At 40.5% G+C, this 288,358-nt stretch overlaps 1 protein-coding gene across 1 annotated transcript; it reads right to left on the bottom strand.

Annotated features, from left to right (window-relative positions):
- Positions 1-44,119: 44,119 nt before the first annotated feature.
- SSU72 (SSU72 homolog, RNA polymerase II CTD phosphatase) lies at positions 44,120-239,811 on the bottom strand. The gene is made up of 5 exons (XM_053690534.1): positions 239,600-239,811; positions 182,703-182,846; positions 49,445-49,584; positions 47,770-47,888; positions 44,120-44,806 (listed from the first exon to the last, which is right to left on the bottom strand). The coding sequence occupies exons 1-5, from the start codon at positions 239,677-239,679 to the stop codon at positions 44,705-44,707; spliced, it is 585 nt and encodes a 194-aa protein (XP_053546509.1). The 5' UTR covers positions 239,680-239,811; the 3' UTR covers positions 44,120-44,704.
- Positions 239,812-288,358: the final 48,547 nt, after the last annotated feature.

Below are 288,358 nucleotides of genomic sequence, written 5' to 3' on the forward strand. Positions count from 1 at the left end.
TCCTATCTCAAGGAACCTTAAAAGAAGTACTATCTTCCATAGGGATAGTAGTACGTTTGGCAAGAGTAGAAATAGCCCCATCAACTTTGGGGATTTTTTCCCAAAACACCAATCTGGCTGCTGGCAAAGGATACAACTTTTTAAACCTATAATTGGGAATAAAAGTACCAGGCCTATTCCATTCCTTTGAAATCATATCAGAAATACCATCAGGAACTGAAAAAAACTCTGGAGTAACCACAGGAGGTTTATAAACAGAATTTAAACGTTTACTAGTTTTAATATCAAAAGGACAAGTTTCCTCAATATCCAAAGCAATTAACACTTCTTTCAACAAGTAACGAAAATACTCTATCTTAAAGCGATAAAATTTGTCACTGTCAATATCTGAGGTAGGATCTTCTAAATCAGATAGATCCTCATCAGAGGAGGATAATTCAGTATGTTTTCGGTCATTTGAAAATTCATCATCTTTATGAGAAGTTTTAAAAGACTTTACGTTTATTAGAAGGCGGAATGGCAGACAAAGCCTTCTGAATCGCATCAGCAATAAAATCTTTTATATTCACAGGGATGTTGAAAGAACAACAGGCATTGTACTAGTACTGATGGATAAATTCTCTGCATATAAAAGCTTATCATGACAACTGTTACATACTACCACTAGAGATATAATCTCCGATAACTTACAACAGATACACTTATCTCTGGTAGAACTTAACAGGCAGCAGGAATCCAACAGTGGTTTCTGAGACAGGATCTGATTGAGACATCTTGCAAATGTAAGAGAAAAAAAACAACATATAAAACAAAATGATCAATTTCCTTATATGGCAGTTTCAGGAATGGGAAAAAACGCAAACAGCATAGCACTCTGAGCATAGAAAAAGCCAAAATGCATATAGGAAGTGGGGTTTAAATAATAAAAATATTTGGCGGCAAGTATGACGCGCAGCGCAAAAACATAATTTATGTAAGAACTTACCTGATAAATTCATTTCTTTCATATTAGCAAGAGTCCATGAGCTAGTGACGTATGGGATATACATTCCTACCAGGAGGGGCAAAGTTTCCCAAACCTTAAAATGCCTATAAATACACCCCTCACCACACCCACAATTCAGTTTAACGAATAGCCAAGAAGTGGGGTGATAAGAAAAAAGTGCGAAAGCATATAAAATAAGGAATTGGAATAATTGTGCTTTATACAAAAAAAATCAAAACCACCACAAAAAAAGGGCGGGCCTCATGGACTCTTGCTAATATGAAAGAAATGAATTTATCAGGTAAGTTCTTACATAAATTATGTTTTCTTTCATGTAATTAGCAAGAGTCCATGAGCTAGTGACGTATGGGATAATGATTACCCAAGATGTGGATCTTTCCACGCAAGAGTCACTAGAGAGGGAGGGATAAAATAAAGACAGCCAATTCCTGCTGAAAATAATCCACACCCAGAATAAAATGTTAATGAAAAAACATAAGCAGAAGATTCAAACTGAAAACACTGCCTGAAGTACGTTTCTACCAAAAACTGCTTCAAAAGAAGAAAACACAACAAAATGGTAGAATTTAGTAAAATTATGCAAAGAGGACCAAGTTGCTGCTTTGCAAATCTGATCAACCGAAGCTTCATTCCTAAACGCCCAGGAAGTAGAAACTGACCTAGTAGAATGAGCTGTAATCCTTTGAGGCGGAGTGTTACCCGACTCAACATAGGCATGATGAAATAAAGATTTCAACCAAGATGCCAAAGAAATGGCAGAAGCTTTCTGGCCTTTTCTAGAACCGGAAAAGATGACAAATAGACTAGAAGTCTTTCGGAAAGACTTAGTAGCTTCAACATAATATTACAAAGCTCTAACAGCATCCAAATAATGCAATGATTTCTCCTTAGAATTCATAGGATCAGGACATAATGAAGGAACCATAATTTCTCTACTAATGTTGTTAGAATTCACAACCTTAGGTAAAAAATTCAAAAGAAGTTCGCAGCACCGCCTTATCCTGATGCAAAATCAGAAAAGGAGACTCACAAAAAAGAGTAGATAATTCAGAGACTCTTCTGGCAGAAGAGATGGCCAAAAGAAACAAAACTTTCCAAGAAAGTAATATAATGACCAAAGAATGCATGGGTTCAAAAGGAAGAGCTTGAAGAGCCCCCAGAACCAAATGCAAACTCCAAGGAGGAGAAATTGACTTAATGACAGGTTTTATACGAACCAAAGGTTGTACAAAACAATAAATATCAGGAAGATTAGCAAACCTTCTGTGAAAAAGAACAGAAAGAGCAGAGATTTGTCTTTCAAGGAACTTGCGGACAAACCTTTATCTAAGCCATCCTGAAGAAACTGTAAAATTCTCGGTATTCAAAAAGAATGCCAAGAAAAAAAGATGAGAAAGACACTAAGAAATATAAGTCTTCCAGACTCTATAATATATCTCTCTAGATACAGATTTACGAGCCTGTCACATAGTATCAATCACAGAGTCAGAGAAACCTCTTTGACCAAGAATCAAGCGTTCAAACTCCATACCTTAAAATTAAGGTTTTGAGACAGAAAGACTGGTCTTAACGGAAGAGTCCACGGTTGGCAAGAGGCCATCCGGACAAGATCCGCATACCAAAACCTGTGAGGCCATGCTGGAGCTACCAGCAGAACAAACAAGCATTCCTTTAGAATATTGGAGAATACCCTTGGAAGAAGAACTAGAGGCAGAAAGATATAGGCAGGATGACACTTGTAAGGAAGAAATAATGCATCCACTGCCTCCGCCCGAGGATCCCGGGATCCGGACAGATACCAGGGAAGTTTCTTGTTTAGATGAGAAGCCATCAGATCTATTTCTTGGAGTTCCCACATTTGAACAATCTGAGGAAATACCTCTGGGTGAAGAGACCATTCGCCCAGGTGCAACGTTTGGCGACTGAGATAATCCGCTTTCCAATTGTCCATACCTGGGATATGAACCGCAGAGATTAGACAGGAGCTGGATTCCGCCCAAACCAAAATTCGAGATACTTCTTTCATAACCAGAGGACTGTGAGTCCCTCCTTGATGATTGATGTATGCCACAGTTGTGACATTGTCTATCTGAAAACAAATGAACAACTCTCTCTTCAGAAGAAGCCAAGACTGAAAAGCTCTGAAAATTGCACGGAGTTCCAAAATACTGATCGGAAATCTCACCTCCTGAGATTCCCAAACCCCTTGTGCCGTCAGATACCCCCACACAGCTCCCCAACCTGTAAGACTTGCATCTGTTGAGATTATAGTCCAGGTCGGAAGAACAAGAAGCCCCCTGAACTAAACGATGGTGATCTGTCCACCATGTCAGAGAGTGTCGTATAATCGGTTTAAAGATATTAATTGAGATATCTTTGAGTAATCCCTGCACCATTGGTTCAGCATACAGAGCTGAAGAGGTCGCATGTGAAAACGAGCAAAGGAGATCGCATCTGATGCGGCAGTCCTAAGACCTAAAATTTCCATGCATAAGGCTACCAAAGGGAATGATTGTGACTGAAGGTTTTGACAAGCTGATATCAATGTTAAACTTCTCTTGTCTGACAAGGACAGAGTCATAGACACTGAATCTATCTAGAAACCTAAAAAGGTTACCCTTGTCTGAGGAATCAATGAACTGATTAGTAAATTGAACCTCCAACCATGAACTTGAAGAAACAACACAAGTCGATACATATGAGATTCTTCGAAAATGAGAAGACTGAGCAAATACCAAGATATCGTCCAAATAAGGAAATACCAAAAACCTTGTTCTCTGATTACAGAAAGAAGGGCACCGAGAACCTTTGAAAAAAATTCTTGGAACTGAGGCTAGGCCAAACGGTAGAGCCAAAAAAACTGGTAATGCTTGTCTAAAAAGAGAATCTCAGACACTAAAAATGATCTGGATGAATCGGAATATGCAGATACACATCCTGTAAATCTATTGTAGACATATAATGCCCTTGCTAAACAAAAAACAGGATAGTCCTACAGTAACCATCTTGAATGTTGGTATCCTTACATAACGATTCAATATTGATAGATCCGGAACTGGTCTGAAGGAATTGACCTTCTTGGTACAATGAAGAGATAAAATAAAACCCCAGCCCCTGTTCCAGAACTGGAACTGGCATAATTACTCCAACCAACTCTAGATCTGAAACACATTTCAGAAATGCTGAGCCTTTGCTGTGTTAACTGGGACACGGGAAAGAAAAAAATCTCTTAGCAGGAGGCCTTAACTGAAGCCAATTCTGTACCTTTCTGAAACAATGTTCTGAAACCAGAGATTGAGAACGGAATTGATCCAAATTTCTTTGAAGAAAACGTAATCTGCCCCATACCAGCTGAGCTGGAATAAGGGCCGCACCTTCATAGGTACTTAGGAGCTGGCTATAGGTTTCTATAAGGCTTGGATATATTCCAAACTGGAAATAGTTTCCAAACTGATACCGCTCCTGAGGATGAAGGATCAGGCTTTTGTTCCTTGTTGTGAGGAAAGGAACAAAAAGATTATTAGACCTAAATTTACCTTAGATTTTTTATCCTTTGGTAAAAAAGTTCCCTTCCTTCCAGAAACAATTGAAATAATAATTTAATACCCTGGAAAGAAAGGGAAAGCAAAGTTGACTTAGAAGACATATCAGCATTCCAAGTTTAATCCATAAAGCTTTTCTAGCTAAAATAGCTAGAGACATATACCTGACATCAACTCTAATGATATCAAAAGATGGTATCACCAATAAAATTATTAGCATGTTATAGAATAATAATAATGCTATAAAATTATGATCTGTTACTTGTTGCGCTAAAGCTTCTAACCAAAAAGTTGAAGCTGCAGCAACATCCGCTAAAAATATAGCAGGTCTAAGAAGATTACCTGAACATAAGTAAGCTTTTCTTAGAAAGGATTCAATTTCCCTTAAATAAAGTACTATCTGCCATAGGAATAGTAGTACATTTAGCAGGAGTAGAGACAGCCCCATAACCTTAGGGATTTTGTCCCAAAAAAACTCTAATCTGTCAGATGGCACAGGATATAATTGCTTAAACGTTTAGAAGGAGTAAAAGAATTACCCAAATTATTCCATTCCCTGGAAATTACTTCAGAAATAGCATCAGGGAGATTAAACACTTCTGGAATAACTACAGGAGATTTAAAAACCTTATTTAAACGTTTAGATTTAGTATCAAGAGGACCAGAATCCTCTATTTCTAATGCAATTAATACTTCTTTAAATAAAGAACGAATAAATTCCATCTTGAACAAATACAAAGATTTATCAGTATCAGAATGATGATGTTCATTTAAAAATTCATCTGAAAAAAGAGAAGTTCTAAAAGACTTTTATGTAAACTAGAAGGAGAAATAACAGACATAGCCTTCTTAATGGATTTAAAAAAAAAAAAAAAATCTCTTATGTTTATCAGAAACACTCTGAAAATTAGATGTTGACGGAACAGCAACAGGTAATGTAACAGTACTAAAGGAAATTTTATCTGCAATAATAAGTTTGTCATGACATGCAATACAAACAACAGCTGGAGAAACAGATACCAAAAATTATAGCAGATACACTTAGCTTGGTAGCTCCAGCACTAGACAGCGATTTTCCTGTAGTATCTTCTGACTCAGATGCAACGTGAGACATCTTGCAATATGTAAGACAAAAAAACAACATATAAAGCAAAATTGATCAAATTCCTTAAATGACAGTTTCAGGAATGGGAAAAAATGCCAAAGAACAAGCTTCTAGCAACCAGAAGCAATGAAAAAATGAGACTAAAATAATGTGGAGACAAAAGCGACGCCCATATTTTTTAGCGCCAAATCAGACGCCCACATTATTTGGCGCCTAAAATGCTTTTGGCGCCAAAAATGACGCCACATCCGGAACGCCGACATTTTTGGCGCAAAATAACGTCAAAAAATGACGCAACTTCCGGCGACACGTATGACGCCGGAAACGGAAAATAATTTTTGCGCCAAAAAAGTTCGCGCCAAGAATGACGCAATAAAATGAAGCATTTTCAGCCCCCGCGAGCCTAACAGCCCACAGGGAAAAAAGAGTCAAATTTTTGAAGGTAAGAAAAAATGATTAATTCAAATGCATTATCCCAAATATGAAACTGACTGTCTGAAAATAAGGAATGTTGAACATTCTGAGTCAAGGCAAATAAATGTTTGAATACATATATTTAGAACTTTATAAACAAAGTGCCCAACCATAGCTTAGAGTGTCACAGAAAATAAGATTTACTTACCCCAGGACACTCATCTACATGTTTGTAGAAAGCCAAACCAGTACTGAAACGAGAATCAGCAGAGGTAATGGTATATATAAGAGTATATCGTCGATCTGAAAAGGGAGGTAAGAGATGAATCTCTACGACCGATAACAGAGAACCTATGAAATAGACCCTGTAGAAGGAGATCACTGCATTCAAATAGGCAATACTCTCCTCACATCCCTCTGACATTCACTGCACGCTGAGAGGAAAACCGGGGCTCCAACTTGCTGCGGAGCGCATATCAACGTAGAATCTAGCACAAACTTACTTCACCACCTCCATCGGAGGCAAAGTTTGTAAAACTGAATTGTGGGTGTGGTGAGGGGTGTATTTATAGGCATTTTAAGGTTTGGGAAACTTTGCCCCTCCTGGTAGGAATGTATATCCCATACGTCACTAGCTCATGGACTCTTGCTAATTACATGAAAGAAACAATTTTTTTTGCCGCTAACATCATCCGGAAATGACGCAACTTGCGTCATAACAGACGCAACCTTGTGCAAGTTAACCTGGCGTCAACTAAGACGCTAGAAATTACGAATTTGCATTACTGAACGTACCTTTGTGCCAAAAAATTATTGCGCCAAGAATGACGCAATAAATATCAGCATTTTTCGGCCTCGCGAGCCTAAATTTTGCCCGCAAAAATTAATGAAAACAGTCAGTCAATTTTGAAGAAAAGACTATACCCCAGGTAAGAAAAATAACTTCCTAAATATGTTTTTCCTAATTTTGAAACCGATAGTCTGCAAAAGGAAATATACATAAACCTGACTCATGGCAAATATAAGTACAATACATATATTTAGAACTTTACATTAATACATAAAGTGCCAAACCATAGCTGAGAGTGTCTAAGAAATAAAAACATACTTACCGAAAGACACCCATACAGCAGATAGACAAACCAGTACTGAAACAGCTATCAGTAGAGGTAATGGAATATGAGAGTATATCGTCAATCTGAAAAGGGAGGTAGGAGATGAATCTCTACGACCGATAGAGAACCTATGAAAAGATTTCCAGCGAGGAAAACCATAGAATTCAATAGGTGATACTCCCTTCACATCCCTCTGACATTCACTGTACTCTGAGAGTAATCGGGCTTCAAAATGCTGAGAAGCGCATATCACAGAAGAAAATCAAGCACAAACTTACTTCACCACCTCCATAGGAGGCAAAGTTTGTAAAACTGAATTGTGGGTGTGGTGAGGGGTGTATTTATAGGCATTTTGAGTTTTGGGAAACTTTGCCCCTCCTGGTAGGATTGTATATCCCATACGTCAATAGCTCATGGACTCTTGCCAATTACATGAAAGAATTTTTTTTTTTAAATCAAGAGTCCCTACCCCCCCTTTCTTTCAGTGAAGAAACTAACTACTGTGGCCAGCTTCTATGTAAATACATAGGTAAATACGCCAATGCCTGTATCGATTGCTGATATTTCACACGCAGGATTGTTTAAAGCAAATAACTGGTTAATTACTCTGAGTATAAGATGAGCCCTTTTATTTGGTTAGTTATTATTGCAAGAACATCACAATGGATACACAATACACTAAAACCCTTATTTGTCTTGTCTCCATATTTTATACATATAAATAGATACAAATAATAAAAAACAAAACAGTAACTACAGACAAATTTGTTCACCTACTGAAAAGCTATTGGTGTTTGGAAAAAAAAAAAAAATGTTTTAGCACAGAATGCTCAAGTGAACAAACTATGGCTTCATATAGACATATTATATACACAGACACACACATTATATATATATATATATATATATATATATTATATATATATATATTTTATATATATACACACATACACACATATATATATATATAAACACCTTAGATATCAACATAAGGAAAATACTATTAATGATACAATTCCTCTGAATTTGACTTTATCTGGCACATTTAACTTCGGCACAGGGCTATTTTACATGGAAAATAAAAAAATTTGTACACGTTTCAGAATGAATGATGGCAAACTGTAGGCAATATTTTACTAAACACTAACAGGCACATTCCCTGTGGTAACCTTTATCTGTAATAGTAATAATAAGAATACCACCACCACCTCATATGTGGGAAAGCCCTGGATTATACATTGGTTTTAGCCTAAGTAACCCAAGAATATATGTTCTCTGGCTTTGGATTTTGCATAGTAACATTTTGCTGACAATTAAAAGGGACTCTAAATGCCTAGAGTTTTGTTCAGCTATACATAGTAAAACAGTGCAACTTTATTTTGAATCCTTTCCATGTTATTTAACTCTGAAAAGTGTGACTTTTATAATTCTCAGAGTTGGAAATCCACACCGCAGACTCCTCAAGGCTAACTCTGCTAAAGCCAATTAGGAAATTATATGTAGCAGATTACTGCATAACAATGTGATTTATACTACTGTAATGACCATGGCCAGCCTTGTGGCATGCAGAGTGAAGCCTGGATTGCCTACTCCAAAGATTGCAAGAGGTGGGTGGAGTTTGGTTACTGGAAAACAATTAAAGCAAAACAGTGTTAGACTTGGCTAATGTTATTCTATATTAACAGCAAGAAGTATCTTATAATGGCAAGGTACTTACCATGCCTTTAAAGGGACACAAGTCAAAAACTTGTATGCTTTAGAAAGAGCAGCAGTTTTAAGACACTTTCCAATTTAGTTCCATTATCAAATTTTGCAGTCTTTTTATATGCACACTTTCTGGGGAACAAGATCTTACTGAGCATGTGCATAAGCTCACAGGGTATACGTATACTAGTCTGTGATTGGCTGTTGTCTGTCACATGATACAGGGAGCCAGAAAATGGGAGAGAAAACAAATTTGACAGAGAAAAAAAAAATCTGCTTATTTGAAATTCAGAGTAAGTGCTACATCATTGTCTTTTTATTATGTTCTTGTTAATTATGCAATTCTGCTGCATTTAGTGGCCCTTTAAGCTTAAGTAAACAGACATTTTTCACTGGTATGTTGTACTTTAAAGAGGTAGCAAAGTCAAAATTAAAACTTCATGATTCAGATGGTGCATGCCATATTAACCAACTTTCCATTTTACTTGTATTATAAAATGAGCTTCGTTCTCTTGGCATCCTTTGTTGAAAGGCATACCTAGGTAGACTCAAGAGCAGGAATGTATAACTGGCATCTAGCTGCCGATTGGTGCTTCACATGTGCCACTTCTCACTGGCTCATCCATTGTTTTCAGCTAGCTCCCAGTAGTTGCACTTTCAATAAAGGATACAAAGAGAATCCTTTAATGATTCAGATTGAACACTCAGTTTTAAAAACTTTTAAATTTACTTCCATTATCAAAATGTGCAGTTATTGTAAGCACACTAAGACACCAGTTCCAACTACGCATTTGCAAAAGTCATTGTATACTTATTAGTCTTATGATTTGCTTATGGCTGTCACATGATACAGGGAAAAACAGAATTTATGCTTACCTGATAAATTACTTTCTCCAACGGTGTGTCCGGTCCACGGCGTCATCCTTACTTGTGGGAAATATCTCTTCCCCAACAGGAAATGGCAAAGAGTCCCAGCAAAGCTGGCCATATAGTCCCTCCTAGGCTCCGCCCACCCCAGTCATTCGACCGACGGACAGGAGGAAATATATAGGAGAAACCATATGGTACCGTGGTGACTGTAGTTAGAGAAAATAATTCATCAGACCTGATTAAAAAACCAGGGCGGGCCGTGGACCGGACACACCGTTGGAGAAAGTAATTTATCAGGTAAGCATAAATTCTGTTTTCTCCAACATTGGTGTGTCCGGTCCACGGCGTCATCCTTACTTGTGGGAACCAATACCAAAGCTTTAGGACACGGATGAAGGGAGGGAGCAAATCAGGTTACCTAAACGGAAGGCACCACGGCTTGCAAAACCTTTCTCCCAAAAATAGCCTCCGAAGAAGCAAAAGTATCAAATTTGTAAAATTTGGCAAAAGTGTGCAGTGAAGACCAAGTCGCTGCCTTACATATCTGGTCAACAGAAGCCTCGTTCTTGAAGGCCCATGTGGAAGCCACAGCCCTAGTGGAGTGAGCTGTGATTCTTTCAGGAGGCTGCCGTCCGGCAGTCTCATAAGCCAATCGGATGATTTTTATTTTATTTTTTTTTAAGCCAAAAGGAAAGAGTGGTAGAAGTCGCTTTTTGACCTCTCCTTTTACCAGAATAAACAACAAACAAAGAAGATGTTTGTCTGAAATCTTTTGTAGCCTCTAAATAGAATTTTAGAGCACGGACTACGTCCAAATTGTGTAACAAACGTTCCTTCTTTGAAACTGGATTCGGACATAAAGAAGGTACAACTATCTCCTGGTTAATATTTTTGTTAGAAACAACCTTTGGAAGAAAACCAGGCTTAGTACGCAAAACCACCTTATCTGCATGGAACACCAGATAGGGCGGAGAACACTGCAGAGCAGATAACTCTGAAACTCTTCTAGCAGAAGAAATTGCAACCAAAAACAAAACTTTCCAAGATAGTAACTTAATATCTATGGAATGTAAAGGTTCAAACGGAACCCCTTGAAGAACTGAAAGAACTAGATTTAGACTCCAGGGAGGAGTCAAAGGTCTGTAAACAGGCTTGATCCTAACCAGAGCCTGAACAAATGCTTGAACATCTGGCACAGCTGCCAGTCTTTTGTGTAGTAAGACAGATAAAGCAGAGATCTGTCCCTTTAGAGAACTAGCAGATAATCCTTTCTCCAAACCTTCTTGTAGAAAGGAGAGAATCTTAGGAATTTTTTTTTTTTTTTTTAATTATTTTTTTATTGAAGTTAAGACACATATCATCACAACAACAAGAACTCGCCCACAGGCCAAAGTTACAACAAAGAGATTAATACATTGTCTATGCATAGGCATTGTTGAGAAAGCAATAGGCATATATAGCAAGAGAAAATACATTTTGAAATCTGGTTTTGAAGATAGACAGTATCTTGGGCGAGATTAAATAAAACTTCATTTTATAATATAATATCAGCGTATGAGCTCCACATTCTAATAGTATTTTACCTAAGACCAAAATATCAGTCTGTGGAGGGTCAGCATAGGAATCAGCCACTCTTGGGCCGAGATTAATAGGGGGGTGGGGGATATTCAGCGGGTAAGCACCGCTATACGCATAGGGAAAGGGGTGGGGGGGGGGGACGGAGCCATAAATATAGAGACTAGCAGGGCATAATACAGCATGTCGGGTTAACTTATAAGCAATAAACTGAGCACAGATTTATTTCAGGCTATTGTGGATATTCGAGTTCTCCCTTCCAGTAAAGCGATTAATACAAAATATACACTAAGTGTCCCAAGAGGTCTATATATGGGACCAGACGATCAAGGTAGTTCAAAGTTTACCACTTCGGGGCAATATTTGGGAGTATTTTAGAATTATACGAAAGGTATGATGCTCTATAATCACAGGTAAAAGACACCCTTATTGCAATAAATAGAGGTATGTCTAATCAAGGGAGGCTTAATCTTCTTGTTATAACTGGTTATAACTGGTTAACATAACTTGGGCTAAATAGATGCTATTAATGTTTACAACATGTTTAGAGGGTATGCTTACCTCTATGAGTATGTACACTATTAGTGAACTATAGGTAAGCCTGGTTAACCAAACCCAAACAAAAAGAATTTCATACCATAAATCTTATCTAGAGCAAATAGCAGTCTCATATAACATATATACTATAAGCAGCCCCTACTTCTCCTTATTAACTGAGCTCAAACTACTACACATAATTAAGAATGGAGAGAGTTAGTTGAGGCATTTTAAGATAGCATTGAATCATGTTAGGTTAGGCTAAAAACATTTAACTAATAAAATTAATACATTGCCGCATAGAAGCATTAGTGAGACCACTCTTTGTAATATTTGGTCTAGAATGAGAGAGCCAATAAAAGATTTTTCTGGCGTCCTGACATGTACATCGCATACTAGGCAATTCCCACAAGTATAGCATGGGCAGAGAAAAATAGCATGGGGAGACATATTTTCTATATATCTAAGTAAAACATATAATTACAGAACAATTAACTTCTTCAAACAGCACCTCAAACACATCTAAAGAGGAAAACATTTAGGGTGTAAACAAAGTGGACCAGCTAGTCCGGTTTTTAAAGTAGCGACTAAGAACTTGCAAGGAAGTACGGTAGTTTATAGGATTTCTTTATAAGTAGTAGACAATAGTACTAAATGCAGCAATATAGCACCATGCACAAGCTACTCTGAGTTAGATCTTAGTAGAATTAGTTGTATTCGATATGGGTGTTCTCAAAGAGTATGCAAATTGAGTGGCTTTTCATAGCTGCTACTATGGGCTTTGCTGTATAAATATAGTTAGGTTTTGCAGCCCAGGGGCTCAATTGGGAGTATAACAAACAGCACACTACAATCAAATAGATAGATATTTAAACATATAAATGTAAAATGACAGATCCTTGAAGCTGCTTAAAACTGGACAGTAAACTAAACGTGCCAAGGCCATTGTGGGGACTTGCAATTCTTTTTTTTTTAAAAAAAGACCTGACCGGGTTGCTCAGTAGGTGCTAACATTAACTTTTAAATGAGGAGATAGGGAGAGTGAAAAGTTAGCTCATAGTCTTAGGTCCTCTTTTTGGAGAATGAAATGTTGCTGGAAATAAGATAGAAGTGGCATCATAATTATAAATTTTCCCTCAGGGTAACTTAAGTCATAATAACAGACTTCCCATATAAGACAGATGTGTAAGTAGAGGACATAAGGATCTGTCAGCCACTAAACAAACAGCTCTCAGCATGGAATACATGTCATTTATGAGGGGGAATTGTAGGGTCTCCAATATCTATCCAGTGGGGCACTTTAAGGGAGATAAGTTGAAAGCTTTAGTAGAGATTACTAATATTCTCATGCCGCAAAAACACTGACATAAAGGGCCCTAAGGGAGGAGGTACACAATCTATAATATATAGTCTGAGGTGAACATCAATAGTATATAGTAGTCCTAATTAAAGGCGAAGTTAACAGTATCAAGTGTACAGGGCAAAATCAGAGTATACCCTTTACATATAAAACAGTGTCAGTTGTAGTCTTAATAGGGGTTTAAATATGATAACCCTCATGTTGCGCTGAATACATTATAATGAAAGCATAAAAGATTAATATAGTGGCAGAGCAATTTTATCATAGCTTAGTCATACACATATACATAGACACAGAAGGGCAATTGAGGAGGTAGAAGATGGGATAAGTATGCAAAGTAAAGTATGGCAGCTCACTAGACTATTCCAGATATAAGCCCATGGACTGGTTAAATAAAATACTCCCCATTTCATGTTACAAACATTTTTAGGTGATACAAGAGCCAATTTTAAAAAAAATGAACAAATGTGCAGTGTCTGTGAACTTGTTATATAATGCCAGTGGAAAACATTGTGGCCTAAACAACAAGGGGAATAATGAACACATAAATCACTATAATATACACTGTGATGGGGGTAACAGAATGAACAAGGTAAGATTAGGCTAGCCTATAGACATACGATATCAGACAGTTTAGACCTATCTTCATAATCAGAGGTCTGTGGGGCTGGCAAACATCAACAGACTCTACAGCCGGCATATGTATTGTTTTCATCTGCCTTATGCAGGGCCGACTGAGGTAGCGTGGCAGTCTCTCATCAACCTATGCCGCATAAAGTTTGGATGTAAAAGTTTCCATATGGGGGGTCCATAAGTAGGCTCACATGCCATCTTGGGAGAAATCGATCTATGCGGGCATAAAGTAGTAGCAGTTCCCAGCCTTGAGCATATGTTGGAAATAAATAAGGCACCTTTGATTGCGCAACAATTAGAGAACTTAGATAATGTAACATCTGAGCCATGTCCAGCTGGGTCTCATTCAGCGGTTGGTATACAGCTAAAGGGTGGTAAATATCTACCCAGCAGGGAGGCTGAAGGTTCAAATCAGAATCGCGGGTCAGTCTGTGTGGATTCGCCTCCACAGAGGCCCCTAGATAGGCGCGCAGCTCCATCTCCCCAGATGATCTAGGGACTAACTCGATAGATCTCGAGCCAAAAACTCCCAGGTTATGCTGCAGCTTCTCACCACTCGGTACATAAGGATGCTTGTATATTCCGGCGGGGATAGTGTCCGCTTTCAGGGGAGCAGCAAGTTCAAGTAAGTGTAGGGACTGCGTGTCAGCCGCTATAGCGGTTCCCGATCCATCGTCGCCATTTTGCCCGGCACATGTAGTGGAGAGCTGATCAAGAAGTTGCGTGAATATCAGCCTCATTTCTGTGAAGTGATCTGTCAGGATCCCACAGATATGATCCTCAAACTTGTTTAGCGCGGCTTTCAGCTCCATCTAGCAGTTATTATTGAGGGCGAAACTCTTCAGAAAATGTTAATGAGAGTTTTACTTACACCTCTCCGTTAGATATATTAGGCCTCAGATTGTAATGCCTCAAAGACAGCTCCAAGGGTCGATCAATTATAAAATTGTACTTTGCATAGTCAATAAACAGAAGTTCTTATGTACTCAGGGGTGTTTGAGGGTGTAATCTGTTAGATAATTATATATTTGCTCGTCTTCAATTAATTAGAGCAGAGGAGCTCCATGATAACACGTCTGCCCTCGTTGTTGGCCGGCTCCGCCCCCGAATCTTAGGAATTTTTATCTTATTCCATGGGAATCCTATGGATTCACACCAACAGATATATCTTTTCCATATTTTATGGTAAATCTTTCTAGTTACCGGTTTTCTGGCCTGAACCAGAGTATCTATCACAGAATCTGAAAACCCACGCTTCGATAGAATCAATCTCCAAGCCGTCAGCTGGAGGGAGACCAGATTTGGATGTTCGAATGGACCCTGAACAAGAAGGTCCTGTCTCAAAGGTAGCTTCCATGGTGGAACCGATGACATATTCACCAGGTCTGCATACCAAGTCCTGCGTGGCCACGCAGGAGCTATCAAGATCACTGAGGCCCTCTCCTGATTGATCCTGGTTACCAGCCTGGGAATGAGAGGAAACGGTGGAAATACATAAGCTAGGTTGAAGGTCCAAGGTGCTACTAGTGCATCTACTAGAGTCGCCTTGGGGTCCCTGGATCTGGACCCGTAGCAAGGAACCTTGAAGTTCTGACGAGACGCCATCAGATCCATGTCTAGAATGCCCCATAATTGAGTTATTTGGGCAAAGATCTCCGGGTGGAGTTCCCATTCCCCCGGATGGAATGTCTGACGACTCAGAAAATCCGCATCCCAGTTTTCTACACCTGGGATGTGGATCGCAGACAGGTGGCAGGAGTGATCCTCCGCCCATTGAATTATTTTGGTCACTTCTTTCATCGCCAGGGAACTCCTTGTTCCCCCCTGATGATTGATATACGCAACGGTCGTCATGTCTGATTGGAATCTTATGAATCTGGCCTTTGCTAGTTGAGGCCAAGCCCTGAGAGCATTGAATATCGCTCTCAGTTCCAGAATGTTTATCGGGAGAAGAGACTCTTCCCGAGACCATAGACCCTGAGCTTTCAGGGATTCCCAGACCGCGCCCCAGCCCACTAGACTGGCGTCGGTCGTGACAATGACCCACTCTGGTCTGCGGAAGCTCATTCCCTGGGACAGATGGTCCAGGGTCAGCCACCAACGGAGTGATCTACTTGAATCATTGGAGACAAGTCTGTATAGTCCCCATTCCACTGTTTGAGCATGCAGAGTTGTAATGGTCTTAGATGAATTTGTGCAAAAGGAACTATGTCCATTGCTGCAACCATCAACCCTACTACTTCCATGCACTGCGCTATGGAAGGACGTGGAACAGAATGAAGAACTTGACAAGTGCTTAGAAGTTTTGACTTTCTGACCTCTGTCAGAAAAATCCTCATTTCTAAGGAATCTATTATTGTTCCCAAGAAGGGAACTCTTGTTGACGGAGACAGAGAACTCTTTTCTATGTTCACCTTCCATCCGTGTGATCTGAGAAAGGCCAGAACAATGTCTGTATGAGCCTTTGCTTTTGACAGGGACGACGCTTGTATTAGAATGTCGTCCAAGTAAGGTACTACTGCAATGCCCCTCGGTCTTAGAACCGCTAGAAGGGAACCTAGTACCTTTGTGTAAATCCTTGGAGCAGTGGCTAACCCGAATGGGAGGACCACAAACTGGTAATGTTTGTCCAGAAAGGCGAACCTTAGGAACTGATGATGTTCTTTGTGGATAGGAATATGTAGGTACTCATCCTTTAGATCCACGGTAGTCATAAATTGACCTTCCTGGATAGTGGGTAGAATTGTTCGAATGGTTTCCATCTTGAACGATGGTACCCTGAGAAATTTGTTTAGGATCTTCAAATCCAAAATTGGTCTGAAAGTTCCCTCTTTTTTGGGAACTACGAACAGATTGGAATAAAATCCCATTCCCTGTTCCTTTATTGGAACTGGGTGTATCACTCCCATCTTTGACAGGTCTTCTACACAATGTAAGAACGCCTGTCTCTTTATTTGGTTTGAGGATAAGTGAGACATGTGGAACCTTCCCCTTGGGGGTAGTTCCCTGAATTCCAGGAGATAACCCTGAGAAACTATTTCTAGCGCCCAGGGATCCTGAACATCTCTTGCCCAAGCCTGAGCAAAGAGAGAGAGTCTGCCCCCTACTAGATCCGGTCCCGGATCGGGGGCTACTCCTTCATGCTGTTTTGTTAGCAGCAGCAGGCTTCTTGGCCTGCTTACCCTTGTTCCAGCCTTGCATCGGTTTCCAGGCTGGTTTGGGTTGTGAGACATTACCCTCTTGCTTAGAGGATGCAGAATTAGAGGCCGGTCCGTTCCTGAAATTGCGAAAGGAACGAAAATTAGACTTATTCTTGGCCTTGAAAGGCCTATCTTGTGGAAGGGCGTGGCCCTTTCCCCCAGTGATGTCTGAAATAATCTCTTTCAATTCTGGTCCAAATAGAGTTTTACCTTTGAAAGGGATGTTAAGCAATTTTGTCTTGGATGACACATCCGCTGACCAAGACTTTAGCCAAAGCGCTCTGCGCGCCACGATTGCAAACCCTGAATTTTTCGCCGCTAATCTAGCTAATTGCAAAGCGGCATCTAAAATAAAAGAGTTAGCCAACTTAAGTGCGTGAACTCTGTCCATAACCTCCTCATATGGAGTCTCTCTACTAAGCGAGTTTTCTAGTTCCTCGAACCAGAACCACGCTGCTGTAGTGACAGGAACAATGCACGAAATGGGTTGTAGAAGGTAACCTTGCTGTACAAAAATCTTTTTAAGCAAACCCTCCAATTTTTTATCCATAGGATCTTTGAAAGCACAACTATCCTCGATAGGAATAGTAGTGCGTTTGTTTAGAGTAGAAACTGCCCCCTCGACCTTAGGGACTGTCTGCCATAAGTCCTTTCTGGGGTCGACCATAGGAAATAATTTCTTAAATATAGGGGGGGAACAAAAGGTATGCCGGGCTTCTCCCATTCCTTATTCACTATGTCCGCCACCCGCTTGGGTATAGGAAAAGCGTCGGGGTGCACCGGAACCTCTAGGAACTTGTCCATCTTGCATAATTTCTCTGGAATGACCAAGTTGTCACAATCATCCAGAGTAGATAACACCTCCTTAAGCAGTGCGCGGAGATGTTCTAATTTAAATTTAAATGTCACAACATCAGGTTCAGCTTGTTGAGAAATTTTTCCTGAATCTGAAATTTCCCCATCTGACAAAACCTCACTCATGGCCACTTCAGATTGGTGTGAGGGTATGACAGAACAATTATCATCAGCGCCCTCCTTCTCTTCAGTGTTTAAAACAGAGCAATCGCGCTTTCTCTGATATGTAGGCATTTTGGATAAAATATTTGCTATGGAGTTATCCATTACAGCCGTTAATTGTTGCATGGTAATAAGCATTGGCACGCTAGATGTACTAGGGGCCTCCTGCGTGGGCAAAACTGGTGTAGACACAGTAGGGGATGATGTAGTATCATGTTTACTCCCCTCATCTGAGGAATCATCTTGGGCAATTTCATTATCTGTGACAGTACTGTCCTTACTTTGTTTGGACGCTATGGCACAATTATCACACAAATTTAAACGGGGAGACACATTGGCTTTCATACATATAGAACATAGCTTATCCTAAGGCACAGACATGTTAAACAGGCTTAAACTTGTCAATAAAGCACAAAAAACGTTTTAAAACAAAACCGTTACTGTCTCTTTAAATTTTAAACAGAAAACACTTTATTACTGAATATGTGAAAAAGTATGAAGGAATTGTTCAAAATTTCACCACAGTGTCTTAAAGCATTAAGAGTATTGCACACCAAATTTCAGAGCTTTAACCCTTAAAATAACGGAACCGGAGCGGTTTACAAATTTAACCCCTATACAGTCCCAGCTATAGCCTTTTCTGAGACCTAACCAAGCCCAAAGGGGAATACGATACCAAGTGACGCCTTCTAGAAACTTTTCCAGCAACTTTCAGATCCTCACACATGCATCTGCATGTCCTGCTCTCAAAAAACAACTGCGCAGTAATGGCGCGAAAATGAGGCTCAGCCTACAACTAGGAAGGCCCCCTGACTGGAAAAGGTGTCTAACATAGTGCCTGCCGTTTAATAAACGTTCCCCAAGTTTATAAATGTGAATTATCAGCATAAACATGAATAAAATGCCCAAATAAAGCAATCGATTTAGCCCATAAAAGTGTCTACCAGTTTTATAGCCCATATTAAGCCCTTTATTCTGTTTGTTTGACTAAGAAAATGGCTTACCGGTCCCCATGAGGGGAAATGACAGCCTTCCAGCATTACATGGTCTTGTTAGAAATATGGCTAGTCATACCTTAAGCAGAAAAGTCTGCTAACTGTTTCCCCCAACTGAAGTTACTTCATCTCAACAGTCCTATGTGGAAACAGCAATCGATTTTAGTTACTGTCTGCTAAAATCATCTTCCTCTCACAAACAGAAATATTCATCCTTTTCTGTTTCAGAGTAAATAGTACATACCAGCACTATTTTAAAATAACAAACACTTGATAGAAGAATAAAAAACTACATTTAAACACCAAAAAACTCTTAACCATCCCCGTGGAGATGTTGCCTGTGCAACGGCAAAGAGAATGACTGGGGTAGGCGGAGCCTAGGAGGGACTATATGGCCAGCTTTGCTGGGACTCTGCCATTTCCTGTTGGGGAAGAGATATTTCCCACAAGTAAGGATGACGCCGTGGACCGGACACACCAATGTTGGAGAAACATAATTTATGTAAGAACTTACCTGATAAATTCATTTCTTTCATATTAGCAAGAGTCCATGAGCTAGTGACGTATGGGATATACATTCCTACCAGGAGTGGCAAAGTTTCCCAAACCTCAAAATGCCTATAAATACACCCCTCACCACACCCACAAATCAGTTTAACGAATAGCCAAGAAGTGGGGTGATAAGAAAAAAGTGCGAAAGCATATAAAATAAGGAATTGGAATAATTGTGCTTTATACAAAAAAATCATAACCACCACAAAAAAGGGTGGGCCTCATGGACTCTTGCTAATATGAAAGAAATGAATTTATCAGGTAAGTTCTTACATAAATTATGTTTTCTTTCATGTAATTAGCAAGAGTCCATGAGCTAGTGACGTATGGGATAATGACTACCCAAGATGTGGATCTTTCCACGCAAGAGTCACTAGAGAGGGAGGGATAAAATAAAGACAGCCAATTCCTGCTGAAAATAATCCACACCCAAAATAAAGTTTAAATGAAAACATAAGCAGAAGATTCAAACTGAAACAGCTGCCTGAAGTACTTTTCTACCAAAAACTGCTTCAGAAGAAGAAAACACATCAAAATGGTAGAATTTAGTAAAAGTATGCAAAGAAGACCAAGTTGCTGCTTTGCAAATCTGATCAACCAAAGCTTCATTCCTAAACGCCCAGGAAGTAGAAACTGACCTAGTGAGTTTCCGGTGAGAAGGCGGAGCGACAAGACAGGTGCTCCAACTCGGCGTGCTGGCCGACAGCAGCTATCACAGCCTTCACTTTATGCCCGTTGTACCTGCTTGGGCTTGGGCTTACAGCTTGACTTGACATCGCAAGCTAAAGGGAAACTTCTGTTGCAGTACCCGCAGCGGTTAATCCGCATTTTTTTTTATATACGAATCCCTGAACTTCCAAGGAGATTGTTCTCACCTGCCTTTCCTTTGCTGTGGCGGAGCGAGTTGCCGGACCCGCGGCTCCTCGGTGGGGTTCGCGAGTGGCGGAGCAGAAGGTGAGAGGAGGCGAAGTGGGGCTCCGTGAGTGACAGGTGAATCGGCCCTGTCTGTAGCCAGTCTCGGAGGGATATCCCAGGAGAGCTCGCCCCACTGCAGAGGAAGTAGTGCCGGACGTAGAGGTGGGCTCTTTGCCGGTTGCGGTTGCGCCGCAATGGAATGAGCGAGAGTCCGCAGAGTGTTCATCGCCCCTGGTTACTTGAGGGGAGGCCGCAGTGATAACCGGCCTAGCGGCAGCTACTGCCTATCTATTTGATCAGATGTATGGTACCGGGGTCCCACAATTCAATTTTCCTGTGATCTGTCTGCATTGCTCCTCCGGGTAGGAGTGCCCCCGGCCGGTTGACAGTCTCTTCCAGGTGTAGCCTACCTCCTTGGACACACTGTAAGTAACGCAGGACTCAGACTCTTTCACGCTATCTAGTCCTTTGGATATAAGGAGCACAGAGCTGATTGTACCAGACCTAGTATTTCCCCTAGCTGTGTTTTCTAAGTACCCCAGAAATGAAGCTGCTGACTTGGGAGTGAGTGATATAAGGCCGCTAATTTCAAAGGGCTCTTTGAACTTTTAAAGGACTCAGCTTGGGGTTCATCCAGAGTGGGGTTAGTCTTCCAGACTCTCGTTCCAACTTAACATTTTTTACCCTGTTTGCTATCCTGGAGGATGTAGCAGGACAATGTTCATCTACTTATATGTTTATTTTGCTATCTGCATAAGATTATAATGGGTTGCTTGGGTTTTTGTCCCCAAATTCGTATCATTTGTTGTTTGCTCAAGGTATAAAAACGCAGGCATTTATCTATGGGCTCTCGCCCAAGTCACCTCACTTTCATAGAATATACAACCACTGTTTTTTTTTGTTTTTTTTTCAGGCTTTATTTTGAAAAGTCTATGTACTATGGTTCTTTTTTGTTATTTTCCTTTGAATTTGATTATATACACCATATTCACGCACGAGCACTATTGTTAGTGTACACTTAAGGCAAGTAAGGAGGTAGAGGAGAGAGTAGGGAGTAAAAGGGTAAGAAGTAGGGAGTTGATAAGGGGCAAAGGGGTTGGGAAGGTAAGAAAAAGCAGAGGAAGGGGAAAAAGAAAAACAGAGTTAAACATATTTTTGTGTGTTTGATTTTTACTTCACTAATTGTGGTCTCACTGTTGTTTTTTCCCCATAGCGGGGACTAATTTCTTATTTATTCTGCACAGTATTTATTTGTGTCATTATTTTGTGTTTTTCACTATTCATGGAAAAATTTATAACGCATGGTAATAATATTTCACCCAAAATGCCTGCTAAACCCAGGGATAAAAAAAATACCAAATGTGGCGACACGAGTGTAGACATATCCTCAGAAGGTGTATCTACAGTAATTGATACCCAGGTTCTGATCACTCAACTAACAGCAATTTTCTCTCCCCAGTTTGAGGGTATTAAAAAAGACCTGGGAGGTATTTCTGCTGAGTTAGTTACACTTTCGACAGAAGTTAAACATTTTTCGCAGAGAATTGGGGAAGCAGAAAATAGAATTTCTGCCGCTGAAGATAGGCTGACAGCCCAAGAGGCTATTATTCAGGCCCAGGAAGTTAAACTTAATAGTATACAGTCGCGCCTGGAGGATCTTGAAGATCGCTCCAGGCGCAACAACATTAGGGTTATAGGTTTACCTGAAACACTGGAATTTGAGGATCTGGTTAAATTCACTTCCTCCACTCTCCCCCTTGCTATCGGTTTTCCATCTCAGCTCCTCCCCCTAGCAATCGAGAGAGCCCACAGAGTGGGTCCCAGAAGGGACTCAGCTGGTGGTTTGGGTAAACCCAGGATGTGTATTTTTAAGTTGTTAAAATTCCAGGATAAGCTTGAGATCCTGAAGTTAGCGAAGAAAGCTGGTTCATTAGAATTTGGGAACAGCAAGATTTTGCTGTTCCAGGACTTCTCGGCGGAAACTTCCGCTCGCAGAAGACTTATGGCACCGTATTGTTCACAGTTGATTTCTAAGGGTATTAAAGCTAGTCTATTTTATCCTGCTAAAATTATAGTGGAAAATAAGGGAGCCAAATTTATTTTTAACGAAGTTCTGGAGGTTAAAGAATTTCTGAGAACCTTAGAGTCCTAGATTTAGGTCCATTATTAAGTCAGGTTTTTTTTGATAGGCCAGCCTAGGTCTATATATTCTCCTTAGAAGGTGTGATTGTTCAGGTCTTGGTTTATTTTGCGATTTTTCAGGTTTTGGTTTATTTCGTGATTTTTATTTGCTGTTTTTATAATTGCAATGTGTAGTACTGATATCTTGTTATTGTATGAGAAATATGCATATGTTAAATTTGTCTCTCAAAAATTACTGAAAGCGAGATCATTGACAAATATTTTGGGTTTTTTCTTTCCCTTTTTTTTTTTTTTCTCTCTTCTTCTCTCCCCCTCTTGCTCGTCCCTCCCCCACCCCTCGGATGTTATTGCCAGTTGCGTATCCTTTCCAGGGCTTGGCGTGCTAGTGAGAATGGAGAATAGCGGTGGGCTGTAGAATTCTTTTGTGGAATGTGGGGGGGATATCCTCTCCCGCTAAGCGCAAATTGGTTATTAAAACATTGGCTGTAGAAAAGCCAGATGTGGTTTTTCTACAAGAGACTCATTTAGATGCAATAGAAGCTGCAAAGCTTAAAATGAAATGGGTTGGCGAGGTACTGGCCTCATCTTCTCCAACTAGAAAGCGAGGAGTCACGGTCCTTTTTCATAAAGATTTGGATTATCAAGTTATGAAAGTTGAGTTTGATTCTTCGGCCCGTTATTGTTGTTACAGGTATTGATAAAATCCGTCAAATATATATTTTGTAATATTTATGCCCCCAATAAATTTTCAGTAAAATTTTGGGACCGGATCCAAAACATAATCTTTCCCTTTATAAGGGAGAATTTAATTATCTGTGGGGATTTTAATGTTACTATGAGTCCAGAACTAGACCGTTTTTCAAGAAAGAATTACGCTAAATATAAGTATCACGCCAAATACTTTAAAAAATTTTGTATTAAATTAACATTGACTGATATTTGGCGTATGCAAAATCCTTTAATCAGAGCCTACACATGCGAATCCAAGTCGTTCAGGACATTCTCGAGGATTGATCTCTTTTTAATCTCGGAAGCACTGACAGTCTTCCAGCTTAAAACGGGAATTGGGGAATTTTTTATATCAGATCACGCTATAATCTCTTTATCTATTCTTGATACTTATGAGGCACGTTCACTAACACAGGTCTTTGGCTTCCCTCGTTTTTTATATACTAACCCAAGTTTTTCATCATGGATTAAGACTATCTGGCATGAGTATGTTTTATTTAACTCGAATTACAGTCATAAGACAGAGGTTTATTGGGAGGCGGCTAAAGCGGTGATTCGAGGTAAAATAATAGCTTATACGAGTTTGCGCGCAAAAAAAAACAGGGGAGTTCCCTTGTTGCAAGAACCAGAGCGGCCTACAGGGACATTCAGTCGGATCCCTCCCCATTGAACTGGGCAGTGTATCTTGAGGCTAGAAAGGAAAGAGAGATCTATATAAAGCAGTAATCGTTGGAGGAAGAAGCAAGATTGAATCTTAAATATAGGAGTTTTCACGGGTGTTCGGCGAAGCATCTGTCCCGCTTGATTAAGAATAGAAAAAAAAGAAATTATATCGCTGTTATAAAAAATGGCGAGGACAGGTTTTTTAAGCCGGCAGAGATCTCCCAGGAATTTTTTAAGTACTATCAAGAATTATATTCGGCCGTCGCTGCCGACCACAATAACCAAGAGTCCTTTTAGTCGGCTATAAGTATTCCTAAGATACAACCAGAAGAGTTGGCTTTGCTGAATCAGCCGATATCGCGTGAGGAGATTGGTACCGCTATTGATAATCTTAAGCTTAATAAGGCTGCGGGCCCTGACGGGCTCCCGGCCGAATTTTATAAATTGCTTAAGGAAGAACTGCTGCCTCCACTAGAGGCTATTTTTAACAATTATTATCTTTCGGAAAATGGGATTTCGGAAAACTTTGCTGCGGCTAATATTTCACTCATTGCGAAAAAAAATAAAAATCCAGAGAATATGGCCTCATACAGGCCAATATCAGTACTCAATACTGATTACAAGCTTCTGGCTGGTATTATCGCTTCTAGACTGAATCACTGTCTGCAGAACTTGATCCATCAGGATCAGACCGGTTTTATGACCGCTAGGAACTCGTCGCGGAATATACGAAAGGTTATTACGTTTTTGGATTATTTGTCGAATTTGGAACCAGAGCCTTGTAACGACGGAATTCTTGATTCAGCAGTCTTAACCCTCGACGCAGTCAAGGCATTTGACTCCATTGTCTGGGAGCACTTATTTTCCTCATTACAGAAATTTGGCTTTTCTGGCAACTTTAATCTCTTTATTCATAAAATTTATTGTAAACCAATTTCTTTTCTCCTGGTTAATGGGATTCGCTCACAGGGGATTGTTTTACATCGAGGTACTAGGCAGGGGTGCCCATTATCTCCCCTCCTGTTTAATGTGGCTCTAGAACCCTTAGCAGTCAGATTTCGCGATGTTTTGACAGGAATTTCATTGGGCTCTCATCGTTTAAAAACTCTTCTCTATGCTGATGATATGCTGATTTTTGTAGATAAGCCTTTTCAATCGATTCCAGTTATTCTTCAACTCCTCTCCCAGTTTAGTTCTTTCTCCGGTTATTTGGTGAATTTGGAAAAGAGTGAACTCATGTATATGGGCAATAACTTGTCCGGTTTGGAAAAATTCCCATTCAAAGTCGTTAATGCAATTAATTATTTGGGACTCGAGTTACACCAAAATCTGAAATTATGGTATGTTGCGAATTTTGTTCCATTACTGAAAAAAATTAAAATAGATCTGCAGTTATGGGCTTCATTTCCGCTGTCAATTTCGGCAAAGGTAAAGCTAATAAAAACGATGGTTTTTCCTCGTCTTCTCTATGTGCTACAGAATCTTCCTCTCTTTATTTTCAGTTCAGATATTAAAAAGTTATACAGTGATTTTTCTAAATTTATCTGGAAAGATAAGAGACCTAGGATTGCACTAGCTAAGCTTATGCAAAAAACAAACCGCGCCGGGTTGGCTCTGCCTGATGTCAGGTTGTATAATACGGTGGCGTTGGTGAAATTTGCCCTGGATTGGGTGGCGGAAACTAATTGGTTAGCAGTTAGTCAAGAGGAAGCCTTTTATACTCGCCCATTCGCGCTTAGTGCTCTGTTACATTGTAATACAAAACAGCTGCCATCCAACATCAGTAAAATGGTATCCTTTAAAAATGTTGTGGTTGCGTGGCAGAAGTTCTGTATTTGTCTAGGAGTGGATCCCTCTGTTTCAGAATACCTTCCTATTCATGGAAACCCTAATTTTATCCCGGGTATTTATCGTAAGGTGTTTAAATCATGGGGGAACAAGGGGCTGATGTTTGTCAAGCAATTATTGGGGGCTGATAATTTGGTTCAGACAGCTGAGTCTCTGTTTCAAATTTATGTTCTTCCTAGGTCTGACTTGTTTGCTTATTTCCAGATTCGCCATTTCATGCGTGAGCAAAATTGGGGGAATAGTATGTTACCGGAATGGTCTGTTATTAGAATCTTAATTAAGAAATTCAGTATGGGAAGCTCCTCTATCTCCTTAATGTATGATATTATGCTTTCTAAACAAAGCGATAAGCATTTGCACAGCATAAGTACTTGGTTGCTTCCGGTTATTACCGATATCACCGAGGAGAGGATCATTCAGAGTTGCAATATGGTCCATAAGTGTAGGGTTTCGATGTCCTGGAAGGAATCGCACTTGAAGCTCTTGAATAATTTTTATTTGCATCCGCTTAAATTACAAAAATTTTCTGACACTGGATCAAATAAATGTCTCAGATGCTCAAACTCTAGGGCTGATTTATTTCATATGTTTTGGTTCTGTCCCAAAATCAACCAGTTGTGGCATAAATTGGTTCATTGGTTTAATACATTATATGGGGCAAATTTTGTTCTTACACTTCAAGATGTGGTTTTACTAATTACAGAAGCACATAGAAACTCGGCAGCAATGATATATACGTTGAATACGATTATTCTAGCAGTACGTCATCTTGTCCTGTTAAATTGGAAAGCAAAGAGAGCACCGAGCCTTGAGAGATCTTGTAAAGAAATCCAAGGCCAAATTGTTTTTGAGTCATATCATCTCTCGGAGGCTTCTGAGAAGAGAACCAAGGAGTTCTTGCAGGGATGGTTACCAATTATTTTGTCATATCCCCTCCGGATTCAAAGGCAGATTCTTGCCCCTGTGCGATTTACGGTCTGCTTTGCTGAATTAGTTGTATTAGGGGTATTTCCGGTATCCTGGATAAACACGGTTGTGTAATTGGGCGTGTATCTGTAGTTGTTTATTGGACGTGAAGGTAGCTGTAAGGTACTATTTTGTTGGAGGGGCGGGGGGGGCTTGGGGGGAGTTAGGGGGGTTCTCCCTTTTTTTTTCCCCGCCCTTTCTCACTTTGTTATTTTATGTTAAGTGTGTTTAATCAATTACACTGAGGACTTATAATGTAAAGGTTTGTTTCTTATTTATCGATACAGATTGAATATGTGTCCGATACATTTCTGTTGTGTTAGCTTATCTGAAGAATTGTATTGTCTTTACTTTTGATGAATAAAAGAAAAAAGAATTAAAAAAAAAAAAAAAAAAAAAAACTGACCAAGAATGAGCTGTAATCCTCTGAGGCGGAGTTTTACCCGACTCAACATAGGCATGATGAATTAAAGATTTCAACCAAGATGCCAAAGAAATGGCAAAAGCTTTCTGGCCTTTTCTAGAACCGGAAAAGATGACAAATAGACTAGAAGTCTTTCGGAAAGTCTTAGTAGCTTCAACATAATATTTCAAAGCTCTAACAACATCCAAAGAATGCAATGATTTCTCCTTAGAATTCTTAGGATTAGGACATAATGAAGGAACTACAATTTCTCTACTAATGTTGTTGGAATTCACAACCTTAGGTAAAAATTCAAAAGAAGTTTGCAACACCGCCTTATCCTGATGAAAAATCAAAAAAGGAGACTCACAAGAAAGAGCAGACAATTCAGAGACTCTTCTGGCAGAAGAGATGGCCAAAAGGAACAAAACTTTCCAAGAAAGTAACGGACATGCGGACAAACCGTTATCTAAACCATCCTGAAGAAACTGTAAAATTCTCGGAATTCTAAAAGAATGCCAGGAAAAATGATGAGAAAGACACCAAGAAATATAAGTCTTCCAGACTCTATAATATATCTCTCTAGATACAGATTTACGAGCCTGTAACATAGTACTAATCACAGAGTCAGAGAAACCTCTTTGACCAAGAATCAAGCGTTCAATCTCCATACCTTTAAATTTAAGGATTTGAGATCCTGATGGAAAAAAGGACCTTGCGACAGAAGGTCTGGTCTTAACGGAAGAGTCCACGGTTGGCAAGAGGCCATCCGGACAAGATCCGCATACCAAAACCTGTGAGGCCATGCTGGAGCTACCAGCAGAACAAACGAGCATTCCTTCAGAATCTTGGAGATTACTCTTGGAAGAAGAACTAGAGGCGGAAAGATATAGGCAGGATGATACTTCCAAGGAAGTGATAATGCATCCACTGCCTCCGCCTGAGGATCCCGGGATCTGGACAGATACCTGGGAAGTTTCTTGTTTAGATGAGAAGCCATCAGATCTATTTCTGGAAGTTCCCACATTTGAACAATCTGAAGAAATACCTCTGGGTGAAGAGACCATTCGCCCGGATGCAACGTTTGGCGACTGAGATAATCCGCTTCCCAATTGTCTATTCCTGGAATATGAACCGCAGAGATTTGACAGGAGCTGGATTCCGCCCAAACCAGAATTCGAGATACTTCTTTCATAGCCAGAGGACTGTGAGTCCCTCCTTGATGATTGATGTATGCCACAGTTATGACATTGTCTGTCTGAAAACAAATGAACGATTCTCTCTTCAGAAGAGGCCAAGACTGAAGAGCTCTGAAAATTGCACGGAGTTCCAAAATATTGATCGGTAATCTCACCTCCTGAGATTCCCAAACCCCTTGTGCTGTCAGAGACCCCCACACAGCTCCCCAACCTGTAAGACTTGCATCTGTTGAAATTACAGTCCAGGTCAGAAGAACAAAAGAAGCCCCCTGAATTAAACGATGGTGATCTATCCAACACGTCAGAGAGTGTCGTACAATCGGTTTTAAAGATATTAATTGAGATATCTTTGTGTAATCCCTGCACCATTGGTTCAGCATACAGAGCTGAAGAGGTCGCATGTGAAAACGAGCAAAGGGGATCGCGTCCGATGCAGCAGTCATAAGACCTAGAATTTCCATGCATAAGGCTACCGAAGGGAATGATTGTGACTGAAGGTTTCGACAAGCTGAAATCAATTTTAGACGTCTCTTGTCTGTCAAAGACAGAGTCATGGACACTGAATCTATCTGGAAACCCAAAAAGGTTACCCTTGTCTGAGGAATCAATGAACTTTTTAGTGAATTGATCCTCCAACCATGATTTTGAAGAAACAACAAAAGTCGATTCGTATGAAATTCTGCTAAATGTGAAGACTGAGCAAGTACCAAGATATCGTCCAAATAAGGAAATACCACAATACCCTGTTCTCTGATTACAGATAGAAGGGCACCGAGAACCTTTGTAAAAATTCTTGGAGCTGTTGCTAGGCCAAACGGCAGAGCCACAAACTGGTAATGCTTGTCTAGGAAAGAGAATCTCAGAAACTGATAGTGAGCTGGATGAATCGGAATATGCAGATATGCATCCTGTAAATCTATTGTAGACATATAATGCCCTTGCTGAACAAAAGGCAGGATAGTCCTTACAGTTACCATTTTGAAAGTTGGTATCCTTACATAACGATTCAATATTTTTAGATCCAGAACTGGTCTGAAGGAATTCTCCTTCTTTGGTACAATGAAGAGATTCGAATAAAACCCCAGCCCCTGTTCCAGAACTGGAACTGGCATAATTACTCCAGCCAACTCTAGATCTGAAACACATTTCAGAAATGCTTGAGCTTTCGCTGGGTTTACTGGGACACGGGAAAGAAAAAATCTCTTTGCAGGAGGTCTTATCTTGAAACCAATTCTGTACCCTTCTGAAATAATGTTCTGAATCCAAAGATTGTGAACAGAATTGATCCAAATTTCTTTGAAAAAACTTAATCTGCCCCCTACCAGCTGAGCTGGAATGAGGGCCGCACCTTCATGTGGACTTAGAAGCTGGCTTTGCTTTTCTAGAAGGCTTGGATTTATTCCAGACTGGAGATGGTTTCCAAACTGAAACTGCTCCTGAGGATGAAGGATCAAGCTTTTGTTCTTTGTTGAAACGAAAGGAACGAAAACGATTATTAGCCCTGTTTTTACCCTTAGATTTTTTATCCTGTGGTAAAAAAGTTCCTTTCCCACCAGTAACAGTTGAGATAATAGAATCCAACTGAGAACCAAATAATTTATTACCCTGGAAAGAAAGGGAAAGTAGAGTCAATTTAGAAGACATATCAGCATTCCAAGTTTTAAGCCATAAAGCTCTTCTAGCTAAAATAGCTAGAGACATAAACCTGACATCAACTCTGATAATATCAAAAATGGCATCACAGATAAAATTATTAGCATGCTGAAGAAGAATAATAATATTATGAGAATCATGATCTGTTACTTGTTGCGCTAAAGTTTCCAACCAAAAAGTTAAAGCTGCAGCAACATACGCCAAAGATATAGCAGGTCTAAGAAGATTACCTGAACACAAATAAGCTTTTCTTAGAAAGGATTCAATTTTCCCATCTAAAGGATCCTTAAAGGAAGTACCATCTGCCGTAGGAATAGTAGTACGTTTAGCAAGGGTAGAGATAGCCCCATCAACTTTAGGGATTTTGTCCCAAAACTCTAATCTGTCAGACGGCACAGGATATAATTGCTTAAAACGTTTAGGAGTAAATGAATTACCCAAATTATTCCATTCCCTGGAAATTACTTCAGAAATAGCACCAGGAACAGGAAAAACTTCTGGAATAACTACAGGAGATTTAAAGACCTTGTCTAAACGTTTAGATATAGTATCAAGAGGACCAGAATTCTCAATTTCTAATGCAATTAGGACTTCTTTAAGTAAAGAACGAATAAATTCCATTTTAAATAAATATGAAGATTTATCAGCATCAACCTCTGAAACAGAATCCTCTGAACCAGAAGAATCATTAGAATCAGAATGATGATGTTCATTTCAAAATTCATCTGGATAAAGAGAAGTTTTAAAAGACTTTTTATGTTTACTAGAAGGAGGAATAACAGACATAGCCTTCTTAATAGATTCAGAAACAAAATCTCTTATGTTATCAGGAACACTCTGAACATTAGATGTTGATGGAACTGCAACAGGTAATGGTATTTTACTAAAGGAAATATTTTCTGCATTAACAAGTTTGTCATGACATTTAATACAAACAACAACTGGAGGAACAGCTACCAAAAGTTTTCAGCAGATACACTTAGCTTTGGTAGTTCGAGCACCAGGCAGCAATTTTCCTGAAGTATCTTCTGACTCAGATGCAACATGAGACATCTTGCAATATGTAAGAGAAAAAACAACATATAAAGCAAAATTGATCAAATTCCTTAAATGACAGTTTCAGGAATGGGAAAAAATGCCAAAGAACAAGCTTCTAGCAACCAGAAGCAATGAAAAAATGAGACTTAATGTGGAGACAAAAGCGACGCCCATATTTTTTTTAGCGCCAAATAAGACGCCCACATTAGTTGGCGCCTAAATGCTTTTGGCGGCAAAAATGACGCCACATCCGGAACACCGACATTTTTGGCGCAAAAGAACGTCAAAAAGTGACGCAACTTCCGTATGACGCCGGAAACAAAAAAGATTTTTTGCGCCAAAAAAGTCTGCGCCAAGAATGACGCAATAAAATGAAGCATTTTCAGCCCCCGCGAGCCTAACAGCCCACAGGGAAAAAGTCACATTTTTTAAGGTAAGAAAAAATGATTGATTCAAATGCATTATCCCAAATATGAAACTGACTGTCTGAAAATAAGGAATGTTGAACATCCTGAGTCAAGGCAAATAAATGTTTGAATACATATATTTAGAACTTTATAAAAAAAAGCGCCCAACCATAGCTTAGAGTGTCACAGAAAATAAGACTTACTTACCCCAGGACACTCGTCTACATGTTGTAGAAAGCCAAACCAGTACTGAAACGAAAATCAGCAGAGGTAATGGTATGTATATATATATATATATATATATATATATATATATATATATATATATATATATATAAAAGAGTATATCGTCGATCTGAAAAGGGAGGTAAGAGATGAATCTCTACGACCGATAACAGAGAACCTATGAAAACATAATTTATGCTTACCTGATAAATTCCTTTCTTCTGTAGTGTGATCAGTCCACGGGTCATCATTACTTCTGGGATATTACTCCTCCCCAACAGGAAGTGCAAGAGGATTCACCCAGCAGAGCTGCATATAGCTCCTCCCCTCTACGTCACTCCCAGTCATTCGACCAAGGACCAACGAGAAAGGAAAAGCCAAGGGTGAAGTGGTGACTGGAGTATAAATTAAAAAATATTTACCTGCCTTAAAAACAGGGCGTCCCGTGGACTGATCACACTACAGAAGAAAGGAATTTATCAGGTAAGCATAAATTATGTTTTCTTCTGTTAAGTGTGATCAGTCCACGGGTCATCATTACTTCTGGGATACCAATACCAAAGCAAAAGTACACGGATGACGGGAGGGATAGGCAGGCTCTTTATACAGAAGGAACCACTGCCTGAAGAACCTTTCTCCCAAAAATAGCCTCCGATGAAGCAAAAGTGTCAAATTTGTAAAATTTGGAAAAAGTATGAAGCGAAGACCAAGTTGCAGCCTTGCAAATCTGTTCAACAGAGGCCTCATTCTTGAAGGCCCAAGTGGAAGCCACAGCTCTAGTAGAATGAGCTGTAATTCTTTCAGGAGGCTGCTGTCCAGCAGTCTCATAAGCTAAACGAATTATGCTACGAAGCCAAAAAGAAAGAGAGGTAGCGGAAGCTTTTTGACCTCTCCTCTGCCCAGAGTAAATGACAAACAGAGAAGACGTTTGTCGAAATTCCTTAGTTGCCTGTAAGTAAAATTTTAGAGCACGGACTACATCCAGGTTGTGCAGTAGACGTTCCTTCTTTGAAGAAGGATTTGGGCATAAAGAAGGAACAACAATCTCTTGATTGATATTCCTGTTAGTAACTACCTTAGGTAAGAACCCAGGTTTAGTACGCAGGACTACCTTATCCGAATGAAAAATCAAAAACGGAGAATCACAATGTAAAGCTGATAATTCAGAGACTCTTCGAGCCGAGGAAATAGCCATTAAAAATAGAACTTTCCAAGATAACAACTTTATATCAATGGAATGAAGGGGTTCAAACGGAACGCCCTGTAAAACATTAAGAACAAGGTTTAAACTCCATGGTGGAGCAACAGTTTTAAACACAGGCTTAATCCTGGTCAAAGCCTGACAAAAAGCCTGGACGTCAGGAACTTCTGACAGACGTTTGTGTAACAGAATGGACAGAGCTGAGATCTGTCCCTTTAATGAACTAGCAGATAAACCCTTTTCTAAACCTTCTTGTAGAAAAGACAATATCCTAGGAATCCTAACCTTACTCCAAGAGTAACCTTTGGATTCACACCAATATAGGTATTTACGCCATATCTTATGGTAAATCCTTCTGGTAACAGGTTTCCTAGCCTGTATTAAGGTATCAATAACTGACTCAGAAAACCCACGTCTTGATAAAATCAAGCGTTCAATTTCCAAGCAGTCAGCTTCAGAGAAGTTAGATTTTGATGTTTGAAGGGACCCTGTATCAGAAGGTCCTGCTTCAGAGGTAGAGACCAAGGTGGACAGGATGACATGTCCACCAGGTCTGCATACCAAGTCCTGCGTGGCCACGCAGGTGCTATTAGAATCACTGATGCTCTCTCTTGTTTGATTCTGGCAATCAATCGAGGAAGCAACGGGAAGGGTGGAAACACGTAAGCCATCCTGAAGTCCCAAGGTGCTGTCAGAGCATCTATCAGGACTGCTCCTGGATCCCTGGATCTGGACCCGTAACGAGGAAGCTTGGCGTTCTGTCGAGACGCCATGAGATCTATCTCTGGTTTGCCCCAACGTCGCAGTATTTGGGCAAAGACCTCCGGATGAAGTTCCCACTCCCCCGGATGAAAAGTCTGACGACTTAAGAAATCCGCCTCCCAGTTCTCCACTCCCGGGATGTGGATTGCTGACAGGTGGCAAGAGTGAGACTCTGCCCAGAGAATTATCTTTGATACTTCCATCATAGCTAGGGAGCTTCTTGTCCCTCCCTGATGGTTGATGTAAGCAACAGTCGTGATGTTGTCCGACTGAAACCTGATGAACCCCCGAGTTGTCAACTGGGGCCAAGCCAGGAGGGCATTGAGAACTGCTCTCAATTCCAGAATGTTTATTGGCAGGAGACTCTCCTCCTGACTCCATTGTCCCTGAGCCTTCAGAGAATTCCAGACGGCACCCCAACCTAGAAGGCTGGCGTCTGTTGTTACAATTGTCCAGTCTGGTCTGCTGAATGGCATCCCCCTGGACAGATGTGGCCGAGAAAGCCACCATAGAAGAGAATTTCTGGTCTCTTGATCCAGATTCAGAGAAGGGGATAAGTCTGAGTAATCCCCATTCCACTGACTTAGCATGCACAGTTGCAGTGGTCTGAGGTGTAAGCGTGCAAAGGGTACTATGTCCATTGCCGCTACCATTAAGCCGATTACCTCCATGCATTGAGCCACTGACGGGTGTTGAATGGAATGTAGGGTGCGGCAAGCACTTTGAAGTCTTGTTAGCCTGTCCTCTGTCAGGTAAATCTTCATTTCTACAGAATCTATAAGAGTCCCCAGGAAGGGAACTCTTGTGAGTGGAACGAGTGAACTTTTCTTTACGTTCACCTTCCATCCATGTGACCTTAGAAATGCCAGCACTAACTCTGTATGAGACTTGGCAGTTTGAAAGCTTGAAGCTTGTATCAGAATGTCGTCTAGGTATGGAGCTACCGAGATTCCCCGCGGTCTTAGTACCGCCAGAAGAGCACCCAGAACCTTTGTGAAGATTCTTGGAGCTGTAGCCAATCCGAATGGAAGAGCCACAAACTGGTAATGCCTGTCTAGGAAGGCAAACCTTAGGTACCGATAATGATCTTTGTGAATCGGTATGTGAAGGTAAGCATCTTTTAAATCTACAGTGGTCATGTACTGACCCTCTTGGATCATAGGTAAAATTGTCCGAATAGTCTCCATCTTGAACGATGGAACTCTTAGGAATTTGTTTAGGATCTTTAAGTCCAGGATTGGTCTGAAAGTTCCCTCTTTTTTTGGGAACCACAAACAGATTTGAGTAAAACCCCTGTCCCTGTTCCGATCGTGGAACTGGATGGATTACTCCCATTAACAAGAGCTCTTGTACGCAGCGTAGAAACGCCTCTTTCTTTGTCTGGATTGTTGACAATCTTGACAGATGAAATCTCTCTCTTGGAGGAGAGTATTTGAAGTCCAGAAGGTATCCCTGAGATATTATCTCTAGCGCCCAGGGATCCTGGACATCTCTTGCCCAAGCCTGGGCGAAGAGAGAAAGTCTGCCCCCCACTAGATCCGATCCCGGATCGGGGGCCCTCAATTCATGCTGTTTTAGGGGCAGCAGCAGGTTTCCTGGCCTGCTTGCCCTTGTTCCAGGACTGGTTAGGTTTCCAGCCTTGTCTGTAGCGAGCAACAGCTCCTTCCTGTTTTGGTGCAGAGGAAGTTGATGCTGCTCCTGCTTTGAAATTACGAAAGGAACGAAAATTAGACTGTCTAGCCTTAACTTTGGCTTTGTCCTGAGGCAGGGCATGGCCTTTACCTCCTGTCAGCGATAATCTCTTTCAACCCGGGCCCGAATAAGGTCTGCCCTTTGAAAGGTATATTAAGCAACTTAGACTTAGAAGTAACATCAGCTGACCAGGATTTCAGCCACAGCGCCCTGCGTGCCTGAATGGCGAATCCTGAATTCTTCGCCGTAAGTTTAGTAAGATGTACTACGGCCTCCGAAATGAATGAATTAGCTAGTTTAAGGACTCTAAGCCTGTCCGTAATGTCGTCCAGAGTAGCTGAACCAATGTTCTCTTCCAGAGACTCAATCCAGAATGCCGCTGCAGCCGTGATCGGCGCAATGCATGCAAGGGGTTGCAATATAAAACCTTGTTGAACAAACATTTTCTTAAGGTAACCCTCTAACTTTTTATCCATTGGATCTGAAAAAGCACAGCTATCCTCCACCGGGATAGTGGTACGCTTAGCTAAGGTAGAAACTGCTCCCTCCACCTTAGGGACCGTTTGCCATAAGTCCCTTGTGGTGGCGTCTATTGGAAACATTTTTCTAAATATCGGAGGGGGTGAGAACGGCACACCGGGTCTATCCCACTCCTTAGTAACAATTTCAGTAAGTCTCTTAGGTATAGGAAAAACCTCAGTACTCGTCGGTACCGCAAAATATTTATCCAACCTACACATTTTCTCTGGTATTGCAACTGTGTTACAATCATTCAGAGCCGCTAACACCTCCCCTAGTAATACACGGAGGTTTTCCAGTTTAAATTTAAAATTTGAAATATCTGAATCCAGTCTGTTTGGATCAGAACCGTCACCCACAGAATGAAGTTCTCCGTCCTCATGTTCTGCCACCTGTGACGCAGTGTCTGACATGGCCCTAATATTATCAGCGCACTCTGTTCTCACCCCAGAGTGATCACGCTTACCTCTTAGTTCTGGTAATTTAGCCAAAACCTCAGTCATAACAGTAGCCATATCCTGTAATGTGATTTGTAATGGCCGCCCAGATGTACTCGGCGCTACAATATCACGCACCTCCCTCTGAGCGGGAGATGTAGGTACTGACACGTGAGGCGAGTTAGTCGGCATAACTCTCCCCTCGTTGTTTGGTGAAATTTGTTCAATTTGTACAGATTGACTTTTATTTAAAGTAGCATCAATACAGTTAGTACATAAATTTCTATTGGGCTCCACTTTGGCATTGCAACAAATGACACAGGTATCATCCTCTGAATCAGACATGTTTAACACACTAGCAAATAAACTTGCAACTTGGAAATACAATTCAATTAGAATAATATTAAAACGTACTGTGCCTTTAAGAAGCACAGAAGATCTATGACAGTTGAAAATTAATAAATTGAAACAGTTATAGCCTCAATCCTTGTAAACAACACAACTTTAGCAAAGGTTTAATCCCATTAGCAAAGATAACAAATTCTGAAAGCAGGAAACAAATTACAGAATAAACGTTTTTTATCTCAGTCAAACTACAATTCTCACAGCTCTGCTGAGAGAAATTACCTCCCTCAAAATAAGTTTTGAAGACCCCTGAGCTCTGTAGAGATGAACCGGATCATGCAGGGAATACAATGAGTTGCTGACTGAAATATTTGATGCGTAGTAAAAGCGCCAAAAAAACGGCCCCTCCCCCTCACACACAGCAGTGAGGGAGAACAGAAACTGTCAGAAAACAGATTAAGCAACTGCCAAGTGGAAAAATAGTGCCCAAACATTTATTCACTCAGTACCTCAGTAAATGAAAACGATTTTACATTCCAGCAAAAACGTTAAACATAATCTCTAGTTATTAAACAGCTTTATGTATTTCTTACAGTGTAATTCTAGTGAAGTACCATTCCCCAGAATACTGAAGTGTAAAGTATACATACATGACATATCGGTATGGCAGGATTTTCTCATCAATTCCATTGTCAGAAAATAAAAGCTGCTACATACCTCTATGCAGATTCATCTGCCCGCTGTCCCCTGATCTGAAGTTTACCTCTCCTCAGATGGCCGAGAAACAGCAATATGATCTTAACTACTCCGGCTAAAATCATAGCAAAAACTCTGGTAGATTCTTCTTCAAACTCTGCCAGAGAGGTAATAACACACTCCGGTGCTATTTTAAAATAACAAACTTTTGATTGAAGATATAAAACTAAGTATAATCACCATAGTCCTCTCACACATCCTATCTAGTCGTTGGGTGCAAGAGAATGACTGGGAGTGACGTAGAGGGGAGGAGCTATATGCAGCTCTGCTGGGTGAATCCTCTTGCACTTCCTGTTGGGGAGGAGTAATATCCCAGAAGTAATGATGACCCGTGGACTGATCACACTTAACAGAAGAAATAGACCCCGTAGAAGGAGATCATTGCATTCAAATAGGCAATACTCTCCTCACATCCCTCTGACATTCACTGCACACAGAGGAAAACCGGGCTCCAACCTGTTGCGGAGCGCATATCAACGTAGAATCTAGCACAAACTTACTTCACCACCTCCATAGGAGGCAAAGTTTGTAAAACTGATTTGTGGGTGTGGTGAGGGGTGTATTTATAGGCATTTTGAGGTTTGGGAAACTTTGCCCCTCCTGGTAGGAATGTATATTCCATACGTCACTAGCTCATGGACTCTTGCTAATTACATGAAAGAAATAAGGAATTGGAATAGTTGTGCTTTATACAAAAAAATCATAATCACCACAAAAAAAGGGTGGGTCTCATGGACTCTTGCTAATATGAAAGAAATGAATTTATCAGGTAAGTTCTTACATAAATTATGTTTTCTTTCATGTAATTAGCAAGAGTCCATGAGCTAGTGACATATGGGATAATAAATACCCAAGATGTGGAACTTCCACGCAAGAGTCACTAGAGAGGGAGGGATAAAATAAAGACAGCCAATTCCGCTGAAAAATAATCCACACCCCAAAACAAAGTTTTAATCTTAATAATGAAAAAAAACTAAAAATATAAGCAGAAGAATCAAACTGAAACAGCTGCCTGAAGTACTTTTCTACCAAAAACTGCTTCAGAAGAAGAAAATACATCAAAATGGTAGAATTTAGTAAAAGTATGCAAAGAAGACCAAGTTGCTGCTTTGCAAATCTGATCAACCGAAGCTTCATTCCTAAACGCCCAGGAAGTAGAAACTGACCTAGTAGAATGAGCTGTAATCCTTTGAGGCGGAGTTTTACCCGACTCGACATAAGCATAATGAATCAAAGATTTTAACCAAGATGCCAAAGAAATGGCAGAGGCCTTCTGACCTTTCCTGGAACCAGAAAAGATAACAAATAGACTAGAAGTCTTTCGGAAATCTTTAGTAGCTTCAACATAATATTTCAAAGCTCTAACTACATCCAAAGAATGTAACGATCTTTCCTTAGAATTCTTAGGATTAGGACACAAAGAAGGAACCACAATTTCTCTACTAATGTTGTTAGAATTCACAACCTTAGGTAAAGATTTAAATGAAGTCCGCAACACCGCCTTATCCTGATGAAAAATTTAGAAAAGGAGATTCACAAGAAAGAGCAGGTAACTCAGAAACTCTTCTAGCAGAAGAGATGGCCAAAAGAAACAAAACTTTCCAAGAAAGTAATTTAATATCCAGAGAATGCATAGGTTCAAACGGAGGAGCTTGTAGAGCCCCCAGAACCAAATTCAAACTCCAAGGAGGAGAAATCGACTTAATGACAGGTTTTATACAAACCAAAGCCTGTACAAAACAATGAATATCAGGAAGATTAGCAATCTTTCTGTGAAACAGCACAGAAAGAGCAGAAATTTGTCCTTTCAAGGAACTTGCAGACAAACCTTTATCCAGACCATCCTGAATAAACTGCAAAATTCTAGGAATTCTAAAAGAATGCCAAGAAAATTGATGAGAACACCAAGAAATGTAAGTCTTCCAGACTCGATAATATATCTTCCTAGACACAGATTTACGAGCCTGTAACATAGTATTAATTACAGAGTCAGAGAAACCTCTATGACTGAGAATCAAGCGTTCAATCTCCATACCTTCAAATTTAATGATTTGAGATCCTGATGGAAAAAAGGACCTTGAGATAGAAGGTCTGGCCTTAACGGAAGAGTCCAAGGTTGGCAAGTAGCCATCCGAACAAGATCCGCATACCAAAACCTGTGAGGCCATGCTGGAGCCACCAGCAGTACAAACGAACGCTCCTTTAGAATCTTGGAGATCACTTTTGGAAGAAGAACTAGAGCCGGAAAGATATAGGCAGGATACTTCCAAGGAAGTGACAATGCATCCACTGCTTCCGCCTGAGGATCCCTGGGAAGTTTCTTGTTTAGATGAGAAGCCATCAGATCTATTTCTGGAAGACCCCAGAATTGAACAATCTGAAGAAATACCTCTGGGTGAAGAGACCATTCGCCCGGATGTAACGTCTGGCAACTGAGATAATCCGCTTCCCAATTGTCTATACCTGGGATGTGAACCGCAGAAATTAGACAAGAGCTGGATTCCGCCCATAGAAGTATCCGAGATACCTCTTTCATAGCCAGAGGACTGTGAGTCCCCCCTTGATGATTGACATATGCCACGGTTGTGACATTGTCTGTCTGAAAACAAATGAATGATTCTCTCTTCAGAAGAGGCCACGACTGAAGAGCTCTGAAAATCGCACGGAGTTCCAAAATGTTGACTGGTAATCTCGCCTCCTGAGATTCCCAAACCCCCTGCGCTGTCAGAGACCCCCATACATCTCCCCAACCTGTCAGACTCGCATCTGTTGAGATCACAGTCCAGGTTGGAAGAACAAAAGAAGCCCCTTGAACTAAACGATGGTGATCTGTCCACCACATCAGAGTGTCGTACAATCGGATTTAAAGATATTAACTGTGATATCTTTGTATAATCCCTGCACCATTGGTTCAGCATACAGAGCTGAAGAGGTCGCATGTGAAAACAAGCAAAGGGGATCGCGTCCGATGCAGCAGTCATAAGACCTAGAATTTCCATGCATAAGGCTACCGAAGGGAATGATTGAGACTGAAGGTTTCGACAAGCTGAAACCAATTTCAGACGTCTCTTGTCCGTCAGAGACAAAGTCATGGACACTGAATCTATTTGGAAACCTAAAAAGGTTACCCTTGTCTGAGGAATCCATGAACTCTTTGGTAAATTGATCCTCCAACCATGTTCTTGAAGAAACGACACAAGTCGATTCATATGAGATTCTGCTAAATGTGAAGACTGAGCAAGTACCAAGATATCGTCCAAATAAGGAAATACCACAATACCCTGTTCTCTGATTACAGATAGAAGGGCACCAAGAACCTTTGAAAAAATCCTTGGAGCCGTTGCTAGGCCGAACGGCAGAGCCACAAATTGGTAATGCTTGTCTAGAAAAGAGAATCTCAGAAACTGAAAGTGATCTGGATGAATCGGAATATGCAGATATGCATCTTGTAAATCTATTGTGGACATATAATGCCCTTGCTGAACAAAAGGCAGAATAGTCCTTATAGTTACCATTTTGAATGTTGGTATCCTTACATAATGATTCAATATTTTTAAATCCAGAACTGGTCTGAAGGAATTCTCCTTCTTTGGTACAATGAATAGATTTGAGTAAAACACCAGACCCTGTTCCAGAACTGGAACTGGCACAATTACTCCAGCCAACTCTAGATCTGAAACACATTTCAGAAATGCCTGAGCCTTCACTGGATTTATTGGAATGCAAGAAAGAAAAAAATCTTCTTGCAGGTGGCCTTACCTTGAAACCCATTCTGTACCCTTGTGAAACAATGTTCTGAATCCAAAGACTGTGAATTGAATTGATCCATATTTCTTTGAAAAATCGTAATCTGCCCCCTACCAGCTGTGCTGGAATGAGGGCCACACCTTCATGTGGACTTGGGAGCTGGCTTTGGCTTTCTAAAAGGCTTGGATTTATTCCAGACTGGAGACGGTTTCCAAACAGAAACCGTTCCTTTAGGGGAAGGGTCAGGCTTCTGTTCCTTATTCTGACGAAAGGAACGAAAACGATTAGCAGCCCTATATTTACCTTTAGATTTTTTATCCTGAGGTAAAAAAGTGCCTTTCCCCCCATAATAGTTGAAATAATAGAATCCAACTGGGAACCAAACAATTTATTACCTTGGAAAGAAAGGGAAAGCAAAGTTGACTTAGAAGACATATCAGCATTCCAAGTTTTAAGCCATAAAGCTCTTCTAGCTAAAATAGCTAAAGACATATACCTGACATCAACTCTAATGATATCAAAGATGGCATCACAAATAAAGTTATTAGCATGTTGAAGAAGTTTAACAATGCTATGAGTATTATGATCTGACACTTGTTGTGCCAAAGCTTCCAACCAAAAAGTGGAAGCTGCAGCAACATCAGCCAAAGAAATAGCAGGCCTAAGAAGATTACCTGAACATAAATAAGCTTTCCTTAAAAAGGATTCAAGCTTCCTATCTAAAGGATCCTTAAAGGAAGTACTATCTGCCGTAGGAATAGTAGTACGTTTAGCAAGAGTAGAGATAGCCCCATTAACTTTAGGGATTTTGTCCCAAAACTCTAATCTGTCAGATGGCACAGGATACAATTTCTTAAACCTTTTAGAAGGAGTAAAAGAATTACCTAGATTATTCCATTCCCTAGAAATTACTTCAGAAATAGCATCAGGGACAGGAAAAACTTCCGGAATAACTACAGGAGGTTTAAAAACCGAATTTACACGCTTGGCAGATTTAGTATCAAGAGGACTAGATTCCTCCATCTCTAATGCGATTAATACTTCTTTAAGTAAAGAACGAATAAATTCCATTTTAAATAAATATGAAGATTTATCAGTGTCAATACCTGAGACAGAATCCTCTGAATCAGAAAAATCCTCATCAGAAACAGACAAATCAGAATGATGATGTTCATTTAAAAATTCATCTGAGAAGTTTTAAAAGATTTTTTACGATTACTGGAAGGAGGAATAACAGACATAGCCTTCCTAATGGATTTAGAAACAAAATCTCTTATATTAACAGGAACATCCTGAGTATTAGATGTTGATGGAACAGCAACAGGTAATGGAATATTACTAATGGAAATACTATCTGCATTAGCAAGTTTATCATGACATTCATCACAAACTACAGCCGGAGGAACAGTTACCACAACAAATACACTTAACTTTGGTAGAACCAGCATCAGGCAGCGTTTTTCCAGAAGTAGCTTCTGATCCAGGGTCAATCTGAGACATCTTGCAATATGTAAGAGAAAAAAACAACATATAAAGCAAAATCTATCAAATTCCTTAAATGACAGTTTCAGGAATGGGAGAAAATGCCAATGAACAAGCCTCTAGCAACCAGAAGCAAATGAAAAATGAGACTTAAATAATGTGAAAAAAAGGTGGAGACAAAAATGACGCCCACATTTTTTAGCGCCAAAAAAAGACGCCCACATTATTGGCGCCTAAAATGCTATTGGCGCCAAGAATGACGCCACATCCGGTGACGCCGACAATTTTGGTGCAAAACGTCAAAAAAATTACGCAATCACGAACAACTTCCGGCGACAAGAATGATGCCGGAAATGACAAAGAAATTTTTTGTGCCAAAAAAGTCTGCGCCAAGAATGACGCAATAAAATGAAGCATTTTCAGCCCCCGCGAGCCTAACAGCCCACAGGGAAAAAAGACAAATAAAAACAATTTTAAGGTAAGAAAAAATTTTTAAATTCATATGCATTATCCCAAATAATGAAACTGACTGTCTGAAATAAGGAATATTGATCATCCTGAATCAAGGCAAATAAATGTTTAAACAGATATATTTAGAACTTTATATAAAAGTGCCCAACCATAGCTTAGAGTGTCACAAAAAATAAGACTTACTTACCCCAGGACACTCATCTACATGTATTAGAAAGCCAAACCAGTACTGAAATGAGAATCAGTAGAGGTAATGGTATATAAGAGTATATCGTTGATCTGAAAAGGGAGGTAAGAGATGAATCTCTACGACCGATAACAGAGAACCTATGAAATAGATCCTGTAGAAGGAGACCATTGGATTCAAATAGGCAATACTCTCCTCACATCCCTCTGACATTCACTGCACACAGAGGAAAACCGGGCTCTAGCCTGCTGCGAAGCGCATATCAACGTAGAATCTAGCACAAACTTACTTCACCACCTCCACGGGAGGCAAAGTTTGTAAAACTGATTTGTGGGTGTGGTGAGGGGTGTATTTGTAGGCATTTCGAGGTTTGGGAAACTTTGCCCCTCCTGGTAGGAATGTATATCCCATACGTTACTAGCTCATGGACTCTTGCTTATTACATGAAAGAAAATGGAATGACATTTTGAAATGTGTTAGAAAAATAAATAAATGACTGCCATAGCGTTGTATTTTTATTATGTATTTGTAAATAATTCACCCGTTTAATTGTCCTTTAATTTTCAACCAATTAATCTCATTTTAACCTACAAGCTGAATGACAGTCTGTATAATAAAAACATTGTGTGCATTTCCTGAGAAGGAGAAGAGATGGCTATTTTGCTGTAAATTTGTGTCACTAGTTTTAGTTCAACAAGACTACAAAGTAAAATAAACAGTTGTTTAATAACAGTTGAAATATTGTCAGGAAAAAAAAAGTACAAACAATGTTCTTGGACAAAGTTCCAATTTATTACCTATTATATTACAGATATTAATATTCATATTTGCAGGTCTGCTATTACAGCATTTTAAGTCAGTATCACTAACCCCTAAACTGACAGCAGGTCCATTAATAATGTTTCCTATTTCTTCTGTCAGTCAAGGGGTTATATATATATATATATATATATATATATATATATATATATATATATATTTAAAAAAAACAAAAAAAAGCAAAACGGAACCACAACAGAAGAATCCTTGTGTGGAAAATTAGTATATATATATATAAAAAATTAAAATAATACTTTATCCAGCACAATTTAGGTCATCTTGATTTTCTTTTTAATATCGGTCATAGTCTATATTTTCTTTTCCATATATACACAGTTTATACATCCCTGCCTTTCTGGACAGAATACCTGAATGAATGAAACACTTTGGAGGGAGAAAAAAAAAATAAAAAAAAATGAAAAGGTTTGAGTCAGAAATGCAAGAATCTTTAATAAGGCCTGAGAGGATTTTCATCAATAAAAGCAAATAGTGTGAAGAAAGGTCCGTGCACTTTTGTCTTCGAACTCTTGAAGTAGTTCATCTATCTCATTTTCCATGTCTTCTGTATGTTGTATCTGGAGGGGAAAAAGTATTATGGCACATAAATAAAATGGTTTTATATAAACAATCACAAGGTATAAGACTTAAATTATCTCAAAACTACAAAATACCTGCAAAAAATTATAATATACATGTAGCCACAACAACGGCTGTTTTAAAGGGAGCGATTTATCAAACTAAGGTGGACAGGGGCGCATATACAAGCCCCTGTCCGCCGCAGCTTGCCTCTGGCGGTCTGAATTCTCCTGAATCCCGCCCCTGCCCAAACACAGCCAAACACGTGCGGGCAGGAGCTGTCAATCTCCCCGGTCAGAAAAGACCAGGGAGATTGAATTTCGCCAAACAAGAGGTGGCGAAGAGGTCAGCAAAGCAGCGGTATGATGACCGCTACTTGTTAAATACGGCGTGCAGGTTCTCGTGTGAGAACCTGCAGCTGTAGGGGATCAAAGGCTGGCGAAAGCCTTTGATAAATCAACCCCTTTACATTGATGCATCAATTTCTAAACACTCAAAGTAGAAGCATATAACTATTGGAGCATATTTGCTTTTGAATACTGACTTAAAGGCAAACTTATTTCTATTATCTAATTTGCTTCATTCTCTTGGTATCCTTTGTAGAATAGCATTCTTAGGAAGGAGCTACCAGCTGATTGGTGGCTGCACATATGACTTGTTATCGGATTACTGATGTGTTCAGCTAGCTCCCAGTTGAGCAATGCTGCTCCTTCAATAAAGGACACCAAGAGAATGAATTTGATAATAGAAGTAAATTGGAAAGCAAATTTGACAATAGAAGTAAATTGGAAAGTTGTTTAAAATTGTATCCTCTGAATTTTTTGTGGGGGTTTCGTGTCCCTTTAAGTAGAAGTGCCTCACAAAAGTCTAGAGGTAATGGGTACACAAAGCAAGAACCTATACAGAAAAAGGGAGGAAAAGAAAGAAGGGGGTTTGAGTGTAAAATCATTTTGAAAGGCATGAACACACACAAAAACATGGCAGGTTAGGCAAGGGAGAGTTGGGGGGAAAAAAAAAAAGACTGAGGAAGCATGGTCTGTAATTACAAATCTATCTGTAAATTAAATTGAAGTATACAACAATGACCACGTGACTGTCCTGCATTACCGTTTCACTAAAGCATCATAATGACAGACTCACAAATGCAACCAGTTGAGCGGAATAAGCTTAAAGGGACAGTAAACCTTCAAAAATAAAAAACTATTTAAAACAAACATATTAAAATGATTTTTACTAATTATATATTTTTAAAGTTTTAATCTAATGAACAATATACAAATTCACTATTTTGCACTCCCTCCGTTTACCCAATTATGCAAAGCCATTCACAGATGGCTCTACATATAGCACTCAGGAGCGCGCACCTCCATATTTAATCCCATAATTCCTTTGTTTTAGCAAGGCTGTCAGTAGGAGAAGTATTTGTGTCTATCGTAGTCACGTGATTGTTACTCTCAGTGCTCAAGTGAGTAATGTTTAGCAAGTGCGTTTTAGTCATGTGGCCGGGATCACGCATTGTCCCTTAGCTAATTTGAATAATCAATCTCATTGGTCAATTGCTTTGAGCCATTTCAGTGACTGTTTGCCGGGACTGTCTGCTAATGAGAGATAGCGGCATGAAGCGGTTTATTCAAAATAGAAAAAGTATGGTAATTTATATGTAATGTACTTTATTTACACATGCAATGTATTATCTATGTACTTTGGTAACAGAATAATAGTTGTTAAAATACACGGCTTTATATTTTTTTCCTTAGGCTGTTATGATTGCAAAGAAAATCCTATTCACTAAATAAAGTTTGGAAGTTTTTGCCAACAGAATAGAGATGAAATTTAACAACTACCTTCGGCATAAAGGGGGACACTTGAAATACACCTTATGATGGAAACTTCAGATAAGGAAGGAATGTGTTTAGATGTAAACAATACTACTGGCGAAGTTAATGACTTTGAAAAAAACTTTGTGCAAAGGATAAACTTGCAGAACTAAAATTATATTTTATAAATAACCCAGACCTTTAAAGACAATACAATTTAATTCCAACAACAAAATTTCAACTTCAAGATAAAATGGGGGAAAATAAAGTGCAGAAACCTATGGCTTAAAGGAGAATATGTTAAACCTATAATCACTTCTTAAATAACATCCAACATCTGTAAAATAAATACATGTTATTAAAGGAAATTCCTGTCTTAATGCCATTACTTAAATTGTATCATTAGCCATAGTCGATAAATCCACTGAGAAAAAGCCAAAAGAAAAAGGATCTTAAATGCCTGTGAGGTTAGGACCTTTTTAAAAGGTCACAGGGAGGGGCCAACCCTTGCAGTAGGAAGTGTACTGTACTAACAGGAGGCAAAACATCTGTTGGTGTGAGGCTCCTGCAAGGCATTTCAACTTATTTATATGGAAGTGAGAGAAAACATGCATGTTCTGATCAACTGTGTAACCTGCATAATCACATGGGGGGGGGAGAACAGGACAAAAACTTTTTTTTTCTTTGATAATTCAGATAGAGCATACAATATTAATCAACTTTCCAATCATTCATTGGGTGAGTCAGACAAGAGGCATATATGTGCAGTTATCTCCCAGTCGTGCATTGCTGCTACTGCCTACTTAGGTATGCATTTCAACAAAAAATACCAAACAAATTAAGCTAACTGGATAACAGAATACATAAAAAAAATAATTAAATTACATGCTCTATCACAAAACTAAAATTTTGACTACTGTCCCTTTAAGTTGCTTTCAAAAAGGTAAGTCCTTATATTGCCTACTCCACGCATAAACCTTAATTACCCTCCCCTCAATGTCACACACATTCATAAACAGCCCATCATGAGATACTATTAATATGGATACATTTTAATGGATTAAGTAGTACTTTAAAAAGTATTGTCAGTATTTTAAAAACTTCTAAAACTTGTACAGAACAATAGCACTGACAAAGTTACTTACACATTGGCAAAGTTCACATATTAAAAATGCGCCTAAAGTTGCTTCTTCGTGGTTGTCTTGAATATCAACATTTATTACGTGCACTGGCTGACATGTCTCTTGCTCTCGTGAATTTAAATCTACACAAGAAAGGAAAAAACTTCAGAATGATGGTGATAAAAAAAAAAAGATTCACAACAATGTAAAATTACACCTGTCTAATAGATAATCAATGTTTGGCTTTTTCAGAGTCTTCACTTTGATAATCAGTAGGTAGAATGGCATTTGGATTTTACCCAACCAATAAAAATATTAGCACAAACCAGTGGCGTATTTAGGTTTTGTGCTGCCCTAGGCACTAAAAATTCTGCTGCCCCACCCACCAGGTTTTAGGCCTTTTTTGGCCATAATATTTGTAGGTGAGGGTGCAATGGGAATTTTTTTTGTCATAGCATTTCCAAAATCTATGTTTATGGTGAGTGTATGTATTGCAGTGAGCGCGTGTAGAGTGTGTAGTTAGTATGTAGTGCAGTGAGCCCGTGTGTGGGTGTAGCGAGTGTGTGTAGTGCAGTGAGCCCGTGTGTGGGTGTAGCGAGTGTGTGTAGTGCAGTGAGTATGTAGTGCAGTAAGTGCATGTGTGGGTGTAGCGAGAGTGAGTGTAGTGCAGTGAGTGTGTGTGGGTATAGTGAGTGTGTGTGTAGTGAGACTCAAAAAGTGCTGCCCCCCCCTCCCTAGGCAAGTGCCTTGTTTGCCTAGACCAAAATACGCCCCTGGCACAACATTGTATTTAGTGAGACCTGAGACTGATCTCCATGGAGTTGGGCAGATAAGCTGTTAATACTTTTCATCTAGTAAGTGACTTTTTAAAAAGGGACATGAAATCCAAAATTTTTCTTTCATGAATCAGACAGAGGCAAATTTTAAATACATTTTCCAGTTTACATATTCAAAATTTGCTTTATGCTTTTGGTATCCTTTGTTGAAGGATAAGAAATGCACTACTGCCACCTAGCTGAACACATTGGGTGAGGCAAATATGTTCAGCTACCAAAAAGCACCTAGCTCCCAGTAAGCTTTTCAACAAAGGATACCACAAGAATAAAGCAAAATAGGATTATAGAAGTAAAAGGTTAAGTTGATTAAAAATAGTCTACTCTATCTGAATCATGAAAGTTTAATTTTGACTTTACTGTAGCTTTTAGAGGGTGCAAGGCCGGTAAAGTGTAGTTACTTTTAAAGAGACATTTATTGCATTTTTTTTTATACTGAAAATCCATTTTTTCTAAAAAGCAGCTGCTGCATTCTAGACTTTGGATCCAGTAAACTTTGAGCAGTCACTAGTTATATGTGTTGATATGGTTTGTGAATTCTGCACTTGCAGTAACCCATTGAGACAGATTGGGTACAGGCTACATGGGTACATTGTAGCCAGGCTACATTGGGTACATTTCTTTCTGTTTTCGATTCACATTTTGCCTGGGTGTTAACACATTTTCTGAAAAGCAGCCTACAATATGCAGAAATAGTTTAAAAAAAACACACAAAAAAAAACACAAAATGTGCATTTCATAAAGCTGTTAAAATCCATAAACCTTATGGAGAGATGGTACCCTTTGTTCAACAACAGAACTGAACTAAGTTTTAAACAGTTTTACATCTCAATTCAAAAACACACACAACATTGCGTTTTTCATACCTTCTACTACTTGATCGTAAACTCTTTCCTCGCATGTAATAACAAGGTCAAAATGGTCTTTACAGTTCTGAAATCTCTCTGGTCGTGGCTTGATCCTTTTGTTTCTGTCCAACATGTGCAAAATTCCATTCTGTGTATATCTGAATGTTTTGGAGTTAAGGAACTTGGAAATCACAATGAAAAGTGAAGGCATTGCCTTACATTACTCTTACTTGTATATATTTTAAGAAAATAAAAAAAAATGTGTTCTTTCAACGGATTGTAAAACAAGTTTGATAATTCGATAATGGCAATTTTGAATTTTGCACACAACTTTGTTCAACAGTGGGAGCTCATCAGCTGTTGTAATGCAGCACTCTGATATAAAGAGGACTTTGTAAAGCACATAGGAAACATGTTCAAGCTTTTGTATTCACTACTAGCGCTACATTTTTTCCCCCGTCTACCTGCAGATATAAAATCATTACTGCCAAGACTATTTTTCCAAACACATATACTAAAAATGAATTATATTCAAGAAAATGTGTTTGGGGGAGGAAAAAAAAGTAAAGTAGATTACACAATATAGATTATATGACTAATATTGTTTTGCAGATGTGCACTGTAAGCAGTATAACTTTCAAGTTTATATGTTATACTCCCATCACATCCCTCTGATAAACACTGTACTCTGAGGAATTGGGCTTCAGAATGCTTAGAAGCGCCTATCACAGAAGAAATCAAGCACAACTTACTTCACCACCTCCATAGGAGGCAAAGTTTGTAAAACTGAGGTGTGTGTGGTGGGAGGTGTATTTATAGGCATTTTGATGTTTGGGAAACTTTGCCCCCTCCTGGTAGGAATGTATATCCCATACATCACTAGCTCATTGACTCTTGCCACTTACATGAAATAAATATATTTTTAGATGTATATCTAAATTTCCACAGTGACCTAAATTGAAAGAAACCACATTGGTTCATAAATTAAGGTTAATGTACCTAGAAAAGTGATTTTAGTTGTGCGATACATTACACCACTGGTTTTCAAACCTGTTTTCAGGCCACCCTAACAGGCCAGGTTTTCAGGATTACCTTGGGTGAGAAGGTAAAATAACCATGGTTACTAATCAGTCGATTGTTTCATCTGTGCTCTCGTTCAGATATCCTCAAAATGTGGCCTGTTAGGGAGGCCCAAGGACAGGTTTGAAAACCAATGCATTACACTGTTCACTGCATAGTGATGATAAATATATGCTGTGGTTGTAAAATGCTTTTGATGAATTCAGAGTCATTTTTCTCAAATCATATTCAAACTTTTTTTTTTTGGGGGGGGAGGGGAGTGGTAGATTGCACAATATAGATTATAACATTTATTTGCGGATGTGTACTATAAGCAGTATAACGTTCATGTTTATATATGTTATACATCTAAAAAATATATATTTAAATTATATCTAAATTTACAGTGACCTAAATTGAAGGACAACATTGGTTCATTAATTAATGTACCTTGAAAAGTGAGTTTTAGTTGTGCTTGAAAATGTTTGATGAATTTAGTAATTTGTTTGATGAAACTGCCTGTAAGCATGAAGGTAAACATTCAGTTCTGATGACTACCAGGAAGTAAATTAGTTACAGGTAAAGAACAAATGATTTGCCGCCCCAGGTGGTTGCATTTATTCCGAATGATTAAGAAGTACAAAATAAATCCCTAAACCTTTTTTTGATACAGGAAAAAAAAAAAAAAAAAAATACTTTAAGGTTCTTAATCATTTGCCCTAAAGCCTTACCCTTCACAGACTACCAAGCAGCACAAGGCAAAAAACACAGAAGCATTGCATGTTTCACAAAAGTTTATCAACACCTTAAAACAAACATTGTCACCAAATCTCCATAGATTTTAATGGAGATAAAAGATTTTTATCACAAGTTCCGACAATTTACCACCTCAATGGAAATGAGTCCCAAGCCTGACAAAATCCTTTAAAGGGACAGTCAAGTATAAATTAAACTTTCATTATTCAGATAGGACTTTTAATTTTAATTGACTTTCCAATATACTTTTATCATCAAATTTGCTTTTTTCTCTTGGTATTCTTAGTTTAAACTAAACATAGGTAGGCTCATATGCCAATTTCTAAGCCTTTGAGGGCTGCCTCTTATCACATGCTTTTAAAATCTCTTTTCAACACAAAGAGACAGAAAGTACACGTGGGCCATATAGATAACACTGTGTTCAGGCACAGGGGGTTATTTAAGATTTAGCACAAAACAATGCTACATTTAAGACAATAGATAATAAACAGTCACAGTCATGTGATCAGGGGGCTGGAAGAAGGTTCCTAGATACAAGGTAATCACAAAGGTAAAAAAGTACATTAATATAACTGTGTTGGCTATGCAAAACTGGGGAATGAGTAATAAAGGGATTATCTATCTTTTAAAACAATAACAATTATATGGTTGCCTGTCCCTTTAAGTCTGTGAAGCTCCTAAGTGATGAGAATGATTGGATAGGACTTCCTTAGATCTGGTTCGGAATGCATGCTAAGAAGAGCTAGACTGAAATGTCCAGAAAAATGTACTGGTACTATTTCAGTTACTACTAAATGAAGGTCTCTGAAAAAATGAACACTAGGATTTTCCTTTGCACCCTGAGAAAGAAAATTATCTTGCCACCTTTGGAATCTGGCAATACCCAAGAGGATTTTATACCTAACAGGAATATTCTTATTATAAGAATATAATTGGATACATTTGTGGTGTCACAATATTTTAACTCCTTAATCCTGTACGTCGCCTGTCAATGTTTTTTTTGGGTATAAAGCACAGGTCCTGCCACAAGCGGTGTGACTGCACTATTAACCCCTTCCTCCTTCTGGTCACTGGAAATAGCATGGTCTCGCCACTGAAGGCTAGACCGCTCTATTAAAATTTAACCCCCATAGAAAGACCAGCGACGTATAAGGTACGTTGCAGGTCCTTAAGGGATTGAGCCATAAAACCCTTAAGAGAGACTGCTACACTCATGGAAGTAGCCCAACAGTGCTTTCACAGAAAGATTGGGAATCAAGAAAGCCAAAATGTCATACAGGTATTCTTTCATCATTTTGACTAGTTCATAGGGCCAGCTGAAGTACCAGTTACCTCCACTTTGTTTGGCAGGTTGTTTCAGTTTATTTGTTAATGGAAAAGAAAGAGGAAGAAAAAACTAATGTTAGGCCAAGGGCCTGATAATTTAAAGCTCTCTCTGTTGAGATCTAGGAAGCCGTGTCAGTGCGATCTGTCTAAATATGCAGAGTGCTGGTTGTGAAGGCAAGACACTAACATCACAATATAATGCATAAAAAAAAAAACTTATTCTGCATAGTTTCTCTAAATGCCTCAAGTTTTTTGATCAGACCTTATGTCTCATATGCATAGCAGGAAAGGGGTCTGCACGAAACATGAAACTTAGAGCTGCTTGGTAAAACGAGAGTTTGTGGTCGAAGTGGCAAAAATACTAGTCTAACTTCAAGTTTAATTTTTGACATAGTAGAACCCATCCTGTGTATTGGGAAAACCTAAAATTTACAAAAGTGAAAGTACTGAAAAAAACATGTAGGGAAAAATTGGGGAATAAATTAATCAAAAATACAGTTGTATCCCATGGCATTCTACATGACTGGAGGAAATGAATGACAAATGTAGGAATAAAAAAAAACCTCAAGAAATATACGGTTCCCTGCTAAGTCCTTACAAAGAGTTCTTTTGACAGCAAGTTGGAATAAAATAATAAAATTCTTTAGGTCTTAGATTCTGAAAAATACTTCATTATGTCTCAAGGTAGTCAAAGGACAATTAAATACATTAAGATTGCACAAAACATGCATTTAAAAAAAAAGTTAATGCAATAGCACTTATTCAAAAGAGCAGATTTGTTGTCTGATAAATTGGAAGAGTATTTAAAAAATTGTGCACTCTATCTGAATCATGAAAGAAATGCTTACTGTAGTCCTTGTATGTCGCTGGTCTTTCTATGGGGCGGGCTATTTCAGGAGGGACCGTATAATAGCATGGTCTTACCGCTGGCAGAGAGACCCATGCGGTTAAAGGCAGGAAAACCCTTAAAATCCATCGACGTACAGGGTACGTTGTGTCATTAAGGGGTTAAAAAGAACATGAAACCCAATTTTTTTTCTCTTATTATCCAGATAGAGAATAACATTTTAAAAAGGTTTCCAATTTACTTCTATAAACAAATTTGCTTCATTCTCATGTTATTCTTTGTTGAAGAGATATCAAGATGGGTAGCATGCACATGCCTGAAGCAATACATGAAATGTAGTGCTGCCATCTAGTGCTCTTGCTAATGTATAACATTGTTTAAAAAATGCTGCAGAAACGTGCACACCTGAATGTACTTTCCTGCTTTTCAACAAAAGATAACAAGAAAAATAAGAACATTTGATAAGACGTAAGTTGGAAAATTGTGTGTTCTATTTGAATCATGAAAGAACCATTTTGAATTGTATGTCCCTTTAAAGATGAGCGGAGATGCAGGAGAGCTTCAGAGTTGCTATATATTGGGGATATGGGCCAACAACAAGAGCACAGTCAGCATATGAACTAGAAAAAAACCCAGGGAAGCTTCATGTACAGGCTGGCTGGCTCCAGTCATTCCTGGGCAAGGTGTGAAACACTAGCAGCTGCAGGAGTCTTCTGTTTCAGTCTTATTCAGTGTTACAAAATAACCAATGATAGAGCACATACTACAGAAGCGGAAAAGCAGAACTAAATGCAGCAGAAAAAGGAAGGCGCATATAGAGGAAGTTGGGGAGACCCAAAACACTTCTAGAATGTGCTTCTTTCTGCTCCAACTGAAAGGAAGCTATACACCTTCCAGTCAAGACTTATGGCGTGAAATATGTGCATTAGGTTAATGTGGATGCAAGCAGTTTAGGAATTCACACTGATAACATGGATTTGCTTTATAAAAATGATAGCACTTTATTGGCTCAGTAAAACATTCACATACAATAGATGAGCCATTGAGTCTAAATTGAATACCAATATCAGAAACAAAAAATGTCTAAATTAACAGTACATTTTTATTTAGATTTCAAGACAGCAATTAATATTTTACGTAAGTTGAATCTAAATAGATTTACAAACATAATGGCCTCAGGTTCTGCAATTTAAAACTGCTAAGAGGTTTCTGGGAGCAAATAAATGCGTACATTTTAATTAGATGAGATTTTGTTCCAAGGATAAGGCTTTATTAAAATGTTATGTATGAGGGCAAATACAGGGGCTGCAGATGGGTGACCTTTCTTACAGTAGTTAGATTTATTTTACAATATCTAAAAGATTTAGAGCTGTGTTAGCTGATGACAATAAAGAAAACATCTTTCCATATATAAAAATATGACTCAAATTTGCAAAAATAATTTACAAAAGAATTACTTCCCAACCCACCATTGCCTACTAGATAAGCAGAGAATTCCAAATGTCACTTTCAAAGTTTAAAAGGACTATTTTATACTAGTTGAAGAAATCGGCAAAAAAGAAAAAATAGTATACCCCCCCCATAAATTATAAAGACATTCTTGAAGATTATCCTTAGTCTTTTCACTCTTGTATCACAAAACAAAATGCTCCATATATCTAAAGAAATGGGACACCCTCAGTAGAATCTCAACATGATTTATTAATTTAAAATATTTTATAAAATAAAATGTGGATTATAAATTTAAATGTATTCCAACAATTAAAAAGAGATATAAAACTGCAGAAAAAAATGCTCATAAATATAGCTGAAGCCAGCAATGTACATAGCCACCAGAAAATTCCCAGTAGCATACTGCTGCTCCGAAACGGACTATAGGCCTGACTCTAAAAAGTTCTATGGAATTGGGAGATTGTATAAGAAGTCTCGGCAGTATTATGCAGTCCCTGTTCTAATTCTATATATAAGATGAGGAAAGGAAAACACTGGGTCTCACAGTGAATACAAAAGGTTTATTGATGAGCAGGCTTCAATAAAGACACAGGGTAAAGCTCCTATCTGACACGTTTCGCGTTTTCATCAGAGAAGCGCATGTAGTATATAGGCAGTGTTTACCTTGAGAACAGCATGTCTCAAAGGTGTATTTACTTGCTTTTAAGTATGTGAAGGCTATGCATACATTACCAAAGGTTTAAAAAAATATATTTAAAAAAAAAGAAGAAAAAAAAAGAATTTAAAATAAAATTAAATACTGACCTAAAAATATACAGTAAACTATTGTATTGTTTTAAGTGGTTCTGCAAAAAAATAGTTAATAAAAATTAAAATTTGTATTGAAATTATAAAGGAAAGATATAGTTTAAGGTGTATAGTAGAAATGGTAAAACTATAGTGCACATGCAAAAAAAAACAACAAAATGCTGTGATATTCAAAATTATAATACAAAATTCATAACTTATTTTTCCTTATTGTAAAATGAGTTTCCCCACCTCTGCTAGGGGGCTAAACAGAGGCATTCTATGGGAGTAGCTGAAATTTCTCCTACAGGTCTGGTGTATTCTGTAAACATTTCGCCCCTGTAGTCCTCACTGTTTTATTCTCACAAACTAAAAAGGTAGCAAAATTGTGTCAAAATACACAAAACACATAACCCTCATAGGAAAATAGAAAGGACTAAGATACTATACACTAAAAGCAGAGTAATCCGATTAGTAATAGCTCTGGTATTTAATTGCTAAAGTGCGCCCCCTGCTACATATCCCTTTATATAACACAAAAACTGATGAAAGATGTTTTATAGATTGTTTATAACTCAAGTGGCAAGAGGATCTACTTTGCATGGTAGTATGTGGAGTACATTTTGTGGATGTACAAAAAAAAAACATTATTATTCCAGTGGGGTCATTGACCTATGAACCATGTAAACTGTGTTTAAACCCAAAAAGAGGTTGAACAGTTACTTTCCTGATCAAGATTTGTAATGCATTGCCACTCCTGAGATGGACACAGTCAATGGGGCCGAATTATCAAGCTCTGAATGGAGCTTGATGCCGCTTCAGGCTCGTCAGAAACAGTAGTTATGAAGCAGCGGTCTAAAGACCGCTGCTCCATAACTTGTCCGCCTGCTCTGAGTCCGCGGACATCATTCCGCCTGATCTTATACGATCGGGCTGATTGACAACCCCCATGCAAGGGGCCCGATTGGCCGCAAATCTGCAGGGGCAGCATTGCACAACAACTGCTTGAGCAATGATAAATGCCGACAGCGTACCAGTCTGCTCGCACTTTGGTAAATTGGCCCCAATGAGTCAATCAGGAGTAGCATAAGCACATTACCATACATTATCTGTGGCCTTGTTAGGATCAGCTTGGCAGTGAATACACAAATCCTTCCATGCAATGGGAGAAGAAAGTATTCTCTGTAAAGTGAAATTACTTTAGGCTTCTCCTAGTGCCTCAGTTTGTGTATAGACTAAAGAGTGAGGAAGATAATTAAATCCGCATAATCGGGAAAATCGATTAATTTTAAATATAAAAAACTTGTTTGCTCATGTTTCAGTTTCACAACACATGCAATAATCTTTGGAGTAATAAGTGACAGAGCTGCCTACTGGAATATATGGTTAAGACAGGAAGTTATCTAGTTTTGAGCAGGTGTGGACTATTTGACTATTCTAAATGCTGCATGCACACAAAACACACCAAACGTGTATAACTTTATGAACATGTGCTAGAAGTTGGATGTGCAAAGCTGAAATCCCAAGAGACATACAGCCTTTAGCCTTAAGATACCAACTCTTAATAATGGGAAATTTAAAAGTACAATAATTAGAGAAGGAAGAACAAAACAAAAACACACACACAAAGAAGGTGGCAAAAAAATAGGGGAGTTTATACCTATTAAAAGTGGATGTGGCATTACTATGAATAATATATACATACACACATAGGTATATATAATTTTAGCTAGATAGAGCGCCTCAGTTTGCTCCTTTTCTGCTAAGTCTTCAGACATGCAGCACCTCAATTGTTCATCTTCCTTCTGGGAGGCAACTATTTAACTGGCATACCATTGAGGTGGTAAGGATTAAGTACTCTTGAAAGTTTTAAGAATCTTTGCCTCCTCCTAGTGGCCATGAGTTAAATCCCATGTTTAATGGATCCCATATTTAGAAAGAAAGCTTCTCTTTATGGTCCCGATTCTATAAAGCTCTCTGGGCTTGGAAGGTACTGTAAGAAATCTTACCAATACTACGAAGCCCTGTCCTAATTCTATTTAGAGCAGATCAGTGTGTCTCACAAAGTGGTGTTCCCTGCGTCAACTTATGTAAAGGTGATGCATACATAAAGAAATTTAAAAAAGTATAAAACTGCAGGTGATACTTTTTACCTGTAGTGAAGGAACATTTACATTTGTTTTAATAAAAACAAATTTAAAATCTTAGCGAATATTCAGTATTCGATTTTAACTAAATGAATATTAAATAGTGTAGCAAACAAATTACTACATTTTCAGAATATTTGTTCCGAATGATTCACCCGAAAATAATTTTTCAGTGTTGCACAAGTCTAGTCAAAACTTATTTTATCTTCATAAAGAGGATATTCGTGCAAAACAAAACAACTTTCCAATTGACTATGTATCACCAATTTTGCTTTGTTCTCTTGGTACCCTTAGTTGAAAGCTAAAGCTAGGAGGTTCATATGCTAATTTCTTAGACCTTGAAGGCCGCCTCTAATCTAAATGCATTTGGGCAGTTTTTCACCACTAGAGGGTGTTAGTTCATGTCTTTCATATAGATAACATTGAACTCATGCATGTGAATTTACGGAGAAGTGAGCACCGATTGGCTAAAATGCAAGTCTGTCAAAAGAACTGAATTAAGGGGGCAGTCTGCAGAGGCTTAGATACAAGGTAATTACAGAGATAAAAAGTGTATTATTGGAAGCGTGTTGGGAATGGGTAATTAAGGGATTATCTATCTTTTAAAACAACAAAAATTCTGGTGTTGACTGTCGCTTTAACTCTTGTAGTCCAGTTCAAGTTTATATTATAACTAATTTGCTTAACACAACACATTGGAGTCCAAATGTTAACTAATCAAATTACAAAATGGTAAAATACACCAGTAAGCTAACCAGCATTTTGGCAATTCTGTGTTAATTTTCTAGTTACCAATCACTGCACAAAGTATTCGTTATTACATTCAACAAGGTGAAAGTTTTCATTAAGAGCTTGTTTGTGAACCTATCTTCTCTAGGAATCAGCTTTTTTCCCCCTTAACTACAAATGTAAAATTGTAGCTATGTTGATTAAACTTCCACAACCCATATTTTAAAAATAATTTCATTAGGGGAAAAATAAAAATAGATCAATCATTCTTAATATTTAATCGATTCTCAATACTCACATATTTGAGATTCTATATTGATAACTGCATACTAGATATGTGCATTCAGAGGTTTCAGTTACCTCTGAAAATAGGCAAAAGGCACAAGCGGCCATCTGCATTCGGAGCTAAAATATATTTTTGTGAAACTTGAACACACTAAGATCTGTGCAAATCTAGAACTCAAAAAGGGACAGTACTACAATTTTTTTTTAAATTAAAAGATAGCTAATCCCTTTATCACCCATTCCCCAGTTTTGCATAACAAACACGGCTATATTAAAAGGGACAGTCAAGTCCAAAAAAAAAACTCATGTTTTAACTAGGGCATGCAATTTTAAACAACTTCCCAATTTACTTTTATCACCAATTTTGTTTTGTTCTCTTGGTATTCTTAGTTGAAAGCTAAAACTAGGAGGTTCATATGCTAATTTCTTAGACCTTGAAGACTGCCTCTAATCTGAATACATTTTGACCACTAGAGGGCATTAGTTCACGTTTCATATAGATAACATTGAGCTCATGCACGTCAAGTGACCTAGGAGTGAGCACTGATTGGCTAAACTGCATGTCTGTCAAAAGAACTGAAATAAGGGGGCAGTCAGCAGAAGCTTAGATACAAGATAATTACAGAGGTAAAACGTGTATTATAACTGTGTTGGTTATGCAAAACTGGGGAATGGGTAATAAAGGGATTATCTTTCTTTTTAAACAACAAAAATTCTGGTGTTGACTGTTCCTTTAATAGACTTTTTACCTCGGATTACCTTGTATCTGAGCCTCTGCAGATTGCCCCCTTTATTTTCAGTTCTTTTGACAGACTTGCATTTTAGCCAACCAGTGCCCTCTCAAAAGTAACTCCACCGGCATGAGTACAATGTTATTTATATGGTACACAAACTAAAATCCTCAAGCTATGAAAAACTGTCAAATGCATTCAGATAAGAGGCAGCCTTCAAGGGCTTAAAAAAAAATTAGCATATGAGCCTACCTAGGTTTAGCTTTTAACTAATACCAAGATAAAACTCATTTGATGATAAAAAGTAAACCAGAGACATGTTTTGTTAGTACTTTTTGTTTACATTGCAATACCACCATTACTTATTACGGTAAGTAATGAAATAGAAAACTTTTACCTCGCACCAGATGATTTATAATTACTATCAAGCAGTAAGTGTATAACAGATTTTTAGCAGGGTTGGAAAAAAAAAAATTTTTATAAAAAAAAAAAAAAAAAAAAGTTATTTAAAATTAGTTTTTTTTTCCCACTTAAATTTAGATTTTTATTGATTAAAATTTTATTTATTTTTTTAAAGTAGAAAATAATTGAACGATCTAAACAGTTTTCTATTTAAGATACATAATGATCTAAAATGTTACTCAACCTGAAATAAGGATAAGTTTTTAACTATGTAGCATAACGCTGTATTTTCATGGTTGTAATTGAATTTTTGAGGTAAATGAATTCTATTAATCCATTCACGATGTCATGCTCTCCCAGAGGTCTCTCTAAGATCATCTACAGTACACAATATAATCACATATTCTTATTATAGTTTTAAAACTGAATTGGTGCCTGCAGAAATAACACTAATCTCCACAGCAAAAATGTTATAAAATAAACCTACAAAGATGAGAAATAGACCATTACTCTGGAGTTTATACCAGGAGGGGAGCTGGATGCCGCATATGTTCGGATGTTCCATGCCCTCCTAAAGGCGTTAAAACTGGCATGAAACGGCCTAATGGCGTCTAGCGGTTAAACGGACATAAACCCAAAGGGGCAACAGCGCAATACTGGGAGCTACCTGAACACATTGGTTGAACCAGGAGGCATTTACATGCAGTCAGGAATCCGCAGTCAACTCCCAGTATTCATTGCTGCTCCTGAGCCTACCTAGAAAATGGCATGTTTTACAATCCTTTTTGTTCCCTTGCAATTCTATGTGCACAGAATCAACCCCTTACTAAATTTCAAGAAGCTCAATGAACAGAAGATTGTTTGGAGTGGCTTAGATCTTAGGCCCTAAGTGAAAGGAGGGAGAAGCAAGCAGTGAAAGTAAACCTATAACGTTGTTGTTTTAAATAAAACTATTTAAATTGTTATTAAAAGGTTAACTTTTTATTTAGTAAATAAATAAATCCGTTTAAATTGAGGCAATTGTTTTCCTTCAAATAAAAGCACAGCTGAAAAGTTGATCAAATGCGAATGATTAATCTATTAAACTTTATATAGTTCACCTTCCAATAATTCCATAATTAATCTGTATATCTAATGGCATATTACTTAAACCATCATTTTCTGATATAACTGAAAAAATAATAATCTGAAAATGTATTCTAAAAATGAAACCTGTATGTATAAAATCATTTAAATCAAGTCTTGTTGACTAGTGATTTATATTTATTTGAATCAAACCCACCCTGATTTTTAGTAGTTAAAGGAACATAAAACCATAACATATTTTCTTTCACGATTCAGAAAGACAACTTTCCAATTTACTTTTATCAAATTTGATTTGTTAAATTGCTAGGTTTGTTAAAAAGCATACAGGTTGGTTCAGAAGCAGCAATGCATTCTGGGAGCTAGCTGCTGATTGGCGTCTGCACTTAAATGCCTGTTATTGGTTCACCAGATGTTTTAAACTAGCTCCTAGTAGTTTATTGCAGCTCCTTCAACAAATTATAAGTGATAAATTGGGAGGTTGGTTTAATTTTATTTTTTATTTACAATCGGAACCGTGAAAGAAAAAAATTCTAGGTTTTATGTCCTTTTAGCCATTTCAGACTTAAAATGTCCTAGAAATTGCACAGAGAAAAGCTGGATGCAACATACAGCAATGCAACCTTCTAAACATAAAGGGCTCAATTTATTAAAGGCTGGGGGACGAGGTTCGAGGGCTTGAACCTTGCCTGCCCAGCCTTGCGGCAAGCAGGCAGCAGTACACTACCTTAAGTTAAAGGGACATGCCAGCCAAAATTGTAATCCACATGACACATTTCAGTTTTGAATATAAGCATTTTTGTAATATACATGTATAAGCAAAAATGCTTCTAATAAAAGCTATAACAGTTTCAAAAGTGTATTTAAATATGCACCGTGCACCAGCATTTTAAACACAGCACTTAGAGAGCTTAAAGTGCTTGTTCCATATGACTATTATTCCATGGTGAACAGGGGCATACATATTCTCCCCTGTCCGCCCGGCATCTACTAGAAGCATTTTTGTCAATATGTGTATATTGCAAATATGTTTCTATCCAAAGACGAAATTCAGCCATGTGCCTTTAAATTTTGACTGGAATGTCCATTTAACATTGCACAACCTGATTGTGTCAATCGCTCGCAAGAGGGGGACGTTAATCATCTTGACCCGATGGGATAGAGAGGATTGCAATCCACAGCCTAAAGTGTCGGATAGGTTAAGTAGCACCGGTCGAATGAACTAGTGTTTCAGGCTTGCTCTGAGCGAGACTAACATGCTGGGGCTCCGAAACAGCCGTCGCTGGTTTTTAAATGGAGCCCAAAATCTTATACTGTCCTGTAACAGCCTTATAATACAATTGATTATCATAGGCATTGTTTTATAGAATAGTCCCAAACAACTCCGCCATTTATTTTATGTAATTTCAACTGTTAATGTAGTAATTGAAAGCTCAGTAAAAGCAGTTCAAATGCAAGAATTGCATTAAGATAAAGGAAGATGGCAGCCACTCGCCACATTTATTCTTTTGAAAGTAATACACACTAAGATCTGGATTTGCACGTTGCACTTTCTTAAAATAAACAAATGTGGCAAGTGTCCGCCTTCTTCAGCATTCAGATGTTTCCAAAGTATCAGAATGCACACCCCTAGATAAGGGCATGGGCAATGGAGCTTCCTGTTCTTTAAAGGGATACTGTATTTAAAAAAAAAAAAGTCAACTATATCAGTTATGGCTAGCTTCCTTAAACATGGGAGCCACAGATGTTTTAGAAGCCTTAAAATAGATTTATGGATGTGAAAACGCACAACGGTAAGGTTGCAGGGTCTTTCTGCTGTTCCACCTTGAGGGTTCTTTTGAAGTTGTGGTCAACCCATTTGCCTACCCACCAAAATTCCCCCCAAAACACAGTGCAGATTTTTCCTGAGGCTTCAAACTATTCTTAGTTCTGATTTTCCAAGGGGGGGGCGCAAAAACAGTACAGCGGGCCACATGTGGCCAAACTTATCTATACCAAAAAAAAAAAAGAAATTGATTTTTTTAAACATTCAGTTGTGTACTTTTCCTTTTAATGCCCATTGGCTGTAAGTCTCTTTCAGCTAATGCTTGTTGGGCATTAGTAGGAAGTGCCTGTAAGACATTTTGTGTTAGAAAGTGCACAACTGATGGTGTATTCTAAATTTAAATGTAAAATAGTTAATATTTCATTTTCAGGAACAAAAATACCAACATAAAATTATGCTCTTTTATATGGGTGCACATTTGAGTAGAGTGTCCCTTTAATACATTTTACAATTAATTTTTTACAGAGAAGCGAGGGGAAAAAAAAAATTATCAAAAATTCATATTTTTGGATTCTTACTTTTTGATGAAATCCATGCTGATATTTTCAGAGGCATTTTTTTTCAAACTCTCAATATCGTAGCCGATTTAACAGTCCAGCTGCAACATTTGAGGCTTTTCTGTATCCTGTGTTTTATTTCACCCACCATATTCCATTCTTTAGTAAGTGGTGAATTAAACAGTGACTTCACAGAAAGTTGCTTTTACAATGAATACACGTGTGTTTATCTATTACATTCATGGAAGTATTTGACTATCACTGGATTACTACAAAAGTCAAGGCTATCCCAAAAATAATTTTTTGAACCACTGGTACACAGTATAAAGACATTTCCTACTATTCCTGCGGTCTAATTTAAGACTTCTCCTGGATATCCTGCAGTCTTTTCATAACGCTTTCCCATGGTTTTGTTCTACTCCTTGTATGACCATCATGTTTTTACTGCAAGTCCCTATTCTGCACATTACTCTGCCTTACGCTTCAAGAGAAATACTTTAGTAGCGGTGGATGTGGCTATGGTTCTTCCACATTGTAGGCCTAAATCGCATGTTAAGGGGATATTTTTTTAAATACAAAACAAAAAAAAAAGTGGAACAAAAAAAGCAAGCCTCTTTTTAATGCTTTAATAAATAGACAAATACAGTTAACAAATGTTCTCTTTAGCAGATATCCCATTAATATTTAACAATTAGATTTTTTTTAAACATGTAAGATATAAATGTGATAAAACTAAAATACTGACGATAAACAATTGAAGATATGAAAATGGCTTACACTGAAACCAAGGACAAAAATATCTTCATAAAACATTAAAAGAAAATCTGTGAATTTTTTGAAAATAGGTGTAATATATGGGCTGTGCATTTTAAATGGTTACTATTTAAAGGTTGAGAGTGAATCATTTTATCATCAAAATTAGGTCCCCTCAAAACCAATGCCTCACCACCAAGCATAAGCAATCTCTTAAAGTATTATGACTAGAAAGTAGTTCAACAATTTTCTCTCTCTTTTGCGATTTACTGAGTCCACGGATTCATCCTAACTTGTGGGATATTGTCCTTCCTGACAGGAAGTAGCAAAGAGAGCACCACAGCAGAGCTGTCTATATAGCTCCCCCCCTTAACTCCACCCCCCAGTCATTCGACCAAAGGCCAAGGAAGAAAAGGAGAAACTATAAAGGTGCAGAGGCGACTGAAGTTTACATAAAAAAAATATAATACTATCTGTCTTGAATAGACAGGGCGGGCCGTGGACGTACCGAGTCCACGGACTCATCCTAACTTGTGGGATACCAATACCAAAGCTTAAGGACACGGATGAAGGGAGGGACAAGACAGGAACCTAAACGGAAGGCACCACTGCTTGCAAAACCTCTCTCCCAAAAATAGCCTCCAAAGAAGCAAAAGTATCAAATTTATAAAATTTGGAAAAGGTATGAAGCGACGACCAAGTCGCAGCCTTACAAATCTGTTCAACAGGAGCATCATTTTTAAAAGCCCATGTGGAAGCTACCGCTCTAGTAGAATGAGCTGTAATCCTTTCAGGAGGCTGCTGTCCAGCAGTCTCATAAGCCAAACGGATGATGCTTTTCAGCCAAAAGGAAAGAGAAGTCACTGTAGCCTTTTCACCCCTACGCTTTCCAGAATAAACAAACAAAGAAGAGGTTTGACGAAAATCTTTGGTTGCCTGCAAATAATATTTTAAAGCAGGAACCACGTCCAAGTTGTGCAGCAGACGTTCCTTCTTACAAGAAGGATTAGGACACAGAGAAGGAACAATAATTTCTTGATTGATATTCCTGTTAGTAACAACCTTAGGTAGGAACACAGGCTTGGTACGCAAAACCACCTTATCAGCATGGAACACAAGATAAGGAGAGTCACATTGTAATGCAGATAGTTCAGAAACTCTTCGAGCTGAAGAGATAAATTCTAACTAAAGCCTGACAAAAAGCACGAACGTCTGGAACATCTGCCAGACGCTTGTGCAACAAAATAGACAGAGCAGATATCTGTCCCTTTAGGGAACTAGCTGATAATCCTTTCTCCAATCCCTCTTGGAGAAAAGACAAAATCCTAGGAATCTTGATTTTACTCCAGAAGCCTTTGGATTTGCACCAAAAAAGATATTTACGCCATATCTTATGATAAATTTTCCTGGTAACAGGCTTTCAAGCCTGAATCAAGATATTTATGACTGACTCAGAGAAACCCCGCTTTGATAGAATCAAGCGTTCAATCTCCAAGCAGTCAGTTGCAGAGAAATTAGATTTGGATGCTTGAATGGACCTTGAATCAGAAGGTCCTGTCACAATGGCAGAGACCATGGTGGAAGGGATGACATGTCCACCAGGTCTGCATACCAAGTCCTGCGTGGCCACGCAGGCACTATCAAAATCACAGATGCTCTCTCCTGTTTGATTCTGGCAATCAGACGTGGAAGGAGAGGGAAAGGTGGAAACACATAAGCCAGGTTGAACGACCAGGGTACTGCTAGAGCATCTATCTGTACAGCCCGAGGATCCCTTGACCTGGAGCCGTAACAAGGAAGTTTGGCGTTCTGACGAGACGCCATCAGATCCAACTCTGGTGTGCCCCATAGCCGAACCAGCTGAGCAAACACCTCCGGATGGAGTTCCCACTCCCCCGGATGAAAAGTCTGACGACTTAGAAAATCTGCCTCCCAGTTCTCTACACCTGGGATATAGATCGCTGACAGATGGCAAGAGTGAGCCTCTGCCCATTGGATTATCCTTGAGACCTTTATCATCGCTAAGGAACTCTTTGTTCCGCCCTGATGATTGATATAAGCCACAGTCGTGTTGTTGTCCGACTGAAACCTGATGAATCTGGCAGAAGCCAGCTGAGGCCATGCCTGGAGAGCTTTGAATATCGCTCTTAATTCCAGAATATTTACCGATAGGAGAGCCTCCTCCCGAGTCCACAAACCCTGAGCTTTCAGGGAATTCCAGACTGCACCCCAGCCCAGAAGACTGGCCTCTGTCGTCACTATAACCCATTCTGGCCTGCGGAAACACATTCCCTGGGACAGATGATCCTGTGACAATCACCAAAGAAGAGAGGCTCTGGTCTCTTGATCCAGATTTATCTGAGGAGATAAATCCACATAATCCCCATTCCACTGATTGAGCATGCATAGTTGCAGTGGTCTGAGATGCAAGCGAGCAAACTGAACTGTCCATTGCCGCTACCATTAGTCCGATTACCTCCATACACTGAGCTACTGACGGCCGAGGAATGGAATGAAGAGCTCGGCAGGTGGACAAAATCTTTGGTTTCCTGACCTCCGTCAGAAATATTTTCATGTCCACCGAGTCTATCAGAATCCCTAGAAATGAAACTCTTGTGAGGGGGGGAAAGAACTCTTTTTTACGTTCACTTTCCACCCGTGAGACCTTAGAAAGGCCAACACCAAGTCCATGTGAGACTTGGCTAGTTGGAAGGACGACGCTTGAATTAGAATGTAGTCTAGATAAGGCGCCACTGCTATGCCCCGTGGCCTTAGAACCGCCAGAAGGGACCCTAGCACCTTCGTGAAGATTTGCGGCGCCGTGACCAACCCGAAAGGAAGAGCCACAAACTGATAATGGTTATCCAGAAAGGCAAACCTGAGGAACTGGTGATCTTTGTGGATAGGAATGTGCAGATATGCATCTTTTAAGTCCACGGTAGTCATATTGACCCTCCTGGATCAATGGTAAGATAGTCTGAATGGTCTCCATCTTGAAAGATGGAACTCTTAGGAATTGGTTTAGGATCTTGAGATCAAGAATTGGTCTGAAGGTTCCCTCCTTTTTGGTAACTATAAACAGATTGGAGTAGAACCCCTGGCCCTGTTCTGCTTTTGGAACTGGGCAGATCACTCCCATGGTAAAAAGGTCTTCTACACAGCGTAAGAACGCCTCTGTCGGGTTTACAGACAATTGAGAAAGATGGAACCTCCCCCTTGGAGGGGAATCCTTGAAATCTAGAAGGTATCCCTGGGTTACAATTTCTACTGCCCAGGCCTGAGCAAAGAGAGAGAGTCTGCCCCCTACTAGATCCGGTCCCGGATCGGGGGCTACCCCTTCATGCTGACTTAGTGGCAGCAGCAGGCTTTTTGGCCTGTTTACCCTTGTTCCAAGCCTGATTAGGTCTCCAGGTTGGCTTGGATTGTGTAAAGTCTCCCTCTTGCTTTGCAGCAGGTGAAGAGGTAGAGGTACCACTCTTGAAATGATTTTGTTTGGTCCTTGTCTTATTTGACTTATCCCGAGGGAGGGTATGACCCTTCCCTCTAGTAATGTCTGAAATGATCTCTTTTAATGCAGGCCCGAATAGTGTCTTACCTTTGAAAGGGATGGACAAAAGCATAGATTTAGATGACACATCAGCTGACCAGGACTTAAGCCATAACGCTCTACGCGCTAAAATGGCAAAACCTGAATTCTTAGTCGCTAATTCAGCAAGATGAAAAGCGGCGTCTGTAATAAAAGAATTAGCCAACTTAAGAGCCTTAATTCTGTCCAAAATATCATCTAGTGGGGTCTCCATCTGAAGAGCCTCTTCTAGAGCCTCAAACCAAAAGGCAGCTGCAGTGGTTACAGGAACAATGCATGCTATAGGTTGAAGAAAACCTTGAACAAAAAATTTCTTTAGGAGACCCTCTAACTTTTTATCCATAGGATTAATGAAAGCACAACTGTGAAATAGCTTCCTCCACCTTAGGGACCATCTGCCATGAGTCCTTTATGGTGTCAGAAATGGGAAACCTTTTTCTTAAAAACAGGAGGGGGAGAGAATGGAATACCTGGTTTATCCCACTCCTTAGTAACAATGTCCGAAATCCTCTTAGGGACCGGAAACACATCAGTGTAAACAGGAACCTCTAAATATTTGTCCATTTTACACAATTTCTCTGGAACTACAATAGGGTCACAATCATCCAGAGTAGCTAAAACCTCCCTGAGCAATAAGCGGAGGTGCTCTAGCTTAAATTTAAAAGCCGTCATATCTGAATCTGTCTGAGAGAACATCTTTCCTGAATCAGAAATCTCTCCCTCAGACAGCAAATCCCTCATCCCTACTTCAGGGCATTGTGAGGGAATATCGGATACGGCTACTAAAGAGTCAGAAGGCTAAGCATTTGTTCTTAACCCAGAGCTACTGTGCTTCCCTTGCAACCCAGGCAGCTTAGATAAAACCTCTGTGAGGGTAGTATAAATAACTGAGGCCATATCTTGCAAGTTGAAAGAAATAGATGCACTAGAAGTACTTGGCGTCGCTTGTGCGGGCGTTACTGGTTGTGACACTTGGGGAGAGCTAGATGGCAAAACCTGATTTCCTTCTGTCTGAGAATCATTTAATGCCAAACTCTTATAAGTCAAAATATGCTGTTTGCAATTTATAGACATATCAGTACAAGTGGGACACATTCTAAGAGGGGGTTCCACAATGGCTTCTAAACAAATTGAGCAATGAGTTTCCTCAGTGTCAGACATGTTTAACAGACAGTAATAAAGCAAGCAAGCTTCGAAAACACTTTAATGAAAAAAACACAATTTTCAAAAACGGTACTGTGCCTTTAAGAGAAAAAAAAAAAAGGCACACACAAACTGCAAAACATGTTAAAATTGCTTCAATTTTTCTGAAATTTTAACAGTGTACCCACTAAGCTTTAGAAGGATTGCACCACAAGTTAAGCAATAAACCCCAAAATGACAAAACCGGATTGAAATGTCTGAAACCGGTTAAACACCCCTATAAGCACCTTGCCACAGCTCTTATGTGGCCCTACCTGCCCTTAGGAACGATAATATGGGGTTTAAAGCTTCAATTAGTCCCTCAGAAGGCCCTCAGGAGAAGTTGCTTGCTGCTTGTAAATGTAGGTCCCGCCCACCTCCCTCGATGTTGCTGGGGCCTACACAAAACTAACAAACCCTGCCTGAAAGCCATGTGGGTTATAAACAACCCCAAAGAACCCTCAAGCAAATGTCCCATAAAACAGAAAACGTTACTCCCAGACACAAAAACATTTGTCCCAAATTCACATAACAAACCAGTGCCCACAAAAAATTAACCCTTTATGCAAGCTAGTAAAAACCTCTGATAACACTAGGATTACTGCTTACCCTTCCCCTAATGGGGACACTGTCAGCCTTTCTGAGTTAACACAGTCTCTGCAGAAAATATGACTGAACATACCTCATTGCTGTATAGCAAGAAACCGTTCCTCACACTGAATTTTTCCTGTACTCCTCAGCTTCTGTGGGAACAGCAGTGGTCAGTGGACCTTAGATGAAGATTTCTGCCTGGAGGATGATGATCTTAGCATTTGTAACTATGTCTTAGCATTTGTAACTATGTCCTGTCTGAGCTTAAATAGTACAACACCGGTACCATTTAAAAATAACAAACACTTGATTGAAGATAAAATAAAACTAACAGTTTAACACCTCTTCTCTTTACTCTTCCTGCTTAGAGCCAGCAAAGAGAATGACTGGGGGGTGGAGTTAAGGGGGGAGCTATATAGACAGCTCTGCTGTGGCTCTTTGCTACTTTCCGTCAGGAAGGACAATATCCCACAAGTTAGGATGAATCCGTGGACTCGGTACATCATGCAAAAGAAACATCAAGTTTTCACATTTGTGGCGCAAAGACATGCTAGTCTGTAGGGTCTGTATTTGTTTAGCAGTTAGGCCCAAATTATATACACACATACATACATACATACATTCACACACACACTATATGTTGAATCAAAAACACCACAAGAAGCTGGAAGTCTTATTACTTTTTAAGATTACCAAACCAAATTATGTTTATACCTAATTTCAGTCAAATCTATTAATCACTAGATTTTTTCCTTTAATGTCTATCTATCCAGTAAAGAGCACTCTTACCTTATTAATCATCTGCCAGGGTACCAGCAGTTCAATATGTAGGAAATAGGAAAGCAGTCTCTGGTCTTTTTAACCAAGTGGTTTATTAAATCAAGCGTGACGTTTCGGGCACACACTCCCCGTCTGAGGAAGGGGAGTGCCCCCCCGAAACGTCACCCTTGATGTAATAAACCACTTGGTTAAAAAGACCAGAGAGAGTGCCTTCCTAAATATATATATATATATATAGATTATATATATATATATATATATATATATATATATATATATATATATATATATATATATAGATATATATATATATATATAGATATATATATATAGATATATAGATAGATAGAGAGAGAGAGAGGAGAGCTCTCTCTCTATATCTATGTGTATATACAGTATATCAGACAGACATGTCCTTAGTATTATAACATATGCTACTCATATTGTGTAACCGTTTCACTACGTGATGCGGGTTTACCTCAGAGACCACATTAACTTATTTGTATACAGTACTGCACTGGTAAGCAATGCAAGTAGTGCAGAATGTACGGCCAGAAGAATCCTTGTTGCATAGGAAGAGATAGCAGCAGCAAAAAAGGTTCTTATGTCATTTTACAGATCACTTGTTAGGTCTCTCCTTAAAGAGACAATGTACTGTAAAATTAGTTTCCCCTTAAAAGTACCACTAAACAGTAGAATAGCATAATCATTAAATGCATAATAGACAATGCAAAAGCACTTTGTTTGAATTTCAAATTATATTTTTTTCTGACAAATTAGTTTAAATTGTTCTTCCCACTGCATCAAGTGACAACCATCAGAGGATGCATCACAAAATGCATATACACATTCTGTGAACTTTGCACATGCTCAGAGATTGTGCCTCAGAAATTGTGCATATAAACAGGTTGTGCATTTTTAGACAATGTATGTGAATTGTAAAGTTATTTCAAATTGTGTGTTCTATAAAATCATGAAAGTTTTAAAGGGACACTGAACCCAATTTTTTTCTTTCGTGATTCAGATAGAGCATGCAATTTTAAAGGGACAGTAAACCTTAAAAATAATGTTATATAATTCTGCACATAGTGCAGAATTATTAAACATTATTTAAGTGCTATAGTTCTAATAGCCTTTTTTCTCTTTAAATATGTAAAAATTACGGCGCTTTTACAGACCCGCTCTCTGCTGAGCGGGTCTGTAATATTTAGTCAGCGCATCGGGCCAGCTGTATAGTCACAGTCCGGCCCGACCGCGCCATAGCACTAAGTGCAGCTCACTCCTGTCACAGGAGCGAGCTGCACTTAGTCTTATGGCGCGGTCGGGCCGGGCTGTGACTATACAGCTGGCCCGATGCGCTGACTAAATATTACAGACCCGCTCAGCAGAGAGCGGGTCTGTAAAAGCGCCGTAATTTTTACATATTTAAAGAGAAAAAAGGCTATTAGAACTATAGCACTTAAATAATGTTATATAATTCTGCACTATGTGCAGAATTATATAACATTATTTTTAAGGTTTACTGTCCCTTTAAGCAACTTTCTCATTTACTCCTATGGATGGATGAATTTATCCACCAATCAACAAGGACAACCCAGGTTGTTCAAGAAAAATGGGTCGGCATCTAAACTTACATTCTTGCATTTCAAATAAAGATACCAAGATAATAAAGACAATTTGATAATAAGAGTAAATTAGAAAGTTGCGTAAAATTTCATGCTCTACCTGAATCACGAAAGAAAATAATTTGGGTTCACTGTCCCTCTAAATTTGGACTTTAGTGGTCCTTAAATGTAATCCCATTAATATTAAAGGGTCATTGGACTCAAGAACTGTTATTGTTTAAAAAGATAATTCCTTTATTACCCATTCCCCAGTTTTGCATAACCAACACTGTTATATTAATACACATTTAACCTCTGTGATTACCTTTTATCTTAGGCTCTGCAGATTGGCTAAAATGCAAGTCTGTCAAAAGAACTGAAATAAGGGGGCAATCAGTGCTTACTCAAATAACTCCATGGGAGTGAGCATAAGTTATCTATATGGCATAAATGAACTAGCGCCGATTAGCTGTGGAAAAACTGTCAACATGCACTGCGATAAGAGGCAGTTTTCAAGGCCTTCGAAATTAGCATAAGCCTACCTAGATTTAGCTTTCAACAAAGAACACAAAAGAACAAAGAACATTTGCTAATAAAAGTAAATTGGAAAGTTGTTTAAAATTGCATGCCCTATCTGAATCATGACAAGTTTGACTAGACTGGCAAGGATATTGAGGAGCCAGACATATTTTAGGAGCCAGACAGTGCTATTTGTATATACATATGATATATGGACCCAAAAAGTTAGGAGCCAAAGGTAGAATTCTAGGAGCCAGTGGCTCCTTGGTTTGTCAAGCCCTGCTTTAAGGTGCCAGTTTTAAAACAAGTTTTGGCTAAATCTGCCCCATTTAAACTTTAATTGCTTGTTGGTGTAAGAAAAAAAAAAAATGTCTTCCTCTTGTAATGTTTCCTATTTTTTCAATAAAGCTCTCTATAAAAATAAACAAAATACAAAATGTATGCTTACCTGATTTCTTTCTTTCTGGGATATGGAGAGTCCACAACGTCATTCAATTACTAGTGGTAATATTACTCCTGGCCAGCAGGAGGAGCAAAGAGCGCCACAGCAAAGCTGTTAAATGTCACTTCCCTACCCATAATCCCCAGTCATTTCGACCAAAGGGAAATGGAAAAAGGAATAACAAAGGTGTAGAGGTGCCTGAGGTTTAGTAAAAAATAACTGTACAATAAGGGTGTGGTCGTGAACTCTCCATATCTGGAAATAAATAAATTTATCAGGTAAGCATAAATTTTGTTTTCTTTCCTAAGATAAGGAGCGTCCACAAAGTCATTTAATTACTAGTGGGAACCAATACCCAAAGCTAGGGGACACAGAATAAACAAGGAGGGAGAACAAGACAGGCAGACCTAAACAAAAGGCACCACCGCTTTAAGAACCTTTCTCCCAAAAGAAGCCTCAGCCGAGGCAAAAGTATCAAATTTGGAAAAAGTATGCAAAGAGGACGAAGTTGCCGCCTTGCAAATCTTTTCCACAGAAGCTTCATTTTTAAAAGCCGAAGAAGAAACAGCCCTAGTAGAATGAGCTGTAATTCTCTCAGGAGACAGCTGTCCAGTATTCTCATAAGCAAAACTAATAATTCTCAACCATAGGGAAAGAGAAGTAGCAGTAGCCTTCTGACCCTTACACTTTCCAGAGAAACAAACAGAGGACTGGCAAAAATCCTTAGTAGCCTGTAGGTAAAATTTAAGAGCATGCCTGTGCATGGGGAGGATTAGAACAGAGAGAGGGAACAACAATTTCAAGTCTCTAGACCTAGAAGACAAAAGCACTTACCTGCACATCCAGCTGTCCGGCAGGTAGACCGCTTACAAGGCGTGAAAGGACACATACTCCTTACAGAGACCTGTAGAAAAAGAAAGAACAGAGTAACCCACTCTGGCTTTCTATACCAAGGGCAGCAAACATGTCAGAAAACCAAGCAAGGACTACCTCACAACTTTCTAACTGCTTAAAAGCCACCACTACTCTACTGAAGAGATTAACATGGACACAGCTAAACCCAAAACCCTGCTTGTAGTTCAAATTCTTCAGACCTCAAACTTTACCTCCTTCATTGACAGAGGCAAAGAGAATGACTGGGGATTATGGGTAGGGGGGTGAAATTTAACAGCTTTGCTGTGGCGCTCATTGCCTCCTCCTGCTGGCCAGGAGTGATATCCCCACTAGAAATTGAATGATGTAGTGGACTCTCCATATCTTAGGAAAGAAATAATGTTTTCCAAAGAAAACCTCATTGAAGATGAGAAAAATGAGAACATCCTTTAATGTACACACACACAAAAATAACCTTGTTTTGCTTAAAGGCATATAAAGCCCAATTTTTTTCTTGATTCAGATAGAGCAATTTTAAACAACTTTCCATTTTACTTCTATTTGCTTCATTCTCTAGGTATCCTTTGTTAAAGGTACAACAATGCACTACTGGTTCATCGGGTGAACCAATGACAAGAGGCATATATGTACAGCCACCAATCAGCAGCTAGCACCCAGTAAATGCATTGCCCCTCCTAAACATACCTAGGTAATCATTTCAACAAAGGATAGCAAAAGAATGAAGCAAATGAGATAACAGAAGACATTGGAAAGTTGTTGCATGCTCTATCTGAATCATGAAAAGAATTTGGCATTTCATATCCCTTTAATGTTTCCCTTATGAAAGATAAATGTATGTTTTCATGCAGCACTGCAAAAGTGGAGAGTAAAAATACAGTGCACTGAAAAGGTAAGTAAGGAAAACTGGTAGGGATATGGGTTTAAATGAAGGAAATTTAATGTATTTGCAATATGATATCTTGTTATACATTAAACCAAGGCTCGACAAAATTGTTAATCTAGAGCCAACAGCTTTTGGGCATTCCTAGGATTTAATATATATACATACACACACATATACATACACACACATATACACACATACGCATGTAGTAAAAGATGTACACACATAATAACTAAGTAAAAAGTTGGATTTCCAGTTCACAGCTGTGAGGCCTAGAAAGGATACAGCCGCATCAAGCTAAATATGTAGGTATCGCTATTGGAGGGAGGAAAAAAGTTTGGGAGGGGGCACCGAAAGATATTTTGGGGAATATAACCAGGGTGTAAGGGCCTAATTTTAAAGTGCCAGTGGCTCCTAGTCACCTGGGTTTGTCGAGTGCTTTATTAAATGTGTTCTTTCCATCTAAGTTTATTGTAAAACCGTTCTTGAAAAATTAATATTCTTGTTTTGAATAAAATTAGTTTGCTTTCAAAGCTTGTGGAGGTGTGCACCTGTCTATAAATAATAGTGTGGGGTTTTGGTCATCAGCTAGTGAGAAATCTTAACTACACCGAAATATTCCCAGACTAGACCAGACTCTGGAACATGCACAGTATTTATGCAGTAAATGTGGAAATAAAAACATATCACAAGCTATTACTCTGCTGTTTCCAGTTTTGTCTCCCTTTCAGGCACTTCAATATGAGCACTAATTAGAAAACTTATTACTGAAATATACTAATGATGCAATGAAAAGTCTTCAGCAGGATTTGAACCAAAAATGCTTGATATGTGAGCCAAGAACCCTGTTGGCTGCGTCACATGAATTCTTCAGATTTCTTTATTTTTGTCAAATACATTATGATGCCAGATGGTGGAGTAACAGACCACATGAAATATCATGGACTTTAAATGGAAAATTATCTTGGACATTTATGCTTAAGGCATCGATGTAAAGTACATGTTTATGGTCGGTTTACAGCTAATGAAGGTATTTGTGTGTCCCTATTTTTAATCCAGATACTTTATTGAGCTCCAAATAAATTTAATTTACCAGGATATATTATCCAAATCTAAAGTTCATAAGATACACAAAAAAAGTGTTTAAAGTTTTATATAATAATTACATTGTAGTTTGATATTAAACGCCATTATAAAACCAGCAAAACTGAATACTGCCTCAAAATGTAGGCTTGGAATTAGCCATGGTTTGCTTTTTTGCAACTTATGTAAATAATCATGCATGCAGTTCAGCACAGAATCAAAATTAATCTTTCATGATTCAGATAGAGTATGCAAGAGACTTTCCAATTTACTTGCAGTCTTATATGCACACAGACCAGTTACTACTGAGCATATGCAAGAGTTCAGTTTATACCTATAAGTCTGTAATTGGCTGATGGCTGTCACATGATACGGGGGGGGGGAGGGAGGCAAATTGAAGTCAATTTTGAAATAAGTCAGAAAAAAAAAACATAATTTATGCTTACCTGATAAATTTCTCTTGTAGTGTATCCAGTCCACGGATCATCCATTACTTGTGGGATATTCTCCTTCCCAACAGGAAGTTGCAAGAGGATCACCCACAACAGAGCTGCTATATAGCTCCTCCCCTCACTGCCATATCCAGTCATTCGACCGAAACAAGCCGAGAAAGGAGAAACCATAGGGTGCAGTGGTGACTGTAGTTTAATTAAAATTTAGACCTGCCTGAAAAGGACAGGACGGGCCGTGGACTGGATACACTACAAGAGAAATAAATTTATCAGGTAAGCATAAATTATGTTTTCTCTTGTTAAGTGTATCCAGTCCACGGATCATCCATTACTTGTGGGATACCAATACCAAAGCTAAAGTACACGGATGATGGGAGGGACAAGGCAGGAACTTAAAACGTAAGGAACCACTGCCTGTAGAACCTCTCTCCCAAAAACAGCCTCCGAAGAAGCAAAAATATCAAATTTGTAAAAGTATGAAGCGAAGACCAAGTTGCAGCCTTGCAAATCTGTTCAACAGAGGCCTCATTTTTAAAGGCCCAGGTGGAAGCCACAGCTCTAGTAGAATGAGCTGTAATCCTTTCAGGAGGCTGCTGTCCAGCAGTCTCATAGGTTAAACGGATTATAGAAGTGAGCCCAGAACCTTTGTAAAAATTCTTGGGGCTGTAGCCAACCCGAATGGAAGAGCTACAAATTGGTAATGCCTGTCTAGAAAGGCAAACCTCAGGAACTGATGAGGATTCTTGTGAATCGGAATGTGAAGGTAGGCATCCTTTAAGTCCACTGTGGTCATGTACTGACCCTCTTGGATCATGGGTAAAATTGTTCGAATAGTTTCCATCTTGAATGACAGAACTCTGAGGAATTTGTTTAGGATCTTTAAATCCAAAATTGGTCTGAAGGTTCCCTCTTTTTTGGGAACCACAAACAGATTTGAATAAAACCCCTGTCCTTGTTCCGTCCGCGGAACTGGATGGATCACTCCCATTACAAGGAGATCTTGTACGCAGCTTAGGAATGCCTCTTTCTTTATCTGGTTTGCAGATAATCTTGAAAGGTGAAATCTCCCTTGTGGAGGAGAAGCTTTGAAGTCCAGAAGATATCCCTGAGATATGATCTCCAACACCCAGGGATCCTGAACATCTTTTGCCCACGCCTGGGCGAAGAGAGAGAGTCTGCCCCCTACTAGATCCGTTGTCGGATCGGGGGCCGCTCCTTCATGCTGTCTTACAGGCATCAGCAGGCTTTCTGGCCTGCTTGCCCTTGTTCCAGGACTGGTTAGGTTTCCAGGCCTGCTTGGATTGAGCAAAAGTTCCCTCTTGTTTTGAAGCAGAGGAAGTTGATTCTGCACCTGCCTTGAAATTTCGAAAGGCACGAAAATTAGACTGTTTGACCTTCGATTTGGCCCTGTCCTGAGGAAGGGTATGACCCTTACCTCCAGTAATGTCAGCAATAATTTCTTTCAAACCAGGCCCGAATAAGGTCTGCCCCTTGAAAGGAATGTTGAGTAATTTAGACTTTGAAGTCACGTCAGCTGACCAGGATTTGAGCCATAGCGCCCTACGGGCCTGGATGGCGAATCCGGAATTCTTAACCGTTAGTTTAGTCAAATGAACAATGGCATCAGAAACAAATGAGTTAGCTAGCTTAAGAGTTCTAAGCTTGTCAACAATTTCAGTCAATGGAGCTGTATGGATGGCCTCTTCCAGGGCCTCAAACCAGAATGCCGCCGCAGCAGTGACAGGCGCAATGCATGCAAGGGGCTGTAAAATAAAACCTTGTTGAATAAACATTTTCTTAAGGTAACCCTCCAATTTTTTATCCATTGGATCTGAAAAAGCACAACTGTCCTCAACCGGGATAGTGGTACGCTTTGTTAAAGTAGAAACTGCTCCCTCCACCTTAGGGACAGTCTGCCATAAGTCCCGTGTAGTGGCATCTATTGGAAACATTTTTTTAAATATAGGAGGTGGGGAAAAGGGCACACCGGGCCTATCCCACTCCTTACTAATAATTTCTGTAAGCCTTTTAGGTATTGGAAAAACATCAGTACTCACCGGCACTGCATAGTATTTATCCAACCTACACAATTTCTCTGGCACTGCAATTATGTCACAGTCATTCAGAGCAGCTAATACCTCCCCAAGCAATACACGGAAGTTCTCAAGCTTAAATTTAAAATTAGAAATCTCTGAATCAGGTCTCCCCGATTCAGAGACGTCACCCACAGACTGAAGCTCTCCGTCCTCAGGTTCTGCATATTGTGACGCAGTATCAGACATGGCTCTTACAGCATCTACGCGCTCTGTATCTAGTCTAACCCCAGAGCTATCGCGCTTGCCTCTCAATTCAGGCAATCTGGATAATACCTCTGACAGGGTATTATTCATGATTGCAGCCATGTCCTGCAAAGTAATCGCTATGGGCGTCCCTTGAGCGGGAGGCGAAGGGTCCGACACGTGGGGAGAGTTAGTCGGCATAACTTCCCCCTCGACAGACCCCTCTGGTGACAATTATTTTATAGATAAAGACTGATCTTTACTGTTTAAGGTGAAATCAATACATTTAGTACACATTCTCCTATGGGGCTCCACCATGGCTTTTAAACATAATGAACAAGTAGTTTCCTCTGTGTCAGACATGTTTGTACAGACTAGCAATGAGACTAGCAAGCTTGGAAAACACTTTAAAGCAAGTTAACAAGCAATATAAAAAACGTTACTGTGCCTTTAAGAGAAACAAATTGACAAAATTTGAAATAACATTGAAAAAAGGCAGTTACACTAACAACATTTTTACAGTGTATGTAACAAGTCAGCAGAGCATTGCACCCACTTGCAAATGGATGATTAACCCCTTAACAAAAACAGAATAATAAATGACAAAAACGTTTTTTAAACACAGTCACAACAACTGCCACAGTCTACTGTGATTGTTACCCTCCTCAAACACGACTTTGAAGCCTTTTGAGCCCTTCAGAGATGTCCTGTATCATGCAGAGGGAAGCTGAATTTCTCTGTCAGTATTTTTAGCTGCACAGAAAAGCACTAAAAAAGGCCCCTCCCACTCATATTACAACAGTGGAAAGCTTCAGGAAACTGTTTCTAGGCAAAACTCAAGCCAGCCATGTGGAAAAAAAACTAGGCCCCAATAAGTTGTCACCAAACATATATAAAAAACATAATTTATGCTTACCTGATAAATTCCTTTCTTCTGTTGTGTGATCAGTCCACGGGTCATCATTACTTCTGGGATATAACTCCTCCCCAACAGGAAATGCAAGAGGATTCACCCAGCAGAGCTGCATATAGCTCCTCCCCTCTACGTCAGTCCCAGTCATTCGACCAAGAATCAACGAGAAAGGAGTAACCAAGGGTGAAGTGGTGACTGGAGTATAATTTAAAAGATATTTACCTGCCTTAAAACAGGGCGGGCCGTGGACTGATCACACAACAGAAGAAAGGAATTTATCAGGTAAGCATAAATTATGTTTTCTTCTGTTATGTGTGATCAGTCCACGGGTCATCATTACTTCTGGGATACCAATACCAAAGCAAAAGTACACGGATGACGGGAGGGATAGGCAGGCTCATTATATAGAAGGAACCACTGCCTGAAGAACCTTTCTCCCAAAAATAGCCTCCGAAGAAGCAAAAGTGTCAAATTTGTAAAATTTGGAAAAAGTATGAAGCGAAGACCAAGTTGCAGCCTTGCAAATCTGTTCAACAGAGGCCTCATTCTTAAAGGCCCAAGTGGAAGCCACAGCTCTAGTGGAGTGAGCTGTAATTCTTTCAGGAGGCTGCTGACCAGCAGTCTCATAGGCTAAACGTATTATGCTACGAAGCCAAAAAGAGAGAGAGGTAGCAGAAGCTTTTTGACCTCTCCTCTGTCCAGAATAAACGACAAACAGGGAAGAAGTTTGGCGAAAATCTTTAGTTGCCTGCAAGTAGAACTTGAGGGCACGAACTACATCCAGATTGTGTAGAAGACGTTCCTTCTTTGAAGAAGGATTTGGACACAAGGATGGAACAACAATCTCTTGATTGATATTCCTGTTAGTGACCACCTTAGGTAAGAACCCAGGTTTAGTACGCAGAACTACCTTGTCTGAGTGAAAAATCAGATAAGGAGAATCACAATGTAAGGCTGATAACTCAGAGACTCTTCGAGCCGAGGAAATAGCCATTAAAAACAGAACTTTCCAAGATAACAATCTTATATCAATGGAATGAAGGGGTTCAAATGGAACACCCTGTAAAACGTTAAGAACTAAGTTTAAACTCCATGGCGGAGCAACAGCTTTAAACACAGGCTTGATCCTAGCCAAAGCCTGACAAAAAGCCTGGACGTCTGGATTTTCTGACAGACGCCTGTGTAACAAGATGGACAGAGCTGAAATCTGTCCCTTTAATGAACTAGCTGATAAACCCTTTTCTAACCCTTCTTGTAGAAAAGACAATATCCTAGAGATCCTAACCTTACTCCAGGAGTAATGTTTGGATTCGCACCAGTATAGGTATTTACGCCATATTTTATGGTAAATCTTTCTGGTAACAGGCTTCCTAGCCTGTATCAAGGTATCAATAACCGACTCAGAAAAACCACGTTTTGATAAAATCAAACGTTCAATTTCCAAGCAGTCAGCTTCAGAGAAGTTAGATTTTGATGTTTGAATGGACCCTGTATCAGAAGGTCCTGTCTTAGAGGTAGAGACCAAGGCGGACAGGATGACATGTCCACTAGATCTGCATACCAAGTCCTGCGTGGCCATGCAGGCGCTATTAGAATCACTGATGCTCTCTCCTGCTTGATTTTGGCAATCAATCGAGGAAGCAGCGGAAAGGGTGGAAACACATAAGCCATCCCGAAGTTCCAAGGTGCTGTCAAAGCATCTATCAGAACCGCTCCCGGATCCCTGGATCTGGACCCGTAGCGAGGAAGTTTGGCGTTCTGGCGAGACGCCATGAGATCTATCTCTGGTTTGCCCCAACGTCGAAGTATTTGGGCAAAGACCTCCGGATGAAGTTCCCACTCCCCCGGATGAAAAGTCTGGCGACTCAAGAAATCCGCCTCCCAGTTCTCCACTCCCGGGATGTGGATTGCTGACAGGTGGCAAGAGTGAGACTCTGCCCAGCGAATTATCTTTGATACTTCCACCATTGCTAGGGAGCTTCTTGTCCCTCCCTGATGGTTGATGTAAGCTACAGTCGTGATGTTGTCCGACTGAAACCTGATGAACCCCCGAGTTGTTAATTGGGGCCAAGCTAGAAGGGCATTGAGAACTGCCCTCAATTCCAGAATGTTTATTGGAAGGAGACTCTCCTCCTGATTCCATAGTCCCTGAGCCTTCAGAGAATTCCAGACAGCGCCCCAACCTAGTAGGCTGGCGTCTGTTGTTACAATTGTCCAGTCTGGCCTGCTGAATGGCATCCCCCTGGACAGGTGTGGCCGATGAAGCCACCATAGAAGAGAATTTCTGGTCTCTTGATTCAGATTCAGAGTAGGGGACAAATCTGAGTAATCCCCATTCCACTGACTTAGCATGCATAATTGCAGAGGTCTGAGGTGTAGGCGTGCAAAAGGTACTATGTCCATTGCCGCTACCATTAAGCCGATCACCTCCATGCATTGAGCCACTGACGGGTGTTGAATGGAATGAAGGACACGGCATGCATTTTGAAGCTTTGTTAACCTGTCCTCTGTCAGGTAAATCTTCATTTCTACAGAATCTATAAGAGTCCCCAAGAATGGGACTCTTGTGAGAGGAAAAAGAGAACTCTTCTTTTCGTTCACTTTCCATCCATGCGACCTTAGAAATGCCAGAACTAACTCTGTATGAGACTTGGCAGTTTGAAAGCTTGAAGCTTGTATTAGAATGTCGTCTAGGTATGGAGCTACCGAAATCCCTCGCGGTCTTAGTACCGCCAGAAGGGCACCCAGAACCTTTGTGAAGATTCTTGGAGCCGTAGCCAATCCGAATGGAAGAGCTACAAACTGGTAGTGCCTGTCTAAGAAGGCAAACCTTAGATACCGGTGATGATCCTTGTGGATCGGTATGTGAAGGTAAGCATCCTTTAAATCCACTGTGGTCATGTACTGACCCTCTTGGATCATGGGTAAGATTGTCCGAATAGTTTCCATTTTGAACGATGGAACTCTTAGGAATTTGTTTAGAATCTTTAAATCTAAGATTGGCCTGAAAGTTCCCTCTTTTTTGGGAACCACAAACAGGTTTGAGTAGAACCCTTGTCCTTGTTCCGACCGCGGAACCGGATGGATCACTCCCAATATTAACAGATCTTGTACGCAGCGTAGAAACGCTTCTTTCTTTATCTGGTTTGTTGACAACCTTGACAGATGAAATCTCCCCCTTGGGGGAGATAATTTGAAGTCTAGAAGGTATCCCTGAGATATGATCTCTAGTGCCCAGGGATCCTGAACATCTCTTGCCCAGGCCTGGGCGAAGAGAGAGAGTCTGCCCCCCACTAGATCCGGTCCCGGATCGGGGGCTCTCGGTTCATGCTGTCTTTGGGGCAGCAGCAGGTTTCCTGGCCTGCTTGCTCTTGTTCCAGGACTGGTTAGGCTTCCAGCCTTGCCTGTAACGAGCAACAGCTCCTTCCTGTTTTGGTGCAGTGGAGGTTGATGCTGCTCCTGTTTTGAAGTTCCGAAAGGGACGAAAATTAGACTGTCTAGCCTTAGCTTTGGCTTTGTCTTGAGGTAGGGCGTGGCCCTTACCTCCTGTAATGTCAGCGATAATCTCTTTCAAACCGGGCCCAAATAAAGACTGCCCCTTGAAAGGTATATTAAGTAATTTGGACTTAGAAGTAACATCAGCTGACCAGGATTTTAGCCACAGCGCCCTACGTGCCTGTATGGCGAATCCTGAGTTCTTAGCCGTAAGTTTGGTTAAATGTACTACGGCCTCCGAAATGAAGGAATTAGCTAGTTTAAGGACTCTAAGCCTGTCCGTAATGTCGTCTAGCGTAGATGAACTAAGGTTCTCTTCAAGCGACTCAATCCAAAATGCTGCCGCAGCCGTAATCGGCGCGATACATGCAAGGGGTTGTAATATAAAACCTTGTTGAACAAACATTTTCTTAAGGTAACCCTCTAATTTTTTATCCATTGGATCTGAGAAAGCACAGCTATCCTCCACCGGGATAGTGGTACGCTTAGCTAAAGTAGAAACTGCTCCCTCCACCTTGGGGACCGTTTGCCATAAGTCCCGAGTGGTGGCGTCTATTGGAAACATCTTTCTAAATATTGGAGGGGGTGAGAACGGCACACCGGGTCTATCCCACTCCTTAGTAACAATTTCAGTTAGTCTCTTAGGTATAGGAAAAACATCAGTACTCGCCGGTACCGCAAAGTATTTATCCAACCTACACAGTTTCTCTGGTATTGCAACGGTGTTACAATCGTTGAGAGCTGCTAAGACCTCCCCTAGTAATACACGGAGGTTCTCCAATTTAAATTTAAAATTTGAAATATCTGAGTCCAATCTGTTTGGATCAGAACCGTCACCCACAGAATGAAGCTCTCCGTCCTCATGCTCTGCGAGCTGTGACGCAGTATCAGACATGGCCCTAGCATTGTCAGCGCACTCTGTTCTCACCCCAGAGTGATCACGCTTGCCTCTTAGTTCTGGTAATTTAGACAAAACTTCAGTCATAACAGTAGCCATATCTTGTAATGTTATCTGTAATGGCCGCCCAGATGTACTAGGCGCCAAAATATCACGCACCTCCCGGGCGGGAGATGCAGGTACTGCCGCGTGAGGCGAGTTAGTCGGCATAACTCTCCCCTCGCTGTTTGGTGAAATTTGTTCACATTGTACAGATTGACTTTTATTTAAAGTAGCATCAATACAGTTAGTACATAAATTTCTATTGGGCTCCACCTTGGCATTGGAACAAATGACACAGATATCTTCCTCTGAGTCAGACATGTTTAACACACTAGCAAAAAACTTACAACTTGGTTATAATCTTTTTTAGCAAAAAAAAAAAAAAAAAAAAAAAACGTACTGTGCCTCAAAGAGGTACTAACGATTAAATGACAGTTGAAATAATGAACTGAAAAACAGTTATAGCATCAAACTTTAAAACCACAAAACTTTTAGCAAAGGTTTGTTCCCATTAGTAAAATAACAATAATTAAATTTGACATAAAAAATACAAAGCAACGTTTTTATTCACAGTCACTATAAGAATTCTCACAGCTCTGCTGAGAGAATTTACCTCCCTTCAAAGAAGTTTGAAGACCCCTGAGATCTATCAGAGATGAACCGGATCATGCAGGAAATATAAAAGTAACTGACTGGTATTTTTTGATGCGTAGCAAAGAGCGCCAAAAACGGCCCCTCCCTCTCCCACACAGCAGTGAAGAGAAACGAAACTGTCACAATTAAAGCAAAAAAACTGCCAAGTGGAAAATAATGCCCAAATATTTATTCACACAGTACCTCAGCAATGTAAACGATTCTACATTCCAGCAAAAACGTTTAACATGATAAATAGTTATTAAAAAGGATTAGTGACCTTTAACAGAGTAGTTCCGGTGAAATACCATCCCCAGAATACTGAAGTGTATACATACATGTCATTTTAACGGTATGGCAGGATTTTCTCATCAATTCCATTCAGAAAATAAAAACTGCTACATACCTCAATGCAGATTCATCTGCCCGCTGTCCCCTGATCTGAAGCCTTTACCTCCCTCAGATGGCCGAGAACAGCAATATGATCTTAACTACTCCGGTTAAAATCATAGTAAAAAAACTCTGACAGATTCTTCCTCAAACTCTGCCAGAGAAGTAATAACACGCTCCGGTGCTATTTTAAAATAACAAACTTTTGATTGAAGTCATAAAAACTAAGTATAATCACCATAGTCCTCTCACACATCCTATCTAGTCGTTGGGTGCAAGAGAATGACTGGGACTGACGTAGAGGGGAGGAGCTATATGCAGCTCTGCTGGGTGAATCCTCTTGCATTTCCTGTTGGGGAGGAGTTATATCCCAGAAGTAATGATGACCCGTGGACTGATCACACATAACAGAAGAAACGATTAACATGCCAGCAAACGTTTTATATTACACTTTGATAAGAGTATGTATCTCTGTTAATAAGCCTGATACCAGTCGCTATCACTGCATTTAAGGCTTAACTTACATTAATCCGGTATCAGCAGCATTTTTCTAGCAAATTCCATCCCTAGAAATATGTTAACTGCACATACCTTATTGCAGGAAAACCTGCACGCCATTCCCCCTCTGAAGTTACCTCACTCCTCAGAATATGTGAGAACGGCAGTGGATCTTAGTTACTTCTACTAAGATCATAGAAATCACAGGCAGATTCTTCTTCTAATGCTGCCTGAGATGAAACAGTACACTCCGGTACCATTTAAAAATAAACATTTGATTGAAGTTAAAAAACTAACTATAATACACCACTCTCCTCTTACTACGTCCATCTTTGTTGAGTTGCAAGAGAATGACTGGATATGGCAGTGAGGGGAGGAGCTATATAGCAGCTCTGCTGTGGGTGATGCTCTTGCAACTTCCTGTTGGGAAGGAGAATATCCCACAAGTAATGGATGATACGTGGACTGGATACACTTAAGAGAAAATACTGTTCATTTAAAATTCAGAGTGATACTGCATTGTCTTATGCTCTTGTTAATTATGCATTTCTGCTGTATTTAATGGTCCTTTAAATATTAGATAGCAGGGTATAACAGTGTAAAATTCTTCACCACAGTCTCCATCTGATAGGAAAAGCTCACTGCTTTATAAATAGGGAGAGAAGTTCATACCTCAGTCTTTGTGGTGCCAGATACACATAGCCCACTCCTGTAGATAACACTTTTCTTGATGGTTACTATGACCATAGTCCCATGACCGATCACAAGGTTTAAAGGGACATAATACTCATATACTTAGAAAAAAATATGGAGGTGAAGACATGATCTTTAAACATCAGGGAAGATGTGCTGACAGCCCTTATGAAACCCTAAAGAATTATGTGCATAGGCGTTTGAAAATGGCTGCTGTCTTACTGAAAATTGCCTTAGCTAGTTTGCATGCTTTTATATTTTCAGGAAGTATTTGGTTTGTCTGGTGGTTTTATAACAGGTTTTTAGCAAAAAAGTTTATACCATCATTGCAATATTAAAAATATTTTTCTAGCTAAAAAAAAAAAGAGGGCCAAATTCATTACTTCCTTAAAAGGGACACAAGTCAAAATAAAGTTAAGATTCAAACAGAGCATGCAGTTTTAAGACACTTTCCAATTTACTTTATTAATGATCAAATTTTGCAGTGTCTTTATATTCACACTTCCTGGGGAAACAAGATCCTACTGAGCATGTGCACAATATAACAGGGTATATGTTTACTAGCTTATTATACACACGTTAATTATGCATTTCTACTGCATTGAGTGGTCCTTTAAGTCCGTATCTTAGTTTGGATCAGTTTTGTTACCTTGTTTTTAAAAGATTTATTAATTTTTTTAGGGTCCACACATTGGATTGATTTATATTAATACAAACTTTAACTCACCCAGGAACTAGAATTATAACACTCCAGATTTAAGATATAGGAAAAGAAGTTGCATTTAAACTGGTCCTCTACAGGCTATGCTAATCCTAGCAGTTGCTTCAGATGATATGGTTATGGACTCCTAACTACAAGAAAAGTGGTTCCATCCACACTTAAGATTTATCTGAGCTGAAATCAGAAGACCAGAAGGGCCACCAAAAGAACACAGCCATCAATCCTCTGCTGCCACAATTACTTGTTTTGTGACAATGAGCATAAACATGCTTAAATATCCATTCAAAGATGGAAAAGAAAGGAAGTAACAAATGCAGTAGGCAACAGTATTATGGAAAACCACAGAATGCTATAGACCACTAGAATGCAACCGAGTCAATTTACCATGCCACCAAAGCACTATTGTAACATAGCAGAATGAGTTAATTGACTTGTGTTGATCTCCAACTTATTTTACACTTATTGTACTCATTTTTACTACAAAGCAATAGCAGCTTTTTAGTTAAAAATGAAAGCAAAAGAATGCAGTGAAGAAGTGTGTCCTACTTGAGAACAGGCTGTTGGATTGTTGGTTTCCTACTTTTGCATTCTCTACTACATCAACTGGCAAAGTTGTGCATGTAAACCTGAAGGCCTTTAAATCTGTACCACTGTGGCAAAACCTCATGACAGTGAGGAGACACAAAGTGCCTAGATTGTGTTCCATAAATTGCTCTAATTAAAAAGGACAAACAAGAAACATGAAGAATCAGTGAAATACTGGTCTTGGCCCTTGGACTTCTTGAAGGTTAGGGGAAGATTTACTATCTACCTGAGAATTTTCTTCAATATAAGCAAATATTCCAGGAGTACAAGTATTGCATATCTCTTCCACTCTTAAAAATTCAGCTGGTGTACTAGCACAATGTTTCTTAGAATATAACCAAGTAAAAGTATGGAATTTAAACAGTGTGTTGTTTTGGATCACCCCCAATGGCACTTATCTGTGCCTGGAGGACCGTCGTAGCTCTACGGTGGTTGGAGGGACCCAACATATTTGTAGCCCCCACGGAAGCATTTTGTAACAAAAATACCTTTAAATCTACCTAGGTGGACCAACAACGATATTACTTATAATGTATCAATAATACACTAAGTAGCTGAAAGCTATGAATGATTTCTACGAACCTACAGCCATATCCTCTGGAGGCCACATGCCGGGATAATAGATATAGATGTACACACTTTCCAAATTGAACTAAAACTGCAGATCTAATAAGATATGCAGATTTTTTTTTTTTTTTTATAATCGCCCCTTTATCATCCCTAAGCGCTCAATATCAGTTATTTAGCAAAAGATTAGTTGTACCTAAAAGAAGAAGCCATTTGATATGAACCATTAAACTTGGCAAACATTTAGTATTTGAAGCCTAGCGCCACCAAAATAGGCTTGAGGTCCGATTTATAGAAAAACCTAGTAATCTTTGTTTCAAATGGGAGCAAACAATTTAGTTGCTGACCTTGGTTAGCTAGTCACAGACTTCATAAACAGAAGCCAACAATGTGTCCATTTTAAGAATGTAAAGTATGCACTTTGTGATAAGTAATTATTCTGAATTGATATGCCCCCAAAAATAAAATGGTGCAGTAACAATTAATATAGAATAAAATAACGAGCATAAACCAACTATGGCCATAGAGCAGAATATCAGAAGGCCCTTCTTCAGTAATGAAGCAGCAACCTCCAGATTTGATCATCCACTTCTTCATTTATGTATATGCTTTTTGACACTGCAAAAACTGCCTTCAAAAGTTGAAAGAATGAAATACCAAACCTGAGTTTGTCATGTGGCTTGATTTTCAGAATCCAAGAACACCAAAATAACCCAGTATCAACCCTATGACAAAAAACAAAAAAAACAAAGGGGTAAGTGGAGTGACGCATTCAAAAGGCAAAGCTAAAGAGTGGTAGGAGGACGACTTGTAATACGTTTTAGAGAGCTGGTGGGGTTTAAGATGTGTTCTTACTTTTATCTTTTAGACTTCCAGGTCAAGAGGAGAAAATGAAAGCCACAAAGTGGAAAAGGCTGGCAAATTATTGTCAAGAAACCTTTATTCTGTAGTATTAATGTCACAGATTAAAATTTATTTGTTGTTGCTGCATATAGTTTATGTTTATTATTTTAACCAACTGCTAGCTAATACACTTGGTAATTTGTTTTTATCTACACAGATAGAAAAAGATGCAAAGAACTTCCATCTATTTTCCCCACACTTCTACTGCCTCTACATGTACAATTATTAAAGTTGCAAAAAAAAAAAAAAAATAAGAGCAAAAAATGTTTACCACAAAAGTAACAAAGTATTTGTAAAAAGCTCTACTCAATATACTAAAATAAATGCAAGGGCACAGGAAGGATTAGTGTAATTGCTTTGTTCTCTCTTTATATATACACAAGTATATAACAATGCTATGCATATCTGTAGAAATGTACCATCTACTAGTTTGTTAAAAGGAACTGTAAACTTTAAAAACATCTCATGTTTAAGAAAAAATGAAATGCATAACCCTGTTTTCATGCAAATATATATATATTTAATATGTTTAATCAAACGGAAAATGTATTGTCTTTGTACAACAAAGTCTTAAGTACAGATTGCAGATAAACAGAACTGCTATGGTTGACTGTGGCACACAAACATAAAAAGTTTTCAGTACAGGAACATCTATTTAAAAAAAAAAAAAAAAAAAAAAGTCTTAGGTTTACTTCACAGCCAAATCACTATTTAGGTGCTCTTAATTGAAATTTTGCAACTGCTGCAAACACTTATGGACTTTTAAAGGGACATTAAACACCTTAAGTTATTAATATAAATCATTTAGTTATAGAATCTCACAAAAGTGAGATCACTCCTCGCATTTTGTGACAACACTAAAGAAATGACACTTTGCTACATTGTAAAGTAGTGAGTGTACAGCCTGTATAACATTGTAAATTTGCTGTCCCCTCAAAACAACAACACACAGCCATTAACCCCTTAACCACACACGTCGTACAGGCATTTAAAGCGTCAGTCTAAAGCAGCTGGAAGCGATCCTGATCGCTTCCAGCAGCTTTCAAGGTATTGCTGTGATGCCTCGATATTGAGGCATCACTGCAATAGCTTTTTTCAAACACCGATGCAGAGAGAGCCACTCTGTGGCCCCTCCCTGTATCAGCCAGTGATGGTGCCAATCGTTGGTTGGTGGGAGCAGCTGCAGGGAGGCGGCCCATCGCTGGATCACTTCCGGCCAGCAGTGTTGGATCAGTCCCCGGTGGAATGCGGGAGTGCGCACGGGGGGTGGGTGCCCCCGCGATCTGCACTAATATGTGCATTGATTGAAGTCTTGGTGGGAGCGTGCGGGTGGTGGGAGTAAAATTATGTTTGAAAAATAAATATTTATAAAAAAAAAAAAAAAAAAAAAAAGGCACATTATTTTGAAAAGTGGGTACTGTCTGCCAGTACCCAAAATGGCACTGAATAGTGAGAGCGGGGCAGGGTTAGAGAGCTGTTTGGGGGGGGGCTCAGGGACAGGGCCGCCATTAGAAATTTTGAGGCCCCTGACAACCATTGATCAGGCCCCCCCCCCCCCTTCTTTGACATGTGCAATTTTTAACCAAGTGACTAAAACGTATATGCACTTTATTCTTAAGTGTCTATTTAAACTTGGAAATGTTATAAAGGTAGTAACATACAAACACAGACACACTCATACACTGAAACACACACACACACAAGGATTCAGATAGACACTCTAACAGACACGCAAAGAAACACAATCAGACACAGACACCCAAACAGACACTCAGCACTTGTTTACATTGACCTGACAAGTAATGAGGTAAACTACAGTTTTTTAAAAAAAAAAGGAGATTTAGAAAAAATATGGAGTTCTGATTATCTTTTTGTAAAGGATGATGCCAACTAAATGATGACAACAGCATGCAGTGGCTGAAAGGAAGGGCCCTGAACTGCCTAAACAATAATTTAAAGGTTAACTGGTGGATTGGTGACTTTCCGGAAAGGTCTCAGTCTCAAAGTCTGTAGAAAGATGTGAATAATCAGTAGTAAGGTCAAAATGTCCTAAAAAGGAACAGACAATGGACACACACACACAAACTTGCACATACACCCAATGAAACACCGACCGAGACAGACTCCAAAAACACACAAAGACATGCACACACACAGACACCCACAGAAAACAAGACATACTGTACATACACACCCTCACAGAGACACCCACAGAAAACACACACCCTCAGTGACATCCACAGAAAACACACATACATACACACACACACCCACCCTCACAGAGGCATCCAGAGAAAATACACAAAGACAAACATACACACCCTCACAGAGACACCAATAGAAAAAGCTCAAAGACATATGCACACACCCTCACAGAAAATGCACAAAGACATACACACCCACCATCAGAGACCCACAGAAAAAAAAATACATACACACTCAGAGACACAAACCAAAGCACAAAGACCTAAACACAGACACCCACAGAAACACTCACAGGAGGAAACATGTATGCACCTTGCATCCCCTAAATCAATAGTGTGTGACATGCATGATAAAAAAAATGCAGAAATTAAGAGATCACTTTTTAAAGAATCATATTTGTAAAAGTGCAAAAATAATTCTGTGAATTCAAAATTCTACATTAAATGATCTGGGTAGATGGCTAGATGAAGAAAAGTACTTTTAAAAAGGTTGACATATGTATGTTTGATTTTTCCCCAACCAAGAACACCACTTCAAATATAGTGTACAAATGTTCCCATCTGTCAGCTGTACTTATGGATTTTGAAAATGCTGTAATCTATATGGTCTTGGTGGAACCATAAGCTGTGGTACTCATACCATTAGATCTGGTTAAATGCAAGATTTAGGCTTGTTGGTATGTATTTCAAAATTAAGTCAGCTATAGTGTAAACTGAACAGTTTTAAGTTAACCTCTCTCATTGCAAACACTGAGCAATCTTAGTCTGAGAGTATAAAGTTATGCAGATGTAAAAATCTTAGATAAAAATGCCTCCTTGCATCTGGAAAGTCTTTACATAAAGGGGCAGTAAACTGTAATGTAATGTATATATATTTTTTTTATATAAATTAAAAAATGCATATCTGCCAAAAGGGCACCTATCATTTGTGTATTGAGGAGGAAACATTTATGCATGGTTTTAAATACAGAATTTCTACAGCATTGTCAAATAATCATAAATACACTGCTGCTAAAAAAATATGTTTTTATGGACCCCTGGCCCCACCATACAACTGCTACCACACTGAAGTTACAATCCAAAATTGCACAAAGAAATAAAAAACATTTGCTAAGTAAGTCCTACCTCTTCTGCAAATGAAAGTGATCTGTCGCCTGACTCAGGCACACACACTGTACAAACAAAGTGCCAAGTCTGTCTCACACTGTGCATAGTGGTTTAATGCACACTCAGAAATCCTCAAATGCTAATAACATTTCCCATGCTCAATTAGCACTCTGCAGTAGTACCCATTGGTGGCTGCCAAAATTTTAATTTTAGTTCTTGCCTCATGGGGCCCCCCTGGCCCATTTTGCCCCTGACAGGAGTCACCCCTGTCACCCCCTAATGGCAGCCCTGCTCAGGGAGGTTGGGTGGTAAGGGGGGGATCCTACACTGCAGAAATATTTTAAATTATTTTTTTTTTTAAAACAAAGACAAAAACTTTTTTTATACTGGCAGACTTTCTGCCAATACTTAAAGGATTACTTTCTGTTATAATTTTTAAGCTAAACAACTAACATATTAAAGTTAATAAACATTAATTAAAACCTACTGACCTATATTTTCTCCAAAACGAAGTTTCATAACGTTCTAAAAGTTATATCTTTATACGCCGATGATGTCACGTTATCCTGCCCACTATTTTCAGCACTGCATGTTCAAAATACTTAAACCAATAACTTTGTGTTTAAACCGCCATTTTGAAACCTAGGTATTGTAAACGGATTGGTACAGAGCAAAGGATACCCACGGAGTGGGTTTGGAAAACAATTAAATTTGCAGACAAGATTTCTGACATACGGTAGAGATATGTTAATGAAATGCTATTGATAAAAAGCGTATTTGGGGTAGTTCGTTAGTAACAGGCATAGAAAATATTTACTTACAGTGGCCCTTTAAGATAACGGGGACATTTGTGAAGTAGGGGAGGGAAGAGAGCGGTTTGGGAGGGATCAGGGGGTGGGATGTGTCAGGTGGGAGGCTGATCTCTACACTAAAGCTAAAATTAACCCTTCAAGCTCTCTACAAGCTACATAATTAACCCCATCACTGCTGGTCATAAAAGAAGTGTGGTGCGCAGCAGCATTTAGCAGCCTTCTAATTACCAAAAAGCAATGCTAAAGCCATATATGTCTAGTCTATTTCTGAACAAAGGGGACCCCAGAGAAGCATTTACAACCATTTCTGCCATAATTGCACAAGCCGTTTCTAAATAATTTCAGTGAGAAACCCAAAGTTAGTCACATTTGGTGGTGAAATGGTGGCATGAAATATACCAAAATGGTCCTATTCAATACTTTGGGTTGCCTGCTAAAATATATATATATATATATACACACACACACATGTCAAGGGATATTAAGGGATACCTGACAGATATCAGTGTTCCAATGTAACTATCGCTAATTTTGAAAAAAATAAATGGTTTGGAAATAGCAAAGTGCTACTTGTATAAATAGCGCTTGTCCTTAAGGGGTTAAATGTTTAAACCAATGGCAACAAAAGTGAGTACACCCCTAAGTGGAAATGTCCAAATTGGGCCCAATTAGCCATTTTCCCTCCCCGGTATCATGTGACTCGTTAGGTTATCTTTGAGAAATAGACGTATGAGTGCAGCCAGAAATGCTGCAGAGGTTAAAGGGGTGGGGGGTGTCAGCCTGTCAGTGCTCAGACCATACGCCGCACACTGCATCAAATTGGTTTGAATGGCTGTCGTCCCAGAAGGAAGCCTCTTCTAAAGATGATGCACAAGAAAGCCTGCAGTTTGCTGAAGACAAGCAGACTAAGGACATGGATTACTGGAACCATGTCCTGTGGTCCGATGAGACCAAGATAAACTTATTTGGTTCAGATGGTGTCAAGCATGTGTGGCAGCAACCAGGTGAAGAATACAAACACAAGTGTGTCTTGCCTACAGTCAAGCAAAGGCGGTGGGAGTGTCATGGTCTGGGCCTGCATGAGTGCTGCCGGCACTGGGGAGCTACATTCATTGAGGGAACTATGAATACCAACATGTACTGTGACATACTGAAGCAGGAGCATGATCCCCTCCCTTCGGATACTGGGCTGCAGGGCAGTATTCCAACATGATAACCCCAAACACCTCCAAGGATGACCACTGCCTTGCTAAAGAAGCTGAGGGTAAACGTGATGGACTGGCCAAGCATTTCTCCAAACCTAAACCCTATTGAGCATCTGTGGGGCATCCTCAAACGGAAGGTGGGGGAGTGCAAGGTCTAACATCCACCAGCTCCCTGATGTCGTCATGGAGGAGAGGAAGAGGACTCCAGTGGCAACCTGTGAAGCTCTGGTGAACTCCATCCCCAAGGGTTAAGGCAGTGCTAGAAAATAATGGTGGCCACACAAAATAGACACTTTGGGCCCAATTTGGACATTACCACTTAAGGGTGTACTCACTTTTGTTGCCAACGGTTTTGACATTAATGGCTGAAAAGATATAATGAAATATTTACAAAAATGTGAGGGGTGTACTTACTTTTGTGAGATACTGTATATTCTCTCTTTTTGTGTGTGCAAATTTTGTGCTTCTCCCTGATTCTATTTACAAATGCCAGTCATATCACAAATTGTTGTAAAAGCTTCTCTGGGACCCACTTTGTTCAGAAATAGACATTCATGGCTTTTTCATTACTTTTTGACAATTAGAATGGCGCTAATTGCAGCTGAGCACCTTACTTGAAATTCATGGCAGTGAATCACTCCCAAACAGCTCTGTACCCCCCCCCCAAAGTCACCACCATCTTAGGTACTGGTAGAAAGTCTGCCAGTATGCAGTTTAGTTTTTTTTAAAAAATAAATTATTGTATTCCTCGCAGTGTAGTGATCTCTCCTCAACCCTCCCATCTCTCTCAAACTTTTTTTCTGTAGATTATGGCCCCTTCCACTCCCTTCCCCCCTCTGACGCCCCCACCTGCCTCCAAGTGACAAAAGCAGTTAAAGGAACAGTTGACAATAGCATTTGTATTGTTTTAAAAGATAGATAATCCCTTTATTACCCATTCCCCAGTTTTGCACAACCAACAGTTAAAATAATATACTTTTTACCTCTGTGATTACATTGTATCTAAGCCTCTTCTGACAGCCCCCTGATCACATGACTGACTATTTAAAGTTGCATTTAGTACGGTTGTGCTAACTCTTAAATAACTCCCCGGGTGTTAACACATTCTTATCTATATGGCCCACATGAACTATCAGTCTCCTGCTGTGAAAAGCAAATACAAAAGCATGGATTAAGAGGCTGTCAATGCCTTTAAAACAAGCAAAAAATTTAGAGGTTTAAATGTTATAAAGTACATTAATTTAACAATGTTGGTTATGCAAAGCAGGGGAATGGGTAGTAAAGGCGTTGTCTATCTTTTTAAATGACAATTTGTGTGTAGACTGTCCCTTTAATAGTCTATAACAATCTGGCATCTGCCTTCTTATAAACAGATGCCTGCTACTTAGGCAGGAGTTTCCTGCAGCTGCGACGTAGATCTACGTTATGCGGTACAATGGGCTTTGTACTGCATGACGTAGATCTTTGTCATTTTGGATAAGGGGTTAAAGAGACATGAATAACCAACACTTGACATTAACATATTAATACACTTTTTACCTCGGATTACCTTGTATCTAAGCCTCTGCAGACCTTATCTCAGTTCTTTTGACTAAATTGAATTTTAGCCAATCTGTGCTGACTACTAGGTAACTCCTGAGTGAGCACAATGTTATCTATATGGCACACATTAACTAGCGTTGTCTAGCTGTGAAAGAAACAAGCCTTCAAGGGCTTCGAAATTAGCATTTGAGCCTACCTAGGTTTAGCTTTCAACAAATACCACCAAGAAAACAAAGCAAATTTGATAAAAGGAAATTGGAAAGTTGTTTAACTTTCATGATTCAGGTAGGGCATGCAATTTTGAATTCTGACTAGACTGTCCATATTTAATTGACAAGCAATTGTCAATGTAAAAAAACTTAAAATTATGCTTACCTGATAATTTTCTTTTCTTCAGATGGAAAGAGTCCACAGCTGCATTAATTACTTTTGGGAAATAAGAACCTGGCCACTAGGAGGCAAAGAAACCCCAGCCAAAGGCTTAAATACTCCTCCCACTTCCCTCATCCCCCAGTCATTCTGCCGAGGAACAAGGAACAGTAGAAGAAATACCAGGGTGAAAAGGTGCCAGAAGAAAAAAAAAATAAGACGCCCCACAGGAAAAATACGGGTGGGGAGCTGTGAACTTTTTCCATCTGAAGAAAAGAAAAATTATCAGGTAAGCATAATTTTAGTTTTTCTTCATAAATGGAAAGAGTCCACAGCTGCATTCATTACTTTTGGGAAAACAATACCCAAGCTATATAGAGGACACGGAATGCAAAAACGGGAGGGTACAATAGGCAGCCCATTCTGAGGGCACCATTCCTGAAAAAAAACACACCACAACCAAACCCCGCTTTGTCGGAACTGGGCAAAAAAACTAGAAGGAAAAGGCTCCAAAGACACCGACCCGCACTGAGCCAACACTCCTCCAGGAGAACCGTCGCCTAGCAGTCGGTCCCCACACAACCCTTACCAGTACAGTACCAAAATCCCCAAAAGGGAGGACAAGGGTGAACCAAAGGGATACCCAAAAAAGTACAGCAAAATCCAATAAAGGAACCCCCCCTCAAAAGAAGGCCAAGTCCACAGAGAAAATCTTAAAGTAAATATTCTGTATAACTCACACTCTGCCTCTTTATTAAACAAATTATCCCAAAATTAATTTGTAAGTAATATATTTCAAACAGGTATAAAGTCTGGTGCAAACAATGCTGGTGTGGTTTAAAATAATTATCTAACTTGAAATTGTTGAAAATGAAATAGGCACTATGTGATATTGCTAAAAACCACTTCAATGCAAATATCAGCTGTTAGCTAATTTCTGTGTGGAACCCTTAATCAAGTCAATACAAATTCCCAAATCCTCTCTAATCTAAATGACTCATATAAGACTCCTAGGATGTCTATGCGTTATGGATATATAAAAAGTATTATTCAATATGGGTACAAACAAGGTGGTTAAATTAACTCAGACTAAATTTCTATTTTAAAAGACTCAAACAATTTAATATATATTCGATTTACAAGCATGCATACAATTAAATATTTAGTAATCCTAACTATAACTTTATAATTTTAAAGTTTTTTTAAACCACACAATTTGAATTCATACACCGGTTAGGATTACTAAATATTTAATTGTATGCATGCTTGTAAATCGAATATATATTAAATTGTTTTAGAGTTTTAAAATAGAAATTTGGTCTCTGAGTTAATTTAACCACCTTGTTTGTACCCATATTGAATAATACTTTTTATATATCCATAAGGCAGACATCCTAGGAGTCTTATATGAGTCATTTAGATTAGAGAGGATTTAGGAATTTGTATTGACTTGATTAAAGGTTCCACACAGAAATCAGCTAACAGCTGATATTTGCATTGAAGTGGTTTTTAGCAATATCACATAGTGCATATTTCATTCGACAATTTCAAGTTAGATAATTATTTTAAACCACACCAGAATTGTTTGCGCAAGTCCACAGAGACCCAAATGGATCCCGAGAACAAGGGGAGACGACGCCCAACCCACAAGGAGCAACCGGGCATCATCAAGGAGAAGACACCTCTCCCAAACATTGTGCAACAGCACCAAAGAGACAGCTGAAGACAAAGTCCTCAAAACGTCAGAACTCAGACAGAGCAAACAGAAAAATTATAAGTAGCAAACGCAGAAAATAAACATCCGAGTCCAGTAACACGCTACCATCCATAGGAAGACACAGAGAAACTATCGGTAATGAATAAGTGGCCGAACAAAATAGCAGATTCTCCAAGGCAGAGGACACACTCCAGGCCGCCAGACCTACTCACAGATCTCAAGGGGAAGAGGCACAGAACCTCTATAAAAAAAAAAAAAAGTGCTCTGGCACCCCCAAGACCCGAGGATGAACAGCAGATCTCAGATCCTACACCTAGCCGGACCAGCCCAAGCAACGGCAGATCTGAAAGCGAGGGAACAGAAATGAACCCCAAGACCAGCCCCCAAAAAGGGCAGAAGAACGGACACTTCAACTTAAAGACAATCGACCAGGCGTTAGATCCAAGGAGATCTAGCAAAGCCACCCAACTAAGTCTAAATGCGGAGTCAGCAGCTCCCCAGATGGAAAGGAGCAACTGAAAGAGCAGACCAATCCCTGAACCAGATAAAACATCTGTTCCAAACACAGGAGAGGGAAAAAATAAAAAGGACTGACACCTCCGTAAGGAGGACAACGAGGCCCCTGAAAAGGAGAGCGTTGATGAACACCTGCCCATAAGACAGGAATTCGTAGGAAGAACCGAGAGGACACAAGGCCACGTCACTGGCGAACATGGAAAGAACCCCTTAAAACACCATCGTGCTAGCACACATACCAGGCGCAAAGTGACAGCTGAGCAACCGCAAACCTTCCATTTGCTAGGCAGGAAAGCCCACCATCAGGTTACAGTTGTCTGTCCCAAGGGAACCGTATTGTCTGGCACAAGACAAGCCCCAAGGAGCCCCGGCTCTCAGTAAATCTGGCCAAGTTGTAAAATAGAACAGCCAGAACAAGGGCTAAGCCGAAGTACCCCGGAAACTGGAACCCCGAAGCCAGTCCTAGATCATAAGGTCTGGTAACATCCCACAGCAGGATCCACAAAGAGAAAATGCAGAGTAAAAACCCTCAACAACTGGAAGATCAGGACAAGAAGCCCGGGCCCCACAAATGTTTAGATTAAACAATCTTCCAGGAACATAAATCCCTCGTCTGATTAAAAAAACAGACCTCCCATGGAAAAATCCAGAATAACCCGGATAACAAGGGCAAGAAGCCCTCTCAAGTCCCGACCCAAAGGAAAGAGACCACCCCTTGCAGGAGCCCAACACTCCAAAGAGCCAAAGCCATAAAATGACACTAGAGCTAACAGGTGTACAAGCAACATTAACATGATTGCGCTTGAAAAGCTAATCCCCCTTAAGGGACACAAGGCGCTGCTCAGTTTATCAACCTCGAAAGGAGGAAAGGCTGAGTAGACCTTGCCGTGGGATCGAACTAGCAACCTTCGGTTTGCTACAGTACAAAGTAGCCACAGAGCACTAGTATGCTGAGCTAGCTGTCCAGCTAGTCACGAGCTCTAGATACAAGGGGAACAGTGAGGAAAAGTCACCCGAACAGAGCAACATCAAGCCTCCACATCACCTCAGATTCGAAGTCAGAGGACAGTAAAACATGGGCTTGGATGCCACCTGGATGGCAATACCAGAACCATGTGAGTGAAAAACCACTAGGACCTCTTTCCCAAGATGGAGAGGCAGAGCATTCCCAACACCGGGGAAGGACCCCTAACCGGAGCCCAAAAGGACCTGTAATGTTCCGAAAAGGAACAACCAACTCCCAAAGGGAATCCAAGTCCCCCCAAGGAGAAACAGACAAAGTCCAAGAAGCTTTCAATGAAGAAGAGAACCACTAAAGGAACAAGTCCAAAAAGGACAATTTCCTAAGCAACACCTCCCCGACCGGTGGAAAGAGGCGCCTAACCCTTGAATTTTCCCACCACCTGGGAACAAATACTCTAGGTTCTGAGGGTATCGGAAGCAACAGTGTGACGCAGCAAAATTCACTAACCCAGTCACCAGAGAGACGGCTATTTAGGACTGAAACAATACCGAGAGCCGAAAGGATCTGCAAGTCCTCGAGAAGGCTTAGCTGAAACTTGTAAAACAAATAAACATAAATAATGTTGAGCACTCGGCACCCCAACCTGACCAGCAAGGTAAAATAGGCGCCTTGTGTCTGAATAAGCCGTGAGACAGAAGATCTGAATCCAAGCAGGACCAGCCTGCAACCAGGGTCATAACTGCCAAGCTGGCTAAATCCACCCTCAGAGAGGGAGGAAGAAAAAAAAAAACAGACAAACATGGGACTAACGTGTCCCAAACAACTTCCTTAGAAGCAAACCGCGAGAGAACAATCCACCCTCTGAGGAGGAACATAACCTGGGTTACCCGCATGTGTAGTAGTAGGGAACTCACCTCCCGGAGGACAGGGCCCCGCCCAAGGCAGATAGCTCTGCAGTCCCTTGAATCCCTGAGGAACAAGGCTCTCTAGAATGGCCTTAAGAACATAACTGACTGACCTGATTCAATGGGGCCAATTCGCATTTGTCACAGGACAAAGAATCTGAATCAGAAAGTTGAACAACCTCAATATCAGCATCCTCCATAACTAGATAAAGGATACCAACAAAAAAAATGGACTAAATATAAAAATTTAAATGGCACCTGACACCCACAACAGCTGGGGCACTCACCACCTCCTATGAACCAGACACCAGCGAACTAGAATTCTCAGTCACCACACAGTCAGGAATGCGGAAATGGGAGTCCAGAACGTACACACGCCCTGTCACAAGGTGAACCGTACAGTCAAAAAAAAAGTGTGCCCAACCGTAAGGTCGCATCACTTCGAAAGGCAGTTATGTTCCAAAAGCCACGAGCCCAGTTAACACTACACATAAGCAGATTGAATCACAAACAGGATTAAAATCCCCCCTGTTCAATAATCCCCCTCATGAGATATTAACCCTTGATTCCAAGATACTAAAAGAGTCCCACTGTATTTTTCGAGCTCGCAGGAACAAATGAGTTACAGTACAATCATGAAGTAAAATGAAACTATCTTACCGGAATCTACGCCGTGGAACAGGAACACGGCCCTTCAAGTGTGACGGAAAGTAGCCTAGCCTCCGCCATGGACTTGAGAAGAAAGCAGGCAGCAAAGCAAAGTTAGACAACGCTGATTGCTTGTGGAGTTGTTAAAATGAGTCGGGATGGTTTCTCAGAAAGACTTCTTGCATCTCCGGACTCTTTCCTCCAAGCCCTCACTGAGAGACTGACAGGATAACTTAAAACTCCCGTCCCATGTCGAAGAGTACTACCCTCCATAAGAGACAAACAAAATTCTGACACTTCTTTGCCAACCTCCAGGGACGAAAGGCAAAGAATGACTGGGGGATGAGGGAAGAAGGTGGAGTATTTAAGCCTTTGTCAGGAGTGTCTTTGCCTCCTCCTGGTGGCCAGGTTCTTATTTCCCAAAAGTAATGAATGCAGCTGTGGACTCTTTCCATTTATGAAGAAAATCACTTTACATTTTTGTTATTGTCAATGTTGACAAAAAAAAATTGCCCATGATCATGTGATCACTGTGACAGCCAGCCCAGCTGTCATGATCATAGACCACTCTTCTGTGCATCACTGGACTGCTTCACTCCTGAGGCATCCAGTGATTGGCCCACTAAGCCAGATACCAGCATGCAATGTGACATGCCAGTATCTAAGCTCCATTTTAAGTACACTAGCTGTCACAGTGACTGTATACACAGTAACTAATTTTTGACAGTTACAGTACTGCTGCTGGCTAGCCTTACATGCAGGGTTCTAGCAGCAGCAAGAGATACGCCAATTGCTGCATGTATCTTATGAATGGAGGCATCACACTGACAAGCAGACCACCTTGTCCGAGCAACCACTAGGCTGGAGTGTCCTCCATTACACTATTTCTGCACTTCCTCACTCCTGATAAAAGCAGCAATAGTATGGTTGCACCGACAAAGCAGAGAACCTACAAAAACACAGCCGCTGGTGCTTAACCATACATTGCTGGTCATTGAGGGGTTAACAGCCACTTCTCATTGTAAAGGAACCCAATCAGGATGCTTGCCCTAGGACAAGTGAGCATGCTGAAGGATCCACACGCTGGTAAGCTGAATATCTTAATACACAGACATGTTTGAGATATTTTCTGTCAGCATTTTTAATTAATTTAGCATATGGGTAACAGATGTGCTTCACAACACTAACAGGAAAAAGATCACTAGACTCATGTGACCTTGAAAGTGAAGAAGACAGATGCAGAATGTGGGAAAAGAAGTATATATAGAAAATATAGGAGTTGGTTGTTTTGATTTGAATCTGCATAACTCAAAGAGCCTATTCTGTATAGGATGAAATGTAGACAAAAAAAAAATAAAAAAAAAATAAAAAAAAATGCTGATCTTCTAAAAATAAGGACCGGATTATACAAAACTCTCTGGTCTGGGGAGATTCTAGAGGATAACCCCAAGGCATGATTTTAAACTATTTTTACCTTAACTTATCTTAAGGTATGTTCATTAATATTCTTTATGTAGAGGGCCACTTTACTATAAATCACTCACTAAAATAAGCTTATGCTCTCTGTGCTGGCAGGTTTTTAGAATCAGGCCTCAAAAAGCATAAGCTGAATTGAGTGGAGCAAAATATTTAAAGAGATGTGTGCTCTAGTTAAGAAATCAAGGACATCTGGCCAGGAGTACTTGAGGAGAAACACTGTTTTAAAGACCATACAATGTATGTAGGGAGATGTAAAAGCATAAAGATATACTGTATTTTTTTTTTAACTTAGGACTGAGAAAAAAAAAAAAAAAAAAAAAGATGGAAATCAAAATGTGAAACATGATGGAAGGGCAAAGATTAAGGAGTACACACACTAGAGAACGCAATATCTGAGATACAGATGAAGCCAAATGAACACAAATTAGCAAAAATTATAGGATTAAAGAGCTATAATAGAAATAAAATTTAAAAAAAGGGAAAGTTCCAATTCATTAGTGTATGTAAATTAATGACTACTACTGTGCTTAAAGGACCAGTCAACACTGTAGATTTGCATAATCAACAAATGCATGATAAGACAACGCAATAGCACTTAGTCTGAACTTCAAATGAGTAGTAGATTTTTGTTAAATAAATTGCAAAGTTATGTCTATTTCCACTCCCCCTGTATCATGTGACAGCCATCAGCCAATCACAAATGCATATACGTATATGCTGGGAATTCTTGCACATGCTCAGTAGGAGTTGGTGACTCAAAAAGTGTAAATATAAAAATACTGTGCAAATTTTGTTAATGGAAGTAAATTGGAAAGTTGTTTAAAATTGCATGCTGTATCTGAATCATGGAGTTTAATTTTGACTTGTGTCCCTTTAAAGTGATGGTAAACTATCATTATGGGACAAATCAGTGCAACTGATATAAATCTAACCTCAATTTCATTCATATTTCTCATCAAAGTAAGTGTTTTACAGCTAATCGCTCCGATTTACTCATACCATTCCTCCTGGCAACGATCTACACTTTAATTCAGTGACGTTTCTTCATCCGGGCTAATTGATTTTCTGGCCTTTAGGTGGCCAAGTCCTTACACAGCATGCCACTTGCATAAATTGCGCATGCACTTTTTTTCCCTACAGATCCCTTACTCCGCAGCCTAAATTGGCAAGATATAGAAACTTCACTGAATAAAAATAAAAAGTTTCAATCTTTGCCGGGAGGACGATCGGTATGAGTAAATCTGAGTGATTAGCTGTAAAAACAAAATTATGTTTACCTGATAATGTTCTTTTCTTCTGATTGAAAGAGTCCACAGCTGCATTCATTACTTCTGAACATAGATACAAAAGTATTCAATCACAAAAAAAATGTGTAACGCTCAGATGAAAAAACCCTGAGTCGAGGACAAAGAATCCGCCTCAGGACAACACAGAGGATACTTGCTAGGAAGTAGAAGCAGCCATCCGAAAACAGACTGCAAAAGCAAACCTCATACAGAGGGCACACTCTAGGCAGCCTAAGCCGCCAGACCTACACACAGGTCTCCAAAAGGGAAACACAGAACCTCAATCGAGGCACCCTGAGAAGTAGAGGGTACACCCAGAGCCTGAAGGGAGTGTAAGCCCTCTGCCTGAAAACTTAGGGAGCTTGCTAAAAGCTAAATCTATATCCTAGCAGTCTGAGCCAACAGGATAGCTCTCAACTATGCTTTAAGACTGTTGGAGTCCACAAACCTTGTGTCATGCCCCCATTGGGTCTCAGGTTGTATCCCAGTGACTTTCTACTGAGCCACCAGAGGCCTTTTCACCTAGATCCTGAAAAAGGACAACTCTTAAAACCTACACCCAGCCAGACCAACCCAGCATCAGCTGATACAACACAGGGAAACAGAGGAACCCCGAAACCAGCTCAAGAACGAGAGGAAGGATGGCCACAGACATCACCACAGAGCACAGGTACAACCCTACTCCAAAACAGACACAAGGCCATAGACCCAAAGGATCTAACAAAAAGGCCCAACTAAGTCTCACTTGGAGCCAGCAAGACTGCAGATGAAACTTAATACACAGTTCCAACCTCCTGATCCAGAAGCCCCAAGAAATGGACTACATCTCCATAAGAAGGAGAAAAACCCCTTAAGAAAAGGGATGTAACCGGAAGGGTAACCTCTGTCCTCAAGGCACAAAGCCACCAGCTAAGGAGAGATTAATCCCCAACACAGATGTCCTTGAAAAGGACCCCCCTAAAAGTAGCTTGCCAACACAGATCCCCTGTGTAACGGATGCAGCAGAGACACTGCCAAGCCACTTGCCTACAGAGCAGAGAATCCAAGGTTTATCCCAGCAAGCTGACCTAGGGAATGCAACCCTAAGGCGCATCAAGCTCATGAGTAATAAACACTCAGAAAAACCTGGCCAACCATGACCAGGTCAGGTAGATGGAGCAAAGGACATGGCTCAAGTTCCCACTACCTCCCAAATCAGCCCGAGGCCCAAGATTCCAGTAACGACCCATAACTGAGTCCACAAGGAAAAAACTCAGAGCAAAGCGTCAGCAATGGAAGCCTCAGGAAGGAAACAAGGCCGTACACCCAAAGATTCAGTCAAACAGTATCCGAGAACTGAACACCCCGTCTGACAAAAAACCCCCAGACACCAGGGATATGAATGCAATATCCAGAACAATCCGGATAGCGAGAAGAACTCTTAAGTCCCGACGGAAGGAACCACCCCCTGCTAAAGTCCTACGCTCCAAAGAGCAAGGCGAGGAGTCGATACTACCCTAGAGCCCCTAGACTTCTCAAACAGCCTCAGGACAACAAGCAAGGATACCTTAAGGTCAAAATCCCCCGGGCAGGGCAAGTCTCCACATCACCTCCATATAAACAGGGATCAACCATCTTCCGGGAACCCAGATCCCTAAAAGGAGACCTAACTCACCCAGAGACAACAAAAGAAGACCAGAAGGTCTTATAACTCAGCCAGACAGTACACTATAAAAGTGCAAGAGCTGCAGCTGGATGCATTGTAAACAGCTTACATGCACATATTCAAGGTGCAAAGAGCTGCTGCTGATTTCAAACTGCAAACCTTCCGCATGCTAGACCGCTATTAATCTAGCTGTTGATAACCCAAGTCCAAAAAGACAAATCCAGAGCCTTAAAAACGAAGGACAAACCGCTCAAACAGCGATAAGCGGGCGCTAAGCCCGCCAACCCACCCCTGCGTGGGGGGAAAACTTTAGGGTCCGATAACACCAAATGTAACAGTGATGCAGCAGAAGCTCCACTGACCCTGTCATCCATGATGAAAGGCTATAAGGACTGAAACAATCCTTCCTGCCTCACAAACCCACAGGTCCTCTTGAATGCTTAGTTGAAAATGTAACAATGATAACATGAGCACTCGGTGCCTCACCTGGACCAACAGCGGCACGTGTGAACAGCCACAAGACAGAACCAGCCCGCATCTAGGGTCCTAACCAGCAAGCTGCATAAATCCTCCCTTTAGAGGGGAAGAAAGGAAAACAGACATTCTAAACATAGGACTAACATGTCCAAAACAACTTCCGAAGTAGTAACAGTATCAATCCCAGAAGGTTCCCGAAGGAAACTAACAAAATAAAATACATCCTAATGCATAAAAAGAAAATAAGGCAATCCGGGGGTTAACGACCAAGACACAGTGTCTTGGGGGTTAACGACCAAGACACAGGCCTACCCGCAGGACCAGACAAGCGGATCCCTGATCTTCCATAAACTGGGAAAGATCAAGAAAATAACAATCAGGAGATTACATCATCACCACATGTCTAATGAGATGCACCATTTGAATTAGACTGAAAATTCCCGTACCCGAGAAGGATAGGGTCATTTAATAACTGAAAAACATGTCTGAGTAATATGTGAAGGCACGCAATTCTGTAACGAAAGGCACAACACTCACGGACAGTCACACCCAGAGGGAACTGTAGAGGCACTCCCCAAGGAGGGAGACCAGGGACAATAGGGCACAAGCACAATCTCAAATAAACGTCTGGACTCTGCAGACGAATAATCGCCAAAAATATGTGGAAGAGAAGTTACCCGCATGTGCAGAAGTATGGAAAGATAGGGACCCTCAGAGGCGGATGGCTAAGCTGACCCTCGATTCCTCAAGCCCGAGGAACAAGGCGCTCTCATATGGCTTACAGAACATAAATGGTTGACATGCGTCAACGAGGCCAATCCAGATTAGTCACCGGACAAATAATCTGAAATTAAAACAGTCTCAGTATTAGAATCCTCCATAACTGAATCGGAAATTTGGACAGTCTCAGCATCAGAATCCTCCATAACCGGGTAGAGGATATGCAAATATGGACTAGGAGTAAATAAAAAATGGCACCTGACAGCCCCAATGGCTGGGGCACTCACCACCTCCTATGGACCAGACCCCTGCGGATTGGAATTTCTCCTTCGCCACACGGTCAGGAATGCAGAAATGGAAGACAGAACACAATCATGCCCGGCCACAAGGTGAACCGTACAGTCCAAAAAAAGCACGCCCAACCATAAGGTCGCGTCACTTCCAGAGGCCTAAATGTTCCAAATCATGAGCCCGAGTAACACCACACATAAGCAGGTTGAATCACAAACATGATTAAACCCCCCCCCCTCCCTGTTCAATAACCCCCCTCAGCAGATATTAACCCTTGATTCCAAGATACTAAAGGCGACTCACTGAGACCCTTGTGTTAGTTAGACCCGCAAGGTTTTTGGTAGCCTCTCGGGAAAACATCTGAATTACAATACATTCGCGAAAAAAGTAAAATTAAACCATCTTACCGGAATCTATGCTGTGGAACAGGAACACGGCCCCTTAAGTGTGACGGATAGTAGCATCGCCTCCGCTATGGACTTGAGAGAAGAAAGCAGGCAGCGGAGTTAAACACCAATTGCTTGAGGAGCTGTTAAAATGAGTATGGATGGTTTCCCTGCATCTCCGAACTAACTTTCATCCAAGCCTTCACTGAGAGGCTGATAGGATTACTTAAAACTCCTGTCCCATGTCAAAGAGTACTACTCTCCATAAGAGACAAAATAAATTCTGGACACTTCTCTGCCAACCTCCTGGGACAAAAGGCGAAGAATGACTGGGGGATGAGAGGAGTGGGAGGAGTATTTAAGCCTTTGGCTGGGGTGTCTTTGCCGCCTCCTGGTGGCCAGGTTCTTATTTCACAAAAGTAATGAATGCAGCTGTGGACTATTTCCATTTAAGAAAAAAACACTTATTTTGAGGAGGAAAAAATAAATACAAAATCATGAATGAAAGTGGGGTTAGATTTATATAATTTATACTGATTGGTTCCATAACGATCAAATTTACCATCACTTTAACTCTAACAAAAAGGTTAAACACACAGAAGTACTGTTTGGGACACTCGGTGCACTGCTGGTCCCGAGCAAAACTGCCACTGACCAAATCAGCAGCTCTAATCACCCAAAAAAGCTGATTGGATAAGCAGCAGATTCTGCTTGGGATCAGCTTCTACTGTTTAATGCCTTTGCAAGGGTAAAACACATAGTGCAGGTTCGCTAATCTTGAAAATTACATGCTCTAGCAAATTAAAGCATGTCATTTTTCGACTTATGACCCTTTAAGATGTCAGCTGAGGAAGTGTTAAGGCTACATATGCTGAGTAATGTTGAAGGAGCAAAACATGGGTGTGTGAGGAAAGAAGTTGGGTGTAGAGGGAATTCAAGCTTATATTTTATAAAACTTTGTAAATAAAACACTGACTGTCCATGCAAAAAAAAAAGTCTAAAGAAAGGATACTGCACATTGACTTAAAGTGACAGTAAACACCAATTTTTATATAACTGCATGTGACATGGCGACAAAACTCCTAATTGCCCAAAACTGGAAAAAAATCTAACCTCCCTAACTGGCAGGCATTAATTCAACTTATCTCTTACTTTCGGTCCATGTATACAGATCCCGCCAACAAAGACATGTTCGCCATAATTTGGGAACCCTGGGACTCACTGGGAGAGGGCACGATCTCCTCCATGTAGAGGGAAAGTGGCCGACATTGATACATGACTGGGCCAGCGGGGAGGGGACTGCATAATTCCCCCCCTCCCTAAGACTGGCAGGTCACATAACAACTTTGACTTAGTCTCTGAATCTTCACTCTTATGTAATATATACTTCCTCAAATCGATTGAGATACTTAAAATGTTAAGAAAAAACTTGTTACTCTGAGGTTTATTCCTTCAAGGGTTGACTATACGCGGTTGTGACTTAATCATTGCATGTACTGCATCTACCCGGAAGGTTGCCTTCCAGTCAGCTTTTGTTCTCATTCGGTTATTGTATTACCTTTTGTACAATGTTATGTTTCTTTGACCTCAATAAAAAAAACATTAAAAAAAAAAAAATGAATAACTGCATGTGACACTACAATGAAGAATATGCACAGATACAGATCTAAAAATCCAGTATAAACCCTTTTAAAAAAACTTTGAAGCTCCCAGTTTAGCACTGTTGATTAGATAAGGCTGGAACACCCACTTAAAGGAGCTGACAAAGCAGGAAGATCAACCCCCTGCGTCCTACATATAAAAAGACCCATTACACAAGCAGGAATCTGTAGACTTGAGTCTACATCTGATACTTTGGGGCTTGGTTAGGAGTCTGAAAATCAGCACAATATTTAAAAAAAAAATTAAAAAAAATATAATAAGCAAAACTACACAGTTCTAAAAACATAATTTATGTAAGAACTTACCTGATAAATTCATTTCTTTCATATTAGCAAGAGTCCATGAGCTAGTGACGTATGGGATATACATTCCTACCAGGAGGGGCAAAGTTTCCCAAACCTTAAAATGCCTATAAATACACCCCTCACCACACCCACAATTCAGTTTAACGAATAGCCAAGAAGTGGGGTGATAAGAAAAAAGTGCGAAAGCATATAAAATAAGGAATTGGAATAATTGTGCTTTATACAAAAAAATCATAACCACCACAAAAAAGGGCGGGCCTCATGGACTCTTGCTAATATGAAAGAAATGAATTTATCAGGTAAGTTCTTACATAAATTATGTTTTCTTTCATGTAATTAGCAAGAGTCCATGAGCTAGTGACGTATGGGATAATGACTACCCAAGATGTGGATCTTTCCACGTAAGAGTCACTAGAGAGGGAGGGATAAAATAAAGACAGCCAATTCCTGCTGAAAATAATCCACACCCAAAATAAAGTTTAATGAAAAACATAAAAAGAAGATTCAAACTGAAACCGCTGCCTGAAGTACTTTTCTACCAAAAACTGCTTCAGAAGAAGAAAATACATCAAAATGGTAGAATTTAGTAAAAGTATGCAAAGAGGACCAAGTTGCTGCTTTGCAAATCTGATCAACCGAAGCTTCATTCCTAAACGCCCAGGAAGTAGAAACTGACCTAGTAGAATGAGCTGTAATCCTTTGAGGCGGAGTTTTACCCGACTCGACATAGGCATGATGAATTAAAGATTTCAACCAAGATGCCAAAGAAATGGCAGAAGCTTTCTGGCCTTTTCTAGAACCGGAAAAGATAACAAATAGACTAGAAGTCTTTCGGAAAGACTTAGTAGCTTCAACATAATATTTCAAAGCTCTAACAACATCCAAAGAATGCAACGATTTCTCCTTAGAATTCTTAGGATTAGGACATAATGAAGGAACCACAATTTCTCTACTAATGTTGTTGGAATTCACAACCTTAGGTAAAAATTCAAAAAGAAGTTCGCAACACCACCTTATCCTGATGAAAAATCAGAAAAGGAGACTCACAAGAAAGAGCAGATAATTCAGAGACTCTTCTGGCAGAAGAGATCGCCAAAAGGAAATAAACTTTCCAAGAAAGTAATTTAATGTCCAATGAATGCATGGGTTCAAAAGGAGGAGCTTGAAGAGCCCCCAGAACCAAATTCAAACTCCAAGGAGGAGAAATTGACTTAATGACAGGTTTTATACGAACCAAAGCTTGTACAAAACAATGAATATCAGGAAGATAAGCAATCTTTCTGTGAAAAAGAACAGAAAGAGCAGAGATTTGTCCTTTCAAGGAACTTGCGGATAAACCTTTATCTAAACCATCCTGAAGAAACTGTAAAATTCTCGGAATTCTAAAAGAATGCCAAGAAAAATGATGAGAAAGACACCAAGAAATATAAGTCTTCCAGACTCTATAATATATCTCTCTGGATACAGATTTACGAGCCTGTAACTTAGTATTAATCACAGAGTCAGAGAAACCTCTTTGACCAAGAATCAAGCGTTCAATCTCCATACCTTTAAATTTAAGGATTTGAGATCCTGATGGAAAAAAGGACCTTGCGACAGAAGGTCTGGTCTTAGCGGAAGAGTTCACGGATGGCAAGAGGCCATCCGGACAAGATCCGCATACCAAAACCTGTGAGGCCATGCCGGAGCTACCAGCAGAACAAACGAGCATTCCTTCAGACTCTTGGAAGAAGAACTAGAGGCGGAAAGATATAGGCAGGATGATACTTCCAAGGAAGTGATAATGCATCCACTGCTTCCGCCTGAGGATCCCGGGATCTGGACAGATACCTGGGAAGTTTCTTGTTTAGATGAGACGCCATCAGATCTATTTCTGGAAGCTCCCACATTTGAACAATCTGAAGAAATACCTCTGGGTGAAGAGACCATTCGCCCGGATGCAACGTTTGGCGACTGAGATAATCCGCTTCCCAATTGTCTATACCTGGGATATGAACCGCAGAGATTAGACAGGAGCTGGATTCCGCCCAAACCAGAATTCGAGATACTTCTTTCATAGCCAGAGGACTGTGAGTCCCTCCTTGATGATTGATGTATGCCACAGTTGTGACATTGTTTGTCTGAAAACAAATGAACGATTCTCTCTTCAGAAGAGGCCAAGACTGAAGAGCTCTGAAAATTGCACGGAGTTCCAAAATATTGATCGGTAATCTCACCTCCTGAGATTCCCAAACTCCTTGTGCCGTCAGATCCCCACACAGCTCCCCAACCTGTAAGACTTGCATCTGTTGAAATTACAGTCCAGGTCGGAAGAACAAAAGAAGCCCCCTGAATTAAACGATGGTGATCTGTCCACCACGTTAGAGAGTGTCGTACAATCGGTTTTAAAGATATTAATTGAGATATCTTTGTGTAATCCCTGCACCACTGATTCAGCATACAGAGCTGAAGAGGTCGCATGTGAAAACGAGCAAAGGGGATCGCGTCCGATGCAGCAGTCATAAGACTGAGAATTTCCATGCATAAGGCTACCGAAGGGAATGATTGTGACTGAAGGTTTCGACAAGCTGAAATCAATTTTAGACGTCTCTTGTCTGTCAAAGACAGAGTCATGGACACTGAATCTATCTGGAAACCCAGAAAGGTTACCCTTGTCTGAGGAATCAATGAACTTTTTAGTGAATTGATCCTCCAACCATGATCTTGAAGAAACAACACAAGTTGATTCGTATGAGATTCTGCTAAATGTAAAGACTGAGCAAGAACCAAGATATCGTCCAAATAAGGAAATACCACAATACCCTGTTCTCCGATTACAGACAGAAGGGCACTGAGAACCTTTGTAAAAATTCTTGGAGCTGAATTGTGGGTGTGGTGAGGGGTGTATTTATAGGCATTTTAAGGTTTGGGAAACTTTGCCCCTCCTGGTAGGAATGTATATCCCATACGTCACTAGCTCATGGACTCTTGCTAATTACATGAAAGAAAACACTCCCAGAAGGGCTATATAAAATGGATCATCTACAAAACATTTATACAAAGAAAAAAAAAATCTAATGTAAAATGTCCCTTTAAATGAAGAATGGCAAATGAAAATGTATTTACCAAAGCATTGTGTCCGTCTCATGCTTTTGGGGTAGACTACAATCCACCCTTTACATAAAGGAGGGTTAAACACATACAGGGTAGCAGACTCCTAAATAATTGTCTTCTTTGAGGGCCACACCTTCACACAAGCATTTCCATTAAAAAACTGAACTCAGACATGTGTTTTTCAATAAGGCCTCTGCCATGTAATTTCTGTTGGGTAAAGACATCTCCTAGGAAGAAGTGTTCATGCAACAGGTGTCTTGAGTGTCACGTTGGGGGAACCAAAAACGGTTGTACTTCTGGGAGGAGGAAACACTTAACCAAACAGACTTATGATCAAAAGTTTTAATCAAAACCATATTTATGATAATGACATGTTAAAATAACTTGCATGCATTAGGAAACATTAATACAATACCATGAAATTTAAGGGACAATCTACTTTTTCTTTTGTTTAAAAAAGATAATGTCTTTACTACCCATTTCCCAAATTTGCATGACCAATATTGTTATATTAATATACTTTATAACCCAAGTTTGTCTGTTTTTAAGCCCCTGCAGGCCAAGCCGCCCTTATCTTGGTGCTTTTTAAAGCTTTCACAATAGCCAGACAGTGCTAGTTGATGTGTGCTCTGTAACAAAGCTGACCAAATTCTTGTTAAGAAGGGTATAAGTGTCTGGCAACAATCATTACCACAAGAGTGACACTAAGAATAGTAATGCCTTATAATGGACAGTATACTGTAAAACTGGTTTCCCCTTAATGTGTTCCCAATTACTTGTGATACCAGTTTCAGAGTATAAAACGTCTGAAATTGTTTATTTATGCAATTGAAATAGCCAAGTTTGCACTTTGAAGCCACAACCCATCAAAAACAGAATTTATGTTTACCTGATAAATTACTTTCTCCAACGGTGTGTCCGGTCCACGGCGTCATCCTTACTTGTGGGATATTCTCTTCCCCAACAGGAAATGGCAAAGAGCCCAGCAAAGCTGGTCACATGATCCCTCCTAGGCTCCGCCTACCCCAGTCATTCGACCGACGTTAAGGAGGAATATTTGCATAGGAGAAACCATATGATACCGTGGTGACTGTAGTTAAAGAAAATAAATTATCAGACCTGATTAAAAAACCAGGGCGGGCCGTGGGCCGGACACACCGTTGGAGAAAGTAATTTATCAGGTAAACATAAATTCTGTTTTCTCCAACATAGGTGTGTCCGGTCCACGGCGTCATCCTTACTTGTGGGAACCAATACCAAAGCTTTAGGACATGGATGATGGGAGGGAGCAAATCAGGTCACCTAGATGGAAGGCACCACGGCTTGCAAAACCTTTCTCCCAAAAATAGCCTCAGAAGAAGCAAAAGTATCAAACTTGTAAAATTTGGTAAAAGTGTGCAGTGAAGACCAAGTCGCTGCCCTACATATCTGATCAACAGAAGCCTCGTTCTTGAAGGCCCATGTGGAAGCCACAGCCCTAGTGGAATGAGCTGTGATTCTTTCGGGAGGCTGCCGTCCGGCAGTCTCGTAAGCCAATCTGATGATGCTTTTAATCCAAAAAGAGAGAGAGGTAGAAGTTGCTTTTTGACCTCTCCTTTTACCGGAATAAACAACAAACAAGGAAGATGTTTGTCTAAAATCCTTTGTAGCGTCTAAATAGAATTTTAGAGCGCGAACAACATCCAAATTGTGCAACAAACGTTCCTTCTTTGAAACTGGTTTCGGGCACAGAGAAGGTACGATAATCTCCTGGTTAATGTTTTTGTTAGAAACAACTTTTGGAAGAAAACCAGGTTTAGTACGTAAAACCACCTTATCTGCATGGAACACCAGATAAGGAGGAGAACACTGCAGAGCAGATAATTCTGAAACTCTTCTAGCAGAAGAAATTGCAACCAAAAACAAAACTTTCCAAGATAATAACTTAATATCAACGGAATGTAAGGGTTCAAACGGAACCCCCTGAAGAACTGAAAGAACTAAGTTGAGACTCCAAGGAGGAGTCAAAGGTTTGTAAACAGGCTTGATTCTAACCAGAGCCTGAACAAAGGCTTGAACATCTGGCACAGCTGCCAGCTTTTTGTGAAGTAACACAGACAAGGCAGAAATCTGTCCCTTCAGGGAACTTGCAGATAATCCTTTTTCCAATCCTTCTTGAAGGAAGGATAGAATCTTAGGAATCTTAACCTTGTCCCAAGGGAATCCTTTAGATTCACACCAACAGATATATTTTTTCCAAATTTTGTGGTAAATCTTTCTAGTTACAGGCTTTCTGGCCTGAACAAGAGTATCGATAACAGAATCTGAGAACCCTCGCTTCGATAAGATCAAGCGTTCAATCTCCAAGCAGTCAGCTGGAGTGAGACCAGATTCGGATGTTCGAACGGACCTTGAACAAGAAGGTCTCGTCTCAAAGGTAGCTTCCATGGTGGAGCCGATGACATATTCACCAGATCTGCATACCAAGTCCTGCGTGGCCACGCAGGAGCTATCAAGATCACCGACGCCCTCTCCTGATTGATCCTGGCTACCAGCCTGGGGATGAGAGGAAACGGCGGGAATACATAAGCTAGTTTGAAGGTCCAAGGTGCTACTAGTGCATCCACTAGAGCCGCCTTGGGATCCCTGGATCTGGACCCGTAGCAAGGAACTTTGAAGTTCTGACGAGAGGCCATCAGATCCATGTCTGGAATGCCCCACAGTTGAGTGATTTGGACAAAGATTTCCGGATGGAGTTCCCACTCCCCCGGATGCAATGTCTGACGACTCAGAAAATCCGCTTCCCAATTTTCCACTCCTGGGATGTGGATTGCAGACAGGTGGCAGGAGTGAGACTCCGCCCATTGAATGATTTTGGTCACTTCTTCCATCGCCAGGGAACTCCTTGTTCCCCCCTGATGGTTGATGTACGCAACAGTTGTCATGTCTGATTGAAACCGTATGAACTTGGCCCTCGCTAGCTGAGGCCAAGCCTTGAGAGCATTGAATATCGCTCTCAGTTCCAGAATATTTATCGGTAGAAGAGATTCTTCCCGAGACCAAAGACCCTGAGCTTTCAGGGATCCCCAGACCGCGCCCCAGCCCATCAGACTGGCGTCGGTCGTGACAATGACCCACTCTGGTCTGCGGAAGGTCATCCCTTGTGACAGGTTGTCCAGGGACAGCCACCAACGGAGTGAGTCTCTGGTCCTCTGATTTACTTGTATCCTCGGAGACAAGTCTGTATAGTCCCCATTCCACTGACTGAGCATGCACAGTTGTAATGGTCTTAGATGAATGCGCGCAAAAGTTACTATGTCCATTGCCGCTACCATCAAACCTATCACTTCCATGCACTGCGCTATGGAAGGAAGAGGAACGGAATGAAGTATCCGACAAGAGTCTAGAAGTCTTGTTTTTCTGGCCTCTGTCAGAAAAATCCTCATTTCTAAGGAGTCTATTATTGTTCCCAAGAAGGGAACTCTTGTCGACGGAGATAGAGAACTCTTTTCCACGTTCACTTTCCATCCGTGAGATCTGAGAAAGGCCAGGACGATGTCCGTGTGAGCCTTTGCTTGAGGAAGGGACGACGCTTGAATCAGAATGTCGTCCAAGTAAGGTACTACAGCAATGCCCCTTGGTCTTAGCACAGCTAGAAGGGACCCTAGTACCTTTGTGAAAATCCTTGGAGCAGTGGCTAATCCGAAAGGAAGCGCCACGAACTGGTAATGCTTGTCCAGGAATGCGAACCTTAGGAACCGATGATGTTCCTTGTGGATAGGAATATGTAGATACGCATCCTTTAAATCCACCGTGGTCATGAATTGACCTTCCTGGATGGAAGGAAGAATTGTTCGAATGGTTTCCATCTTGAACGATGGAACCTTGAGAAACTTGTTTAAGATCTTGAGATCTAAGATTGGTCTGAACGTTCCCTCTTTTTTGGGAACTATGAACAGATTGGAGTAGAACCCCATCCCTTGTTCTCCTAATGGAACAGGATGAATCACTCCCATTGTTAACAGGTCTTCTACACAATGTAAGAATGCCTGTCTTTTTATGTGGTCTGAAGACAACTGAGACCTGTGGAACCTCCCCCTTGGGGGAAGCCCCTTGAATTCCAGAAGATAACCTTGGGAGACCATTTCTAGTGTCCAAGGATCCAGAACATCTCTTGCCCAAGCCTGAGCGAAGAGAGAGTCTGCCCCCCACCAGATCCGGTCCCGGATCGGGGGCCAACATTTCATGCTGTCTTGGTAGCAGTGGCAGGTTTCTTGGCCTGCTTTCCCTTGTTCCAGCCTTGCATTGGTCTCCAAGCTTGCTTGGCTTGAGAAGTATTACCCTCTTGCTTAGAGGACGTAGCACTTTGGGCTGGTCCGTTTCTACGAAAGGGACCAAAATTAGGTTTATTTTTGGCCTTGAAAGGCCGATCCTGAGGAAGGGCATGGCCCTTACCCCCAGTGATATCAGAGATAATCTCTTTCAAGTCAGGGCCAAACAGCGTTTTCCCCTTGAAAGGAATGTTAAGTAGCTTGTTCTTGGAAGACGCATCAGCTGACCAAGATTTCAACCAAAGCGCTCTGCGCGCCACAATAGCAAACCCAGAATTCTTAGCCGCTAACCTAGCCAATTGCAAAGTGGCGTCTAGGGTGAAAGAATTAGCCAATTTGAGAGCATTGATTCTGTCCATAATCTCCTCATAAGGAGGAGAATCACTATCGACCGCCTTTACCAGCTCATCGAACCAGAAACATGCGGCTGTAGCGACAGGGACAATGCATGAAATTGGTTGTAGAAGGTAACCCTGCTGAACAAACATTTTTTTAAGTAAACCTTCTAATTTTTTATCCATAGGATCTTTGAAAGCACAACTATCTTCTATGGGTATAGTGGTGCGTTTGTTTAAAGTGGAAACCGCTCCCTCGACCTTGGGGACTGTCTGCCATAAGTCCTTTCTGGGGTCGACCATAGGAAACAATTTTTTAAATATGGGGGGAGGGACGAAAGGAATACCGGGCCTTTCCCATTCTTTATTTACAATGTCCGCCACCCGCTTGGGTATAGGAAAAGCTTCTGGGAGCCCCGGGACCTCTAGGAACTTGTCCATTTTACATAGCTTCTCTGGGATGACCAAATTGTCAATCATCCAGAGTGGATAATACCTCCTTAAGCAGAGCGCGGAGATGTTCCAACTTAAATTTAAACGTAATCACATCAGGTTCAGCTTGTTGAGAAATGTTCCCTGAATCTGTAATTTCTCCCTCAGACAAAACCTCCCTGGCCCCATCAGACTGGTTTAGGGGCCCTTCAGAACCATTATTATCAGCGTCGTCATGCTCTTCAGTATCTAAAACAGAGCAGTCGCGCTTACGCTGATAAGTGTGCATTTTGGCTAAAATGTTTTTGACAGAATTATCCATTACCGCCGTTAATTGTTGCATAGTAAGGAGTATTGGCGCGCTAGATGTACTAGGGGCCTCCTGAGTGGGCAAGACTCGTGTAGACGAAGGAGGGAATGATGCAGTACCATGCTTACTCCCCTCACTTGAGGAATCATCTTGGGCATCATTGACATTGTCACATAAATCACATTTATTTAAATGAGAAGGAACTCTGGCTTCCCCACATTCAGAACACAGTCTATCTGGTAGTTCAGACATGTTAAACAGGCATAAACTTGATAACAAAGTACAAAAAACGTTTTAAAATAAAACCGTTACTGTCACTTTAAATTTTAAACTGAACACACTTTATTACTGCAATTGCGAAAAAATATGAAGGAATTGTTCAAAATTCACCAAAATTTCACCACAGTGTCTTAAAGCCTTAAAAGTATTGCACACCAAATTTGGAAGCTTTAACCCTTAAAATAACGGAACCGGAGCCGTTTTTAACTTTAACCCCTTTACAGTCCCTGGTATCTGCTTTGCTGAGACCCAACCAAGCCCAAAGGGGAATACGATACCAAATGACGCCTTCAGAAAGTCTTTTCTATGTATCAGAGCTCCTCACACATGCGACTGCATGCCATGCCTCTCAAAAACAAGTGCGCAACACCGGCGCGAAAATGAGGCTCTGCCTATGATTTGGGAAAGCCCCTAAAGAATAAGGTGTCTAAAAAAGTGCCTGCCGATATAATCTTATCAAAATACCCAGATTAAATGATTCCTCAAGGCTAAATATGTGTTAATAATGAATCGATTTAGCCCAGAAAAAGTCTACAGTCTTAATAAGCCCTTGTGAAGCCCTTATTTACTATCTTAATAAACATGGCTTACCGGATCCCATAGGGAAAATGACAGCTTCCAGCATTACATCGTCTTGTTAGAATGTGTCATGCCTCAAGCAGCAAGAGACTGCTCACTGTTCCCCCAACTGAAGTTAATTCCTCTCAACAGTCCTGTGTGGAACAGCCATGGATTTTAGTAACGGTTGCTAAAATCATTTTCCTCATACAAACAGAAATCTTCATCTCTTTTCTGTTTCTGAGTAAATAGTACATACCAGCACTATTTTAAAATAACAAACTCTTGATTGAATAATAAAAACTACAGTTAAACACTAAAAAACTCTAAGCCATCTCCGTGGAGATGTTGCCTGTACAACGGCAAAGAGAATGACTGGGGTAGGCGGAGCCTAGGAGGGATCATGTGACCAGCTTTGCTGGGCTCTTTGCCATTTCCTGTTGGGGAAGAGAATATCCCACAAGTAAGGATGACGCCGTGGACCGGACACACCTATGTTGGAGAAATAGGATAAGCTTGCAGAGAGATCAGACATCCTTATCTTATCACTCAAATGCTTTCCTTACTTATCTTTGTCTATATAATAGAAAATTAACAAATTTAGAATTTGTCTCTCCAACTCCTCCGGGTGTGTAATTTCTTTTGTGGCTCGGTTTACATAGCTTGTCAATAGCCTATACTTAAAGGGACAGCAACAGCAAAATTATTATTGTTTAAAAAGATAGACCTCACCTTTACTACCCATTCCCCAGCTTTGCACAACCAACAATCTTATATTAATATATTTTATAACCTTTAAACCTCTAAAATTCTGCCCGTTTCTAAGGCACTAAAGACAGCTTTTTATCACATGCTTTTTTTATAAACTTTTCACAACAGGTGAGTGTCATGTGATCAGGGAGCGGTCAGAAAAGGCTTAGATACAAGGTAATCACAGAGGTAAAAAGGGCATTAATATAACCATGTTAGCTATGCAAAACTGGTGAATGGGTACTAAAGGGATTATCTATCTTTTTAAACAACATTTTTTGAGTTGACCGTCCCTTTAAGGTAGGGATTCCACAGGCAAAAATCAGCCATTTCAAATGCCGATATAAATGCAAGGGAGCTATTTGTAAAAAAAAAAAAAAAAAAAAAAAAAAAAAAAAAAAAAAAAAGAAAAGGAAATTTATGCTTACCTGATAAATTGATTTCTTCTACGATACGTCGAGTACACAGATTTCATCTGTATATAGCTCCTCCCTTCTCTCCACCCCCAGTCATTCGACCGAAGGTTTAGGAAGAGAAAGGAAAAGCTAAAGGTGCAGAGGTGACTGAAGTTGTAAAAATAAAATATAATCTGTCTTAAAATGACAGGGAGGGCCGTGGACTCGTATCGTAGAAGAAATCAATTTATCAGGTAAGCATAAATTTCCTTTTCTTCTACAAGATACGAGTTCACGGATTTCATCCTTACTTGTGGGATACAATACCAAAGCTACAGGACACGGATGAAATGGGAGGGACAAGACAGAGACCTAAATGGAAGGCACCACTGCTTGAAGAACTTTTCTCCCAAAAACAGCCTCAGAAGAAGCAAAAGTATCACATTTGGAAAATTTGGAAAAAGTATCAAGAGACGACCAAGTCGCAGCCTTACAAATCTGTTCAACAGAAGCATCGTTTTTAAAGGCCCATGTGAAAGCCACAGCCCTAGTAGAATGAGCCATAATTCTTTCAGGAGGCTACTGTCCAGCAGTCTCATATGCCAGGCGGATGATACTCCTCAGCCAAAAAGAAAGAGGTAGCCGTAGCTTTCTGACCCCTACGCTTTCCAGAATAAACAATGAATAATGAAGATGACGGAAATCCTTAGTCGCCTGCAAGTAAAACTTCAAGGCACGGACCACGTCCAGGTTACGTAACAAACGCTCCTTCTTAGGAGGATTAGGACACAAGGAAGGAACAACAATTTCCTTATTAATATTCTTATTTGAAACAACCTTAAGCTGGTTTTGCGTACCAAACCTGGATTTCTGCCTATCAGAATGGAAAATAAGATAAGGCGAATCACATTGTAACGCTGAAAGCTCCGAAACTCTACGAGCAGAAGAAAGAGCAACTAAAAACAAAACTTTCCAAGATAACAATTTAATATCTATGGAATGCATGGGTTCAAACGGAACCCCTTGAAGAACTAAATTCAAACTCCAGGGAGGAGTAATTGGTCTAAATACAGGCTTAATTCTGGTTAGAGCCTGACAAAAAGACTGAACATCTGGCACATCTGACAAACTTTTTCGAAGCAAAATTGACAAAGCAGAAATCTGTCCCTTTAAGGAACTTGCTGATAACCCTTTCTCCAATCCTTCTTGGAGAAAAGACAGAATCCTGGGAATCCTAACTTGACTCCATGAGTAGCCCTTGGATTCACACCAATAAAGATATTTACGCCACATCTTATGATAGATTTTTCTAGTGACAGGCTTACGTGCCTGTATCAAAGTATCGGTGACCGAATCAGAGCATCCCTGCTTAGATAAAATCAAGCGTTCAATCTCCAAGCAGTCAGCCGCAGAGAATTTAGATTTGGATGTTGGAAAGGTCCTTGAATGAGAAGGTCCTGTCTCAAAGGAAGTTTCCACAGTGGCAGAGAGGACATGTCCCCTAGATCCACATACCAAGTCCTGCGTGGCCAGGCAGGCGCTATCAGGATTACTGAAGCTCTCTCCTGTTTGATCCAAGCAATCACGCGTGGAAGGAGAGGAAACTGTGGAAACACATAAGCTAGGCTGAATGACCAAGGTACTGCCAAGGCATCTATCAGTTCGGCCTGAGGATCCCTCGACCTGGATCCATAACGTGGAAGCTTGGCATTCTGACGAGATGCCATCAGGTCTAATTCCGGTCTGCCCCATTGGCGAATCAATGAGGCAAACACCTCCGGGTGGAGTTCCCACTCCCCCAGATGAAAAGTCTGACTTCGAAAATCCACTTCCCAGTCCTCTACTCCTGGGATGTAGATTGCCGATAGATAGCAAGAGTGGGCCTCCGCCCATCGGATTATCTTTGATACTTCTATCATCGCTAAGGAACTCCTTGTTCCCCCCTGATGATTGATATAAGCCACAGTCGTGATATTGTCCGACTGGAATCTGATGAATTTGGCCAAAGCCAACTGAGGCCACGCCTGCCCTCTAACTTCTTATTCATAGGGTCTTTGAAAGCACAACTGTCCTCAATAGGTATAGTTGTACGCTTAGCCAGGGTAGATATAGCTCCCTCCACCTTAGGGACCGACTGCCAAGAGTCCCGAATGGTGTCTGATATAGGAAACATTTTCTTAAAATTAGGAGGAGGAGAGAACGGTATACCTGGTCTATCCCATTCCTTTTTTACAATTTCCGAAATTCTTTTAGGAACCGGAAAAACATTGTAAGTAGGCACCTCTAGATATTTGTCCATCTTACACAATTTCTCTGGTGGTATCACAATAGGGTAACAATCATCCAGAGTCGCTAAAACCTCCCTAAGTAACAGGCGGAGGTGTTCAAGCTTAAATTTAAAGGACATGACGTCCGAATCTGTCTCAGAGAACATCTTTCCTCAGTCTGAAAGTTCTCCTCAGACAGCAATTCCCTGACCCCCAACTCAGAGCACTGTGAGGGTACGTCGGAAATATCCAATAAAGCATCAGAGGATTCAGTATTCACATTAATACTTGACCTACTGCGTTTACCCTGTAACACTGGTAATTTAGATAATACCTCTGTAAGGGTAGTTGACATAACTGCAGCCATCTCCTGCAGAGTAAAAGAATTAGACGCACTAGAGGTACTTGGCGTCTCTTGTGTGGGTGTTAAAGGTTGTGACACTTGTGGAGAATTGGATGGCATATACTGATTCTCTTCAGACAGACTCATCCTTAGGCACACATTCTTTACCTAAAATATGCTTTTTACATTGTAAGGCCCTTTCAGTACAAGAGGTACACAGCGTAAGAGGGGGTTCCACAATGGCTTCTAAACGCATAGAGCAATTAGTATCCTCAATGTCAGACAAGTTGAACAGACTAGCAATAACTACAATAGTCGTTAAACACTATTGATGTAAACAATTTTTTGAAAAATGTGTACTGCGCCTTTAAGAAATAAAAAAAAAACAATTTTTCCCAAACTGCCTAAAAACGTTAAACGATATATAATTAACTACACATATTGAATAGTGCCAAAAATTATTGCACCCTAAGAGCAAAGGGTGAAATTAACCTCTAAAAGATATTTATAGCAAAAAATGTTTGATTTGAAAAAATGACCCCTGCACCACGCCACAGCTCTGCTGCGGCACCTACCTGCCCCCAGGGTACTGCAAAATGACTAGACAATGATCCGGTTAACAAAACACCAGTTTAGGCCCAACCGGAGCTAATGTCTGCTGCCTTCTCAGTCAGAGTAAACTGCGCGTCTGAGCGCGCGAAAATAGGCCCGCCCATCATGGACGACGTTCGCATTAGACTATAAAACTGCATGGGAAGCGGTTAGCAAATAAAGCCATGTGGTCGCCAAAGCACAACAAATACTACAGCCATACTGATTATTTGATCTTTCCAAATAAAAACCGTTAAGCTGCCTCTCCCAGTGTCCCTTTTATATGCTGCTTTAAGCCCAGTATTATGTCAATAAAATAATAAACACAGGATTTTCAGTAATACCCTTTGTAAGCAGGTCTACTGCTTACCCCTTCCCTTACAAGGAATAATGTCAGCCAGTTCTGATATACCAAGTCTCCTCAGAATAAAAAAAAAGACTGAGCATACCTCAATGCTGCTTGTAGCATGGAACCGTTCTCCACACTGAAGATTTCTCTTGCACTACCTTCAGAAGCTCTGTGGGAACCAACATGGATCTTAGTTACATCTGCCAAGATCATCAACCTCAGGGCAGAAATCTTCTTCCATATCTCCCTGAGGAAAATAGTACTCACCAGTACCATTTAAAAAAACCAAAACATCTTGATTGAAGAAACTAAAACTAACACCTCACTTTACCTCTTCCTATTACTAATACAGGCAAAGAGAATGACTGGGGGTGGAGGGAAGGAGCTATATATATATATATATATATATACAGCTCTGCTGTGGTGCTCTTTGCCACTTCCCGTTAGCAGGAGGTTAATATCCCACAAGCAAGGATGAAATCCGTGGACTCATCGTATCATGTAGAAGAAATTAATACACTCAATATCACTGGGAAGAAATGAAAGGAGGCATTTTTGGGGGGTAATTTGTCCCTTTAAATTCCAAAATGACAAAACTTGCATTTAACATTAAAAATGTGAAAAGAAATGCATGGTTAAAGCATACTATAGAGAACTGTTCAGGATAGGATCCAAGCATTAAAACCAAAGATGCCTTAAATCACAAAACGCAAAGACCCCGCAAAAATAAAAATATTCTTGTACTGAGCAGGATAAGAACATTTACTACATCTCCTATTTGGCACACCAGCCATGTCAAGATCAGCAAGTGCCTGCCACTCTTTAACTTTATTAGATGTCATTTTAAGGTGTAGCAGGAAAGTCCTATGTAAATACTTCGACCTGACAAAAAGACTGAATATCTGGCACATCTGCCAAACGTTTGTGAAGCAAAATTGACAAAGCAGAAATCTGTCCCTTTAAGGAACTTGCTGATAACCCTTTCTCCAATCCTTCTTGGAGAAAAGACAGAATACTGGGAATCCTAACTTTACTCCATGAGTAGCCCTTGGATCCGGCAGGGGAAGACTACTAAAATAAACTGGATTTTAAAGCAGAAGATCTTAGTGAAGAACAGGTTCTGATAGAAATAGGGAAGAAAAAGCTTTAAAGAAGGAGGTTCTGGAACAAAAAATGTATTTAATATCTTAAGAAAAACCGCATTCTAGACAATTGTGAAGAAAAAGAGCTGTATCCTATTAAAATATAATAGGAGAATCACAGGCTGTGTACCTGAGGGACAGATGGATGGCCAAGTTAGACTCTTTCAAAGCAGATTGGAGGGAGACCTGGATAGGTTTGTTTCCTAACATTGGAGGGATAAGTAATAACGGAAAAAGATTACGTGGCATAAAAGGAAAGTGAATAGCTTGGCTTACTCTAGTAATCTGAAAGAATGACGGGAGTTAAAGGGACACTGAACCCAAATTTTCTCTTTTGTGATTCAGATAAAGCATGCAATTTTAAACAACTTTCTAATTTACTCCTATTATCAATTGTATTCGTTCTCTTGCTTTCTTTATTTGAAAAAGTAGGCATCTAAGATATTTTTTTGGTTCAGGACCATGGAAAGCACTTGTTTATTGGTAGGCGAGTTTACCCACCAATCAGCAAGAACAGTTTGTTCACCAAAAATGGGCCGGCATCTAAACTTACATTTTTGCATTTCAAATAAAGATACCAAGAGAAAATTAGATAAGAGTAAATTATTAAGTTGCTTAAAATTGCATGCTCTATCTGAATCATGATAGAAAAAAAATTGGGTTCAGTGTCCCTTTAAGTCCTTACGGTTACATATTTTGTATTTGAGAAGACTAAATTGCAATGTTCCTCTACAGACTGAATAATGAGGTATAGATCAGAACCAAACTGCACATTTGCTGTCGCTTTAATATTTCTCATTGACAGCACATTTTCAACACAAGCTCTCAGGAATAGGTTAAAAAATTAAATTTTGACACAAAATGTAAAGGACAGGCAGACTGGATATCAGAATGCCAATACTGTAAGTCAAGAAAAGGATGCTTCTATTGAAAATGCAGAGTGCTTGAAGACAGAAGTTAATCATAGGTGCTGCCATTACTAAATCTGCACTGCCGGTATCTGAAGAAATGGAATGTTGTGAAAGATAGATTTTAAAAAATGGCAGCACCCATGGCTAGTGGGAGGTGGGGGAATGACCTTACCATATAGAAGGTTTTTAATGCTCAGTGTCCTTTTAACAGCTCTAGCAGAAATGGTAGCTAATGACTAACAGAATGCAGTCCAAAGAAAGTAGGTAACACTCAAATATATGGTATATTGTGTATAGTATGAGAACAACAGTGGTATAATTTACAAACATGCTGACATCCACCACTGGTGAGGACTCAGGATAAAGGAAATAATTTGTCAAAAATGCTTCATTAGCTTCATTAAAGTGGCAGTAAAGTCAAATTTAAATTGTCATGATTCTTAGGACGTACAAATTTACTACTAATTTGTTTCGTTCTCTTGGTGTCCTTTGTTGAAAAGCATACCCAGAGGTTCAGGACCAGCAAAGCACTACTTGGAACTAGCTGGTGATTGGTGGCTACAAAAATATACCTCTTGTCATTAGCTAACCTGGTCTGTTCAGGCAGCTCCCAGTAGGGCATTGCTGCTTCCTCAAAGGATAACAAGAAAATGAAGCCAATTTGATAACAGAAGAAAATTGGAAAGTTGTTTAAAATTGTATTCACTTTCTGAATTTTTGGGTTGCATGTCCTATTAGTTTACACAAGAAAAAACATAAATCCTCTCATACACATTGTAAAGTAATATTCCTTTGTGACCATCTAATATAGTCTAAGGTCCATAACGTGGATCAAAACAAGGTTGTTTGGTGCACAAGGCTCAATATGGAACAAGCATGTAAACTGCAGTCTTCAAAAGTTTTCCGAAGAGGAAGTAAAAACAAAATGTATGCTTACCTGATAAATTTATCCACGGAATTATCATTTACTGTTAGGAATATCACTCCTGGCCAGCAGGAGGAGGCAAAGAGCACCACACCAAAGCTGTCAAGTATCACTTTCCTTCCCACAATCCCCAGTCATTAGACCGAAGGAAAATGGATAAAAGGAAACCACCACAAGGTGTAGAGGTGCCTGAGGTTAAAGTTAAAAATAACTGTCTAAAAATAAAGGGCGGGCCGTTGAATCATCGGATCTGTATTTAAAGAAATCAAGTAAGCAAAAAACAAAATTTATGCTTACCTGATAAATGTATTTCTCTTGTGGTGTATCCAGTCCACAGGTTCATCCATTACTTGTGGGATATTCTCCTTCCCAACAGGAAGTTGCAAGAGGACACCCACAGCAGAGCTGTCTATATAGCTCCTCCCCTAACTGCCACCCCCAGTCATTCGACCGAAGACAAGCAAGAAAAAAAAAGGAGAAACTATAGGGTGCAGTGGTGACTAGTTTAAAAATAAAAAACACCTGCCTTAAAATGACAGGGCGGGCTGTGGACTGGATACACCACAAGAGAAATAAATTTATCAGGTAAGCATAAATTTTGTTTTCTCTTGTAAAGGTGTATCCAGTCCACGGGTTCATCCATTACTTGTGGGATACCAATACCAAAGCTTTGGGACACGGATGAAGGGAGGGACAAGGCAGGAACTTAAACGGAAGGCACCACTGCCTGTAAGACCTTTCTCCCAAAAATAGCTTCAGAGGAAGCAAAAGTATCAAATTTATAGAATTTAGAAAAAGTGTGAAGCGAAGACAAAGTCTCCGCCTTACAAATCTGTTCAACAGAGGCCTCATTTTTAAAAGCCCATGTGGAAGCCACCGCTCTAGTCGAATGAGCTGTAATTCTTTCAGGAGGCTGCTGGCCAGCAGTCTCATAAGCTAAGCGGATTATGCTTCTCAGCCAAAAAGAAAGAAGTTGCTGAAGCCTTTTTGCCTCTCCTCTGTCCAGAGTAGACAACAAACAAAGCAGATGTTTGACGAAAATCCTTTGTAGCTTGTAAATAAAACTTTAACCCCTTAATGACCACAATGTACCCTGTATGTCACTGGTCGTTAAGGGTTTTTTCAGGACATAAAAGCACAAGTCTAGCAAGAACACGCTATTAATGCACTCCCTCCAGCAGGCTTTGTGGAATAGAGCAGTCTCAACGCTGGTGGCAAGACCGTGCTATAAAACAATCAAGTCCCAAAAAAAAGGCCAGTGACATACAGGGTACGTCGCTGGTCCTTAAGGGGTTAAAGCACGAACCACATCAAGATTGTGTAAAAGACATTCCTTCTTTGAGGAAGGATTAGAACACAATGAATGAACAACAATCTCCTGATTGATGTTCTTATTAGATACTACCTTAGGAAGAAACCCAGGTTTGGTACGCAAAACTACCTTATCTGCATGGAAAATCAGATAAGGGGAATCACACTGTAAAGCAGATAATTCCGAAACTCTTCGAGCCGAGGAGATAGCTACTAGAAACAGAACCCCTTGAAGAACTAAATTTAAACTCCATGGCGGAGCAACAGGTTTAAACACAGGCTTAATTCTAACTAAAGCCTGACAGAACGCCTGAACGTCTGGAACCTCAGCCAGACGTTTGTGCAAAAGAATAGACAGAGCAGAAATCTGTCCCTTTAAGGAACTAGCAGACAATCCTTTCTCCAATCCCTCTTGTAGAAAGGATAAGATTCTAGGAATCCCGACCTTACTCCATGAGTATCCCTTGGATTCACACCAATGAAGATATCTTATGATAGATTTTCCTGGTGACAGGCTTTCGAGGCTGAATTAAGGTATCAATGACCGACTCGGAAAAAGCACGCTTTGATAGAATCAAGCATTCAATCTCCAAGCAGTCAGACGCAGAGAAATTAGATTTGGATGTTTGAAAGGACCTTGAAGTAGAAGGTCCTGCTTCAGCGGCAGAGACAATGGTGGAAAGGATGACATGTCCACCAGATCTGCATACCAAGTCCTGCGTGGCCACGAAGGAGCTATCAAAATCACTGAAGCTCTCTCCTGCTTGATCTTGGCAATCAGACGAGGGAGCAGAGGAAAAGGTGGAAACACATAAGCCAAGCTGAAGGATCAGGGCGCTGCTAGAGCATCTATCAGCGCTGCCTTGGGATCCCTGGACCCATAACAAGGAAGCTTGGCGTTCTGACGAGACGCCATGAGATCCAGTTCTGGTTTGCCCCATAGTTGAATCAACTGGGCAAATACCTCCGGATGGAGCTTCCACTCCCCCGGATGAAAAGTCTGCTGACTTAGGAAATCCGCCTCCCAGTTCTCTACTCCTGGGATATGGATAGCTGAGAGATGGCAAGAGTGAACCTCTGCCCATAGAATTATCTTTAAAACCTCCAACATCGCCAGGGGGCTCCTTGTACCCCCCTGATGGTTGATATAGGCTACAGTTGTGATGTTGTCCGACTGAAATCTGATTAACCTGACTGCAGCTAGCTGAGGACAAGCCTGAAGAGCATTGAATATCGCTCTTAGTTCCAGAATGTTTATCGGAAGGAGGGTTTCCTCCTGAGTCCACAAACCCTGAGCCTTCAGGGAGTTCCAGACTGCTCCCAAACCCAGAAGGCTGGCATCTGTCATCACTATAGTCCATTCTGGCCTGCAGAAGCTCATTCCCCTGGACAGATGGACCCGCGATAGCCACCAGAGAAGAGAATCCCTGGTCTCTTGATCCAGATTTAGCAGAGGGGACAAATCTGTGTAATCCCCATTCCACTGATTGAGCATGCAAAGTTGCAGTGGTCTGAGATGTAGGCGGGCAAACGGAACTATGTCCATTGCCGCTACCTCCATACACTGAGCCACTGACAGCTGAGAAGTGGAATAAAGAGCAAGGCAGGAAGTTAGAAGCTTTGACAACCTGACCTCCGTCAGAAAAATCTTCATTTCTACTGAATCTATCAGTGTTCCTAGGAAGGAAACTCTTGTGAGAGGGGAGAGAGAACTCTTTTCTTCGTTCACCTTCCACCCATGAGACCTCAGGAATGCCAGAACAATGTCCGTATGGGACTTGGTGATTTGAAAATTCTACGCCTGTATCAGAATGTCGTCTAGGTAAGGAGCCACCGCTATGCCTCGTGGCCTTAGAACCGCCAGTAGGGACCCTAGGATTCTTGGTGCCATGACTAACCCGAAGGGAAGAGCCACAAACTGGTAATGCCTGGCTAGGAAGGCAAACCTGAGAAACCGATGATCTCTGTGTATCGGAATGAGGAGATAAGCATCCTTTAAGTCCACGGTAGTCATATATTGACCCTCCTGGATCATAGGTAGGAGGGTTCGAATAGTCTCCATCTTGAAGGATGGGACCGTCAGAAATTTGTTTAGGATCTTGAGATCCAAGATTGGTCTGAAAGTTCCCTCTTTTTTGGGAACTATAAACAGATTTTAATAGAATCCTTGCCCATGTTTCTCCCTTGGAACTGGGTGGATCACTCCCATAACCAGAAGGTCTTGAACGCAACGTAAGAATGCCTCTCTCTTTATCTGGTTTGCAGACAATTGTGAGATGAAATCTCCCCTTTGGAGATGAGGCTTTGAAATCCAGAAGATATCCCTGGGAAACAATCTCCAGAGCCCAGGGATCCTGGTCGTCTCTTGCCCAAGGCTGGGCGAAGAGAGAAAGTCTGCCCCAACTAGATCCGGTCCCGGATCGGGGGGTGCTCCTTCATGCTGTCTTAGAGGCAGCAGCAGGTTTTTTGGCCTGCTTTCCATTGTTCCAAGCCTGGTTAGGTCTCCAGACTAGCTTGGACTGTGCAAAATTTCCTTCTTGTTTTGCAGTAGAGTAAGTTGAAGCTGCGCCACTCTTGAAGTTTCGAAAGGAACGAAAATTAGTCTGTTTGGTCCTTAATTTGTTGGACCTATCCTGGGGAAGGGCGTGGCCTTTTCTTCCAGTAATATCAGAAATGATCTCCTTCAGTCCAGGCCCGAATAGGGTCTGCCCTTTGAAGGGGATGTTGAGAAGCTTAGACTTTGAAGTAACGTCAGCTGACCAGGATTTAAGCCATAGCGCCCTACGCGCCTGAATGGCAAAACCTGAATTCTTAGCCGTTAGCTTTGTTAAATGAAAAACGGCGTCAGAAATAAATGAATTGGCTAACTTAAGAGCTTTAAGCCTGTCTAGGATATCATCCAACGGGGTCTCCACCTGTAGAGCCTCTTCAAGAGGCTCGAACCAGAAAGCCGCTGCAGCAGTGACTGGGGCAATGCATGCAAGAGGCTGGAGAATAAAACCTTGTTGTATAAAGATTTTCTTAAGGAAACCCTCTAATTTTTTATCCATTGGATCTAGGAAAGCACAACTGTCCGACGGGGATAGTTGTACGCTTAGCTAGGGTAGAGACTGCTCCCTCCACCTTAGGGACCGTCTGCCACGAGTCCAGTGTAGCGGCATCTATGGGAAACCTCTTTAAAAGCAGGAGGGGGAGAGAATGGTACACCTGGTCTATCCCATTCCTTCGTAATAATTTCTGAAAACCTCTTAGGGATTGGAAAAACATCATTGTAAACAGGCACTGCAAAGTATTTGTCCATTTTACACAATTTCTCTGGGACTACAATGGTGTCACAGTCATCCAGAGTTGCTAAAACCTCCCTGAGCAACAAGCGGAGGTGTTCAAGCTTAAATTTAAATGCTGTCATTTCAGAGTCAGACTGAAGTAACGCCTTCCCTGAATCAGAAATGTCACCCACAGATAGCTCTACTGCTTTGGCTTCTGTACATTGTGAGGGTATATCAGACATAGCTACTAAAGCGTCAGAAAGCTCTGTATTTGTTCTAGCCCCAGAGCTGTCTCGCTTTCCTTGTAACCCTGGCAGTTTGGACAATACCTCTGTGAGAGTATGATTCATAACTGCCGCCATGTTTTGTAAGGTAAACGCATTGGACGCGCCAGATGTACTTGGCATCACTTGAGCGGGAGATAAAGGTTCTGACACATTGGGAGAGCTAGGTGGTTTAACCTCCCTTTTGTCAGTCTGAGAAACCTCTGGTGATAAATCTTTAAAACCCATAATATGGTCTTTATAACTTATAGAAAGGTCAGTGCATTTGGTACACATTCTAAGAGGGGGTTCCACAATGGCTTCTAAACATAATGAACAAGGAGTTTCCTCTATGTCAGACATGTTTCACAGACTAGTAATGAGACCAGCAAGCTTGGAAAACACTTTAATAAATGTGAAAAAGCAATTAAATAAAAACGGCACTGTGCCTTTAAGAAAAAACTACCACATAAACTGCAAAACAGTGTTAAAAAGTAGTAAACTCTACAAAATTTTTAAAGTGTGTATAAGAGAATAAAGCACCATTGCACCCACTTGCAAATGGATGATTAACCCCTTAGGCCCCAAACCGGATTAGAAAAACAGTAAAAACCGTTAAAAAACAGTCAAACACACTGCCACAGCTCTGCTGTGGCTCCTACCTGCCCTTAAACACTATTTTTGCAGGAAAAAAACCCTCTATTCTATAGTGTTCCTAGATGCTAGAGGACTCCTTTAGGGAAGCTGGATGTCTCAGTCTGAATATCAACTGCACGAAAATAGGCCCCTCCCACCATGCACTCAATGTCAGAGGGCCTTAAAAAAGTACTCCTAGGAGTAATCTAACAAGCCATGTGGAAAACTAGGCCCCAAATAAAGATTTATCACCCTCAGAGAAAAAACGTTTTTTTCTGTAAGTTATGCAAACGTTTTTACACTAAGTAATATAAGAGTTAACATGAATATTACCCTTATCTTGTAAACATGATCCCAGTCGTTAAATCACTGTATCAGGCTTACCTCAAATATACCAGGCATTGTTAGCATTTTCTTGACCTTATCTCTCTAGAAAAAAAATATACTGAGCATACCTCAAAGCAGATGATCTGCAAAAAGTCCCCCCCCAACTGAAGTTTTCTATCCATACTCTTCAGTTATGTGTGAGAACAGCAATGGACCTTAGTTACAAACCGCTAAGATCATCAACCTCCAGGCAGATTCTTCTTCCAATTTCTGCCTGAGAGTAAAACAGTACAACGCCGGTACCGTTTAAAAATAACAAACTCTTGATTGAAGGTAAAAACTACACTAAGTCACCACATATCTCTTGATACGTCCTTTCTTGTCGAGAGTTGCAAGAGAATGACTGGGGGTGGCAGTTAGGGGAGGAGCTATATAGACAGCTCTGCTGTGGGTGTCCTCTTGCAACTTCCTGTTGGGAAGGAGAATATCCCACAAGTAATGGATGAACCTGTGGACTGGATACACCTTTACAAGAGAAATTTTGTTTTCTTTCCTAAGATACGGTGAGTCCACGGAATCCTCAATTACTGTTGGGAACCAATACCCAAGCTAGAGGACACCGATGATTAGGGAGGGACAAGACAGGTAACCTAAAAAGAAGGCACCACTGCTTGAAGAACTTTTCCTCCAAAAGTAAACTCATCTGAGACAAACAAAACGCAAAGAAGCCCAAATTGCCAATCCACAGAAGCTTCATCTGTGAAAGCCCAAAATGAAGAAACAGCCCTTGTGTAATGAGCCATAACTCTCATGAGACTGTAGCCCCACAGTCTTCTCAACCAGACAAAAGTAGTAGCATTAGCTTTCTGTTCAAAATAGAAGAAAAAAAAATATGGAGTAAGCACATCATCCAAAATGTGCACACACGGTCCTCAAGAGATAAGAATGAGGACACAGGGAGGGAAAACAATTCCCAAAGAAAAATTTCCACTTAGGAGAGTACCTAAACTCTCCGAGCAGAAGATATATAAAAAAAATCTAACCTATAATCTATGGAATGCTATGGTTCAAACTGAGCCTGCTGCGAAACCTTGAAACCAAGGATAAAACTCCAAAAGGAGCAACAGACTTAAACACAGGCCTGATACTAACCAGGGTCTGACAAACAGATTATACGTCTGGCACATCCGCCAGATACTTGTGTAAAAAAAGGATAATGCAGAAATCTGACCCCTCAGAGAACTGACTGACAAAACGTCCTCCATACTTTCCCTGAGTAAGAACAAAACTCCTAGGATGTCAGACCCTACACCCAAGAGTAGTCCTGGGACTCAAACCAATCAAGGAATTTACCCCCATACCTTATGGTAAAATATACCAGTAACAGACTTGCGAGCCTGAATCACAAGGTGGAAGACATCCCATCTCCTCTAGGTCTGTATACCAGATCCTGTGAGACAATGCAGGAGGAAAAAAAAAACTACAGGTGCTCACTCCCAATGACTCGTGGAAGGAGAGCAAACTGAGGAACAGGGATGTCAGACTGAAATCCCAAGGAACCGCCAGGGTATAAAACAGAGCAGCCTGCTGATCTCTTGACCTTTAACATAACTTGTAAGCTTGGCGTACTGCCATTTCCAACTTCAGCACCTCCCCTTTGAGGGTTGACCTGGAGAACACCTCCGGAAGTGCCCACTCGCCGGGGTGAAAAATCTAAATAGAAGATAAACAAATGTGAGCTTCTGCCCACCGAACAATCAACGCCAATCATGGCAAAGGAAATCCAGGTTCCTCCCAGGTGATTAATGTATATCACCGAGATGAAATTGTTCAACTAGAACCTAAAAAACAAACAAAAAATCAAAAAAAAATCAGATAAGACTACTGAGGGCAAGCCATCAGAGCAACGAAGATCGCTCTCAACTCAAAGATGGGTATGGGGAGAGCAGACTCCCCCCAAGTGCATAGTCACCAACCCAACAGGCTAGCGACCGTGGTCACTATTACTCAGGAAGGTCTCCGGAAACATGTGCCCAGAGACAGATACCCCTGAGAAAACCAAAATATTCTGGAGAAAGCGGGCAACGATCCAGTTACCTCCAACAAGCGAGCGTTCTACCAGCAATTCCCCTCTCTGATCCACAGGGAAGAATCTCATGTCGACAGATCTAGATCTATCCTTCGAGACAGAGCCACAAGATGCCCGGTTCAAAGGGATGGTGTTAGGTGAAGCAACCATTAGACGAATTACCTCCATACATTGATCCACTGAAGGTCAAACAGTAGAGTGCATTTTGAGAGATAGGGAAACTAATAAAAATAAATAAAAAAAAAAAAAGCTACTACCCCTGTAGCTTTAACAAGCGAACTCATTTTCAGATTCACTTCCATCCGCGGAAATGAAAAAGGACAAGATCTCTGTATGAAAGGTTGGTGCCTGAACCATTAAGACGTCCAGGAAGGGCACCACAGCAATTCCCTGAAACCTAATCACTGCCAATATAGCCCCCTCAGAGCCATGGCAAAGCCAAAAGGGAAGAGCCACAAACTGAAAGTGTTTGACAGAAAAATAAAACTCGGGAACTTGAAAAAAATGCGTCCTCCAGGTCTATGGTCACCCTGAACTGACCCTCCTAGACCAAAGAAAGAATGGAACCACTGGTTTTCATTTAAAGAACAGTACCCAGAGACAACTTGTTGAGGCACTGTAGGTCTACTAGAAGACAAAAAATTCCCTCTTTTTCGGGAACCACAAACAGGAAGGAATAAAATCCTAGACCCTGTTCCCTTACAGGAACTGGAACTATCACTCACAGGGAAGAGGAATCCCAAACGCACTACAACAATGCCTCCGTTATCTGGCCTGCAGATAAAATTTAGAAGAGAAACCTGCCTCCGGGAGGGAAGGAATGACAACTATGTAGTAAACCTGAGGTACTATGTCCATAACCTATCTGGGACATCTTGTATCCATGTTTGAAGACAGAGAGATTGAAACCCCCACTTGAACCAAACTCCTCTAGGTATATTTATCTTGTCCTATGGTAGAACCCCCCCCCCCCTTTTTTCACCCATAATATAACTATTCCTGTCAGATCAGCACCAAACAAGGTCTTAACCTTGTACGGAAGCACCATAAACTTGGACTCAGAGGAAAATTCCACTGTCCACAACGCCCTGCTGGCTAGCCCAGCAAAGCCAGACATCTTGGCTCCCGGCTGAAAAACTTGCATTGTAGCATCAGAAATAAAGAATTGGCTAGCTTAAGAGTCCTAATTCTGTACTGTGTCTACTCCAAAGGAGTCCCTACCAAATTGGAATCAGACAAGGCATCGCACCAATAAGATGTTGCACTTGACACAGTGGCAATACAAACATCCATGTAAGCCACCAGCTTAATCCATTGATCCTGAAAAGAACAGCTATCCTCTCTTGGAAACGTAGAAATACCCTACTACTTTAAGGTACCGAGCGCTGACATAATGGAAACCGCGACAGGAACCATCTTTTTAAAGACAGGAAACGGGGACAAGGATACCCTGACTTCTCCCATTCCTGTGAACATATTTCCACAGAGGAATCCTAGCAATTATAAAGATTATTAGGTTCTTTAGAGTTGATGACAAGCGAATCAGAGTTGCACCAAAAGTAGCCAAATCTCCTTTAACATACAGAAGGACGTTCAGGCTCAAATCTGAAGATCAATACTTCATCATCAGATGAAGGAATTATACTGTCTTAATCTGAGAATTCATCCTGAGAGGATACCTACGTATTCTCCTCATCCGACTTATGAGGAAGAACAACCTGAATAGCAGCAAAAGGGAACAGAAACCATAAACTCCTCCAGGAGATTGAAAGGAACTGCAGGGCACTGCACGTGACACCATGAAGGCTAGGGACCCTTAAGGAGAAAGCTGTGGCATTGCCTGAACAGCATCATCCTGAGACTCAGAAAAATAAAAACAAATTATGCTTACCAGATAATTTCCTTTCCTTCTGTATGAGGAGTCTTCTCGGCTTCATTCCTTACTTGTGGGAATACTGAACCCAGCCACCAGGAGACAGAACTGACACCCCAGCCAAAGGCTCAAATACCTCCCCCACTTCCCTCATCCTCCAGTCATTCTGCCGAGGGAACAAGGAACAGGAGGAGAAATCAGTAAATAAATGGTGCCAGAAGACCAAAACAAAAATTTAAGACTGATCAATGGTGACTACGGGTGGGGGCCGTGGACTCTCCTCATACAGAATGAAAGGAAATTATCTGGTAAGCATAATGTGTTTTCCTTCTTAATTTGAGGAGAGTCCACAGCATTATTCCTTACTTGTGGGAAACATATACCCAAGCTCTAGAAGACACAATGAAAAGGGGAGGGTAAAGAGAGGCAGACCCTATTCTGAGGGCACCACAGCCTGCAAAACCCTCCCAAAAGATGCTTCAGCCGAAGCAAAAACGTCAAACTTGAAAAATTTAGAAAAGATATTTGAGGACCAGGTAGTCGCCCTACAAATCTGCTCCATAGAGGCCTCATTCTTGAAGGCCCAAGAGGAAGCCACAGCTCTAGTTGAATGAACATTAATCCTCCGAGGAGGCTTATGTCCTGCTGTCTCAAGCTTTCTGCCCCTTACGCTTCCCAGAATAGACAAAGAAGAAGTCTGTCTAAACTCCGTAGTCTGAAGATAGAACGTTAAGGCCCGGAACCACATCCAATTTATGAAGTAACCGCTCCTTCGAAGAAGGATTAAGACACAAAGGAGGAACCAAAATCTCCAGATTGATGTTATGAAACAACCTTAGGAAGAAAACCCAACCAGTACGAAGAACAGCCTTAGCATGGAATACTAGGTAAGGGGGCTCACCATTGCAAGGCAGACATCTCAGATACTCTGCACGCCGAGGCAATAGCCAGTGAACCTTCCAAGACAGTAATTTAAGGTAAACTACATGAGCCTTCTGCAAAACCTTAAAGGGACAGTATACTGTAAAATAGTTTTTCCCTTAATGTGTTTACAATTGCTTTTTTTACCAACTGCAGAGTAAAAACTGTATGAAAATTAGCTTAAGGTTTATGTCTGTATATTAAAGCTCTGATTTTGTGTTTTGAAGCCACAGCCGAATAAAATAGGTTGAGCTTGTAGGTATAATCAGATCTCATTACTGTATCACATTGTGCACATATACCTGCTTCTTTATCTTATATCTGTCCTTAAAACAATCACCAATACTTTGAGAGAACAATGGAAAATCAACATTTTATTACCTTATCTCTTCTTTATCACACTGGGAGTGTAATTTCTTCTGCTGGCTGTGTTAACAAAGCTTATCTATAGCTGGTACGCGCAGCCACAAACTTTCAGAATAGGTGGGGATACCACATGCTAAATTAACCATTTCAAATGCCAATATAAGGGTAAAGGAGCTACTTGTAAACAATTTAATACACTCCAGCAGGTAAAGTGGATCATTGGGAACAAATTAAAGGGGAGAAAATATTTGAGTAAACTGTCCCTTTAAGAACCAGATTTAAACTCCAAGGAGGAGCACTAGATCTAAACACAGGCCTGATTCTAGTCAGGGCCTGAACAAAGGACTGGACATCTGGAAGCTCAGCGAGCCTCTTGTGCAGTAAAACAGACAGGGCCTAAATTTGTCTCTTAAGGGAGCTAGCAGAAAGGCCCTTCTCCAGACCATCCTGGAGAAAAGAAAGATTCTGGAAACCCTGACCTTATGCCAAGGGAATCCACGCTCTTTACACCAGAATAAATAGGTCCTCCACACCTTATAATAGATGCAGTGAGTAATTAGCTTACAAGCTTGAATGAGAGTATCAATAACCCTCTCCGAGAAACCTCTCTTGGCTAGGACTAAGCATTCAATCTCCAAGCAGTCAGCCTCAGAGAATCTAGATTTGTTTGAACAAAAAGGACCTTGTACCAGCAGATCTTTGCGACAAGGTAACCTCCATGGAGGAGATGAGGACATCCACACCAGATCCGCAAACCACATCCTCCAAGGTCACGATGGAGCAATTAGAAACACTGATGCTTGCTCCTGTTTGATGCGGGCCACTACTCAAGGGAGAAGTGGTAACGGTGGGAAAATGTACATCAGACTGAACCTCCAAGGCACTGCTAAAGCATCTATTAGCTCCGCCTGAGAATCTCTGGACCGCGACCCATATCTGGGTAGCTTGGCATTGAGCCATGAGATCTATCTCCGGTGTCCCCCATCTGTTGCAAATCTCCACAAACATCTCGGGATGGAGAGACCATTCCCCCGGATAAAAGAAATGTCTGCTGAAAAAAAAAATCCACTTCCCAGTTGTCCACACCCGGAATGTGGATCGCTGACAGCGAGCACTTGTGGGCCTCCACCTATTCCAGAATTCAAGAGATACTTCCCTCATTGCTAGGGAGCTTCTCGTCCCCCCCCTAATGGTTGATGTAAGCCACCGAGGTTATGTTGTCCGATTGAAATCTGATAAACTGGGACGAACCCAGAATAGGCCAAGCCTTCAGAGCATTGTAGATCGCTCAGTTGCAAGATGTTGATCGGGAGGAGAGAGAGTCCTCTCAAAACCACAGGCTATGTGCCTTCGTGGCACCCCAAACAGCTTCCCATCCCGAAAGACTTGCGTCCGTAGTCACAATCTCCCAGGATGGTCTCAAGAAGGATGTCCCTTGGGACAGATCTACACAGAGCCACCAGGAAAGAGATTCTCTTGACCAGAGAAATCTGTTAAGACAGATCCGAATGATCGCCGTTCCACTGTCTCAGCATGCACAGCTGAAGAGGTCTGAGATGGAACCTAACAAAAGGAATGATGTCCATGCAGGACACCCTGAGACCAATTACCTCCATACACGAGCCCCAGAGGGCCTTAAAGAGGTCTGGAGGGCAAGAGAATTGGGAGTTAGCTTGTAAACGTCTCTGGTCTGTAAGAAATATCCTCATGGATATGGAGTCTTATTGTACCTAGGAATTCCACCCTGGTACTGGGGATAAGAACTTTTTTCTAAGTTCATCTTACATCCATGAGATCGAAGAAGAGAAAGTAGGGCTTTCGAGTGGTCCTCTGCCAGACGGCAGGATGGTGCTTGAACCAGAATATTGTCTAAATAAGGCCACTGCTATCTCTTGGTTCTGGCCACTGCGAGCAGAGCCCCCAGAACCTTTGTAAAGACTCCTGGGGCAGTAGCCAGACCAAACGTAAGTGCAATAAACTGGAAGTGCTGGTCTAGGAACGCAAATCTTAGGAACTTGACATGTTCCATGTGTATAGGGACGTGAAGGTATGCATCCTTCAGGTCTATCGTGGTCATGAACTGTCCTACCTGAACTAAGGGAAGAATGGACCTTATTGTCTCTATCTTGAACGAGGAGACAGAGAGAAATTTGTTTAAACACTTTAGGTCCAGAATTGGGAGAAAGGTACCAGACCTCTCTCTGCTGGCGGTACCATTTTCTGGCCTTGAAGACAGGTTTGATAAGAGGAATCTGCCCTTAGGAGGATGAGACTTGAAACCTATCCTGTACCTGTGAGCGATGCTCTCCAGGACTTGCACGTCACCAAACCAAGCATCTGAAGAGAGTGACAGTCTGCCCCCTACCAGATCCAGAGACTGATCGGGGGCCGCCCTTTCATGCTGACTGACTCGGCGGGCTTCTTCTTCTGCTTGGATTTATTCCAGGACCGAGTCAGCTTCCAAGTTCCCTTGGACTACTCAGGCTTTGCAGAGGTTTGCCGACGTTGGGATTTATCCGAACGAAAATTAGGACCATGTCCCTTAGGCTTGTTCTTATCCTGTGGTAAAAAAAGGCGCCCTTGCCTCCCGTTGTCGTGGAGATGGAGTCCAAGCCTGGACCAAAAAGAATCTTTCCCTTAAAGGACCAGTCAACAAAGTAGATTTGCATAAACAACAAATGCAAGATAACAAGACAATGCATTAGCACTTAGTCTGAACTTCAAATGAGTAGTAGATTTTTTTTCTGACAATTTTAAAAGTTATGTCCATTTCCACTCCCCCTGTACCATGTGACAGCCATCAGCCAATCGCAAATGCATACACGTACCATGTGACAGCCATCTGCCATTCACAAATGCATACACACTTATTCTTGCACATGCTCAGTAGTAGATGATGACTCAAAAAGTTTAAATATAAAAGACTGTGCACATTTAGTTAATGGAAGTAAATTGGAAAGTTGTTTAAAATGGCATGCTCTACCTGAATAATGAACATTTAATTTTGATTGAGTGTCCCTTTAAATGGGAGGGAAAGAAGTCTAGATTTTGAAATCGTGTCCGCAGACCAAGTCTTCAGCCAGAGTGCCCTACCAGCTAGGACGGAAAAACCTGAAGCCTTGGCATTCATGCGAATAATCTGCATATTTGCATCACAAATAAAAGAATTAGCTTCCCTTAAGGCCTTAATTCTTTCCTGGATCTCGTCGAGGGGACCCTCCACCTCGATCAACTCAGATAAGGAGTCGCACCAGTAGGTAGCCACTCCAGCAACAGCAACTGCCAGTTGAAACAAATATCCCGAACAGGGAATAATTTCTTAAAAGAAGGGGAAAAAGAGCCAAGTCTTTCCCATTCATTCTTAATAATGTTCACCATCTTAATGGAAACCGGGAAAGTCTGTAGGACAACCCTGTCCTCGTAGACCTTATCTTATTTAGGAATAAAAGGTTCCTCAGGTAATTTAGGTTCTGGAACCTCCAAAATAGCCAAAACTTCCTTTAGCAGAAAGCATAAGTGTTCAATCTTAAATCTAAAGTCTGGTTCCTCTGCAGCTGGAGGCTTAAAAGCATATGGTATCTGTAGCGAGGGAAAGAAGGCGCCAAATAGGGTGATTATAGCCTGATGAAACGGCTCTGTGTAGCCGAGAAACGCGTTGCTTTTTAAAAACATTTTAATAAAACTTGTTTTTATACCCTGCTGGAGTTCGTTCTCCCCTTTATCCAATAATAATCCCTATATCACTACTGAGGAATCTTAGCCATTTCCCGGCACCTGTAGTGTATCATCTATCCTCAGCTGGAAGTGTAGAGACCCGTAGGTTTGAAAGGAAGGTGTGTTGCCGCTTTGGGCCCTGATTGGCTGTCGGCAGCTTGTTCCTGATCCATCGATTGGATTTCGCCTGGGTTGGTCTTCCGGGCGACGCTGAGGTCCCGGTCCGCTCGTGAAGGCACGATTCAGTGCCGCTTGGCTTGTGAGTAATAGTCTTTGTTACTTTGCCTTTGTATGTGTTTTTTGCAATATCATCCTATTTGGCGCCTTCTTTCCCTCGCTACAGATACCATATTCCTTGTTTACATCGGAAGAGCAGCCTGGCTTCTATGATATTGGAAGCCGTCGACCACCACCATCTTTGTTTGTTCCCTGAGCGCACCCACATAGGAGGACGTTATCCTGAACTGTTTAGGCTTAAAAGCAGCAGATTCCAAACCAGAAAGAGCATCCTCTGAAGTATCAGAGGGGTCTTCATCATCGGATAATCTTGTATCAGATAAATCCAAGAAGCTAGTAGATGACCCCTGGGAAGGATAGCAATATTTGACCTTTTGCTTGCGCTTAGCAGGGTGAGTTAAAGCACTGACTGCCGCAGACACTGCCGTTTGTAACTGCTCAGTAAAGTCTGGTGGTAAAAGGGCCCCTCCAGATGGAGGAATAGGAGTGCTACGGGAAGCTGCATGTGTATTAGGAGATGACTGTAGGGTGCGCACATCACGGGACGGAGACTCCTCAGAGGTGGATGGCTCAGTAGTACTAAACATATTAGTTTTCTTTGATAAAATTACTTTAACGAGGCAGGTGGAACAGGTATCACATTTCGGTAAAAAGTACCCTCTAACGTATAAAAAAAAAGTCCTCCATAGCTTGCGCTTATAAAATGGACAATAGAAAAAGATAATGGCACCTTTATACCCTCAATGGCTAGGGCACTCTCCACCTATGACCCAGGCTCAACAGAGAAACCGCTTAGTCTCCGGTGAACCGCACAGTCAGGAAGAAGAGAAGATCAGTGAGACCACAGCCGGTCACGTGGTGCGCTACGCAGGACCGCCCCTGCTGCAGCAAAAAGCGTGCCAAGCCAAACAGGCTGCACAGCTAATCAAAATGAAAGTAAAACCTGTACGTTCCAACATCTGCCTAAGCCTCAGCTCACACATGTCGCAGCATAAACACAATATTTAACTTATGTGATTAATCACCCCTGTTCAATAATCCCCTTCCGGAGATATTAACCCTTGATTCCATACAGATAAAGGAGCCACACTGTGACCCTGTCTTCTTGTGTTATTATAAATGTATAAAATGAAACAATCTTACCAGAATCTATGCCGTGGAACAGAAACACAGCCTCTCAAATATGAGAGTCTTATAGCATCGCTCCTGACATGGATTTGAGTGAAACTCGTCAACACCGATTGCTTAAGGAGCTGTTAATACGAGTCTGGATGGGTTCGCAGAAAGACTAACATTCGTCAATGCTCTCACTGAGAAACTAACAACACTACTTAAAAAACACCAGTCCCATTCCGAAGGGTAGATACCCTTCATAAGGTACTACTCCGTATCTTCTGACACTTCTCTGCCAACCTCCTGTGACGAAAGGCAAAGAATGACTAGGGGATGAGGGAAGTGGGGGAGGTATTTGAGCCTTTGGCTTTGGTGTCTTTGCCTCCTCCTGGTGGCTGGGTTCAGTATTCTCACAAGTAAGGAATGAAGCCATAAACTCATATTAAGAAGGAAAAAGAATTTTCGTTAAAACTTTAAAAATTGCTATTTAAATTGTTTAGCAACACAATAGAATTCAAGGCAGAGCAGACGTATGTCCAGTACTGGGGTTCTTCTGGTTATAAACCACTAGGCTACCTAGCCAGCTGAAATACAATTTGCCTTATCATGAGGCAATAATTTACAGAAAAGACAGACCTCTGGTAAATAATCAAGAATTGCCTATACATTAATGTGTTAAACGTTTTAAACATTAAGTGCTTTATATACATTGAAAGTTTCATGCACTGTTTCTTTAAAAAAAAAATACTTTAAGTCTTTAGAACCGTAGGAACCAAACAGGTCCCAATCGGTTTAGAAGGAAACCATAACCCCTCAGACATTAAGGTGTTAGACGTTATAAACATTAAGTGCTTATATACACATTAAAAATTTCATGCACTGTCTCTTTAAAGTAATACTTAAATCAAGTATCCAGAACCGTAGGAACCAAACAGGTCCCAATCGGCTAGGAGGAGACCATAACCCCTCAGACTACTGAGTCCTCAGGAGCCGAAAAAGAACACACCACTCAGTTCAGACGGAGGAGCTGGTGTCACGTGACCGGACGCATCCATAGCCGACAATGGCGCTTTTCCGTTCCTTCAGACAAAGGGAGGTGGAGCCACATCCAGCACGAAAACAGAAGCAAAAGCTTCTCACCAAGAATAAATAAGAAATTTAAATAAAGTCAGTCATAGTCACACCTCTCAGTGTCACGGTCACATCTTGCAACCAAAGTGCGCAAACTCATGCGCTGAGTAACACCAGCAATAACGTTCAGATCTGTATCACACATAAGACCATAAAAGGCTTTCAGAGCTATTCTGGTCTGCTGCCTTATATTGAATTAAATAAAATTTAAAAAAAATGAACCCTACAAAACTTTTAACCCTTCCAACTTATAAAGGGGAAGAAGTCTCTCACATAATCACAGTATTAAGTGCCTGCACCTGCAAAAATAACATCCAACTAGGATATTTTTAATGTCCCAAAAAAGCACTGCAGATCCTTTAAAGTGCCCAATCTCCTAGCTTAGAGAACAAAAAGGCACTTATCTGCATCTAGCCGTCCGGAAGGGGGACAGCCTATACAGTAAGAGGATGCCACTCCTCACATGGACCTGTAGAAAAAAAAAAAAAAAAAAAAAAAACAGAATTTATGTTTACCTGATAAATTACTTTCTCCAACGGTGTGTCCGGTCCACGGCGTCATCCTTACTTGTGGGATATTCTCTTCCCCAACAGGAAATGGCAAAGAGCCCAGCAAAGCTGGTCACATGATCCCTCCTAGGCTCCACCTTCCCCAGTCATTCGACCGACGTAAAGGAGGAATATTTGCATAGGAGAAACCATATGATACCGTGGTGACTGTAGTCAAAGAAAATAAATTATCAGACCTGATTAAAAAACCAGGGCGGGCCGTGGACCGGACACACCGTTGGAGAAAGTAATTTATCAGGTAAACATAAATTCTGTTTTCTCCAACATAGGTGTGTCCGGTCCACGGCGTCATCCTTACTTGTGGGAACCAATACCAAAGCTTTAGGACACGGATGAAGGGAGGGAGCAAATCAGGTCACCTAGATGGAAGGCACCACGGCTTGCAAAACCTTTCTCCCAAAAATAGCCTCAGAAGAAGCAAAAGTATCAAACTTGTAAAATTTAGTAAAAGTGTGCAGTGAAGACCAAGTCGCTGCCTTACATATCTGATCAACAGAAGCCTCGTTCTTGAAGGCCCATGTGGAAGCCACAGCCCTAGTGGAATGAGCTGTGATTCTTTCAGGAGGCTGCCGTCCGGCAGTCTCATAAGCCAATCTGATGATGCTTTTAATCCAAAAAGAGAGAGAGGTAGAAGTTGCTTTTTGACCTCTCCTTTTACCAGAATAAACAACAAACAAGGAAGATGTTTGTCTAAAATCCTTTGTAGCATCTAAATAGAATTTTAAAGCACGAACAACATCCAAATTGTGCAACAAACGTTCCTTCTTTGAAACTGGATTCGGACACAAAGAAGGCACGACTATCTCCTGGTTAATGTTTTTGTTAGAAACAACTTTCGGAAGAAAACCAGGTTTAGTACGTAAAACCACCTTATCTGCATGGAACACCAGATAAGGAGGAGAACACTGCAGAGCAGATAATTCTGAAACTCTTCTAGCAGAAGAAATTGCAACCAAAAACAAAACTTTCCAAGATAATAACTTAATATCAACGGAATGTAAGGGTTCAAACGGAACCCCCTGAAGAACTGAAAGAACTAAATTGAGACTCCAAGGAGGAGTCAAAGGTTTGTAAACAGGCTTGATTCTAACCAGAGCCTGAACAAAGGCTTGAACATCTGGCACAGCTGCCAGCTTTTTGTGAAGTAACACAGACAAGGCAGAAATCTGTCCCTTCAAGGAACTTGCAGATAATCCTTTCTCCAAACCTTCTTGAAGAAAGGATAGAATCTTAGGAATTTTTACCTTGTCCCAAGGGAATCCTTTAGATTCACACCAACAGATATATTTTTTCCATATTTTGTGGTAAATTTTTCTAGTTACAGGCTTTCTGGCCTGAACAAGAGTATCAATGACAGAATCTGAGAACCCTCGCTTTGATAAGATCAAGCGTTCAATCTCCAAGCAGTCAGTTGGAGTGAGACCAGATTCGGATGTTCGAACGGACCTTGAACAAGAAGGTCCCGTCTCAAAGGTAGCTTCCATGGTGGAGCCGATGACATATTCACCAGGTCTGCATACCAAGTCCTGCGTGGCCACGCAGGAGCTATCAAGATCACCGATGCCCTCTCCTGATTGATCCTGGCTACCAGCCTGGGGATGAGAGGAAACGGCGGGAATACATAAGCTAGTTTGAAGGTCCAAGGTGCTACTAGTGCATCTACTAGAGTCGCCTTGGGATCCCTGGATCTGGACCCGTAGCAAGGAACCTTGAAGTTCTGACGAGAGGCCATCAGATCCATGTCTGGAATGCCCCACAATTGAGTAATTTGGGCAAAGATTTCCGGATGGAGTTCCCACTCCCCCGGATGAAATGTCTGACGACTCAGAAAATCCGCTTCCCAATTTTCCACTCCTGGGATGTGGATTGCAGACAAGTGGCAGGAGTGAGTCTCCGCCCATTGAATGATTTTGGTCACTTCTTCCATCGCCAGGGAACTCCTAGTTCCCCCCTGATGGTTGATGTACGCAACAGTCGTCATGTTGTCTGATTGAAACCGTATGAACTTGGCCTTTGCTAGCTGAGGCCAAGCCTTGAGAGTATTGAATATCGCTCTCAGTTCCAGAATATTTATCGGGGGAAGAGATTCTTCCCGAGACCAAACACCCTGAGCTTTCAGGGGTCCCCAGACCGCGCCCCAGCCCACCAGACTGGCGTCGGTCGTGACAATGACCCACTCTGGTCTGCGGAAGCTCATCCCCTGTGACAGGTTGTCCAGGGACAGCCACCAACGGAGTGAATCTCTGGTCCTCTGATCTACTTGTATCGTCGGAGACAAGTCTGTATAGTCCCCATTCCACTGACTGAGCATGCACAGTTGTAATGGTCTTAGATGAATTCGCGCAAAAGGAACTATGTCCATTGCCGCTACCATCAAACCTATTACTTCCATGCACTGCGCTATGGAAGGAAGAGGAACAGAATGAAGTATTTGACAAGAGTTTAGAAGTTTTGATTTTCTGGCCTCTGTCAGAAAAATCCTCATTTCTAAGGAGTCTATTATTGTTCCCAAGAAGGGAACCCTTGTTGACGGAGATAGAGAACTTTTTTCTACGTTCACTTTCCACCCGTGAGATCTGAGAAAGGCCAGGACAACGTCCGTGTGAGCCTTTGCTTGAGGAAGGGACGACGCTTGAATCAGAATGTCGTCCAAGTAAGGTACTACTGCAATGCCCCTTGGTCTTAGCACCGCTAGAAGGGACCCTAGTACCTTTGTGAAAATCCTTGGAGCAGTGGCTAATCCGAACGGAAGTGCCACAAACTGGTAATGCTTGTCCAGGAATGCGAACCTTAGGAACCGATGATGTTCCTTGTGGATAGGAATATGTAGATACGCATCCTTTAAATCCACCGTGGTCATGAATTGACCTTCCTGGATGGAAGGAAGAATTGTTCGAATGGTTTCCATTTTGAACGATGGAACCTTGAGAAACTTGTTTAGGATCTTGAGATCTAAGATTGGTCTGAATGTTCCCTCTTTTTTGGGAACTACGAACAGATTGGAGTAGAACCCCATCCCTTGTTCTCCTAATGGAACAGGATGAATCACTCCCATTTTTAACAGGTCTTCTACACAATGTAAGAATGCCTGTTTTTTTATGTGGTCTGAAGACAATTGTGACCTGTGGAACCTCCCCCTTGGGGGAGGCCCCTTGAATTCCAGAAGATAACCTTGGGAGACTATTTCTAGTGCCCAAGGATCCAGAACATCTCTTGCCCAAGCCTGAGCGAAGAGAGAGAGTCTGCCCCCCCACCAGATCCGGTCCCGGATCGGGGGCCAACATCTCATGCTGTCTTGGTAGCAGTGGCAGGTTTCTTGGCCTGCTTTCCTTTGTTCCAGCCTTGCATTGGTCTCCAGGCTGGCTTGGCTTGAGAAGTATTACCCTCTTGCTTAGAGGACGTAGCACTTGGGGCTGGTCCGTTTCTGCGAAAGGGACGAAAATTAGGTTTATTTTTGGCCTTGAAAGACCTATCCTGAGGAAGGGCGTGGCCCTTGCCCCCAGTGATATCAGAGATAATCTCTTTCAAGTCAGGGCCAAACAGCGTTTTCCCCTTGAAAGGAATGTTAAGCAATTTGTTCTTGGAAGACGCATCCGCTGACCAAGATTTTAACCAAAGCGCTCTGCGCGCCACAATAGCAAAACCAGAATTTTTCGCCGCTAACCTAGCCAATTGCAAAGTGGCGTCTAGGGTGAAAGAATTAGCCAATTTGAGAGCATGAATTCTGTCCATAATCTCCTCATAAGAAGAGGAATTATTATTGAGCGCCTTTTCTAGCTCATCGAACCAGAAACACGCTGCTGTAGTGACAGGAACAATGCATGAAATTGGTTGTAGAAGGTAACCTTGCTGAACAAACATCTTTTTAAGCAAACCTTCTAATTTTTTATCCATAGGATCTTTGAAAGCACAACTATCTTCTATGGGTATAGTGGTGCGTTTGTTTAGAGTAGAAACCGCCCCCTTCGACCTTGGGGACTGTCTGCCATAAGTCCTTTCTGGGGTCGACCATAGGAAACAATTTTTTAAATATGGGGGGAGGGACGAAAGGTATACCGGGCCTTTCCCATTCTTTATTTACAATGTCCGCCACCCGCTTGGGTATAGGAAAAGCTTCGGGGGGCCCCGGGACCTCTAGGAACTTGTCCATTTTACATAGTTTCTCTGGAATGACCAAATTCTCACAATCATCCAGAGTAGATAACACCTCCTTAAGCAGAGCGCGGAGATGTTCCAATTTAAATTTAAATGTAATCACATCAGGTTCAGCTTGTTGAGAAATTTTCCCTGAATCTGAAATTTCTCCCTCAGACAAAACCTCCCTGGCCCCCTCAGACTGGTGTAGGGGCCCTTCAGAACCAATATCATCAGCGTCCTCATGCTCTTCAGTATTTTCTAAAACAGAGCAGTCGCGCTTTCGCTGATAAGTGGGCATTTTGGCTAAAATGTTTTTGATAGAATTATCCATTACAGCCGTTAGTTGTTGCATAGTAAGGAGTATTGGCGCGCTAGATGTACTAGGGGCCTCCTGTGTGGGCAAGACTGGTGTAGACGAAGGAGGGGATGATGCAGTACCATGCTTACTCCCCTCACTTGAGGAATCATCTTGGGCATCATTTTCTCTAAATTTTGTGTCACATAAATCACATCTATTTAAATGAGAAGGAACCTTGGCTTCCCCACATTCAGAACACAGTCTATCTGGTAGTTCAGACATGTTAAACAGGCAAAAACTTGATAACAAAGTACAAAAAACGTTTTAAAATAAACCGTTACTGTCACTTTAAATTTTAAACTGAACACACTTTATTACTGCAATTGCGAAAAAGTATGAAGGAATTGTTCAAAATTCACCAAAATTTCACCACAGTGTCTTAAAGCCTTAAAAGTATTGCACACCAAATTTGGAAGCTTTAACCCTTAAAATAACGGAACCGGAGCCGTTTTTATATTTAACCCCTTTACAGTCCCTGGTATCTGCTTTGCTGAGACCCAACCAAGCCCAAAGGGGAATACGATACCAAATGACGCCTTCAGAAAATCTTTTCTATGTATCAGAGCTCCTCACACATGCATCTGCATGTCATGCTTCTCAAAAACAAGTGCGCAATAGAGGCGCGAAAATGAGACTCTGCCTATGATTAGGGAAAGCCCCTAGAGAGTAAGGTGTCCAATACAGTGCCTACCGGTTATTTTACATAATTCCCAAGATTAAAATAATTCCTCAAGGCTATGGAGTATAAAATATGTTTATATATAAATCGATTTAGCCCAGAAAATGTCTACAGTCTTAAAAAGCCCTTGTGAAGCCCTTTTTTTCTTTCTGTAATAAAAATGGCTTACCGGATCCCATAGGGAAAATGACAGCTTCCAGCATTACATCGTCTTGTTAGAATGTGTCATACCTCAAGCAGCAAAAGTCTGCTCACTGTTCCCCCAACTGAAGTTAATTCCTCTCAACAGTCCTGTGTGGAAACAGCCATCGATTTTAGTAACGGTTGCTAAAATCATTTTCCTCTTACAAACAGAAATCTTCATCTCTTTTCTGTTTCAGAGTAAATAGTACATACCAGCACTATTTTAAAATAACAAACTCTTGATTGAATAATAAAAACTACAGTTAAACACTAAAAAACTCTAAGCCATCTCCGTGGAGATGTTGCCTGTACAACGGCAAAGAGAATGACTGGGGAAGGTGGAGCCTAGGAGGGATCATGTGACCAGCTTTGCTGGGCTCTTTGCCATTTCCTGTTGGGGAAGAGAATATCCCACAAGTAAGGATGACGCCGTGGACCGGACACACCTATGTTGGAGAAAAAAAAGGGATCAGAGCAAACCTACTCTGGCTTTCTGTACTAGGGCAGCATATATGTTAGGAAAACGCAGCAAGACCCACCTCAAAAGTTCCTAACTGGTTTAAAGTCACCACTGACGTACTGAAGAGACAAATGTGGAGTACGGCTAGACCCTATCTTGAGAAGAAAGTTCAGAGCAAACTTACTCTGGTTTTCAAAATAAAATCTTGATTGAAGTGAAATAAATCCAATCTTCTCAGACACCGAAACTTCACCTCCTTGCACCAAAGGCAAAGAGAATGACTGGGGAAAGTGGGAAGGGAAGTGATACTAACAGCTTTGATGTGAAGCTCTTTGCCTCCTCCTGCTGGCCAGGAGTGATATTATCAACAGTAATTGATGACTCCGTGGAATCACTGTATCTTAGGAAAGCAATAAGGCTTAAGAAGAAGCTGTACCCAAGACAAAGCCTTAGGAGACAGCCAAGGTAAAAGAAGAAAGATTAAAGAAAATAGCATTTTGATGGTGACATTAGAAGCATATGCATTCTAAAGGAGGATTTGCATACTATGGATGCAATTAAAGGATCTTTGCCAGACCGCGTAGGGTAGAAATTAGTAGAAACTGAACACGAGTAACGTCTGAAGATAGCATATGTGAGGGTTGTGAAGATGGGAAGTGTTCGGACACAAAAGGGCATATCCAGTTTTAGTCATGAAGTCCAAAAATTTTCTGTTTTTGGATTAAAACAGAGCCTACAATAAAAAAAAAAAAAAAAGATTTTTTTTTTCCCCAATTTACTTCTATTATCAAATTCTTTGTTCAATAGTTACCTAGGTAGGAAGTGTACAGATGTCTTGACCACCACACAGCAGGCAAAAGTACTGCCACCCAGTGCTCTTGCAAATGTATCACACTTGCAAAACTGCTGCCATTTGGTGATGCAGACATGCACAAGCTCCTGAGCTTACCTCCCCCTTTCCCCCTGAATAAAAAAAAAAAAATATATTTTTTTTATGTTAACCAGATAAATTGCTTTCCTTCCGGATAGGGAGAGTCCACGGCTTCATTCCTTACTGTTGGGAAATACGACACCTGGCCACCAGGAGAAGGCAGGCACACCCCAGCCAACGGCTTAAATATCCCTCCCACTTCCTCATTACCCTAGTCATTCTGCAGAGGGAACAAGGAAAAGTAGGAGAAATATCAGGGTATAAATGGTGCCAGAAGAAGTAGAATAAATAGGGGGCCGCCCTTAGACAAGAAAAAACTGACGGGGACGTGGACTCTCCCTATCCAGAAGGAAAGGAATTTATCTGGTAAGCATTAATTAGGTTTTCCTTCATAAGATAGGGAGAGTCCACAGCTTCATTCCTTACTGTTGGGAAAACTATACCCAAGCTCCAGGACACTGAATTAATAATGGGAGGGAACAAAAAGGAAGAGGCGGACCTTATTCTAAGGGCACCACAGCCTGCAAAATTTTTCTTCCAAAAGCTGTTTCAGCCGAAGCAAAAACATCAAACTTGTAAAAATTTGAAAAAACATAATTTATGTAAGAACTTACCTGATAAATTCATTTCTTTCATATTAGCAAGAGTCCATGAGCTAGTGACGTATGGGATATACATTCCTACCAGGAGGGGCAAAGTTTCCCAAACCTCAAAATGCCTATAAATACACCCCTCACCACACTCACAATTCAGTTTAACGAATAGCCAAGAAGTGGGGTGATAAAAAAGTGCGAAAGCATATAAAATAAGGAATTGGAATAATTGTGCTTTATACAAAAATCATAACCACCACAAAAAAAGGGTGGACCTCATGGACTCTTGCTAATATGAAAGAAATGAATTTATCAGGTAAGTTCTTACATAAATTATGTTTTTTTTCATGTAATTAGCAAGAGTCCATGAGCTAGTGACGTATGGGATAATGTTTACCCAAGATGTGGATCTTTCCACGCAAGAGTCACTAGAGAGGGAGGGATAAAATAAAGACAGCCAATTCCTGCTGAAAATAATCCACACCCAAAATAAAGTTTAATGAAAAACATAAGCAGAAGATTCAAACTGAAACCGCTGCCTGAAGTACTTTTCTACCAAAAACTGCTTCAGAAGAAAAATACATCAAAATGGTAGAATTTAGTAAAAGTATGCAAAGAGGACCAAGTTGCTGCTTTGCAAATCTGATCAATCGAAGCTTCATTCCTAAACGCCCAGGAAGTAGAAACTGACCTAGTAGAATGAGCTGTAATCCTTTGAGGCGGAGTTTTACCCGACTCAACATAGGCAAGATGAATTAAAGATTTCAACCAAGATGCCAAAGAAATGACAGAAGCTTTCTGGCCTTTTCTAGAACCGGAAAAGATAACAAATAAACTAGAAGTCTTTCGGAAAGACTTATTAGCTTCAACATATTTCAAAGCTCTAACAACATCCAAAGAATGTAACGATTTCTCCTTAGAATTCTTAGGATTAGGACATAATGAAGGAACCACAATTTCTCTACTAATGATGTTGGAATTCACAACTTTAGGTAAAAATTCAAAAGAAGTTCGCAACACTGCCTTATCCTGATGAAAAATCAGAAAAGGAGACTCACAAGAAAGAGCAGATAATTCAGAAACTCTTCTGGCAGAAGAGATTGCCAAAAGGAACAAAACTTTCCAAGAAAGTAATTTAATGTCCAATGAATGCATAGGTTCAAATGGAGGAGCTTGAAGAGCCCCTAGAACCAAATTCAAACTCCAAGGAGGAGAAATTGACTTAATGACAGGTTTTATACGAACCAAAGCTTGTACAAAACAATGAATATCAGGAAGATTAGCAATCTTTCTGTGAAAAAAAAACAGAAAGAGCAGAGATTTGTCCTTTCAAGGAACTTGCGGACAAACCTTTATCTAAACCATCCTGAAGAAACTGTAAAATTCTTGGAATTCTAAAAGAATGCCAAGAAAAATGATGAGAAAGACACCAAGAAATATAAGTCTTCCAGACTCTATAATATATCTCTCTGGATACAGATTTACGAGCCTGTAACATAGTATTAATCACAGAGTCAGAGAAACCTCTTTGACTAAGAATCAAGCGTTCAATCTCCATACCTTTAAATTTAAGGATTTGAGATCCTGATGGAAAAAAGGACCTTGCGACAGAAGGTCTGGTCGTAGCGGAAGAGTCCACGGATGGCAAGAGGCCATCCGGACAAGATCCGCATACCAAAACCTGTGAGGCCATGCCGGAGCTACCAGCAGAACAAACGAGCATTCCTTCAGAATCTTGGAGATTACTCTTGGAAGAAGAACTAGAGGCGGAAAGATATAAGCAGGATGATACTTCCAAGGAAGTGATAATGCATCCACTGCTTCCGCCTGAGGATCCCGGGATCTGAACAGATACCTGGGAAGTTTCTTGTTTAGATGAGACGCCATCAGATCTATTTCTGGAAGCTCCCATATTTGAACAATCTGAAGAAATACCTCTGGGTGAAGAGACCATTCGACCGGATGTAACGTTTGGTGACTGAGATAATCCGCTTCCCAATTGTCTATACCTGGGATATGAACCGCAGAGATTAGACAGGAGCTGGATTCCGCCCAAACCAGAATTCGAGATACTTCTTTCATAGCCAGAGGACTGAGTCCCTCCTTGATGATTGATGTATGCCACAGTTGTGACATTGTCTGTCTGAAAACAAATGAACGATTCTCTCTTCAGAAGAGGCCAAGACTGAAGAGCTCTGAAAATTGCACGGAGTTCCAAAATATTGATCGGTAATCTCACCTCCTGAGATTCCCAAACTCCTTGCGCCGTCAGAGATCCCCACACAGCTCCCCAACCTGTGAGACTTGCATCTGTTGAAATTACAGTACAGGTTGGAAGCACAAAAGAAGCCCCCTGAATTAAACGATGGTGATCTGTCCACCACGTTAGAGAGTGTCGTACAATCGGTTTTAAAGATATTAATTGAGATATCTTTGAGTAATCCCTGCACCATTGATTCAGCATACAGAGCTGAAGAGGTCGCATGTGAAAACGAGCAAAGGGGATCGCGTCCGATGCAGCAGTCATAAGACCTAGAATTTCCATGCATAAGGCTACCGAAGGGAATGATTGTGACTGAAGGTTTCGACAAGCTGAAATCAATTTTAGACGTCTCTTGTCTGTTAAAGACAGAGTCATGAACACTGAATCTATCTGGAAACCCAGAAAAGTTACCCTTGTCTGAGGAATCAATGAACTTTTTGGTAAATTGATCCTCCAACCATGATCTTGAAGAAACAACACAAGTCGATTCGTATGAGATTCTGCTAAATGTAAAGACTGAGCAAGTACCAAGATATCGTCCAAATAAGGAAATACCACAATACCCTGTTCTCTGATTACAGACAGAAGGGCACCGAGAACTTTTGTAAAAATTCTTGGAGCTGTAGCTAGGCCAAACGGCAGAGCCACAAACTGGTAATGCTTGTCCAGAAAAGAGAATCTCAGGAACTGATAATGATCTGGATGAATCGGAATATGCAGATAAGCATCCTGTAAATCTATTGTGGACATATAATGCCCTTGCTGAATAAAAGGCAAGATAGTCCTGACAGTTACCATCTTGAACGTTGGTATCCTTACATAACGATTCAATATTTTTAGATCCAGAACTGGTCTGAAGGAATTCTCCTTCTTTGGTACAATGAAGAGATTTGAATAAAACCCCATCCCCTGTTCCAGAACTGGAACTGGCATAATTACTCCAGCCAACTCTAGATCTGAAACACAATTCAGAAATGCTTGAGCTATCACTGGATTTACTGGGACACGGGAAAGAAAAAATCTCTTTGCAGGAGGTCTCATCTTGAAACCAATTCTGTACCCTTCTGAAACAATGTTCTGAATCCAAAGATTGTGAACAGAATTGATCCAAATTTCTTTGAAAAAACGTAACCTGCCCCCTACCAGCTGAGCTGGAATGAGGGCCGCACCTTCATGTGGACTTAGAAGCAGGCTTTGCCTTTCTAGAAGGCTTGGATTTATTCCAGACTGGAGATGGTTTCCAAACTGAAACTGCTCCTGAGGATGAAGGATCAGGCTTTTGTTCTTTGTTGAAACGAAAACGATTATTAGCCCTGTTTTTACCCTTAGATTTTTTATCCTGTGGTAAAAAAGTTCCTTTCCCACCAGTAACAGTTGAGATAATGGAATCCAACTGAGAACCAAATAATTTGTTACCCTGGAAAGAAATGGAAAGTAGAGTTGATTTAGAAGCCATATCAGCATTCCAAGTTTTAAGCCATAAAGCTCTTCTAGCTAAAATAGCTAGAGACATAAACCTGACATCAACTCTGATAATATCAAAAACGGCATCACAGATAAAATTATTAGCATGCTGAAGAAGAATAATAAATATTATGAGAATCATGATCTGTTACTTGTTGCGCTAAAGTCTCCAACCAAAAAGTTGAAGCTGCAGCAACATCAGCCAAAGATATAGCAGGTCTAAGAAGATTACCTGAACACAGATAAGCTTTTCTTAGAAAGGATTCAATTTTCCTATCTAAAGGATCTTTAAACGAAGTACCATCTGACGTAGGAATAGTAGTACGTTTAGCAAGGGTAGAAATAGCCCCATCAACTCTAGGGATTTTGTCCCAAAATTCTAATCTGTCAGACGGCACAGGATATAATTGCTTAAAACGTTTAGAAGGAGTAAATGAATTACCCAATTTATCCCATTCTCTGGAAATTACTTCAGAAATAGCATTAGGAACAGGAAAAACTTCTGGAATAACCACAGGAGATTTAAACACCTTATCTAAACGTTTAGAATTAGTATCAAGAGGACCAGAATCCTCTATTTCTAAAGCAATTAGTACTTCTTTAAGTAAAGAACGAATAAATTCCATTTTAAATAAATATGAAGATTTATCAGCATCAATCTCTGAGACAGAATCCTCTGAACAAGAAGAGTCATCAGAATCAGAATGATGATGTTCATTTAAAAATTCATCTGTAGAGAGAGAAGTTTTAAAAGATTTTTTTATGTTTACTAGAAGGAGAAATAACAGACATAGCCTTCTTGATGGATTCAGAAACAAAATCTCTTATGTTATCAGGAACATTCTGCACCTTAGATGTTGAGGGAACTGCAACAGGCAATGGTACATTACTAAAGGAAATATTATCTGCTTTAACAAGTTTGTCATGATAATTAATACAAACAACAGCCGGAGGAATAGCTACCAAAAGTTTACAGCAGATACACTTAGCTTTGGTAGTTCCAGCACTAGACAGCGATTTTCCTGAAGTATCTTCTGACTCAGATGCAACGTGAGACATCTTGCAATATGTAAGAGAAAAAACAACATATAAAGCAAAATTGATCAAATTCCTTAAATGACAGTTTCAGGAATGGGAAAAAATGCCAATAAACAAGCTTCTAGTAACCAGAAGCAAAGAAAAAAATCAGACTGAAATAATGTGGAGACAAAAGCGACGCCCATATTTTTTGGCGCCAAATAATACGCCCACATTGTTTGGCGCCTAAACGCTTTTTGGCGCCAAAAATGACGCCACATCCGGAACGCCGACATTTTTGGCGCAAAAGGACGTCAAAAAATGACGCAACTTCCGGCGACACGTATGACGCCGGAAACAGAAAAGAATTTTTGCGCCAAGAATGACGCAATAAAATGAAGCATTTTCAGCCCCCGCGAGCCTAACAGCCCACAGGGAAAAAAAGTCAAATTTTTAAAGGTAAGAAAAAATTATTGATTCAAACGCATTATCCCAAATATGAAACTGACTGTCTGAAAATAAGGAATGTTGAACATTCTGAGTCAAGGCAAATAAATGTTTGAATACATATATTTAGAACTTTATTTATAAAGTGCCCAACCATAGCTTAGAGTGTCACAGAAAATAAGATTTACTTACCCCAGGACACTCATCTACATGTTTGTAGAAAGCCAAACCAGTACTGAAACGAAAATCAGCAGAGGTAATGGTATATAAATAAGAGTATATCGTCGATCTGAAAAGGGAGGTAAGAGATGAATCTCTACGACCGATAACAGAGAACCTATGAAATAGACCCCGTAGAAGGAGATCACTGCATTCAAATAGGCAATACTCTCCTCACATCCCTCTGACATTCACTGCACGCTGAGAGGAAAACCGGGCTCCAACTTGCTGCGGAGCGCATATCAACGTAGAATCTAGCACAAACTTACTTCACCACCTCCATAGGAGGCAAAGTTTGTAAAACTGAATTGTGGGTGTGGTGAGGGGTGTATTTATAGGCATTTTGAGGTTTGGGAAACTTTGCCCCTCCTGGTAGGAATGTATATCCCATACGTCACTAGCTCATGGACTCTTGCTAATTACATGAAAGAAATGTATGTAAGGAGAACCAGATAGCCACCTTACAAATCTGATCTATAGAAGCCTCGTTCTTAAAGGCCCAAAAGGAAGCCACTGCTCTAGTGGAATGAGTAGTTATCCTCTCAGAAGGACAATATCCCACTGTCTCATAAGCTAAGCGGATGACACTACTTAACCAAAAAGTTAAGACGAAGTAGCCTTCTGTCCCTTAAGCTTTTCCGAATAGACAACAAAGAGGAAGATTGAACTTCAAGACGTGAACCACATCCAAATGGTGAAGTAAACGTTCCTTCAATGGAAGATTAGGACACAATCTCATGATTGATTTTGATCTGACATTAGGAAGAAAACTAATTTAGTACATAAAACTGCCTTACCTGCATGAAGTCAGATAAAGGAACTCACATTGCAAAGCAGAGATCTCAAACTCTGCGCGCAGAGGCAATAGCCAATATAAAGAGAACCTTCCAAGTTAACAATTTAACGTCAACGGAACGCAGAGGCTCAAACGGAGCCTGTTGCAAAACACAAAGAACAAGATTTAGGCTCCAATGAGGAGCCCCAGATCTAAACACAGGTCTGATACTAATCAGAGCTTTAACAAAAAGGACTGGAAGACAAAGTCTAGAAGCTCAGCTAGACTCTTGTGCAATAAAACCAACAGGGCCGAAGTCTGTACCCTCGGGGAACTAGCAGAAAGGCCCTTCTCCAGTCAATACTGGAGAAAAGATAATATCCTGGCAACCTTAACTCTGTGCCAGGAAAAACCACGCTCTTCACACCAGAATAAGTAGGACCTCCACCCTTTGTGGTAGATATGCCAAGTAACTGATTTACAAGCTTGAATAAGAGTATCAATAACACTCTCAGAGAAAACAGAATTTATGTTTACCTGATAAATTACTTTCTCCAACGGTGTGTCCGGTCCACGGCGTCATCCTTACTTGTGGGATATTCTCTTCCCCAACAGGAAATGGCAAAGAGCCCAGCAAAGCTGGTCACATGATCCCTCCTAGGCTCCGCCTACCCCAGTCATTCGACCGACGTAAAGGAGGAATATTTGCATAGGAGAAACCATATGATACCGTGGTGACTGTAGTTAAAGAAAATAAATTATCAGACCTGATTAAAAAACCAGGGCGGGCCGTGGACCGGACACACCGTTGGAGAAAGTAATTTATCAGGTAAACATAAATTCTGTTTTCTCCAACATAGGTGTGTCCGGTCCACGGCGTCATCCTTACTTGTGGGAACCAATACCAAAGCTTTAGGACACGGATGAAGGGAGGGAGCAAATCAGGTCACCTAAATGGAAGGCACCACGGTTTGCAAAACCTTTCTCCCAAAAATAGCCTCAGAAGAAGCAAAAGTATCAAACTTGTAAAATTTGGTAAAAGTGTGCAGTGAAGACCAAGTCGCTGCCCTACATATCTGATCAACAGAAGCCTCGTTCTTGAAGGCCCATGTGGAAGCCACAGCCCTAGTGGAATGAGCTGTGATTCTTTCAGGAGGCTGCCGTCCGGCAGTCTCATAAGCCAATCTGATGATGCTTTTAATCCAAAAAGAGAGAGAGGTAGAAGTTGCTTTTTGACCTCTCCTTTTACCAGAATAAACAACAAACAAGGAAGATGTTTGTCTAAAATCCTTTGTAGCATCTAAATAGAATTTTAGAGCGCGAACAACATCCAAATTGTGCAACAAACGTTCCTTCTTTGAAACTGGATTCGGACACAAAGAAGGCACGACTATCTCCTGGTTAATGTTTTTGTTAGAAACAACTTTCGGAAGAAAACCAGGTTTAGTACGTAAAACCACCTTATCTGCATGGAAAACCAGATAAGGAGGAGAACACTGCAGAGCAGATAATTCTGAAACTCTTCTAGCAGAAGAAATTGCAACCAAAAACAAAACTTTCCAAGATAATAACTTAATATCAACGGAATGCAAGGGTTCAAACGGAACCCCCTGAAGAACTGAAAGAACTAAGTTGAGACTCCAAGGAGGAGTCAAAGGTTTGTAAACAGGCTTGATTCTAACCAGAGCCTGAACAAAGGCTTGAACATCTGGCACAGCTGCCAGCTTTTTGTGAAGTAACACAGACAAGGCAGAAATCTGTCCCTTCAAGGAACTTGCCGATAATCCTTTCTCCAATCCTTCTTGAAGAAAGGATAGAATCTTAGGAATCTTTACCTTGTTCCAAGGGAATCCTTTAGATTCACACCAACAGATATATTTTTTCCATATTTTGTGGTAAATTTTTCTAGTTACAGGCTTTCTGGCCTGAACAAGAGTATCAATAACAGAATCTGAGAACCCTCGTTTTGATAAGATCAAGCGTTCAATCTCCAAGCAGTCAGCTGGAGTGAGACCAGATTCGGATGTTCGAACGGACCTTGAACAAGAAGGTCTCGTCTCAAAGGTAGCTTCCATGGTGGAGCCGATGACATATTCACCAGATCTGCATACCAAGTCCTGCGTGGCCACGCAGGAGCTATCAAGATCACCGACTCCCTCTCCTGATTGATCCTGGCTACCAGCCTGGGGATGAGAGGAAACGGCGGGAATACATAAGCTAGTTTGAAGGTCCAAGGTGCTACTAGTGCATCTACTAGAGTCGCCTTGGGATCCCTGGATCTGGACCCGTAGCAAGGAACCTTGAAGTTCTGACGAGAGGCCATCAGAGCCATGTCTGGAATGCCCCACAATTGAGTAATTTGGGCAAAGATTTCCGGATGGAGTTCCCACTCCCCCGGATGTAATGTCTGACGACTCAGAAAATCCGCTTCCCAATTTTCCACTCCTGGAATGTGGATTGCAGACAGGTGGCAGGAGTGAGTCTCCGCCCATTGAATGATTTTGGTCACTTCTTCCATCGCCAAGGAACTCCTTGTTCCCCCCTGATGGTTGATGTACGCAACAGTCGTCATGTTGTCTGATTGAAACCGTATGAACTTGGCCTTTGCTAGCTGAGGCCAAGCCTTGAGAGCATTGAATATCGCTCTCAGTTCCAGAATATTTATCGGTAGAAGAGATTCTTCCCGAGACCAAAGACCCTGAGCTTTCAGGGGTCCCCAGACCGCGACCCAGCCCATCAGACTGGCGTCGGTCGTGACAATGACCCACTCTGGTCTGCGGAAGGTCATCCCTTGTGACAGGTTGTCCAGGGACAGCCACCAACGGAGTGAGTCTCTGGTCCTCTGATTTACTTGAATCGTCGGAGACAAGTCTGTATAGTCCCCATTCCACTGACTGAGCATGCACAGTTGTAAAGGTCTTAGATGAATGCGCGCAAAAGGAACTATGTCCATTGCCGCTACCATCAAACCTATTACTTCCATGCACTGCGCTATGGAAGGAAGAGGAACGGAATGAAGTGTTTGACAAGAGTTTAGAAGTTTTGTTTTTCTGGCCTCTGTCAGAAAAATCCTCATTTCTAAGGAGTCTATTATTGTTCCCAAGAAGGGAACCCTTGTTGACGGAGACAGAGAACTCTTTTCTACGTTCACTTTCCATCCGTGAGATCTGAGAAAGGCCAGGACTATGTCCGTGTGAGCCTTTGCTTGAGGAAGGGACGACGCTTGAATCAGAATGTCGTCCAAGTAAGGTACTACTGCAATGCCCCTTGGTCTTAGTACCGCTAGAAGGGACCCTAGTACCTTTGTGAAAATCCTTGGAGCAGTGGCTAATCCGAAAGGAAGTGCCACGAACTGGTAATGCTTGTCCAGGAATGCGAACCTTAGGAACCGATTATGTTCCTTGTGGATAGGAATATGTAGATACGCATCCTTTAAATCCACCGTGGTCATGAATTGACCTTCCTGGATGGAAGGAAGAATTGTTCGAAAATTTACCATTTTGAACGATGGAACCTTGAGAAACTTGTTTAGGATCTTGAGATCCAAGATTGGTCTGAACGTTCCCTCTTTTTTGGGAACTACGAACAGATTGGAGTAGAACCCCATCCCTTGTTCTCCTAATGGAACAGGATGAATCACTCCCATTTTTAACAGGTCTTCTACACAATGTAAGAATGCCTGTCTCTTTATGTGGTCTGAAGACAATTGAGACCTGTGGAACCTCCCCCTTGGGGGAGGCCCCTTGAATTCCAGAAGATAACCTTGGGAGACTATTTCTAGTGCCCAAGGATCCAGAACATCTCTTGCCCAAGCCTGAGCGAAGAGAGAGAGTCTGCCCCCCACCAGATCCGGTCCCGGATCGGGGGCCAACATTTCATGCTGTCTTGGTAGCAGTGGCAGGCTTCTTGGCCTGCTTTCCCTTGTTCCAGCCTTGCATTGGTCTCCAGGCTGGCTTGGCTTGAGAAGTATTACCCTCTTGCTTAGAGGACGTAGCACTTGGGGCTGGTCCGTTTCTACGAAAGGGACGAAAATTAGGTTTATTTTTGGCCTTGAAAGACCTATCCTGAGGAAGGGCGTGGCCCTTACCCCCAGTGATATCAGAGATAATCTTTCAAGTCAGGGCCAAACAGCGTTTTCCCCTTGAAAGGAATGTTAAGCAATTTGTTCTTGGAAGACGCATCCGCTGACCAAGATTTCAACTAAAGCGCTCTGCGCGCCACAATAGCAAACCCAGAATTTTTCGCCGCTAACCTAGCCAATTGCAAAGTGGCGTCTAGGGTGAAATAATTAGCCAATTTGAGAGCACGGATTCTGTCCATAATCTCCTCATAAGGAGGAGAATCACTATCGATCGCCTTTTCTAGCTCATCGAACCAGAAACACGCGGCTGTAGTGACAGGGACAATGCATGAAATTGGTTGTAGAAGGTAACCTTGCTGAACAAACATCTTTTTAAGCAAACCTAATTTTTTATCCATAGGATCTTTGAAAGCACAACTATCTTCTATGGGTATAGTGGTGCGTTTGTTTAAAGTAGAAACCGCCCCCTCGACCTTGGGGACTGACTGCCATAAGTCCTTTCTGGGGTCGACCATGGGAAACAATTTTTTAAATATGGGGGGAGGGACGAAAGGTATACCGGGCCTTTCCCATTCTTTATTTACAATGTCCGCCACCCGCTTGGGTATAGGAAAAGCTTCTGGGGGCCCCGGGACCTCTAGGAACTTGTCCATTTTACATAGTTTCTCTGGGATGATCAAATTCTCACAATCATCCAGAGTGGATAACACCTCCTTAAGCAGAGCGCGGAGATGTTCCAACTTAAATTTAAATGTAATCACATCGGGTTCAGCTTGTTGAGAAATTTTCCCTGAATCTGAAATTTCTCCCTCAGACAAAACCTCCCTGGCCCCCTCAGACTGGTGTAGGGGCATATCAGAACCATTATCATCAGCGTCCTCATGCTCTTCAGTATCTAAAACAGAGCAGTCGCGCTTACGCTGATAAGTGGGCATTTTGGCTAAAATGTTTTTGATAGAATTATCCATTACAGCCGTTAATTGTTGCATAGTAAGGAGTATTGGCGCGCTAGATGAACTAGGGGCCTCCTGAGTTGGCAAGACTGGTGTAGACGAAGGAGGGAATGATGCAGTACCATGCTTACTCCCCTCACTTGAGGAATCATCTTGGGCATCATTTTCAGTGTCACATAAATCACATCTAATTAAATGAGAAGGAACCTTGGCTTCCCCACATTCAGAACACAGTCTATCTGGTAGTTCAGACATGTTAAACAGGCATAAACTTGATAACAAAGTACAAAAAACGTTTTAAAATAAAACCGTTACTGTCACTTTAAATTTTAAACTGAACACACTTTTTTACTGCAATTGCGAAAAAGTATGAAGGAATTGTTCAAACCAAAACCAAAATTTCACCACAGTGTCTTAAAGCCTTAAAAGTATTGCACACCAAATTTGGAAGCTTTAACCCTTAAAATAACGGAACCGGAGCCGTTTTTATCTTTAACCCCTTTACAGTCCCTGGTATCTGCTTTGCTGAGACCCAACCAAGCCCAAAGGGGAATACGATACCAAATGACGCCTTCAGAAAGTCTTTTTTATGTATCAGAGCTCCTCACACATGCGACTGCATGTCATGCTTCTCAAAAACAAGTGCGCAATACCGGCGCGAAAATGAGGCTCTGCCTATGATTAGGGAAAGCCCCTAGAGAATAAGGTGTCTAAAACAGTGCCTGCCGATATTATTTTACAAAAATACCCAGATTAAATGATTCCTCAAGGTTAAATATGTTATATATGAATCGATTTAGCCCAGAAAATGTCTACAGTCTTAACAAGCCCTTGTGAAGCCCTTATTTACTCTGTAATAAAAATGGCTTACCGGATCCCATAGGGAAAATGACAGCTTCCAGCATTACATCGTCTTGTTAGAATGTGTCATACCTCAAGCAGCAAGTCTGCTCACTGTTCCCCCAACTGAAGTTAATTCCTCTCAACAGTCCTGTGTGGAACAGCCATCGATTTTAGTAACGGTTGCTAAAATCATTTTCCTCATACAAACAGAAATCTTCATCTCTTTTCTGTTTCAGAGTAAATAGTACATACCAGCACTATTTTAAAATAAACTCTTGATTGAATAATAAAAACTACAGTTAAACACTAAAAAACTCTAAGCCATCTCCGTGGAGATGTTGCCTGTACAACGGCAAAGAGAATGACTGGGGTAGGCGGAGCCTAGGAGGGATCATGTGACCAGCTTTGCTGGGCTCTTTGCCATTTCCTGTTGGGGAAGAGTATATCCCACAAGTAAGGATGACGCCGTGGACCGGACACACCTATGTTGGAGAAACCTCTCTTGGCTAAGACTAAGTGTTCCATCTCCATGCAGACAGCCTCAGAGAATCTAGATTTTGATGAACAAATGGACCTTGTAACAGCAGGTCTCTGCAACAAGGTAACTTCCACAGAGGAGATGAAGACATCCTCACTAGATCCGCAAACTATGCCCTTCGCAGCCACTGTCTCAGCATGCACAGTTGTAAAGGTCTGAGGCGGAACCTGGCAAAAGTAATGATGTTCATGCAGGACACCATGAGACCAATTCACCTCCATACACTGAGCCACAGAGGGACTCAAGGAGGTCTGGAGGGCAAGACATGCCGAAGTTAGCTTGCAACGTATCTGGTCTTTAGAAATATCCTCATGGATATGGAGTCTATTATATTACCCAGGAATTCCACCCTGGTATTTGGAAGAGAACTCTTTTCCAAGTTTAGCTTCCATCCATGTGATCGAAGAAGACTGAGGAGGGACTCAGTATTCTTCCGTAAGACGAAAAGTTGGTGCTTGCACCAGAATATCGTCTAAGTATGGGGCTACTGTAATACCCCGAGTTCTGGCAACGGAGCCCCCAGAACCTTTGTAAGAATTCCTGGAGCAGTAGCTAGGCCAAAACGGAAGGGCAATGAACTGGAAGTGCTGGTCCAGGAATGCAAACCTCAGGAACTGAAAGTGTTCCCTGTGGATTGGAACATGAAGGCAAGCGTCCTTCAGATCTATAGTGGTCATAAACGGGCCTTCCTGACTAAAGGAAGGACGGACCTTATCGTATCCATCTTGAAGGGACACTGAGAAATTTGTTTATGCACTTTAGGTCCAGAATTGAGCGGAAAGTTCCCTCCTTCTTTGAGAACACGAAAAGGTTTGAATAAAGGCCAAACCTCTTTCTTCGATAGGCACCTTTACAACAACTCCAAAGGATAGGTCCCGAACGCACCCTAGAAAGGAATCCCTCTTTTCTGACCTGGTAGACAGGTTCGAGAGTAGGAATCTGCCCCTGGGCGGATGAGATTTGAAGCCTATCTTGTATCTCCGAGTACAACCAACAGGACCCACAGATCCTGTACGTCCCTGAGCCAAGCGTCAAAAAAAAAAAAAAAAAAAAAAAAAGAGACAGTCTGCCAAATCTTTCCCTTGAAGGGAAGAGAAAGGAGTCTGGACTTAGAAGTCATATCCACAGACCAAGACTTCAACCAGAGCGCCCGGCCATTTATTTTGCATGTTCACATCAGATAAAAGAATTAGCAATTCTCAGAGCTTTAATTCTGTCTTTAATATCCTCGAGTGGTGACTCAATCTCAATGGAGTTCCGACAAAGAATCACACCAGTAGGTAGCTGCTCCGGCAACTGCAGCCTCCGGTTGAAACACAAATCCTGTATGTTTAAACATCTCTCAGAAAGGTTTCTATTTTCTTATCCATCAGCTCTCTGAACGAACTATCCTCAAAAAGGTATAGTAGTAAGTTTAGCAAGCATAGAGATAGCACCATCCACTTAGGAATGGAGCCCCACAAATCCAGTTGAGATTCCGGGATCAACTTTTTAAAAGTAGACGGAGGAAAAAGGAAGATCCAATTCTTTCACATTCGTTGTTAATGTTCACCATTTTAACCGGCACAGGAAAAGTCAAAGGAACTTTCCTGTCTTTGTAAACTCTAAATTTAGGTATCATAGGTTCTTCAAGCAGTGCAGCCTCTGGAACCTCCAACATAGACAGAATCTCCATTAATAAATAATGCAAGTGCTCAATTTTAAATCTAAAGGACTGTTCATCCACAGCCGCTAAGGACTCCGACCAAGAAAGTTCACCCTCTGATGCTACAGAGTTTAACTCATCAGATAACTGGGATATAATAATAGCTAAATCCAAAAAATATTTGGATAACTGGGTCAGGAGAGATATGCTTAACTTCTCTCTTGCTTTTGTTAGAGCGAGTTAATGCACTGAGGGCCGCAGACACCGCCGTTTGTTACTGCGAGGCAAAGTCCGCAGGAAGGAGGCCCCCTCCGGATGGAGGATTAGATGTGCTACGGGGAACTGCATGTGTAGTGGATGATGTAGCAAGTGTAGTAATCTCACGGGACGCCGAGTCCTGAGAGGTAGACGGCTCAGAGGGACTAATAGCCTTAGCAGGCTTGTCTTCCTTCTTAGACTTTATAACTGTGTTAAGGCATGTGGAACATAATTGAGTGGGCGGGAAAACCACGGCCTCCTCCAATATAAACAGGTATGATTTAGTACAGAAGTACATTTTAACATGACAGAGTCCTCCATAGCTCAGGTTATACCCACAGAAGAACACAAACACCATTTTTTTTAATATACTCCCAATGGCTGTGGCACTCACCACCTCGTATACACAGATAGTTAAGAGGAAACGCTCTCCTCAGGTTGAAGTCTCAGCCAGAATGGAGGAAATTAACAGACCACATCCTATGAAAAGTACAGCAAGTTAATAGGAGCTGTGCAACACTTTCAAAAACTAGAGTGAAACCTGTTTGTTCCAGCCAAAAACAGTCTATGAGCCCAGAAAATAAAATCACACAAAGCAGCATGTAATTAATACACTGATTAATTAATCCCAACTGTTCAATAAACCCCCCTCAGAGGATATTAACCCTGGATCCTATCATGGTATAAAGGAGCCACACTGTGACCCTGTTATAGCGATTTAGGTGTAAAAAATTGAAACAATCTTACCTCCAGGATCCATGCTGTGGAACAGAACACAGCCTCTCAAGTGTGACAGTCTTATAGCAGCGCTCCTGACATGGGTCTGGGGTGAGAAAAAGCAGGCAGTGAAACTTGTCAACACCGATTGCTTAGAAGCTGTCCAGTCCTATCTCGAAGGGCAGATAGCCTTTTTCAGGACTCTCCAAATCTTCTGACACTTCTCTGCCACCTCCTATCGTGACGAAAGGCAAAGAATGACTGGGGTAATGTGGAAGTGGGAGGAATATTTAAGCCTTTGGCTGGGGTGTCTGCCGCCTCCTGGTGGCCAGGTGTTGTATTTCCCAACAGTAAGTACTGAAGCCGTGTACTCTCCCTATCTTAGGAAGGAAAAAAAAGGTTTTCCCTTTAAGAAACCACTTAGGAATAAGGAGATGTGTCATACAACAGGTAAGCATAAGTGGGCATAAGGATTTAATCAAAAAGGTAGATAAATAAGATACACCCTATCAATGTTCCCTTTAATTATTTTCAGTGAATGCAATTTTTTTTTATACCGCTTGTGTGCAGATATATAATTGCAGACTGTAGTTTCAGCGAGGGAACTAGACTTCTTCCATGCCAGCTCTCGACGCATTTCTCATTACTGGGTCACCAAAACTTTTCCAAATGAGCTCATTTGGAATTCATGAAACTGAGCATGCACATTGACACTCTATACACCGCAAGTTCATTAAGCCAGCACCCGTGGATTGATCCAACGGCTAAAGGACCCAGAAGCCGCAAGCAAAAGGTGCCGGTGATGTCACACGCCGAGTTACCGCTGGTCACCGCGAGTGGAGCAAGGCCCAGGAGGAGAGCAGTGAAGAAGCCGGAGGTACACAGAAGTGCTCTGACCGCGTCAACCCGTTGCCTAAGGTATACCGGAATGTGAATGCACGCTCTCTGTGGACGGGCTTGTCTCCCTTCAAGCAGCGGCATATGGCAGGGATCCTCCAGCTGGGGTGAGTCTATATTCATGGTAACTTGGGTCCTGGTATTACACTCATTGGGACATACGTTATCATTATCCTTACACAAAGACTGTGCAGTAATTTAGGTGCTCACACAGGATTTGACTTTCTATGTACACTAAAACTTTTATAAAGATCTTTCAGAGTGAGCATGGCCAAGCAGTGCTGATGTAATCTAACAACCGCTTCTGCACCCTTTGGCCCTGCGCACACTGAAAGATTTTATAAAATTTTAGCTACTCAGTAATGAGAAAGGCACCATGGAGAGAGCAGGCAGAGAAAAAATGCAGTACCCTCACTGAAACCACCAATCGGAGCGCAAAAAGGTTTCATTTAGAAATAGTTTGCCAAGCACATCCCTGCACACTGGAAACGGCAATTTGTCAAGCATCTAGCCTGCTTATATGTCAGCACTGAGCTAACGTGCTTATGAGATCTCAGTAATTTTCCTCTCAGTTTCTGTTTGCAATCCTGTGCTAAACACATCAGAAAGAACTTAGCAGAAGAACAGAGGGAAAATACCTGAGAATGCAGTGAGAGCAATAAAGTCTCAGATGGTGCCGACAGTGGAACACACCATGCCCCTGATTAAGCCTTCGCCTGACCCTAAAAACGACCCTGGCGATACCTCACTTTCCCCATCCCTCTAGTGTTGCGCAGCCTGACATTCTGCCTGTTCTACACCAAGAGGGAATGTGCGTGGCCATGGACCTTAGAGGGAACATTGCACCCTATAAGTAAATTGAGTTTCATACAAATATGTAGTCTATTTGCATTTGAATCCCAGAGCTATTGTACAGGAAGGGTATGTAGCAAAACTGTGTGACAAATCTTTTACAGTTCAAGTGCATAAAAACACAGAAGTGTGAGCGATACATACAAGGTGGTGGTATAATAAAGGACCATTGCAGGTAATGCATATAAGAGAAATAGAAGATGATTTTGTCATAAAGCATCTGCTTTTTTTCATTGGCTTCTTGTAAACACAATGGTAATTAATTCTCACCTGCTCCATGTGCTTTTATACTAAAATGCAAGAACCCCCCAATTATCTTGTATTGTAAGCTACATAGTGACCATGTTTTCCTGATATTGTTCTTTAGCAGTATATTGTGCTGTGTGTAGACTTACAGGGGATAACTAAACATTGGTATTTTAAAAAGTATGAATACAAATACTAACATCCTGTGATACTATAAACAAGACTGAATTATATAATATTCAGAAAGTATTCAGACCCCTTCATACGTTTCACATTGTTATGTTGCAGCCTTATGCTAAAATGGTTTAAATTCTTTTTTTCTCACATCAATCTACACTATTTATTAAAAAGAAAAAAAATGAAATATCACATTGACAAGTATTCAGACCCATTGCTTTAACAATTTTGTAGCTTAGGTGCATCCCATTTCACTGGAACATCTTTGAGATGTTTCTACACTTTGAATCTACCGGAGGCAATTACAATTAGACATGATTTGGAAAGGTACACACACCTGTCTATATAAAGTCTCAAAGTTGAAAATGCATATCAGAGCAAAAACAAAGTCATGAGGTCAAAAGGAACTGCAAAAGTGATGTACACCGTCCTAAAAAAAGAGCACAGTACTGGCCAACTCACTTTTTCCACTTCTCACAAGGTGCGAACTAAGACACAAAGAAATGATATGAAAGGATCCATCTTGATAAAGGCTCTGAGCAGCTGAAACGCATAGACGTTCTACCATACGGCTCCCAAATGTTTGGACACAGTAAATCATAGAAACTCCCATAACTAATTAATTCAACGTAGCAACAAATTGCACTTACTGAAGCGCTAGGAGTTTGGAGAGAAACCAGCAGTGAAAAGTTTTTGAATAAGTGTGCGCACTTCACCATCCGAGGCTGATTGGACAAAAAGGTCCTGGCAACATTCATTGATTAAGGGAAACATTCAGGCGAAGACGCTAAAGAAAGTGAGTAAAACAAATCACTGAAAACAACTGTTTGTACAGTGCCTGCAGCATTGCTAATATCCACCTAAGACGACACTGGAACTTTGTTGCTATTGTGAACGCATAAGTAACTTTGTATTTCAACTGCTTCATCTGGATATAAAAACTTTGTACACAAAATATTGCTGCCACCCTGAGACATTTAAACTAAAAGAGATCTGCCCTTGGTGAAGGGTGAATCTAGTGACGCTTTGATTTTACTCAGGCAATTTACTGCATAGTATAACTCTTCATTTAGTGCAATTTCATCAGTAACTTCTATGTCTTGTATTTAGCACATATTACCAGCCGTTGATACCAATGAAGCTAATATTAGCCGTCAATACTAGCCGCTAATAGATGAGTCAGATATATTTTATTTTCTTGCACTGACAATTATTGATTTTATGTCAGATATATTCAATTTCTTGCATTGAGAATTGATTTTATGTCATTTATTATATGCACTGCAAAATACTAAGACACCGGTGTCATTGTTTTGAATGTACTAATATGGTTTTATAAAGTTTTATCCAGGCATTTGTATTATATATGTTTACCTTTTACTCCATTAATTAAATTTTAGTTTAGAACTCCACACTGCCTGAAGTTTATGATTTGCAACTGTTTAGATAGCTATCGTATGTATTATTTGGGACACGCAACAGATTTAACGGTCCTATTACTAGACTTTTGAGTTGTTAAACATTGACATTTCGAATACAAACATTTATGGTCACAAATGAATCTTTCAACACAGTCAGCCCTGTGGTGCCACTCACATCCTTTCAAAAGAAACTGTATGCAGATCTCAGACAGGATTGTGTTGAAAAACAGATCTGGGGAAGGCTATACCAACATTTTTGGCTGCATTGAAGGTTGCCAAGTGCACAGTGGCCTCCATAATTCTTAAATGGAAGAAGTTTGAAACAACTGTGACTCTTCTTAGAGCTGACTTCTCGGTCAAACTGAGCAATCGGGGGAGAAGGGCCTTGGTAAAAGAAGTGACCAAGAAACCAATGGTCACTATGTTTGAGCTCCAGAGATCATGTGTGGAGAAGGGAGCACCTTGCAGACCACCAGCCATCACTGCACTAATTTGGGTTTTACAGAAGAGTGGCCAGATGGAAGCCTCTCCCAAGAACAAGACACATGAAAGCCCGTTTGAAATTTGCAAAACAAAAAAAACACCTTAAAGGGACATTATACACCAATATTTTCTTTGCAGCATTGTATGGGGCATGTACCGATCATATAGTGTAGATGTTTCTATCTATGAAAAATAAAGGCTAGTATAGTTTATATTAATACGATCTTTACTGTTTTGGGGTTACTTTCCAAGCCCTTGCTTTTTAGAAGAACACGTTCGGCCGCACTTCCATATGCATGCGACCGAGACCCGTTAATGAAGAGCGCATGCTTTTAAATGGCGGTGATGTCAGCTCCCCTGAAGCACTGTGCACGGCATCCATATAAGCGCTGCCATGTATAATTCCTCATTTTTGCGCTGCACTGATTGTGGGACCTGACCTGTACTGCAGTTTTGTAGGTACTCTGTCAGCTGGCTTTGAACACAAGCCAAACACCAGATGCTGTTTCCCAACCCTAAAAATATGCATCCATTTTAAAAAAGCAGGTTTTTTAATCTCATTGAATCCCAGACTGACTGACGCGCTGTGACAGAAGCTGTTTAGCGTAATTAATGTAAATGAAGTGCAGCTTTTTCATATGTACACACTGTGCATATGAAAAGTAGGTTTACATATGAAAAAAACTGCACTTCATTCACATGCATTACGCTAAACAGCTCGTCACAGCGGGTCTGTCAATCTGGGATTCAATCAGTATCCGCTTCAAAAAATGAGAGCTGCAAAGTCTGCAAAGACATACACCCAAATTGTATTGCCATCATTGTATGGGACATGTATCGTATGTCAGTGAGTCAATCTGAGATTCAATGCGCATGTGGAAAACAAGGTCGTGCACGGGCGAGATGGCGCATGCGCATATTGAAAGGGGAAACTTTGTCCGACAATTAACATATGCAACCTTATTGGTCAATAGACGATATGCAGGCGTTAGTATACTGTTTGTTAGCTCTGCCCTTCTATGAAGGAGGAGCATTACGGCGACAATTGTGCAAGTCTAAATGTTAAATTTACTGCTTTTTAATTAACTGTTTTTGATTACATTGGGACATATCAACCAATTGATATTAAAATGTATCCATTACCTATTAAATGTATCCATTGAGTGCATAATGGCCCTGTAAGGACTGACTGTAAAGAAACAAGATTCTCTGGTCTGATGAAATTAAGATTAAACGGTTTGGCCTCAATGCCAAGTATGTCTAGAGGAAACCAGGAACCTCATCCCCTGCACAACAACTTCCCAACAGTGAAGCATGGTGGTGGTGGCGGCGGCATCATGCTTCACTGTTGGGAAGTTGTTGCACAGGTGGTGGCATCATGCTGTGTGTCTTTCAGTGGCATGGACTGGTCATGGATGAGGAGAAGCTGAACGTAGCAAAATAGATATAATTAAAACCTAGTCCAGATCGCTCAGGACCTCCTTCCAACAGGACAATTCAGTGTGGATAGACCTGAAAATGGCTGTCCACTGACCATCCCCATCCAAACTGACAGAGCTTGAGGGGATCTGCAGAGGATAGCAGAAAATCCCCCAAATCCAGGTGTGCAGAGCTTGTTGCATCATACCCAAAAAGACTTGAGGCTGTAATCACTGCCAAAGGTTCTTCAACTAAGGGTCTGAACACTTATGTCAGTGATATTTCAGTTTTTTCTTTTTAATAAATTTGCTTTGCCATTAAGGGGTATGGAGTGTTGTAGCCTGATGTGGAAAAAAATTAAACCATTTTAGCATAAGAATGAAACAAATGTGAAAACAAATGAAGGCGTCTGAATGCAGTGTCTCTCTCCAATAGAATGGAAATCTTTAAAGACAAGTGTTTCTCTAAACAATCTACTGATAGCACTCAGCACTTTACTACAGAATGTAGACCTTAATGGGTCACTGAAGTAAAAAATATATTTGCCAAGATCATGGTAAGACTGTAAAACTCCTAAAATACAAAAAAATTAAAAATATGTATCAGATAGAGCATATCATTTTAATCAACTTTACAACTTCTCAATTACTAAAGATGTTTTACTCTCTTGGTATTTGTTTAAACAGCTGGGGGGCTTGCTTCTCTTTCTGTATGCATTATGACCCTGGGGAAAATCTTTCTAAGGGTGATGGGGGAACCAGACCAGACAATTGTGCCTAGAGGGATATGGCTGCACCTCCCCGATTAGGTCCAAAGAAGACCGAAAAGATAGTCTGGGGTTGCCATTTCCCTTGTTGAGAGGAGAATTGCCTGGTATTTTGGGGCTGGACTGACCATGTTAGGTAGGATCATACAGATATACTTCAGGAAAGTTCTCCTCTGAGAAAAGCACATTTGGACCATAGAACAAGCCACTGAGGAGTTTGTTCTTGGCAGACTGCTTCTCTTTCTTCTGTTTCTGTATGTAGCTAGCTGAACCGATCAGATGAGTCAATGACAAGAGGCATACGGGTGCAGCTACCAATCAGCAGCTAGATCACAGTAGTGCATTGCTGCTACTGTGCCTACACAAGTATGCTTCTCAACAAATGATACCAAGAGAACAAAAAATCTATTTAAGAACTTACCTGATAAATTCATTTCTTTCATATTGGCAAGAGTCCATGAGCTAGTGACGTATGGGATATACAATCCTATCAGGAGGGGCAACGTCTCACAAACCTCAAAATGCCTATAAATACACCCCTCACCACACCGTCACTATCACCCATGAGGGTCTGCGGAAGCACGTCCCTTGGGACAGACGATCCGGCGACAACCACCAAAGAAGAGTCTTGTCTCCTGATCCAGATCTATCTGAGGAGACAAATTTGCATAAATCTCCATTCCACTGCCTGAGCATGCTCAGTTGTAGAGGTCTGAGATGAAAACGAGCAAACAGAATGATGTCCATAGCCGCCACCATCAATCCAATTACTTCCATGCACTGAGCCACTGACGGCCGAGGATTGGACTGAAGGGTTCGGCATGTATTCAGAATCTTTAACTTTCTGACTTCCGTCAATAAGATTTTCATGGATACAGAGTCTATTAGAGTTCCCAGGAAAGGAACCCTTGTCTGTGGAATTAATGAACTTTTTTCTAGATTCACCATCCACCCGTGAGACCTTAGAAAGGATAGAACGATGTCGGTATGAGACTTTGTCAGCTGATAAGAGGACGCCTGGATCAGAATATCGTCCAGATAAGGCGCCACTGCAATGCCCCGCGGCCTGAGAACCACCAGAAGAGACCCTAGAACCTTTGTGAAGATCCTGGGTGCCGTGGCCAATCCAAAAGGAAGGGACACAAACTGAAAGCGTTTGTCCAGAAAGGCAAACCTCAGGAACTGGTGATGATCTCTGGATAGGATTATTAAGATATGCATCCTTTAAGTCCACGGTAGTCATATATTGACCCTCCTGGATCAATGGAAGGATTGTCCGAATAGTCTCCATCTTGAAGGATGGAACTCTGAGAAACTTGTTTAGACTCTTGAGAGCTAAAATGGGTCGGAATATTCCCTCTTTTTTGGGAACCACAAAAAGATTTGAGTAAAACCCCTGCCCCTGTATTGGAACGGGACAAATTACTCCCATAGTGGAGAGGTCTTTTACACAACGTAAGAATGCCTCTCTTTATCTGGTCTAGAGACAATCGTGAAAGAAGAAACCTTCCCCTTGGGAAGGAATTTTTGAACTCCAACTGATACCCTTGAGACACGATTTCCAGTGTCCAGGGATCCTGAATGTCTCTTATCCAAGCCTGGACGAATAGAGAAAGTCTGCCCCCTACTAGACCCTGTCCCGGATCAGGGGCCACCCCTTCATGCTGTCCTGGGAGCAGCAGCGGGCTTCTTGGGTTGTGTACCCTTGTTTCAAGCCTGGTTGGGTCTCCAGATGGCTTTGGCTTGAGAAAAGTTCCCTTCCTGTTTAGCGGCAGAGGAAGATGGGACTCCTTTGAAATTACGAAAGGAACAAAAATTACTCGTCGTCCCCTTTGCTTTTTTTTGTTGCTATTTCTCTGATGGGACCACAATAGAGTCAGTCGTCCAGAGTCATCAAAACCTCTTGCAGCAAAAGGCGGAGGTGTTCAAATTTAAATCTGAAGGACATGACGTCCGACTCTGTCGGGGGTAATGCATTTCCTGAGTCGACAGTTCCCCCTCAGACAGGGCCTCCCTACCCCCCAATTCAGAGCCCTGGGAAGGTATATCGGAGATAGCCATCAAAGCATCAGAAGTGGCAGGGACTATACAAGTCTGTCCTGCTGCGTTTGCCCTGTAAAACTGGCAACTTACATAAAACTTTTGTAAGAGTGGATGACATAACTGCAGCCATATCCTGCAGAGTGAATGAAGTAGACGCCGTTGAAGAACATGGCGTCGCTTGGGCGGGCGTTAAAGGTTGTGACGCTTGGGGAGAAAGTTGTGGCATACATTGAATCTCATCAGGCTGAGAAACATCCTTAGATACACTTGCATTAAAGATAATTTGTTCTTTAAATTGTAAAGCCCTCTCGGTGCATGTGGGACAAAAAGTAATAGGGGGTTCCACATTGGCATCTAAACACATAGAACAAGTATGTTCGTGAAGCTCAGCCATGACAATGTTAGTAATAGCAATATTGGTCGTGGTACAATTTAAAAATAACAACTCTAGTAAAAATAATTTTTGCAAAACGAGTGCACTGCGACTTTAAAAATAAAACGCTTTAGTTTTTAATGGACATAATGTAAAAACAGTCTAAAAACAGGGGTCACTATAATGACTATCAGATCACCCTTATAAGAGTACACTCTACAAACTTATCAAAGTAAAACACTTGCACCACGCCACAGCTCTGCTGTGGTGCCTACCTGCCCCCACGATCCAGTCAATAATACTCCGTGGACTGCGTGCCTAAGACCGCTTGTGAATCTTTGTTTAATAAAACAAGCGGACTTAGAACACCGGAGCCTCGAGGTACACTGCCGGAACCTTGAAACCAACTGCACGATAGAGCGTGCAACGTTAAGCCCCGGCCTTCGTGGGCGTAGCCTAACTCAGATAAGCAGCACAGCATGGCCTACACAAGTTGCAATACAAACACCAAAATAAAACTGAACCGCACTCATTCAAAATTCCCTTTGAATAAAGAATGCGCCCCCTTTCATATTCATGTATAAACACCGGATTATAGGAACACATATCCCCAGCGTCAAGCCCACTCTCAATGCTACCGGACTAAAATTCAAAAAGCCCGGTATCACTCACAGCTGAATTCCTAGGTTACCCTAACATGTCAGCCCGTAAAATATCAGGGGAGAAACATCCATGCATATCACACACTCGCAAGTTGATTACTCCTCCTTGTTGTGGAAAATAATGGCCAGTCTGTTCTGAGCTTATATTCGATTCCCCAGAAACAAAAACTGTACATACCTCAATTGTGGTTCAGGCTGCACCTGTCCCACACGAAGAAGAGAGTCTTTCATTACTTCCTGCAGATCTGTGGGGACAAACAGGGCCTTAGATAATATCTGCCAAGACCATCAGTAGGGCAGCAACAGTATGGGAGACACAGAAATGTAGAATCTCCTCAGCTCCCATAATTGAAAAGCCTGCAGCTTTACCCATGAGAAAAATAGCACTCACTGGCACTATATTAAAATGATAAACTCTTGATTGAAGAATCTAAACTACCACCTCACCTCTTCCTATCACTAACACAGACAAAGAGAATGACTGGAGTGGGAGGGAGGAGCTATATATACACAGATCTGCTGTGGTGCTCTTTGCCTCCTCCTGCTGACCAGGGACGTAATCCCATAAGGATGAAATCCGTGGACTCGTCATATCTTGTAAAAGAAACTTAAATCATAAATAGAATCAAACTGAAACAGCTGCCTGAAGAACTTTTCTATCATAAACTGCTTCCGAAGAAGCAAATCCATCAAAATGTTAGAATTTAGTAAATGTATGCAAAGAAGACCAAGTTGCTGCTGTGCAAATCTGATCAACTGAAGCTTCATTCTTAAAAGCCCAAGAAGTGGAAACTGATCTAGTAGAATGAGCTGTAATTTACCAGACTCCCAATAAGCTTGATGAATCAAAAGCTTTAACCACAATGCCAAAGAACGGCAGAAGCCTTCTGACCTTTCCTGGAACCAGAAAAGATAACAAATAGACTAGAAGTCTTCCTGAAATCTTTAGTAGCTTCAACATAATATTTCAAAGCTCTCACCACAGCCAAAGTATGTAAAGATCTCTTTAAAGAATTCTTAAGATTAGGACACAAAGAAGGGACAACAATGTCTCTTATTAAGGTTAGAATCCACAACCTTAGGTAAGAATTTAAATGAAGTCCACAAAACTGCCTTATCCTGATGAAAAATAAGAAAAGGAGATTCACAAGAGAGCAGATAATTCAGAAACTCTTCTAGCAGAAGATGGCCAAAAAGGAAAAACACTTTACAAGAAAGTAGTTTAATGTCCAAAGAATGCATAGGCTCAAATGGAGGAGCCTTTAAAGCCTTCAAAACCAAATTAAGACTCCATGGAAAAGAGATTGATTTAATGACAGGCTTTATACGAAACAAAGCTTGTACAAAACAGTAAATATCAGTAAGTTTAACAATTTTTCTGTGGAATAAAACAGAAAGAGCAAAGATTTGTCCTTTCAAGGAACTTGCAGACACACCTTTAACCAAACCATCCTGAAGAAACTGTAAAATTCTAGGAATTCAAAAAGAATGCCAAGAGAATTTATGAGGGGAACACCATGAAATTAAGTCTTCCAAACGCGATAATAAATCTTTCTAGAAACAGATTTACGAGCCTGTAACATAGTATTAATCACTGAATCAGAGAAACCTCTATGACTAAGCACTAGGCGTTCAATTTCCATACCTTCAAATTTAATGATTTGAGATCCTGATGGTAAAACGGACCTTGAGACAGAAGGTCCGGTCTTAATGGAAGCGGCCAAGGTTGGCAACTGGACATCCGAACAAGATCCGCATACCAAAACCTGTGAGGCCATGCTGGAGCCACCAGCAACACAAACAATTGTTCCACAATGATTTTGGAGATCTCTCTTGGAAGAACTAGAGGCGGAAAATATAAGCAGGTTGATAACACTAAGGAAGTGTCAATGCAACCAATGCTTCCGCCTGAGGATCCCTGGACCTGAACAGGTACCTCGGAAGTTTCTTGCTTAAATGAGATGCCATCAGATCTATTTCTGGAAGACACCACATCTGCACAATTTGAGAACACACATCTGGGTGGAGAGACCACTCTCCCGGATGTAAAGTCTGACAACTGATATAATCCGCTTCCCAATTGTCTATACCTGGGATATGAACGGCAAAAATTAGACAGGAGTTGGATTCCGCCCAAACAAGTATCCAAGATACTTCTTTCATAGCTTGTGGACTGAGTCCCACCCTGATGATTGACATATGCCACAGTTGTGATGTCTGTTTGAAAACAAATGAACAGTTCTCTTTTCAATAGAGGCCAAAACTGAAGAGCCCTGAGAATCGCATGGAGTTCCAAAATATTTATTGGTAATCTCTCCTCTTGAGATTTCCAAACCCCTTGTGCTGTCAGAAATCCCCATACAGCTCCCCAACCTGAAAGACTTACATCTGTTGTGATCACAGTCTCGGTTGGATAAACTAAAGAGGCCCTTAGAATACAATGGTGATCTATCCACCAAGTCAGAGATAGTCTAACATTGGGATTTAAGGATATTAATTGTGATACCTTTGTATAATCCTTGTACCATTGGTTCAGCATACAATGGTAGAGAGGTCTCATAAGAAAATGAGCAAAGGGGATCGCGTCCGATGCTGCAGTCATGAGACCTAAAACTTCCATGCACATAGCTACTGAAGGGAAAGACTGAGACTGAAGGTTCCGACAGGCTGCAACCAATTTCAAATGTCTCTTGTCCGTTAGAGATAATGTCATGGACACTGAATCTATCTGGAAATCTAAAAAGGTTACCCTTGTCTGAGGAATCAAATAACTTTTTGATAAATTGATCCACCAACCATGTTTTTGAAGAAACAACACTAGTTGATTTGTGTGAAATTCTGCAGAACGTAAAGACTGAGCAAGTACCAAGATATCGTCCAAATAAGGAAACACCGCAATACGCCGCTCTCTGATTACAGCGAGTAGGGCACCAAGAATCTTTGAAAAGGATTCTAGGCGCTGTCGCTAGGCCAAAAGGAAGAGCAACAAATTGGTAATGCTTGTCTAGAAAAGAGAATCTCAGGAACGGATAGTGATCTGGATGAATCGGAATATGAAGATATGCATCCTGTAAGTCTATTGTGGACATAATGCCCTTGCTGAACAAAAAGGCAGAATAGTCCTTATATAGTCACCATTTTGAAAGTTGGTACTCTTACATATCAATTCAAAATTTTTAGATCCAAAACTGGTCTGAATGAATTCTCTCTTTCTTTGGGACAATGAATAGATTTGTATAAAACCCCAGACCCTGATCCTGAAACGGAACTGGCATGATTACCCCTGATAACTCCAGGTCTAAAACACTTCAGGAAAGCCTGAGCCTTTACTGGGTTTGCAGGGATGCATGAGAGAGAAAATCTCATAGGTGGTCTTACTCTGAATCCTATTCTGTACCCCTGAGAGACAATACTCTGAATCCATTTATTTTGGACCGAATTGGTCCAAACATCTATGAAAAATCTTAATCTGCCCCCTACCAGCTGAGCTGGAATGAGGGCCGCACCTTCATGCGGACTTGGGGGCTGACTGATCTCTTAAAAGGCTTGGATTTATTCCAATTGGAAACAGATTCCTTGGGGAGGGATTAGGTTTCTGTTCCTTATTTTCTCGAAAGGAACGAAAACGGTTAGCTTTAGATTTACCCTTAGGTCTTTTATCCTGAGGCAAAAAAAACTCCCTTCCCCCCCAGTGACAGTTGAAATTATTGAATCCAACTGAGAACCAAACAACTTATTACCTTGGAAAGAAAGATAGCAATCTGGACTTAGAAGTCATGTCAGCATTTCAAAATTTAAGCCACAAATCTCTTCTAGCTAAAATAGCCAAAGACATAGATTTAACATCAATTTTGAGGATATCAAAAATGGCATCACAAATAAAATTATTAACATGTTGAATCAAGTTAACAATGCTAGACAAATCATGATCCGATACTTGTTGCGCTAAAGTTCACAACCAAAAAGTTGAAGCAGCTGCAACATCAGCCAAAGAAATTGCAGGCCTGAGAAGATGACCTGAATATAAATAGGCTTTCCTTAGATAAGATTCAAGTTTCCTATCTAAAGGATCTATAAAAGAAGTACTATCTTCTGTAGGATAAGTAGTACTTTTAGCAAGAGTAGAGAGAGCCCTATCAACTTTGGGGATCATTTTCCAAAACTCCAATCTAACTGCTGGCAAAGGATACAATTTTTTAAACCTTGAAGTATGAATAAAAGTAGTACCGGGTATATTCCATTCCTTAGAAATCATATCAGAAATAGCATCAGGAACTGGAAAAACCTCTGGAATAACCACAGGAGGTTTTTAAACAGAATTTAAACGTTTACTAGTTTTAATATCCATATCCAATGTAATCAACACTTCTTTTAACAAAGAACAAATATACTCATTTTAAATAAAGATTTGTCAGTGTCAATATCTGAGACAGGATCTTTTGAACCAGATAGATCCTCATCAGCGAAGAATAATTCAGTATGTTGCCGGTCATTTGAAATTTCATCAACTTTATGAGAAGTCCTTCTACGTTTATTAGAAGGCGGGGTGGCAGACAAAGCCTTCTGAATAGAATCAAAAATTCTTTTAAATTTACAGGTATATCTTGTGCATTAGATGTTGAGGGGACAGCAACAAGTAATAGAACTACTACTGATGGATACATTCTCTGCATGTAAAAGTTTATCATGACAACTATTACAAACCACAGCAGGAGATATAACCTCCACAAGTTTACAACAAATGCACTTGGCTTTGGTAGAACTGTTATCAGGCAGCAGGGTTCCAACAGTGATTGCTGAGACAGGATCAGATTGAGACATCTTGCAAATGTAAGAGAAAAAACAAAGCAAAATTATTAAATTTCCTTATATGGCAGTTTCAGGAATAGGAAAAAAAATGCAAACAGCATAGCCCTCTGATAGAGAAAAAAAGGCAAGAGGCATATAGGAATGGGGTCTTAAATAATGAAAATATTTGGCGCCAAGTATGACGCACAATAGAAAAATATTTTTTGGTGCCAAAAACGTCCGGAAATGACACACCCGCGTCAGATGACGCAACCTTGTGAAGGACTCGGCGTCGACTAAGATGCCGGAAAAGACGAATTTGCGTCATTGAACGTAACTTCCGCCAAAAAATCTCATGCCAATAATGACGCAATAAACTTTGGCATTTTGCACCCTCGCGAGCCTAATTCTGCCCGCGAATTTAAAACAGTCAATTTGAAAAAGAGACTATACCCCAGGTAAGAGATACATTTTTCCTAAAAAAAGCGTTTCCCAGATATGAAACAGTCTGCAAAAGGAAATAAACTGAAAACCTGGAAAATATAAGTACAATACATATATTTAGAACTTTATATAAATACATAAAGTGCCGAACCATAGCTGAGAGTGTCTTAAGTAATGAAAACAGATAGCCAAACCAGTACTGAAACTGTTATCAGTAGAGGTAAAGGTATAAGAGAGTATATTGTCGATCTGAAAAGGGAGGTAGGAGATGAATCTCTACGACCGATAACAGAGAACCTATAAAATAGATTTCCCATGGGGAAAACCATTGCATTCAATAGGCGATACTCCCTTCACATCCCTCTGGCATTCACTGTACTCAGAGGAATCTGGCTTCAAAATGCTGAAAAAAGCATATCAATGTAGAAATCTTAGCACAAACTTACTTCACCACTTCCATGGGAGGCAAAGTTTGTAAAACTGAATTGTGGGTGTGGTGAGGGGTGTATTTATAGGCATTTTGAGGTTTGGGAAACTTTGCCCCTCCTGGTAGGATTGTATATGCCATACGTTACTAGCTCATGGACTCTTGCCAATTACATGAAAGAAATAGTAAAGTTGATACCCGTGTGTAGATAGATGTATGTTTATATATACAGACATAATTCTGCAATACTTAGACTTAATTTTTTTTTTTTAGACATCTCTTGAAAAAATATCCCAACCTTTCTCTTAAACCTAGAGTAGTTAGTTAATTTACCATAGTTTGTTATTTGTGTCTCACGTCTCTTATTTACATTTTATTGACCAGTCCTTAGAAGATATCACTGTCGCAACCAGTGAAAAACTAGTTGGCAGTGCAAAAAGAAAAAAAAAAAAGAAGTCCTAGATTTCTGATAAGCCTGTAAATTCAGATGAAAGAATAGTTAGACAAATTATAGGAAAATGTACTCTACAACATGGATTACATATATGTAAAACTAATCTTTATGTATAACCCCCCCCCCCTTCAAATAAACAAAAACAACCCTGCTATACCTGTAAAGATACATATATTAAAACCAGATGGCATCAAATTACAAATCCTCTAAAAATAGTAGTTACTAGTTAGGTTTGCAATATAAAATATATAAATGAAAAAAAAAAAGTCCATAAAAACGTGCTTACCGCTCAAACCACATCATTTATAATTTATAAGGCGGCACAAAGTAGTGCCTGCACATAAACAGAGCAGCCAAAAAAATGGCAACTGTAATTCAAGGTAAAAAGCAAAAGCATGCATATCATGGAGACTGCATGACAAGTGCCTTAAAGAAAAAAAAACAATGGCTTTTCAGCTTGATAAGCCAAGGAGCAAATAAAGTGAAAAAAGAAAATGTTTACTAGGTTAATAATACTTACCCATAACTATATCACACCTACAGATGACCTGAAATATACTATATTGGTTGGTATTCTTTTAATGTTCTTGGTGTCTTAACTTGGAACTACCTATTTCCCTTTAATCATTTTCTAAAGATATGAACATATTTTTCCCCATCAAATATTTGCACTATATTTTATGTCTCACTACCCCACAAGGTTAATAGTGTAACTAGTTATAAGTGAATTATTCACGGTGGATAGGAGGCAATGTACTATGCTCACAAAAGCAGCTCCATTATTATTCAAACCTGCCTATCATCTCAGACTGTTTAAGTTGCCAAATGCATATTCAAAGCATTGATTTACACCTCTGAGTTGAAACCTTTTTGGTTTAAATAAAATGAATTCCACTGGGATACAGTTCTTTGTCTTTCTTAAGTAGATCATTGTACATCTGTTCATATGTGGTTTTGAAATCGTAAACATTAGGTTTGTCTGGCGCTGGTCCGGGAAGTTTCACATGTGTTCCAGTTCCAAAGGATCTGACATTAAATGATCGTTTGCTGAAAGACAAAAAAAATAAATAAAAATTTAAAAAAAAAAGTTTCTAAAGGATATTAACTATACATACACATGAATGCATTTTATACACTATAGGATACAAAAGACTCAAAAGGAGTTTAATATCCCATTAATTATTCTGTATGTAGATTTGTTTTTAACAAGGATGTACCCTATACAGTTTTTATAAGGGTTTTTGGCCCTGTAATAGTGCAGGTCACACCAAAAGCGTGAGCAGAGCTATAACATGCCTCACTCCCGGAAGCATCAGGCTATATCACGGTCTTGCTGCTGTCTGAGAGGGACACAACTTTTTCAATTAAAAAAAAAAATGACAGCTGAAGGACAGGGTGTTGGCTGTCACTAAAGGGTTAAGTGTCTTAAATGGAAGAGTACTGTAAAATGTGTTATCCCATATTGTATTTCCAGTGACTTGTTATAACAGTAGCAGAATATAAAAATTAAAAAAATATATTTAATAAACCAAAATGAGCATCTACCCCCCCCCATGAAATAGCTGGGTTTTTTCGACACCACAACCAATCAAAAATAGGTTGAGCTTGCAGAGAAATCAAATCTTATTAATTCACTTTTTATACATACAAATGCTTCCTTTTCTTATGTGTTTGTATACTGAACCCCAAAAGACACGACAATTGAAAATTAACATATTACTTATCTCTCCAACCTCCCACTGAGAGCTTAATTTCGTCTGCTGGCTAAGTTTACATAACTTTCCTATAGGCAATACTTAGGTTTTGAAAATCTCAGTATAGGTGGCGGATACCACAATCAAAAGCAGCTATTTAAAATAAAAGGTAAAAGATATATTTGTAAACAATGTAATAAACTTCAGCTGGTAAAATGGATAATGATCACATTTAAAGGGGAGAACATTTTTACAGTACATAAACTAGAGCCATTCAAATACACACAAATGTACATATTTTTTTCACACCTGCCTCAGACTACTAGTAGCATAGATAATTCATACTAAGGGTGGAGACCCCAATTCCTTGGGTAAGGGAGCTTAGCCCTGACCATGGGGGTTTGGAAAGATTTAAAACAAGTAGTGTTAAATGGTCTCAGTTTAAATTACATAAGGTGGACTTCTCCTATGGGGAGTTCTTCCTTTGTAAATGTAGTCTAGACACCCAAGATAAGCATTTTATAAATATTTCAGAACTCTACAACTATACACACAGAAAAACCTTTATTTTCTGTTCTCTGCTCTAGCCAGTTATAACTGAAGTAAATTAACTACTGCAACAATTTTTTTTTTACTTTGCACAGATATTTGGGTGTGCCAGAAGGAAATTGAAAAGTAATCCTCCATAATGAATCTACTGTAGCATGCAGTAGGGAAGACTCTGGTAGCCACAGGCCTATTAGTTTAAAAGGTACATTAAACCCAAATTTTTTCTCTTTCATGATTCAGATAGAGAGTACAATTTTAAACAACTTTCTAATTTACTTCTATTATCTAATCTGTTTTATTCTGTTGGTATCATTTGTTGAAGGAGCAGCAATGTCTAGATAAACCTTTCAGCAAATGGTAACAAGAGAAGGAAGCAAATTAAATGATAGAAGTCAATTGGAAAGTTTTTTTAAAATGGTATTCTCTATCTGAATAATTAAATAAATTTTGGGATTTATGTCCCTTTAACTTTATTAATGGGACTTCTTACATAAAGAACCAAAACTGCATGGTTTTACATCAGCTCTGTCCAGTGTGGACCAGTAGATTTGGCTTATCCAGATTTTAGATAGGAACTATCTACTAGAATAGATTAACATTTTGTGAATAACATTTTCCTTCCTTAAATGAGAAAAAAAAACAAAAAAAAAAAACCCTTTGATAAGTTTAAGAGTTTGAAAAAGAAAACCTCTCCTCCAGATGGGTCGATAAAACTGAAATGCAGAAAGAGTACATAACTCAACTCAAACTCAATTGACTTAAATTATTGAAAAGAAAACTAAAGAAATCCTTAAAGATCAAAATATGCCACAGCAATGACGTTGGCATGCTTAAAAGAAAAACAACTATCCCCTTTGAAAAAAGGACAAGTTTAAAGAGAAGAAAGATTGCACAAAGTACTAAGATATTAAAAAACTGTAACCTTGCCTCCAGAGGATACAAATTCCTTGCACTCTCCAATCTCAGACTGCAATCCAATCCAAGATACAGCAGTCAATAGAAAATATTGTCCAAAAGGATGTATAGAAAACTCCAGAAAAAACTGGAGTGGAAAATAAACCACTAAGACAAGGATTGTTTTAAAGAGGAATCAAAAAATGGAATATTAAAACAGATACTTACTTGCACTCCCCAAGGCAGAACACTGTGCGACCTGCGTTCTTATTGCAGAAACTGAAGGGTCTCTGCAGAAAGAATGGCAGTGGCACAGAGCACTTTTAATTTCTGCCTGCAGGTGTCACTGTTCCGTTCTATCCCAATGGAAATATATGCTACGTTCCTCTCTTTTCAATTTCCTCTCACTTCCTGATCTCCAGTGCGGTACAGGGCACAGCTCATTGCAGAAAAGGTAAGTCAGGGATTAACAAATGTATTCTAGGAGTGTAGGAGCCAACCAAAATACTTAGATTTATTTTTTTATTAATTATTCTTTAATATATATTATATAGTGGGTATATGGTGTATACACAGGCTGTACATGAACCTGTCCTCATGCACACAGAGTAAGGGCAACAAACACAGCAACACCAGCTTCTTAAAGACACTGCCGAAAAAAATTTCACTAAAAAATAAATCTCATTGCAGAAAATGTAAAAAAGTTCTACCTCTGGGTGTGCACTAAGAAAAGTGCATGTTCTATATCAGACTTATCAATTTAGCTTGCTAAGGAACATCTGACAAAACCTCTCACTGGAAAAAACGAACAAGCAGCTTGGATCTGCACAGATCCAAAGAAAAAGTTGCATGATTTAATTTACCAAAAATTTTTCAGAAATAAAAGACACAACTTCGAACTTTCTAAAAATTGAATCTCCTGCGATAAGAACTTTATAATGTTAAAAATACAGCTTTTGATTATGAATGTGTTCAGCTAGCTCCCAGTAATGCATTGCTGCTCCAACAAAGGATATCAGCAAAATTGACATCAGAAGCAGATTGGAAAGATGTTTAAAAATGTATGCTCTATCTTAATCATGAAAGAGAACAAATTGGGTTATGTCCCTTTAAGGATAGGTATATGAAGGAAAGCATCCTACAAATATAATTAATCATTTAATACGGCAAAATGGATCGAACAATCCATCTAGAAAAATAAATTGGACACCGAGTCCACAGATTATCAATTACTGCTGGGAATCAATTCCCAAGCTAGAGGACACAGATAAGGGAGGGACAAGACAGGTAACCTAAACAGAAGGCACCACTGCTTGAAGAATCTTTCCCCCAAAATAAGCCTCAGCAAAAGTATCAAATTTAGAAAAAGTATGCAGAGAACCAAGTTGCATCCTTGCAAATCTGTTCCACTGAAGCTTCATTTTTGAAGGCCCAGGAAGAAGAAACAGCCCTCGTGGAATGAGCTGTGATTCTCTCAGGAGGTTGCTGACCAGCAGTCTCATAGGCCAAACGAATAATACTCTTCAGACAAAAAGAAGCAGTAGCTTTCTGACCCTTGCGCTTCCCAGAGAGAAACAAACAAAGCAGAGCACTTAGTCGCCTGAAAATAGAATTTCAGCGCATGGACAACAAACGCTCCTTATAAGAAGAATTAGGACACACTGAAGAAACAATTAAAGGGACACTGAACCCAATTTTTTTCTTTTGTGATTCAGATAAGAGCATGAAATTTTAAGCAACCTTCTAATTTACTCCTATTATCAGATTTTCTTTATTCTCTTGGTATCTATTTGAAATGCAAGAATGTAAATTTAGATGCCAGCCCATTGTTGAACAACCTGGGTTGTCCTTGCTGATTGGTGGATAAATTAATCCACCAATAAAAACGTGCTGTCAAGAGTACTGAACCAAAAAAAAAAATAGATGCCTTCTTTTTCAAATAAAGATAGCAAGAGAACGAAGTAAAATTGATAGTCTGAGAAAATTAGAAAGTTGCTTAAAATTGCTTTCTCTATCTGAATCATGAAAGAAAAAAAATTTGAGTTCAGTGTCCCTTTAACTGATTAATATTCCTGACCGAAACAACTTTAGGAAGGAAATCTAACTTAGTACGCAGAACCACCTTATCAGAATGAAAAATAAAAATAAAGGGGAACATTGTAGCGCCAAGAGTCCTGAAAAAAGTAAAATGTCAAAAAAAAGGAGCAGCACCGCAAGTAAAGCCGTTCAATGCTCATTTATCTAGGGACATTTATGAGGTCCCTAATAAATAAGCATTGAACAGCTTTACTTGTTGTGCTGCTCCTTTTTTGGACATTTACACTGAATAATTTGGGCCACCTCTGTCATGGCCAAGGAACTCCAAATTCCTCCCTGGTGGTTGATGTACTCCACCGATGTAATGTTGTCCGACTGGAATCTGATAAACCGGGCTAAAGCTGATGCCAGGCTAGTAAAACTTTGAAGATAGCCCTCAGCTCTAGGATGTTTATGGGGAGAACGGACTCCTCCCAAGTCCATAGACCCTAAGCCTTCAACGAGCCCCAGACTGCTCCCCAACCCAGCAGGCTAGCATCCGTGGTCACAATCACCCAGGAAGACCTGCGGAAGCAAGTTCCCTGGGAGAGGTGTTCCTGAGACAACCACCACGGAAGATTCTCTTGTCGCCTGATTCAAATTTATTTGCAGAGACAGATCCGCATAGTTCCCGTTCCATTGTCTTAGCATGCATAATTGCAGAGCTCTGAGATGGAACCGAGCAAATGGGATGATGTCCATGGATGCTACCATAAGACCAATTACCTCCATGCATTGAGCCACTGACGGCCGAGGAGAGGACTGAAGGGCAAGACAAGAGTCGAAAATCTTGGATTTTCTGACCTGTCAAAAACAAAATTCATCGATAGGGAATCTTTTATGGTCCCTAAGAACACTACCCTTGTAGCTGGAAAAATTCACTAAAAAAATTTCAGCGCAAAAAGTGAAGAAAAGTTCTGCCTCTGAGCAGGTAAGCATACCATCTTAAACATGGTAATAAAAAGCCCCCCTTTTATTCATAAAAAATTTTTTATGCTTAGCAGATAAAAGAAAGGAATTTATCTGGTAAGCATATTTTTTTTCCCAAAGGCAGGGAAAGTCCACAACTTCATTCCTTACTGTTGGGAATCAATACCCAAGCTCCACAAGACACTGAATGGGAAAAAAAATAAAAATCTGTGGAGGGAAAAAAAAAGAAATGCGTACCCTAATCTGAGGGCACCACAACCTGCAACACCTTTCTCCCAAAAGCTGCTTCAGTCGAAGTAAAACATCGACTTTATAAAACTTAGAAAAAGTATGTAAGGAGGACCAGGATGACCCTCATCAACCACAAGGATAAGGAAGTTGCAGTAGCCTTCTAGCCCTTGTGCCTACCTGCATAAAGAACAAACAAGGATGAAGATTGTCTGAACTCCTTTGTGCCTTGAAATTCTACCTTCAGGCTACTAACATCCAGATTGTGGAGCAATCGTTCCCTTGCAGAATAAGAATGGGGACAAAAAGGAAGGAACCACAATCTCCTGATTGATGTTGCGATCTGACACCACCTTAGGAAGGAACCCTAACTTAATACATAAGACAGCCTTATCGGCATGGAAAACAAGGTAAGGGGAATCACACTGTAAAGCAGAAATCTTAAAAAAACAAAAACAAAAAGAAAACTTTCCAGGACAACAGCTTAATAACATCATGCATAGGCTCAAACGGAGCTTGCTGCAAAACACGAAGAACAAGATTGAGGCTCCAAGGCACAGCAACAGGTTTAAATACAGGTCTGATTCTAGTCAGAGCCTTAAAGTACGGTACGTTCGGAAGATCAGCTAATCTCTTGTGCAATAAGATCGATAGGGCCGAGATCTGACCCTTCAGAGAGCTGGCAGATAGGCCCTTCTCCAATCCATCTTGGAGAAAAGATACAATTTTAGCAACCCTCACTTTGGGTCATGGAAAACTGCCTTCCTCACACCAGTGCAGGCAAGTCCTCCACACCTTATGGTAGATGCATCGAGTAACCGACTTCGCAGTTTTCCACCTCCGGGACGTGTATTGCTGACAGAAGGCAGTTGCGAGCTTCCGCCCATTGTAAAATTAGACACCTCCATCGCTAAGGAAATTCTTGTTCCTCCTTTATAGTTGATGTAAGTGACTGAAGTTATGTCGGATTGGAATCTGATATACTGGGCCGAACCTAGTTGGGACCATGCCCTCAGCGCATGGTGAATCGCCCGCCATTCCAGAAAATTGATCGGAAGAGAAAGTTCCTCTGGAGACCACAGCCCTTGAGCCTTCCTGGAAGGCCAGGATGGTCTCAAGCACGTGCCTAGAGATAGGTGATCTTGACAGAGCCACCAAGAGTCTCTCGTCAGGCTGTCCAGAGCAATCTGTAGAGACAAGTCTGAGTGATCGCTGTTCCATAGTCTCAGCATACATAATTGTCCAAGATGGAATCGGGCAAAAGGAATAAAAATGTCCATACAAGATACCATTAGCCCAACTACCTCCATGCACTGGGCCACTGATGGTCTTAAAGTGGCCTGGAGGGAGAGACAACTTTGCAATCAGCTTGGAACGTCTCTGATCTGTCAGAAAGATCTTCATGGACACCGAGTCTATGACAGTACCCAGAAACACTACCCTGGTACTGGGAAACTAAGAACTCTTTTCCAGATTTATCTTCCATCCATGTGACCGAAGACTCAAAAGAAATGTTCCCTTGCTAAATAAAAAAGATGGAGCCTGTACCAAGATATTGTCCAGGTAAGGGGCTGCTGCAATCCCCTGAAATCTGGTCACAGCTAGAAGAGCACCCAGAATCTTTGTAAATATTCTGGGAGCAGTAGCTAAGACAAAATGGTAGTGCTATGAACTGGAAATGGTGGTCCAGAAAAGCAAACCTCAGGAACCGAAAATGATCCTTATGGATCGGAACATGAAGGTATGATCGGATAGTCACCATTTTGAAAGAAGAGACTGAGAAATTGGGCGAAAAGTTTCATCCTTGTTGGGAGCCACGAAGAGGTTTGAATAAAACCCCAGTCCTCTTTCTAAGACAGGCACCGGGATGATTACTCCCAAAGATGATAGATCCTGGATGCAATCTAAAAAAGCTATCCTCTTCTCTGGTCTTGAAGACTGTCTGGAGAGGAGGAATCAGCCACTGGGAGGATGAGATTTGAATCCTAGCCTGTATCCCGGAGATATAACCTCTAACACCCAGGGATCCTTAACCAGGCCTCTGTGTAAGGGGCAGGTTGTTTTTTTTGTTTTTTTTTTCCCCTCAATTTGGTCCCGGATTGGGGGCCGCCCCTTCATGCAGACTTGTTATCTGTGGGCTTCTTGGTCTGCTTGGACTTGTTCCAAGACTGAGAAGGCTTCAAAGTGCCCTTGGGCTGTTTTGGCTTGGTGGATGATTGAGTCCTTTGCTTGTCTGAGCAGAAGGAATGAAAATTAGAGGACTGATGTCACTTAGGTCCAGCTTTCTTATCCTGGGGTAGGAAAGCACCCTCCCCCCCAGTAACCGTGGAAATTATGGAGTCCAGACCTGGAACGAATAATTTCCCTTGGACAGTAGGGAATGAAGTCTGGATTTAGAGACTATATCCGCTAACCAAAACATCAACCAGAGGGCCCAGCATGCTAGTACAGCATAACCTGAATCCTTTGCATTCAAGCGAACAATCTGCATATTCGCATCACAGATAAAAGAGTTGGCAATCCTTAGTGCCTTAATCCTATCCTAAATATCCTCGGGGGGGGGGGGGGGGTACCAATAAGTAGCTGCCCCCGCAACAGCTGCAACCTCTGCCGCAAACTGGAAAAGAAAACCCATGTGGTGAAACATCTTTCTCAAATAGCCCTCTAATCCATAGGTTCCATACACTTTAGGAATGGAACTCTACAATTCCAAATGCGAATCAGGAACTGGGAATAATTTTTTTTTTTAAAGGTTGAAGGGGAAAAAGGTGTTCCAATCCTTACCCATTCGTTCACAATAAATATTCGAAAAGGTCTGTGGAACCTTCTTGTCCTCGTAAACTTTATTTAGTTTAGGGATCCTAGGCTCCTCAGCAAGCTTAGCTTCTGGAACTTCTAGCGTAGATAAAACCTTTTAGATTAAAAGAAAACAAATCTGTTCAATTTTAAAGTTGGATTCCTCTGCGGCAGGAGGTTTAACTTCTGATTCAAAAAGTTCACCCACTGACGCAATGGAGGTTAACTCATCTTTAGAGAGATGAGACAGACTAGTTAGATCTGACTGAAAGGAAGGAGTATCTCCAAAATCAGCAGCACTGTGCACAACATGAGTAGGCATGCCACGGGGAACTGCATGTGAAGGGTTAAATCCGGCTTGCGGAGTGAGGGTAGGCATCTCCTGGACAATAGAGTCCTGAGAGGTGAATGGCTCAGAGGGGATAATTTTATCAGGTGTTAAGAGATTCAGACCTTTTCCTAGACTTTAGAACAACCCCCCAGGCAGAAGGAACAAAGTTGAGCAGGTTGACAAACCATGGCCTCCTCACAATGTAGGCAATTATTCAAGATAGACACAAAACCCTCTGAAGGGTTAATCTCTGTGTCCTCCATAGCTGGATATTGAGTCTCACCAAAAAAATTAAGTAAACAGAGGCACCTCTACCCACCCTAAGGCTAGGGTACTCACCACCTCCAAGAGACCCAGACCAGAATGAACACTCCCCGTAGTAAGCTCTTGCGCTTTCCCCAACCCTCCTAGGAGAATCGGAGCAGCAAAACTGAAAGGAACGCACCCGGTCACGTGGTGCGCATGATAGGACTGCCTCTAACTGAATAGAAAAAACGCACAAAGCTAATTATTGCTGTGCAATACAAAAAAGAAAAAAAAAAAAAAAGTTGTCCAGCGTTCCCCTGCCTGAGTGTATCACCCTTCAGAGCCAAAACCTCTATTCACATGTTACCTGATTAAAGGGACACTGAACACTAATTTTTTTTCTTTCACGATTCAGATAGAGCATGCAATTTTAAGCAACTAATGTACTCCTATTATCAATTTCTTCGTTCTCTTGCTATCTTTATTTCAAGAAGGCATCCAAGCAAATTTTTGGTTCAGACCCTGGACAGCCCTTGTTTATTGGTTGTTGAATGTATCCACCAATCAGCAAGAACAACCCAGGTTAAACACCAAAAATGGGCCGGCATCTAAAATTACATTCTTGCATTTCAAATAAAGATACCAAGAGAATGAAGAAAATTTGATAATAGGAGTAAATTGGAAAGTTGCATGCTCTATCTGAATCACGAAAAAAAAAAAATTGGGTTCAGTGTCCCTTTAAGGAACTACACGGTACATAAGTTCCTAACTGCTCCAATAAATCATCTCCCTCCAAAGGAGATATTGTCCAAGATCCTCTATGGGTAGCTGAACGTCACTGACCAAAAGGTGTCCCTGACAAATCATAGGGGAGATATAAACCCTACTAGGCACATTCCAGTAAGAAAATAAAAAAGGACTCTCCCTCCAGGATCCATGCTGTGGAGCAGATACAGCATATCATGGAGTCACAGTCTTTCTGCGTATATTGACAGGGACCTAAATAAGAAAGAATTAACAGTGTAGCTCATTAACACTTGTTATTCAGGGGCTGTTAGAGTGATTATCTAGATTCAGAACAGAGGACATTCCCTGCACATCTAGACACTAACTCATCACTACTCTCACTGAGAGATTTACATGATTACTTGAACAAAATCCCATTAAAGGGCTAGCCATATCTTGACACTTTCTCTGCCATCCTCCTCTAGTGAAGAAATAACTGGGGGGATAGGGGAAGTAGGAGGGATATTTATAGCCTTTGGCTGGGGTGTCTTTGCCTCCTCCTAGTCACCAGGTGTTGATATACCCAACAGTAAGGAATGGGGAAGTCATGGACTCTCCCTGTCTTTGGAAAGAAAAACAAAAATGTATGCTTGCCTGATAAATTTCTTTCCGGGCATGAAGGTTCCACAACATCATTCCAATTACTAGTGGGATATTCAACTCCTGGCCAGCAGGAGGAGGCAAAGAGCACCCCAGCAAAGCAGTTAAGTGTAACTTCCCTCACCCATAATCCGTCATTTAGCCGAAGGATAATGGAAAAAACACAAGGGTGAAAAGGTGCCTGTGGTTTACTCAAAACACAAAACAAAAAACCTGCCGAATTATAATTGAGATGACGGGGTCATGGACTCTCCCATGCCCAGACAGAAAGAAATTTAATCGGGCAAGCATAAATTTTGTTTTCTTTCCTATGGCATGGAGAGTCCACAACGTCATTTCAATTACTAGTGGGAACCAATACCCAAACTAGGAGGACACGGAATGAACAGGCCGAAAGTCGCTTGTAGGTAAAAAAACTTTAGAGCACGCACAACATCCAAGTTATGCAAGACGTTTCTTTTTAGAACGAGGATTAGGACAAAAAGGAGGAACAACAATTTCCCCGATTAATGTTTTGATCTGACACCACCTTAGGGAGAAACCCCAATTTAGTACGAAGGACCGCCTTATCTGCATGAAAAATAAAGTACGGGGAATCGCCTTGCAGAGCTGAAAGCTCAAACTCTGAGTGGAAGAAATAAAACCTTCCAAGACAACAACAACAACAACAACATGCATTGGCTCAAACTGAGCCTGCTGCAAAACTTTGAGAACCAGATTAAGGCTCCAAGGAGGAGCAACAGGTTTAAACACAGGCTTGATTCTGACCAGAGCGTGAAAAAAAAGCTTGAACATCTGGCAAATCTGCCAGATGTTTGTGTAGAACAGAGCAGAAATCTGACCAATCAAAGTACTGACTGACAAACCTATCTCCAGGCCATCCTTAAGAAAAGATAAAATACAGGGAATCCTCACCCGGCTCAAGGAGAAACAGTTAGATTCACACCAATAGATATATTTATGCCATAACTTATGGTAAATCTTGCGATTAACCGGTTTGCGAGTCTGAAGCATAGTTTCAATGACCGCTTCAGAAAAAAACACGTCTAGACAGAACTAAGCGTTCAATCTCCAAGCAGTCAGCTTCAGAGAATTTAGGTGTGGATGGAGGAAAGGACCCTGAATTAGAAGATCCTTCCTCAGAGGTAACGTCCAAGGAGGTAGAGATGACAACCTTACTAGATCCAAAAACCATATCCTGCGAGGCCATGCAGGAGCTATTAGAATTACTGATGCTCTCTCCTGTTTGATACGAGCAATGATTTACAGAAAGACAGAAAACGGGTGAAACAAGTAAGCCAGAGGAAAAAAATCCAAGGAACTGCTAGAACATCTATCAAGAGCGGCCTGGGGATCTCTTGACCTTGAACCGTACTTTGGAACCTTGGTGTTTTCACAAGACACCATCAGATCCAACTCTGGAACCTCCACCTGAGGGTTATCGGAGAGAACACTTCCGGATGGAGAGCCCACTACCCGGGATGAAAAAAAGTCTGTCGGCTTAGAAAATCCACCTACCAGTTGTCCACTCCTGGAATGTGGATGGCAGATAGGAGACAATCGTGAGCTTCCGCCCACTGCAGAATGAGTCACCTCCTTTATAGCCAAGGAACTCAGAGTGCCTCCCTGGTGGTTGATGTAAGCCCCTGAGGTGATGTCTCTCCTTTTTGGAAATCACAAATAGATTTTAATAGAATCCTAGACCTTGTTTCTCTAGAGGGACTGGAACAATAGCTCCCAGGAAGGATAGGTCATCTATGCAATTTAAGGAGGACTACCTCCCTTTACCTGGTTTGAGGATAGTCTTGATAGGAGAAATCTGCTCCTTGAAGGGCAAGACTTGAATCCTATTTTGTAACCCCGGTAAACTATGTCCACAGCCCACGGATCTCGGACATTGCATAACCAAGCCTGTCGAAACAAGGAATGTCTGCCCCCCCACCTGATCCAAAATCTGATTGGGGCAGATCCTTCATGCTGATTTAGAGTCAGTGAAAGGTTTCTTGTTTTCTTTTCCCTTATTCCAAGGCTGGCTGGACTTCCAAGAGAACTTGAATTGGTCTGGTTTGGAAGAGGAAGAATTCTGTCCCTTAAAGTTGTGAAAGGAACAAAAATTAGAAGTCTGACGACCCTTAGGTCTATTCTTCTTGCCCTGAGGTAGGAAAGAACCCTTTCCACCTTTAATCTCTGAAATGATTTCCGCCAGACCAGGACCGAACAGAATTTTACTTTAAGGTAAAGCCAAAAAGCTTGGCCTTTTAAGATACATCAGCCAACCAAGAATTTTAACCACAGAGCTCTACGAGCTAAGACAGTGAAGCTAGACATTTTAGCTACCAGTCTAATTACATGCATGTTCGCATCACAGATAAAAGTATTGGCTAATTTAAGAGCCTTGACCCTATCTTGGATCTCCTCAAATCGTAGTCTCCTCTGAGATCAGATCAGACAGGGCATCGCAACAATAAGATGCTGCTCCCGCAAGCGTAGCAATACTTGCCGCAGGTTGTCACTGTATTCCTTTATGGATGTACATAATTTTTAAGTAAGCCTCCAGCTTTTTATCCATTGGATCCTTAAAGGATCAGATTATCCTCTATAGAAATGGTAATTCTCTTAGCTAGAGTGGAGATAGCTCCTTCTATTTTAGGCACAGTGCACCATGAGTCACAAATTGAGTCAGCAAAAGGAAACATTTTTAAAAACAGGGGGAAGGGGAAAAAAAGGAACGCCTGGCTTATTCCATTCCTGAGCTATAATTTCAGACATATTGTCTGGAACATGAAAAACATCCTCAGAAGAGGGAGAATTATAAACTTAAGCTTAGAAGACTTTTTAGGGTTGACCGCAACCGAAAGTTCAGAGTCATCCAAAGTAGCTAGAACCTCCTTCAGTAGTAACTGGAGATGTTCAAGCTTAAATCTGAAATTAACTTCTTCAGATTCCCAAGCTTTTTCTCCCACAGTCTGAGATTTCACCTTCAGAAGCTACTGTAGTAGCCTCCTCCTCCGACATCTGTGAAAGGTTAACTAGTGCAGATTTAGAGTCCGAAACCTTGCTAGCAGACTAATGTTTAGATTTCCTCTTACCCGAATTAGGGAACGCAGACAAAGCCGCAGATACTGCAGAAGTAATCTGAGTGGCAAAATCCCCAGGTAAATAAACACCCCCAGGAGGTTGAGAGGACACAGAAGGCACAGCATGAGAAACAATTAAAGCTTGGGATGTTGAGGAGAAAGCCGAGGTATGTCCCGCACAGCATTATCCTGAGAGACACTTGGCTCAGAAGGGAGTAAATTTGTCTTTACATTTTTAAGTTTTAGCTAAGCATGAGAAGAAAAAAAAAATGCATTGGCAGGACAATTTGAGCCTCTAAACATAGTAAACATTTATCCAGACAGAGTGGTCTAATTCTGAATCCATAACTACAGAATTGATCTTAAAGGGACACTGAACCCACATTTTCTCTTTCAGGATTCAGATAAAGCATGCAATTTTAAGCAACTTTCTAATTTACTCTTATCAAATTATTTTCATTCTCTAGGTATCTTTATTTGAAATGCAAGAATGTAGGTTTAGATGCCGGCCATTTTTTGGTGCACAACCTGGGTTCTTGCTCATTGGTGGATAAATTCACCCACCAACAAACAAGTGCTGTCCAAGGTACTGCACCAAGGCATCTAAGCTCCTTAGCTTAGATGCCTTTTTCAAATAAAGATATCAAGAGAACGAAGAAAAATAGGAGTAAATTAGAAAGTTGCTTAAAAATGCATGCTCTATCTGAATAGCAAAAAAAAAAAAAATTGGGTTCAGTGTTCCTTTAATGAAATTAGTGAAAAATAAATTTTCAAAATTAGTAGATATCCTTCCCAATTTTATCTAAAATACGAGTGTGTAAAATAAATATAACCTAAGAAGCAAACTCAATTGCATTAGGCTCCTATCGGACAGAAATGACACCCCACTAGTAAGAGGAAGCTGGACTATCCTGCAGAAATCCTCTCCTCTAAACAAACGAATAAAATATGAGCGTCAAAGCAGACACAGATCCGCTACGCAGATCAGCCTCACTAAGCTCCGCTCCGATAAAGCGGAAGTGCGGGCGTCACGTGAGCTGGACAAAAAGTAACTGCGCCTCCAAAAGCACACGAAAAAAGTATGGCTGTAAATTAAACTGCTGAAGTGCAATACATTTGGGCTAAAACCGTCAACTCAATTAAGGTTTAAGAGATAACCCCCTCAAGAGTGTAAATCTATGTACTAGTCACATTGGATCCTTAGATAGCTCCTTCCCTTGCATCAAATAAAGGAAATGCTCTATCGTTCCCTTAGCCAATTGAACTCCCTTAAGTCTCATACTGTGCTTCCTATTAAAACAGTGTCAAAAATCTGTCCACAATATGAATCCTTAAATATAAGGATTACTATGTCCCAAAATGGATCTGTATGAGGGTTAACCTCTTAAAGGACCAGTAAATACAGTAGATTTGCATAATCAACACATACATAAGACAATACAATAGCACTTACTCTGAACTTCAAATGAGTAGTAGATTTTCTTCTAACAAATTTCAAAGTTATGTATATTTCCACTCCCCCTGTACCATGTGACAGCCATCAGCCAATCACAAATGCATATACATATATTCTGTGAATTCTTGCACACGCTCAGTAGGAGCTGCTGACTCAAAAATAAAAAGATTGCACTTTTTTTTTAATGGAAGTAAATTGGAAATTAAAATTATATGCTGCATTTGAATCATGAAAGTTTAATTTGACTTTAGTGTCCCTTTAAGTGCTGCTGTCTTTCAGTACCTAGAAGGCATTGCGGCACTTACCCTAGATCCAGCTGCAGGACAGATACTGCTACACTGTGCGACAGGTACTTCACTCCCTGTCAGGGACCTGTAGAAAAAGAAAGAACAGAGTAACCAACTCTGGCTTTCTACAAAGGGGTAGCAAAGTGTTAAGTAAAGTGAAGACTACCTCGCCACCTTTTAACTGCTAAAAGCCACCACTACTCTTACTAAAGAGATTGACGTGGACAAAACAAGACCCCAATCCTTGCTTGCAGGAAAAAGTACCTATAAAAGGATTAAATATCTTCAGACACCAACTTCGCACATTCTCCATTGACAGAGGCAAAGAGAATGACTGGGGATTATGGAAGTTACACTTAACAGCTTTGCTGGAGTGCTCTTTGCCTCCTCCTGCTGGCATGTAGTTAAATATCCCACTAGTAATTGTTATGACGTTGTGGACTCACCATGCCTCAGGGGGAAAAAAAAAATAAAAAAAAAAAATAAAAAAATATTACACATGTAGTTATTTACAATGTTTTTAATGGATATTAAATATGTATATCATGCTTATGAAAAAATATTTAAAATTTTTAAATAGGCATGAAAAAAAAGGAGTGATTTTAAAACTAATAGGAAGAGCATATTTAGTCCACTGACCACTAATGGGGCTGTGGGAGTTCCTGATAAGTGTGCATTTCTTCTTGCTGAAAAGTATAAATGTACAGACAAGTACAAGTGAATCAAACACAAAAAAAAACTAATTTTTAATTGGTGATAGAAATGTTATGTTTTTTTCTTCAGCACAAAAACATCTTTTAAGCAATAATTTTAGAAACTCAATATATATGCAGAAACAAGCACTTAGTTTTCAAATCAATATTTTTTTTCTTGAACTAAAGGTTCAACATTTAAAAGGAAATTCTACACCTTAGTCATGTTAAAGTTTTACCTTAGATCTTTTATACCATTTAATTTTTAGAAACTTACTATTTGATTAAAGGGAAAAACAGAATTTATGCTTACCTGATAAATTACTTTCTCCAACGGTGTGTCCGGTCCACGGCGTCATCCTTACTTGTGGGAATATCTCTTCCCCAATAGGAAATGGCAAAGAGTCCCAGCAAAGCTGGCCATATAGTCCCTCCTAGGCTCCGCCCACCCCAGTCATTCGACCGACGGACAGGAGGAAATATATAGGAGAAACCATATGGTACCGTGGTGACTGTAGTTAGAGAAAATAATTCATCAGACCTGATAAAAAACCAGGGCGGGCCGTGGACCGGACACACCGTTGGAGAAAGTAATTTATCAGGTAAGCATAAATTCTGTTTTCTCCAACATTGGTGTGTCCGGTCCACGGCGTCATCCTTACTTGTGGGAACCAATACCAAAGCTTTAGGACATGGATGAAGGGAGGGAGCAAATCAGGTTACCTAAACGGAAGGCACCACGGCTTGCAAAACCTTTCTCCCAAAAATAGCCTCCGAAGAAGCAAAAGTATCAAATTTGTAAAATTTGGCAGAAGTGTGCAGTGAAGACCAAGTCGCTGCCTTACATATCTGGTCAACAGAAGCCTCGTTCTTGAAGGCCCATGTGGAAGCCGCAGCCCTAGTGGAGTGAGCTGTGATTCTTTCAGGAGGCTGCCGTCCGGCAGTCTCATAAGCCAAATCGGATGATGCTTTTAAGCCAAAAGGAAAGAGGTAGAAGTCGCTTTTTGACCTCTCCTTTTACCAGAATAGACAACAAACAAAGAAGATGTTTGTCTGAAATCTTTTGTAGCCTCTAAATAGAATTTTAGAGCACGGACTACGTCCAAATTGTGTAACAAACGTTCCTTCTTTGAAACTGGATTCGGACATAAAGAAGGTACAACTATCTCCTGGTTAATATTCTTGTTAGAAACAACCTTTGGAAGAAAACCAGGCTTAGTACGCAAAACCATCTTATCTGCATGGAACACCAGATAGGGCGGAGAACACTGCAGAGCAGATAACTCTGAAACTCTTCTAGCAGAAGAAATAGCAACCAAAAACAAAACTTTCCAAGATAGTAACTTAATATCTATGGAATGTAAAGGTTCAAACGGAACCCCTTGAAGAACTGAAAGAACTAGATTTAGACTCCAGGGAGGAGTCAAAGGTCTGTAAACAGGCTTGATCCTAACCAGAGCCTGAACAAATGCTTGAACATCTGGCACAGCTGCCAGTCTTTTGTGTAGTAAGACAGATAAAGCAGAGATCTGTCCCTTTAGAGAACTTGCAGATAATCCTTTCTCCAAACCTTCTTGTAGAAAGGAGAGAATCTTAGGAATTTGTATCTTATTCCATGGGAATCCTTTGGATTCACACCAACAGATATATCTTTTCCATATTTTATGGTAAATCTTTCTAGTTACCGGTTTTCTGGCCTGAACCAGAGCATCTATCACAGAATCTGAAAACCCACGCTTTGATAGAATCAAGCGTTCAATCTCCAAGCCGTCAGCTGGAGGGAGACCAGATTTGGATGTTCGAATGGACCCTGAACAAGAAGGTCCTGTCTCAAAGGTAGCTTCCATGGTGGAACCGATGACATATTCACCAGGTCTGCATACCAAGTCCTGCGTGGTCACGCAGGAGCTATCAAGATCACCAAGGCCTTCTCCTGTTTGATCCTGGCTACCAGCCTGGGAATGAGAGGAAACTGTGGAAATACATAAGCTAGGTTGAAGGTCCAAGGTGCTACTAGTGCATCTACTAGAGTCGCCTTGGGATCCCTGGATCTGGACCCGTAGCAAGGAACCTTGAAGTTCTGACGAGACGCCATCAGATCCATGTCTGGAATGCCCCATAATTGAGTTAGTTGGGCAAAGATCTCCGGGTGGAGTTCCCACTCCCCCGGATGGAATGTCTGACTCCTCAGATAATCCGCTTCCCAGTTTTCCACACCTGGGATGTGGATCGCAGATAGGTGGCAGGAGTGATCCTCCGCCCATTGAATTATTTTGGTCACTTCTTTCATCGCCAGGGAACTCCTTGTTCCCCCCTGATGATTGATATACGCAACAGTCATGTTGTCTGATTGGAATCTTATGAATCTGGCCTTTGCAAGCTGAGGCCAAGCCCTGAGAGCATTGAAGATCGCTCTTAGTTCCAGAATGTTTATCGGGAGAAGAGACTCTTCCCGAGACCATAGTCCCTGAGCTTTCAGGAATTCCCAGACCGCACCCCAGCCCACTAGACTGGCGTCGGTCGTGACAATGACCCACTCTGGTCTGCGGAAGCTCATTCCCTGGGATAGATGGTCCAGGGTCAGCCACCAACGGAGTGAATCTCTGGTCTTCTGATCTACTTGAATCATTGGAGACAAGTCTGTATAGTCCCCATTCCACTGTTTGAGCATGCACAGTTGTAATGGTCTTAGATGAATTCGTGCAAAAGGAACTATGTCCATTGCTGCAACCATCAACCCTACTACTTCCATGCACTGCGCTATGGAAGGACGTGGAACAGAATGAAGAACTTGACAGGCGCTTAGAAGTTTTGACTTTCTGACCTCTGTCAGAAAAATCCTCATTTCTAAGGAATCTATTATTGTTCCCAAGAAGGGAACTCTTGTTGACGGAGACAGAACTTTTTTCTATGTTCACCTTCCATCCGTGTGATCTGAGAAAGGCCAGAACGATGTCTGTATGAGCCTTTGCTTTTGACAGGGACGACGCTTGTATTAGAATGTCGTCCAAGTAAGGTACTACTGCAATGCCCCTCGGTCTTAGAACCGCTAGAAGGGACTCTAGTACCTTTGTGAAAATCCTTGGAGCAGTGGCTAACCCGAATGGGAGGGCCACAAACTGGTAATGTTTGTCCAGAAAGGCGAACCTTAGGAACTGATGATGTTCTTTGTGGATAGGAATATGTAGGTACGCATCCTTTAGATCCACGGTAGTCATAAATTGACCTTCCTGGATAGTGGGTAGAATCGTTCGAATGGTTTCCATCTTGAACGATGGTACCCTGAGAAATTTGTTTAGGATCTTCAAATCCAAAATTGGTCTGAAAGTTCCCTCTTTTTTGGGAACTACGAACAGATTTGAATAAAATCCCATTCCTTGTTCCTTTAGTGGAACTGGGTGTATCACTCCCATCTTTAACAGGTCTTCTACACAATGTAAGAACGCCTGTCTCTTTATTTGGTTTAAGGATAAGTGAGACATGTGGAACCTTCCCCTTGGGGGTAGTTCCCTGAATTCCAGAAGATAACCCTGAGAAACTATTTCTAGTGCCCAGAGATCCTGAACATCTCTTGCCCAAGCCTGAGCAAAGAGAGAGAGTCTGCCTCCTACTAGATCCGGTCCCGGATCGGGGGCTACTCCTTCATGCTGTTTTGTTAGCAGCAGCAGGCTTCTTGGCCTGCTTACCCTTGTTCCAGCCTTGCATCGGTTTCCAGGCTGGTTTGGGTTGTGAGGCATTACCCTCTTGCTTAGAGGATGCAGAATTAGAGGCCGGTCCGTTCCTGAAATTGCGAAAGGAACGAAAATTAGACTTATTCTTGGCCTTGAAAGGCCTATCTTGTGGAAGGGCGTGTCCCTTTCCCCCAGTGATGTCTGAGATAATCTCTTTCAATTCTGGTCCAAATAGTTTTACCTTTGAAAGGGATGTTGAGCAATTTTGTCTTGGATGACACATCCACTGACCAAGACTTTAGCCAAAGCGCTCTGCACGCCACGATTGCAAACCCTGAATTTTTCGCCGCTAATCTAGCTAATTGCAAAGCGGCATCTAAAATAAAAGAGTTAGCCAACTTAAGTGCGTGAACTCTGTCCATAACCTCCTCATATGGAGTCTCTCTACTGAGCGACTTTTCTAGTTCCTCGAACCAGAATCACGCTGCTGTAGTGACAGGAACAATGCACGAAATGGGTTGTAGAAGGTAACCTTGCTGTACAAAAATCTTTTTAAGCAAACCCTCCAATTTTTTATCCATAGGATCTTTGAAAGCACAACTATCCTCGATAGGAATAGTAGTGCGCTTGTTTAGAGTAGAAACTGCCCCCTCGACCTTAGGGACTGTCTGCCATAAGTCCTTTCTGGGGTCGACCATAGGAAATAATTTCTTCAATATAGGAGGGGGAACAAAAAGGTATGCCAGGCTTTTCCCACTCCTTACTCACTATGTCCGCCACCCGCTTGGGTATAGGAAAAGCGTTGGGGTGCACCGGAACCTCTAGGAACTTGTCCATCTTGCATAATTTCTCTGGAATGACCAAAAAAACTCTTAACCATCTCCGTGGAGATGTTGCCTGTGCAACGGCAAAGAGAATGACTGTGGTGGGCGGAGCCTAGGAGGGACTATATGGCCAGCTTTGCTGGGACTCTTTGCCATTTCCTGTTGGGGAAGAGATATTCCCACAAGTAAGGATGACGCCGTGGACCGGACACACCAATGTTGGAGAAATAAAGTCTAGAGGGGATATAGGATTAATCAAAGACTCAAATGAAAATCATGGTTTCCTACATAAAGTTTCAATTTCAGAATACTACATTTTCATCACACGTCCTTGTGCAGATCGAATACATTCTAAAACAAATTTATTGAACATTTCAATTATAATGTATTAAATCGAAAACTACAAATAGATTTTTACACAAAAAGTATTAAAATCCTTTTAAACCGGAAATAAAATATGTGTGTGTATATATATATATATATATATATATATATATATATATATATATATATATATATATATATATATATATATATATATATATATATATATATATATATATATATATATATATATATATATATAAAACACACAAGTGCCACTGCGGTGTGCATGTGTCTTTTCCTTTCTATGGCAGCAGTGATTTCGTCACTGTTTCAGGCAATGTAATGCAGTGTTGTAAACACCGCTCCCATTGAAAAACCAAAGACAGGCATATTCCTGGGCCTACCCATGTTCACCAATAAGCACAAATGAAATTCGATAACAGAATTGGAAAAAGTGAGCATTGCAATATACTCTTGCCTATTTTTGCTGTAAAAGTATGCTTGTTTAACTACCTTGAGAGGCTGACGTAACTCCATCATATTAAAGTATGGTGAAATTTTCCCAAACGTGCAATAATGTATACTGCGATTGGTTAGCTCAGAGAACAGATCTGTTGCTTACTGCACAGTACAAGAGACCAGAAATGAGTCCACAAGAAATTAGCAAAACCATTTAAATGGAGCTAACCAAATGAGTTTTAGCATTAACAAATTTTATAATACAGGAAAATGTAAACTGAGTTTAAGGTCCCCTTAAAATGGTTAAAAGCTCCAATTCATTACAGCAAATAAAATATGCATTAACAGCACTTTCTAAGGAGAAACAGCTGAAGTCCTGTTTAAAACCTGTAACACACTGCAATTCCTCTGCAGGAAACAGTGACCGACAGCTCCTAGTTTGCCACTTTGTCCTGCAACTTGCAGTTCTTTCAATGATATTTCAGCTATTTGAGGGTTAAACAGAGGAGGCATTAATACAAAGATGAAATGCTCTGATGAATTAAATCATTTACATTTTGCACCACCATGCCAATATATTTAATCTTTCTGAAATCAGGATTTATTATTTTTAGTTTATTATTTTTATGACATCAAAATAATTTGTACAGCACCACAAAACTCTCTAGTGCTGGGTAGAGAGATAGGGGTATACAATGACAAGGATTTGTGATAAGATACAAAAACCTGACTAAACATCTAGTACAGGAAGAAGAGGGCCCTGATCCGGAGGAGGGAGTGGGACAAAGAGCTAATAGGAGTGGAGAGACCTAGGTCAGAGGTTGATCAAAAAGGATGGGTCTGCGAATATTTTGAGAAAAATGAAGGAATTAGTTTGTATTTTTTTTGAGTAAGGAAATTAAGAGTCAAGTCTGACCCACAAGAGAGTGGACCTGAGATGAGGTGTTGAGACTAGAGTCTGTCAGATAAATGTCAGGTGTTGCATGTCTTGAAGATGGCGTTTAGAGGGAGATATATCAGGAGAGGAAAAAGATATATTTGGGTATCATCCGCATATAAGTGGTACTGGAACCCAGGAGGAGGATATAAGTTTTCCAAAGGGAGGATGCATAGAGAGAAATGCAAGGGACCCAAGACAGAGCCTTTCAGCACTTCAACTGGGAGAGGCAAAGGATATGCTTTTAAAGGCAACTGAAAAATATTGATTTGAGAGAGATGAAGCAAACCAGGAGAGGGCTGTGTCTCGAATGCCAAATAAATGTAGGATTTCTAGGAGGAGAAGATGGTCAACTGTCGAAAGCAGCGGATAGGTCCAGAAGAATTAGCAGTGTAGTGTCCCTTTGCTTTCATGTTACTTTAGTGAGTGGTTTCTGTTAAGGCGATTATAGACCAGTATTTTGAATAATATGGAAGCAAATTGAAGGAGACCACCGATAGTTTGAAGGGGTGGAGGGGTCATGCAAGGTTTTTTTTAATAGGATTGGTGTGATTGACGAATGCTTCAATGTATCAGAAAATGTGCCAGTGGTGAGAGAGCGGTTAAAGAAGAGTTCGTGAAGGAATAGGATCAACGGGGAAGGTTGTGAGAGGAGCTATATATAGAACAGAGACTTCTTCCTCTGTTACAGAGGAATGTTGCAGAAAAGGAAATTTAAGCTTACCTGATAAATTGATTTCTTCTACAATACGAGTCCACGGATTCATCCTTACTTGTGGGATATTATCCTCCTGCTAACAGGAAGTGGCAAAGAGCACCATAGCAGAGCTGTATATATAGCTCCTCCCTTCTCTCCACCCCCAGTCATTCGACCGAAGTTATAGGAAGAGAAAAGAAAAAGCTAAAAGGTGCAGAGGTGACTGAAGTTTTGAAATAAATTCTGTCCTAAATAGACAGGGCGGGCCGTGGACTCATCGTATCGTAGAAGAAATCAATTTATCAGGCAAGCATAAATTTCCTTTTATTCTACAAGATACGACGAGTCCACGGATTCATCCTTTCTTGTGGGATACAATACCAAAAGCAACAGGACACTGATGAACGGGAGGGACAAGACAGATACCTAAACGGAAGGCACCACCGCTTGAAGAACCTTTCTCCCAAAAATAGCCTCAGAAGAAGCAAAAAGTATCAAATTTGTAAAATTTGGAAAAAGTATGAAGGGAGGACCAAGTCGCAGCCTTACAAATCTGTTCAACAGAAGCATCGTTTTTAAAAGCCCATGTGGAAGCCACAGCTCTAGTAGAATGAGCCGTAACTTTTTCAGGGGGCTGCTGTCTCGTATGCCAGGCGGATGATGCTTTTCAGCCAAAAAGAAAGAGGTAGCCGTAGCTTTTTGACCCCTACGTTTACCAGAATAAACAAATAGAGAAGATGTTTGACGGAAATCCTTGGTCGCTTGTAAGTAAAACTTCAAGGGCCGAACCACGTCCAAGTTATGTAACAGACGTTCCTTCTTAGAAGGATTAGGACACAAGGAAGGAATAACAATTTCCTGATTAATATTCTTATTTGAAACAACATTAGGAAGGAATCCATGTTTAGTACGCAAAACCACCTTATCAGAATGGAATATAAGATAAGGCGAATCACATTGTAACGCAGAAAGCTCAGAAACTCTTCGAGCAGAAGAGATAGTAACTAAAAACAAAAAACTTTCCAAGATAAAAGCTTAATAGCTATGGAATGCATGGGTTCAAACAGAACCCCTTGAAGAACATTGAGAACTAAAAATTCAAACTCCATGGCGGAGCAATAGGTTTAAACACAGGCTTGATTCTGATTAAAGCCTGACAAAAAGACTGAACGTCTGGGACATCCGCCAGACGCTTGTGTAGTAAAATTGACAAAGCAGAAATTTGTCCCTTTAAGGAACTAGCTGATAATCCCTTCTCCAATCCTTCTTGGAGAAAGGACAAAATCCTAGGAATCCTAACCCTACTTCATGTGTAGCCCTTGGATTCGCACCAATAAAGATATTTACGCCATATGTTATGGTAAATCTTTCTAGTGACAGGCTTGCAAGCCTGAATCAAAGTATCAATGACCGACTCAGAGAATCCCCGCTTAGATAAAATCAAGCGTTCAATCTCCAGGCAGTCAGCTGCAGAGAATTTAGATTTGGATGTTGGAACGGACCTTGGATGAGAAGGTCCTGTCTCAATGGAAGTTTCCACGGTGGTAGAGCGGACATGTCCACTAGATCTGCATACCAAGTCCTGCGTGGCCATGCAGGCGCTATTCGCATTACCGAAGCTCTCCTGTTTGATTCTTGCAATCACACGAGGCAGGAGAGGAAATGGTGGAAACACATAAGCCAGGTGGAACGACCAAGGTACTGCTAGAGCATCTACCAGTACAGCTTGGGGATCCCTTGACCTGGACCCGTAACGAGGAAGTTTGGCATTCTGACGGGATGCCATCAGATCCAATTCCGGTGTGCCCCATTGACTAATCAATGATGCAAACACCTCCGGATGGAGTTCCCACTCTCCAGGATGAAAAGTCTGACGACTTAGAAAATCTGCTTCCCAGTTCTCTACTCCTGGGATATAGATTGCGGATAGATGGCAAAAGTGAGCCTCCGCCCATCGGATTATCTTTGAAACCTCTATCATCGCTAGATAACTCCTTGTCCCCCTTGATGATTGATATATGCTACAGTCGTGATATTATCCGACTGGATCTTATGAATTTGGCCAAAGCCAACTGAGGCCACGCCTGAAGCGCGTTGAATATTGCTCTCAGTTCCAGAATATTGATTGGCAGTAGAGACTCCACCCGAGTCCAAACACCCAGAGCCTTCAGGGAATTCCAGTCTGCACCCCAGCCCAAGAGGCTGGCGTCCGTCGTCACTATTACCTATGCTGGCCTGCGGAAGCACATTCCTTGGGACAGATGATCCTGTGACAACCACCAAAGAAGAGAGTCTCTGGTCTCTTGATCCAGATTTATCTGAGGAGTTAAATCTGCATAATCCCCATTCCACTGAGCATGCACAGCTGCAGTGGTCTGAGATGAAAGCGAGCAAACGGAACGATGTCCATTGCCGCTACCATTAATCCAATTACCTCCATACACTGAGCCACTGATGGCCGAGGAATGGACTGAAGTGCTTGGCAAGTATTTAGAATCTTTGATTTTCTGACCTCCGTCAGAAATATTTTCATGTCTACCGAGTCTATCAGAGTTCCCAAGAATGGAACTCTTGTTAGTGGAACTAGTGAACTCTTTCTATATTCACTTTCCAACCGTGAGTTCTTAGAAATGCCAACACAATGTCCGTGTGAGATTTGGTCAGATAAGTTGACGCCTGGATCAAAATATCGTCCAGATAGAGCGCCACTGCTATGCCCCGCGGTCTGAGAAACGCCAGAAGGGACCCTAGCACCTTTGTGAAGATTCTGGGAGCTGTGGCCAACCGAAAGGAAGGGCCACGAACTGATAGTGTTCGTCCAGAAAAGAAAACCTTAGAAACCGATGATGATCCTTGTGGATAGGAATGTGAAGATACGCATCCTTCAGGTCCACAGTGGTCATATATTGACCCTCCTGGATCATTGGCAAAATTGTTCGTATAGTCTCCATCTTGAACGATGGGACTCTGAGAAATTTGTTTAGGCATTTGAGATCTAAAATTGGTCTGAAAGTTCCCTCATTTTTGGGAACCACAGACAGATTCGAGTAAAACCACTGTCCCCGCTCTAGTTTTGGAACTGGGCAAATTACTCCTATGGTATAGAGGTCTTTTACACAGCATAAGAACGCCTCTCTTTTTGTCTGGTCTACAGACAAACGTGAAAGATGAAATCTCCCTCTTTTGAGAAAATCCTTGAATTCCAGCTGATACCCATGGGTCACAATTTCCAATGCCCAAGGATCCTGAACATCCCTTGCCCGAGCAAAGAGAGTAAGTCTGCCCCCTACTAAATCCGGTCCCAGGTCGGGGGATGCCCCTTCATGCTGTCTTCGGTAGCAGCAGTGGGCTTCTTGGCTTGTTTACCTTTATTCTAGGCCTGGTTAGGTCTCCAGACTGACTTGGATTGAGCAAAATTCCCTTCCTGCTTTGTGGCGGAAGAGGAAGCAGAGGGTCCTCCTTAAAAAGTTTCAAAAGTAACAAAAATGATTTTGTTTACCCCTCATCTTACTAGACTTATCCTGAGGCAGGGAATGACCTTCACCTCCTGTAATGTCAAATGATTTCCTTCAATTCAGGCCCAAATAGGGTCTTACCTTTAAAAGAGGTAAAATAAAAGCTTAGATTTTGATGACACATCAGCAGACCAAGATTTGAGCCATAACGCTCTAAAATGGCAAACCTACATTTTTCGCCGCTAATTTAGCCATTTGAAAAGCGGCATCGGTAATAAAAGAATTAGCTAGCTTGAGAGCCTTAATTCTATCTAAAATGTCATCTAATGGGGTCTCAACCTTAAGAGACTTCTAGAGCATCAAACCAAAAAGCTGCTGCAGTAGTAACTGGAACAATGAAAGCTATAGGTTGTAAAAGAAACCCTTGATGAATAAATCATTTCTTTAGAAGACCCTCTAACTTTTTATCCATAGGATCTTTGAAAGCACAACTGTCCTCAATAGGTATAGTTGTACGCTTAGCCAGGGTAGAAAACAGCTCCCTCCCCCTTAGGGACCGTCTGCTAGGAATCCCGAATGGTGTCAGATATGGGAAACCTTTTCTTAAAATTAGGAGGGGGAAGAGAACGGTATACCTGCTCTATCCCATTCCTTTGTAACAATGTCCGAAATTCTTTTAGGAACTGGAACATCAGTGTAAGTAGGCACCTCTAGATATCTGTCCATCTTACACAATTTTTCTGGCGGTACCACAATAGGGTCACAATCATCCAGAGTCACTAAAACCTCACAGAGTAAAAAGGCGGAGGTGTTCAAGCCAAAATTTAAAGGACATCACATCCGAGGCAACATATTTCCTAAGTCTGAAAGTTCTCCCTCAGACAGCAATTCCCCGACCCCCAAATCAGAGCACTGTGAGGGTACATTGGAAATGGCCAATAAGGCATCAGAGGGTTCAGAATGTACCTTAATACCTGACCTACTGCGTTTACCCTGTAAAACTGGCAGTTTAGATAATACCTCTGTAAGGATAGTAGACATAACTGCAGCCATATCTTGCAGGGTAAAAGAATTAGACGCACTAGAAGTACTTGGCGTCGCTTGAGTGGGCGTTAAAGGTTGTGACACTTGGGGAAAATTGGATGGCATAACCCAAGACTCTTCAGACTGAGAATCATCCTTAGACATACTTTTATCACCTAAAATATGTTCTTTACAGTGTAAGGCCCTTTCAGTTCAAGAATGACACCATGTAAGAGGGGGTTCCACAATGGCTTCTAAACACAGAGCATTGACTTTCCTCAATGTCAGACATGTTGAACCGACTAGTAATAACCACAAAAGTTGTGAAACACTATTTCTTTCACTTCACCTCTTCCTATTACTAGTATAGGCAAAGATAATGACTGGGGGTGGAGAGAAGGGAGGAGCTATATATACAGCTCTGCTGTGGTGCTCTTTGCCACTTCCTGTTAGCAGGAGGATAATATCCCACAAGTAAGGATGAATCCGTGGACTCGTATCTTGTAGAAGAAATATGCGTTAATAAAAAGGCATGTATACAGGGTGGATTTGATTTAAATCACAAGAGATATACACAGAGCATTGAAAAGAAAGAAAGAATTGGGAGGTGAACTATCTTCAGTTTAATCTGTTTATATCTGATCAACTTTTCAGGCGAAAAAGGATTACGTTAACAATGTTACGTTTTATTAAACTAAAACAATAACATTTTATTTTAATGCTTGCCTCTCCCTCCTCACACTTAAAGGGACAGTTCACCCAAAAACTTTCTCCCCCTTTAAATTATTCCCAATGATCCTTTTTACCTGCTAGAGTGTATTAAATTGGTTGCAAGTGGCTCCTTTACTCCTATTTCAGCATTTGAAATAGCTGATTTAGCTTGTGGTTTCCCAACCTATACTGAAAGTTTTGATACTGGCGTATACGCTATTGACAAGCCTAAGTAAACACAGCCAGCAGAAGAGATTACACCCTCAGTGGGGGGCATGATAGTTAAGTAATAAAATTATAATTTTCCATTGTTCTCTCTATGTATTCAGCTTTGGTGTTCCAGACAAATATAAGATAAGGAAGCAAGTGTGTGTACATAAAAGTGATAACATAATGAGATCTGATATTACCTGAAGCTCAACCCATTGTAATAGGCTGTGGTTTCAAAGCACAAAACCAGCTACTTCAGATACACCAATAAACCCGAAATTGCAATTTCTCAAATATTTTATACTCTGCAGTTGGTATAACAAGTAATTTAAAATACATTTATGGAAAAACAATTTTACAGTGTACTGTCCCTTTAAGCCCTTGTGCAGATCTATTCCACTCCAAACAATCTTCTATTCAGTGAGCTTTTTGAAACTTTGTATGAGTTGATGCACTGTACATTGATTTGCAGGGGAGCAATGGCATTAAAGGGACAAGAGTCAAAATTAAACTTTCATGATTCTGAAACATGCAATTTAACACATTTTCAATTTACTTCTCTAATCTAATTTGCTTTGTTCTCTTGGTATCCATTTTTTAAAATGATCCATAGATAGGCTCACAAGCAATGCAGTACTGTGAGCTAGCTGCTTATTCCTGTCTGACCCAAAGTGTTTAGTTAGGCCCCAGTAGAACATTGCTCTCCTTCAATAAAGGATACCATGAGAATGAAGCAAATTGAATAATACAAATCTTAAATGTGACACTCAAGTCAAAATAAACTTATGATTTAAATAGAGCATGCAGTTTTAAGACATTTTCCAATTTACTTCCATTATGAAAGTTTGCACAATCTTGTTATATAAAAACACTTTCTGGGGAACAAGATCCCACTGATCATGTGCACAAGGTATACATTAGAGCTGCAACAACTAAAAAGGCATAATCGATAATGAAAATAGTTGTCAACTAATCTCATAATCGATTAGTTTGTCCAGCTGGAACCAGCTGCTTTACTCCAAAGAGCTACTGCATATGGTATTGTGTTTTATGGTTATGTCCTTAGACTAAATGATATCTACAGACATTTCACTTTTTATAGACCGTATAAGTTTCTTTTAAGTTTACAACTACTTCTGTCTTATGTGCAACCCAGAAATAAAATAGAAGTCATAATTTGGATTGTTTATATAAAATCAGGTGATTTGGGACTATGCTTTGCATGATATAGTGCCGATCTTGTTATTTACACCTAGCCCTAGATTGATGGGATTTGTTATATGAATTGATGTCACTATTACCTGTTTGCAAAATTTTAAGCAGATCGCTTGCTATTGCTGATATGTGTACTCTATAGATAAATGTGTAAGGCTGTGTCCTTTTACTGATATATAGTCTTTAGCCCTTTTGCCTTTTATTTTCCCTATTTTTAATTAATTGGAATATGTACCAAATTTAACCTCTGTACGTATATATCTGTTATTTTAAGAGTGGACTAGATATTTTTCCCCTAACCTTATAGCTGGTTATTTACCACTGCATATAGATATTCAAGATATTTTTTTTTTTTAAATAAAGTCCAGGCTTACTTTGTTGAGAGGCCCCTTGCAATGGTGGACAACAAATAAAGATAAATAGCCCACCTTGGTTAAAATGTCAAAACCCTATATATGCATCTCAGGCACCTCAACACCATCTGAGTGCCTCTTCTCTGCTGCAGGCAAAATAGCTTGCAAAAAAAAGAGCCAGGAGCATGTGAACATTTTTGCATTTCAATGCAAAGTTTCTGAAAAAGTGAATAACAGAATGTTATAAACAGTGGTAGTCTCCCTCTTTCTAATTCTACCTCTTTTCAAACAGTTTGTGGTTTTGTTTTGCTTTAACAAACATTTGTTCTGCTGCTTAAAAAATTGGACCAACAGTTGTTTTAATGTAAAGTCGGAAGTTTATATTTATAACACTCAATATGTGGATTTTATTTTAAAATATAGGAATAAATATTTTTTTGTTATCCTATTAGTCGATTAATAGAAAAAATGATGGGCTGATTAATAGATTATGAAAATAATAGTTAGTTGCAGCCCTAGTATACATATACTATACCAGTCTGATTGGATGACGTTTGTTACATGATACAGGCAGAAACAATTGTTCACATATTTATATAAAATGTTTATTACAACAGTGAAACACTTTTTTATATCCCTTTTAAATGAACTGTAAACACCTTGTAATTACAAGACAGTTCTATTGTCTTGCTATAGAATAATGCATAAGCCAAGTCTTAACATTTTTAAAACAAATTAAAATCCTTTTTACCGCAATTTTTCAATAGCCAAACTCAACCTTTTATTTGCCTTATAGAGCCCTAAATTTGGCTCCCCCAAGGAAGTATAAAATTGGTTTGAAGTTATCAGTCAAAAGCCAAATAGGTAAAGATATGTAGCAGGATTCATGTCAAGTTCTGAGAATAAGACATTGTTCAATTTTCAGAGCTACGTTACGTGAACAGGGGGCAAAATAAAAGTAAATATTTTATATATGAAAAAATAAAAAAAAATAAAAATCATGGCGTTTACTGTCCCTTAACTGCAGAAACAAAAAAAAAACAAAAATATGCTTACCTGATAAATATATTTCTTTTTTTTAAACCGAGTCCACGGAACTAATTACTATTGGGAATAAGACTCCTGCCCAGCAGGAGGCAGCAAAAAGCACCACAGCAAAGCTGTTAAATATCACCTCCCTTCCATCCCACCCCAGTCATTCGACTGAAGTAAAGGAAAGAAAGGAAGCAACAAGGTGCAGAGGTGTCTGAAGTTTATAACAAACCAACAACCTGTCTATACAACAGGGCAGGCAGTGGACTCATCGTGTGAAAAAAAAAAAAAAAAAAAAAAAATCAGGTAATCATAAATTTTCTTTTCTTTTTAATGACACAATGAGTCCACAGATCATCTAATTACTATTGGGAATCAATACCCAAGCTAGAGTTCACAGATAAGGGAGGGACAAGACAGGAAACCTAAACTGAAGGCACCACTGCTTGAAGAACCTTACTCCCAAAAGCGGCCTCAGCCAAGGCAAAAGTGTCAAATTTATAGAATTTTGAAAAAAAGTGTGGAGAGGACCAAGTTGCAGCCTTGCAAATCTGTTTCACAGAAGCTTCATTTTTGAATGCCCATGAGGAAGCAACAGCCCTCGTACAATGAGCCGTAACTCTCTGGAGGATGCTGTCCAGCAGTTTAATTGGCAAAACGTATGATACTCTTCAGATAAAAAGTAGCCGTGGCTTTCTGTCCCTTATGTTTTCCAGAGAAAACCACAAACAATGCAGAAGACTGACGAAAATCCTTAGTCGCCTGTAGGTAAAATTTTAGAGCATGTACCATGACTAAATTTTGCAGAAGCCGTTCCTTCTGAGAAGGATTACGACACAAGGAACAACAATCTCCTGATTAATGTTCCGGTCAGAAACTACTTTAGGAAGAAATCCTAATTTTGTATATAAAACTACCTTATCCGAATGAAAAATAAGGCAATAAGACTCATACTGCAATGCCGAGAGCTCCGACACTGAGCAGAAGAAACAAAAAACTTTCCAAGATAACAACTTAAAATCCAAGGAATGCATAGGCTCAAATGGAGCCCCTTGAAGAACCTTAAGAACTAAAATTAAAACTCCATGGAGGAGTAACTGGTTTGAACAGAGGCCTGATCCTGACCAAGGCCTGACAAAATTATTGCACATCTGCCAGACGTTTATGCAATACAATAGACAAGGCAGATATTTGACCTTTTAGGGAACTAGCCGATAGTAATCCTTTCTCCAAACCTTCTGGCGAAATGACAGAATTCTAGGAATCCTAACTCTGCGCCAAGAGTAGCCCTTGGACTCACACCAATATAGATATCTACGCCATATCGTGTGGTAAATCCTTCTAGTCACAGGCTTATGAATCATGGTCTCAATGACCGAATCCGAGAATCCCCGCTTGGATAAAATTAAGCGTTAAATCTCCACGGTCAGCTTCAGAGAAACTAGATTTGGATGAAGGAAGGGCCCTTGAAGTAGAAGGTCCTTCCTCAATTGAAGTCTCCAAGGTGGGAGAGACGACCTGTTCATCAGGTCTGCATACCAAATCCTGCGGGGCCAAGCGGGCGCAATGAGAATCACTGATGCCCTCTCCTGCTTGATTCGAGCAATGACTCAAGGAAGAAGAGTGAACGGGTTAAATAGGTATGCAAGACTGAAATTCCAAGGTACCGCCAGGGTGTCTATGAATACCTCCTGAGGGTCCCTTGACCTCAATCCGTATCTCGGATGCTTGGCATTCTGTCAAGATGCCATGAGATCCAATTCCGGCTGAGCCCATTTGAGAATCGGGATGAAAAACACTTCCGAATGGAGTTCCCACTCCCCTGGGTGAAAGGTCTGTCTGCTCAAGAAGTCCGCCTCCCAGGTGTCCACACTTGGGATGTGGATCGTCGACAGACATTAAAAAAAGTGGGCCTCCGCGCACCGAATTATCATGGCTACCTCTGTCATTTATAAGGAACTCCGCGTTCCTCCCTGATTGATGTAAGCCACTGAAGTTATGTTGTCCGACTGGAACCTGAGAAACTGTGGGGCCAGGCCAGAAGAGCATTGAAGATCGCTCTCAGCTCCAGAATGTTTATAGGCAGAACAGACTGAGTCCAAACTTCCTGAGCCTTTAGGGAGCCCCAGACTGCTCCCCATCCTAGAAGGCTGGCGTCTGTTGTCACAATTACCCAAGAGGGTCTGCGAAAGGAGGTTCCCTGGGAGAGATGATCCTGAGACAACCACCAATGAAGAGAATCCCTTGTCTCCTGCTCCAGTCGTATTTGTGGAGACAAATCCACATAAACTCCGTTCCATTGACTGAGCATGTTTAAATGCAGAGGTCTGAGCTGGAAACGAGTGAACGGGATGATGTCCATTGCCGCCACCATCAGCCAGATTTCCTCCATGCACTGAGCCACAGATGGCCGAGATGCGGACTGAAAAGCTAGGCAAGAATCGAAAAATCTTTGATTTCCTGACTTCTGTCAGAAAAATCTTCATTGATAGGGAATCTTATGGTTTCCAAGTAAGTCACCCTTGTATTTGGAGCTCTTTTCCAAATTTACCTTTCATCCGTGAGATCGCAGGAAGGATAACATTTCCGTGTGGGACCTTGCTTGTTGTAAGGATGGCGCCTGGACCAGGATGTCGTCCAGATAGGGTGCCACTGCAATGCCCCGTAATCGGAGCACCGCCAACAGAGATCCCAGAACCTTTGAGAAAATTCTGGGAGCTGTGGCAAGACCGAAAGCAAGAGCCAGGAAATGGAAGTGTTTGTCTAGAAAAGCAAACCTTAGAAACTTGTGATGATCCCTGTGAATGGGAACATGCAGGTACGCGTCCTTTAAATCCACTGTTGTCATAAATTGACCCTCTTGGACCAAAGGGAAAATGGAACGAATAGTTTCCATCTTGAAGGACGGTACTCTCAGAAATTTGTTTAGACTCCCGAGATCTAAAATATGTCTGAAGGTTCCCAGACCCCGTTCCGGCATCGGGACAGGAACTATCAATCACAGGTCAGAGAGGTCTCTTACGCAGTTTAAGAACGCCTCTTTTTGTCTGGTCTACAGATAATCTTGAAAGCAGAAACCTGCCTCTGGGAGGAAATCTCTTGAACTCTAGTTTGTATCGCTGGGAAACTAGGTCTACTGCCCAGGGATCCTGAACATCTTGAACCAAAGCCTGAGCAAAGAAGGAAAGTCTGCCCTCTATTCCCCTTGAAATTTCAAAAGGAACGAAAAACAGAATGTATGCTTACCTGATAAATTACTTTCTCTTACGGTGTATCCAGTCCACGGATTCATCCTTACTTGTGGGATATTCTCATTCCCTACAGGAAGTGGCAAACAGAGCACACAGCAGAGCTGTCCATATAGCTCACCCCCTAGCTCCACCCCCCAGTCATTCGACCGAAGGCTAGGAGAAAAGGAGAAACCATAGGGTGCAGTGGTGACTGTAGTTTAAACAAAAAAAATTTAACCTGACTTAATTGCCAGGGCGGGCCGTGGACTGGATACACTGCAGGAGAAAGTAATTATCAGGCAAGCATAAATTCTGTTTTCTCTTGCAAGGTGTATCCAGTCCACAGATTCATCCTTACTTGTGGGATACCAATACCAAAGCTTTAGGACACGGATGAAGGGAGGGAACAAGTCAGGTAACCTAAATGGAAGGCACCACTGCTTGCAAAACCTTTCTCCCAAAAATAGCATCCAAAGAAGCAAAAGTATTGAATTTGTAAAATTTGGCAAAAGTATGCAGTGAAGACCAAGTCGCTGCCTTACAAATCTGTTCAACAGAAGCCTCATTCTTGAAAGACCATGTGGAAGCCACAGCTCTGGTGGAATGAGCTGTAATTCGTTCAGGAGGCTGCTGCCCAGCAGTCTCATAAGCCAATCGGATGATGCTTTTCAGCCAGAAGGAAAGAGGTAGCAGTCGCTTTCTGACCTCTCCTCTTACCAGAATAAACAACAAACAAGGATGATGTTTGTCTGAAATCTTTAGTTGCTTGCAAATAGAATTTCAAAGCATGAACCACATCAAGATTGTGTAATAGCCGTTCCTTCTTAGAAGCTGGATTAGGACACAGGGAAGGAACAATGATTTCCTGGTTAATATTCTTATGAGAAACAACCTTAGGAAGAAAACCAGGTTTGGTACGTAAAACTACCTTATCTGCATGGAACACCAGATAGGGTGAATTACACTGCAAAGCAGACAATTCAGAAACTCTTCGAGCAGAAAATATAGCTACCAAAAACAAAACTTTCCAAGATAATAACTTAATATCTATGGAATGTAAAGGTTCAAACGGAACCCCTTGAAGAACTGAAAGAACTAAATTTAGACTCCATGGCGGAGCAACTGGTATATAGACAGGCTTGATTCTGACTAAAGCCTGAGCAAACGCTTGAACGTCTGGTACCTCCGCCAGACGCTTGTGTAAAAGAATAGACAGAGCAGATATCTGTGACAAACCTTTCTCCAATCCTTCTTGGAGAAAAGACAATATCCTTGGAATCCTAATCTTACTCCACGAGTAACCCTTGGATTCACACCAACAAAGATATTTCCGCCATATCTTATGGTAAATTTTCCTGGTGACAGGCTTTCTAGCCTGAATCAGAGTACCTATAACCGATTCAGAGAAACCACGCTTAGATAGAATTAAGCATTCAATCTCCAAGCAGTCAGCCGCAGAGAAACTAGATTTGGCCACATTCACTTTACCCTCCCGTGGAGATGCCCTACTGCTAGAGCGGCAAAGAGAATGACTGGGGGGTGGAACTATATGGACAGCTCTGCTGTGTGCTCTCTTTGCCACTTCCTGTAGGGAATGAGAATATCCCACAAGTAAGGATGAATCCGTGGACTGGATACACCTTGCAAGAGAAATTACTCTGACGTCCCTTTTGCTTGTGTCTTATCCGGAGGGAGATTACCCTTTCCTCCAGTAATATCAGATTTCAGTCAAGCCTGGTCCAAACAAGGTCTTTCCTTTGTAAGGAATCACTAAAGGTTTAGACTTCGATGACACATCCGCAGACCAAGGTTTTAAACCATAAGGCTCTGCGGGATAGAACAGCAAAACCTGAGATCTTTGCTCCCAGTTTGATTACCTGTAGGAAAGCATCAGTAATAAAGGAATTGGCTAATTTTAAGAGCTTTTATCCTATCCTGGATCTCAACGCAACAAACCAATATGCCGCCGCACTAGTGACGGTAGCAATGCACACAGCAGGTTGCCATTGTAAACCTTGGTGTACATACATCTCGAGTAACCCCTCTAACTTTTTGTCCATAGGATCTTTAAAGGCACAACTATCCTCTATGGGAATAGTAGTTCTCTTGGCCAGAGTGGAAACAGCTCATTCTGCTATGGGAAACCTCTTTTTAAATATAGGAGATGGAGAAAAAGGGATACCCGGTCTCTCCCATTCCTTAGCAATGATCTCAGAAGCTCGGTCTGGATCAGGAAAAACCACTACAGAGGAAGGTACCTCAAAATATTTGTTTAGCTTACTGGATTTCTTCGGATTAACTATGACCATAGTGTTGTTGTCCAATATAGCTAAAATCTCCTTAACAGACGGAGTTGTTCAATCTTAAACCTGAAGGATACAACTTCAGTATCAACAGGATAAATTACACTGTCAGAGTCTGAGATCTCACCCACAGATGCTACCGAAAGATCCTCAGGCTTCTGAGGGGGCATCCGAAATAGCAACAACTGCATCAGTAACCTCACCTTCTGGATGTCTACTCATCCTCTCGCGCTTTCCCTGCAACATGGGAAAAGCAGACAAAGCATCAGAAACTGCAGAAGACATGAGAGAAGCAATGTCTTGCAACGTAACCCCAGTAGGAGTCAGAGGGGAAGCGCAGGGCACTGCATGTGTGGGCGGCAAACCTTGGGACGCTTGAGGAGAAAGCTGCGGCATATTGAACATTGTCATTAGACTCCTGAACAACATCCGCCTTAGAAAATGTTGGCTCTAAAAATAAAATAAAAAAACTCTGTAATTTAAAGTTCTCTTAATACATGAGGAACAGAAAGGGTTTGGTGGTTCCACATTGGCATCAAAACATAATTAACAAGTGACATTTTGCAGGGCCTCTTGGTCCATTCTGACTCACAATGGATCAAATAAACTGAAATTCTTTAATATCCGTTAGACAACAGGAAGTGCTGAGAAAGTGGAGCGCAACCCGAATTGGCGCCACACATAGCTCCGCCCATCGTGGACGTTTCAGAAAGTAATCTCCCGGTTGGCTTTTAATGTTTAAGTTAAGCCACCTGGAGGGGTTAAACGTAAAGTAATTTTTGGGCAAGGAATGAAAAATATGTTACATTTAGGAGCCAGTATTATTTGTATATATAGATATTAAAAATAACCCAAAATGTTAGGAGACAGGGGTATAATTCTAGGAGCCAGTGACTCCCTGGCTCCTGCGTTTGTCAAGCCCTGTTTCAGGGTAATGCATAACCCACTGAAATGGAGGTTTTAAAGGGGCATAACATCCAAAACTTTTTCATTTTTCAGAAAGCATACAATTGTAAAAACAGAATTCCAATTTACTTCTATTACCTAATTTGCTTTGTTATACCTAGGTAGTAGGGCTGTACAATTAATCACAATATGAGGCACAAGGCTGCAAGGTTATCAAAACAAACAAAGTCTGAAATTGCTTCCTTAAAAGGGTCACTGAACCCAATTTATTTATTTCGCGATTCCGATAGAGCATGCGATTTTAAGCAACTTTCTAAATTTACTCCTATTTATTTTTCTTCATTCTCTTGCCATCTTTATTTGAAAAAGGCATCCAAGCTTTTTTTTTCATAACTCTGGACAGCGCTTTTTTATTGGTGGATTAATTTATCCACCAAATCAGCAAGAACCACCAAGGTTGTTCACCAAAAATGGGCCGGCATCTAAACTTACATTCTTGCATTTCAAATAAAGATACCAAGAGAATTAAGAAAATTTGATAATAGGAGTAAATTAGAAAGTTGCTTCAAATTTCAAGCTCTATTTGAATCAAGAAAGAAAAAAATTTGGGTTCAGTGTCCCTTTAACATGTCATGTTAAAACACGTTTCAGTCCAGCAACAGTACTGATAACTTCTCCAGGGGGTCGGGCCAAGATGCGACACATCTGTGCCACAGAATACAACAGTCTTAAAACTTTCTTCACCAAAACGGAGGCGGAGTCCTCCAGGCTTATTCAGCATGAGGGACGCTGAGAGGCGGACCAGAGAATCCCCACAAAATGGCCATTTTAGCACCTTGTTGCGCAGTGTAGTGGTAGCAGCAGAGCAGTAACAGGCCTTGGTGCGACGGTGATCGTCTGGCAGTGGTAAGAACTGGCTATTATGCAACCACAGCGCAGGAAACAGATTTAATTTAAACTAGTTTTGTTGCTTCTATTTAATGGTCTCATTCTGTATTGAACAATGAGAAATATGTAGTTTAAGATTATCTACAGTGCAATTCATTTTTTTTTTATTGAGAAATCTAGGTTTGTTATTTTTTAAAATTTGCGATTAAAATCTCATTGTGATATTTCATGGCCAAAATTACGATATTCATTTTTTCCAATATCGCACAGCCCTACTAGGTAGGCTCAGAAGTTGGGAGCCAACTGAGGATTGGTGGCTGCACATATAGGCCCTCTTTATAGGTTTAACGATGTGTTCAGCAAGCTCCCAGTGATATATTGCTGCTCCATCAATAAAAGGATAGAAAGAAAAAAAAAAAAAAAAAAAAGTAGCAAAAATAAGTCAATTGTAAAGTTATTTAAAATGGTATGCTCTGAATCAAAAAAAAAAAAAAAAAAAAAAAAAAAAAGTGTATTTCATTTCCCTTTCAATAGAAGAAAAAACATGCTTTTCACAGTGCCGTTTATTTACATTCTGCCCTAATTAGCAAAAAGGCAAGGTAAACACATTCTAGATGTCTTCCCGAGTACTGTACACATAGAATGCTAGGTAATTGCAAAACCCTGAACATGTTTTAAAGGGATATTAAAAGGCCATTATAGTAAAATATTTTTTATTTTATTTTTTATTAAAGACATGCTGCTGATTGGGTTAGCGGAAGTTTCCGCTTGGGACTAGCATTGCTCTACATATCCTGAGCGATACTTCAATGTGCTTAACCCCTTTGAACTAGAGCATGTCTTTTTTTTTTTTATGAGAATTGCCCTTTAAACAATACATGCTAGACATGACGTATTCAAATGTATTACTCAGGAGCGGGTGACCCAAGAAGTATAAACATAAAAAGACTGCACAGTTTAATGGAACTTCTGAGATATTGCGGGTTTGGTTCCAGACCACCGCAATAAAGTGAATCAAACTATTTTATTTGTTTCCCCAGTGCATATAAAACTTATATTTACACTAGACTATTAAGTGTGCAATACCATGTCTAAAAATATAATGTACATACCTTAAAGGGCCACTGTAAGTAAATATTTTCTATGCCTGTTACTAACTAACTACCCCAAATACGCTTTTTATCAATAGCATTTCATTAACATATCTCTACCGTATACAGGTAGCCCTCAGTTTACGCCAGGGTTAGGTTCCAGAAGGAATGGTTGTAAATCAAAACCGTTGTAAATTGAAACCCAGTTGATAATGTAAGTCAATGGGAAGTGAGGGAGTTAGGTTCCAGGCCCCTCTCAAAATTGTCATAAGTAACACCTAATACATTATTTTTAAAGCTTTGAAATGAAGACTTTAAATGCTAAACAGCATTATAAACCTAATAAAATAATCACACAACACAGAATATATCATTAAACTAAGTTATATGAACAAAAACATTTGCTAAACAGTATTATAAACCTAATACAATAATCACACAACACAGGCTTCACTTGCATTTTTCTGCAAACAGTTCTTTCTATGCATTCCAATCTGGACTGATTTATAGACAGGAAGATCTTGTTCCTTTGAAATCTGCTCGATAGCTCAGGTCTGGTTAAACTGATTAATTTCAGCTTGCTTGGGTTTGCTGCAACACAAGCGGACAGCTCTACCTACTGGCTATTTTAATAAATGCACTGCTTCTCAATGCTTTTCAATAGCAGTCACATGACTGGAAAAAAAGGTTGTTATTCTGAAACGGTGTAAATTGAACCGTTGTAAACCGAGGGCCACCTGTATCAGAAATCTTGTCTGCAAATTTAATTGTTTTCCAAACCCACTTCGTGGGTATCCTTTGCTCTGTACCAATCCGTTTACAATACATAGGTTTCAAAATGGCGCATTAAACACAAAGTTATTGGTTTAAGTATTTTGAACACTCAGTGCTGATAATAGTGGGCAGGATAACGTGACATCGGCGAATAAAAGATAACTTTTAGAACGTTATGAAACTTTGTTTTGGAGACAATATAGGTCAGTAGGTTTTAATTAATGTTTATTAACTTTAATATGTTAGTTGTTTAGCTTAAAAATTATAACAGAAAGTAATCGTTTAATTAAAAAAATATTTTGTTGCTAAGATATGCTAGTCATCTGAGCTTTCAGGGGGTCATAATCTTTTTGCTGTGGTTTGTATATATAGTTGTATTCATGTGTATTTCTGCGATTATACGTGTACATATGTTGGGGAAAAAAAGCACCGATAGGTGTGCGGAACCCGCACTTTAACTAGGTAATGTGCACATTAACGGCTTCAGTGTCGTTAAAGTGCATATTTTTGAGAGAGGTGGAGCTTTGATACACCTGCATAGCCCGCGTAATCTTGCTGTTTTTCTGTGGAGCAACCTGGGGTGAAATCATTCTCACCCGAGCTGGAACATCTTCTTGGCCGTTATTGGCCTGCGACTATACCGCATTCTGCCTGACAGTCTATGCTAAGAAGTGAGATAGCAGGAAACACAAACATAATACTGAGCTTAAGGCAGCTGAGCGCAGGAGACCGGCTACTGTTATCCGCTTCCTTGGCTGCTACGATACACAAAAAAAAGCTGGAAAGGATACCGCAAGTGACGTGCTCACAGAGTACAATAATTCTGAGGTGGTACGGCTGACATTTTCTCTGGGTATAAAGTGTGGTAAATAAAGGCACACTTAAAGAGGGGATCTTAGTACCACTAAACAATATAAGGAAATGTGCTTGGCAGCGTTGATATAAATGTATGGGACGTTTCTGGACTAACTTGAAGCGACATGGGGAACTGTTCTGGCAGATAGAGGCTATGTTATAAGCCTTCTAAAAAAAAAAAAAAAAAAAAAAAAAAAAAGACTAGCATTTACCAGAATTCCCTAGAGAAATATCTGCAGCCTATCAAGCCTCGACTCAGAGAAAAGTATAAGCTGTTTAAAGAGAGCCACATTTAACTGCTAATTTTCTAAATATTAGTAACAATATTATCTGTGTATGATAGTTCTTTGTTTCTTCATTTGCTTAGATGTGTACTGGTAGATGGTAAAAAATTATTAGGATTGAGACAACTGTGTTCACTACAGCAAGGTTAATATTGATACATTGTGGTTGCACTTGCTTTAAAATATTGTGCTATTTTTTTTTTTTGGAGGTGGAAGGATAAGGAATACTGAATTTTAGGCGAAGTTTCAGGGGTAATGGTTGTAAGCATAGGTAAATTTATTTTCTTGTCATATAGACAGTAATTTTGTCTGCATATAATGTGAGCACTAAACACTGGAGTGCACACAAAAAACTATTTAGTAATTTTTATTTAATCTTCACTTTATTGGTTATACACAAAGTGCATTTCCTTTCACAATTTTTAGTGCACGCCTGAATTTACTCCTAGTATCCAAGCAAGCACCGAATTGGTGAGGAAAATGAAGAAAAGATTCTTCGCAAAGCTCTTTAGCGAAGATTCAAAATATAATAGTGTTTTAATGCCAAAAAGAAAGTATGATTCCATAATTGAAGAAGATGTAAACAAATAAAAGTTTACAAGAATAAAGAATCATCTCAAGATTATCGAATAAATTGAAAGGTATGATGTGTTGACTGTACAAGGCTGTGAAAAACTCATTGAGCCGTTGTCAAATGCACAAGAAAGTGTGAAAAAGTTTGTCCATGCCAAAGAATTGTTTGACATATTGTATTCTACTCATTTGTCAATTGGACACGGTGGAAGAGACAGAATGATCAAGCAATTAAATACTGTATAAAAACATAAACCAAACCTAAATAAAAATGTTTTTGGATTTATGAGAAGTTTGTCAACAAAAACAAAAGTTTGAAAAAAGGGATTGCTGTAAAGCCGATTTCTTCATCGCATTTCAATAGCAGATGCCAGGTGGATCTCATCGATTACCAATCTCAACCAGATGGAAAGTTTAAGTTTCTTCTCGTATACCAAGACCACTTAACAAAATTTGTTGTATTGAAGCCGCTCACATCAAAACGGGCAGATGAAGTAGCCTATAACTTGCTTGATATTTTTCTCCTTTTTGGCGCTCCAAGTATTCTCCATTCTGATAACGGACGCGAGTTTTGTAATAAAATCTTAGACAGTGTAACAGTTGTGGCCAGAAATCAAAATGGTTAATGGCAAACCTAGACACAGCCAAAGTCAAGGAAGTGTAGAACGAGCAAATCAAGATATTGAAAACATGCTCACTACTTGGATGGCTGATAACCAAACTAACAAGTGGAGTGAGGGCGTACGATTTGTACAATTCATGAAGAATCGTGCCTATCATTCTGCAATTAAAAGAAGTCCATACGAAGCCATGCTCGGTTGTCCCGCAAAAGTGGGATTGTCTTCTATTATACCACAAAGTGTATTACATTCGATAAATACTGAAGAAGACCTTGAAAAATTAGAAGATTCACAAGAGACTGATTATGGGATCACAGTTAAATCTTACTCAAGAGGACATTCCGTTACCCTCAACTTCTGCAGAATCCCCATCACAGTTTCGTACAGAGCCTGTAAAGAGGACTATAGAAGACATGGTCTGTATTGTTTGCTCAAAAGCAGCATCAGGTGCTCACAAGTGTAAATTGTGTGATATGTTTGTTCACGTAATTTGTGGTGAAATAGATCCTAAAGAGGAAGGGTATGGTAAGAATGTATTTTGCAACATCTGTAAAAAGAATACGGATCAGAAAATACAGCGTGATGAAACCAAGAAAGGTTTAGAAAAGCAAGCAAAGAAAATGTTAGCAGTTTCTAATGCAAAGCACACAAATGTCGAAGGTGTCACTGTGAGAATTAAAGTACCCAAAGTAGACAAAGCAAAAACTGATGCCTGCTCGATTTTAGCTGTGGTTCTTAGTAAAACAGAGGATGGCTTTTATAAACTTGGTACTAAAAGGGTATTTTAAATCAATTGTATGCAAAATCTGAATTCAGTGTTTGCAAAGAGATTTTTAAATAAAGATGTCCCTGCTGTAGAAATATCTTTACATCAAACAGCAATAAAACAATCCCTTGGTACTGGTCAGGGTTTCACAAAATGTGACTGCAAATCTAAATGTACCACAAATAGGTGTGCTTGTCGCAAAAAAACTACTGCTTTGTAATTCAAAGTGTCACAAATTTTTAGATTGCACAAATAAGTAAGCATAATTTCATCATGTTTTGTAAATTCATTAATTGATGATGATTAATTCTTAGATATTGCTGTTGCAGAAAATATCTTATTTTCACTTTAACAAGTGATTTGTTATAGTTCACTTGAACGAAATAAATAACATTCTGTTAATTTCATTAATTGTTATAGTTGAGTTTAACGAAATAAATAAAGAACATGTTAAATAGTTGAGTTTAACGAAATAGATAAAGAACAAAATGTTCCGATTTCGGCCGAGGGCAGATACGCTCCAGAGTGCTCTGTTCTAATCGGAGCCTCGGGCGCCGCAACTGCCTCTGGGAACCTTACCATGGGTCTCAACCCACACGTCTTGAAATTCTCTGTCTGGGAAATTATCTATCGAATCTATCTATTTAATATAGATTTGATAGATATTTTCCCAGACAGAGAATTTCAAGACAGCTGGGACCCATGGTAAGGTTCCCAGAGGCAGTTGCGGCGTCTGAGGCTCCGATTAGAACAGAGAACTCTGGAGCGTATCTGCCCTCGGCCGAAATCAGAACATTCTGTTCTTCATTACATTCTTCGGCTTCTTTTTCAATAAACAGTTTACATGAGAGAAACAAACCGCGAAACAAACTTTTCTAAAAAGCTAAATTGCTTCTTTTTTTTTTTTGCACTTTAATTAGTGCCTAGTAGGTAATGTGAGAAATGAAACAATTTTTCTGCACTTTAATTGATCAACCTAGTTAATCTGAACAATAACTGATATATATATATATTATAATATAATATATTAGTCACTGAGCTGTGATATTCCTAGCTAAATCATGTGAGGGCCAAATATTCATCTTGCTACCTTATATAGAGCAGTGCTAATCAACTTCTGTAAAAGGATTTCCCTGTATTCACCATAGCAACAGTGTAATGTAGTGAGTGATTGCAGTCACTGCAAGACAGTTTTTTAGAGCAGTGAATCTGTGGGAGTCAAAGTCAGATGATATCCATTACAACAAACCAGTACAAAATATTTCACTTGGAAATGCAGTTTTATAATCTAGACCAAGTAGGTGGTTGGTTTATGATTTAAGTGAATGTGAAGACTATTTCCATTATACCCGACAACCCAATGATTCCATTTTCAATTTAGAGATTTGTATGTGTACATACATACAATCTGTCAACAGAGAGAAGGAACTGCACTCAAACCTGTATTTTCTACTAGTTTTAAAAATATGAAAGATGGGGGATTGATTGACCAATGTGTCCATTATCTAGGAGCCAGAAATTTGGGGTGAAGATACAAAGACCATTAATTTAAAGGGATATGAAACCGGGAAAAAAAAAAAAAAAAAAAAAAAAAGTAGGCAGAGCATACTATTTAAAAAGAAGTTTATATTATCAAATGTCCTTCATTCCCAAGTTATTCTTTGTTGGAGAGATACCTAGGTGCCTGGAGCACTACATGGGATGAAACAGTGCTGCCATCTAGTGCTCTAGCATATGATGAACATTCTTGCAAAACTGCTGCCATATAGTGCTCCAGACATGCATGCTCCTGAGCTCAACGCCTTAATGACCACAACGTACCCACCATTTCGCTGGTAATTAAGGGGTTAAAGTGACTTTAAACTTTGCTAAAGCAGGGGCAGGATATTAAAGGTCATCTGTGCAATTAAAAATTGTACAAGCAAAAAGTTATTTTTAACCTATTTAAATTAACCTTGGTTTCCACTGTCAGAAGCAGCAGGCCGCCCTTTCTATACGGTCATATTTTCTAAAAATCAGAAGGGGGGCGGCGGTACAGCCAACAGGAAGTTGTGTTGCACGTCCCATTGAAAAAGTTCAGTGCTCCTGGCCTCTGCTACAGAGGCAACGAGCAGAGATGCAACCTTCAATGGGACAGATCACAGAATGCGATTGACTTCTGTATGTTTTATTTGCAAATGGCCTTACGTTGATAATGCTTCCACTGTAGAGCTGGAGATAGAGACAAAAATCATAAACTAATGATTCAGATAGGTCATGCAATTTTAAACAACTTTCCAATTAACTTTAATCCTCAAATTTGCTTTGTTCTCTTTGTATTCTTTGTTGAAAGCTAAACCTAGGTAGGATCATATGCTAATTTCTAAGCCCTCGAAGGCCACCACTTATCTCAGTGCATTTTGACAGTTTTCCACAGTTAGACACTGCTGGTTCATGTGTTATATACAGTATCTCACAAAAGTGAGTGCACCCCTCACATTTTTGTAAATATTTTATATATTTTCATGTGACAACACTTAAGAAATAAAGGAGTGTACATCCTGTATAACAGTGTAAATTTGCTGTCCCCTCAAAATAACTCCACACAGCCATTAATGTCTAAACAGTTGGCAACTAAAGTGAGTACACCCCTAAGTGGAAGTGTCAGAATTGGGCCCAAAGTGTCAAAATTTTGTGTGGCCACCATTATTTTCCAGCACTGCCTTAACCCTCTTGGGCATGGAGCTCACCAGAGCTTCACAGGTTGCCATTGGGGTCCTCTTCCACTCCTCCATGACATCACAGAGCTGGTGGATGTTAGAGACCTTGCGCTCCCCCACCTTCCGTTTGAGGATGCCCCCAGATCCTCAATAGGGTTTAGGTCTGGAGACATGCGTGGCCAGTCCATCACCTTTACCCTCAGCTTCTTTAGCAAGGCAGTGGTCGTCTTGAAGGTGTTTGGGGTCGTTATGATGGAATACTGCCCTATGGCCCAATCACCGAAGGGAGGGGATCATGCTCTGCTTCAGTATGTCACAGTACATGCTGGCATTCATGGTTCCCTCAATGAACTGTAGCTCCCCAGTGCCGGCAGCACTCATGCAGGCCCAGACCATGACACTCCCACCACCATGCTTGACTGTAGGCAAGATACACTTGTCTTTGTACTCCTCACCTGGTTGCCACCACACACGCTTGACACCATCTGAACCAAATAAGTTTATCTTGGTCTCATTGGACCACAGGACATGGTTCCAGTAATCCATGTCCTTAGTCTGCTTGTCTTCAGCAAACTGTTTGCAGGCTTTCTTGTGCATCATCTTTAGAAGAGGCTTCCTTCTGGGACGACAGCCATGCAGACCAATTTGATACAGTGTGCGTCGTATGGTCTGAGCACTGACAGGCTGACCCCCCCACCCCTTTAAACCTCTGCAGCATTGCTGGCAGCACTCATGTCTATTTGCCAGACAACCTCTGGATATGACCCTGAGCACATGCACTCAACTTCTTTGGTCAACCATGGCGAGGACTGTTCTGAGTGGAATCTGTCCTGTGAAACCGCTGTATGGTCTTGCCCACCATGGTGCAGCTCAGTTTCAGGGTCTTGCCAATCTTCTTATAGCCTAGGCCATCTTTATGTAGAGCAACAATTTTTTTTTCAGATCCTCAGAGATCTTTGCCATGAGGTGCCATGTTGAACTTCCAGTGACCAGTATGAGAGTGAGCGATAACACCAAATTTAACACACCTGTTCCCCATTCACACCTGAGACCTAGTAACACTAACGAGTCACATGACACCAGGGAGGGAAAATAGCTAATTGGGCCCAATTTGGACATTTCCACTTAGGGGTGTACTCACTTTTGTTTCCAACGGTTTAGACTTTAATGGCTGTGTGTTGAGTTATTTTGAGGGGACAGCAAGTTTACACTGTTATACAGGCTGTACACACTACTTTACATTGTAGCAAAGTGTCATTTCTTCAGTGTTGTCACGTGAAGATATAAAATATTGACAAAAATGTGAGGGGTGTACTCACTTTTGTGAGATACTGTAGATAACATTGTGCTCATTCCTGTGGAGATAATTATAAGTCAGTCAAAAGCACTGAGATAGGGGAAGAGTCTGCAGAGGCTTAGATGTAAGGTAATCAGAGGTAAAAAGTATTAATATAACAGTGTTGGCTGTGCAAAACTGTGGAATGGGTTATAAAAGTATTATCTATCTTTGTAAACAACAACATTTTTGCTAGAGGGTCCCTTTAATATTTTGCAGAAATAAACCAGTTGCAGTTCTCCCTCGCTGTGCACACATGACTTGCTCTGTTCCATATGCTGCCCAGTATTTTACAGATGACAGTCCCATGACACCTTGCAATTCTCATTAACGTACAGAGCATCTCTCCTGTGAAATTCCTGGGCCCCATAATTCAGAAGTACCCACCTTTAACTCTCTCCTCTACCCACCTGATCCACCCCCTCAGTCTGTCTTTAGTGCTCAAGTCCTGGCATACTAGGTTTTAAACAACACACTTACTATCTGAAGCAACATCCCAACACCAACCTGCAATCTTCCAACTCCAGGCAGTTACGCCCTCTGCATCTTCCATCCAGCCACTGAGAATGAAGTTTGTTCTTTACTATCTTAATCACGCCTCACTACCAGCCCGCTTGACCCCATCCCTTCCCATCTAATACCCTCCCTGTCTTCCATCCTCACATCTTCAACCCATCTCTCTCTACCGGTTCATTCCCATCTTCTTTCAAACATGCAAAGGTCACTGGCATAGTAAAAAAAAAAAAAAAAAAAACACACACCTCTCGACAATTCTCCTGAAAGCTATCGCCCCATATCACTGCTCCCACTAACATCAAAACTCCTGGAAAAACTAGTTTACAAGCACCTAACCTACTTCCTGTCCACCAACAACTTGCTTGACCGTATTCAATATGGATTCCGCCCCAAACACTCAACTGAGACTGCCCTTACCAAGTATACTAATGATCTTTCTGCTAACAGTAATGGCCGCTACACTATACTTACCTTAGTTGACCTCGGCTGCCTTCGGCACAGTTTCCCACCCCCTCCTCCTACAGACTCCTGACCTTTGTGACACTGCTCTTTCTTGGATTCACTCTAATCTTTCACACGTCTTTTTCTGCGTCATTTGCTGGCGACTCCCTCTCCAATGCCTCTGTCTGTTGGAGTACCTCAAGGATCTGTTCTGGGTCATCTACTCTTCTCCATTTATACTTCTTCACTGGGTAAACGTAGCAGTTATGGCTTCAAATATGACCTCTATGCAGATGACACCCAGATTCAACTCTCCACCCCCTGCACTCTCTACCTTTGTCCTTTCTTCCTAGATGGCCTCTCACCACCTAAAGAGTAACATGTCCAAAACTGAGCTCCTAATCCCCCTTCTGACTTATCTATCCCTGTCGACGGCATCGCCATCTCTCCAAGTCCGCTGCCTCTGAGTTACACTTGACTCAAATCTATACTTCATGCCCCACATCCAATCGCTTTCTTCATCCTGCCGCATCCACCTACGCAATATTTCCAAGAATCGCCCCTTTTCTGAGTGCCAACACTACAAAGCAAATAATCCACTCCCTTGTAATTTTCCGACTTGGCTACTGCAATAACCTACTTACTGGCCTGCCTTCCTCTTTTCCGCCTCTCCCCCTTCAATGTATCCTAAATGCCTCTGCCAGACAAATGCACCTTTCCCGCCACTCTTTATCTGCTGCACCGTCAATGGCTCCCTGTGACGAATCAAACCTTCTCAGTGTCACAATAGAGGGGTGTAGGCATGAAGGGGTTAATGGCACACAGCTCTGTGAAAGGACCTTAAAAAAAAGATACCACATTGGACCCCAAATCTTGTCCACACTGCTCTAATTAACAATTTCCCTGCTGCCACCACCAAAACTTTTTAAATTAAAGTAGAGTTTTGGGGAACCCCTAAAAACTCACACTATTTAATAATTAGGTAACGTGCCTTTAACCTTGTCTCAACAGGAGTGTGAATTCGGATATTAGAGCCCAAAAGACAGAATTAGATTTTCTACGTGTTTGATAACAAAAATATCAATACAGGTTACACAGTGCAAAATTATAAAGACATTCAAAATAACACACAAATGCAAAGCTACAGTTCTTTAAAAAGTATATGGGACATGAAGAATTACACACAATCTCTAACTTATTACCAAGTTCCTTTAGATATGTGGAGAGCTGCCATTCCAGATGTTTAATGGTTTGGTCCCAAGGGCAGTTCTGCCTAAAAAGTCTTTCGGTTACATACTTGAACCAAATTTTATTTGTCTTGTCAAAGACAAAGCCCGGGTTATAATTTACGAGTCAAGCCAATGCAAAGAAGTCTTAGCTTTTCTGAAAGCAGTTTTCACACACAGGAAAAAGCAATTCACATTAACCTTTTCCAGGCTGAGAACACAGTACCACCTTTGCGGGGTAGCCAATCCAGGTATCAACTACTCCACATGATTGTATCAGGACACTCCTCCAATTCACAGCAGAATTAAAATTCAAAATTCTCACCCTTACATACAAAGCTCTCACCAACGCCGCTCCCCACTACCTATCTTCTCTAATCAACAAGTATTATCCAGCCTGCCCACTAAGATCGAACAATGACCTGCTCCTTGCATATTTGACTATCACCTCTTCCCATGTTAGACTGCAGGACTTCTGTCGTGTGGCAACTACCCTCTGGAACACTCTCCCTTGTGCTGTCCTGATTTCCCCTAATCTTTCTTTCAAATGCTCCCTCAAGACTTTTGTTCAGAGAAGCCTACCACCCAACTAAGTTATAAATTAATTCCACTTATCTACTATTTCCCTGATCCAACTCTGTATTAAGATCTTTCTCACTCTTGCAGTCCTCACCTCCTGTTTCTTAACCTCCTACCCTTCTAGATTGTAAATTCCCACTGGAATAAGACCCTTAATTCCTCCTGTATGTGTGACAAATTTTGTCTTGTCTCTTACACGTTTTATATCACCTATTTAAATAAATTGTACCCATGGACAGCCCTGCTGAATATGTTGGAATACACCATGGTACCCAGCAAAGCATGCCATCTCACAGTTGTATGCCACATTAACCCATCACTAGTATACCCTCTAGAGAACAATGAGTTTACTAGCATTTACCCTCTTTGGCAATGTTTACCATCACTTTAAATTCATGCTATTAAACAAAAGATACCAAGAGAACGATGAAAATTTTATAATACTGGTACAAATCCCCAAATCCGGAATTCCAAACTTTTTAATTGTATTTTTAACCCTTTGGTGCCAAGCTGATTTTTTTTTTTTTTATATATAAAACATTTAACTTTTTTTTTTTTTACAGATCCCCAAGACTTATACCGTTGGAAAGGTTAGGCGATTATCTTTCCAACGGTGGGGGTCTGTAGCTGCTTAGATGCCTGAGATACAGGCTTCTAAGCAGCATGCCCCCTTTCCCTATACTTTACATTGTTCATTTTAAATAAAGTTGCAGTGACTTCATCACGCAAAACGTGAAGCCCCGGCGATGCCTGTCACTATACAGGCCTGATCGCCGGCGTAGGAGTGGGTGGAAGCCTCCAGATGTCCCTCAAGTTGGGAGAGTGCTAGCGACGGCCTGAGTGAGACAATTTGCGACGGCTCAGCGCCGTAGTTAGCACTCAAGAGGTTAAACAAAATATCAAAAATTACTATTTTTACCCCTTCATGTATGTGTTCTAAAATGCAGATAGTCTATATTTAAAATAAATATTTCATTTCTGATTACAGTGCTGTATTATCTGAGGGCACTACGTATACAAAAGTATAAAATATGATATAAAACTAACTTTAGGTTGCATGAATAAGTTTATTATGAAATGTAAATATTATAAAAATATACCAAACATCACAAACAAAAACAAATGTGAAAATAAATGTGATGATTCAAACGAGAATCAATAAATAAAAAGTTCATGTAAGGATATGTGTATTCTTGTTGAGACACTTGTGACTCTTTGTATCCTTGGAGTTTCTCAAAGAAAAGGAGAAATAGCAACATCATCAGAAATGTATCAAGCTTGTGGCCAAATGCCTACTCACATGAACTTGAGCTTACGACCAAGCTCAGGGAAATGCGCACACCCACTTTATACTGGTGGGTAAACAGTACTCTCACGGCAATGCAGTATATAAAAGATTTATTTAAAATACAGTAAAAAGCGTCACAAATGCTATACAAAACACCTTATACAGAGGTTAATAGAGCCTTATATATGGATATTTGCTCACAAAAGTCAACTCCACTGCAGGATGCAGGCAGCAGAAACTTAACCGCTGCACAGAGCAACCTGACCCCAGATGGGAGTGGCTCCTCCTACCAGTGTATCAGCAAGTGTACAGACGCACAGGAGAGTAAAAAAAGTTCCAAAAGTGCAGACGATCGTTTTGCTTAACAAGCTTTTTCAAGGAGAACAAAAAGCAAAACGATCGTCGGAACTTTTTTACTCTCCTGTGCGTCTGTACACTTGCTGATACACTGGTAGGAGGAGCCACTCCCATCTGGGGTCAGGTTGATCTGTGCAGCGGTTAAGTTTCTGCTGCCTGCATCCGCTTGCATCCTGCAGTGGAGTTGACTTTTGTGAGCAAATATCCATATATATGGCTCTATTAACCTCTGTATAAGGTGTTTTGTATAGCATTTGTGACGCTTTTTACTGTATTTTAAATAAATCTTTTATATACTGCATTGCCGTGAGAGTACTGTTTACCCATCAGTATAAAGTGGGTGTGCGCATTTCCCTGAGCTTGGTTGTAAGCTCAAGTTCATGTGAGTAGGCATTTGGCCACAAGCTTGATACATTTCTGATAATCATCACAGAATTACACTATGTTGCTATTTCTCTTTTTCTTTGAGAAACTCCAAGGATACAAAGTCACAGAAGTCTCAACAAGAATACACATATCCTTATATGAACTTTTTATTTATTGATTCTCGTTTGAATCATGAAATGTAAATATTGCCTAAACGACATTGTTGTTTACACTTAGTTCTATCCTAACTCTAAACTATGGGCTCCAGTAACCATTCAGTGGCGGCTTCTCCTCTTGTGGCCAGCAATCCGCTGCCCACTTAACATTGCACACAATCGCTCCTGTGCAACCCCTGCCCACTCACAGCAATCACACGTGGGCATGAGCTGTCAGACGAGACCGTGGAGATTGAAACTTTCCACCTAAGATGTGGAGAACAGAGCAGGGAGGCAGTGGTCTAATAACCGCTTCTTGATAAATCCTGACTGCAGGTTTGCAAAAAGGGGGTGGGGGAGGGGAAGAGAAGGGCTTGATAAATTCAAGCCCTATATAGCAAATTTGTAAGACTTCCAAATACTTTTTTTTTTTTTTTATTTAAATGTATTAGTCAAATAAGGAAATAAGGTTCAGGAAATATATATCTGAGCATCACAATAAAAGCATACGTTATATCCATAAATTATATATTAATTTTTTAGAGACATTTCTGAAAAAACAATTGGTTTAAAAGTGGCACAAAGGCATGCAGTTAATGCGTGGTCATCTTGCCACACGTCCATAGTGCCCTTCCAGACCACTTTAAAAAAAAAAAAAAAAAAAAAAAAGGAGTATTTGTACCCTGTGGAAGTGAATTGTGCGATTTACTAATGGAACTGTTGTCTTTATGACAGCATTAAGTCTAAATTTCCTATAATACAATGCAAATTATACTGTCATGATTCATGAGGAGTAGTTATGAAACAAATTTTAAAAATAAAGGGACATAAAACAAGTTTACTTTCATGATTCAGATAGAGCATGCAGTTTTTTTTAAGAGTAAAACAGAAGAAAAAAAAAATTAAATCCAGCTTAGCACTCAAAGGGTTAAATCAACTCTCTGGATGTCTCAAAACTGCGGTTTACACATGAAAAGGGAGAGAATATTACCAGTATATTGTCCCTTTAAGAAAAAGGGTCCCTCCCTTGGCTTACTCATGCTCTGAGAAAAGTCTAGTAATGGAAAATGTCCCAGAATGTAAGAGCTCACCGGTTAAGATTGAGCAACAATTGGAAAAAACCCTGCCCGTTGTAATCCTAGCAAGTAAAGCTGTGCAACTTAAAGCAAAGGCACTGGATTAAAATGTATATTTATAAATATATAAAGTGTATTCTGGTTTGGCTGTACTTCCTGTTTTATGACAAAAACAAAGCATGGGATTGCAGGTAATTGTGTGTGCAGGTGCATAAAACGTATATTTTTAAATGTAAACATAAGCAACTGCATTCCTGTCACATCAGAAGGTATGTGGAACCCCTGTAAGCTGCCCATTTATGGATCCTGTAGACACTTCTAGCTACTGGGCACATTTTAGTAACACTACTCAAACAAACGATGCTTCTATATAAACAAACTTCAACAGAAAAATGCCTTATCAAGATATATTCCAGTTAGTGTCAATATGCGCAAGTACCAACAGCTGTCAGCTAATGAAAATTGCTATATCTTTGCTATTGTACAGACCCAGAAACACACCTGGAGTTCCCTAAATAAGTTTCTCGATTTAGGTCCTTAGTGCACACTAGCATGCCAGAATTTCAGAGCCCTAAAGGGACATGAAAGCCAATTTTTTTCTTTCGTGATTTAGAAAGAGCATGTCATTTTAAACAACTTTCTAATTTACTTCTATTATCTAATTTGCTTCATTCTCTTGATATCACTTGCTGAAAAGCATATCTAGATATGCTCAGAAGCTGCTGATTGGTTGCTGCACCTAGAGGCCTTGTGTGCATTGCTATTTCTTCAACAAAGGATATCTAAAGAATTGAGCAAATTAGATAATAGAAGTAAATTGGAAAGTTGTTTAAAATTGCATGCCCTATCTGAATCATGAAAGTTTAATTTTGACTAGACTGTCCCTTTAAATTTAGCACCTGTGAAATAATCAGCAGATCACCAACAATGGTTATTGCCCCTACAGAAGGCAATCCAGTAAAACTGGCTGTTGTGCCCTAAAGTGTGGGATTTAAAGACACTAACCTAGATATTTACCAGAAAACATTTGGTGATAGAATACTGCTCTATTGCTACCTGGATAATAGACCAGGAGGGCCACTTAAGCACTGAAGAGATGTGTCAAGGCCCACGGGCCTAAAATGTAACCCCCCCCCCCCCCCGCCGCCATTAAGCCAAAGAGTTAAATCAGTTCTTATCCTCAAATACCTTCTATTTTAGTTTATTTTTGCTTTCGACAATCTATCAAAAAACAGCCCTTTTCAAACGCTACTGCCGCAACTCATTGTCGTCCAATCACGTTTGGCTACTTGGGTCGTAGTTAAGTGCCTTCTTACTGGTCACACACACCCATGCATGCGCAATTAAGTTCTGTCACTGTAGCACATGTGCATTGAGACTTTGCCATGATTCCAATGCCACTCCCAAACGCATTGCTTGAGTGAAAGCAGTGTTAACACTGTAGCAAAGAAAGAGAGAAAGTATACACTTATAGCACACCTAGGTCTAAGGTCTAAGCAGGAGCCGCAACTTGGTCAGAAGAGAAGAGTGGAAGCACTTTTGGTAAGTATTCACCAATCACCCCCTACACCAGGGGTTGACAAAACTGTTTAAAATGTAGCAGCCAGTAAAAATATTTAGGAGCCAGACTGGTATTTTTATATAGATATAATTAAAAATAACCCAAAAACAGATGCCAGATCTAAAATTCTAGGAGCCAGTGGCTTCCGGGTTTGTCGAGCCCTGCCCTACATGGGCATTCAAATTTAGAATATTAAGAGCATTATTAAAAACAAAAATAAACCCACATACATTAAGCTTTCTGCCAAAGCGAATAAATGCATTGTGAACGCACAAAGAGGTTAAGATTATGTAAGTTACTAGCGCAGTGACTGGCCACAGGTTTATCCTAAAGAAACAACCAATTTGGAGGGCAGGATCCTATGATGTAATCTTAGGAAATAAATATTTTCTACCAAAAAAAGCAAGCTTTATTTTCAAACACAAGTGTGTGCAATATGGTAAGAATAACATCTTTACTAAACTAGTTTCAGTACATTGTCAGTTTTGCAATCTTTTAGCATTTAAATTGCAGAAGCTTGGTTTAAACTAAAGTCAAGACAGCACTAGTTGAAATAAATCTGAATTATTACGTTATCTGAGTAAATCGAATTAAAATCATTAATTTCATTAATTTTCATTTTTAAAAAAAAAAAAAAAAAAAAAAAAAAAAAAAAAAAAAAAAAGGATTGAGCCTAACAGTATTACAAATGTCAGAAGTATGCAATAGTGGTTTGCAGCCTTTTATGCTGAGATAGTCAAGGGAATTCTGCATTTCCGGTGAATCAAATTTTAAAGGGCTGTTCTAGTCAAGACTGAAAATGCACACAATGCATTAGTTTTGAATAGAAGCATTTTTGCATTACACATGAATTAGCAAAAATGATTCTAGTAAAAGCTCTAGCAGTTTCAAGAGTACTCTGTGAACCAGCATTTGAAACAGCACTAGCTCAAGGAGAGTAAAGGTGTTGCATCAGCTGGTAATTTGCCTTTGCCTCATTGCGGACATGACAAGCCCCACTGACTGTCTGAACAGCTGCAGTAAGATATGAATGTACCGAGAATACCTACCTATGCATCACATGCAGAGGGAAAAAAAAAAATGTTAACCCTAAAATGGTGATAAACTTAAGTGTAAAATGTTTCTATTCAAAGATGTAATTCATCTATGTCCCTTTAACCAGTAATGGAAACATTGGGATCTACTTGAAAAATAAAAGATATTACAACAATAAATTAAAGGCTAATGAGAGTTTAACAAATCAAAAGGGTATTCCAAGAATACAGGATAAAATGCAGCTTTCAATAAAGATTAAACTATACACAATGAATAGAATCCTTTCAAAATGTGATACTAAATTACTGTATCCGAAACTGACACATCTGCAGGGGAAAAAGGTGACACCCAAGGGTGCCTAGACAAACCAGTTTAGTACCGATTTCAACAACACAGCTGGTTATTTTAAAGACTCGGAATACGTGACAACTGTAGGGGGTGTTATGCTCCCACCACAATATTTTAGCTCAACAGTCCTCAAAATGTTTAAAAATTAGCAATATAGTACCATTTTTACATACCCAGTGTTCTTATGACTATATATATATATATATATATATATATAACAGTAGGTTTATGATATGTTAGAATATGATTAAATTGCACCCGTTCCAACCACCCTTAAACTGCTGCAATCATTGTTAGCACCCCACTTTCTAAGGTTCAGTGTGTGTGTGTGTGTGTATAATTATATATATATATATATATATATATATATATATATATATATATATATTTTTTTTTTTTTATTATTTGCAGCCTATGGTGACGTTACATAAGTATGACCATTACTTTCCATCTAACTTGGTAATCCTAAACATATGCTTGGTCAGTGAAGTCAAGGGCCAATCTGTGTGAACAACATACAGTACATAATAAAATGTATAAACACTGTAATGTTGCTAATTATGCAGGCCGCCGTGTCCATAATGGTTATGTGACAAAGCTAGAAAGAGGACAACCTTGTGTGTCCCAACAGCTTATGCCAGAACTATGTTCGCAAGCAAACTCACCAACAATCATTACTAAACCATATAAATTAGACACAAAAGTCTTCCGCATCCCAATTTTATTTACTAGGCTTCTCTTGCGTGTTGGGCCTACTAAGATTATAACTGGAGCCACGTCTTACTGACAACCAAAGAACATGGAGGGCGGCTCCAGAATTATTATTCGAGACAGGGCATCGCAATAGCCACAGATTTTCCGAGTAATCGATTTCAACTTTATATACCGATATACATGCGGTCTAGAAGGTCAGTGGAAGTTGTCAGTAACAGACTACTATCGAGAGGTGAGCCCATACCATCCCAATTTACCTGAGGATATTATGCGCTTCCATACTACGGTTCTGGTTACTAGAACACACCACAGCCACTCGAAGCGGTGAGGACGGCATTTTACAAAACCTGATGTTCCAAATTGTAACCTTATCAGCAAATAAACACACGGACAACAATTACAGCTGATTGATAGCGGCACTTCCGCCACTACACCGACACTGCCGAAACTCAAAATGGCGATGGGGGAAGATCGGGCTGGGAAATGACGAGCTGAGCACTGACGTCACGTAAGCAATGGGAACGCGTAAACACAAAAACCAGGACTTAACCCCATGGCTACCAGAGAGGTCTACGTCTTTCCGGAAGCACTTTCCGGTAACGTAACGTTACTACCGAGTGAGCACGAAGGAATATGAGCATTAAAAGATAACGATTATACATTCTACAATTTAAACGTAAACTGATATTCTGTGCTTTCAATCAACAGCTGGTGATGTTTTATTTTTCAGAAAGCTAATAGAGGCCACAGTGTTTCTCAACAATGCTGGGAGTCTGTATAAAGTGTAACCCGCCCACACATTTCTATCCCTAAAGAAGCCATTTTGACGCAGTGCAAATATGACCTAACTTTGACAACAATATTTGTCAATTTAAGAATATATGTGTATATATATTGTGCCAGACGTAAAGGCATACGAAGCCCACTTAATTCAGGGTTTAGAAAGAGGATGCGATTTAAAACAACTTTCCAATGTACTTCTATTATGTAATTTACTTCATTCTGTGGGTATCCTTTGTTGAAAAGCATATTAAATAGGGAAATTAGCTGCTGATTGGTGGCTGCACATAGATGCCATGTGATTGGCTCATCCATGTGCATTGCTTTTTATTCAACAAAGGATACCTAAAAAATAAGCAAATTAGATAATCTAAGTAAATTTGAATGTTGTTTACAATTGTATTCTTTATCTGAACCATGAAAGAAACAAATTGTTTTTCATATCCCTTTAAATATATTTTTTTTTAACTAAGAAAGGGACATTAGCAGCTATCATTGGTTAATTTATTTTTATATTTGATGCCTTAATATTCCAGACCAACTACTAACAACACAAGCTAAACTCAAAGACAATTATGCACTTCCCTGCCTTCTATCTGACATCTCATCCACCTTTAATCAGTGTTGTTACATTAAATTACGATCTTCATAACATAAAAAAGGAAAATAATTACCGGCAAATCACAAAACCCAATAAACCACCCTAAACCTATTACAATACTAGGTGTCCCAGTCTATAAATCTATTGTGATATGATGTAAAATGTATACAGTAAAATACCAATATGTTATAAAATCATTTTTACTTTGTTCTTGGTATCCTTTGTTAAAGGGATATAAAGGTCAAAATTAAAAAAGTTTCATTTTAAAGTTAAAACTGCTACACTTTTAAGAAGATTTCTGCTCTTTATTATTTATCCCACTGTACTGTACCCTAGCCTCTGTTAGGTCAGGCGCTCTGGTCACATACTGTTCACTTAAAACTGAAATGTGCCTGGGTGCCTTTCGGTTTTATATAGCAGCATTTTTGCAATAAACTTTCATTAACCCTTTCCAAAAGGGATTTATTTGTCTACATCAGAGCAAAGTTCTGATTTAAACAAATAAATAAAAACTTAAATCACGCGATCGTTCATGCAATCACATCATTTCACTTATGGGATCGGGTTGGGGGGAGTGCCTATGACGCTAGGCATGCCCTCCAGCCCCCGATCCCATTTAGCAAGCGGCTATGGCTTCAGGGCAGCCAAAGCGCTAAGGCCCAGTGCAGTTAGGACGGCATAGAACATCCTAATGGCGGGAAGAATTAACAAAAATGCTACTAGCAAACATTATTTGTTTCTGTGACATATGCACATATGCTGTGAGGGCCCATGTACCAGTATTCCAGCTTGCAGAGCTGGTGGTGGTGTGTATTGTGCCTGTGGAGACTTTATTTGTGTCATATAAGCCACTGCTGACCCTCTTAGAAGGTGTATTGTTTAAATACTGTGCACAGGCCTTCACAGCATATGTGCATATGCTGCTGAAAAAGTAAAAACATTTACTTGAAGCATTTTTGCTGATGAAAGTATATTATTTCTAGCCTTAGGGCTAGATTACGAGTGGGTTGCTAACTGTTGTGCACAAGCAATAGTGGGTTTTTATCGGAATTTTGTTTGCGACAGGAATAGTACGAGTTGAAAGTAAAAGTGTTTGCTTTAGCACTTAAAGGGAAAGGAAACCCCAAAATGTTCTTTCATGATTCGGATAGAACATACAATTTTAATCAACTTTACAATTTACTTTTATTATCAAATTTGCTTCATTCTCTTGCTATCTTTTGCTGAAGGAACACTGGCAGCTAGATAAACACATCTAGTTAGCCAATCACAAGAAACAATCATAGCTGCTGATTGGTGGCTGCACATAAATGCTTCTTGTCATTGGTTTACCAATGTGTTCAGCTAAGTCCCAGTAGTGCATTGCTGCTCCTTCAACAAAGGATAAAAAAAGAGAATGAAGCAAATTTGATAATAGTAGTAATTTGAAAGTCAAGTAAAATCACATGCTCTATCTAAATAATGAAATAAAAAGTTTGGGTTTCATGTCCCTTTAATTTAAAAAGTGTTTGTAAAATTATGGACATGGAGATCAAATTTCTAGACTTAGTTCTCTTTCATGATGAGAAGAATAGGGACATAACTGTGAATTATAAAAAAAGACGACAAACAGAATGTTTAACTAAATGTAAATAGTGCTAATTTATAAATCCAGCACCCAATTTAGGTAATTCCAGCCCCCTAGGAGAAACTGCGCATGAAATGTGGACCATCTGAGGGAGGCAGTTGCTCTTAAAGGGATATTAAAGCCAAACATATTCTTTTGTGATTCAGACAGATTATACAATTTAAAAAAAGTTTCCAATTGACTTCTATTATTAAATTTGCTTAGTTCCCATGGTATTCTTTGTTGAAGAGATACCTAGGTAGGCATCTGAAGCACTACGTGACAGGAAATAGTGCTGCCCTCTAGTGCTCTTGCAAATTAATAACATGTTTGCAAAACTGCTGCCATATAGCGCTTTAGACGTGCACGCTGCTGAGCTTACGTACCTGCTTTTTAAAGGAATATAAAACCCACAATTTTCTTTCATGATTCAGATAGCGGATGCGATTTTAAACAACTATCTAATTTATTTCTATTATCAAATTTTCTTCATTCTCTGGGTATCTTTTTTTGAAAAGCATGGACGTATGCTTAGAAGCCTTGCAATTTTTGCAAATTTTGCTACCTCTCCCTCCGCTCATGCGTGCACTTATGTAACCTCATTATACATGTTTCAAAAACATCTGGAAAGCGGTGACGTATGTGCAAACATGCGTAGTGGGAGAGGTAGCAAAATTTTCCCTCAATTGCAAACGGCTTGGCTGTTGCTCATTTGCTGAAATAATGTTATTTCGAATGTGCTCTTTTTTTATTTATGTCTCTACTTTTCCCACTATGCACGAACCATGCTGAAGGGGGATGGGGTAGCATTTAAAGGGACACTGAACCCAATTTTTTTCTATCGTGATTCAGATAGAGCATGCAATTTTAAGCTACTTTCTAATTTACTCCTATTATTAAATTATTTTCATTCTCTTGGTATCTTTATTTGAAATGCAAGAATGTAAGTTTTGATGCCGGCCCATTTTTGGTGAACACACTGTGTTGTTCTTGCTGATTGGTGGGTAAATTCACCTACCAATAAACAAGTGCTTTCCATGGTTCTGAACAAAAAAATAGCTTAGATGCCTTCTTTTTCAAATAAAGAAAGCAATAGAATGAAGAAAAATTGATAATAGGAGTAAATTAGAAAGTTGTTTAAACTTGCATGCTCTATCTGAATCACGAAAGAAAATTTTTGGGTTCAGTGTCCCTTTAATGATGAGCAGTTATTAATAAATATATTTATTTATTGTGGATTTATGACCTTAAAGGGACATGAAACCCAACATTTCTCTTTCATGATTTAGGTAGAACATACAATTTTAAACAGCTTTCCAATTTACTTCTATTATCAAATTTGCTTCATTCTCTTGGTATCATTTGTTGAAAGAGCAACAATGCACTACTGGTTATAACTGAACACATGAGTGAGCCAATGACAATCGGTATATACTGTATATGCAACCACCAATCAGCAGCTAGAACCTAGGTTATTTGCTGATCCTGAACTTACCTAGATAAACCTTTCAGCAAAGGATAACAAGAGAAGGAAGCAAATTAAATAATAGAAGTAAATTGGAAAATTGTTTAAAATTGTATGCTATGTCTAAACCATGAAAGAACATTTTTGGGTTTCATGTCCCTTTAACTAATGCTCATTAATGATTCAGCATAAAATGTAATCAGAAATAGGGGCCGAATTATCAAGGGCCGAATGGCCCTTGATCCCCCTGTTTTTCCGCGCAAGCTTTCAGGCTCGCCAGAAACAGCAGTTAAGAAGCAGCGGTCTTAAGACCGCTGCTCCTTAACTTGTCCGTCGCCTCTGAGCGGCGGACAGCAATCAACCCAATCCTATACGATCGGGTTGATTGACACCCCATGATAGGGGCCGATTGGCTGCGAATCTGCAGGGGGCGGCATTGCACAAGCAGTTCACCAGAACTGCTTTTGCAATGCTAAATGCCGACAGTGTATGCTGTCGGAATTCATCGATGTCTGTCAGACATGATCCGCTGAGCGGATCATGTTGGACAGACCGTTGATAAATCGGCCCCATAGTGTGTTAAAGCTGTAATCATACAAAGCGATGCGCACCATCTCTTACTTGGAATTAAATGCTACCCCATCCCCTTCAGCATTACTCATGCATAGTGGGGAAAGTAGAGACATACATAAAAAAAGCACACATTCTAAATAACATTTCAGCAACTGAGCAACAGCCTAGCCATGTGCAATTGTAGGAAAGTATGGAGCGCTTGCATGCACAGTTTGTGTGTCAAAAACAAATGTGAGGAATGCAGGGACTAGCTTGTTTCTCTGTTGAAATTTGCTACATAACGATGTGTGCATGCTTGTAATTACGTAACCATATTCCACACGTTCTTTTGAAACATGTGGAGTGCTGTTACGTAATTTTGCGCATGCGCACATTCAGGTAGAAAATCTCAACGAGGTAGCAAATTTTGACTGAACACTGGCTCATTTCGGAAGCACTATATGGCAGCAGTTTTGCAAGAATGTTATCCATTTACAAGAGCATTAGATGACAACAAGATTTCCTGCCATGTAGTGATCCAGATGCCTACTTAGGTATCTCTTCGACAACACATGGGAATTTTAAAAAATTTAAGCTCTGTCTGAATCACACACAAAAAAAAACATGTTTGGGTTTCATATCCCTTTAACAAAAGATAGAAAACGGAGAAAAAAATTGTAACAGAAGTAAATTAAAAAGTTGTTTAAAATTGCATGCTCTATCTGAATCATGAAATAAATATTTTTGGTTTCATGTCCCTTTAAAGGGACATTAAACCCATATTTTTTCTTTCATGAATGTCCCTTGATCCCCCTGTTTCTGTGCAAGCTTTCAGGCTCCCCGGAAACAACAATTTTTAAAAACTCTTTGGGACATGGATAGCATGCATTGCTCAATTATGATACCTGTATATGCTCACAGGCTATTGGTACTAAAATCATTAATGGATGGTTGTTTACATCTAGAGAGTTAGAGCCACTTAAATCCATTCAGTTTTCTTTAGAAAGACACATTAAGGTGGCAAACAGCTAATCGAAATTATTGCAAAATTGTCATTATAGTTTGTATTTACTGATTACATATTTAATGGTTTTAAAACTAAAGGTCTCTCCAAAGAAGTCACTATCTGTAGGCAGTTATTTACAATTAGGTGTTGACACTTTAAGACATTAGCATAGCACTGATTGCTTGTCCAATAGCTGCATAGCAGCCCCTTTATAAAGTTGGTTGGCTCATCACAATGTAGGTCTATGAATATGGCATCATGCCGAAACGCGTAAGACCAGTCAGCCGGTCTTATCATCCTGTTATGAACTTTTTCATTTAATGGAATAAAGCCTTGCTTTTTACTTTTTATCATTGAGACTGACTCTGGACACCTTCTTTATCTACCATAAGTCTCAAAGGGATTACGAGGAATCCTGTACTCCAGTAACAGCTCCAAGGATACACCAGTTTTTACCCTGTTTTGCAGTGGCATAAGGACAGGATTGTAGCCACACCCCCCACTGTGACCGGGCAGCCACATTTGTCTCGCAATTGGCTCCGCAACCTACAGACATCAGGAGAAGCTTCCGTTGATTGGCCAAGGTAGTTTGGTGCATGGTTATACACGCAACACTGCCACAGCTTTCCGGATCACTCAGAGAGGCTCAATGTGGAGTTTTATGGCCTCGGTCTGAAGAACAAGGGTGAGTTTTGCACGCTTTCTCAGTTGCCACACTCTGCATACGGGTAATGTTTATGTGTGATCTTTAACGCAATATATGCCAAGATACTTTTTAGCCACTACAAAAACTTCCTTACTTTTTTGTGATTGCTTAGCAATATTTCCTTGCTTCCTGGTGACTATTTTTGCTATCTTCATATTGGGGACTGTTTTGAGCATTCATTTCTGATATTTTGGCATAACCATTTATGGAGTTCACATTGCTCCAACAAATCTTCACTTTTAGAGATGGAAGAAACACAGGATAACACCTCATTCTATTCACTGCTTATTTTGGATGATGACGATTTGAAGTGTATAAATTTGGATTAATTTTTTACTACTGAATCCTTGGGGATCAAACTAGGGGACATGTTCTACAATATGGAACTGTTGAGATTAAAGCTGGACACTTGGATACTAAAGAAATACCTGGACTTGAGTATGATACCTAGAAGTCTAAAGGTTAAGAAATTCCCTACATTTGTGATTACAGATTCTGTCTTCATTAACGAGTGGAACCAGATACTCTCAAAATGTTCTTTAAGATTAATGGCTATGCTTATCAAATATAAAACTGACCAGTTGTTAACGGTTAGGAATGATATTGTCACATTACAGTTTGAGCTAAACAAATGTAAAGATGCTATTGAATATATTGATTTTGATAGAATGTTACAGGGGAATCTTCAAAACAACAGATCATTCAAACCAAACGTTAAATTTTTACGTGATCAAAACGATTACAGTACAGATAAGGTTTTTTTATGGCAGAAACCAAAACAACATAAAAATTGGTCACGTCAACAACATAATTCTAACAAAAATAATAATAATAAAAATGTTAACTCAAAGGCATTGAATTTATCTAATGAGTTTGTGGAAAGTAGTGGTGCAGGTAAACCACAAAGGAGACGTAGACGTACAAGGGGCCATTATCAAAAAAGGGTATCATTCTCTGACCCAGAGGTAACTGATGAGGAATTCTCCTCTCAAAACTTTTTTCCTCTGGTGAAGAAGCATCATCTCAAGTCTCTGAGCCAAAGACCATGCCCTCAACCACTATTTCATCAGATAGTCAGCAATCCGCAAGTAAGACTTAGGTTTTTCGGCCTGCTCTGAAACAATCAGAATGGGGAGGTACTCTTCCAAAGATACGAGTAAATCACAGATATGCATTGAGAGACAAGATAGAAAACTAGGTGTCACCACCAATGTCATTAATCTTTCTACATATGCACTGACTGACACTGAAGAAAAATAACTAAGCTACGGCTGGGGATTTTGTCCAACCCACAGCTTTAACCTCTTCAACACTATCCTAGATGTAAATAAATTTATAAGGAAATTAACCCTCAAGAAGCACTTCACAAATGAGAGTTGTGAGTTGACTGAGAATTTAACACAGTACCATTCTGCATTGAGACAACCTGAATATACCTTTCAGGATGCCTGTGATGTAGCTACGCTTGAAGAACTAGAAAGGGAATCCCAGTATACTGGTGAACAAGGTCAGAATAGAGCTTACCCCAAACTTAAGCCAGACTCAAATTTCTACCCTTTACAAAGCAGATGGAGTGCCCTAGAGTTATATCACAAAAGGGTTGTGGAAGATCTGACTAACCTACACTATAAAACAACACGTCCAAAGAGTAATCTAACACTTAAAGAGAACTTGGCAATCAAATCACTTAGTAACAATGAACACCTAGTGATTCGTCAATCAGACAAAGGAGGGAGCATAGTGGTAATGAACAGCAATGATTACATAATAGAAGCCCATCGACAGTTGGGGGACCCCGTCATATATAAAGTTCTTCAAAGGAACCCTAGTTCTCTTTATCAAATGGAACTTTGGTCTTTGGTAGAAGATGGAGTAAGCATTGGGATCATAGCATTTTGGTAGTAGAGAACCCTGTAGTCCCCATATTCCATCATCTGCCAAAGGTCCACAAGAGTTTGGATAATGTGAAGGGACGCCCCATTGTCTCGGGCATTGGGTCTCTGTTTAGCCCTCTATTGAAGTGGCTTGATGCCATCTTGCAGAGGACTGTGAAGGGGCTCCATAGTTATCTAAGGGACACTACCCATGTCCTGTCCCTTCTCAGGGATTTCCAATGGCTAGAGAAATACAGTTGGCTGACAATTGATGTTGTGTCATTGTACTCGAGTATACCCCATGACAAGGGGCTTTTAGCCATTGGATTTTTCTTGGATTTAGATAATGACATGAGCTCTGTGGAAAAGGAATATGTTTTGCAGGTTACATGTTTCCTACTAGAACATAACTTCTTTATGTTCGAGGGTGCCTACTACCTGCAATTACGAGGCACTGCGACAGGGGCAAAGTTTGCCCCCTCGTATGCCAATATTTTAATGGGTTGGCTGGAGTGTAAATTTGTGTACACAGATATTAATCCCATGAAAGGAAGCATTATATTATATAAGCGCTTCATAGATGATCTTTTGATCATCTGGGGATCAGGGAAAGAAGAAGATGAACAATTTTTTCAGTATCTTAATGAACAAGATACAGGAGTTATGTTCACTCATGAATGGAACAAAGAGAATATGTTCTTTTTGGACATTGAACTATCAAGGTCCACACGGACAGGACAAGTTAAAACCAACCTCTATCATAAAAAGATTGCAGGAAACTCCCTCCTACACGCCAAAAGTGCTCATCCCAAGTATCTTTTTAAGGGAATAATCAAAAGCCAGTTTATCAGAAAAAAACGAATATGTTCGGACAATACTGACTACTGCACACAAAGCTCTGAATTAAAGAAGAGGTTCAATAATAGAGGTTATTGTACTAATCAAGTCAACAATATTTTTAGCGAGATAAGTACTCTCAATAGAGAAGACACTCCTTTTCCTAAGCCCAAAAAGACACAGACCAAGCAGTCGCTTTTTATCACAAAATACTCATCTGAATACTCAGAAGTCTGTACTATTATCAAAAAGTAACTTCCATTATTGTATGGGGATAAAAAGTTGAAAGGAGTGGTAGAAAACTGCTGCAGGTGTGTGCTTTCAAGGAATCTAACTATGGGTAATATTCTTTCTCCAAGTAACCTGAAGTCCTCCAACAGTGTTAGCTCATGGCTAACTACCAATGGTATTTATCGGTGTGGTCACCCACGCTGTAAGTCCTGCGACGTCTTAACAGTAAGGAAATAATTTTATTATTGCGTAACAGGACATACATTCCAAACAAAAGGTTGCATAATTTGCTCCACCTCTTATGTGATTTATTTCATAGAATGCACTGAACATCAACTACAATACGTAGGAATGATAAGCAGGGACATGAGAACATGTATTAGCAAACACTTAGGCTATATAACAAATGAAAAAATGTGTTCTGCTCTATCTAGACATTTTCTAGATGTCCACCACCATAACACTAGTACTTTCAGATGCAGGGCAATAGAACATGTAAGAATTTCTAACAGAGGAGGCGATAGAGACAGATTACTTTCTAAACAATAAATCTTTTGGATTTTCAAACTAGATACACAAGTACCCAAAGGATTCAATTCCGAGTACAATTTTATTAATTATTGGGAATAATAGTTAAAGGGACATTAAACCCAAAAAATGTATTTCACGATTCAGATAGAGGGTACAATTTTAAACAATTTTCCAATTTACTTCTATTATCTAATTTGTTTCATTCTTCCGATATACTTTGTTGAAGAAATAGCAATGCACATGGGTGAGCCAATCACACAAGACATCTATGTGCAGCTACCAATCAGCAGCTACTGAACCTATCTAGATATGCTTTTCCGCAAATGATATAAAGAGAATGAAGCATATTATATAATAGAAGTAAATTATAAAGTTGTTTAAAATTGCATGTTCTTTCTAAATCATGAAAGAAAAAATATGGGTTTCATGCCCTTTTAAACCTTTCAATTGTTGCAGCCTCTAGTCTTTTTCTAATTCAATTTTAATTACTTACATCCCTAAAGTTTTTAATTCCAATAAAAATCATCCACTGTTTTCATATGTACACTTATATTACATTCTCTTCAGGAGGAACAACAGATGGGTTCATTTGGTATCTTTTAGGGCAAACAATTGGAAAGTAATTTATATTTCCTTTCATTTGATGTATACATGTTCACTTACCAATTACTTTTTATCATTGAGACTGACTCTGAACTCCTTTATCTACCAAAAATGCAATTTTAAACAACTTTCTAATTTCCTTCTATTACCTATGTTGCTTCATTCTCTTGTTATCCTTTGCTGAAAAGCATACCTAGATAGGCTTAGCAGGTGCTGATTGGTGGCTGTACAAAGATGTCTCGTGTGATTGGCTCACCCATTTGCATTGATATTTCTTCAGCAAAGGATATCTAAAGAATGAATCAAATTAGATAATAGAAGTATATTGGAATGTTGTTTAAAATTGTATTCTCTACCTGAATCATGAAAGAAAAAAGGGACACTGAACCCAAATTTTTTCTTTCATGATTCAGAGCATGAAATTTTATTCAACTTTCAAATTTACTCCTGTTATCATTTTTTCTTCGTTCTCTTGCTATCTTTATTTTAAAAGCAAGAATGTAAATCTTAGCAGACAGCCCATTTTAGGTTCAGTACCATGGATAGCGCTTGCTTATTGGAGGCTTACATTTACTCATCAATAAGCAAGTGTAACCCAGGTTCTCAACTAAAAATGGGTCGAGAACTCCCAATTCCTCGAAAACTCCAATATGACGTCACTTCCAGTGACTCTATTTTCACTATCTGTTTTGCCTGTCTTGGGGGGCGCACCGCTGATCCCCTGGCATACACCCCAAGTAAACCTTGGAGAATGAGGTTTACAAGGGGGGTTTGCCCCCCTTGAACCCCCCAGGAGGAGGCAAAATAGATAGTGAAGATAGGCGATCACAGTGCCCATCTGATTGGTTGCGAATCCTGTCATTCACTGAGACTCGAACCAATCAGATGTATGGAATCACCGGAAGTGACGTCAGATTGGAGTTTTTGATGAATTGGAGTTCTCGATAGAAAACTGGTTCCAATGCATCACATTCCTGTGTTTCAAATTAAGATAGCAAGAGAACGAAGAAAAATTGATAATAGGAGTAAATTAGAAAGTTGCTTAAAATTACTGCTCTATCTGAATCATGAAAGAAATAATTTGGGTTTAGTATTCCTTTAAGTAAAGGTTAAAATGAAGCACTGCTACAAAAGGCAAAATAATAATTTTTGACAGATAACTGTTGCTTATAAAGTAAAAATGTAACAAAAAATTAAAAACGACTAGACACAGCTATGTTAGCTATGATTTAATATTTATTGCAACATATAATGAGGGCTGACTAATAACATGACTATTGTGAATCAACATTGGGCAGTTTTCCAATCATACCCCATACAGTATTGTAGTCTGAGAAAAAAAATCTAGATATCATAACAAGTCCTAAACATTTCATTTAATGAAAACACTAGAAGGCTGAAATGTTTCTGTCAGTATTGAAATGACTTTCCAGGGCAGATTAGGCAAAACAAACAAACATAACAATATACATCCAATGTTTCATTACAAATGTATAATGTTATTCAAAGTCTTGTACTCTACTAATGCCTACTTGTCTGAGATAAAACATGGTTGTCTCTTTCTCTAAATGAACAGCAAACACCTTGAGATTTTTATATAAAATGTTTAGTTATGCAATTTAAAATAACTTTGCAATATACTGTTATTTATTTATTTTGCCCCTTTTCTTGTTATTTTGCTCTGGATATAGACTTCTCAAGTCTAACCCTGCTACACAAACTGTATGACCAAAAGTGTGTTGTAACCCCTACTGATTATTGAGTTTAGGTGTTTCAGCCATAACCATTGCTAACAGGTGTATACAATCCAGGACATAGCAATGAAAGCTCTATAGACAAACAATGGGAGTGCAATGGGTCATACTAAAGAACTCAGTGGGATAGATTTATCATAGTGCGAACGGACATGATACGATGTAGCAGATCATGTCCGCTGCCCATCGATAAATGCCAACAGCATACGCTGTCTGCATTTATCATTTCACAAGCAGTTCTTGTGAACTGCTTGTGCAATGCCGCCCCCTGCAGATTTGCGGCCAACCGGCCACTAGCAGGGGGTGTCAATCAACCCGATCGTATTAGATCAGGTTGATTTCTGTCTGCGGCCTCAGAGCACGCGGACAAGTTATGGAGCAATGGTCTTTAGACCGCTGCTTCATAACTTCTGTTTCCGGCGAGCCTGAAGACTCGCATGGAAACAGGGGCATCAAGCTCCATTCGGAGCTTGATAATTCGGCCCCAGTGACTTTAAACATGGCATTGTGTTAAGATGCCACTTTTGCACAAGTCAGTTTGGGAAATTTCTGCCTTAGTCCTGGTCAACTGTAAGTGCTATTATTGTGAAGTGGAAGGATCTGTATCTGGTTATATTTTTTCTTTTTAAAGGGGATTCTGGACCCAAATGTTTTATTTCATGATTCAGATAGAGCATGCATTTTTAAGCAACTTTCTAATTTACTCCTATTATCAATTTTTCTTTGACTCAGCAAGCGCTACCCAGGTACTGAACCAAAGATGGGCCGGTGTTCTGGGAAAACAGCGAACTTGTGAAATGAGAGAACTACCACTTCCTGTGACGTAGCATCAGCTGTTTCACAAAGTTTGACCATACAATGCATGTGTGCCATCATCATTACATACCTGGCCAGATACGTCACTGCTACAGTTTCGAGACCCGTGAAATTCCTGGACCCTCTTTACAGCACATGCGCGGCATTTGAAACTGTCAATACGTGCCCGCTTTGCAGTACGTTTATACGCATTCCCATTACAGTTATACAGTGACATTAAAGAAATTAATTGTTCAAAACTGTTTGCTTGTTCATACAAGATTGTTTTACACAGGAGCTCCTTTTAAGTTGTTATATAAAAAAATTCTATTTAACTTTTAAAGGGACAGTCTACACCAGAATTGTTATTGTTTTAAAAGATAGATAATCCCTTTTTTACCTATTCCCCAGTTTTGCATAACCAACATAGTTATATTTATATATTTTTTACCTCTGTGATTATCTTGTATCTGAGCCTCTGCAAACTGCCCCTTTTTCAGTTCTTTTGACAGACTTGTAGTTTAGCCAATCAGTGATAGCTCCCAGGTAACTTCACGTGCATTAGCACAGTGTTATCTATATGAAATTCATGAACTAACACCCTCTAGTGGTGAAAAACCTGTTAAAATGCATTCTTAAGAGGCGGTCTTCAAGGTCTAAGAAATTAGCATATGAACCTCCTAGGTTAAGCTTTCAACTAAGAATACTAAGAGAACAAAGCAAAATTGGTGATAAAAGTAAATGGGAAAATTGTTTAAAATTACATGCCCTATCTGAATCATGAAAGTTTATTTTGGACTAGACTGTCCCTTTAAATGTCACCGTAACGGTATAACTGGAATGGGAATGTGTATAAACAACTGTAGCAGTGACGTACTGTATGTGGATAGGTATGTAATGATGCTGGCACGCACGCACAATTTGGTCAAATGTTGTGAAATAGCTGATCCCATGTCAGAGGAAGTGATGTGGTTCGCTAATTTCACAAGTTCGCTATTCATTCCTGCCTTTTCAAATAAAGATACCAAGAGAACAAAGAAAATGTACTATTAGAAGTAAGAGAGAAAGTTGCTTAAAAGTGCATGCTATATCTGAATCATGAAAGAAAACAATTAGGTTTAGTATCCCTTTAAGATAAATATGTATATGATAACCATTAGATGATGAACTTGGTGCTCTATGACTGCTATATAGATGACATATTCATTATTTAGAATGGTGAGCTTGTACTTTCGGAACTGTTTATGTAGGATTTAAAAAATACTGATATGCTCCTGAGTTTCTCAAATAAGATTAGTAAAACCCATATTAGCTATTTAGATATTGAATTAGAAATTAAAGACAATCAATTAGTAACAGACACAATTATGCACAAAATAATAGTTGCCGCTGTTGGAAGTGGTTTGACAATATCCATAAAAGTCCATTTCTCCAACATAGGTGTGTCCGGTCCACGGCGTCATCCTTACTTGTGGGATATTCTCTTCCCCAACAGGAAATGGCAAAGAGCCCAGCAAAGCTGGTCACATGATCCCTCCTAGGCTCCGCCTACCCCAGTCATTCTCTTTGCCGTTGTACAGGCAACATCTCCACGGAGATGGCTTAGAGTTTTTTAGTGTTTAACTGTAGTTTTTATTATTCAATCAAGAGTTTGTTATTTTAAAATAGTGCTGGTATGTACTATTTACTCAGAAACAGAAAAGAGATGAAGATTTCTGTTTGTATGAGGAAAATGATTTTAGCACCGTAACTAAAATCCATGGCTGTTCCACACAGGACTGTTGAGAGCAATTAACTTCAGTTGGGGGAACAGTGTGCAGTCTCTTGCTGCTTGAGGTATGACACATTCTAACAAGACGATGTAATGCTGGAAGCTGTCATTTTTCCCTATGGGATCCGGTAAGCCATGTTTATTACGATGGTAAATAAGGGCTTCACAAGGGCTTATTAAGATTGTAGACTTTTCTGGGCTAAATCGATTCAGTTTTAAAACATATTTAGCTTTGAGGAATCATTTTATCTGGGTTTATTGATATTATAATATCGGCAGGCACTGTATTAGACACCTTATTTCTCTGGGGCTTTCCCAAAGCATAAGCAGAGTCTCATTTTCGCGCCGGTGTGGCGCACTTGTTTTTGAGAGGCATGGCATGCAGTCGCATGTGAGAGGAGCTCTGATACTTAGAAAAGACTTTCTGAAGGCGTCATTTGGTATCGTATTCCCCTTTGGGCTTGGTTGGGTCTCAGCAAAGCAGATACCAGGGACTGTAAAGGGGTTAAAGTGTTAAAACGGCTCCGGTTCCGTTATTTTAAGGGTTAAAGCTTCCAAATTTGGTGTGCAATACTTTTAAGGCTTTAAGACACTGTGGTGAAAATTTGGTGAATTTTGTACAATTCCTTCATGTTTTTTCGCAATTGCAGTAATAAAGTGTGTTCAGTTTAAAATTTAAAGTGACAGTAACGGTTTTATTTTAAAACGTTTTTTGTACTTTATTATCAAGTTTATGCCTGTTTAACATGTCTGAACTACCAGATAGACTGTGTTCTGAATGTGGGGAAGCCAGAATTCCTGTTCATTTAAATAAATGTGATTTATGTGATAATGACAATGATGCCCAAGATGATTCCTCAAGTGAGGGAAGTAAGCATGGTACTGCATCATTCCCTCCTTCGTCTACACGAGTCTTGCCCACTCAGGAGGCCCCTAGTACATCTAGCGCGCCAATACTGCTTACTATGCAACAATTAACGGCTGTAATGGATAATTCTGTCAAAAACATTTTAGCCAAAATGAACCCTTGTCAGCGTAAGCGTGGCTGCTCTGTTTTAGTTACTGAAGAGCATGACGACGCTGATATTAATATCTCTGAAGGGCCCCTAACCCAATCTGAGGGGGCCAGGGAGGTTTTGTCTGAGGGAGAAATTACTGATTCAGGGAACATTTCTCAACAGGCTGAACCTGATGTAATTGCATTTAAATTTAAGTTGGAACATCTCCGCATTCTGCTTAAGGAGGTATTATCCACTCTGGATGATTGTGAAAAGTTGGTCATCCCAGAGAAACTATGTAAAATGGACAAGTTCCTAGAGGTGCCGGAGCTCCCAGAAGCTTTTCCTATACCCAAGCGGGTGGCGGACATTGTTAATAAAGAATGGGAAAGGCCCGGTATTCCTTTCGTCCCTCCCCCCATATTTAAAAAATTGTTTCCTATGGTCGACCCCAGAAAGGACTTATGGCAGACAGTCCCCAAGGTCGAGGGAGCGGTTTCTACTTTAAACAAACGCACCACTATACCCATAGAGGATAGTTGTGCTTTCAAAGATCCTATGGATAAAAAATTAGAAGGTTTGCTTAAAAAGATGTTTGTTCAGCAGGGTTACCTTCTACAACCAATTTCATGCATTGTCCCTGTCACTACAGCCGCATGTTTCTGGTTTGATGAACTGATAAAGGCGCTCGATAGTGATTCTCCCCCTTATGAGGAGATTATGGACAGAATCAATGCTCTCAAATTGGCTAATTCTTTCACCCTAGACGCCACTTTGCAATTGGCTAGGTTAGCGGCTAAGAATTCTGGGTTTGCTATTGTGGCGCGCAGAGCGCTTTGGTTGAAATCTTGGTCGGCTGACGCGTCTTCCAAGAACAAGCTACTAAACATTCCTTTCAAGGGGAAAACGCTGTTTGGCCCTGACTTGAAAGAGATTATCTCGGATATCACTGGGGGTAAGGGCCACGCCCTTCCTCAGGATCGGCCTTTCAAGGCGAAAAATAGACCCAATTTTCGTCCCTTTCGTAAAAACGGACCAGCCCAAAGTGCTACGTCCTCTAAGCAAGAGGGTAATACTTCTCAAGCCAAGCCAGCTTGGAGACCAATGCAAGGCTGGAACAAGGGAAAGCAGGCCAAGAAGCCTGCCACTGCTACCAAGACAGCATGAAATATTGGCCCCCGATCCGGGACCGGATCTGGTGGGGGGCAGACTCTCTCTCTTCGCTCAGGCTTGGGCAAGAGATGTTCTGGATCCTTGGGCGCTAGAAATAGTCTCCCAGGGTTATCTTCTGGAATTCAAGGGACTTCCCCCAAGGGGGAGGTTCCACAGGTCTCAGTTGTCTTCAGACCACATAAAAAGACAGGCGTTCTTACATTGTGTAGAAGACCTGTTAAAAATGGGAGTGATTCATCCTGTTCCACTAAGAGAACAAGGGATGGGGTTCTACTCCAATCTGTTCATAGTTCCCAAAAAAGAGGGAACGTTCAGACCAATCTTAGATCTCAAGATCTTAAACAAGTTTCTCAAGGTTCCATCGTTCAAGATGGAAACCATTCGAACTATTCTTCCTTCCATCCAGGAGGGTCAATTCATGACCACGGTGGATTTAAAGGATGCGTATCTACATATTCCTATCCACAAGGAACATCATCGGTTCCTAAGGTTTGCATTCCTGGACAAACATTACCAGTTCGTGGCGCTTCCTTTCGGATTAGCCACTGCTCCAAGGATTTTCACAAAGGTACTAGGCTCCCTTCTAGCGGTGCTAAGACCAAGGGGCATTGCAGTAGTACCTTACCTGGACGACATTCTGATTCAAGCGTCGTCCCTTCCTCAAGCAAAGGCTCACACGGACATTGTCCTGGCCTTTCTCAGATCTCACGGCTGGAAAGTGAACGTGGAAAAGAGTTCTCTATCCCCGTCAACAAGGGTTCCCTTCTTGGGAACAATTATAGACTCTTTAGAAATGAGGATCTTTCTAACAGAGGCCAGAAAAACAAAACTTCTAGACTCTTGTCGGATACTTCATTCCGTTCCTCTTCCTTCCATAGCTCAGTGCATGGAAGTGATCGGGTTGATGGTAGCGGCGATGGACATAGTTCCTTTTGCGCGCATTCATCTAAGACCATTACAACTGTGCATGCTCAGTTAGTGGAATGGGGACTATACAGACTTGTCTCCGAAGATACAAGTAAATCAGAGGACCAGAGACTCACTCCGTTGGTGGCTGTCCCTGGACAATCTGTCTCAAGGGATGACGTTCCGCAGACCAGAGTGGGTCATTGTCACGACCGACGCCAGTCTGATGGGCTGGGGCGCGGTCTGGGGATCCCTGAAAGCTCAGGGTCTTTGGTCTCGGGAAGAATCTCTTCTACCGATAAATATTCTGGAACTGAGAGCGATATTCAATGCTCTCAAGGCCTGGCCTCGGCTAGCGAGGACCAAGTTCATACGGTTTCAATCAGACAACATGACAACTGTTGCGTACATCAACCATCAGGGGGGAACAAGGAGTTCCCTAGCGATGGAAGAAGTGACCAAAATCATTCTATGGGCGGAGTCTCACTCCTGCCACCTGTCTGCTATCCACATCCCAGGAGTGGAAAATTGGGAAGCGGATTTTCTGAGTCGTCAGACATTGCATCCGGGGGAGTGGGAACTCCATCCGGAAATCTTTGCCCAAGTCACTCACCTGTGGGGCATTCCAGACATGGATCTGATGGCCTCTCGTCAGAACTTCAAAGTTCCTTGCTACGGGGCCAGATCCAGGGATCCCAAGGCGGCTCTAGTGGATGCACTAGTAGCACCTTGGACCTTCAAACTAGCTTATGTGTTCCCGCCATTTCCTCTCATCCCCAGGCTGGTAGCCAGGATCAATCAGGAGAGGGCGTCGGTGATCTTGATAGCTCCTGCGTGGCCACGCAGGACTTGGTATGCAGATCTGGTGAATATGTCATCGGCTCCACCTTGGAAGCTACCTTTGAGACGAGACCTTCTTGTTCAGGGTCCGTTCGAACATCCGAATCTGGTTTCACTCCAGCTGACTGCTTGGAGATTGAACGCTTGATTTTATCGAAGCGAGGATTCTCAGATTCTGTTATCGATACTCTTGTTCAGGCCAGAAAGCCTGTAACTAGAAAGATTTACCACAAAATTTGGAAAAAATATATCTGTTGGTGTGAATCTAAAGGATTCCCTTGGGACAAGGTTAAGATTCCTAGGATTCTATCCTTCCTTCAAGAAGGATTGGAAAAAGGATTATCTGCTAGTTCCCTGAAGGGACAGATTTCTGCCTTGTCGGTATTACTTCACAAAAAGCTGGCAGCTGTGCCAGATGTTCAAGCCTTTGTTCAGGCTCTGGTTAGAATCAAGCCTGTTTACAAACCTTTGACTCCTCCTTGGAGTCTCAATTTAGTTCTTTCAGTTCTTCAGGGGGTTCCGTTTGAACCCTTACATTCCGTTGATATTAAGTTATTATCTTGGAAAGTTTTGTTTTTAGTTGCGATTTCTTCTGCTAGAAGAGTCTCAGAATTATCTGCTCTGCAGTGTTCTCCTCCTTATCTGGTGTTCCATGCAGATAAGGTGGTTTTACGTACTAAACCTGGTTTTCTTCCAAAAGTTGTTTCTAACAAAAACATTAACCAGGAGATTATCGTACCTTCTCTGTGTCCAAAACCAGTTTCAAAGAAGGAACGTTTGTTGCACAATTTGGATGTTGTTCGCGCTCTAAAATTCTATTTAGATGCTACAAAGGATTTTAGACAAACATCTTCCTTGTTTGTTGTTTATTCAGGTAAAAGGAGAGGTCAAAAAGCAACTTCTACCTCTCTCTCTTTTTGGATTAAAAGCATCATCAGATTGGCTTACGAGACTGCCGGACGGCAGCCTCCCGAAAGAATCACAGCTCATTCCACTAGGGCTGTGGCTTCCACATGGGCCTTCAAGAACGAGGCTTCTGTTGATCAGATATGTAGGGCAGCGACTTGGTCTTCACTGCACACTTTTACCAAATTTTACAAGTTTGATACTTTTGCTTCTTCTGAGGCTATTTTTGGGAGAAAGGTTTTGCAAGCCGTGGTGCCTTCCATTTAGGTGACCTGATTTGCTCCCTCCCTTCATCCGTGTCCTAAAGCTTTGGTATTGGTTCCCACAAGTAAGGATGACGCCGTGGACCGGACACACCTATGTTGGAGAAAACAGAATTTATGTTTACCTGATAAATTTCTTTCTCCAACGGTGTGTCCGGTCCACGGCCCGCCCTGGTTTTTTAATCAGGTCTGATAATTTATTTTCTTTAACTACAGTCACCACGGTACCATATGGTTTCTCCTATGCAAATATTCCTCCTTAACGTCGGTCGAATGACTGGGGTAGGCGGAGCCTAGGAGGGATCATGTGACCAGCTTTGCTGGGCTCTTTGCCATTTCCTGTTGGGGAAGAGAATATCCCACAAGTAAGGATGACGCCGTGGACCGGACACACCGTTGGAGAAAGAAATTTATCAGGTAAACATAAATTCTGTTTTTTTAGGATACAAAAGAAATTGTACCTTTTTTCAAGATTATGAAACCCAAGTAGACATTTTAGAGAAATTATTTTTTGAAAGTGGTTAAAATAAAGTCATAATAAAAAGTGCTAGGTAAACCGCAAAGAGATAAGAACAGAAAGATTTCATAGAGCTATATGAATAAACACTGGCATTTGATCTAGAAGGACCCCTTTATTGGTGAATTGGTAGGGGATAAACCAGAGATTGTTTTTAACCCCTTAATGACAACTGACGTACCAGGTACGTCATGCATTAACAAGCAGTTAATGACAGTAGACGTACCTGGTACGTCAGTTGTCTAACAGAGTGCTGGAAGTGATCACAATCACTTCCAGCAGCTCTGAGGGTATTGCAGTGATGCCTCGATATGGAGGCATCCTGCAATACCCCTTTACAAGCCTCCGATGCAGAGAGAGCCACTCTGTGGCCCTCTCTGCACCGGTAGTGATGGTGCCGATGGTGCCTTTGTCCGGTGGGAGGAGGGAGCGTGCGCGTGCACAATGCGCGCGCACGTACACGGGTGTGCGTGGGCGCGCGTGCACGTGCACATGCGCGCATTAGCCACACTGACACCAATGAAAAAGGAAGGGAAATTTTTTTTTTTGTTTTTTTACATTTAAAAGGATCTGGGAGGGGGAGGGGGTGGGGGTATTGTGGGGGGGGGCTGCTACACTACAGAAATAATTAAACATACAAATAAAAGTTAAAAATAAAATTAAAATAGTTTTGTTTGTGGGGCCAAACTGGGTACTGGCAGACAGCTGCCAGTACCCAAGATGGCGGTAATTAGGTAGGGGAGAGGGTTAGAGAGCTGGAGGGGGGGGATCAGGGAGGTTGGTGCTAAGGCAGGGGTCCATCACAACTAAAATATTTTATAATTTTTATTTAAAAAAAAAAAAAAACTCTTTTATTTAGTACTGGCAGACTTTCTGCCAGTACTTAAGATGGCGGTAACAATTGTGGGGTGGGGGAGGGAAGAGAGCTGTTTGGGAGGGATCAGGGGGTGGGATGTGTCAGGTGGGAGGCTGATCTCTAAAATTAACCCTGCAAGCTCCCTACAAGCTACCTAATTTAACCCCTTCACTGCTGGACATAATTCACGTGTGGTGCGCAGCAGCATTTAGCGGCCTTCTAATTACCAAAAAGCAACGCCAAAGCCATATAAATCTGCTATTTCTGAACAAAGGGGATCCCAGAGAAGCTTTTACAACAATTTCTGCCATAATAGCACAAGCTGTTTGTAAATAATTTCAGTAAGAAACCTAAAATTGTGAAAAATGTAAAGTTTTTTTTTTTATTTGCTCGCATTTGGCGGTGAAATGGTGGCATAAAATATACCAAAATGGGCCTAGATCAATACTTGGGGTTGTCTACTACACTACACTAAAGCTAAAATTAACCCTACAAGCTCCCTAATTAACCCCTTCACTCCTGGGCATAAAACATGTGTGGTGCGCAGCAGAATTTAGCGGCCTTCTAATTACCAAAAAGCAACCACAAAGCCATATAAGTCTGTTATTTCTGAAAAAAGGGGATCCCAGAGAAGCATTTACAACCATTTGTGCCATAATTTCAGAAGCTGTTTGTAAATAATTTCAGTGGGAAACCTAAAGTTTGTGACAAAGTGAACTTTTTTTTTTTTTATCGCATTTGGCGGTGAAATGGTGGCATGAAATATACCAAAATGGGCCTAGATCAATACTTTGGGATGTCTTCTAAAACAAAATATATACATGTCAAGGGATATTCAGGTATTTCTGACAGATATCAGGGTTCCAAAGTAACTAGCGCTAATTTTGAAAAAAAGTGGTTTGGAAATAGCAAAGTGCTACTTGTATTTATTGCCCCATAAATTGCAAAAAAAGCAAAGAACGTGTAAACATTGGGTATTTCTAAACTCAGGTCAAAATTTATAAGCTATTTAGCATGGGTGTTTTTTGGTGATTGTAGATGTGTAACAGATTTTGGGGGTCAAAGTTAGAAAAAGTGTGTTTTTTTCCATTTTTTACTCATATTTTATCATTTTTTTTTTTTAGTAAATTATAAGATATAATGAAAATAATGGTATCTTTAGAAAGTCCATTTAATGACGAGAAAAACGGTATAGAATATGTGTGGGTACAGTAAACGAGTAAGAGGAAAATTACAGCTAAACACAAACACCGCAGAAATGTAAAAATAGCCATTGTCATTAAGGGTAAGAAAATTGAAAAATGGTCCGGTCATTAAGGGGTTAAAAGAGCACATCATTTAAAACACTGGCTCCTGCATGTTTAAATTTAGAATTGGACCTAAATACTTTTATTTAACAATGGTTGGGCGTAACTAGAAACCACAGGGCCCGGGTGCAAAAATCCAAGAAATAATAACCAACAAATGCACGGCAACAACACAATGTAGCACTTAGTTTGGTTGAGAAACGCGTTGGCGTGTATGTCTTTTTACATCACCTACAGATTGCTGTATTAACACCGGAGGTCAGTCTGCTGGTTGACTGTTGTGATCCCGGTCTGCTTCATTGGCACCATAAGGGGTGCTTTACTCAATGTGAGTGTAATAGATCTTATATCCATATTAGTACCCAGTCAAACAATATTAGGCCAAGTGGCGCTTCTGTTTCCTTATGTTATCTACAGATTGCTGACCTTGGATTTGGTCCCTGATCCACCCACAGATAGCTGCCTAGACCTGATACATGAATTTCCTTTGGGCTCTCACATCTACATTATACCAGATTTATTTGGGACATTTGGTACATTTTGTTTGTTTCATTTTGTAGTTTTGTCACATCATAACTGCCCTTGTGTACAATTAGATAGGCTGGTCCTTGGCTTGTTCACCCTATCAAGCCTTTTTCCTTTGAGCCTTTTCTCTTTTGTGCCCATGTTAGCAGCGTGTGCCTTAATCACTTGTTATAGTAATTGCTAAATCATTTCCAAGGGCGCCCCCTATATATATATATATATATATATATATATATATATATATATATATATATTTTTTTTTTCATCATAGCTAGATATTGTCACTGCACCCACATTTTAAACAATGCAAATGCACAGATCATCAGTGGGGCTTGTAATCATGTCAGCAATTAATAAATTGAGTTATTACCAGATGGTACAAGCACATTAGGCTCTCTGAGCAAGTGCTGTGTTTAAAATGCTGGTGCACGGTGCATACTTAAATACACTTTTAAAACAGCTATAGTTTTTATTAGAAGCATTTTTGCTAATGCATGTACATTACAAAATTGCTTCTGTTCAATACCGAAATGTACCCATATGGTTTCCAATTTGGGCTGGAATATCCCTTTAAAATGTAAATTGTAAAGTTGTTTACAATTGCATGCGACTGTCCCTTTAACCCCAAAATTTTCTTTCATGATTGAGATAGAAAATACAATTTTAAAAAACATTCCAATTTACTTCTATTATCTAATTTACTTCATTCTTTAGATATCCCTTGTTGAAGAAATAGCAATGCACATGGGTGAGCCAATCAAAAAAGGCATCTATGTGAAGCAACCAATAAGCAGCTACTGAGCCTATCTAGATATGCTTTTTAGCAAAGTATATCAAGAGAATAAAGCAAATTAGATAATAGAAGTAAATTAGAAAGTTGTTTAAAATTTCACGCTTTTTCTAAATCATGAAAGAAAACATTTGGGTTTCATGTCCCTTTAATGTCCCCAAGTCAATTAAATTATTTTGTTATTGAGAGTGACAAGCAGTTTAGAAATGGACTGCTTAATCATTTTAAAATATTATATTAGCCGAAAGCCTTTTATCTGCTGAACTTGGGAAGCAGTGGTCTTATAAATAAATACAAGTCTGTGACTGTGTGACAAGCAGTTTAGAAATGGAATAATTAATGATTTAAAAATATATTTGCCCGGGGCCCGATGGCTTCACCCCCAGATATTATAAAATCCTCAAAGACATATTATCCCCCCACATGTTATCCATCTTCAACACACTGAGAGACGAACCACATCTACCCAGAACCCTCCTGGAGGCTCACATCGCTGTCATCCCCAAACCGGGCAAACCACACACCTGCCCTGAACACTTTAGACCAATCTCACTAATAAACACAGACATGAAAATCTTTGCCAAGGTCTTAGCCAACAGGCTCAACAAATTTCTTCCAACCCTGATATCCAATGACCAAGTAGGCTTTGTACCTGGTAGAGAGGCCAGGGACAATACTATCAAAATATTAAATTTGATAAATCATGCCAAGGCCTCAGGGGCGCCCATGGTCCTTTTCGCAACAGACTCAGAAAAGGCATTCGATAGGGTGAAATGGTCCTTCTTATAAAGAGCTATGCAAGAGATGAACATTCCCGAGGCCTTTGTTAACATGACTCTCTCGCTCTACTCTAACCCAAAAGCTAGAATAAGAGTCAACAATGTCCTCTCAGAAACACTAGATATTAATAATGGAACCAGACAGGGGTGCCCCCTTTCCCCTCTCCTTTTCGACATCTCCCTGGAGGTCCTGGCACAAAAAATAAGAAACAATAAGGAAATCAAGGGTTTGACAGTGGGCGACAGAGAATATAAGCAAGCTCTCTTTGCTGACAACATACTTTTCTCCCTGATGGAAGCCGAGAACTCTGTCCCTGCCCTATTAAAAGAACTAGAACGATACAGCAATATAACTAACTTTAGCTTCAACCTTAATAAATCAGAACTCCTTAACATTAACACACAACAGCACCACATACAATCCCTAAAAAACAATCACAACATTTCAGTTGCTCATCAAAAACTTAAATACCTGGGAATCTACCTTACTACTTCACAACATGACCTATTCAAATACAACTATCTTAGTTTAAAACAAGATATCTCTAGGGACCTCTCTACTTGGAAAAATAAGCCTCTTACCTGGTTGGGCAGGATTGGTGTAGTAAAGATGAATGTCCTACCTAGGATTCTCTATAATCTCCAGACGCTCCCTATCCCCCTACAGGGAGGTTACCTTGAACAACTTCAGAGCTTACTAGAGCAATTTATCTGGGCAGGCACCAAACCTAGAATACCCAAACAAACTATGTATCTACCTAGGGATAGGGGAGGTCTAGGAGTCCCCAGTTTAAAAGATTATAGAAGGGCTATCTTACTTCAACATATTGTAGAATGGGCCCACAACACCAATCATAAGGCTGGACAGGCACATCTTTAAACTCAACAATGTGAGCACTCTAGCATGGACACCCCCCCCCCCCTCCGAAAAGATCCAAATATTTAACCAAATACCCAATCTCATTAGTAACTTTAACAGAGTGGGACAAACTCACATTTCCTCCAGACACGGACCCCTTACATCCTTCGTAGAAAATCCAGAACTCCCATACAGCAAATTAGGATTGCGTTCTAAACAACCTTTTAGTCTCAACATGGTCTCCATTCATTCCCTAATAGAAAATGGAAAAATGAAATCACAAGCAAGCCTAATGGAGACGCATGGAGAGATTTTTTCCTCATGGTTTCACTACACTCAACTCACTTATTACATCTCTCATCATAAACATAAGGGTGTCAGGATTCCATTCCAGCTTTTCTTTTTCACCTAAAACTTTCCTGACTTGCTTTACCACTCCCCTATTTAAGGCATCACAGCACCTTGAACAGGTGCTTAGTTATTGTTGATTTGCAGCTAGAAGCTATGCCAAAATTTCTGCCTACTCCAAACTGAGGATTAAGAAAGGATTACAATTATACCACAGAACTAAAGATTTAATTCAAAACCTCTCCTTAATTCGCTGCAGTTTGTTTGAAGTGCTGCAGCGCTTATTTGGACTTACTTTTACAATATAGCTGAATTTGATTACCAGCGTCAGCACAATCTCTCAACTGAATTTCAGAAACTACAAACTGGGACATTACTCTGTTTCAATCTGTATCAGGTACCGAGGTTTACTTGGGATATACTAAATTTATACTCGTTACCTTATATAACGCATTACCCACTGTTAAGTAACGGAACTTTGCCACACCCTCCAAGTATCACCGTGACACTTCCTGATTTTCAACCGGAGCCTCAAGACATTTTGAATTAACAATTCATTTTCTCATCGAAACTGTAGCAAGCTTTCTGTTTACACACAGACCGCATAACACCGGTAACTATTCAATGCAGCGTCTCTGACGTCACTCCACAGTAGTTGAAAACTGACACTCGGATTCATTCCGCTGTAGCGCTTAAGCTTGAACAATTCTCCTTATTCCTAAGTGCTCTGTCTCTAACAATATTTAAAGGGAAAGTAACAATTTCTCTCTGTACCTTCTGTTACTAGGAAAGAGGCAACTTGGAATAAATAACAGGTTCTCATACATAATAGAAACCTGCTTATGCAAAGTCTGATATTTTCTTTTTACCTCAAGAACTTTTCTTTAAAGGACTGTTTCATAAAATAATTTACAGACTTCTCGTTTTATTAAATTCACTTATGTCACTCTGAGCTCATTACTCATATAAGCACAGAGACTAAAGTGATACATTCACTCATTTATAAAAAATTAGATCTGCAGTTGAGATCCATAAAATTCTTCAACGGTGTCCATTGCTGACACGTTACACAGACTCTCACATAATAACTAAGCCTAAAAAAAAAAATAATAAAATAAATGGATCCAGTAGATCTACCACAAGTGGTTTACAATCTCTCTCAAAGAGTCGACCAACTCAGCCAAGGCATGCAGGAACTCCAGTTGGAGAATGAAACACTGCGCAAAGTAATTAAGGATACAACCACTTCCAGGACTCCACCTTCAGAGCATTCTCCTGAACCTTCTGTTTCCCCACCTGATCTATTCTATGGAGATAGAAGTCAGTACAGACATTTCAAGAATGCTTGTCTCCTAATGTTCCACTTGAAACCCAGGACCTATCCCAATGACGAGGTCAAGGTACTTACTTTAATATCTTACCTCAGAGCTGAACCTAGAGTTTGGGCTGACACCCTATATGAAACACGTAACCCAGTCTTATCCACTCTAAATACTTTTCTCACAGCCATGGATGAATACTATGCTGACACCAATCTCCAACTCAGTGCTGAAGGGAAAATGAGAAAATTAAAACAAGGTACTAGACCAGTCGAATTATATATCACTGACTTTAAGCAATTTGCGACCGACTCGCAATGGAATGAGATTGCCTTAAGGAATCAGTTTAGATTAGGCCTCTCAGAGCCTCTTAAAGATGAACTCGCCAGAGTTGTTCTACCGGATACACTCGAGACACTTATGAAATTAAGCATGCAGATAGACCGAAGACTTCGGGAAAGGAAAAGTGAACGTCACAATCAAGATATGCCTTATAAAAAAAACACTATACCATCTACACATAGCTCAACTATATCTCCTAATCAAAGTGAAGCCATGGACATAGGGTTCATTAGGGGACCCTTGACAGCTGAAGAACGTTCAAGACGCAGAAACAAAGGCTTATGCATGTACTGTGGTATGGCAAACCACACTGTTAGAGACTGTCCAATCCTTGAAAAGAATAAAACTCGTAAGTGCGTTCCTATCTTAACCTCTCTTATTATGCATAATAAACCTTCTCACTGTAGTCTCCTACTCTCTTTACAGTGGGAGCAAAGGCTGCTGAAGAAAGAAGCAATCGTTGATACTGGAGCCCAAGGAAATTATATTGATCAGACACTTGTAACCTTAAATAAAATACCACTAATAAAAAAAATAAACCCCGTGTCTATCCGTGTTGTAGATGGTTCAGAAATCTCCTCAGGTCCAATCACACATCACACCATCCCTATTTTGGTTTCAATTCAAGGTTCTCACCAAGAATACATCACATTTGATGTGATTCTTTCCCCATTATTTCCAATAGTATTGGGGTTGCATTGGTTACAATTACATGAACCTTCAATAGATTGGAAAACCCTACATGTGAGATTGGATTCCTCCTATTGCAAGCAGACTTGCTACCAACACTCCTTAACTTCACTCTTGCACTTCAATGAAGTATTACCAGAACCAGATTTAACTTCAATCCCAGTTGAATACTCTAAGTTCTCAGAAGTATTTAGTAAGAAAGAGGCTGAGACATTACCTCCACATCGTCCATACGATTGTCCTATAGATCTAAAACCTGGGACCACACCACCCTGTGGACGTCTTTACCCCCTTAACAAACCAGAATTGGACCATCTTAAAGAGTACTTAGAAGAAAACCTGCGTAAAGGGTTTATACGTCCTTCAGTTTCACCAGCCGCAGCAGGCATGTTCTTCGTCCGGAATAAGGACCAATCTCTACGTCCAATTATTGATTATAGAGATCTGAATAACATCACTGTGAAGAACAAGTCTCTCTCTAGTAGACAAGTCAGGTGGAACCTCTACTTCAGTCGCTTCAATTACCAGATAATTTACAGACCAGGATCACGAAATGGAAAGGCTGACGCCCTTTCAAGAATGGTTGACAAACCACCTTCATCCACCTCTCCCACTTCCATAATCCCACCTGAAAGATTCCTCGGAGCTATGACGGTTCTAGAAAATGATATCCAAGTAGCATTGAAAAATGACAAACAGATACCTTATGACAAACTTGTTTTCTACAAGGACCTGTACTTCCTCGGAAACAGACTCTACATACCTGAATCACTAAGGTCTCAACTGATAAGAGATTTCCATGAACCACCATTATCAGGACATCCAGGTATCAGAAGAACTCTGGAATTGCTACAAAGACATTACTGGTGGCCTAACATGTTCATTAGCGTACAGAATTATGTAAGGTCATGTAATATCTGTTCTATTTCAAAGGCAGAAAAGAAACCACCATATGGTTACTTAATGTCAATGCCCATTCCAGACTCCCCATGGAACCATTTAGGAATGGACTTCATTGTTGATTTACCACTCAGTGCTGGGAAAAATACCATCTTAGTCATAACAGATCTTTTGACTAAGATGGCACACTTCATTCCCTTTCATAAGATCCCCTCTTCTCTTGAGACAGCTCATCTTTTCCTTGATAATGTGGTTCGTCTTCATGGACTTCCTTCCATTTTAACTACTGACAGAGGTAGTCAGTTCACTTCACGATTTTGGAAACATCTCACAACAGCTCTACAAATAGATCATCGTCTATCTACATCCTATCACCCACAAACAAATGGGCAATCAGAGAGAATTAATCATTGGTTGGAGCAATATTTAAGATGTTATTGTGCATACCACCAACAAGACTGGATAAAATTTTTGAGTATGGCAGAGTTTTCATATAACAACACCTTAAATTCATCTTCTAAAATGACACCTTTCTATGCTAATTATGCTTATCATCCACGCCTGTCATTCAATTATTCAGGTACTGAAGATATACCTTCAGTTGACGACTTAATACGTAAACTGACGGAAAATTATCTTTCATTGAAGAAAAACCTACAACAGGCTCAAGCTTCTCAAAAGCGCTTTTATGACCTTAGAAGAAGACCCTCGCCTCATTACTCCGTTGGCGACAGAGTTTGGCTTTCCACTAAGTATTTACGTCTTCAAGTACCTAGTAAAAAACTTGCCTCTCTTTTTATCGGTCCATTTACTATTTCAAGGATCATAAATGAAAATGCTGTAGTTCTTGACCTTCCACCTTCCCTGAGGATACACCCTTCATTTCATGTTTCTCTCCTGAAACCTTTTACTTCTTCAGATCCAACTAATCAGATACTCCCACCAAATTCTGCCATCTTGGATGCAGATTCCTTTGAAGTACAAGATATCTTGGATTCCAGGACTGTCAATGGGGTCGTTCAATATCTCATCCGTTGGAAGGGCTTTTCGCCTGATGATGACACCTGGGAACCTTCAACCAATGTATCTGCCCCTAGGTTGGTGGCTCGATTCCATAGACGATACCCTCAAAGACCTAAACCTCAAGCCGAGGGTCGGCTTGCTTGAAGGGGGGGATCTGTCAGGATTCCATTCCAGCTTTTCTTTTTCACCTAAAACTTTCCTGACTTGCTTTACCACTCCCCTATTTAAGGCATCACAGCACCTTGAACAGGTGCTTAGTTATTGTTGATTTGCAGCTAGAAGCTATGCCAAAATTTCTGCCTACTCCAAACTGAGGATTAAGAAAGGATTACAATTATACCACAGAACTAAAGATTTAATTCAAAACCTCTCCTTAATTCGCTGCAGTTTGTTTGAAGTGCTGCAGCGCTTATTTGGACTTACTTTTACAATATAGCTGAATTTGATTACCAGCGTCAGCACAATCTCTCAACTGAATTTCAGAAACTACAAACTGGGACATTACTCTGTTTCAATCTGTATCAGGTACCGAGGTTTACTTGGGATATACTAAACATATACTCGTTACCTTATATAACGCATTACCCACTGTTAAGAACTTTGCCACACCCTCCAAGTATCACCGTGACACTTCCTGATTTTCAACCGGAGCCTCAAGACATTTTGAATTAACAATTCATTTTCTCATCGAAACTGTAGCAAGCTTTCTGTTTACACACAGACCGCATAACACCGGTAACTATTCAATGCAGCGTCTCTGACGTCACTCCACAGTAGTTGAAAACTGACACTCGGATTCATTCCGCTGTAGCGCTTAAGCTTGAACAATTCTCCTTATTCCTAAGTGCTCTGTCTCTAACAATATTTAAAGGGAAAGTAACAATTTCTCTCTGTACCTTCTGTTACTAGGAAAGAGGCAACTTGGAATAAATAACAGGTTCTCATACATAATAGAAACCTGCTTATGCAAAGTCTGATATTTTCTTTTTACCTCAAGAACTTTTCTTTAAAGGACTGTTTCATAAAATAATTTACAGACTTCTCATTTTATTAAATTCACTTATGTCACTCTGAGCTCATTACTCATATAAGCACAGAGACTAAAGTGATACATTCACTCATTTATAAAAAATTAGATCTGCAGTTGAGATCCATAAAATTCTTCAACGGTGTCCATTGCTGACACGTTACACAGACTCTCACAAAGGGTGAATTAGGGAGGGAAGTCACACAATTTGAAAAAATATGCACTATGACCCCCACACCCAAACACCTCGTTTCGACCTTATATAAAATCCTGAGAGTTCCCGACACGGACACCTTACCTTAATACACGCTAGCTTGGTGTAAAGAATTAAATATCGACACCGACACCAACTTGTGGCTCAAAACATTTGAAATCACTAAATAATCATCAGTATCAGCGCAAATCCAGGAAATGCATTTAAAATTCTTATGGATTCTCCCTCCAGTCAGAATCCATAAGATGTTCCCTAAACTAAGCGCTTCGTGCTGGAGGGGATGTGGAGAGGAGGGCTCACTTCACCACATATGGTGGTCTTGCCCGAAACTTCAAAAATTCTGGCTCGAGGTCTCTCATGAAATCTCGGATCTACTAGATACTCAAACACATATTGATATTGAATCCCTCCTGTTCAGGTCACTCCCCAAAACAAGTAGCCACGCCCACAGAGCCCTTCTGGTGATCATGATAACCGCATCCAAAAAACTAATTCCCAAACTCTGGAAAACACAAAACATCCCTTCTTTTCAGGATTGGAAAAATCAAGTATCAGAGCTTCTTAACCTAGAGAGGTTCCACTACTCTCAAACTCATAATCTCGCAACCCACAAGATGATATGTGCAATTTGGAATAGATCAATCTGATAATATTAGTTGATAACTTCCCCACACCGTTCGACCTTGGCAGGATTTTTTCTTTTTTTTTTCTCCTTCCCCCTCTTCTTCTCTTCCTCTTTCCTATCTTACATACTCTCCTCCCCTGTTCATTAATCCTCCCCCCTCCTTATATTCCTCACACAACCAACTTTGATCAAAAGCTCCAACCTTAAATCAAATTCCTTGACACTTACATTATATTTTATAACTGATAAACAGATTCCTTCTACTGGCTTCACAATCCACTTTAACTCTGGAATCCTACAAAAAAAAAGATGTGTTGTGGTATTTGTTAACAATATATTATAAGACGGCTATTTTAGGTCTATTTCGTAAAATTGATTTACCCCATCTTAACTCTTCTTTTCTTTGCCTATTCCCAATACCCGGCAATTTATCAATGTTATTCAAATGTAATATTTGTTATAATTTTCTCATGTATACTGACGAATTAATAATTATTCTTATTATTGTATCACCTGCAATTTCTAATAAAGCTTGTTTGAAAACGAAAAAAAAATAAAAAATATATTTGCCTAAGGCAAGACCGTTTATGAACTGCTTGTCACACAGTCACAGACTTGTATTTATTTATAAGACCACTGCTACCTATTTCAACAGATAAAAGGCTTTAGGCTAATATAATATTTTAAAATCATTAACCAGTCCAATACATTTTTATATATGCACAGTATATATTAGCACTTAAGCACCTCATTACAAAAGGTCTGCACACACACAATACATGTTTATATATGCACAGTATATGTCCCTAGCCCCCCTGTAATAAATTATGCCCCGAGCAATTAATGATTCCCCCAGCCCCCCCTGCAATAAAATGATGCCTCCAGCCCCCCTGCAATAAAATGATGCTCCCAGCAATAAAATGATGCCCCCAGCCCCCCTGCAATAAAATAATGCCCTGAGCCCCCTGCAATAAAATAATGCCCCCAGCAATAAAATGCCCCCATCCCCTCAGCCCCCTGCAAAAAATGATGCCCCCTGCAATAAAATTATGCCCCCAGCAATAAAATAATGCCCTCACCCCCCCTGCAATAAATGATGCCCCAGCAATAAAATTATGCTCCCATTAGACCCTCTGATAGGAACATTTTTAGGATTTTAAATACCTACTATAATGCATCCAGCTAGGGCTCACATAGCATGTGCATTTATCTGAGCATCTCTCCACTCCAGCCAGTGCCAACATGGCTTCCCCCCGCCCCCCCCCCCCCCCCGGACCTGCTAGGCGACCGTCGCATCACCGTTAGTTCTGTCCTGTTTTTTTTTTTTTTATTCGATTATGAATGTGAAATTTTGATCTATTTTTTAAAATGGGATCTCCAAATTTATTTTATCTCTATCATGTGATACTGATTAAATATTGTAGTTAGGAAAAAGTATCAAAATTGGACCTATTCCTAAAATTATTTTAATAATGGTTATACATTTTATTAATAAATTATACAGTTTAGATACATTTTTATGTAAGTTTTAATGTACTGTTTAGACATTTTCAAGAAGTCTTTAGTGTGTATCGATTTATCTATGTGTTAACTATGTTCTATACTTAATTGATTATATATCGAATATATTTTTAGACATTTGGTAGTTTAAATATTTAGGCTGACTATTGGTATCCATTTAATGTTTTGAACTAAAGATAATGATGAAGGGTAATGTTCTTTTAAGAGGAAGTTGCTCTGTGAACTGATACAATCACATTGAAAAAGGCTTAAAGGGACAGTATACACCAATTTTCATATAATTGCATATAATAGACACTACTATAAAGAATAATATGCACAGATACTGATCTAAAAATCCAGTATAAAACCATTTAAAACTTACTTAGAAGCCCCCAGTTTAGCTCTGTTAAAAAGGTAGCTGGAACACCCACTGCAAGTGGGAAATATCAGACACTCCCCCCTTCCTCTGCATATGAAAAGACTCTTTACACAAACAGGAGCAAGCTGGAGTAGGTATACATCAGTATTCTCCTAAAACTTTGGGGCTTGGTTAGGAGTCTGAAATTCAGAGCAATGTTATTTAAAAATAAGCAAAACTATACATTTAAAAAAAAAAAAAAAAACTGTATGGGCTATATAAATGGATCATCTACAAAACATTTATGCAAATAAAAATCTAGTGTATAATGTCCTTTTAACTGCAAAAACACATTGATGTGAGAAGCCACTCAACAAAGTGGCTTAGAGAAAAAGCTGAGAAAGGCTGCTTTATCTGGAAAATACACCATAAAGTGTTTGTTTAAATCTATTTCTATGCAAACAACTGGATTTTAACCCTTTGAGTGCTAATGACGGCTATGAGCCGTCACAGAGTTTCCCACTCTGGTGCTAATGACGTCTCAGAGCCGTCGCTAGCACTCTCCCACCTTGAGGGAGATCTGGGGGCTCCCACCTTGAGGGAGATCTGGGGGCTCCCACTCACTCCTATCCCGGCGATCGTGCCTGTAGAGGGACAGGCATCGCCGGAGCTTCCCGTTTTGAGTGGTGACGTCACGCGCAATAACATGATGACGTCACCGTGCAACTTTATTTATACTTAACAATGTTAAGTATAGGAGCAGGGGGCATGCTGCTTAGAAGCCTGTATCTCAGGCATCTAAGCAGCTACAGACCCCAAAGACCCACCATTGGAAAGGTAATCGCCTAACATTTCCAACAGTGTAAGTATTGGGGGTCGGAAAAAAAAAAATTGTTCAAAAAATAAAAAAAACATTAAAAAGTCTTAGCACCCAGGTGGGAAAGTGCTTAGCACTCAAAGGGTTAAAACGGTTGCCAATCCAGTAAACAAACGCTTGTTACAAGAAACTGTGTTGCAATTTTCCCACAGATATCTAACACAGCTCTTATAGGTATTATTCTGGCTCTCTGTGCATTTTCGGTATTGGGCTGGTAGGGGACAGAAGAAGCTGTTCCACATAAGGTAGGTGACTGTAACAAGTGTAAGACCTGTGGAGAAGTGCTAATAAGGATTGAATTGCTGAAAAACGAGATTGTGTTAGTATTGCTCTGATAGCCGTTTTAGAAAATTTGTCATGGGGCAACAATGTCAAATATAAGAACATTTGGACGCTATTATCAGTTTGATTTAACACCTGTGCAGTCAACACTTGTTTCCTCCAGCAGTGCTGAGTATATAAATCCTCTCAGTTCTTCTTTTCTGACATTTGGAAGATTTTAAACACTACTGGTGGTTTTAAAGGGACACTCAAATCAAAATAAACTTTTATGATTCAGAAAGAGCATATAGTTTTAAGACACTTTCCAATTTACTTCCTTTATCAAATTTTGCACCGTCTTTTTATATTCAAACTTTCTGGGGAACAAGTTCTTACCGAGCACAAACTCACATGGTATACATATACTAGTCTGTGATTGGCTGATGTCTGTCACATGATACAGGGGCCGGAAAATGGGAGAAAAAATTAATTTGTCAGAAAAAAAATCTACTGCTTTTTTTGAAATTCAGAGTAAATGTTATTGCATTGTCTTTTCATTACGTATTTGTTAATTATGTAATTCTGTTGCATTGAGTGGTCCTTTAAGTGTATTAGTTCATCTTAAAAATATGTTTTTAATTTAAGATGTATGTGTTTATTTAATTTTTTAAGCAGTATAATGTATTCAAAGTCTTGTCTTCTGTTAATGCATACTATAATATTTACTACTATTTATTTTGCTTCGATAAAACATGGTTGTCTCTTTCTTTAAATGAACAGTAAACACCTTGAGATTTTTTATATAAGATGTTTAGTTATACAAAGTAAAATAACTTTGCAGTATATTATTAGTAATTATTTTGCCCCCTTTTCATGTAATTTGTCTCTGAAAATGTACTTTTCAAGCCTAACCCTGCTACACAAACTATATGACCAAAAGTATGTAGTCACCTCTACTAATTATTGAGTTCAGCCATACCCATTGCTAACAGGTGCATAACAATCCAGCACATAGCCATGAAATCTCCATAGACAAAGATTGGTAGTGCAATGGGTCATACTAAAGAACTCAGTGACTTAAAAAGTAGCATTGTGCTAGGATGCCACTTTTGCCACAAGTCAGTTTGTGAAATTTCTGCCCTTCCTTGGTCAACTGTAAGTACTATTATTGTGAAGTGGAAGCGTCTAGAAGCAACAACATCCCGGCCACAAAGGGGTGAACAACAGAAAAACATAAGGAGGGGCTGCTGTGTGCTGAAGCACGTAGCGCATACAAATCACCTAACGTCTGTTACATCACTCACTATAGAATTCCAAACTACCTCTGGAAGCAACATCAGCAAAAAAACTGTGCATTAGGAGGTTAATGTAATGAGTTTCTATGGCCGAGCAGCTGTACACAAGCCTCACTTCAACATACGCAATGCCAAACATCAGCTGCAGCAGCGTAAAGAAAAATGCCTCTGGACTATAGAGCAGATGAAATGTGTTCCCTGGAGTAATAAATCATGCTTCATAAACTGGCAGTCTGATGGAAGAATCCGGGTGTGACAGATGCCAAGAGAACACTACCTACTGGAATGCATAGGCCCCTATTTAAGAAAGTCTGGCGGACCTGATCCGACAGTGCGGATCAGGTCCGCCAGACCTCGCTAAATACGGCGAGCAATACGCTAGCCGTATTCAGCATTGCACCAGCAGCTCACAAGAGCTGCTGGTGCAACGCCGCCCACTGCAGACTCGCGGCCAATGGGCCGCCAGCAGGGGGGTGTCAATCAAAGACCGCTGCTCCATAACCTGTACGATCGGGTTGATTTCCGGCAATGTCTGTCCGCCTGCTCAGAGCAGGCGGACAGGTTATGGAGCAGCGGTCTTTGTGACCGCTGCTTCATAACTGCTGCAGGCTCGCCAGAAACACGGGGCATCAAGCTCCATTCGGAGCTTGATAGATAGGCCCCATAGTGTCTACTGTAAATTTTAGTGGAGGAGGGATAATGGTTTGTTGTTGGTTTTTCGGGGGTTTGCGTAAGATACTTTATTTGGAGTAAAAAGTCACCTTAATGCTACAGGAAAAAAAACATTTTAGACAAATGGGTGCTTCCAACTTTGTGCTAACAGTTTCAGGGAGGCCGTTTCCTGTTCCAGCATGACTGGGCTACTGTGCACAAAGCTAGGTCCATGAAGCCATGGTTCGATGAGTTTGGTGAGAAGAAACTTGCATGGACTGCACAGAGCCCTGACCTCAACCCCACTAAAAACTTTTGGGATGAATTGGAAGGTTGACTTGCTTGATCTGGTATATATAGCAACACAACAGTAATATTTTGTAATTACAAGGTGTTTACTGTCCCTTTTAATTCTAGTGCAATTAAATAGACTGCAACCAGTGTCATTATATTTTGTTTACTAATTTATTACTACAATTTTCTAAATACTTGAATATAACAAATGTTGACTTTCTGTTTTTAATGACTTGCAGTTCAAGGACTGAATAATGAATGGACAAATATAGTTTTGTCTTACCAGTTTGGGATAACTGTCCTGATCTTCTAAAGGTTTTTTTGGAGGAGGGGTGTTATTGCTACTTATTTTGATACATTTAAAGGGACACTCAAATCAAAATTAAACTTTCATGCTTCAGATAGAGCATGCCATTTTAAACAACTTTCCAGGAATTCACAGAATATACGTATATGCATTTGTGATTGACTGATTGTCAGGGTTTTTTCCCTGTTTTATTTGCCATGTGCTGCTGGCAGCCATTTTACTCACCTCTCTTGCTGACTATGGTGCATTGTGGGGGATGCTGCTCATTTCCTGCACTTCCTTTTATGGCCAGACTGGTGTGCATCATCTGTGTGAGACAGGATGCAGTCTCAGAATTGTGATGTCATCACTTATTATTTAAACGGCCTCTGTTCAGTATGCTTTGCCTTTGCGTTGTCTCAGACCGGTTTGTGAGAGTTCCTGTGTATTACCTGGCTGTCTGATGTCCTTCCTGGTTCCTGATGCTTGTTCCTGACTCTGCTGTTTTCCTTGTTCCTGATTCCGGCTCGTCTGACTATTTGCTTTGGCTCCTAACTCGGCTCGTCTGACTACCAGCTCTGGTTTTGACTCCTGGCTTGTTATTTGAGTTGTGGACTTTTTATTATTTTTTTGTTATTAATAAATGTCTGATTATTTTTGCACTTCTCGTCTCAGTCTGATTCCTGGCATCCTGACATTACGCAAAGGCCATGAATCCTGATGGTGCTAATAATCCACCTTTTCCTGCCATCATTTCCAGGATGGATGAAAAGGATCACCGCTTGGATCAATTTGCACTAGCCCTGCAAACCCTGCTGATTCGCACTGCACATTTGGACCAAAGTGTTCCACAAGTTATGGCTGCTCCTGTTTCTGCTGCTGCACCTAGTCCTACCAGGAGCATGTCCGGTTCTGCACCTCTACCTCAGCGATATGGAGGCGATCCTATTCAGTGCAGAGGGTTTTTGAAGCAGGTGGGCATTTACTTTGAGATATTACCTCAGGCGTTTCCCTCTGACAGAGCTAAGGTGGGATTTCTCATCTCGTTACTCTGTGACACAGCTCTTGCCTGTGCTAATCCCTTGTGGGAGACTAATAAACCTGTGATTTCAAATTACCCTGAATTTGTGGCCTCCTTTTCGAAAGGGTATTTGATGTTCCGTCTCGCTTCTCCTCTGCTGCTAAACGACTCATGTCCATTCAGCAAGGTACAAGATATGTTGCTCAGTATGCTATTGAGTTCCGTACGCTTGCCGCAGAGGTTGGTTGGAACAATGAAGCCCTTGTTGCCGCCTTCTTTCTTGGGCTCTCTGATGCGATTACAGACGAAGTTGCTGCCAGAGATTTACCAGAGGATCTCGAGGCATTGGTGTCTTTTTTGATCCTAATCGACATCAGACTCAGAGAGAGGTTTTCTTTCAAGGAGCGCTTGCGGAAGCCTCCTGTTTCGTTGTCTCCTACGTGTTCGTTCCCACCCATGCCTCCCTCTCCTCCCATGCCTCCTGGTCCCGAGTCACCAGGTACTGCTGAGCCAATGCAGTTGGGATTCACGCGTCTCTCCGTGGCGGAGAGGGCCTTTAGGAGGAGGGAGGGGCTCTGCCTCTATTGTGGGTTACAGGGACACCTTTTAAAGTCTTGTCCTACACGGCCAGGAAACGCTCACACCTAAGGTCCTGTCGGGGGCAGACCTTGGGTGGTTTATCCTCGCCCCTGGAACCGCTAAAGGAGAAACCTTTGGTCACGGTTGTCCTTTCCTGGGTGGACTCCTCCATAGTCACCCAGGCTCTTGTTGACTCCGGTGCTGCGGGCTATTTCATTGACAGTGCTTTTGTATCAAAGTACTCAATTCCTGTTTTGCCTCGGTCCGTTCCGCTTGCTATTGAGGCCATTGATGGCAGGCTCCTTCAGCCAGCACTCGTTACTCACGAAACTGTTCCGTTGTCCATGGCTGTTGGGGCTTTCCATTTTGAAACCCTCCAGTTTCAAGTGATAAACTCTTCGCATTTTCCAGTTGTTCTGGGTTATCCCTGGCTCCAAAAGCACAATCCCAGTCTCGACTGGCGCAGGTCCGAAATTTTGTCGTGGTCCCCGCAATGTATTTCCACTTGTCTTCGGAAACCAGTTAAAGTCTTGTGCACTTCTTCGGTATCTCAATTGCCAGAGGAGTACCGAGAGTTCCTAGATGTTTTTGACAAGGTGCGTGCTGGTACGTTGCCTCCTTACCGGTCTTACGATTGTGCCATAGACCTGCAACCCGGAGCCATTCCTCCTCGGGGCCGGGTTTACACTCTGTCTGTTGCAGAGAATTGTGCTATGGAGGAGTATGTTGCCGATGCTCTGTCGCGGGGGATCATCCGCAAATCCTGCTCTCCTGCAGGGACTGGCTTCTTCTTTGTGAAGAAAAAGGGTGGCGAGTTAAGACCATGCATCGATTATAGGGGTCTTAATCGTCTTACCATTAAGAATGCTTACCCTATTCCGCTCATTACGGAACTCATTGACCGCCTCAAGGGAGCTACGGTCTTTACTAAACTTGATTTGAGAGGAGTGTACAATCTCGTTAGGATCAAGGAGGGCCACGAATAGAAAACAGCGTTTAACACCAGGAGCGGGCATTATGAGTATCTTGTAATGCCCTTTGGCCTATATAATGCTCCTGCTGTTTTCCAGGAATTTATTAATGATGTCCTACGAGATATGTTGCAACAGTGTGTTGTGGCGTACTTAGACGACATCCTCATACACTCACCCACATTTGAGGCTCATCGTTCTGATGTTACACGGGTTCTTCAGAGACTACGTGAGAACGGCCTGTTTTGTAAACTCGAGAAATGTGAGTTCCATCAGACTCAAGTAACCTTCCTAGGTTATGTTATCTCCATTGCAGGGTTCTCCATGGATCCTGACAAGTTATCTGCAGTTCTGCAGTGGCCTCGCCCAGTTGGTCTTCGGTCTATTCAACGTTTTTTGGGGTTTGCCAATTACTATAGAAAGTTTATTAAAAACTTTTCTTCCTTGGTCAAACCTATCACAGACATGACCCGTAAAGAGAATGATCCACTCCATTGGTCACCTACTGCCATTAAGGCCTTTGATAGTCTAAAGACTGCCTTTGCTGCTGCTCCAGTTCTGGCTCATCCTAACCCTGTCCTGCCTTTCGTTCTTGAGGTCGATGCGTCTGAGACTGGAGTAGGTGCCCTCTTGTCTCAACATCCTATGCCTGACGGTTCCTTGCATCCGTGTGGTTCCTTCTCTAAGAAATTGTCTCCAGCGGAGTGCAATTATGAAATTGGCGACAGGGAATTACTGGCCATAATTTTGGCACTCAAGGAATGGAGGCATCTTCTCGAGGGTACTAGCGTGCCAGTGCTCATTCTTACTGACCACAAGAATTTAATTTATCTATCTGAAGCAAAACATTTGTCGCCCCGACAGGCCAGATAGGCGCTATTTTTGTCCCGGTTTAATTATGTGATCTCCTACCTTCCTGGTAGTAAGAATGTTAGGGCTGATGCCCTCTCTCGTTAATTTTCGCCTCTGTCCAAGGAGGAGTCTGTACCTACTCCAGTTATACCTCCTGACCATATTTTAGCTACCATATGTACTAATTTGACTTCTCCCTTGGGGGAGGAGATCCTGGCTGCACAAACCAATGCACCTCCTGAGAAACCTAGTGGTAAGTGTTTTGTTCCTGAGAATCTTCGAACTAAACTTTTGCACACTTACCACTATCCTAAAGCCGCAGGTCACCCAGGCAAGAACCAAATGATTTGGTCTGTCACTCGACAATTCTGGTGGCCAGGTCTTCGTTCTGATGTTGCTGCGTATGTTGCTTCCTGCTCAGTTTGTGCACAGAATAAGACTCCTCAACGTCTTCCTGTGGGTCTTCTTCAACCTATTGCTAATGGTGAGCGTCCTTGGACACATCTTTCCATGGACTTCATTGTCGAGCTCCCTGTTTCCAATGGCAATACTGTTATCCTTATGGTGGTTGACTGTTTTTCTAAAATGTCACATTGCATTCCCTTGATGAAGTTGCCTACCGCTCAGGAGCTTGCTTCAATTTTTGCCTGGGAGGTCTTCCATTTACATGGGTTACCCAAGGAGATAGTGTCGGACCAGGGTAACCAGTTTGTCTCCAGATTTTGGCATTCCTTTTGTGCTCAAATGGGGATCCAGCTTTCCTTCTCCTCGGCATATCACCCTCAATCCAATGGGGCTGCGGAACGGTCTAATCAAGTTTTGGAACAGTTCCTCCATTGCTATGTCTCAAATCACCACAATAATTGGTCTGAACTGTTACCTTGGGCAGAGTTTGCTCGTAATAGTGCTATTAATGCTTCCTCCAAGTTATCCCCATTAATGGCAAATTATAGGTTTCAACCATCCTTGTTGCCCGATTCATTCATGTCTCAGGGTATTCCGGCTTTGAAGGAGCATCTCTGGCAACTCCGTTCCACGTGGGTGCAGATTCAGGATTGCCTTCATCGTTCTATGCAGCACCAAAAGTTCCAGGCTGATCGTAGGTGTCTGCCCGAGCCTTCCTACCAGGTTGGTGAGAGAGTTTGGCTGTCCTCCTGCAACTTGAACATTCGTGTGCCTTCCAATAAACTGGCTCCCCGTTATGTTGGTCCTTTTCGAATACTCCGACGGGTCAATCCTGTGGCCTACGCTCTGGACCTTCCTCCTGCAATGCGCATCTCCAATGTTTTTCATGTCTCCCTCTTGAAACCATTGGTTTGTAATTGGTTTACCACTGTGTTGCCTCGTCCCCGTCCTATCTTTGTTGATAACCATGAGGAGTATGAGGTCAGCAGCATTATTGACTCTTGTATGTCCAGGGGCCGTGTACAGTATTTGGTTCATTGGAGGGGCTACGATCCGGAGGAGCGTTCTTGGGTTCCCTCCTCTGATGTTCATGCTCCCGCCCTGCTCCGTGCCTTCCATGTCTGTTTCCCCAACAAGCCTTTTGTCCTCCCGCGGGGGAGGGGTCGTTGAGGGGGGGTACTGTCAGGGTTTTTTCCCTGTTTTGTTTTCCATGTGCTGCTGGCAGCCATTTTACTCACCTCTCTTGCTGACTATGGTGCATTGTGGGGGATGCTGCTCATTACCTGCACTTCCTTTTATGGCCAGACTGGTGTGCATCATCTGTGTGAGACAGGATGCAGTCTCAGAATTGTGATATCATCACTTATTATTTAAAGGGCCTCTGTTCAGTATGCTTTGCCTTTGCGTTGTCTCAGACCTTTTTGTGAGAGTTCCTGTGTATTACCTGGCTGTCCGACGTCCTTCCTGGTTCCTTACTCTGCTGTTTTCCTTGTTCCTGATTCCGGCTCGTCTGACTATTCGCTTTGGCTCCTGACTCGGCTCATCTGACTACCAGCTCTGGTTTTGACTTCTGGCTTGTTATTTGACTTGTGGACTTTTTGTTATTTTTTTGTCTGATTCCTGGCACCCTGACACTGATGGCTGTCACATGATGCAATGGGAGTGAAAATAGACATAACTGAAATTTGTCAGGAAAAAAAATCTACTACTCATATAAAGTTCAGACTAAGGGGCATATTTATCAAGCTCCGTATTTCTGGCGAGCCTTCAGGTTCGCCAGAAACACAAGTTATGAAGCAGCGGTCTAAAGACCGTTGCTCCATAACCTGTCCGCCTGCTCTGAGGAGGCGGACTGAACTCGCAAGAAATCAACCCGATCCAATACGATCGGGTTGATTGACACCCCCTGCTAGCGGCCGATTGGCCGCAAATCTGCAGGGGGCGGCATTGCACCAGCAGTTCACAAGAACCCCTAAACCTCCATCCCCTCTCAACGCAAAGTAATTAACATCCAAACCCCCCCAACCTAACACCCCTTTACTTAACCCCAATTAAAATACCCATAAATTAACTGGAAAATATTCCAACTACCATAAAATAAATAAAAAATAAATTAAATTAAAACCTACCATTACTTAAAAATAAAAAACCCACATTAAAAAAACCCCCAAAAGAACTAACATTACCAAAAAATAAAAAGGCCTACCCTTTGCAAAAAAAAAAAAAAACTAACATTAAAGGGACACTGAACCATCATGATTCAGATAGAGCATGACATTTTAAACAACTTTCTATTTTACCTCTATTATCAATTTTTCTTCTTTATCTTGCTATCTTTATTTTAAAAGCAGAAATGTAAATCTTAGCAGCCAGCCCATTTTAGGTTCAGCACCATGGATAGCGCTTGCTTATTGGAGGATTACATTTACCCACCAATAAGCAAGCATAACCCAGGTTCTCAACCAAAAATGGTCCGGCTCCTATGCATCACATTCCTGCTTTTTAAATAAAGATAGCAAGAGAACAAAGAAAAATTAATAATAAGAGTAAATTAGAAAGTTGCTTAAAATTGCATGCTCTATCTGAATCAAAAAATGTGGGTTTAGTGTTCCTTTAACAAAAAATAAAAAATCTAACATTTACACAAAAAAATCTACCATTACAAAAAATAACAAACGAAATTACCAAAAATAAAAAAAAATATTATTTTTTCAATACCCCCCAAAAAAACCCTGATTCCAAAATAAAAAAAACCCTATTCTACAAATAAACTACCAATAGCCCTTAAAAGGGCCTTTTGTAGGGCATTGCCCTAAAGCAAACAGCTCTTTTGCATAAAAAAATTACCCCCTATTATTACAAACCTCCCAAAAAAAACTACCTAAAAAAAACAAAACTACCCATTGCCCCGAAAAGGGCATTTGGATGGGCATTGCTCGTAAAAGGGCTTTCAGCTCTTTTTCTGACCTAATATAATAAAAGAAACCCTAATCTAAAAAAAAAAAATCCCACCCCAAAAACCTAAGTCTAACCCCAAAACTTGGTACTCACCAATGATGATGGGCGGCGCTCCATCTTCATCAATCGAGTGTCCATCTTCTTTCCGGCCGTGGTCTATCTTCATCCCGGTGGCACCGGCAATGGCAGCGGCGACACAGAGGTCCTGTTCATGCGATCTCCAGCTACACACTGAAGTTTTTTTTTTTCCTAGCTAATTTCTGTATGTGTGAATACATCATTGTAAAATTTAAAAAAAAAAACGGAAAAAAAAGCAGTTAGCCACTGTGACGAACCAAGGTTATCCAACCCTGCGCCAGTCACTTATTTGGCACAGAAAGGGTTATCAGTCCCCTTTTCTGTCACCAAAAGGTCACAATCTAGCCACACCAGGCAAGCTTGTGATTCAGTTTAGTGGGTGCAAGAGTTAACCGCACTCCCTTAATCTGTACTAGACGTAAGAGAAATGCCCAACACTCCCTTTTAATGCCACCCACAATAAACTATCAATCCTATAGCTCAAATACTGCCACCACTTAAAATTTATTAAAGGGAAAATCCTAAGGAAAAACCCAGACTTTACACATTAACTCTAGAAATACAATTTAGCAGAAAATAACCTAAATTATACAGTTCTAATATTCCAGTCTCTTTCAGTAACGTGGTTCAATTATTAGACAAAGGCCAAACTTAATAAAGGAATTATTTATTATGCCAAAAATATTATGCACAATGCATTATTAATAAAAAGTTGTTACAAATAAAATTACACACGCAAACAGTGTTTTAAAATAAAAAGGAGAAAAATAACAGACCTAATACTTCACTAGCTTATGAGTCTGCCCCCAGGGAGATGGGCAAGAAGAAAAGTTGTCACTCACGCTGTAGCAAGCAGCCTCCCATGTAGAATGAACAATTTCAGTGTTAACACCCAAGACCCTTATACCTTTTTCCCCCTAGATCGAGTTCCTGACCACACCCTCCTGGGCAGGCTAAGAAACCCCCCTGTCTTTAAACACATATAGGCATTAGACCAATGTCCTTTTATTGGCCTCATCAGGATGTGGGGGAGAAGCACTGTGGTATCTCTGGAGCTGACAGATTGACTCAATGCATACACAATAACATTTGAAGGAAGGTTTTTTTTTTAGAACTATTTGTGATGGGTTCTGGCACTTCAAAGAAAACACAAACAAACCCAGTGCACAGCTATTTCTAAAAAACAAACAATGGTTCTTAGTTCACCACTACACAGAATTAACCCCTTTCTCAGCTAACTCCTGAGGTATTCGTGACACCTCCCCCAATAAGAGACCCAAAAGGGGGTGGCTACAAGCCACTCCAGCTGCGTATCAAAGAGGACACTCCTCCTGGCGTGAAAGACCATCAGCATTACCATGCATACTGCCCTTTTTATGTTGTATGGTAAACTCATGTTGTTGTAGAGCTAGGCTCCACCTGAGGAGTTTACCATTTGAGCCAGCTACCCTATGTAACCAGTGTAAGGGGTTGTGGTCAGTTATCACTGTAAACTGGCATCCATACAGATAAGGCTGTAGATTTTGCAAGGCCCAAACTATAGCAAGGCACTCTTTTTCCACAGTGGCATATGCCACTTCTCGTGGAAGTAATTTCCTGCTGAGGTACACAATGGGGTGCTCCTCACCTTTCTTATCCACCTGACTCAGCACAGCCCCTAGCCCATAGTTAGAAGCATCCGTTTGCACTATGAATCTCCTGTGGAAATCAGGGGCCTGTAGTACAGGGGAGTCCGTAAGGGCAATTTTCAATAAATTAAAAGCCCTGTCACACTCAGGGGTCCATTTGACTGTGAGAGGTAGGCTTTTTTTTGTAAGGTCTGTTAGGGGTTTGGCTATGGTACTATAGTGTGGCACAAACTTTCTATAGTACCCTGCGGTACCCAGGAAGGACATAACCTGTTTCTTTGTCTTAGGGGTGGGCCAGGCCATTATGGCTTCAGTTTTGCTTGGCTCAGGGCGCAATACCCCTCCTCCCACCAGGTGACCCAAGTACTGGACCTCCCCCATGCCCAGCTGACACTTATCTGGTTTTATAGTTAGCCCAGCAGTGGCTATTCAGTCCAATACACTGGCTAAATGTGTGAGGTGTTCCTCCCAGGTATCACTGAACACTGCAATATCATCCAGGTATGCAACAGCTTGCCCCTCTAGCCCCTCCAATAAGTGGTTAACTAGCCGTTGGAATGTGGCAGGGGCATTTTTCATCCCAAAGGGCATCACTTGGAATTCACTTACACATCATTCCCAGCTCTAGCATCTCCTCTATCTCCCTTTTTATGTCAGCACTGACCTGCAAGGATACCCTGTAAGCTGTTTGTCTGAGGGGATGGTGATTCCCGGTATCTACATGATGTGTGACAAGGTGTGTCCTGCCAGGCTTCCCTGTGAACACGCTGTAGTAAGGCCTAAGCACCTCAGACAGCTGATGCCGCTGATCCCCAGTTAAGTGGGCGCTAATCTGGCAGGCCTCTAGGGTGTTGTTTTTTCTGGTGGGGGCCAGTAAATCAACAAGGGGGTCAGTCTCATGCTCTTCTCCAGGCAAACTACATACAGTTAACACGGTGGGTTCTCTGTCATAATAGGCTTTTATCATATTTACATGATAGATTTTCTGCCTTTTACCCTCCTCATCCAGAGACACCACATAGTTCACATCATTCATTCCCTTTAGGATAATAAACGGACGCTCCCAGGCAGCCTGTAGTTTGTTCTGTCTCATGGGTATTAAAACCAACACTTTCTGTCCCACATCATACACTCTCTCTCTGGCATTCCGGTCATACCACTGCTTCTGCTTAGACTGGGCAGCCTTTAGGTTTTCCTGTACCTCCCCCACTAGGCTATGCATTCTGTCCCTGAACCTTATTACATAGTCTACTATCGAAGTCTCTTGAACACCCAATTTTCCTTCCCATCCCTCCCTGATCAGATCAAGGGGGCCACGCACTCTGCGTCCATATAGGAGTTCAAAGGGGGAGAAACCAGTGGATTCCTGGGGCACCTCTCTATAAGCAAATAGGAGGTGTGGCAGGTACCGCTCCCAGTCCTTTCCCTGTGACTCCACAAAGGTTTTAAGCATCTGCTTCAGGGTTCCATTAAACCTTTCACACAAGCCATTGGTCTGGGGGTGGTATGGGCTAGTCACTAGGTGTTCTACCTGCACTTTTTTACATAGACTCTGCATCAGGCCAGACATAAATTGCGTGCCCTGATCAGTTAGCATTTCCTTAGGGAAACCTACCCTTGCAAAGATACCCAATAAAGCATCAGCTACTTTATCAGCCCTGATAGATGACAGGGCCACTGCCTCTGGGTAGCGGGTCGCATAATCCACTACTGTCAGAATGAATCTTTTCCCTGAACTGCTTGGGATAGCTAGAGGCCCTACTATATCCACAGCCACCCTCTCAAAGGGCTCAGTCACTATGGGGAGGGGAATTAAAGGGACACGTCCCACCTCTCCAGGTTTCCCCACTTTCTGACATGCAGGACAGGAGCGACAATAATTAGCAACATCAGTACCCATCCCCGGCCAATAAAAGTGATGGGACAACCGGGCTTTGGTTCTCTGTACCCCTAGATGTCCTGCCATAGAAATTTCATGGGCCACTCCCAACAGTTGCGCTCTAAACCGTTTAGGTACCACTAACTGTCTCTCAGCTAGCCAGGGATCCTGTCCCTTCACTGGAATGGACTCCCAGTACAACCTCCCTTTATCCCAGTACACTCTCTCTTTATCAGAGTCAGCAGGCAGCTGCCTAGCTAGGTCCCTGATCTTCTCTAGTGTGGGATCGGTCCCCTGGGCCTGCTGAAAATCCTGAATCTGACCAATTATTAGTGACTGTGCTGTTTGAGGCCCCCCACCTTCCTTATCAGTGTTCTCCCCTGGGTCCTCAGGCTGAAGCACCCCCTGCTCCCTAATCTGGGCAGACTGCTGTCGGGTCACCACTGATACAGAGGGGCCCTCCCCCTCTGGCACTACTTCTACACACTTTTGGTACTTAGGGATGATTGGTTCACACACCAACCGACTGTCATTCTCATTCAGCTCTCTCTCTCTGTCAGTGCATCCTCCCATATTTTCACAGGGCCCTACAGACATGTCTGGTTCAGGTAAAGGCTGCGTCACACACACACCCTGCCCCCCCTCCCCTTCAGCACATGTCAGGGTTACTGTGCCTTTAAGCAGGGATTTGCATAGGAACTTTCTCATTGATTGCCTAGGTTATAAGTTCCACCATTTCCTGTGGCTCCTTGCTTAGTATTTTGTAGTGTAATCTACCTTTACCTGAGCCAGCTTGTGTTC

This window comes from Bombina bombina, chromosome 8 (assembly GCF_027579735.1).
Source record: "Bombina bombina isolate aBomBom1 chromosome 8, aBomBom1.pri, whole genome shotgun sequence".
NCBI classification, from domain to species: Eukaryota; Metazoa; Chordata; class Amphibia; order Anura; family Bombinatoridae; genus Bombina; species Bombina bombina.

Bases quoted from the DNA above. Each gene is read 5' to 3' on its own strand.
- SSU72 (XM_053690534.1), bottom strand. From the start codon at position 239,679: ATGCCGTCCTCACCGCTTCGAGTGGCTGTGGTGTGTTCTAGTAACCAG. The intron at 182,847-239,599 runs GTAAATTGGGAT...TTTGTCTTTCAG, and splicing joins GAAGCGCATAATATCCTCAG to CAAACGATCATTTAATGTCA. The intron at 44,807-47,769 runs GTAAGTAACTTT...TTTCCCCTCCAG, and splicing joins TATGTGAACTTTGCCAATGT to ATACAACATACAGAAGACAT.